Source organism: Strix uralensis, chromosome 4 (assembly GCF_047716275.1).
Source record: "Strix uralensis isolate ZFMK-TIS-50842 chromosome 4, bStrUra1, whole genome shotgun sequence".
NCBI lineage: Eukaryota > Metazoa > Chordata > Aves > Strigiformes > Strigidae > Strix > Strix uralensis.
Genome location: NC_133975.1, coordinates 9796223 through 10038441, shown reverse-complemented (window position 1 = coordinate 10038441; position 242219 = coordinate 9796223). Strand labels below are relative to the sequence as shown.

At 41.5% G+C, this 242219-nt stretch overlaps 2 protein-coding genes across 2 annotated transcripts; one reads left to right on the top strand and one right to left on the bottom strand.

Annotated features, from left to right (window-relative positions):
- The first annotated feature begins 1228 nt into the window (after nucleotides 1-1228).
- On the top strand, nucleotides 1229-107857 carry POLN (DNA polymerase nu). The gene is made up of 24 exons (XM_074865607.1): nucleotides 1229-1361; nucleotides 5921-5982; nucleotides 9209-9697; nucleotides 10191-10381; nucleotides 12187-12299; nucleotides 15339-15496; nucleotides 21256-21324; nucleotides 22788-22848; nucleotides 23058-23122; nucleotides 23943-24026; nucleotides 24444-24533; nucleotides 27661-27717; nucleotides 28483-28536; nucleotides 28758-28823; nucleotides 44637-44694; nucleotides 45878-45955; nucleotides 46383-46497; nucleotides 69571-69653; nucleotides 73799-73930; nucleotides 76800-76910; nucleotides 80953-81031; nucleotides 94765-94832; nucleotides 103689-103750; nucleotides 106652-107857. The coding sequence occupies exons 1-24, from the start codon at nucleotides 1229-1231 to the stop codon at nucleotides 106718-106720; spliced, it is 2547 nt and encodes an 848-aa protein (XP_074721708.1). The 3' UTR covers nucleotides 106721-107857.
- Nucleotides 107858-125943: 18086 nt separating this feature from the next.
- NAT8L (N-acetyltransferase 8 like) lies at nucleotides 125944-162727 on the bottom strand. The gene is made up of 3 exons (XM_074865600.1): nucleotides 162118-162727; nucleotides 160518-160682; nucleotides 125944-134207 (listed from the first exon to the last, which is right to left on the bottom strand). Exons 1-3 carry the CDS (start codon nucleotides 162449-162451, stop codon nucleotides 133840-133842), a joined length of 867 nt encoding a protein of 288 aa, XP_074721701.1. The 5' UTR covers nucleotides 162452-162727; the 3' UTR covers nucleotides 125944-133839.
- Between the last annotated feature and the right edge of the window lie 79492 nt (nucleotides 162728-242219).

The following is a 242219-nucleotide window of genomic DNA, read 5'->3' as shown; positions in this document are numbered from 1 at the left end:
AAAGAATGCCATTCTGCATCTTTCTCCCTTTTGCATTCTTACTGTAAAATTTGAGCTAGGTGGGTATAGCCAATATTAATGCAGCCTGATGGATGTTCCTCTTTGAACCTGGATACAAATGTTTGTACTTGTTGTAAGTATTCAAAGTTGCAATCTGCCTGTGGTCTTGAGCTAAGAAAAATATTTCCATCTAAGTAGAGGAAATATTCTCTACCTGATGGTTAAACTTGACTTGAAAGTCTACTCATGCACTGGATTTAGTGGGAGAAGACCAGAGTAACAGGACTCCGTTTATCTAACTTGTATAGGAATAATTTACATAACAGCAGTTTTTGGTAGAGCAATTGGCTTGTACAGCTTGAATCCTTTAAAGATTTTGAAAATGTTGGATATTCATCTTGTGTTTGTGGTGAGTTTTATGCATTGTTCTGGTCTAACTGTATAAAGGTGACAAAGTAATCAGTATGGACACCGTGGTTTCTGATTCTCCCATATGTATTGTATCTGGGGGCTCTCCCAAGTACTTTGTGTATACAACAGCAATAGCTGCAGTCAAAGCTTGTAGAGACTTCCGATGTTGCTGACCTGTTTCTTAAATTGACAAACTATAGTAACTATTTTATGGTTATTACTATTTCATAATACTTGAGCACATCAGTTTTACAAAGTTTAAGGAATAGAAGAGGTCTTTTATGATAAGTATTTTCTGAAACAACACATCACTAATGTTTGTATATCATGATAGTAATACTTGTTTCTTTCATCTTGTATTAGCTCTATTTGGCAGTTACTTGAAAGATTTTATTCTTGATAAAATCTGAGCACCAAGAACAGTAAATGTATGCACGTACTAGATATAGACTAGTTTAAAGATGTCGAGGAGAGAGGGAGTATTTCAGACATAAATGATAATTCTTTTATTTGTCAGATTTTTTTATTATAAGTTAGCTTTACTTAACACGACTGCTTAAATTTTTATTGGTGTATTAAAACACCAAAGAAGTTTCAAAGAAATTTCACATAGTGGTTTTTATAAATTATTACAATTTGCTAATTTTTATTTACAATACTTAAAAACTGATAGGCATGTCTGGGAGGAAATGTCATTGTCTATTGTGGAGAATGAATGACTGAACATGTTCAACAGAATGTAAGTGCAGATTGTTCTGTGGCCCTGATATAATGCATTAAATTTGTGTATGTTCTGTGTTTAGGTTTAATCTTAAAAATGGAACAGTACACTTCATACATAGGATGTGAGACTTCTAAAGTGCCTTTATCTGATATCGCTCAGAGGATTATGACAGCTTTGCAGTCTATTCCTGTAGGAGAAGTTCAGGCTAGCAGAAAGAATAACCAGAGTGAGTAAATCTTAGCCTATTTAAGTGTTTCTGTTTTCAGTTGAAAACCTGAAACCCAAACAAACAAAACAATATCAAACCTCTAGTCCCTATTTAAAAAGAAAAAAAAAAAAGTGAGATGTTAGTTTTCCAGGTTTAGAAAAGGAATTAAGCTGTAACTCTGACATTTGGTGGGACTTTTCTGATTAAATAACGCTATGTGAGTGCAAGGAACTAGGATATTACCTGTACCCTCAATTTCATTGTTTGTTTTTTTTTTCTTCCTGTTCCTGCTGTGTGGTATAGAAGTAGATGAGAATTTCAAACTGTTAATTAACTAATGCTAAAGGTATATGTTAACTTGACTCTGGGCTAGATTAATTTAAAGATCACTAGAGGCACTGGAAACTTGCCAGAAGGCCTGTGAACTCTCCAGACTGATGTCTGTCCTTGAAACACATGTTCATTAGCAACTCACTCCTTATGAAATTCTAGGGGGAAGAGTGAACAAAAGTCCCAGTGGTAGACCAAATTAGGTAATGTTAGAAGTGCCTCGGCAGATCTTTGACTGTTGAGCAAATCTTACTCAGAATGGTGTGGATACTAGGGAGGTTTTGCAAGATGGGATTTTTGTTCTCAATTCTGTGCATTTCATAGTCTGCCAGTCTTGTAGCTCTGGAGAGAAGTAGATAGCAAGTTAAAGAGTTTTTTGCTCAATTTCAGCTGTCTTTTCTCCTGAGAACTAGATTCTGGAACATTATCTGGTTGGTGGGATTTAAATCTAGCATTTGTTCTTGTGTACATGGTGTTTGTTGTAACCTCAGATTTATGTAAGTAACAGTTCAGGCTCTTTTTTCAGTAGTAAAGTGTTGGATCAGTGAAGCCTCATGGTGTGTAGCAGTGAAAAGGGTGGTAGTTCATTGCTGTGTGAATTGGTGATATGGGTTTGAAGAAATATGGGATAGGTTCATTAATTTAATATGGTACATTTGGACCAAAACCCAGATTATTTTAAAGAAGATTAGATCTCTCTTCTGCCTTAGTTTAATTGCCGTTTACCTCTCTTATTGCCTTGTCATTTTCCCTTCCTCAATTTGTCTTAGACTGGGGAAGTCTCTGTACTCTGTGATATCTATATCATGCTTTGTTGGCCGCTCTTGATCCATTCACTCTCTGTCAAGCTGTAAAATTACAGATACTTTTTTTTTTAAAAACGCCGTGAAAGTGTCTGGTATCTTTCGCCAAATGAACTTGCTGTCTTTGTAGTGCTGCTAAATCCTTACTCACTGGGGAGTGAAAGAACAGTGTAGGCATTTAGTGGTGGCAGGTCACATGACTAGGTTTTCTTGCTGTTCTTCTCCTTGTAGTAATTACAATTGTTTCTAGTGTACAGGCTTAAGAACAAATTTATTTATATTGCTTTTAGGAAATTCCCTGTATATATAGCTTTTTAGCTGATCACTGTGGAGCTGGAGAGAAGAAAGTTTGCCTCCCTTAAAAAACCCAAAACCTGTCATGTTGGTCTGTTTCAAACTGTATTGAATTGTATTTTATTGTTAGAACTTTAAAGATTAAATGCTAGTGACTGGAAAAACTGTTTGTATTTAGAAGGTAAATATTGGGTTCAAATAGGACAAATATCTGCGATGTTGAACTAGTGGGTGAAATTCGGGTTATCTTGGTAGTAGAGCTTGTAATGGTTCCATCACTTAAGGAGTTTGAAGGCAAGGATGGGTTTCTACTGCCATCTGGTGATACTTTTTCATAAACCAGAAATTTGAGGTTGCATAGCTCTTTAGATACCTGTCATACTGAATACTGTGTGCTGAAGGAGAGAAATGTATTCCTTATTGACTTCTCTGGAAGATGAATTTGTCAAGAAAAGGGATCTAGCTGTGGAACAATTAAAAGCACTGAATGTAAACTCAGTTACTATCATTCTTAAATTACAATTTTATTGTTGTAGGAAGTGTTAAGAAAACCAAACCTACAATGTTTGAAGCTACAAATTACAGCTGTAATTCTAACAGCTCAGGTTAGAAGTCAGCTAGAGACAAATAACTGATTATACACGTACACCCACATGAACTTGTGTGTAATACTATAAAGTAATAAGCTTAGTTTCTTCTGGAGACTAAGCTAGTTAGTCTTTGAAAATGCTTTTTCTAGTATTTTAAGTACAGAGTCCTGGTTTGCCTAGAAAAAAAAATTTAAAACAGTTTCTGTAAATAGAAATCACCTTATGTTTTGTTTGACATTGGTCATCAGTACATTTGATTGAGAAAGTGTCTTGCTGCTGGTAATGCAAATTTCATAGCTGAAAACAGTAGTGGAGTGTTGTACTCGGTATGGACCAGGTGTTAGAAGGGGACAAAATATGTATTTTGCCCATGAGGTGTCTTTTGGCTGGGCAGTAAAAGATTCTAGAGATAAAGGAGTCCTAACGAATTGAAAGCTCTGAAGAGAACCACAGTTCAGTGGAGTTCTCTTTCCCCCCCCGCCCCCCCCCCCCCCCCGTTCCTCTTCCTGTACCTACTGAGTTTGTAATTACTGCTAGCCTGTTGCCCTTGTTCTTTTATTCCAGTCTTCACTTGCTTCTCTTCTTGGGGCTACTGCACAGTGTCAAGGGCAGAAAAGAGAAGGCATGTTCTGTTTCATTTAGCACGGTTCAGAGTCGTGATGTTCATTTATAAAGCACGGGGCTCTATCTTAGTCCCACAAGTGGACTTGTGCAAAGCATTTGACGCTTTTGACATTGTCAAATTTGACACTGTCCTGCATGACATTGTTGTCTCTAAATTGGAGAGACATGGGTTTGACATATGGACCGCTTGGTTGATAAGAAATTGTGCTGGATGGTCGCACTCAAAGAGTTGTGGTCAATGGCTCCATGTCCAAGTGGAGAGCAGTGATGAGTGACGTTCCTCAGGGGTCTGTACTGGGACCAGTGCTGTTTACCATCTTTGCTGGTGACATGGACAGTGGGATTGAGTGCACCCTCAGCGAGTTGGCTGACGATGACCAAGCAGTTGACACTGGAGGGGAAGGCATGTGCCATCCAGAGGGACCTTCACAGGCTTGAGAGGTGGGTCTGGGCAAACCTCATGAAGTTCAACAAGGCCAAGTGCAAGGTCCTGCACATGGGTTGGGGCAATCCCAAGCACAAATACAGGCTGGGTGATGAGTGGATTGAGAGCCGGCCTGTGAAGGACCTGGGGATATTAGTGGTTGGAAAACTGACTATGAGCCAGCAATGTGCACTCACAGCCCAGAAAGCCAGCCATGTCCTGGGCTGCATCAAGAGAAGTGTGGCCAGCAGGGCGAGGGAGGGGATTCTCCCCCTCTACTCTGCTCTCCTGAGACCCCACCACCTGCAGTACTGCATTCAGCTCTCAGGCCCCCAACATCAAAAGGACATGGACCTGCTCGAGCAGGGCCAGAGGAGGCCACAAAGATGATCAGGGGGCTGAAGCACCTCCCCTGTGAGGACAGGCTGAGGTAGTTGGGGTTGTTCAGCCTGGAGAAGAGAAGGCTCGAGGGAGACCTTACAGCAGCCTTCCAGTACTTAAAGGGGGTTACAGGAAGAATGGGGAGGGACTCTTGATCAGGGACTGTAGTGATAGGATGAGTGTTGTGTTAATGGTTTCAAACTGAAAGAGGGTAGATTTAGACTAGATATAAGGAAGAAATTCTTCACTGTGAGGGTGGTGAGACACTGGACCAAGTTGCCCAGAGAAGCTGTGGCTGCCCCCTCCCCGGCAGTGTTCAAGGCCAGGTTGGACGGGGCTTTGAGCAACCTGGTCTAGTGGAAGGTGTCCCTGCCTGTGGCAGGGGGGTTGGAACTAGATGATCTTTAAGGTCCCTTCCAACCTAAACCATACTATGATCTTAGACCCAGCACTGATAGCCATCCTGCCTCTTGTGGTGCTAGTCATTACCTTATTTTTCTGACAACTTGATAGATCTGAATTCTCTCTCTCTCTTCATGTCTGGTCTTGCAATACCTGTTCTATTGCAAGGTTGAACAATGAAAAAATTATCCTCTGCAGATGAAACAGTTCTCTGTAGGGCATGATATGTTAAAGATGTATATGCAAATAGTGTCTTACTGAAGAAAATTTTGTGGAATAATACTGCCTAATTCCAAGAAAATGGATAAACTGTGAGATGTCTAGTTTGTCTTTTGGTTTTGTTATTTGTTCTTGCCCATGCCCCCAGCTTTACTTTGACCAGGATGGCATGTGTTTTCTTGAAAGAAGGAAATATGCATATTTATGGTATTATATCAATGCCTCTTCTGAATGCCATGGAAAATGTTTGTCTGCTTTGTAGCAAACTTGAACTAATTTTTTCTTAATGGGGACAGAGCACACTTTTACATATGCATATTTAGGAACCTGCAGGGCCCTTTTGGGCATGAATTATATTAATTTGAAGAAAATTGTTGTCACGGAAAATTTTATTGCAATTATTTTAGGTTTGGTAAAAGTGTCAGTAATGTGACATTGTATGTAACCTAAGTTATATACACCGCTCCCAGATTCACTTGTTGTAAAATGTTTCCCATTCTTTTTTTAAAGGTATAGAGAAGACAAAGGAAAATAAACTAGGTGATAAGGATGCACATCTGAAAAATGAAAAGGCAAGTTTACTTTAAGATTGAAGACCACTGAAAGCAGTCTTTTCATAGCAGGTTTGAAGTTGTTACAGACTGGCTCTTTCATAACAAGCTTTGTCACAATATATTACATACACTCATAGTTCAGATAACTTTCCTCTGTCATATTTTGCACTTGGCATCTATTTACCTATGAGAGTCTTGGCCTCACTTCCATTATCTTTTTTTATAGGAAGTTAGTTGTTTGTGACAGATTGATCAGAAATAAATGAGGTTGCCACATTTAGGGTTACCAGGGTTTAAAAATGTTCTCAAACCTCTGTCACTGAACAATCACTAGCATGTAATCATAAAGTGAGCTGATTCATATGAAAAATTACTTTGTATTAGGAAGCTTAATTTTTGCTTTAATCATCTCTGAATTTGGTTTGATGTGCCTGCCAGTGAGTGCCAGGACAAGAATGGGAATGGATAACTATGGCAGCCCCAACTCGGGCTGTGATTGTAAGATCTATCGAGTTAACCAATGAGTTACAGATACTGGAAGTTTACTCCTGTCCTAGCTGCAAATTTCACAGCCTTCCTTACTCTGACTCTGCATGTTGCACACTTCAGCAAGTCCATTCAGGTTGCTTAAGATGCAGAAAACTGATTTCTTTTGTGGGGTGGGATAGTTCCCTACAAAGTAAATTGGCTCATAGATAGACATGCAGCTGTGGGTGCACATGAATAGTAGTGGAACCCTTTTTTGTGATGATGAAGTGCTAATTTTTACTCGATGCATCTAGTGAAATTTTCCTGCATCTGTATAAGTTATGAAACTACATCCTGGGAGTTGTTTTCTCTACTTCCAGCCATGTCATTATTTCTAGTAAAAGATGAGTTCTTCCTGGAAGCTGCTGCTTCTATCTGGCTAGTTGTAGTTCTAGCTGTATTATTCTGACTTGATAATTAAATTGCTTTGTTCTTACTTTTGAACCTTTAAAAGAGAATTGCTTATTCCTGATTCTATAATTACTTGAGTGTCCTCATTCAGATTCTACTGAGTTAAGCAATAAAACCATTTGCAGTTTGACTCAAGAATACACTTGAGTGAATCGGTTGTCTTTCTACGGCTCTTAAACATTTCGTCCTTCTGTGATATTATTTTTCCACTTCTGGCAAGTTTTTATACTGTCCACTTTTTGATTAGCATTGCCAAAGTCCAAATAATTTGTCTTCATTCAGAACAACCACTGTTCATTTTGGTAGTAGCAAAAGCTTAATTAGCTCCCTTTTTCTATTTACTTAGAAGCTGTTAATTGTACTTTTGCTGTAGAGTTGATCCTGTGAAGTATGATCTCAAGCAGTCTAAGCCTTTTTTTATCTTTTGACTCCGTAGTTCTGAGCTCTGACAATATGAGAACTGGGTTGAGAAGTACTGCAGAAAAAAAAAGTATTTGCTTTGTCATTCTGGCTTGTTCAATCAATACAGATTGAATAGAGATGGATGATATCCTTTGATCAGTTAAAATTGTCGTTTTGGGGAATGGATGGGAGCCCTGCACAGCAGTAACTTGTGGTTCTTTTGAAGTGAGAAGGCCTTAGTTATTGGAATGGTAATGACAGCAGAAGTATTGAAGGAGACTGGCTGTGCTACAAGAGCAGAAAATACAGTAATTATGAGAGGCTTCAGTTACTTTTCAATGGAGTGGGTGAAGATTACACTTATGCGTGATGCTGAGAAGACAACTGCTTTGTGGAACAGTTAGAGAACTCGCAAGAGAAACTGTTTTTTATTTGATTCTGTGTGAGATCAGGTTCAAAATCTTACTGCTGAAAGATGCTCTGACAGAGACTATGATCTTTCCAAGGCATTAAAGCACAGATAAGTCACTACAGGAATGTTTCATTTCAAAACCAGAAATTACATCAAAATGAAGGAGTTTTTAAAACAAAAACATATGGAATTTCCCTTCCAAAACCAAAACATTTGTGGGTAGTATGGGGATTTATTATAAACAGAATATTGGAGTTTTAAAACAAGTACTAAAATCTGTCAGGAAAAAAAAGTATGGCTAAGTGACAGTATGAAGGAGACTACTAATACATATTATCATGCAAAAAGATACTTACCAGAACTTACCAGAATTTGTATTCTTTTATAGTTGCCTCATTTGAGTAAGTTAAATGTAAATATACAATAGTATATTCCAAATAAACTTTGAGAAACAGCTTGCAAATTCATCACTAATAATACATCATTTTTTCAAATGCCTCAGGAGTCAAAAGCTTGCCAACTCCTGTAAGACCTTTTGATGATCAAGGTGTAAAAGGAGTATTGAGGGGAGATATAACTCTTTGTATCTGTAAATAGTTAAACACACAGTTACTCTGGGGAATCTTGGAAAGGTTGCATATTGCCATTCCAGAGTCCTTGTTTATGGAATCAAGACAGAGGATCTATTTCAGCTGAAGAGGTTGTAGAAGAAACTAGCAAAATAAACAGTAAGAAAATACTAGGGCCAGTAGCATACCTATGAAATCAAGGATGAAGGAGTAGAATCATAACATTACCATGCAACTTCTTGCCTAATAGTATTTAGTAGCATGCTGCTGTAAAAAGATCCAGGGACTACCTGAAGTAGGAGAGCTGCTCTGGGCATAGTGGATTAAACAGAATAGAATATAATATTTATACACCTGATAATACTTCTTCAGTGCGACTTTCATATATATTTTTGTTATATCTTACAATCTTGTAAGTGTTCAAAGAAATTGGTGGAGATCCAGTTGACTCAGTGTACTTGAATTTCCAAAGCAGTCATTATGATCCCTTGCCAAAAGTTCTTTAATAAACTAAGCTGTCTTGAAAAAACCACTAAATACTGAAGCTAAAGGTGGAAATGAATGGTCTCTTCTTTCTTCAAAGGTCGCTTATAACCTACTCACTATGGAAGACAGGCTACTGGGCTAGATGTGTCTTACAGTTGTTAATTTGCCATTTTTAGTGTTGGACTAAGATTAAAAAAAGCAGTGGTGGTTTTGGATGTAAGCAATATAAATCAACAAAATAATCTTTATTGTTAAATACTTGAGTTTTGTTTTATGTAATGTGGTTCCCCTAAACTTTTGTTTTGTTAGAATCAACATTTTTTTAATAGAACATCCCTTCCTTCAAAGCTGATTTAAATTAACTCATGTACATTTATTCTTATTTCTCCTAATAAATTGAACAATTGGTTCACTAAAAATTTTCCAATTTTTCCAGGAGATTCATGATTCCACAATTGCTTTATCAAAAACATCAGTCAGCCCTGAAAAAAGTAGCGCTGGTCAGATAGTCAGGACAGTACATATTGATGAAATGCTTTGCTGTCAAGATACCAAAACAGTGAGCTGTTACCAGGATTTAGACTTGACAACATGGGGATACAGAGAAAAAAATCTGTCAGTAGAGGCAAAAAACCTGAAGGATGGTGAAAAGAATAAAGCTACTCCCCTTAAAAGAAAGCAAGATGTGCCTACGTGTTGTTCAGAGAAAACAAGAAGATCACCTGTAAAGACCTACACATCTTCATGTGAAAGAAGGTACAACTGTACTTCTGGAAAAACAGAGTCTCCTGAAAATTGTCCTTATGATATCACGAGTTTGGGATGTGAAGAAAGAAGAGAATTGCTTGCAACTATAGAACAGGCAGTGGCTTTTGTAACTACTATGATATTTCAAGATGGTTCTTCACAGCTCAACTCGGAGCAGGTTAGTGAATGATGTGTTTTGTTTAGAGTCAGTTTTGAAGAACCATTTGAATTGTGCATGTGACTGATAAACACAAAAGCACGTTCATTGGGAGCCTAGAATCTGGACCAGTTTTGTGTATTGTTGCTTACCAAAATATAAATGTAAAATGAGGTAAACCTTTATACTTCTGACTAGATCTTATTTTTAGTTACCAAGTACAACTTAAAAAAAAAAAACAACAACCAAAAAAACCCCTGCTTGGGCTAAACAGGCATTTGTATACTTAAAGTGAGACTGTTTGAATTAAGATGTCATTTCTGCTTTTTACTGTCTGTCATTGGATGTTTGTTTCAAGGCTGAAATGCTTGCATGCTCCTCTACTGTGTCAATGGTGTATACAGTAACTCTAGTGTACATAATAGGTTTCATATTGTAAAATATTTGGGAAATTTTCTTTATAGGATTGCATAAAATCTGTCAGAGGAAACACTGTTGTAATTACACTTAACAGGTCTTAACCTCATCAGTAAAAGGAGTTGTTGTGTTAGTGAAGAATCAGACTGATCATCTTTGCCCTCCCCGCTACTTGCCAACTGACTCTACTTGGAATGCTGCTAATGAAAATGACAAATTAATTTATTTAAAAGCTGAACGGTCATCTCTTTGGGAACAAGAACAGCAGGCTCACAAGAAATTTGCTTGGTGAGAGTACGTAGGAATAAATACTGGTTTGCTTCATATATGCTTTTTAGCAACAGTGATGTTGGTTACATGGCACAGGCTTAAAGCTCATTGAATTTCATATTAGCTGTATTAGTTCCGTGTCAAGCCTGGTATAATATAAACCAAATAAGGATAGACTATTCCTTTGGGCTCAGCATATCACTAACTGCAGCTCTGCAGAAGTAGGTTGGGATTCTGGTAGAATCTGTTTACAGTCACCTAGAAATCCTTTATGAACAGCTTAGAGCTATATGGCACCAAAAAATATGATTCATCCAGGTTTATCTTTCTTGTACCTATCTTCTTTTGCCTGCATTTCTTATCTAGTACATTTTTGAAGGACGTTATTATGGTAAATATCCTTTTTGAAATCTGCTAATATTTTTAAGTTTTCAGGCACAATAGGCTTTTTTAATCACTTTTGAGATCCCAAATGAAGTTTTCCTAATATTCAGTAATAATCGTACATCAAAATTAGAAGATTATTTTTTTAAAGTAAATGCTTTGTGTATCTGTTTAATAGTTGGACTAAATTTTTAGAAAGGTTGGATTATGTTTTAAAATTCCAGATAGTATAGCCAAAATCCATTTTTAATCCTTACTGTTAACTCTGAAATAGTATCCCATAAAGGGAGAAATGAGAACTGAATCTGATTCTTAGATGTAATAGTTGCATGTTAAAACTTCATTAGAATATTTTATGACTTTCAATAATAACTGCTTTATTGTAAACAGCTGAATTTGGGTTATTAAATCACAAATCATTCATTTTCAAGATGTTGGACTTGTTTGCTAGTTGCATCTGTTACTGCTTCACTGTGACTTGAAACAAATCACTTCACTTACCTGTACTTCTCCAGCTGTAATATTGGAATTATATGACTACTAGTTTAATAACTTGTTAGTTTGAATATAGGTTGTTCTGAATTGAGAACAACATATTGATAAGGCATGTACATATGAACAGTAAAAACTGAATAATAAACAAGTTGAATAAGTGTATTAGCATTTAGGTGAAACCTATAGGTAATTATTTGTTGCAAGAATAGTGCTGTTGTTTAGTAATGGATCTAGACTGTATACAATAATACCTTAAGATCTACACAATTTCTAATACATCCAAAAACTTGGTACTGTTGTTTCATACCACCAAAGATAAATAAACTTGAAATCTCTATAAAAAAATATTTTTCTATATTTCCCAAAATAGAGCATAATAAAAAAAAGACACAAATAATTAGTAAAATCTGTATACGAATATATATAATTGGTAAAATCTATTTAAAGTAGCATGGATGTGGGAACTATAGTCATTTTCCAAAGGAATGGAAAAATGTGACAAAGATGAAGCATTCTGGATTTAAATAGCATATTAACACTAGGCAATTATGGCAATTTAGATTGTCTAGTAACTTTTAAATCATGATTTTACAATACTGCATTAACTCAGAAGCCTCTGTGATCTTATTTGGGTATATTAAAGTATTACAGCGATGCCAGTTGCTGTTTTGAATTAAAATTGCATTTAATTTTGAGTGTCAAATAAGGATTTGTTTTCTTTATGAATGCATGATAGGACATATCTGCTAGGATGTTTATTATGGAATGAAGCTTGAGGTATTATTGAATTGAGAATTTAATATTCAAATACTGTATTCTGTTCTTACAGGAATAAAGAAATGTCTTGTGTTAACTGTTTAGTATTAGGTACTAATTAAATCTCTAAATAGATTCACTAAATCTAGTAGCAATATACTGTGTGTTAATGAACTACTTCTGTGCAGGCAAGTGTTGTTTCAAATGCTACATCGCAAAGTTCCGATTGTTTGCTTCAATGCAAAAGATTTCCTGAGGACTCTACTTCAAATTTATGGTAATGAAATTAGCTGGAAACAAGGTAAATAATCTAAACTATGCTCTAATCCTATAATCTCTGTGCTTTTGATGTTTCTGTTAAAATCACTAGATTGGTGGTTAAGTAATATATTGGAAAACCAAGTTTTAGTACCATGGAAAAAAACAACCCTTCTTGGGGGAGATTGTGACCAGAGGCTTGGCATGTCGAGATGATGTATTTCTTCTCAGGGTAGGAGTCAAATCATTGAATAATTTAAGGATAGCTTCCAGTGGAAACAAAAGCTCCCAACACAGTCCTGACTATAGCTGAAAAGGTCAAACTGCTTCTTGTTTCACGTTCCCTGGAAAAACTTTCTTTACTCAAGAGGAGAGACTAAAATAAATTCCAGAGGTGCTCATAGTTGTCAGAATTAGGAATCACTTGAATGGGTCCTTGTTATTTTGATAGGAACAAATAAGACTCTTTTGTATGGATTTAAAAGCAACTACAAACAGAAGATATAAGATGTAAATATAATGGGTTTTTTTCTTGGTTCTATGTATTGGATTTTGCTGAGAAAATTACAAAAATAAGTGTGACCTTTCAGGAAGGACTATGCAGAGTCTTCAGCTTGTGTACAGCATCTGAAACATTTAATCAGTAAATCACAGTAAACTGGTGATGATTTAGATTCTGGTGTGAAGATCTATACAAAAGACAGCCTTGGGAATGGGAAAGGGGGGAAGAAACATCATGATGGTACTGGCACTAGTGACAGTTTTATAACCTGTGCACGCAGGAAATACTAGACCTAGGTTAGATCCTATCTGATGCGTAAGATTTGAATCTGAAGTTTCTCGTATCCAAAAGAATTCCTATCTAGGTTTTTTTAAACTTTGGAAGTTGATGCTTCCTCGCTCATTATTTCTGCTATGGTAAAAAAACCCAAACCAAAACCCCATAAAACCTTTGCCTTTTTTAAGGTTAAAAAAATCCCATCATTGTAAATCAAGCAAGCACTGAAATTTGTCTGTCGTATTGACTGCAATCACTTGAATGATTGCACTCATTCCCAAACTAGTGTACTAACCAGTGGAATACATGCGGATACATTAGTCCCGGCTAGTAAAATATGGCACTTTGCCACTGGGATTCACTAATGTTTTGGAGCAGGAGGAGGACAGGACTTGAGAACCATTTCACAGTCTTGAGGAAAGTATGTTTTTATCAGCACAGACTCTTCATCCCAGTTTGACCCTGGTTTTGCTTCACTCCTTTCAGCTTTGTTCTGTCTCAGTTCCATATGTGCTGCCTTCTCTCCTTGAAGGTGTCATCCTTTTTCAGGACTGAACTGGTGGCTATAACTCATCACTGTTACCCTCAACTTTGGTGAAAATTTTAGTTGAGGAGGGAGGGATGGATGGGTCGATGGGAGATTTGATTCTTTATCCTTTTTCAGCTAGAGACTGTCTCGTGCTCATTGTAAATAGAGATATGAGAAAAGTATCTCTGATGTGTCTCAGAGACTATTTGGTAACAGGATTCTCTTCTTCCACGTATCCTTGGTAAGATGTAGTTGTTATTATTAGAAAAATCAGTGTTTATTTCATGCAGCCTTCACACGAGCTTGTGAATGTCTAGCATCTCACTAGGCAGAGCCTTCCTGCAGCCTCTGGGCATTTTCCAGCAGCCATCAGCTGTCAAGTGTTACTGCCCATCAGTGAGGCCGAGTTGCTTAGTCTGCCTTTTCACAATGCATCATTTGAGTTCATGGCAAATCTGTCTGTTACAGTTGTCAAAGTTTCGTTTAATCCCTGTAGAGATTACTTTCTGCTGAAAGAGCAGTGGAAATTCCATGGACACATCCAAAGTTTGGTTTTGGACTGGATGCAGAGTTTGACATACTTTCTTAAGCTGCACAATTCCAAGGCTAAGAGTGTCCTTCCAATTACAGAAAGACTCTCTTAGTGGTACTTACAGGAGGGTATCCTTGAGGCAATTTCTGAGGCTGTTCCTTAGCATCTGTTAGCTTTTGAGGTGAATAGCTGTTTGCAGTCAGAGAAAAGGATAGTGAGCTACATAAAATCCTGTTGTGAGACCATGCAGATGAAGTATCTTTCAGTTATCTGGCCACTCCAGCAGAGCTCAAGCTGATTCAGGGGCAAGACATTTTCCCTAACATCTGCTGAGCATCCACATAAAGTTCTCTTCAGCAGCAGTTGTTTCTGTGGAGGTAAACAAGCCTGGTTCTCTTTAGAATAGTCCTGCAGCTGTAACTTGCATTATGGACATTTAAGTTTGCTTCCAGGTAACTGGCTCTGTAAAGTTGTGTAGCATGGAGTGCTCTATCAATGTACCTATAGGTTGTCGTTTGAAGTTACTTAGGAGTTACCAGAGAAGATACTTAGATCTATCTTTGAATATATCACAAAGCATTCTAGTTGCTAATTTCTCTCTGCTCTTCTTTGTAGTACTACAGTACATACGTTGAGATTGTAGTTAAAATGCTTGCTCCATCCTATGTATCTACCTGAACATAAAAGTGCAGTGTAAGCACATATGATCCTATAGGACAAAAGGTTCTGATTTTTGGGAACAATGCATTATGCACCCATATGTGAATTCATATATACATTAAGGATCCCAGAAGTTTGATTGCTATGAAGTAAATCTTTTCTCCCCTGACACCCAAGAGCAATTTTGTGGATATCAATCAAGTTAACAGCAACAACAAAACTGTACCAGAGGGGGAGACAAGGAAAACTTCAATTTGAAATTTTTCAGTGATAAGAGAGTCTTTTACAGTGAATCTTGAGAACCAAAGGTTTACTTACATATTAAAACTTGAAAAAAGTAATGAAAACCCAGCAAAACAGCCACAAAACCCTCTTCAAAAATATTCAATATTGAACTTCTATGTACTCATGAAATTGACCATTTATTAGAGCTGAAAATTCAATATTTAACATTTTTGTAGTGTAAATGTTTGTCTATTTATAATGTATCTCTACAGGAAAGATGGGCAAAACTTTAGAGGTATTTCTTGGTATGGGAGGTAATTGAAATATTTTGATTGTCAGAAATAACTTATTTTTATAGTTGCTGATAGTGTCGTGTTAGATCCAAGGATTGCAGCATGGCTGATAAACCCCAGCGACACAGTTCCCTCTTTTGAATGTTTAATACAGAAGTATTTTGAAAAGCCTTTTTCTATGGGAACTGTAAATACAGATACTGGCACTTTGAGAAATGCATCAGTAAGTAGTTTGTTTTAAATTGTTTGTGGTTGGGTTAAAAGGGGAAGGGAATGAAAGAATTGCTTTTGCTTACAAAATATTGCAAAAAAAAATTATAGATAATGCTTTTCTAATGGAAGAAAATTATTTTATTAATACTACTTGTTGGAAATCTAATTTTAAAGGGGAAAATGGAAGGGTTAACAGCATTCTACTGAGATGGGATCATATTCTCCAGGAACAGCTGTAAAAGTCTGCTTCAAAACCATAAAGTTCAGTCACAATATTAATGTATGATCTGATCTTTTTTCTTTCCACCTCCCTGCAAACTGATTTTCAGTTTCCTTTTCAAAATGTCTAATGCCTTGTTCTGTAATTCCGGTGAACTTGTAGCCTATATTTAGTTAGTTGTAATTAACAATTTTGCTGAATTTCACAGCTGGTAGACACCACATCATAGGCTGAGGAACAGTAGGGAGTCAAATGTAAACCTTCAAGCATGTGTATGAAAAATCTGTGAATTTTTATTCTCAGTAAGAGAGAATGCATGATGAACTTTTATTTACAGCACTATAGAAATGTCTTACTGCCCGTTGAAACTTATTTACTGAATGTTACAGAGTTTGGGTATTTGTATTTTCAGCCATGGTGATCTACTCTGCACACATTAGCCTTCAGAGGTAGTTTGAATTATAAAAATAGATGTGCAGCAACCTAAATGCTGGTGGTTTTGAAACCTTTTGCTTTTCAGAGGCCTTGCTTGTTCAGACACAAGTATCGTAACATGATTATAGTCGTTCTAGGATACAAATCCACAGATGTCAAGTAGGCTTAGACCATGGGCAGAGGTCAGTTGTATAAGCACATACCCATCAATATAGACGTTTCTGAGAAAACCAGAGCCAGTTTACTTTAAAACACTAGCTGTAAACTGCAGCTGTTCAGAAGCTACTTCACTAATTAAGCTATTAGAGTAGGGAATGGACAGGCAAACAGGCAGAAGCTATAAACTTGTTGGTTATTTCTATATATGGTGTCCCCTCCTGTGACTCAGCATCCTTAATCTTCTCTGTTTCCTTAGCCTGACTCAGTCTTTTGTTCTTCATATATCACACCTATTCTTGGTTATCATTTCTCAACTTTGTTATCCGGATTCCCAGCTCTGAGTTAAATATTGAAGTCTTACTTCCTTCCTGCCCTACTGCAGGTCTAGTTTGTTTCTTTGCCCCAGTCATGTCCAGTGCCTTTATGCTGACTTGTTCACCCAAGTCCCAGTTAATGCCTCCCTCTAACGTCCTGTGATTATTCCTCCCATTCCTTATGCAATTAATTTGTTCCCTGGACTCTCCCAATTGCTTTTTGGCTCAGTGAGTCCCAGTTCTTCCTGTGAAGCCTAGCTCTTTGCCAGATTTCTCTCTTCATCCTTCTTGCTCTGTCTTTACTGGTAGGTTCCTAACGGTTGTCTGCACTCCCAGAGGGATCCGTGCCAGATGATATTTCATGTCTTGTTCTCCACTACTTCAGTTAAGCTCCCTCTGTATTGTGCTAGTTTTGTCCATCTGGCATAGTGCTTGGAATGACTGCTATTTTACTCTGTAGCCCTCGACTCACCCATACACCTCTCTAGTATAGAATATGTGCTACTTGTTCCTTGTCTGTATATTTGATGCTGTTCCAAAAGGCTCAGTAAAAGGGGTCATAGTCCATATACCTTGAAACTTTTGCTGAAACAGGCGCTAAACATCATACTGCTCTTGTCATTGCTCCATTTGCTGATGAGGAATCTTGGTGTCAATTGAAGCCCGTCACTGGGCGTACTTCCACCTCCAGAATAGGATCAAGTTGTCTGCTGAAAGCGTAATATTTCATAGACAGCTCTTTTGTTCCAGAACCAGTGGGTATGGACTGTCTTCTGGGAGACAGTCTGATGGCTTTTCACTGGAGTATGGGTCTGCTTAAATTAATCTGTCTGGGGTAGAGAGAAGTACTCACTGATAGGACTAGACTGTTATAAAACAAGGATGACCACCAGTGGGTCTAGATATTTCAGCTTTGAAGAGAGCCTTCTGCATACTACCTTCAAGAGCCTACCGTTTCTCAGTCTTGCAGTGCTCAAGTCTGCTGTAGGCTGAGGGGAAGCCTCTACAGTGGGTACCCATATTGTCTACTCACAAATGACCAACACAAACAATGCTGAAGTTGTATAGACTAATATACATCTGCCCTTGAGCAGATAGGGAACCTGCATGTGCTGTCAGTGGAATTCATTACCCCATTTTAACTCTTTCCTGCTTCTGGGGCTTTGCTGGGACAAAATTCCCACTAACAAACATCAGCTTATGCAGAATCTGTTTAATTTTATCTAATGTTATCTTGAGTCATGTGGTCATTTCAAGATAAAAACAACCATGGTCCAGGCTCAAGTGTGTTCTGTATGACTGCAACACTAGTGCCCCTTTCTTTATGGTTTATGGCAGGAAAATGTGTCTACAGCAAAGACTATCCCAGAACTCAGGTAATTCTGTTTTAGCATGAAACATAACTTCTTGTAACTACTAGGTGTCTCCAACGCTTCTGTTATCCTCAGCACTTCTTTATTATATTGGTCCAACTAATTTTTAAAAGTTCCTGTGATGGTTCTTCCCCAGCTGTGTACCAGAATGCAGGCCTCTGTAGCAATAATGTGTTATAATTTGTCCTAATAAACTAATTTTCAGTCAGTTCTGGTTCTATTGTGTTTGTGCAGCAACAAGTAATTTGGATTCCTTCTGCATTCTGTTTGGATCAAATAATGGATGAAGCATTGCTCTTGTCAGTCTGCATCTGCTGTAATGCTTTGGTTCCAGACTTCTGTTTTTCTTCAAATAATGGGACTTGTTTTACAAACAGTAGGCCAAAATTGTGAGTTTTGGGTACAAGGCAGATTTTTATACACTGTTTGGAGGATGGATTATGTTTACCTGTTGATTTACAGCTGACTTTTGTCATGGCTTAACCCCATCTGGCAACTGAGCCCCATGTAGCTGCTCACTCACTCCCCTGAGTGGGATGGGGGAGAGAATCAGAAGGGTAAAAGTGAGAAAACTTGTGGGTTGAGATAAAGCCAGTTTAATAGGTAAAACAAAAGCCATGTGTGCAAGCAAAACAAGGAATTAATTCACTTCTTCCCATTGGCAGGCAGGGGTTCAGCCATCTCCAGGAAAGCTGGGCTCCATCATGTATAATGGTTACTTGGGAAGACAAATGCCATAACTCCAAACGTCCCCCCCTTCCTCCTCCTTTCCCCAAGTTTTTATGCTGAACATGATGTGATATGGTGTGGGATACCCCTTGGGTCAGTTGGGGTCAGCTGTCCCAGCTGTGTCCCCTCCCAGCTCCCTGTGCACCCCCAGCCTACTCGCTGGTGGGGAGGGGTGAGAGGCAGAAAAGGCCTTGACTCTGTGTAAGCACTGCTCAGCAGTAACTAAAACATCCCTATGTTATCAACACTGTTTCCAGCACAAATCCAAACCGTAGCCCCATACTAGCTACTATGAAGAAAACTAACTCTATCCCAACCAAAGCCAACACGTGAGGGCACAGGATCAAGTATTTAGATGTACTGGTGTCTCAGTCTATGCCTACCTTCACTCCCTAGAAACACAACCAGGAGCTTCTGAGAGTCATCCTGAAGACAAGGGGTAGATAGCGGCATCTAACTCAGGGAGCAATTCCTGCAAAAGACCCTGTTCAGATGGAAAAAGGTGTCCGGAGATACCTTCTCACAAACTCAAAGGGTTCTTACCGCCATGAAGAGAGAGTAGGATCCTCCACCATCCATTAATTTTTATATGAATATAATTTTTTTAATTTTAGAAAAATCCTTAATTTGGACATCTGTTCAGATTATATAGACCCTCCTTTAGGAAGGATTTTGAGGATTTCCCAACCACTTTGATTATTTTTACCTGCTTTTGCTTCAAAATAACTACTGTTCTGGCTGGAGAGATTAAAAGCTCTAGAGGACCATAGTATTCTGACATCAGGCCTGTTCTTAAGAAAATATTCTTGGAAACAATTTCAGTGGCAATCTTTCTGGTTTAGTCCATAATTCATAGCTTAATGACATCCAGTTTAGCAGAGTGATATCACATCTAGTTACATTACTCTTCCAGATGATAGAATCTTGGTCTTGTTCTTTACAAAATACTGCGTGTTTCATTCAAATGGAAGCATTGTCTTAATTTTCTGTACTATCTTAGAGGATAGTGTAAATCTGATAACAAGTAGAAATGTCCTTTCTTTCCTTCTCATCACAGAAGGACCAAAGGAAAAGTTCTGAATATATCAAATAAAACCCATGAAACTGTGAAATGGGCAGCAAATTCAGATTTGGTAGCATAATTTCTGAGAACTTACTCTGTTAAGGAAAATGCTTTCTAGCTCAGTTTGAGTGGAGAAAGTAGAACGTGTTTGTTTTGGAGCAGATTTCTTCTCCCAACTGTAGGTATTTCATGAGACCAGTAAGGTGAGAAACCTGTAGAATAGGAGCAGGTCTGTAGAGGAAAGAGAGGCTTCTGCAGATCATAGCATGAGAGCCCCTCTTAGTGATTCTGTTTATAAAAACTGTTATGTTCTCCTCCTTCAACATATTTTTCTAAACTAAATAAACCTCATTAATCTCTTTCTCTGTAGGTCATGTTTTCTAAGATGACTATTATTTTTGGTTCTCTTCTTTAGCCTATCTGATATTTCTTGATGTCTTTCTTAAAGTATTATGGCCAAGTTGCCCCCATACTTCAGCTATATCTTCGGAAGTATGTATTAACATAGAGTAAATGCCTCTTTTTACACAAACAACCCTTAGTTTAGTTTCACTTTTACATAAAAAACCCAAGAACTATCATAACATGTCATACTTAATTCCACGTAATCTATTTTCCTGCTTCCAGCACAGACCAGTATGTGATTCTTGGGGAAGAGTATATGGACAGGCAAGTGCATAACTTTAGTCCTGTGGAATGCTGTCTTAGGTTCTATGATTTGTGGCCAGGAATTTTACAGGGCTGTGCTAGTGTTTTTGCACTTAATAGCTTGGATGTAAATTTATTCCATAATTTTGGTTGTTCAGCTGTCATTGAAGATACAGGCTGCAGGAAAGAAAATCTACACCTGCAGCATTTCTCACATTCCCATCTTTCCTCATGGGAATTTAGTAATGAAAAGCAGCAATTTATTGTTCACATTTTGTGTATTAGCTTGATAAACGTAATAGGTTGATATTAAGTTTATTTTTAGTGGTTGTGTTCTTGGAGCTAACGATCATATTCTCAGTGCCTGTATGCATTTCAAAACGGTCTTCTATAGCCACCTGAATGGGGTGGCATGGCTCTGTGCAGAATATCTCTGGAACAGAAGGGAAGGAACTGAATAGTTCAGGCACAGAAGAGCGACAGTACTGAAAGGAGAAAGAAAATTCAAGGAATTTTTTCTTATTTTACAAGTAGTAATAAAATTCTGACTTCAATGTCAAAGGCAGTGTACTGATACTATTTCTCCATGCTTGGTCTGTGCAAAATGTAAATAAAGGAACAGGTAAAATCTTGAATATTCATGATCTGTACTGCTGTGTTCATGAATTGTGTTTGTCAGAGGTCTAAGAACATTGCTAAAATGTTAAATATAACAGGAGACGTACAGAAAAATATATTTATGTTATTTAATCCCTTTTAAAATAGTATTCCAAATATTTTTAAGATGGCATTAAAACTATTGGTGTTTTTTAAATTTATTTGTATTAGGATCAAAACATAGGTGTCAACTTGGAGAAGCTTTATAATGTAATGATGGACCTTGCTCATGACTTACAGGTAAGATATAAAAAGTAGTTAGATATAACTATCATGAATTGAAGAGAGTTAGTGATGTGTTTCTCATTCAGATCAGAATCTCTGCCGGAGTTAAATAGAAGGCTCCAATCCTTACTGGTGTGTAGTGCTGGTCAACATTTAAAATGAAGTTGCCCATCAAATTTGCCATTTTTTCCAGAAGGTGGAAATGGTTAGTCTCAAGGTTAATCTTCAGAAGAAACTTCTCCTCTGCAACAGTCAACTAAATATTTAAATGAAGATTCTAAGAAGGGGAAATGTTTGGAATATTGTGACCTTTTAGTATTTCTAAGCTATATGAAACAGTCTAAAAAGCATTAACAGTTAAAACAGAGCGTAGCTGGATTTTTTTTGATGTATTCCTTGGGTACAAAAACTCTCAGCATATCTTTTGCTCTAGGTTGTTTTAGCCTAACACTGGTCAAACACTGGGAAAGACTTCCTAGAGAGGTGGTCGATGCCCCAATCCTGTCAAGTGTTTAAGAGTCATTAGGACAATGCTGTAACTTTTGGTCAGCCCTGAAGTGGCTGGGAAGTTGGACTAGATGATTGTTGTACGTCTCTTCCAAGTGAACTATTTTATTCTATTTTAGGCTTTATTGCAGTTCAGAATGCATCTCAGAAAGTCTTTTAATGTTTTTTTTGTGTGTGTTTGCTTTCTCCCTGTAATCATATACCTGGAAAAGTGTCATAATTTAGGGATATGCTCAGGTTCTGGTGGAAGGTACACCATAGAATCCTAGGGGTTTTGAAATTGATGATATCAAGTGTAGGTCTTAAAGCATTAGTTGATGGATCCATATTAATCTGGATATCTAAGCAGCCAGCAGTATGATGAAACAATCTGTGAAGGCAGGCAACAGGGAAACACCGAAGGCACAGAAGTACCAAAGGCACAAAACACTGAGAGCCAGCCTACAGGAAGGGTTTTTAGACTAGTACTGCTGTCTGATTGCTTCAGTGGTTGGAGAAAAAACAGGCCTCCTGTTCTTTGTAACTAAATTGGGTACATAACCCTATCATCTTTTATTTTCTTCCTAATGAAAACAAAGTTATGAATTCTAAATGGTTGCTTAATTGTTCAAGTGAATAAAGAAAAAGGGATAACTGATGTCCTATTACAGTGGAGCTTGCTCTAAAAATAAACCATTTGGAAAAATGGGGTATGTATATTTCTTTATTACTATTCCAGTATAGAATGATTACTATTAAAAAAAGTATTACTGTTCCCCTCAAAATGAAGTGATAATGGGCTACAGTATTTAGATACTATAATTCACACTAAGTAGTATTTCATTCCACAGACAGTGTTGTCATGTAAAAAGGGATTATACGGAAAGTTAAATACTGCTTACTGGAAATTAGATCCACATAATGACAATACTATATGCTTTAAGATTAAAATTGGCTGGTACTGAAGAATTTATTTGCATCTTGCTTTACAGGTTCAAGGTTTGTGGAAATTATTTTGCACATTAGAGCTTCCACTTATCAAAATTCTGGCAGGTATGAAAGTTCAGTTCAAAATATGAATCTTCACTGTTTTTACACAGCTGCTGACTATGCTCAAGTAGAATGTTATACCTCAGAATAGTAAATGTTATCTTAGCCTCATAACAGCTGTGTGAGTTTGAGTTTCCATTTTACAGTCTAAGAAGCATGTAAGATTGAAATTGTCAGTTGTAAGTGTTCTCAGTATATAATTGTATTTACAGTGATGGAAACACACAAAATACATGTGAACAAACAAGAACTGAAAAAAACATCAGAGATTCTGGGGGTAAACTTTGTCTTTATTTTTTCTTTTGGAAATTGTATAGCATCATCTTTTTGCTTTTACTGAGGATAACTGATTAAAAAGAGGAGCAATCTTTTTTCTTTGTTGCGTTTTACATGATAGTTTGGAGTTTCTCTTATGATTATTATAATAAATATAACTAATGATATTTACATTTTAGAATACTTCCATGTTTATTTAGGCAAGCAAAAAGACTTTTGCTTCATTAGCCTTGCCTCAGAACTGAGATTGCTTTGCAAAATTCACAGTCCTTTTAGGTTATGTGTTGTAGAGTAAAAATTGTAATGACTCTTTCTGAAACTACAGTTATCAGTAAGAATATTCCTGAGAAGTGATAGATATTTCTCTCTCTCTTTGTAAACAAAACACTCTACAAATTACATGCTCTGAGAGTTCTAAATTTGCCATTTCCCCATGGATAAAAATAGCTACAAGAGAATACTAGTTTGTAGCATAAAATCTGACTAGATAATCATAATGGTCTGACAGATTATTAATTTACCATAATAATTTGCATATCTGTTTGTCACACATCTCTATTATCTTCAGTAACCTAATTTATTTTCCCACAAATTTTGGTACTTTTTACTACAGTAAATCCCATTCCCAGAGCATGAAGAAATATAGGTTAAAGAGTATATAACCAATCTACTAAACCAGATGTTGATAGCCAGCAACGATTACACATTATCAAGTACCCTATTTTTAACTAGAAGTCCAGTATACCCGTTAACCTAGGAATTAGGAGATACTGAAGAAAATAATAATATAAACAGAATAATTTCAATGTACTAATTTATAGTTGCGACTCAAAGAGCTTGAACAGGAAGCTCATGAGGTTGCTGGAGAACGATTCCTTTTGACCAGCAGCAGTCAACTCAGAGAGGTAATATTTATACTCCTTTTATTATATAAGTTGTAAATTGTTATTGATACAGAAGAATTATAAAACATACAAAATTGTCCTTACAACTTCAGAATTTTTTTCTTCGATATTAATTATCTTATTTTCTTATTTTAACAGGGGATTTATCAGTTTTTCGTAGATCTGGCAATGTTGGATAATCTGTATTGGAACATATTTACATAAATTATGCATTTGATTTTAGTAAACACACTACTTTTTCAATAGCTCAAAAATAAAGATCGGATCTTTTCAATTCTGAGTTAGTTCTCTTTTCTGCAGTATGCTCTGTTTTCCTTGAGATCTGTTTTCTAGACTTAAGGTCAGGTAGCAGATAATTTTCCTTTCTGTTTCAGCACTTGAAACACTGAAACTCTTATGTGTTTTTTCTTACTGTAGGTACTATTTGAAAAGTTAAAACTGCATGCACTGTGTGAGAAAGTTCACAGAACTGAAATACAGCAACTTGTGTCCACCTCAGAAATTGTGGTGAGATGGGGAAGGGTTTTAAAACCATCTGCATGATTTAGGAAAACTTCTAAGTTATATTCCAGTGAAATTGTTATTTGTCTGAAGTTTTCCTAACAATCTTGATTTATTTTTGTATTGTACTAATCACATTTCATTTACTTATGCCAGAAATGAAAGTTGCACTCCATGATGGGGAAAAACAGACTAGCTACTAAAGCTAAACTTTAGCTATAAACCAGGGTTAAAAACTTCAGCACCAACATGCATGTATGACCATGTTCCTCAAAGGAGGGAGACTTTCTTACTGGTCAGATTTTGGTAGCTCAGTATGACTGACTGATTGGGCCACTGGTGAAAGAAAACAACATTAATGTAAAATCTGCTGGTGAAGGAAATAGCAATCCAGACTTTCTCTTTGCCATCAGGAGATTTGCGCTAAAAACATGTTGTCATCTTTTTATGGACCTTTAACTCATTTATTCATGCTAGGTAAAGAGGCCTGTAGGAAATTATTTGATATCTGTGGTTTGAATTGGGAGTTGTCACTTTTTTTGTATAGTCCAGTGTTTTACTTGTGTACCTGAATTTTCCTCAGGCTTTTTTTCCCCCTCTCTGTGGAGATGCTTGTCTTCAGTAAGAGCTGTTGCATTTGAAGTCAGATCTGCAGGATCTTGATAGAATCTTGTTCCTTTAGAGCAATAATGACCAAACAGTTTGGATAATTTGATATACCTATACAAGAGATCAAATCTACCTTCAGATTCAGTGCAATAATATTGCATATATGAAGCTTCTCCAGTTCTTTCTTCTGTTAGTGTTGGAGCAGATAATTTTCAGCAATACAAACGTTCATCTGAGATCCCACACAAGTGCAGAAACCTGCTAAAAACGTTTGTCTCAAATCGATGAAGTCAGGACCAAACTGCAGACTTCTTGGTAACTTGAAGCAAATGTAGATGCCCCTTCCTTTTCACAGACTCAGAATTATTTAAGGTCATTGAGTCCAACCGTTAACCTAACACTGCCATGACCCTAAGTGCCACATCTACACATCTTTTAAATACCTCCAGGGATGGTGACTCAACCACTTCCCTGGGCAGCCTGTTCCAGTGCTTGATAACCCTTTCAGTGAAGAAATTTTTCCTAATATCCAATCTAAACCTCCCCTGGCACAACTTGAGGCTGTTTCCTCTTGCCCTATCACTCATTACTTAGGAGAAGAGACTGACACTCACCTCACTACAACCTCCTTTCAGGTAACTGTAGAGAGCAATAAGGTCTCCCCTCAGCCTCTTTTTCTCCAGACTAAACAACCCCAGTTCCCTCAGCTGCTCCTCACAGGACTTGTGCTCTAGACCCTTCACCAGTTTCATTGCTCTTCTTTGGACACGCTCCAGCACCTCAATGTCTTTCTTGTAGTGAGGGGCCCAAAACTGAACACAGTAATCGAGTGCTGAGTACAGGGGTAAGATCACTTCCCTAGTCCTGCTGGCCACGCTATTTCTCATACAAGCCAGCATGCCATTGGCCTTCTTGGCCACCTGGACACACTGCTGGATCATATTCAGCCAGCTGTTGACCAACACCTCCAGGTCCTTTTCCACCAGCAGCTTTCCAGCCACTCTTCCCCAAGCCTGTAGCGTTGCATGGGGTTGTGACCCAAATGCAGGACCTGGCACTTGGCCTTTTTGAGCCTCATACAATCGGCCTTGGCTCATCGATCCAGCCTGTCCAGGTCCCTCTGTAGACCCTTTCTGCCCTCAAGCAGATCAACACTCCACTCAGTGTCATCCACAAATTTACTGAGGGTGCACTCGATCCCCTCATCCAGATCATTAATACATTATTTTGTTAAGATAATAATAGTAATGGAATTTCTCCTTAGAGAAGAAGCCTCTGTGTAGCTGCACCTGTTTCTGATTTGATGCCACAGTTGTATTGCTCTAGTTTACATGGGACTCAAATTAAAGTACACTATTCATTGCTGAGAATGAACACCTCTGGGTAAGGTAGAAAAGTAGTATTTGTTTCTCATGTGTGAAAGAGGAAATTCAACTTTTGGGCCAAGTGGCTGAACTACCAGATATGATATTTGAGGTAAAGTCAACAGTATAACCATAAAAACTGCACACTACTCAAGGAGAAGGAGGTTTCATAGATCAAATATGTAATCTTGGACAGTGACAGAGAGCCTTGGGAGATGGGAGGTATCAGTGGCATAGAATGCATTTCATCTTTTTGTGGGAGCATAAGATTTGTTGCAGTAATCAAAGCAATGCTTTCATTTAGTCCAGTACTCTCTTTTCAACAATGGCTGAGACTTGGTTATTTAGAGAAAGGTAGGCTGAAACCTTCCAATAGATAAATACTACATAATTAATCTTAATGCGTTGTCTTTCCCTGGTAGCAAGAAAAAACTTATGCTTTAAAATCTCCATTCTTGTACAGTTGCATCTATTTTTTACACTGAACTGTTGTAGTTCCAGATATTTTTGTTGTACTTATAAATATCCAATCTCTATTTTAATAATTTCATTCTTTTTATTTTAATAATTTCATTCTTTTCTTAACAAATTTTTATGGCAATTTACAGTCATAGTAATCTGAAATATGCTTTATTTTATTGCTTTTGGATTTCACAATTTCAGTTTTTCTTGAAGGTCCCCTGTAACTTGTATTAGGGGACAAACAGAAGAAATTCTCCTGTTGGGTTTTGTGTGTGTGTATAAATATGTATGTGTGTATATATGTATTATTTTGTATACTTTTATCATGTTCTCTCTTGCAATGATGCTGTCCAACACAAAAAATAAAGGACCATAAGTAGCTCCCCACCCCATGCCTGAGCATTTTCAAAGTTGTTGTGGAATAGTTTTTATGCCTGCATGTCTTTTTGTCCCTGTCTGGAACAGGAAGGGAAATAAACTGGGAGGGCGTAATCTCCAGCCCTCCTGCTGAAAGCAGGAAAGAAGGAAGGCTTACTTGGGTCTAGGGTGAGATTGCTTGAAGCACACAATTCTTTTAGTATTTTGTCCATTCAGCTTGGTGAGAAAATTTCTTTCTCCAAAACTTACTCTGTTAAGGTTGTTAAATAATGTAACTTAACAATAAAGTTTACCAGTAATTCATATTCTTTATTTTGCAGCTAAATAAGTTGCAAGATCTTCATCCTTTGCCTAAGATAATTTTAGAATACCGTCAGGTGAGCTGATATTTTTCACATAATGTAGTTTCACTGAAGCAAAATTAGCAAGAAAGATAACATATTCACAGCTAAATAAATTAAAAAAAAGTTGGCTCTAATGTAAATTCATTCAAATTCTCATTTAAATTTTGATGTAGGTATTCTTAAGAGTTTTTAAATTTAAAGTTTATACTCCTGTTTTACACTGTGTTAGGTTATAGCTAGCAAAAACAATTGGAAAACTTTGCTGTTAAATATGTCTAGTGCTACAAAGCACACTTGTAGAGCAAAACATTTATTTTTGAGTTCTGAAGAAATACTCTGCAGAAAGTGAAGGACATAACTAGTTAGGGGTTTTTTAGGTGATGAACCTCCTGAAAATCCAAAATGATCTAGTTAGTCTGCTCTCACACTTTAACGTTTGAGTTTTCAGTGGATGAGTTTCCAAGATCTAAAAAAAAAAAAAAAAAAAGTGGGTGGTTTTTTTTTTGTGGGCATGTGGCTTTTTTGTGTCATTTATTGACCTGGGGATATAAAATGTAAAAGAATAAATTCCAATTTGCTAATATCTGCAAAGACTTGGCTTTAGGGTATAACCAAGCACTTACTTAGCTGGTAGATCGAGCTATTAGTGAGTATACATCCATTATTTACTAAGATAAAAGTGTCTTTTAAAAAAAGTCTACAAAACAAGTTAATATGCATTTGGAAATGGAGATCTTTAATTTGAAAAATTTCTTATTTTTATAGATAAGCATTTATCTAAACTTCTATGTAATTTAGGTTCATAAGATGAAGTCAACTTATGTGGATGGACTACGAACGTGCATGAGAAAGGTAGAAATACAAAAAGCCTGTAAAATATGGTATTTAAAATAAATCATAAAAAGATGTGAAATGATTGCAGTGTTTAAGAACTTTATGGAAAATTATAAAGTATTTCTTTTTGATTTTGTAGTCCTGGTTGCAGTGAGTTTTTACTACTGATACTTACATTAAACAAAATTTACATATATGTCTTCATCCTTTTATTTTTGGGGATTTTTACTTGACTACAGGGATTTATTTCCTCTACATGGAATCAGACAGGAACTGTGACTGGCAGACTTTCAGCCAAACATCCAGTAAGTGAGCCTATTAGAAGACTTACATTTTAATTAGAATTTTAAAATAGTATTCTTTATATTCTTTATATGAAATATGTAGTATTTTTAACATTAATGAAATGTTCATTTTCATCTAAGTCTAGGAGTTGCCATATTGTATGTAAATGGTGGACAGAAAAAGCTTATTAAATGGGCGTTTTACTGTAGAACATTTATTCTTATGAATATTTTCTGTTATCTTTGGATCAGAATTTAATATTATTACCTGAAGTTTACCTGAAGCAGAGGGATAGAATTGTGAGCCAGGCATGCACCCTCTAGACTTCCACTGAATGCTTCTTAGTAATGAATTCCTGATGTTCATCAACCACTCCTTGTAAAGGATCGGTGAGCCCTGGAAGGTACCCTGGGAATTATGGAAAAAAAAGCAAGCTCTTTTCTTCTGGAATTTGGCTTCAGGCCTCATAGCAGTGAAGAGCTAAACTGGCTATGCTGTTGCTTTGAAAGTCTTGCCAGAAGCTTACATGGCTGTGACACTTGGGTTCTTTGTGCTTCCTCTCTTGTGTTTGGCTGTAGTGATCTCCATGTACATGCTTGTGGCTGGAATGTGTTTTATTTGACTTTCTGGACTTGGCTGGGGTTTTTATTGTCAAAGTGGTCCTTTTAAGGGCATATTTTAATATATTTTATTATATATTTTATTTGGAGTTTAGGAAGCATACTGGCCTTTGATGGTAGGGACTGGTGAGACCTTTTGCGTTCCACTTCTGTCGCAGCCCGTGGTTGCATGGATGAGTGTGCAGGACCTGCTGTGGGAGGAAACAGGGCTGCAGACTGCTTCAGGGGCTCAAGGCATAGGCGGGAGAATAGCAGTAGAAAAGAGTGACTGCCTACCCGCAGAAGTCTTCTGTTTGGTTTAATCATGGCCTTTCTTAGCAAAGACCTGACCTCTGGCCCTGTGTGAGGGGGGAAATAGATGCAGAAGTGAGACTTGGCTCATGAAGGCTAGAGGGAATCCACAAGGCTGTTGTCTTTTTAACTTGTACCCAAAAGTATTGTCAGTTCTTAACTGTGCAGGTTTTGGTACTGCTTACCCTTAAGCTTCATGGGTGCAAATGGCATTAGAAGCTTTCTGTAGTCTTGGGAGAAAGGCCATGGTCTTCCACAGTTCTAACTAGGAGTAAAGATGTTAGACATAACAGTTATGTTGTGACCACTTCGCAGGGGTGAGCTCAGGTGGCTCTCTGCAAGTCCTGGCTGGTATGGTGACTTTGGGAGTTCTGGCAGAAACCTGTCCTGGGAGGTTCTCATCCTCACAATACTGGTGACTTCCTTAGCTCTTCTTTTACCTATCTTCAGAGTTTATGTTTCATTTATATCTTCCTACCCTCATGGTACTTATTTCCATACAATTTATCATCAAACAATTTATAGGAAGTGCTTGTGATTTGCTGAGTGAAAAACAGTGTCTAGATTCTGAGTTAACAATGGAATGGAGGAGTGTTACTGCTGCTCCCACTTCTCATACACCCAGATGGGGGAAAGTGGTGGGAGAGAATGGGAAAGATGATCATGAAGGTCACAGTTTGCTAAATATTCTGATGTGATGCACAGGCATTTACAAGTCAGAGCTGAACAGACAGCTGTCTTGAACAACCACATACAACACAAGGTGACCTTGCCCCATCATGCTAAAAATGACACAAAATCTACTTTTCTTAAAGGTTGTTTTTCTCAAAAATAATACTGCTAAAGTTAGCATCCAGGGTTGCCTAAGGCTGGCTTTTCCTTATAAGGAAAAATATTGGCATGGCTTTTTTTGTGTGAGATGTTTATGGAACTTATACCATCTGTTTCTGAATCATTTATTGATACAGAAGATATACTGCAGTGCCCAGTCACTTTACTAAGTGTTAAAGGATTAGAAAGATTCATGCCAGAAATCATAAATATTGTAGATATTTTTGCAGTTATTATGATGTTATGTCAAATTTTAGCTGAATATTTGCTGAGGTATTTTATTTTTAACTGTGTTTTAAAATGCTTTAAGGAGTGATTAAAGCAAAATATAAGTGTAAATCAGATAAAGTGAGAATACAAATAGAAAAAGCATCCCATTCGCTGCAGTGATTGTGGGAGATGGGGTTCCAAACAAAGGTTTCTTTCTCTTTCATTTGTTTTGTAAAGGTAATGAATCTATCTGTCCTCTTTCCTTTAAGGCATTAAATGGAGTCCAGGAGGGATTTACTCATAGGTTTAAGGGGAAATGACCAGACATTAGGTACAGAGCAGGACTTATTTTTCAGATAAACTCTTCTGTGATCTTCTTTAAGACAAATCTACATCTGATGTATGGATGACATGTATTTTTAGCTTTATGTGGGTTTCTCTCAATAGATAAGCTTATTCACATGAATTTTTATGACTTCCGTGTTGCAGCAATTTAGAGGGGGTTTCTTGGTATAACTTTACTTCAGTGGCTCTCCGTGTATTTTAGTTTAACTGCACTCCATTTCTTCTCATTTGGTTTATTCTACAATAAGTGTGATGCATAATTAATGCATTTGTCACAAATAATGAAGTCTTATATAATAATATAGTACATCATTAAACAGGGACACATTTGGTATTGTAGTCTCCTGCTATAGCATTGTAACTGTCTATTTGCTACTCCATGAGAATCTGCATAGCTGAAACCTAAACAATGTAAAACCTAAAATTCTCAGTCAAATTATTTTGTAATATATCCATAGGCTAGTTATTTTTTCCACTCTATGATGGATTGCTTATGACTATTAGGGGAAGTTAATCGGGTTTATTATTTGAATATGTTATTTTTAATTATTTTTTGTATAAATATAGTAGTCTTGTCTACATTAGGAAAATCCTTTATTATATTGCTCATAGATAACTTTCCTATTAAATATATTTATTACATTTATAAGGACTTAGTTTATGTTTTCCAAACGTACCTTGAAATACCACTTTCTAGCCTCTCACCTTTTACAGCAAAAATAAGTCATGACAGAGGTGGAAAGACATAAAGCCAATTAAGATTAAACCTCTTTCAGAATGAAGAGAGAGAAATCCAAACTTGAGATGTAAAGATTGCATGTAATTGAATGTTATAATTTGGTTTGAGATGTAAACTTCAGTGCTAGAATCAGATATTCTGTATTACAGTTTCTTTCCTCCAGGCTTCTGCAGCAGAGAGAACTGAAATGCTACTAATGAGTTTACACTTCTATACTTCTGAAGATGTTTGTATCATCAAACTAAAAACCATAAAGTGATGGGCTTCGGGGGGATTTTCCTTCCTTTTAGTAACAAAAAGTTATGCTGAAGATAAATACAATCTTTTTACTTCCCAGACCAAGTGGAAAAAAAAATAAAAGGTTTCCTATTTCTCCCCAGGAAAAATGTTTTTACCAGCTTGTCCAAAAAGGCAAAGAAATAAAATAATTTAACCTGACAATCAAAGAAGCACATTAACCTTTAATGTGGAAGCGGGAATGTAATTTGAAAGAGAAACTAATTAGAGTATGTTGAATGTTAAAGTGGTCAAAGAAGGACCATAAAAAATCTGAAATATTGAATATACCTCAGTCTTTCCAACAGATACAAGTAATATTTTCTGATAGTGAATGCATGATAGAGAATTGCATGATTGTTTATTAGAAAATATGTGTTACTAATAGTGCTTGGAATATGAATAATAAATTACCTATCTGGTTTTCGTTCTAATGGGAGAGACAATCTCTTGAAATAGAGGCCCTTCAGCAATTGCCGTCAAAAATGAGCCAGTTCTGTCAGTTAAGTTAGCAACCAGTTTTTCTGATTATCCACACTGTATCTGTATTACTTGGCTTCTGGGCTCTCTTCTGGAGTGAATGGACTAATTCTCTCTGAGATAAAACTCAAATGTAGTTTTGGAATAGTTTTGGGATTGTTTATGGACAGTGTGGAAGAGATGCTGTCTGTTTGTCTCCCTTTCATAACACTATCCCAATAGGTGTTACATCCTTAGCATGGCCACAAGCACACACCAAGCAAGGCAGACTGTCAGAACCATGCTAGCAAAACTATTGTGACAGCTCTCAAATTTCACGCATTTTGTCCCCAGCCTCATTAAGGCTACAGGCTGCTCTGTGATACTACCAATGCTCTTTCTGAAAGTTTATAGTCTATATTCACAATTGGATTGCAGCACAAACAGGATGTTCTACGAGGTCTTTCAATAGTGGTGAGCTGCTGTACAAATTTGAAGGGTTCTGTTTTTCCCCTGTCCCTTTCCTTCACAGCTTTTAGAAGGCTTTGGCAGATCTGATGCAATGTAAAGAGCCATACACCAGGTCTGGGAGCAGGGATGTGATGACATCTTTTTTTTTTTTTTTTTGGTAGAAATGAACTGGTGCCTTGGCTCCTTTTGAAACTACACTATTAGGAATATAATTTTTGTAAACTTGTTTTCATACACTGTCCTACTGAAATGAATGTTGACTTAAAATGGACAGAGAGTATGGGTCTTACATTTGCATTGATCTTACTTGAGTGTGTTTTCTATTTTGTTTTTAAAGTATGTTTATTGGAAAGCACTAGCAATAGAGACAAGTCAGACATATTACAGGTTCATATAAAACATATTGTCAAAATTCCTTTATAATGTCATCTAGGCTGACAAAATCATTTTTAGGTGAGTATGCTCTGATGTGGGCTTCACTAAAATAATAGGTTGTCTTAACAGAGATGAGAATGTCTGTGTGTTTTCTTGGACCTTTGCATCAAAGCAATTTAGTGTAATATTTTCTAGTCAGTACAAACAACTATCGCTCAGATGAGCTGATATGCTATTAGAGAAAGTCAGAGCATGCATGCCGTTTGTTATGGTTGGTCTGTGTTCCCTGAGTATATCTTGCATTCAGAATGTGTTTTTGTACAACGTTTCTTTTCAGTATATTTATTCCAATACTCTTGAATCATATGTTGATTATGACTACACTAATAGCACTAAAATAATATCTCATTTTATGACTACTTAAGAGTTTTGATGTTTTTACAATCTTTTTTTGTTGCTTTATTTAGAAGTATATTTTAGTGAAGACTTTAACATTTAAAGAAACCGTATTTACAACGTTGGAGATAAAAGTTCTCTATTTCCTCTCTTTCTTCCTCACTCATCACAGTTTTTGCTTCATGATAAGGAAATTTTCCTTAAAAATGAGTGAATAAGCATGTTGACAAGACTTTAGTTAAATTGCATTCATGATAAAAATTTACACTACGTTAACATTACCATAGGATGTTCTTAGTTACTGGTGTGACAACTACAGTATGAAAAGTCACTGTTAGTTGTATCCTAACACTCACGTCTGATGCTTCAGAACATCATGTTGTTTTAATATCCAAATGCAGAAATAAGGTTTCTACATCATAGACCTTTGTTCTCTTAACATCTTGAGTACACATAGTATCCTTTTCTGTGATAGATGCATGTCTTTGGCATTCTCTGTAGTGATGCTCCTGATTTGTATAAATTCATTAATCTCATGGTGAGTGTGGTGTATCCAATACATGGACTACATTTTATAGCATAATGTTTTCCATTTGGCTCAGTAAAGCTTGGAACATCATCTGGGCTGTAATTCTGTAGTAACAAGAGCAGTTCAATCATGTATATGATTGAACATAAGCACAGAAATATATAGAGCAACTAAAATTAACAGCTCAAAACTCAGAATAATATCAGCTAAAGTATTTTTAGCACATTATGAAATACTGACTGTGGAGGCTGAATTCTTCCTTCACTCTCCTTTAGTTTCTGGCAAAAAGCTCCTCAGAGAAGCTTAGACTTCTAGAAATAGGAGAGAAAAAGTTCCTGTAAAATTTTCCTGTGCTAGAGAGAGGATGGCACTGCTTACTTCCATTTGTTTCATTAAAATTCAAAGATGCTATAGTTCAATACACTATGTATAAATTAAATTGTCAGCACTTGAGTGCCTACTGCTGTTGAGTGGGCTTTGTTAAGATAGTTGGTTATATGCTGATTCATTTTATGGTTTGAATGGCCTTTGCCAGCAACATTTTGGGAATGCTGCAGGTAGAAGCCAAAACTATGCACTGATCATGTTTTAGAAATCCATGTTGGAATATAGCTAGTGCTACTGACAGGTTATTTTTCTCTAACATGAATGTGACTGGAGCACATAGCTAACAAGAAACAAAATTAGTGTCATCTTTGATCAAAACAAGTGTTTTTTTAGATATGTAGCTTTCACTACCTTACAAAATAAAAGGTGTTTTAAAGTGAAGTAATTATAGTAATATCTATTACTTAGAGTATTCTGTTACAGAAGTTAATCTATACACTGTGTTGTGTCTTTTGGAATTTTAGGAAGTCTGATTCCATGTAATTTTAGAATAGTTTAAGAGCAATGTTAGCATGGTATGTGGTTACAAGAAACAAATAGAGCTATTCACGTGTAGTCTGTCACAGTCTTCATTCTTCCACTGTTTATCCAAACAAATTTCAACTCCTGGCTGAGCACTTTTCTTATGCTTGAGACTGGCATATGCTCGCATCCCCTGAAGTCTCAATGTGGTCACAGTCATTGTACCTCTGTACTGAGGAGTTTAACAGAGCCCATGTCCTACTGAGTTCCTTTTCACTGTCCTCATCTGTAAGACAGTTGTTCAGATTGAATCTTCATCAATGTGTAGAAATACATGTATGGTCTTTATATTAGTTGAAATATTGGTGTGCCTTTTTGTTATGAAGTTGTCTGTTGGTACCTCTTGTGAGTTGATTAAGATTTTAGAAACTCTGCTTGAAGATTTTTTTTTTATTCTTCATATGAAGTATTCCATTAGTGGGATTTTTAGATATACGCTTTTAAGAAATACTCAAAGCTTGGAAACTTATGCTCTGAGAGGGCAATTTAAAAAGAAAAATTTCAGGCGCACAAATTTTGTCTTGTCTTACAACCTCTCAAAAGTGAGAGGTGTTAGCATATTCCTTAATGGCTGAATTCCTTTTTTCAAGGACAAAATATAGTCTAATTCTGATAGTGTAGGTTTCATTATGTTTTAACATAACAAAAGTATTTAAATAGTTTCTTTTGTTATACAGTATTCTTCTGCTGTACATCGTTCTTTTCCCATTCTGTATCTCTGTCAGCAAAAATTACTTCAAAAAATTTGAGAATTCTGACAAGACAAAAAATGGAGGAGACAGAAATGAAGAATGATAAAAAGAGAATGGATTATAGGGGAGGATCAAAAGTTACGTACAGCAAAAGAGATTTCTTCTCTTGGATGGTCCAGTTTTCAGACATTTTCAAAATATTTCAGTTTCAAAATTTTTGTCGTTGGCATCCCAAAGAATTTCAGGAAAATTATCTCTGTAGCTCTACATCCCTATTACATTGTTTTCTCTGCTGACAGTTCTTTTTTTCTGTCAATGAGTGGAAAATTTGCCAATTCTTTATTCTCTCAGCATCCTTTCATAAAACCTCAGGAAATTTCACCCCGAGTTTTGAAGATGGCTGCACTCTTTCAGGTTCAGAACAACAACAAAAAAATGGTTTGTGTAAGGATCACTGAAGATAGACAGAACAGGACAGAGGTCATCTTCTGACTCCCACGTGGCCTTGTCCCTAGTTCTTCTGTACTAACATGATCCTCTGCTGGCTGTGGCTCAGGAACTTGTAGTTAAGGACCACTTCTATCAAATCAGGAATTGTCATTTCCTCACTGTGAGCAAAGAAAGACACATTGGTTATTTAGGTTTCCTTTAACTCCTTCAATTAGCCTCCTGTTCAGGCTCCTTTTGGAGCCTTTTAAGAGGAATTCCCTGCTAACATATGCTCAGTAAATTCCTCAGTATGTGGAACAATCTTGTTTGAGATACTAAATTTTACCCTTTCATAAAACAACTGTTACATCTTTCTTTAGAAAGTAAATTCCTCCAGTCTGGAAAGCTTGTAATTTTTCATGTGTTTAAAGGTCTAGTATTTGTACCTTTGAGCAATATTCCCTTGACGCTCTTTACTTTAAAGCTATAATATACAGCTAATATACAACTAGTACAATATTTAATAGTTCCAACTGCCACTCAAAGGGTTGTTATCTCTATGCCTTAGCACTGTTTTTTCACCAAAACCAAATTGTATCTTCCTGGATTTCATCCCAGAGCTTAACAGCCTCCCATATTAATGAACATTAGTTTAACAGAGCTTATGTTCTCAGTATAATTTTCTTTCAGAAAAATGAAATAAGTAATAAAATTTAGTCAATTTATATATAGAAACCAAAAGCAGTCTTTGTCTCTTTGAAACATGCATAGAGCTATATATATGCAAATTCCTTTGCTTGCTGTACAAAGGTTAGTAATCTGTCAGTATTAGTAATCTGTCAGCCAAGCATCTGGGCTGACCCCATGATTTGGCAAAATAATTTGTCACAGAACATGTCAAATCAATAAGTTAGTAAAATAAAATATTTTTTGTTATTTTAAAAATCACTCATTGAGTCCTTTCTCATGTGCTGCTACAGCATTATTACCTGAGGTCTAAATTTCAAAAAATACGACAGAAGGAGAATTAGTCTTAGGAAATCAAATACACTATTCTTATGGCCAACTTTCTAAAGTAAGGAGTCAGTATTTTTGGTTGCCCTTTTCCTCTTCCCTTGTATTCACTTTGAAAGCTGCTTAAGCTTGTAGGAAGGTGATGTATTACTTCTAAGTATCCCACCTGACTGACATCTAAAGCCTTGATAATTCTGTGCTGCTAGGTAAGGCAAGAGGGGAGTGCATTACCTTTGAATAACTGTTCATGGCTGAAAAACAGTAACTAGTACCAAAAATGAAGAAATCCTTTACCAGAAGTCTGTATGATTCTGTGTTTTTTGACAAGGAAGGTGGGTTTAATTTTTACTAGCCACTAGGTGGCAATTGCAGACAAGTCAAGATTTGCTTAGGAATGCATGTACACATACATACCAGGCTGGTATTGGTGACCTTGTTAATTTTCATATTTTCTCTATTTAAAATACTGAGCTACATGCTGTATTTTAAAAATTAGATCTTCAGACTGTCTTGAAATTGTGTCTCATATAGAAGTCCCAGAAAATAACTGTTTATTCCTTTGCAATAATAAATAAATGCTGCTGTGGACAATAATTAAATATGACAGTTTTCCAGAAGATAAATCATGAAGATTTTTATTTCTGCTGTGTAATTTTTCATGAGTGAGTTGCCACCAACTTTGGAGGTGCCAGACAAATTGAGTGAATTTGATGTTGTGAGCGCCCTCAGGACTCGAAGTCTTGTTCTGCATTGCAAGAATACTACTTTGGGCAGTGTGCAGTTTTCCTCGCTATTTCTCCAGCAGCTTTGGCCTTTAACAAAGGAGCGAGCAGAGTGTTGACAGTTAAGGAAGTAGCTCACTGAACCTGTGAGTTTCTTCTCAAATTGATTAACTGACCTATGAGAGCACAATTTATCAATAGGTACAGTCCTATGTAAAGCAAGAAAAACAACTGGAAAAAAAAAAGGAAAAGGAGTGAGAAAATTTTTAAGAAGCAAATAAACAGGGGAAAAAAATCCACTACAAGAATAAAAAGAAAAACATAGTTAGAGATATAAAATATAAAGCTCAAAGGAGTTGTCATCTACCTATCTATTATCATTGTAATGAAGTCTCATCTTGCAGACCAAGGTATTACTTCTGCTCCAAAAGTAATACAATGCTAGTCATCAAACAGGTGCCATGAATTTGAAAACTTACTTTGTGTTTTGTTGTGTAGAGCTGAGTTCTTGTTCAAAGAGAGCCGTTATGGCCTAATTATTTTCATAAACTTTCTGGAGAAAAAGATACTAAGAGGAACTCCAGAACCTTTTAGACTTATAATACTTCAGTTTTTGCTGGAGTGCTACATTTCATGAGATAAACTAGAATTTTGCTGCTCTGAACTTTTTTCAAACAGAAGAGAAAATCTGTGTTTTTTCTCAAGTATTAGGAAATAATTGATTTTCTGAAGCAACAGTTATTACAGTAATTAAATCTGACAAGACCACAGTCCCAGTAAATATTCTTGCTTGTAAGAAATACAACTAGTTTTTCCTATTTGCTAGCATTGGTAGCCACAATAAAACAATATTTAATTCCTCTATTGTCTTTATTTTGCTCTAGCATTTGGCACTATGCCTCAGTGTAACAGCAGGTGGTTTAGTCACCACATCAAAGGATGTATACATTATAACTTTACCTGGTCTAACTGCTTCCTTATATCTGTTCAGTCTAACTCCTTGACTGTTTTTGACCTTCCCTCATGACACTTCCATACTGTATACATTTATGAATGGATACTCTTATCTTGGTAGTAAGTTTTGTCTCTGTTCTTATTTTTAAATAAGTTCTTAGATCAGTGCAGGAATTAATCAGAATCAAATGTCCGTAGAATAGCCTGCAGTCACCTCTGTGCATTTCCATTTATTTCAGTAGCTTACTGTTGGTTTTTTTTCTGTTCCCCTCCCTGCAGTTTGTAGGTCTTCAGACATCTTCCCCAGATCTTTAGAAATGCAGATCTGAGCAGTTAGTAGATTGAGCCATTTTTTATTAAAAAATAATATACGTATTGCTATAGATGCCTTTGTATACATTATAGACATCTCTTTCTAGGGAATTGCCAGGGTTGACTGAGGTTATTTGATAAAAAAAAAGCAATTTATGCTACTGAAAATGTATATGAAGACAGACATATGGGTTAGCTGAATCAATATAAATAACCGAAAGGGGATTTAACATAGGAAATATGATCCACAAACCTACTTGACATAGAGTAAGAAATAATTAAAATGCACCACCAGCCGCTGTGATTAGGTGACATCTAGCTATACCAGCTTCAAAGGTAATTTATCCAATATATATCTGTATACTGTAATCCTTTGAAAGAAGCAAAATAACTTACTGGTTTTTAACCTAGGAAAGAATCAAAGATCAATTGCAGATGTAGATGTAGAATTTTGGATTCCAGAAATGGAAAGCTCAACAGAAAGTGTAACTAATTGGGACTAAACTCAACAAACTGGGAACTGTATATAATTTGCTGGATTTTGAGTAGGTTTTGTTTTCATTGATAATTCTACTCTTCTTTGATACAATGACTTTCCTTATGGATAAGAGCATCCTTTTTGCAAGTCTTGAATGCTTTATGAGAAATCTGTGTTTGTGAGACTCTTAACAGACATATCAAGGGTCTATAAATTCTGAGTCTTCTTGCCAGCGTGAAGTCTGTCATTGTTTCTGGATGGCTCTGTATACAGAAGGTAACAGCATAGACAAGAATCTACACTGTCTTCACCTGAAACAACAGACAAAAGTAGAACAACTTTTAATAGATGTATTTTCAAAACCAAGAGAACAGATTTCTAACCTGTGCTAAAACACCAGAGTAAGGAATGCATCAGGATCATCAGTCAGGACGGATTATAGTGGCAGAAAAATCAGATTATGGAGGTAGGAGGAAAGAAATCAGAAGTCTGTTTTTCATCATGTACAGTTTTAATCTAGTGTTTCTAGTGAGGTGTTTTTTTTGTGCCATGCCTGTGCTCCCTGCTTTTCCAACATGATGTTTTCTGAAGAGTTTAACTAAAAAACAGTGATCCAACAACCATCTAGGTGCTGGGAAAATGTGTCAAATAACTGAAATTGTAAAAGAGGTGGTGAATTGTTGGAGTGCTAGGTCCCTGTGTGGCAGGTCCAGTGCCAAAAAAGGTGTCATCTTTGGACACCCAGGAAAAAGACAGCCAGTCTGCGTTTATAATACCCAAAGTGACTTTAGTGCAGATCAGATTCAGTGCTTTTTTCTTTTAAATTTGGTAACTATATTGCTAAATTTAATCTTTAATGATTTAATGCCTTGGGTGGGGGGGAAGGGTTTCACTGACAGCAAAAATGTGAAAAAGAAAATGGTATCATTGTAAGGGTGTGGGTTTTTTCAGCTTTTTACCAGTCATGACCTGAGATTGAGCAAGGGCAAGAGCCAGGTCCTGCATTTGGGTCACAACAACCCCATGCAATGCTACAGACTTTGGGAAGAGTGGCTGGAAAGCTGCCTGACAGAAAAGGAACATGGGGAGTATGATCCAGCAGTGTGTCCAGGTGGCCAAGAAGGCCAGTGGCGTCCTGGCTTGTATGAGAAATAGTGTGGCCAGCAGGACTAGGGAAGTGATCTTACCCCTGTACTTGGCACTGGTGAGGCCGCATCTTGAATACTGTGTTGTTTTGGGCCCCTCACTACAAGAAAGACATTGAGGTGCTGGAGCGTGTCCAAAGAAGAGCAATGAAACTGGTGAAGGGTCTAGAGCACAAGTCCTGTGAGGAGCAGCTGAGGGAACTGGGGTTGTTTAGTCTGGAGAAAAAGAGGCTGAGGGGAGACCTTATTGCTCTCTACAGTTACCTGAAAGGAGGTTGTAGTGAGGTGAGTGTCAGTCTCTTCTCCTAAGTAATGAGTGATAGGGCAAGAGAAAACAGCCTCAAGTTGTGCCAGGGGAGGTTTAGATTGGATATTAGGAAAAATTTCTTCACTGAAAGGGTTATCAAGCACTGGAACAGGCTGCTCAGGGAAGTGGTTGAGTCACCATCCCTGGAGGTATTTAAAAGATGTGTAGATGTGGCACTTAGGGTCATGGCAGTGTTAGGTTAACGGTTGGACTCAAGGGTATTTTCCTTAATGATCCTAAACATCTTTTCCAACCTAAATGATTCTACGATTTTATGAAAACCTTAAAAAATGGAAATTTCCATTTATACAGTTAAGCAGTTCTTACTAATTCTGTTGCAGGTTGGATGTACATTTTTGCATTCATTTTCCATAATCAAAACAATACAATTCTTTTTCTTAGAACTTGCGTTTTAATACATGATGCACCAACTGACTAAAATTTCGGCAAAATATTTGTTTCTGTCTTTAATCTTTAAATCTGAATGTTGTGCTACAAGTGTACTTTATACATAATACATACATATAAAAATATATATATATACTTTTTCTTAAAAAAATGCTTGGGAATGAAACCAGAGTCTTTCTGTGGCTTTCCACTGCCTCATACCATTGAAGGCTTCAATTCTATCTCAATCAGAAATCATATGAAGTAGAGAGAAGGCAATGGATTGGCACTGGGATACATAGAGTAATCAATTACAGTAATGTTATAAAAACAGAGTCATAGAATCACCAGATAGTTGAGTTTGAATGGGGCCACTAGAGATTGTCTAGTCAAACCTTCCCTCCTCAAATCACTAGAGCAGGTTTCTTGGTACCATGTCTGGTTGGAGTTTGAATATATCCAAGGATAGAGGCCTTACAACCTCTCTGTGCAACCTGTTCCAGTGTTTGACCACTGTCACAGTAGAAAAGTTTTTTCTTATTATTAAATGGAGTTTCCTGTAATTGCTTGTGACCACTGCCTCTTGTCCTGTCATAGGGCACCAGTAGGAAGAATCTGGTTCCATATTCTTTACACCTTCCCATCAGGCATTCTGAGCAGAGGGGAAGGATCACCTCTCTTGACCTGCTGGTGATGCCCTTCCTGATGCAGCCCAGGATGCTGTTGGCCTTCCTAGGTTCAAAAGCTCATTGCTGGTTCATGTTCAACTTGTTTTTCACTAACGACTAGCCTAAAGATGTCTAAGTTTAGATGAGAGGAATCTATTAAGCTGTTCCAATAGCTTAAAGATGAGCATTACCACTTCCATGTTTCCTGAGTTACTTCTCTGAAGATTTATTCAAATTATGAGTTAACTAATTTACAAGTGAAAGTACATTTTGCACTTGCAATTAATTACTAGTGTTTTTCAGAATTATTAGTAACACTTCTAAATTTGCATTAAAAGCAGACTTTCTGCATATGCTGTCAAGTGGAAACAAGAAGGCAATATAGTGATTTATTTTTACCATTGTAGATAGATTTTGAAATAAATTTTTATTTATTTAACTTTGTTCAGGATTTTGAAGCTAACGAGTTAAAGAACATTAATTAGTGAGAGTAACTATAAACAACTCTTTAACCTGTGCTGGAGGTTATCTTATTAAGTACATGTCAATACCAGTATAGAGCCCAATGAAAAGTCCATACAATTATCTAAAATGTTGTGATTTTGTTTTTTAAATGTGTAAAATTAGGCTCCCACATTCATGTCCAGGTACTTAATATAAGGACTTCATTTTCAAAACTTCTGAGGATATATTAGCTTCCATGGCTACTTAAACTGCATATTATTCATATGAACAAGCACTGATGCTTTCCAACTGGTTATCAGTAGAAATCAATAGTTACCAATAGAAACATCAGGTTTGTGCACAGATTAAATAACCACTTATTTCAAAATATGGTTAATAGCATTACAATAAGCATTGCCACAACTGTATTTTTAAATGTTTCTAGAAACTGAAGAATAAAATATTAAAGGTGGCAAATGTTTCTTCTGGGTCAAACTTTGTATTGATGGATTGAGACCAGTGTTCCTAGTTTACCCATGTTGTGAAAATATTATGTATATTATATAGTAATTTCTATTTGTGTATGGTGCTGTGGCAGGTGTTCAACTTTAATACATTTAATTGTAGATCTTTAAAGGTGGTACTAAGACTAGAAATGATACTGTTCTGGTTTGGGGTTTTGTTCTTTTACTTCTGCTTTAAATTTCAACAGCTTTTGCAGTCTGATCACATCCCTCAAGTTTAAAATAACAATTTTGATTTCAAAATTACATAGAAAATGATTGTTCTGATTTGGAAATTATATATCACTATTACCATCTTCTGAATTCACAGTATTACATAATATTAGTGTGTTCATCTAATTCCTGAACCGCTTGCAAATTAATTGCGTAGAATTATGAAAATTGAGCTTGATACACATTATCTCTTGTCATGTGTTACCTTTCTAGATGAAGAGGCATAATAACATAAAATCTTTCAAACTTTACTGGAGGTGTATGAACTCAGATCTTTAGAGAAAAATCTGTTATTCCTAGTCCTGCAATTTTGTTGATAGTTCTCACTTTTAACCTTAACTGATGTGCTGTAGTTAATAAAAAGCTCCTTCTTTATTTTATCATGCATTTCAAAGAATGTGGGAATAGATAATAGAATGGTTTGGGTTGGAAGGGACCTTAAAGATCATCTAGTTCCAACCCCCCTGCCATGGGCAGGGACACCTTCCACTAGACCAGGTTGCTCAAAGCCCCGTCCAACCTGGCCTTGAACACTGCCAGGGAGGGGCAGCCACAACCTCTCTGGGCAACCTGGTCCAGTGTCTCACCACCCTCACAGCAAGGAATTTCTTCCTTATATGTAATCTGAATCTACCCTCTTTCAGGTTTAAAGCCGTTACCTGCTTCTAGATATTAGAAGAATTTCTAGAGGTTGAAGAAGAATCTGTTCCCTTAGCTTAAGGCAGTGTTCACATGTATTCTTTTCTTGAAAGTAATGTACAATATCTCAAAAATAAAGGTTAAAATAAGAAGAAAATTATTTTCATTGGGTTGCTAATTATGTTCTATGGTGCATCCAGAAATTAGGATTTGGAAAGGCTTCCAGTGAGAAATTGTTCTTACAAGCTTCCAATTTTCAAGGAAGAGCAAATATTCAAAAGTATCTATCATTACAGAAGTGTGAAGATTCCTTTGAAAGGCAAAGTGGTTAATCCTATTTATTATATGGGAAATACTTGTTAGCATTAGTATCACTAATGTTCTTATGCTGCTTATAAACTGTTCATAAACGTGTTTTCATAAACTTACTAAGGATTTTTATTCTTATTTGTAGAACATTCAAGGTATCTCTAAACATCCAGTTAGAATTACAAAGAAGCAATACATAAAAGGTAAACTATATTTTTATTAACATGAAGAGGCAATTTTATCTAATTATTTTACTGAGTTATATTATATTTTAAAGCAGACCAATTGCTCCAGCATTAAAGGATAGAATAGAATATTGATGCTTAGTTATACACTGTGATTTAAACCAATTACTTTTTGCTGGTTGTTCCTGAAAAAAATTTGCTGTTTCAGCAGTCATCTAAATACTCACAAACTTCTAGATTTTTTTGTTTCCCTTGACTATCTCACTGTTCCTTTTTCCAGATGAAATTATGCATCTTAACTCCATTAATTATTCTAGGGATGATTTTGTGCGCATTCAGCTCATAAGGCTTTTACTGAGGAGATGTTAAAACTGGGTCATTTTTATGAAACTCACAACTAAACACCAATAGTTAGTGAGATGTGTTGTTTTTGATAACAGAAACGGATTTAAGGCAGATGATTCAGAGAGAATCCAAGTAAAGTCTAGAAAAGCATGACCCAAATGATAAAGAGAGAACCCACAATAGTAGATTCAAAAATAAGAGAGAGATTTGCCAACATAAACTCTCCTTGAACGCCTACAGCCATAGCTGGGAAATGCTGCTCATTTGTTGCACTTGGTTCCCAGTTAAGGGCAGGCTTGCCTTTTCACAGCTATTCACTCCATGCATTTGAAATAATACAGATCATAAAACAGGAGTCTGTTGAAGACAATGTAAAACTTTGACAGCAGTTTTATTTTATCTACCTGATTCATTTTTATAAGTACTTTTTAAAAGTTGCTATAAAAAAAAATATGTGAACAGTGGCTGTGTAAACCTGAGCTGCTGTGCATAACTGTGGCACATAGGCCAATCAATTTTGTTAATGATCTTACAATATGTGCTTCAAAAAATGTATTTCTAAGTGATCTGTGAATAATGTTAGTTATTGCAGATATTTGTTAGCTAACGTTTTGGGAAGGGTTTGATTTTGAAAAAGGAGAACTAAGTGGTGCTTCAAGGATGGCAGAGGTAAAGATGTTGTACGTGACTAATAGAGTAAAATAATTGTGATGCTGACAGTGCTCTGGTAGGTTGCTTACATTGCCATTTGTGTGGTTTTAGTTATGTGTTTGGTATGTGTTTACAACCTTTCATTGTTTGCAACACAATATTTTTGAACTGGGGTTTGGGACTTAAATGTCTGTCTCCTCTCTAGGAAAAGAAGAGGAAATAGTGACTATTTCCCCAAGAACATTGTTTGTTTCAAAGAAAGGATACACATTTTTAGCAGCAGGTAAGATAGCATGTATTATTATTCTCATATATATTAATGTTTGCAGTTTTGTCATTTCTTTGTCCCCTCTCCTTTGGATGACATATTTTACAAGGCTGTCAAATCCCTTAGTATCAATTAACACTGTTATATGATGTATACTTCTTAGAGTGCCTTGGAAGTGGATGATATGTAAGCAATGTCAATGGAAACAAAAGGCTAATAAGATTAATTGACACCTGAAGATAATGAAGGAATCAGACACCTTGTGATCTGTAACTGGAATATAACTTATTAAGTATGAGTTTTTTACAGACATCTGGTTTTTTGAGTATGAGGAAATGACTGAACAGTCCAGGCTTGCTTTTTAATTTGTGATAGTTTGGTTAAAATGCAGGTATCCTTTCATTTTAGAGCACTAGATTTATTTTAACACTCTGTTTTTTAGATTTTTCCCATATTGAGTTAAGGATCCTTGCTGACTTGTCATCTGAACCAGAACTTCTGAAACTGTTCCAAGAACCTGAAACCACCGATATCTTTTCCACACTGGCTTCTCAGTGGTAAGAGGAAATGTTGCAATTTTTTTATAGTAATTAGACAAGATAGTAACAATAACTTGAACTATTATATTACTGTGTAGTGATAACAAAAGACAGTTTTTTACTACAGTATCTATTGTTAATACTGTTTTAACACTGAATTATAGTGCCTTTCTGAGCCTTTTCTTCTCCGCTGTGGTAATTACCATATGTCAAAATGCTGCAATCCAACTGACCACTATGAGCCTTGTGACTAAAGCTCATGCAATAATATATTGTGAACAGTGCATGCTGATAGCTTTCTCACTGTATTGTTGTTCATCAATTCTTTTTAAAAATCCAGAGCAACAGTTAAGTAGGTTATCCATCTGAAAAATTGCAGAACGACTTTTCTCAGTAAAAGTACGAGCATTTTTGAAACCTGCTTGGTTATGCAGCAGAAGCATTGACATCAAATTACATATGTACAAGAAATGGAGAGACTAGAACTCCTGAGATTCCTTTGAACTCATAGGGATGATGGATGATGTGATACTTGTAAAAAGTGGTACTTCAGTAATTAAAAAAAAGATTTCTTCATTCCCATATTATTTACTGATGCTCTTCAGCATGCAGATTAAAAGATTAACTGTCAAAAAAGATGGAATATTAGTTACTTAACTGTTTGAAGGTATTTTTTATTACTGTTTGTATCATGGTGCCTAAAAATCTTACTTGAGACTTGGACTTCCCTTGTACTCAAAAGTGCATGAGCATTCAATAAGTGACAGGATAGAGGTCAAGCAGCTTACAGTTTGAACGGATAGGTCAGCAAAAGGTTGAATAAAATGCTGTAACATATAAGCAAATTGAACAGAATGATGTCATGTAAATGTCAGGCAATTTTCATATTTTCTCTTTGTTTCTCTCTTTTAATATTTTATCTCCGTTTTTGTTGGAAGATTGTTAGCTGCAAATGAAAGCAAAAATAGATCTGAATTCATCAATCCTGATCTAGCTCAATTCCTATCCTACAGTTTCTAAATTTTTGCAGGCATAGCCTTCCCAACCACAGTATTTCCTACTCACTGCGATATTTGCTAATATACTCTGAAGTAGTACAAAGAAACAAAATGGAGCTCAAATTATAATTGTCCTGCTACCAACAACTGAATCAGCACTTGAGTCATGTGCATTCTAGGAGAACACAACTCAAGGTCACAAACATCCAATGATTATAGCTGCAGAAAGATCACCTTTCTTTTTAGAGTTGCTTAGAAGCACTGATACTATAATAAATTCTCAGCTCTAACATGATATCACTAGAACCTCGTGATGGAGTTAAATCCTTATTTTAGTTTGGAGGTATATTGCAAATGTATGCATGAAGATGAGTCACATTTTGTCTCAACTCTGGGCAAGGCTCCAGAAATACCATTCTATTCAGCAACCTCACAGCTCTTGGCAGCCATCAACCTCTTACAGTTGCTACACAGTAACTTTAAATTTAATGAAATATTACAGGCAAATATTTTTATCAGACAGAAGTGTCATGGTGTGTCTACAAAATCATTACATAATGATTCTGCTGACTCTTCTTTTAAGCTTCAGGAAAGCTGGTGCTTGGAAGTAACTTTCTGTTGAATCTATTATATGACTCTTATTAATTACAGAAACACAAAGGGTGTGTTTAATCTCATCTAACCTTGGACACCTATTGTATACCTGGAGAGATTCATTTGACCTATTGTTGATGTCCCCTGCGTAATAAGATCAATTGTACATTAAAAGTGTTGACTTCTCACCATTGAGAAAAAAGCAGGTCTGGGGTGGCCAGCTCACATTAGACATCTGTATTTGTTCTGACAAATTCAGTTCCTCCTATTGGATCAGTTCCTAGTGAATTCACGTTGGGTTTTGGAATTTTGTCCTTAATTTATTTAGTGACAAAGAGGAGACATAAAATCACAAGCTTCACAGATACTTTCCCATTTCAGATACTTATTCATCTCTCATAGTCCACTACTGATAACTAAAATCTTTAGGACAAACAATTAGTTCATTGACTTTCACAGAATCACAGAATCATCTAGATTGGAAAAGACCTTGAAGATCATCTAGTCCAACCATTAACCTAATGTAGGTTATTGTAGTTGATTCCATTCCATTGGTATTAAAACAAGTATTGAGAAGGACAATCAACATAAGCAATAAACCTTTTATCTCCTCTTGGTCTCCTGGTTTTCTCTGGGTTTTAATCCTTTAAAATTTATTCAAGTGATTTACCAAGTAGCATACTAAATGTTCTGTTCTGTTCTGTTTGAAGGAATTGTATGTTGTTGCTATTTGTAAATCTTTTCTAACACACTTTGGACAGTTGGAAAACCTTGACAAAATTTTTTTTTTGTTTAAGAAATCTATAAAGAATGAATTAGTTTCTGAAGCTTCCTCTCGGACAAAAAAAATTAAGTCAATGTCAGTGTCTGATAGCGTTCCAGCTTCTGAATGCATGTCACTTGGTATCTTTTAGCAGCTTTTCTGCATCTAAAAATACTTAGACTAATGAATACATTATTGGACAAAAATCTGAGCCACACCCTAGAGTCCAGCCAAGTTTTATACCAACTTATCCCCTTTTTTTAGTCTAAGCTTTATGGCTTCTCCACTGAAATGTACCTCTATTCCTTAGCTGTCCTTCAGGCTAAAGCCTTCTATCTGAAGTCCAACCTTTTGGAAAACCTTTACAGGGTTTTTATAGCATTTGGCAACAAATACACATGGTGGGCAGTTTCTGTAAAAAGATTAGCTGTATGAGTTTCTGATTGAATTAAGATCTCTTATGTATAAAAGCTTTCCTTTGCCTTTGGTTAGGCATACTCTACCGTGACTCAGTACACTCTCTGGGACCTTAGAGATGTGTCTCTCTTGGAAACCTGTTGGATCCATATTTCTATTAAACATCATTCATATGGAATCTTTACACTGGTCAACAGTGCGTTGTAGAAATGCATAAGTATGTGTCAAACCAAACTATGTCATCGAATCATAGAATTATTCAGGTTGGAAAAGACCCTTGGGATCATCGAGTCCAACCATCAGCCCTACTCTACAAAGTTCTCCCCTACACCATATCCCCCAACATCTCATCTAAACGACCCTTAAACACATCCAGGGATGGTCACTCCACCCCCTCCCTGGGCAGCCTATTTCATTGTCTGACCACTCTTTCTGTGAAAAATTTTTTCCTAATGTCCAATGTCTATACATTACAGCAAAAGGCTGAATGGAGATACCAACTTTCATGCTAAGATTCAGTGTCACATGCAACACCATACCCAACCCAGTAAACCTAGCTGAGAGGCAATCCTTTCTGCAAGACTAGGCTGTAATCTTGTGCTCCTCTGGCTAGTTTATGGAGATAGTTCATTTCAGAAGTAACACAGCCTACACCAGTCTGGGCTTCCCTGCACTATGCTCAGCTGTTTGCTATAGATACTGTAGATACTGCTTGCCATAGATAGTTTTTTAAGTATTGTGTGTTCTGTTTGACAGAACTGTCTTGAAATTTCTATTCAGATAAAACTCTCAGAAGCCAGTGTTAACTAGTCACTTAGTGCAAGTTTCTGGTTAACGTCATGCTTGGTCTCATGTTTTTTCTCTTTAAAGTGCTTTTTTCACACGGGAATAAAGTTCATGGATTTTATTTCATGGAATTCATAGAGTAAAATAAAAATAGTGTCTGTTGGCCACTTTGCAATGAATTTGCTTCTGTTGGCTCTTTTTGTCAGTGAAAAGTCCGAGCTCATCTTTGCCTTGTACATCCAATATATTTCCTGGTCATCTTAACATAGTTACCCCAGCTGAAACTAAGATGATATAAATAGATTTTAATGTTCACTTGTATATGCTTGGTACTATTCCTACTCTTATCCTATCCTGCCTGTAATGATGATCATATGCCAATGATGTAAGATAATGACCAACATTATCTGACAGTGAGTACTGTGTTATGGCCTACGAAGAATAAGCCCTAAATGACAGGTCAACACCTGCTGTTACAAGAACACCAAGAGTGCATTACATTAATGACCTGCTTGCTACTGAACACATAGTAAAGTTTCAAGGCTTGCCTAAACTTTTGAAATTCATGATATAACGGATTCCAGCTACCTGCAAGATCACCTTGTGCTATATTGTCTGGATGTCATATGGCAGTTACAGTCCTTTGAAAGCCAAATCGTCATCCCAGTGTTGAAGATGATGAGAGCTGTCTTGGCAGCTGTCTGTCCAACCAAGAGACCTACCTGCCATGAGACATCCAATTGACAACAAATCTCAGAATGAAATTGCTCTTGCTTCTTTTATCTAGCTTTTACACGGTAATTGAAAAATAAGTAATTGTATTTAAAATGCTGTTGATGGGCATATCTTAAAATCACTTTCAAAGATAGAGGCTGAAAAATAAGTTTACAGTCTTTTAGGTAGCCTGCAATTTCTTTCTTAATTAGAGGTGCAGTGACTAGCAATCTCTTTCAAACTGTTTATTTGTCACCCTTCTCAGTAGGTTGTTGTTCCTCTGTCATAGTGTATACACATATTGACCATATTGGGTCAAAACCCAGGAAAAGTGTCTTGATTTAGCCAAGCACTTAAGCATGCCATAAGTATGTGATTTCATCCTACCTGACTGATGCCAACTTTCCTGCCTGAGTGCTTTTTTGAATTGGGATAGTGATGCTTCAGAGTTCCTATGACTCAAGCATTAAGCAAGCTGTACTTAAAATGTTTGGATAAATCCTTTCCCCTGTTTCTTTAGAATCTGCCTTAGACAACTGGAGATCCATAGCAGTGATGAATTCAGCTGCATCCAGCAGAGCATAGTGATACCCTCCATCAAGGATCCTGAGGGCAGCCTAACCATATAAATGCAACTATATTATTTATATCTCTGAAACTAGCTTAGTCATTTTAGTCTTGAAGATATCATCACTGTGTTCCAATGTTTAATACAGACATCCCTGATATCTGCAAATTACATTTACTTCCTATATTTTAGGTTCCTGAACCTGAAATAGAATACAAAATACAACGTTGGGTTGCCAAGCTCCATGTACATTGCCAAAGCATGCATCTCAGAGAGTGAAAAAGGCTATGTGCTGACCACAGAGCCATCTAAGAGAAGTTAATGAGAAATTCTAATCACAGAAGTTTGCATTTGAACTCCTCTTAGAAAGCTGGAACAAAATGACAAGGTGGTTCAAAATCCATATCTGAAGATACCTGCTAGATAGGTAGTGTTCTTTGAAAAAAGATGATCAGGATTCAGTCTTTTCAAGTGGCTGTGGTGCCCAGCTTTTACATAAGACCTAGGAGACCTCAGTTCAACTTTTAAAACATTAGAGTATTCAACTCTACATCTCTCCTCCCAGGAAAATCCAAAGCAAGGATAGACCTTGTATGTTGCAGCTGAGATTCTGTTCAGCAAATATTGTAAAGTTGAAATAATTGGATTTGTTTAGTTGAGAGAAGATATGATTTAGGGAAAACCTGATAAAAGCCGTCAAATATATAAAAGGTTATTGCAGAGAGTTGGGTAGAGAGTGAACGAAGCATAATGAATGGGCTTACGCTGTTGTAAGAGATGTTTCAGTTAAAGAAATCTTTTGAATACTAGAGGTCAATAAATATGGAGGTGGGTTACCTATGAAGGCTGTGGAATTTCCATCACTGGAAGGAATGAGACAATTAGACAAATATTTCCAAGGATAGCTGACGTGGATTCTCCGTCTCTCTCACAACCATATTTTTATGCCACTATGATTTTATTGCAGATTGCTTAGAGCATTCAGTTGGAAAAGAGATTTCTTTATTTCAGTACCATTTGGGGGATTATTTATTTTTTACTTAGTGATTGTTTAATTCTGTTTGCTAGTAGTAGCCACAGGGACAAAAGTCAAATAGTTATGACTCTGACCTGAGTACTCTTAGTAGAATAGTGAGTACTTTCATGTTTGCTTTGCTTCTGATCTCATAATTTTGCTTTTTATTGTTGTTGTTTTGGGATGGCTTGGGCTTTGGGCTTTTCTTTTTCACAATAGTCACATTTCTGTGTGATCTTGGAGGATGCCAAGCCTAGCTTGTGGCCTTGAAATTAGAGCATGCTTTAATTCCGTGTTACTGGGAGGCAGAGTTGCGGATGTGAAGCCCATCATGTGAAGAGACAACTGGGTTGCTGTCGCTCAGTAGCCAGACAGCTGTTCCAGGGTGCTATCTCTTCCACCTTATACTAAGAAAAAGCCAACAAATCCAAACCTGATAGCCAGAAACTGTCAGTGTGAATAATGACACAATCAGATGACATTTCCTAAATTGGATCCTACAGGAATCACAGAGGAGGTCAGGTGGGCTCAGAGTGGATCTATGATGAGCATGTGAACAATGTAGGATTTGGGGGGCCTGTTGAACTGTCAGGAGGGATGAGTTCCCTGAGGTACCCAGAGAATTCAAAGACATCCAGGATTAAGGGGCCATTTAGTGGAATGAAAGGGGTTGGTTTGCAGTTTTGGATATAGTCATCCACATGAATTTCCTGAGTTTTGTCTGGGTGTTAGAGTTCCTTATGGGATTGCCAGTATAGATTTGTGAGAGATGGACTTCCACTGAGACATGTAATAGAGAACTGGCCAAAAACTAAATGTAGGATTATTGCTCTGAGGTAAGAATTATCCCAGTGGACAAGTCACTTAAACTAAGTGGGTAGATTGAGCTTCAGGTATCTGCTTTATGTTTTAGTCTGTAGAAAATTATTACTGGGTTATGCTGTTATCTAGTGAGTGATTCCTAAGGCACACATTGGAAAGCACCAACAAGGTAGTACAGATATGTTTGCAGCCTCTAATCTTAATTTCTATTTAGATGTGTTTATGTCATAAATGTCCTACCAGATTTATGAAAACATTTTGCCCTTTCTAAATTATAACTATGAACTAAGATGTTAAAACATGTAGACTATATATCCTCATAAACCAAGAGGTTCAGAGGAAGAGACCCTGTAAGTAGGTTAGTTACAAATGGATTGAAGTGAAAGTCCAGTACTTCTATATCCAGAAATTTAGGTATGGGAGTACCCAAGTGATTTATAGTCTCTAGGAACAGTATTAGCATATGAAACAAAGAACATTCTCTTGACCACATTATCTCTCTGAGATTAAATAAATGCAAACTTAATCTAGAAACATTATTAAGTGTTGTCTTTTCAAGGTAAATATACCTTTTTGGTAGATTATATTTACTATGTGAGAAGGGGAGGAATTCAGAAGGGTCTTTAGTAAATTGTTTACAGTATATCTAATTGTGAGCATACATCTATTACTACTATAAACTGTGTATTTTCATTTCTGTGAGAGCAGAAAGATAATTGTCCCTGTGCACAAAATTTCCATGCAGTGATAAATTACCTAAGCATTTTCTGTCGTATATTGTGTGTCATAATTTGTCTGTTGAGCCAGTGTAGAACCAGTGTAATGAAATCCATGTTGATCTGTGCCTCAGAAAAATCCCTTTATAAATGAGACTGTTGGACAATTGTGACTTAGTATTTTAGCTTTGGTACTCTGTAACTCTTTTCAGTTTGGAAATCATAGTATATGAATCAGAGAACACACAAAAAGAGAGTATAGAAATTTTAATAATCTTTATTGAAATACTTATGTCATAATATGTAGTGGAGGAATATCTGTAATACTGTTTAATATGCAGCTGTATTGTGTATTAAAAGATAATTACCTGAATAATCTGATATCAACCACCACTGTCATATGAAAACATGCATTCTCTTTAAACTATCAATTTCTACCTCTAAACTATAATTTAACCTGTACACATTAACGGCTGATGGTGAATTGAAGTAACAAGGTAATTAGTGGATACTCTTTAAGGATGATATTTACTCTGATTATACCAATGAAAGGACAATTTGTGACAGTTGTGTACAATGCTTACCCTTAAGGCTATGCTTGAAAGAAGGCTGGAGGATTTGATAGTGGTCTAGTTGCTTCTGTTTCACTTTGAGATCTGAGTTTTGTAAAATCCAAAATACAAAATATTTCTTTCTCTCTCAGCTGTCATCTGCTTCCTCATATTCATGCTATTAGTGCTTTCTTTTGTGTGATGATGAAGAAAAGCATGAATACATGTCCTTCTTCTAGGCATTGAATTTACCTTCTAGTAAGTACTGGACATAATAATTGTTCTTCTGAGTCTGTGTGACTTTCAGGGAGTTAAAAAAAAAACAGCTGCAGTACTTAGGGTTACTTCTAGAATCTTGCCTTTGAAGAGATGACATATCTCATTATTTCTTTGTAGCAATGGCAGTTAATATCTAAAATAAGTGTGTAGCTATCATGGAATTCCAAGGGATTTATAAATTCTTTACCACTAATCATTTTGGAAAACATTCTTTTTTTATCATGTAGTCTTGGTTAGCTGACACTTTAAGACATGGAATAATCTTCAGCGTACACTGTCCTTGCCAGAATCAGAGGAACTTGAACGCTTGATTTCCAATAATCTTTGGAACTGCAGGCTGTTTATAAAATGTACTGAACATAAAAGTTCATCTTTCCTAAGCTGTTATGTATGTGGGATCATGGTACTGTCTTTTGTGAACTGTTTTGGTAAGGGACAGACATGCTAATTTTGGAAATTACATGAGGAAAAGCCTAAAGAGAAACAAAGCAGAGAACTACTTGTGATTACCACATTGGAAGGACAAAGGTCTTTTTTTTTTTTTTTTTTAAAAAAAAAGTTAGGTTCAACCAGATTTGAATAAAAAGACCACAGTGCAGAAAGGTTTGTTTTGTTCTTCACAGACTGTCTTCCTCCAGGAAGTGGGAAAATTTTATTTCTTTACCATCTGCCAAGCAGGGGACTCAAGGAACTGATTATATCTAATAATGACAAGGTGAGCCAGACTGTTGCATACTGGCAGTTGGTCCAGCAGGAACTATGGCAAAATAGGGAGTCTTGTTTTTCCAGCCACTTGGCAATTCAGGATACTTCCTGACAATTGCTCTATCTGTTGATATCCTGCTGAGTTCTGAAGAACACAGGAAATAAGCAGAGGTATTTTGGATATTCCTGAAATAAATCAAAATAAGTCCTCATGGGCTGAATTATACAAAAAGGTAGTGTACTGGGTCTGTTTGAAAACGATAAGGTCAAGTGTGCACAAATGCTTGGTGGTAGGCTGACTAAATATATATACACTTGCCCATAACTGTTTCATACAAACTTCTTTCAAATACATTCTTTGTATTACATAGATTAAAGATTCATCCTCAGCAAAACACAGTCTTTTTTTTTAGGTTACTTCATATAAATGTATGGTATAGCAGACATTGATTCAGTTAAGCTGCCTACTCCCTTAAATAGCAAGAGCAAAGGCCAGGAAATCGGGAATGAGATAAATAGATTTTTTGAGAAGTGAAAACCACATCTGTAGCTAAATGGTTTTTAAACGGATATGAATATTTGTGCTTCTGTATTAATTTCATGAAAATATTATCAACAAGCTCTTGAAAGGGTCATTATTAATCAAGAGATGTCACCTGGATGTTTGTTAAGTGGTTAAGGAATAATGGAATAATCATGCTTATCCAGGTGGACTTCTACCAAGGAGACAGGAAGAGCTTTAGCTCTCCTCCCATCCCTGTTAGCAGACATATGGTTACAAGATGCAGCCACAGGGTTATACAGCTCCCTTTCTCCCAGTTAGAGATCTTTCAGTTTTGTTCATTGTCTAAATTATGAGATATACCAGCTTAGGACTCTTGGAACTCCATCTTTGCCTAAAGATTTTTTAGGTAGTCCAGGCTATTTCATACACTTCTAATCAGATATTAGAACATGTAGTCTTTTGGATTAATTTCTCCACTTTTTGTGAGCTTAATGGCAAGGCTAAAATGAATTTGGGTTAGTTCATTTCACTTCATACATTGCAAATTAATGAAATCTTTGGTTTTAGGAGTTGCAATGAAGAAGAGGCGTTCCATGCCATTGAGCACATACCAGATTGTGAAACTATGTTTTGCAGTATTAAGATAAATTACAAGCATACCTGCTTTTCACCATGGAGTACATAGGGTTACTTCTAGAATCTGCCTTTGAAGAGAGTGGAGAAAAGTTTTCAAGTGTGTTATATGGCAGTCCCCTTAAATAAGTGTAACCGAATATCCCTGCTGGAGTTTCCATTTAGAAATATATGACTGTGTTGTGGTCTTTCAGCTCTGAGGTTTGGCTATCTAACACAGCCAGTATGGGCTTCCTGTAAATCTGGAAGTCCTAAACTCAGTGCTACCTGGTAGGAGTCTCACTAAGGGTTAACATAACATTTCTTTCATTATCATTGAATTACCTGATTTTGTTATTGTTTTTGATTAGTTTCAAAGCTTCTGCTTGTTTTTCTTTTGTGAAAGAGATTCTGAATAAACAATTTTTTCAGTATTTTTAACTGAATAATTATTAGTACTTATCTATTGTCTCATTGTTTATGTATCATTTCTGTTCTGATCAATATCTAAAATACCTCTCTTTTTGTATCTTGTATCTTTTTTTTTTATTCAGAGTAGTACTGATAAAAAGTGAGGAATCAAGAATTTGTTTCATGTATGCAGTTCAGAGAGAGACACAATTTCAGTTTGAATGGGAAGGCATGCTCTTCCAAATCAAGCCACCTTCAGGGGCAGGTATTCTGTGGCAGAAGGTCTAATTGTGGAGATACTGCTCATTATGAATCTGGTGTTTAATAATAACTTATCTGATAAAATAGTTGTGAGTGAGGCTGTACCATTTGCAGCTCCTGCAGCTGTTATCACTGCAGATTTCTTAGGATGGTTCTTGAGAAATTTGTTAAACCTGTGAGGTACTATAGTATAAGCTTGAATTCCTGTGAGAATAGATGTGGTCCGTTATGGTAGGAAAAGATGCTGACAAGGTGTCAGCAGTTATTAAGAAATTGAGAAGCATTCAGAAGAGAAGCTCTATGAAAAAGTAAGGCAGAGTCTCCCACTGCTGGTTAGTAGTTTACACTTGGTAAGAGTATGCCTGGTCTTACACAGGAGAATAAGACTAGAAGGACGTTTTTGGTCATAAAATTGTTGCAGGTGACAATGTCATAAACTCCCTTTCCTAGATTGGTGGGGTCTCAACTTAGAACTAGTTTTAAGCTACATAATGAAGAGCTGTTGAATTCCCCATTTTTCTTCTGTCTAGAAAACTCCTTTTACTTTTTATCTTATATTTATTCCTACAGTTTATATACCCAAATTATTCTTGCCAATGTTGCCCATTAACTTTATTAGCTCTCCTCGCCCCCCAGTGTTTGCTTTGTATAAATACTTCAGGAAGGCAATGTTCTAACCCCTTGTTCTTTAAGGAAACAAGACAAGCTTCCTTAGGGTATTTGTCATCAAAATACCTTAATGAACTAGTATTAGGTGCAGCTAGTTATGACTACATGGAATTCCATGTACCTTAAACTGTATTTCTTCTTGGCAAGGAAAATGAGCTTCTGTGGCACTGACTGACTGTTTCGCTAAACTGCTTTAGTTAAGCTAGCTCTGAAATCTCAGCACCAGAGCACAGGCTCAGGAATACTTGTATCATGGTCCAGAAACAGAACTTAATTTTGGAACATCCATGAAACTGGGCTAGCAGAATGATGAATGAAACAAAGAAATAATGACTTAAGAGGCTACCTTTGTTCTAACAAATTTAGTGTCAGGGATATTCCTGGTTGCTGGCACTCAAAATCTGGGTTGGTGAATTGGTCCCTATCGTGGTAGTGGCTCTGGACCAAACAGTTTCTGGGCACAGTTCCTGAATTATCATGAGCCACAGATTATTTCCACCAGGCTGCTAGATGCAGCACCATGTTTGGATGGTAAGAGAGTTGTAAAGTATGGGTATGTGGTGTTGTTTTCCAGTTAGCTCCATTCCTGTAGAGTATTTATGGGCAGGTTTAATTTCTTAAATATTGACATAGTCAGTGTGTCCTTTCACATGGTTGATTTTTTTTCTCTATTTAGTATTCTAGTAGCCTACCACCACCAAATTCATGTTTCTTGAACATGGTAAGCAAATTATGTTAACTACCCCAGATAAAATCTCATCAGTATATTGTACAGCAGTACTAATATTGTCCTGTCATTGGAAATAGCTCACTTGACACATCCTGAAATTGCATTTGGTTTTCCACAGCCAAACCACACTGTTTCCTAGTTGTTCCATGAGCAATTAGTTCATCCTTTCTCTGTTTCTAATTCCTCATTCCCTACTTTATAAAAAACCTCTATATTTAATAATTCTTATTTGCAAGTAAAATACCTTGCATAAAAGCAATAGTTCTCTATTATTCTTTAGACTCTGTGAAAGGGTTTATTTCTCAGACTGTGCAGAATGTAGGGATAGGTTCACAGTTACTACAGTCTGGAGCAGGGAAATGGTGTCAGGGTGCTATCTAATTTTGCTCCTCTCTGCTGTGTTGTAGAAGAGTTTGTTGTGATACAGCTTGGAAGACAAGCTCTAAGATCTCTGTATATCACATTTCTGTGTCTCTTTTCTGTCCTATTGTTATACTCACTTTGGGATTAGGCAGTCTCTTATATCTGCTTGAAAACATTGTGAAATCAGATGTAATCGTATCCTCAGATTATGTCTCCAGTTTTGGCCTAGGAATATTTAGCCTGGTATATCATTAATGGTAAAGTTCATTGCTTTTACTTGAATTTCTGTAAGGCTAACAGATTAAATCATTGTTCTGAAGAAGCATCATTATTTAAATCACGTTTGTTTGCATTAGGCAAAAAGCACTGATTCTAGATTGAGATATTCATCCCTCTCTCCATATCAATCACTTGAGAAATATGTCTGTTTCTTAATGAATTATTGTAGTAACTGTTACATTTTTGCATAATAAAAGAATTGTACTAAAGGGTACTCCTCTAAAGATTCTGACAGGAAACACTTGAAAATTGTGGCATTTACAAATACATTGTGCATGACAGCTGTAATAATTTCTGTTTTGCCTTTGGAATACCTTTGTTAGGTAGCTCTGCCTCCACAAATGAGGGTTTAAATATGAACTTTTCTGTTGAGATATAGGAGACAGGTCTAGGTTTTGGCTTGTGATGTTTAATTATTGCAGTATGTTTTTCAAAGAGCATTCATACAGTGGTTTAATTAGCTATCGCTTTCTTCACCTACTCCCTTCTACTCCCCTGTCCCATCCCTCCCCCCCCAAAATAGCTACTGTAAATGCTGAAATTTAGTAGAAGGAAGGATGTTCAATTTACCTTCTCAGAATCAGAGTTTTTAAAACATTTTAATCTCCGAGTTCAGCACCTCATGGGTGTTGGTGTGGAATATTTTAACAGTTTTACTTTTGCAGCAGAGCATTTTCTATCTGTTTTGAAATCTCACTTGCAATAGTTGATATTAATGAAATTTAACACTTGCTTTGCACTCAGACAGACTGTCTGTATGGCAGCTTATGGAAATTTCACCTTGTAGTTTACAGTCCCTTGGAGAAGTGCAGCTGTGACATTTGTTTAGACTCACAGATAATAAGGTAGAGGGAATAAAGTCTTCAGGAAGCACAATGACTTTTGTTTTTAGAAGAGCTAAACAATAGCTTTAAATAAACCAGGTTGTTAACTACAAGTTTAACAAGACAGCTTAATTTTATGTCACACTGGAAGTTATTATTATTGCACATTAAATGCTTTCTTAGCATTCTAGAATAAATGAAAATAAAGTTTTAGAATTGTCGCTACCACATCTAACACACAAACCAGTGAAAAAGCAAGCTCTGAGGAGGTTGGACAGTCCTCAGTTGTTTCTTGGTGGCTTTGCTAATTTCACAGAGAGGCTTTCTCTTGTATAAAAGGCGCATGGTCCGGCACATGAGTCGAGACAATCCCAAGCACAAATACAGGTTGGGGGATGAGTGGATTAAGAGCAGCCCTGCAGAGAAGGTCTTGGGGTATTAGTGGGTGTAAAATGGAATATGAGCCAGCAATGTGCACTCGCAGTTCAGAAAGCCAACTGTATCCTGGGCTGCATCAAGAGAAGTGTGGCCAGCAGGGCGAGGGAGGGGATTCTCCCCCTCTACTCCACTCTGGTGAGACCCCACCTGCAGTGCTGTGTCCAGCTCTGGGGGCACCAACATCAGAAGGACATGGAGCTGCTCGAATGGGTCCAGAGGAGGCCACAAAGATGATCAGGGGGCTGGAGCACCTCCCCTGTGAGGACAGGCTGAGAGAGTTGGGGTTGTTCAGCCTGGAGAAGAGAAGGCTCCAGGGAGACCTTATAGCAGCCTTCCAATACTTAAAGGGGGCTACAGGAAGGATGGGGAGGGACTCTTGATCAGGGACTGTAGTGATAGAACAACGGGTGATGGTTTTAAACTGAAAGAGGGTAGATTTAAACTAGATATAAGGAAGAAATTCTTCACTGTGAGGGTGGTGAGACACTGGACCAGGTTCCCCAGAGGTTGTGTCTGCCCCCTCCCTGGCAGTGTTCAAGGCCAGGTTGGACGGGGCTTTGAGCAACCTGGTCTAGTGGAAGGTGTCCCTGCCCATGGCAGGGGGGGTGGAACTAGATGATCTTTAAGGTCCATTCCAACACAAACCATTCTACTATTCTATGAAAAGCTATCTCCAAATAGTCATCTCCTTCTAGAGTGACTTTGATAAAATACTACATTTTATGAGTGCACTCCAGAGCAGCTTAGTAAAATGTTTCCATTTATTTCATTTAATTCAATTAATTTTAACTTTAGTGTCAAGCTAAATCTTGATGAAATCAAGAATGCAAAGGCAATTTATTCTTCACTTTTGCCTTTAATTCACTGTGCTCATAGGCATAATAGAAATTTAAGCTGCAAGAGATGTTTTTTGTGAAGATTGAAAGAGATGGGATATGAAGTATCTCATCCCTCTCTGCAGAACCCATTTGTTGAAGACCCTGATGTATAGCATGACTGATTCCTTCCTCTTTTTGATTGTTCTACCAGGCCTGTTGCTTATTTTTTTCTGAACTATGTAGATGCTGTTTGATGTAGTGTGACATCTCCTCTCTGCTTCTGCTACTTGTTTTTCCTGAGCAAACTGTACATTGTTGTAACAATATTATAGCTCCATGTTTTGTTCCATGTCATATCTGAGATGGCAGTTACATCATCATTTGATTAGATATTATGAACTCTGTTTCCTTCTGTTTCACTTTGCTGGTATTTGTCTAAAGGCTGCTCTGAAGGTCCATCTTTTTCTTTACAAAGTTATGAGACTTCTAACAGGTCCAAGATGGGTAATTATTTGATACTCTGCTACAGCTATCATCTCCCAAAATGGCTTCTGTTCCTTCTTAACTGTTTGAAGCCTCCTACAGAAAAGCTTGAAAAGTAGATGTGATAAGTGAAAAAAGAACTCTAAGAGCATTAATTTGCATTTGATCCCTGACCTTATTGTTTTATACAAATGACCTCTGACAAATTTTATATCATCCCTTAATCTGTTTAGATTTATTTGTTCTTTCAGTGATGGTGCCTATCACTGTTGATGTTCACACTGGCACCTGAAGCTGGGAGTTCGTTACCCTGGCTTCCTTCTATTCTGTGCTCATAGACCCAAAGACCCTAAAATAAGAATGCCCTCTAGTTAATTAATTCCTCCAGCAATCACAACTCAGAAATAAATATTGCTGTTCTGTGTAATTCACTATGTAAGAGAGATTACAGATGTAAGAAGAAAGCCTTTTTTTTTTGGTTCTTGCAGGAGTGAAGGAAAGAAAAGTGAAGCTTACAGGGTACAATGTGCTCTTTCAAGCACCTTCATTGATGTCAAGGACTTTCTGTTCTGACAGATGTCCATAATTGTGCATTTTTAAAGAAAAATCTCGAATTGACCTTTTTTGTCAAGAGCACTGGAAATAAAGTGCTATCTAAATTCTCTTCAATATCCAGTATGTGGGACATCAACATGCAGGTAAATATCTTAATAAAGATAATGGATCACTTTACTCCCAAATGAATCTGTCAGCAGATTGTTACTGATGATAGCTATAATTTATGACATGACCTTGTTGCAGTTTCATTATCTGCTTCTCTACTACTTTAAAATGTAGCAACTTCTGGCCCACAGAGCAACTGCAAAGACATGTCTTTATCTTCTGTAAAACACATGAAAGCTAGATATCATGATCTTTAAAAGGAGGTTGAGGACTAACGAAATAAATCTTTATGCAATGGACTGTAGAGGCTACTCAGACAAAGTAAATTATTTTATGATTAACACTGGAAGGACTTTTAAAATCCTAAAGTGCTTCTGGAGTCTTGCAAAAGAATTTTATAGGGGTTATAAAGCTTTTCCTGGTGCTAAATAGATATAAAACAAATTAAAATGCAGTTCTGAGGGAGGGAAAAGAGACACAATGATGAAAATGTTGCAGAGCTGGCTGTAGTAGAGGAAGGATGACATCAAGCTAACAGTGCTGTAGTCTCATTCAAAGAAGTTGAACACAACTAAAAGCTTTTACAAAAAACCCCCTAAACTAAATAAAACACAAATTTGATCTCCCTGAGTGGGAGGTTGTGACACTCTCCCCCACATATTTAAGTACATGACCCCTGTATTTACATGGGAGACCCATGTGCAGTGCAGTGGTCACTGGAAGACAGCTCTGCCTCTTCTGATGCCAGGATGGGAATAAGTACACATGAAATGGGGACTCTGTGTATTACCCTTTAGATAAGGAGGAGGAGATGTGAGGAATCTTTAGATAAGGAGGAGGAGATGTGAGGAATTAAGAGCAATGAAGCTGGTGAAGGGCCTGGAGCACATGTCATACGAGGAGCGGCTGAGGGAACTGGGGTTGTTTAGTCTGGAGAAGAGGAGGCTGAGGGGAGACCTCATCGCCCTCTACAACTACCTGACAGGAGGCTGCAGAGAGCTGGGGATGAGTCTCTTTAGCCAACTAACAGGCGATAAGACAAGAGGTAATGGCCTCAAATTGCGCCAGGGAAGGTTTAGACTGGATATTAGGAAGTATTTCTTTCCAGAAGGGGTTGTTAGGCGTTGGAATGGGCTGCCCAGGGAGGTGGTGGAGTCCCCATGCCTGGAGGTGTTTAAGAGTAAGGTTGACTTAGCGCTGAGGGATATGGTGTAGTTGGGAACTGTCAGTGTTAGGTCAATGGTTGGACTGGATGACCTTCAAGGTCTTTTCCAACCTAGATGATTCTGTGAAAATTCTGTGAAATTCTGTGAATCTGGTGTACTACTTAAGATATCCCAATGCCCTAGTTTGTTGGTTCATTTATTGGTCCATATCCTGGGGTGAGGAGTTTCTTTGTGTTATTCTATAATCTTATATCTCACTTATGCAAACTGGATTATGAAAAAATGTGAATACAAACATTTGACATAACATCTGAATCAGACATAAGAAGTGTTTAGAAGTGACATAGATAAAGAAATAAAAGAAAAAATAACTTAATATATACTTAGGCTACATCAGAAATGTCTGTCTTTCTGTTAGCCATTTCACCTGCTGTTTCCCTTCTGATAAGATGTCAGTCTCCATTTCAGTCTTTGTAGATGCTTCTTTCATTTTTTTAGAAAAGTGTCTTAACTTTATTTCCACTCTTCTGGGCAATCTAGACAAATTTCATTTTTCATCCTGATGTGTCTATGCTCTTCTTATGAGGAAGACAGTCTAGCTACTTTTTGTTTAGAACATAATTGTGTAAATGCCTCATAGTTATCGAAGGCATATATATGCAGTTATACATGTGTTTTTCATTGGACATTCCATATCAAACCATACATTACAACTGTGTGTAATAAAAATATGTAGATGGACTAATTGCATGTACCTTATGCCTGGCTCTTGAATGACACATGAGGCAAAAGTAATGATCTATTTTGATATGCCAGTGGCTTCAGGGAAACTGTTTCCTGACCTCTTCCCTTTCTGTATTTTGTAACAAGAGATTAGCCAGGCAAAAGTTTTTCCAAGATCGCTTCCACATGTTACCTTAAAAATGTCTGAGACAACTTATGCCTGAGCCTTGTCAGCATTTTCCATTAGTCATGGAATAACAGCTTTCAAAAAACCTGCTTATTCTTGCACATTGCATTAACAGTGAGCAGACTAGTTTATGTGTAGCCAATCTTTTCCATATGTTTAGGATGCTCACATACATTGTGGTATATGTTCTGCTTGCCTTAGGTATAATAAGGCCAATGTAATTGAAAAAAAAATCTCTCAGAATTTACTTTCTACATGATCTATCCAGTGGCAATACCACTGTAAAACCACTTTTCTAAAGCTAGCCGTTGTCACTAATTACATAAATTATCTGTAGCAGTTCCATATGCCAACACAAAGTTCCAGACGCAAACTTACAAAACATACAACTCTCATCTCCTATTAAATAGCAAAAGGTGATTAAAAATGAGAGACTTATATAGTTCACTGATGAAATTTAAAAAAGCTGTAAAAGCAATCAGATGAATGAATGTGTGTTCACTCATTTAATTGTACATTAATAACCATGTATCAAATGAATTTAATGGAACTTCATCTTGTTTTCCACATCAACAACTCACAACTAGGACTTGGATTAATTGGCAGATACAGGAGAGTGGCCAAGAGCTTTGTGGCTTTTATGACTGAGCTTAGCTTGGCTGGAATGTAATGCAGATCAAGGCAATGCATGTCTGCCAGATATTGTGTTGGAGAAGTTTGTTCTGCCTTTTCCTGTACGTAAACAGACGACTTCCGTCACCATACAACATTTCCCAGAAATGCTGAAATGTCTTATCACATTCTTTTAAGACTGATTTCCTTCCATTTCTACCTGTTCTCAAAGTTTTATTTTGGCATTACTCAAGCTTTATGCCCTGTGGGCTGTGTTCATATACTTTATGCCATGTGTGCTCATTTCAGTATACTAAATTTTGTGTTAGTACTTTCTTTTTAACATTCTCTACAGGTTAAAAATAAATCCATTCAGGTCTCTACTCTGTATTAAATGTGTTATTCTAATTTATAGTTAAGCTTTTTTAAATTATGATTGCCATATTTTTCTTGAGTATAAAGAAGCTTGGTATTCATGTGTTTTAAAGATCTAAGAATTAATTCAGCAGAAACTGAGATATCCATTAGACTCCATTAATATATGAAAACATATAGAGAATTTTTGAGAAATAATAGAAAATATTCAAGATATCTCTGAAAAAGTAATAAATTACATATGCCTGTTTTTAAGTTTCATATCTGCACTGTATGTTTTTTACTAATAATTTGATGTTATCTTTCTTCACTGTTTCACTAGAAAATTTTTCTCAGTTTTTCTTCACTCTAAGAATCAAGCATCTATTCCCTTTTGGGCATACAGCCCAGTTCGTAGTAGAACCACCTTTTTAAAGAGTTTGTATATCTCACCTCTGACTATGTTTGTCAAACTTTCTACAATTTTCATCTGTAAGTTGTTTTGCTGTCCTCACAGACCTTTCCAGATTGTTTAGCTCTGCTGACTCCTTCCAAGAAAAATGAGGACGGTTAACCTGAACATGTGTTCCAGCACTGAAGTCCACTCTTTATTCTACGTAATAGATGTCTATCAAGTAAAGTACTATAAAGCAAAGTACTTGTAAAGCAGTCCTAAACAAAGAAAGGTAAAGGACAAACAAATCAGGGATGTGGAAATAGACTAAGACAAATATGCAGGCAAGGACAGGAACGTAGGAGGTGAAATATTGCACATTTGGAGATGACAAATCAGAAGGAATTTGAAGATGATGATAATATTGATTACAAACTTGAACAAATATGTTTGTGAGAGAGAGAGAAGGTTGTCATAAAATGGAAAAATATGTTTCATGCTGGAACTAATAACTGAATATATATTTCCTGAAGGACTTCAGAAATTGTGCTATTTTCACAACAAAACCTGCAGCAAATTCTTTTTTTCTCTTGAGCTTTGTTTTCTGTATCAGTTTCTATTACATTGCATTAACGTTCTTCCTGTTCCTCCAGATGTACATACAATACTGGGTGAGCTGAAGTCTGCCTCAATGTCACTGTCTGGGTCCAGCAGCTAAGGCTTTTTTATGCCTATTCAGCTTCCTTTTTCAGATTCAAGTTTATTCGAAAACAATGCATGTCCACTACAGATCTATTTTACATCATACCACAATTGAGCACTGAGTATTTTCATGCATTAGATAGCTTGCTTAGTGATTGTAGCTTAAAAATTTCTTACACAAGTAAACAGATAACAATGACTCCTTTTCAGTATCATGGTATTCCATGACAAGTTCTCACAGTACCCATTAAAACAAATTAATTATCACAAATATAAATTTGTTTGTAGAGGAAACAGGCTGAAGAAGAAATCCCACTGGGGATTTCTACCATGGCTGCTGTGTTTCTGAGAAATTGCCCCCCCACCCCCCATTTGTTATTTAAAGGAATAAATAGTCTTCACCTCAAACTGCAGGAGTGCCACTCTATATTACAGAAGGAATCAAGCATCCTAGGTAGAAACTAATCATTGTCGGTATAAACAGGAAAAAAAACATTTTCATTATTAGGAAAAAAGGAATAGTTTTGATTAATGACTTCTGTTTGCTCAAGCACTTGTGATTTATATGGCAATTTCATACTTTATTATTCCAGATTCTTGAATGTGGTACATAAATTTACAAATACACAGTGTTAGAGGTAATGCCTCTCTGCCAAGTGCTCACATTTCCCACTCTGACACAGTAGGAGGTGTTGACTGACCATTTTGTTTTTAGCATTATATTAAAATAAATATTTCACATAAAGCTCTGACCTGCTTATTGGATGAGGGAGAGGCTGTAGATGACTTTAGTAAGGCTTTTGACACCGTTTCCCACATCTTGTGTCTTCCTCAGTACCATGGTCTGATAACTATATCTGTTCCTCTACAGATCTCCATGACTTCTTACCCACTGTGTTCTTTCTATTACAGCCCTTCTTCTTCAGAGAAATGAGCAGCTAACATGCTCACCACCTGGTGACCCCTTGGCTCTCGGTTGTCTCTAGCCTCAGACTTAAGTAAATCTTCAAGTAAACTCTGTTACTGTACTCCTATCTCTTGCCTTCTCCAGGCCTCTAGTTTGAATTATGCAGTATTAGGAAAGCAGTATTATATTTTGTATTATTTCCCTAGTTTCAGCATTATTCAGTCTTGGTTCTTTATCTCAGAAATGTCCTCAGGTAAGATCTACTCTCTTAACAGATTCTATTTTCCCTCCTGGTTCTGGATAGATGCTTTCTCAAGTGTATATGTAGCTTTCTGCCAGGTTCTTCAGGAAATTCCTGCAGACTTTCTGCCAGAGGTTGCTTCAGGAAATCCTTAATGATGTCTAGTTTCCTAATTCTGCACTTATTAGCTTCACTTGCCACTTTGTCCTCTTATTCAGGTACATTTGGGGATCTCAACCTACTTTATTCAAAAGAGCCATGAACTTTTGACCTGGCATAACTAAGAAGGCAAGTTATAAGAGTCTCCAACCACAAGAATGATTGATTGAAGTGGGAATAATCTCCATTACAGATGGAAAACACTATGTATTAGATTATTCAGTTCTTCATGTTTCTCAGCCTGAAACAAGCAATGAAAAGCCCACTTTATCTTTGAGCAATTAGTAGGATTCAAAGGAACAACATGAACTTCTACAAAACTGAAGCTTATTTGCCCAATGAAGGTTTCAAATCATATTCAACTTATTTTTCCTTTTCAAAAACTCTGTACTGCCATAAGGGCTTGCTTAAATCTGATTGCAATCGAGGTCTACTGTTTATCATTGAGAGAGTCAGCACTGTGCATAGGCTTGGCTAAAGTCAGTGTATGGGCCAAGCAACCAAAAATTTTTGGCTCTGCTGATTTTCTAGGTCTTTGAATATCATAATAATGGTGAAAGACTCTTCTTGAAGAAAATACACAGAAATATGCCATTATGTCAAAGCTCCTCAGCCAAAACTTTCACAACAAAGCATATTTCATGGAAAAAAGCTTTCATAACAAACCATAGTAAACTTTGTTTTTAAAAATGCAACCTAATCATCATGAACAGACTCATGAGGAGACTTATTCACGAATTGTGCATATGTCATCAAATATGTCTGATAACAATTCATCTCTATGTTCCAAATACAATTTGTGTAGGTATTTCTTTTCAGAGTGTGAGTAGATGATCAAGTTTTCCCCCAGTGCACTTCCATTTAAACCAGATGATCAATATTCTTCAGTATTTTCAATTGTCAATAATGTCAGCATTCTTTCTGAAGCTATGTTTGGATAAGGAAAAGCATAGGTGGCACATGCTTGATGATAGCAGAGTCCTAGATTTTTATTTGCAAATTGCTAAATCTATTAGCCCTTTTGTAGGACTGTTTACATCAGTTGGTGAGTGAATGGGAACCGAGATAATACTTCACTGGGAGTAAACAAGCTACACTCTCTAGTTAAGAAACAGCCAGTTTTATGAAGCATCTCTATTGTGGAGCTCTGTAAGACATATGGAGAGATTCAGTGCGTGCTTCTATCAGTCATTATTCTTGATAAAAGGTTGGATATTCCTATTAGTGAAGCCCTGATATAACCTTTGCTTAAATAAGCTTTAGGTCAGATTTATGCTTCTAGTCTCTATATACATCATGTCTTGAAGAAATGCTGTTGCTGGAAAGATTTCATTTTTCTCATGGGTCAATATTGGATCCTCTTCAACCTAAAGAACTAATAATATAGTAGTAGGACTTTTCCTAACCAAGAATTTGATTAAAATAAAAGGAAAGGAGAAGATGGAGATTAAAATAAAGAGTTTCATTTACTATGGACTATCATCACCAAAATATGTAAAGAATTTGTGCATTCCTGGCCGAAGATGAAAGCCCTTAAGTGCTTCTGTTCACATCTTACAAGTCTGTAGTTATTAAATGTTTATTGACTTTAAATACATTTTCTGTGGGGATAACAAATTGGTTTTAACTGAAAATGATTTATTTGTTTGTTTGTTTGTTTAGGAAGGGGATTCCAAGTGAACAAGTGAAACATGCTGATAGAGAACAAGCAAAGCGTATAGTTTATTCAGTGGTTTATGGAGCAGGTAGGCATTTTTAGAAAAAAAAAAAAACACAGCTATACTAGATTCATACTTTATACATAATTTATATAAGTAGACCAAATTTCTAAAGGCGAATAAAAGTTTGTTGGGGTATAACCTTTTTATTTTTATCAAGGATTATTAAATGATCTACCCAGTATCAAAATTACCAAATTAATACAGCCACATTGACATATACAAAGATTACTCCGGTTCTGTATTCATTTGTTGATGATGTAACTGAAGCATTTGTCTTTATCTAAAATGAGTTTAATTTTGAATGGACTTTGCATTCTGTCAGTGTATAGACAGAGATGAGAATAACTGCACCGTAATTAAAAGAACTCCAATATTGTCTCAAAATACATTTATAGAATCACAGAATGGCTGAGGTTGGAAGGGACCTCTTCTGGAGGTCATCAGATCCAGGTACCCTGCTCAAGCAGGGACATCTAGAGTCCTTTGCCCAGAACTGTGCCCAGATGGCTTTTGACTGTCTCCAAGGATGAAGACTCCACAACCTCCCTGGGCAAAATCTGCCAGTGCTCAGTCACACTCACAGTATAAAAGTGTTTCCTTACTTTAGATCTTAATGTTTGCTGCCGTTTCTTCACAACTGTGGAAAACCTGCAAAAATCCACTCTGTTACCCATTCTGCCTAAGTCCTGCCCAGGTCCTAGATAAATCAAAACATTCTGCATACTTTCCAAAACTGCCTACCATTTCTTAAATGATGTCCAACTCTCCTTGTGCTTCATATGTGCTTAGAATTACCTTTTCTGGGAAGACGGATGCGCATGTGTCATCAGCCAACAAGCTCTTGTGAATTTGTTTTAGTGAACAGCTAACTAAACTTTATGTAAGTCTTCTGGAGAAATCCAAAAGCTCTACAGAAGATGAGTACTTGGAAAACTCATTTAGGAAATGAGAGCCCTAGGTTGCAGGTTTTATTTAACGTGGAAGCACTTAAAACTACATCTTGGGTTCCTGGATGAAAATGCTCTCTAAACCATCTTTCGCAGTGAGTCATCAGTAGTCCTTGAACCAAAGGCAGAGTTGGCCAAGGGCATTCAATTTATTGTTTAGGGCATTCAACTAGGAGGGGAGAAAAACACTTCAATTTCAGCTCTCCAGAATATCTATTTTATGTATAGAGGAGTGCGTAAGATTATATACAAGCATATACAGATAAATACATATATACACACACACGTGCATTTTTACATTAAGCTGTATTGCATTTTAAACATCTGTGTTTAAAATCTGTATTAGGAAAGCCCAGCACTAGCTCCCTGCAGTGCCAGTTCAGACCTTCCCATGCTGAGACTGATATCAAACTCCCATTTCCAGCCTGAATGTTTTCATCACTAGATTATTTTACAAAATACAAGCATTAGCACCCCTGCCCCTTGGTCCATGAAGATGTTACACATTTCCTATCTGTTCCCTTCACTCTGGGTGGAACAGGCAGATACCTGACTTAATCAGACTGAATCATCACTGGTTGAGTGCCCTGTAGTTCTGTCTATAGTCTGGAGAGAAGGAAATGCCTCAGTTAGTAGGGCTAGAGCCTCCCTCAGTAGAGCCTGTGTCTGTCTACTCATGCTATGGAGAACTTAAGTGATTAGATTAAGCAGAGTATTGGCACTCCCTCACTTGCTCCGTACCATGCACTAAACATTTCAGTGCGCAGTGCTTAAGTATCTCTCTTTGCTTGTTTGTGCTTTGTATCTCTCTCAAATGAGGGCAGTTGAAGCACCTGAAAGATAGTAAGATGCTTCAGTTCATTAGCAGCGTGATCAGATCCTAATTATGACATATCATGGAGTGATATTGAACTATTGAGATGGAAACTGGGGTGACAAAAAATAATTGTTAGATACCTGAAATTGATGGACTGAATTCCACCCACAGTTTGTCTCCCTTCAAAAGATGGCTAACTTTTCATTAAGGAGATATTTTGATATAGTTGAAGAGTGTGAATAATATTTATTTCACTTCTTTGGGGACTGAAAAATACAGAAGCATTCCCTGAGGAGTTGCCTGTATTATGCTTACAGGAGTTAATGAAAGTCTTTCATGTAGTAAATAGTAATCTTTTTCTTTTTGTTTTCGTAGCTTTAGGTTACACTTGGTTCACATTTTCAACGTGTTTTCTATAATCCTAGAGGATAGAAAATAGTATAATAAAGGAGAATTTCATTATGTCTAGGAGTTGGTACTTTAATAAATACGCCAAATATATAGAGAGATGACAGTATTACTGTCTTTTGCTTGGTTTGGAGCAATTCAATTTACTTGCTTCTGCCTCAGTCATCTTGTAAAACTAAAGCACAGACAACTTAAACATCTATAAAATAAGGAATTAATTCCATTCAATGGCAGTATGTTCAAGCCCTGAATCGGCACAGAGGGATGTCAAGGTGTTTAAATGAAAAGCAGAGAAACTAATGATATTTTCAGTTTTGAAAGATGATATTACAGAATGGAGAACACTAACACTCATGGGCTGCTGCTAACAATTCCCCTGCCACACATAACTCAAGGAGAGTGCTCAGGGAAGCCTTAGTCCACTCTGGAGTGTTGCTCCGCATAGCCAATGTTCCTGCATTATGGAACATGATCTGACAAAATTAGGTGGCTGTACATTCCTCTCATTTTGCTTCCCAGGAACTGCATTTCCCTGGAACCTTTCAGACTTCCTTACTGATATTGTGGCTTAATTTTCTTACTATTTTATGCAATACTTTGTTCTGTATATCAGTAGTTCTTTAAATGGATAACATGGACAAACTTAGATGTTAGAGTTCTCTAAAGAAGCCACAGCAGTCTCCTACCTGTTAACAATATGTGCTTTAGCAGATAGATTTGTCATTTGCTGACCCAGGAAGAAAACTCAAATTAATTAGATGTCAAATAAAAGTACAGACCTATAATAGCTCAGCAAGAGCCATCCTGGATGTCTTGTGAATTTCTTCTTCCAGCACCTTGTCCAGACCGGTGTTCCTGCAGCTCAGTGCAGATCCTGGCATGACTGAGAACAAATGCTACAGAATTGTTCTGAAATGCACATCAGACTGACAGGGATGGCATTTAGGTGGCTGAAATCTTCTCTCTTTCAAAAATGCTAGATAATTTTTCTTGACAGTACTACCGTGACAATAACTATTCCATGCCTTTGGTGCCTTGAGACATCGCCTCTCAGCGTATGTTATTTGCAGACACAGTGCTGGTTTTGTGTTGCTGTGCAGCTGACATAAATATATCTGTCTTTCAAACCTCATATGACTAATGTTGATGTATGTTTTATTTTTACTGAAACTGTTTGATTTATAAATGTGTTTAAACTGTAGCTCTTAGTTTATATTTTCACACTCTGGAAAACTGTCTTCAGCTTTTTTCCACCTTGTTTTATAACTGCTCTTAGATCCAGCATAATACATACTGTGCACCTATATCCTATCCAAAAGCTATTATTCCTTTCTCTGTTGAAAGACTTTTTCTGTTTTTTCTTTTTCCAACCCTTTTATCTCACAACTTGGACCCAGATTTTTACAGACATTGAGGAACCTAAGACTGTTTGAAATCTCTGAGACTCCTAACGGCCTTTCTAAAATCAGACTACTTGGTCTGATTGCTTCAACAGTTAAGTTTTTCTGGGACTTCTACCCCAAATCTAAAGCTTCTAGCTAAACTCAGCCAGGCACATCTCCATCCTTTTTTAGATCTTCATTCACATTTGTGCTTGTTTAACATTGATTTCAAATTCTTTATCTGCTCCTCAAAGTTTGCACATTTCAACACTAAACTAGTAAAATGATACTTAAAGCAACAAAGTTATTCTGTGAACAAAAGAGATTTCAACCACATTATAGGTATAAGTTATAACTAGGAATTTCTTAATTACATACTTCTTATATACTTCTTATTAAGTATATTCTTAATCCAGTAACTTCAGTAAAACATTCAAGCACAAAGTTAAACATTTGCTTTGTTGAAATATGATTGTAGTATATCAGAACCATCCTCTTTCATAGAGATAAGTAAAGTTAACTAATTCTGCTAACTGTGAATGTAACAGTGCTATTGAATGTAGTGGATTTTTGTTCTGCTTTATTGCATAATAAAGATAATTTCTTTACCACCAGGTAAAGAACGTCTTGCTGACTGCCTGGGAATTACTCCTCTTGAAGCCAGTCAATTTATAGAGAGTTTTATGCAAAAATACAAAAAAGTGCATGAATTTACAAAGAAAACCATTGAACAGTGCCGAAATAAAGGTAATCCAAAATCTGTAAGCATATTTTTGTTTACTGATCAGCACTATGTGACAGTGGTGAAAACAAAGATTCAGCTTGACCCAAATTCAGATAGATATGGGACAAGAAAAAAGATGGAATATCATTTCTTGGTGAACTGGGTTTTCTTCTTTCTTAACACTAAGAGGAACTGGTTAAATCTATCTGCCTTTTCTCAGAAAGATGCTAACAGAATAAGATGTGTGTTCTCAGAGTGAACCCTACTTAATGTCAAGTTACACTGCATCATTTTGACACACAATGTACAATGCAAAAAAGCCTGAGGAATCTTTTACTTAATAAATATGCTACATGGCTGCTGGACCATGGAAGTTCAGCCATTTAGTCAAAGAGCCAATTTAGAGAGTCAATTTTTTTTAAGTATTCTTTGCATCAGTCAGAATTTGTGTTCTTGAAGTTCAGGTGGTATCTGTGATGACAGATGTGTGCAGAGTGCTTCTTGGAGCTAGCAGCTGCAAACTCTTCTTGCATCAAATTTGTTAGTCTACATATTCATTTATATTTAGTGAATCCTAGGAGTGCTGTAATTTGAAGAGAGAAAATATAGCTCTTTGAAATATTGTCTTTTAAAAGCTAATTAGCAGAACTGTCAAAATTTATTTCTTTTGTTTCTTAATGGGGTATACAGTACTAAGACATTTTGTAGAAATAAATAGTAAATTTGCAATATAATATTAACCATCATTGTATGAGTGAATGTCGTGATAGAAACGTATAACTGACTTCCGGTCATGAAAATGGATAGTATTCCTTTTTCTGTACTTTGCAGGGCTTAAAAATCTACTGGATGCGTGAACTGTCATTGTGTCATGCAGTTGCATTCTTTCATTCATTAATACTGCTAAAGAAAAGGGAAGTTACTGAAAATCTGGTTTTAACTGTAACTAAACCCAACATAACTTATCTAGTAAAATATTAAAAAATTATTATATATTTTTCATCTATTTAAAATAACATAGCATTATTTTCTTAAAGGTAAATGAATTTCAATACCCAGACTTCTGTGATAAAGAATCTGGTTTATGAATTTAGTAGACAAGAGTGTCATAACTAATGTCCTTGATTGTTATCGGAACACACTTGTCTAATTAGTAATTACTACTCCTCTCACTCCCATCTATTAACCATTTTTTTAACTGTTAATGGTAGAAGAACAATCTGTTTTGATTGTACAAGCTCAAAAAACCTGCAGCATGTCAACATTATTTAATATTTTTCTCGTCAATCCACCTCAGATTCCAACTTTCCAACAAAAATATTCCAACATAGTGAGCTCAGTATAAGGTAACTTTTCTTTACTTATCTGCAGTTCAAAGGTGAACAGCACCCACTTGAGCAATATAATTTTGGTATTATGAATGTCTGATACTCCACGTAGACATGATAAGCATATATATAATACTAATTTGTGATGAAGATATTTTTGTTAGTTGTATTAGTATATATGTTATTATATTGTTTTTTTTATGAAATTATCAACATATTAAAAAGATGAGTGTAAGACCTCATTCAAATATGTATTTGCAGATTAATCTTTGACCACAGAAGCATGCTCTGCCACTATTATATGGAAGATGGTATTTATTTGGGGATGCTAATCAGCTGAGTATTGCAAGGGTGATTCTGTTGTGGAGACACACCACACAGAGAATCCAATGTTTCAAGAATTCCATCCTTACATGCTGTTCTTCATGAAAAATCTTAGTTAAATTGGGAGAACTGATTTGCCAAAGAATAACCTAACCTCCAGATAATTCAGCTTCTTGTTCCAAAACTGGTACTTTTGGTATCAGTGCTCCTGGAAATATACTAATTCGCAGAAAGCTGTCTTAATTCATCAGAACCATCTTCATCATTTGCACCTAAGTCTGGGTATGTGTTGTCCATACTAAGGTCATAACTTTGTGTTTGAAGAGGTCTCCTTACCACATGTGCTTGCATATCTTGGTTGACAAAGAGGAGATGAAACTCTGTGGCAGTCTCTGTATCTAATGAGAATTCATGGATAGACAAGGTGATCAGAAGTATAATGAAGGATTTTGTAAAGATATATTTTTAACATGGATGATTTTTCATTTTTTTTAAAATAAGAAAAGTTTAGTTTTGAAGGTAAGTTGAGATAAGGTTTTGTGTGTGTTATTTTGACAAGAAGATCCTCACATCTCTTTTGCTCTCTCACTTGCCCTCCAAAATAGTTGTTTTGGCAAAATATGCCATGAGGCCTAACATAAAGCTTTAACTGTGTTCTCATGCATTTCTTTTAAACAAAAAAACCCCACCACACTAGAGTTAAGGAAGTTTGGCTGTGAAAGGGACATGAAAATATCATATAATGAAAATGGAAAAAAAGTTATAAGGTAGGGTTTTTTTCCCCCAAACTATTTGATAATTTTGTGTAATATTCATTATTTAATTACTCTATAAATTGATTTTTCTTTGCTATTCCCAAGTAAACGATTCATTGCATGGAAAGCTAATTATGGCTGCTAATAGATAGCTAATTCTGCTAGTATTTATAGTTTCATCTCCCATAGAGAGAGTTTGCTGGTATATCAGTAGATATTCCTAATAAAACTACAGCTTTAATGAACAGAAGTTTTCCTTGTATAACATGTACCAATTCTCGGAATGAAATAATTCTTAGACCAAAAGTACAATAAGCATTTAAGGTTTAAATAAAAGAAGCTCTGACTATTATATTCAGAGGGCAAAATATTAAATTGACTCAGGCAGCACATAATTACAAAAATCTGTATTATTTTCAAAAATAATTTTTGACATTTAATTTTAATCACTCTAAGAATACTAATTTCTATTTAAATCCTACAAGGTTATGTGGTTTCCATAATGGGACGTAAAAGACCACTGGCTAATATCAATGCACAGGATTACAAACTACGCACTCAAGCGGAGAGGCAGGCTGTCAATTTTGTTGTTCAAGGTAAAAAACTGCCTGCCTACCTTCCTGCTTACCTACCTGTCTCTTTATCTCTGCTTGGCTTCAGTGGACAACAACTCTGATAATCTCAAAAGAATTAATATTCTAGTATTCTACTAGAGTACACTACTGAGGCATGAATTTCACTACAAAAGAGAAGTTTAAATGATGTATTCTTTCTACCTTGGAAATTGCTAGTAAAGAGTATCATAATAGCAACAATAACAGTATCAATGTTCTAATACACTGTAGTGCTCTGTGGTAGTTAAATATAGGTATAGATGCAAACTATATGTAGAGAGAATATCTAGAATTCAGTGCTTCAGATGTATTGTTGTCTTAAAACATTTTCCTTTCTGGTTTTGATAGTCTGTTACTTCAGAAGGGTTTCTGTAATTATGCTGCTTACAGATTCTAGCCTTTATTTTGCCAGATAGCTTAAGTTTAAGAAATATACAACATTGCAAGAACTGTGCATTGTTGTTATTTCATTTGAAACCCAACTCATTCTTTGTAAGGAACATTCAAACTTAAATGTGTGGAGGCCAAGAAAAAAGGTGTTTTTTCACAGAAAAGCTTTGCAGATTTGCCATGTAGGTTGGAAACGTAAAAATCAGCATAAAGTGCTCAAATGTTAGTTAGTCTGATACTTTAACATACTCTTTTTAAATCATTTGGGGCTCAGTCTTGTCAGAATTTAGCTACTTAAACGAAAAAATAAAAATTGAGCTGGCAATCCAAGACTGAGATCCCTCCTACCATGCTACCCCTTGGAAGAATAATTTTTTTAATTGGATGATGCTGACAGGTTTTTTATTAAGTTATATTGGAAGCATACAATTTACAGGCAAGTAAAAAGTGCTTTCTAGACATGGTGATGGCATGCTTTTTATAAAGTGATTTGAATTTTCCTTTTGAAAGAATCATGTGTTTTTTCTTTTTTTTCTCTCTAAATATTATTCATTTTAATGTTTCATTTTAAAAATGACTTAAGTATTTATGTCATGTTTGACACCCCTTATAATTAGTAACTGAATTTAAGTACTGCCTCTGCAAGGCTATGTACAGATCTACAATTCTAAAATATACCCTGTTGCTTCAATAATACTTGTACTCAAGTGATGGTTGCCTTGCTATAGTAGGCGCCCAACTGTAGAATTTTAAAATACTCTTATAAAATCTGCAGCAAAGCTTGCATATTTGTAACACACCGGGCATGCCTGTACAACCTTCTCCAGCCACTTGTGTTCAGTTTACCTGGGTTTCCATCCAGCTGGCCAGCAGCCCTCTCCAGTTGAGGGCACAATGCTTGAGCTAATACAGCGAGTCCTGCTGAGTGTACAGTGTAGCATTAATAAAGCTACACGGCCTTCTGAGCAGCACTTGCTTATGTCCATCTGTCCAGAGAGCTTGGAGCTGAGGCAGAGCCATCACAGAACTGTCTATGAAACACTCACTTACGTGTACCTGCAATAATAAGATTATCATATTTCATTGTCAGTTCAAATAATACTGGAGGACAAATGGAATGAAAAATACTGTTATTAAAAGCATGTAATATTAGAAAGTCTGATGAAGCAAGGATTAAAAACTCTAAAATATTCAGTAATCCCAAATTTTATAAAAAAATTTATTCTCGACAACAATGGTATTTTAATTTCAGGATTTCAGCTATGAGATAATACCTTAAGACTGTAAAAACTTTCTAAATTATGCTAAAACTTTTTATCACAGTATACGAAACTGCATTTAATATATGTGTTTTATAATTATATTTAATAGTCTAATTTAAGCAATTTGCGTTTTGGTTATAGTAGCAGCAACTGATAGCAGATGACTTCTTCTGATGCATGACAATATTGAGAGGAACATAGAGTTCCAACTTTAACTTACAACTGAATTTCTCGCAGTTCTTTCACAGTGTTTTTTCTCTTTTTGAATATTTCCTAGTTCAATAGTCTTTACCAATGTACAAGATAATATTCTTCAGTTATAATTCAGCTCTACCTAACCACATAGAGCAAACCATTTATTTTATATTATTTATTTATAACTGTGGCAAGATCAACCAGAAGGATGTAATTATTTTCTTTTTAAATATTTAACATAGCATATCTCTAAAAACATATCTCAGAAAAAAATATTTTGGGAATTCTTTTGTATTTTATTACTTTACATTGATTTTGAAGAATGCATATAGAACATATGAATTGTGATGGACTCAGTGCTTAATTATATCATCTTATTCTCACAATCACTAAGAAGATAGTTACCTGACCTTTGCTGAAACATCCTTTCTTACTTTTTATATCAATGTGTTCCTTTTTGGTTTGTATTGATTCAGTTTGACACATCATTTGAACAGGAAAACAAGGTAGATATTTGAGGCTAAATTTGCAATTAGACATAGCCATCTATAATCAGCTGTGGATCTGCCCTTGATATAGCTAATGAGTAAAACAGACTCTTCAGTATGGGATTCAGAGGAGGCAGTTTGTCATAGACAACCATGAAGAAGAAGAGGTGTTAAGTCTATCTCCTTGATCTCTTAGATATTCTCTATTGGGTAAAAGGGTCAACCATGTCCTGGGGTGCATCAAGTACAGCATAACTAGCTGGTCCAGCGAGGTGTTTGTCCCTCTCAACACTGCACTGGTGCGGCCCCACCTCGAGTACTATATGCAGTTTTGGGCACCTCAGTATAAGAAGTACATCAAACTATAAGAGTGTGGCCAGAGGAGGGTGACCAAGACATTGAAAGATCTTGAGGGCAAGACTTATGAGGAGCAGCTGAGGACACTTAGTTTGTGCAGCTTGGAGAAGAGAAGGCTGAGGGGTGACCTCATCACAGTCTATAACTTCCTTAAGGCAGGTAGCAGAGGGACAAGTGCTGATCTCCTCTCTCCAGTGGCCAGTGATAGGACATAAGGAAATGGAATGAAGCTGTATCAAGGGAAGTTCAGATTGGATGTTAGGAAGAGGTTCTTTACTGAGAGGGTGGTCGGTCACTGGAACAGGCCCCAGGGAAGTGGTCATGGCACCAAGCCTGTCAGAGTTCAAGGAGCATCTGGGCGATGCTCTTAGTCATAGGGTTTATTTTCAGGTAGTCCTGTGAGGATCTGGCAGTTGAACTTGAGGATCCTTATGGGTCCCCTTCAACTTGAGATATTCTGTGATTCTGTGATTATACAGTTATCTCCCAGCAGAGTATCCTTACCATTTGCCTACCTGGCTGTTCTTTATCCCCACTCTGAAAGGTGAACCATTTGGAACCATTTGGAAGAAAGAATTCAAAATTCATTGAGTTAGGGGGAGTGAATAGGAAGATGTCACCTTCTAGTACATTTAGGATATCTGATGGGACAAGGAGAATTATGGCTTCCAATCCTTACTTAAAGGATTGTTTCTGTATTTTGTCTGATAAATCTTTATGTAAAATGTATTAAACCCCTGTTGTATGATTCAGAACAGAAGCCCTTCACCAAACTGCAGGCCTGGAGAATCATTCTGCCTCTTGATCACCAGAAATGTGTCATCTATTATGTAACATGACCCTGTTTTATGCACCACTGCTCTTAACACTGTAATATAATAAATATACATTACATACACATGGAAATATGAAAAAGCATAAAATTAAGTTTCCAAATGGACATGTAGCACTGCAACAATGTTCTAACCTTTTGTGACATTAAATTTTAATTTATTTATAGGTAGATCTTAATTCCAATTTAAAGTTAGATAATTTCAGACATTTTTTGTAAAAAGCAGCTTTTCAACTAATGGCCATGACTGACAAATTCACCTTTAATTAACACATAATTTTATATTATTCTTTTCTGGTTTTAATTATCATGTAATTATTTAGTTTGTTATTTATTAATCTCATGATCTATTTCACATATTACATGAATTTAATCTGCTAGTCTTGCAAATTCTTATAGTTCAGAATCTTCAGATATCTTTCACTCCTATGCCATAGTTCCAAGAAGAACATTTTCCTTTCACATGCTTTAAATTAAAAGCAGATCACTTTCTTTCATAGGATCTGCAGCTGATCTTTGTAAAATGGCTATGGTGGAGATTTTTACCTCTGTTGTCATTTCTCCGACTTTAACAGCCAGGTTAGTAATGAATGAGTGTAAAACTGTTTGATTTTAAAACAAAATTAGCTGAAATGAATGTGTTTCTGCCATTTTAAGCAGCTGTAGAAATATCATGTATGCCTCTGAATCTTTTAACAAGCAAGGACTTGTGGGATGGTTTTATACATTCAAAGTTTTATCTTTGTGCTTAAATGGTTAGATCTGTAAATCCATCCCAAGGCGATGAAGTGCCCTGGGGCCATTTAAACTCAGTCAGATCTAGTTCAGTGGTAGCTCTGCATCTTTGAAATCATGCCCACTGATCATATCCTTCCTGTATTTTGAGTGTACTGTACAATGGGAATTGAACATTCAATGGGCTGGGAAAAAAACAGGAATCAGGAAACCAGTGCTCAAACAAAATAAATGGACATTTTTTATTCTTGTATAGATGACTTTCCTTTGCTAAGAAAAGCTAGGTCGTCATGATTCTCTTCTGTTGTGACGGCTCATAGTTGGGTAGGAGATCACAGAATGTCCTCAATATTTTTATGCCACTAGCAGAAATAATGAAGTCTACTTTTTCTGTAATAAAGGATGGAGGGGATGGTGCAGAGAGTGAGCATTATTATTCGCTGCAATAGAAAGATACTTTGAAGGCAAACATGCAGAAAAAACCCCAAACAAATAGATCCTTATCTTTTGTAATGCTATAGTAAATAATCCAGTAGAACATGGATTTTTGCAGTAGAAGTTCAGATAAAAGTGGAGCTAGCAGGTAGTGCAGAACATCAGTGTTTCTGTTGTTATCCAGAAGAAGAAATCATAAAAACTTAGCTGTAGCAATCATATATCAAGGACTTCAGTGGGAGTTTAGGTCAGTACAAAGGAACAGTGTTTGGCCTTCCAAACGTACTTTGCAATTATGTGTAATATCTAACCCTATTGATACTCTGTGTGTATCATTTACACACAGCAGTGTTGTCTTATTTGCAGTGTTTCAAGATATAATTTTGAACTACAAATATAAATTGCATTTATATTGAATTCAAAGGTAGAATCACTCCTATACCAAAAATAAAACTCATTCTGAATAACACTCTTAAGTGTTCTTGCAACTTTTTGAGCAAAATACTGTTGAACTGTTACCAAAACAAAAAGAAATAACTGGCCCACCAGAACAAAATGAAATGGGAAATGGTTCTTTGGTGGAGATCCTGCATGCATTCAGACAATGATACATTTATGTATTAAATGTTGGATGATGTACATATTGCATTGTACATTTTGGAGCAGATTCTCTGTGCTGATTATAATTCTTTCTGCTTTCTGAGTTGTACAAAGAGACCAGAATGGCAGCTGTGACCTGGTTGAAAATTTCTGTAGCAGGCGTAACTTTGTGTTAGGTTAGTGATAGAGCAGCTGCCTTCTGGGACAAGCAGCCAACAGTCTTTAATGGAGGAGGCAAGTGGAGGTGGTGAGAGGGCAAAGAACATACTCAATTCTGCAGTTCCTACCTACCACACAGATCTTGAGGTTCAGTAACTAGCTGTTTCTTGTAATTCTGAGAAAGCCAAAGTTTTTTGCAACCAGTGCTGCATCTGGTAAAGCTTGTGAATGTTTTCTTCTCTCAACAGAAAATTTTCCTTGGGTTGTCCTTTCTCAAAACTATTTCTTTTAAAATAGTATCACCAAATGGCTAAGGAGGTAACAGACATGAGGAAGTATTGAAGTATTACATGTTGGATTTCCTTGTGTTGTGAAAGCATAGAGGAATGGCTACACCGGACATCAGAAAAGTATCACTGCCTATCCTTATTCCTATCATAAATGTCACAGCTGGGAAAGACCAAGACTCCAAAGGCATCTAAAGGAGACAGACTGTTTTAAACTGGAATTTTGAACTCCGGCCAGCCATTAACAACTGGATGGCTTTGCTAAAAGAGAGCCTTTTAATAGTCACTAATGGCTTCTTGCTGTAATATTTAGTAGGTACTTAAAAGCCAGGCTTGTCAGAAAAGCACAATCAGTGCCTTTATAAATTCTGTGAACACTCACCTGGTTGGATGGTGGCATTTGAAAGCATCACTGTGGTCTTGCCAAAAGAGTACAGGACTGAAACTTGAAAATTTGTGTTTCCACTTGTCTGCCAGGTGACGTTCAGTTAGTTATTTTTTCAGTGGTCTGTTTCTTGATTTTCTTGTCAGTCAAATCAAGATAACGATCCTAACATCCTTTGTAAAGCACTTTGAAAAATATTGTTAAAAGGAAGTGTATACATAATTGGTGCTGTTGTTGTAACAGCAAGAATGCACGGTAGCTCTTCCAAAATGAGAAATATAATCAATCTCCTATTATCATCATATCAGATCATATTCCTTCCAAAGATATCACACTACTATCTTCTATCCTCACCTCCTTGTAAGTATTTATTTTCCCTATTAGAACTTCTAATTTTGGAAACAAGTTTTTCACTTTGAACAGCATATCAAAGAGAAATATCTTATATATCTGCGTTAGAAGTGATTATGAACCCCACAATTATACTGGGAGACAGTATCCTATTAGGCGTAGCCAAGTAGAGACTAACACTCAACATTTTGTCTTCCTTACCTTGGAAATAAAAAAAAATAAAGTAAATTCTAGATAAGGTCTTACAGTTTTTAGTGTTAGTTTGCAGGTATGTTTGCAGTCTTCTCCACTGACAGCACTGCATTCATTTTTCAAACACTGTAAGCTGTTCAGCTGTGATCAAGCTCTGATCCAACAGTAGGAAGCTTCATTTTTGTAGGACTAGTAGCCAGTAGATTTTCAGTTATTGTTTGCACATATGATACTGCATTTGGAAGCCAGGCAAAAGTAATCAAGTTACATTTTCATGATGCTTCATCAGAGGGGCCTTCTTGACAAAAACAGTATATTGCACTGTGACTGATCAATGGCTGTTCTGTCATCCATCAGTCTCCTTTGTGTCTTTGTGTTTCTTCATTTTTTATTTCAAATGCCAGCCTAGCAACTTACGCTGTTGACAATAAAAAGTCAATCAGTTACTTGGAAATAATTTTACAGAAATGGGGAAAAGTAGCATTAAATGTAATACATATGATAAGGAACTGATACTAGTATGGGTTAGCTACTGGCATCAGTGTTAACATCTCTGCAGTTTGTGTGGCACTGGTGAGTAATCAAAATTATTTCTTCAGACTTCTTCCATATTACCTAGATCTTTGTTAAGATGCTGTTCTGCTGCTGATGGCCAAGTTGCTTACTGAAAATGCGCTGCTGACATAAATTATTCAAGTGCCAGCTTTTACCTGTCTGATACAATTCACAGAACCTCCACAGAATGTTTCCTGCAGGCAGATGATAGCAAAGAAACTTCTGAAGTGAGATCAAGGCAAACAGTAGCAGCTGAAAGAAAGATTGATGGAATTGATGAGAGTGGAAAGGTACTCAGGTGGACAGCTGTAGTTATTTTCAGTGTTTAAAACATCATTGCAGTGACAGACACATGGAAACTTGGTAAGGAAGAATAATGCTGGCAAATTGTGGAAGAACTGCTGCCTATAGCAATTCTTGTAAAAATTATCACTTTGTAAGCTGAAGATGCACTGGCGTTACCCAAAGTCTATCTGCTGCTACATGGACTTCTCAGAAAGTCATTAAAGATTATAATATCCCAACAACATGCAAATTAAATTTAACAAGTCTACAGAACTATTGAGTAATTTGGTGCGAATCCAGCAATTCTGCTTTCTCACCAATTTATTGTTCCTTCAGCACTGGACCTGTGCCACAAACACACAGCTTTACTTCTCAGCATGTCCGGAGTCTAGTTAAAGGGACAGGTTCAGCAAGAGGCCAGATATAAATGAATGATCCAAAAAGGAGGAGCCACCAGCAAATACAAGGAAAAGGCACATCTTATTTTCTTGGTCCCAGCTGCTTTTCAGTAGCAGTGATGTTGGAGGTTTTGTATGTCTTCCTCAAGGAACAAACACTTTAATCAACCTAATGATCTTCTGAGTTGGTGAACTGTAAATGCAGCTTGCTTCTACACAGATAGCTAAATTAGAAACAGCCCTAATCGTCCCAGGAACAAGCATTGTGTTGTGTGACCTAGATTTTTTTCAGATACAAATCATGTGATAAATCACAAATGATTCATTTGTTGGAAGTGGCTTCAAGTTTTAATTAGACACAAGAACCTAGAGGCATTTTTATAAGGTGTGTAGGGATTCAAGCTTTAGTACTTTATTGACTGCTTATTGTTTCTCAGATTCATACAAAAGGACATACTAATAAAACCAACTTCTTGATTACATCATAGCTTAAACCAAATACATTCCATAAACTGCTTAGTGCTGCTGCTATATGTGACAATTTTCTTTAATTCTGGGCATAAATCTTATGTCCCTTTATCTGTTTTTTCAGGATTTAAAGAATTGTTTTGATTCATGTTTCTCCTGTAGCAGTTACCCAGGATTTTCAAGTAAATGGTTATTGGTCTGGTACTTTGCCCACAATTCACAGTATATGGTTGCAGATCTGCTCTGAAGGATTAACTCTAGCAAGATGGCCAGCTTTTATCCTTAGCCTAACACTGGAGAAATAGAATCACAGGGAAAAGATAAAAGCTTTGGATTCTGCTTGAGAGGAGAGTAAGATCTTTGTTTCACAGACATATGCTCTTGTTTCAATAGCAGAAGGAAACATCCTAGATCATATTGCTATGTCAGAAATTACTGTGAGCTTTCCATAACTGCTGTCCCAATCCACTATGTAGTTCTTTGCTTCCCAAAGTGGCCACATAACATTGTATTTCTAGGCGTGGTGTGACTTAACAAAATCATTACTTTCCTCAAGCATTCAAAGCAGTACTTCACACATATCCACAAGATGGTGAACTGTTACCTGAACACTTCATGCATAGTGAGCCAGCGCAAGTCAGAATGATTTATTCTTTATAGAAAGAGCTAAATGTATTTAATATGCCTAAATATCACAGCCAAAAAGGACATTCATGACGTATCAGGTTTTTCAATGTTCCTTTATATGGGTCTTTCAACATAAATAAATACTTTGCATTTATAAAAACCTTTTGTAGGTCACCTTTTAGACTGGTATGTTTTAAAACACTTTTGAGTACATGCAAAAATTCTATTCTCTTTAATTAACCATCTGTTCAGCTTCCTGCTCCTCATGATGTAGATGCTAAAAAAACAAATTTCACAAGTTAGGTGAATTTTTATAGTTAAAATGTCAAAATATCTTAGTCTTTATTATGGAAACACTGAAAGAGGTAGCTTAAAGTTAATGCAGGTAACATCTATGCAGGCATGATATATCTTAAGCTATAGTTTTTATACTATGGCATTAGGAATCCTTCACAAGAAACTTGAAAAATCTACGAAATGTTACAAAATTATCATAACCTTGTTCCTTAGTTACATGACAACTTAATAGGCATTCTTTCCACTGGAATCTGTGTACATTGTGGGGAAACTGACACAATTAATTAACAGGTAGTATCAGAAAAAAATTAATACCATTTCAGTGTAGGGAACATAGAAATTTCTAAGAAGAATCAGATCCAACATCCATCTGGTCCATTATTGCTGAGTGTGGCCAGTAGCAGATGCTTCAGGAGGAAGGTGTAAGATTTGTAGTAGGATAGCCTGTCTGCCTGCAGATTTTCAACTTGCTCTGATTGTGGGGATGAGTCTAAGTTCTGAAACAGAAGATTTAAAAATCTTCCCCCCAAATCATTGTATGTCATAATCTCTAAATGTTCTTGAAATCCATACAAGTGTGTGTTACAGGGGCAACCATTCTGGCTTTTTCTGGCAATGTGTTTCATTACAGTCCTTTTAAACCAATATTTTGTTTTATTAAATATGGATTTATTAAGTATGAATTTCTCAAATTTTCAAGTCATTAAGTTCTTCTTTTTCAGTTACAGAACATAAATCCTCTTTTCATTTGTTATTATTTTTTTCATATTCCCCATTTATCTGATTTCAAAATATCTTATTCTTCTTACTGTTTTTTTCTAACCACTTAACAGCTTTTATGCTCTTTTGGGAATTTTTTTAAACTTACCATTATATACAGAGCTTTTAACCATGTACTCCCCTATCTGCAACTTTGAAGTCTCCCATTATGCATTTAGAGGTTTCAAATGCAAAATGAAAAAATGTAATGTTACTAGTTGAATTATTATTTTATTCATCAAAAAAGGAGATAACATAGGATAACAGACAAGGATATTAATATTTGGGATATAAAATCTGATACTGTTGTATCAGAAAATGGTATTAATTTCAATGATCAGGGAAATAGTGCTTTTTTAAATGAGAAAAAAAACATGTGTGAATAATGTCTGATTTTTAAAAGTATTTCTAAATGTTTGTTGTGCTATCAAGTGATCATTAATACCCTTTTGAAAATAGTATGCTTTTAGTAACTTTTTTAATAAATTTTTTATTGTACCTATATAAAAACTTAACTATTAACATTGTCTTATGTTCTTAAGTAATGCATTATAGGTTTTTAATTTTAACTACAATTTTTACACAAACAAGCTATGATGGATTTCAAATAACTCACCTTTTTTGCTCCTTCTCCAAAGAGAATCCTTTGCCTTTATGAAATCTCATGTTCAGTTATGATTTAATTCTCAGCATGACTTCAAATTAGAAATAAAATGAGTAATTTTGCATGGAAATTTTACATTTGAGTACTCTAGCTCAGAATCAGACAACCGGTTGGTGCCACACCATTTTCTTTCTGAAGATCATAGAATCATAGAATGGTTTGTGTTGGAAGGGACCTTAAAGATCATCTAGTTCCCACTCCCGTGCCATGGGCAGGGACACCTTCCACTAGACCAGGTTGCTCAAAGCCCCGTCCAACCTGGCCTTGAACACTGCCAGGGAGGGGGCAGCCAAAACCTCTCTGGGCAACCTGTTCCAGTACTTCACCACCCTCACAGTAAAGATTTCTTCCTTAGATCGGATCTACATCTACTCTCTTTCAGTTTAAAACCATTACCCCTCATCCTATCACTACCATCCCTGATCAAGAGTCCCTCCCTACCTTTCTTGTAGCCCCTTTAAGTACTGGAAGGCTGCTAGAAGGTATCCCTCGAGCCTTCTCCAGGCTGAACAATCCCAACTCTCTCAGCCTGTCCTCATAGGGAAGGTGGTCCAGCCTCCAGATCACCTTTGTGGCCTCCTCTAGACCTGCTTGAGCAGCTCCATGTCCTTCTGATGTTGGGGGACCCAAAGCTGAACACAGCACTGCAAGTGGGGTCTCATGAGAGTGGAGTAGAGGCCAGGGACCTGCTGGCCACACTTCTCTTGATGCAGCCCAGGATACAGTTGGCTTTCTGGGCTGTGAGTGCACATTGCTGGCTCACATTCAGTTTTCTATGCACTAATACCCCAAGTCCTTCTCCACAGGTCTGCTCTCAATCCACTCATTGCCCAGCCTGTATTTGTGCCTGGGATTGCCCCAACCCATGTGCAGGACCTTGCACTTGGCCTTGTTGAATTTAATGAGATTTTCATGGGCCTCTCCATCCTGTCCCAGTCCCTCTGGATGTCATCCATTCCCTCCAGCATGTCGACTGCACTACACAGCTTGCTGCCATCGGCAGACTTGCTGAGGGTGCACTCAATCCCACTGTCCATGTCACTGACAAAGATGGTAAACAGCACTTGTCCCAATACCAACCCCTGAGGAACACCACTCGTCACTGCTCTCCACTTGGACATCAAGCCGTTGACCAGAACTCTGAGTGCGACCATCGAGCCAATTCCTTATCCACTGAGCGATCCATCCATCAGATCCATGTCTCTCCAATTTAGAGACAAGAGTGTCATGCAGAGCACTGTCAAATGCTTTGCACAAGTCCAGATAGATGATGTCAGTTTGCTCTTCCCTTACCCACCAATAGTGTAACCCCATCATAGAAGGCCACCAAATTTATCAGGCACAGTTTGCCCTTAGTGAAGCCATGTTGACTATCACCAATCACCTCCTTATTTTCCAAGTGCCCCAGCATAGTTTCCAGGAGGATCTGTTCCATGATCTTGCCAGGCACAGAGGTGACACTGACTGGCCTGAAGTTCTCTGGGTCTTCCTTTTTTCTGTTTTTAAAAATGGGGGTTATGTTTCCTCTTTTCCAGTCAGTGGGAACTTCACCAGACTGCCACGACTTCTCAAATATGATGGATAGTGGTTTAGCCACTTCATCTGCTAGTTCCCTCAGGACCCGCAGATGCATCTCATTATGTCTCATGGACTTGTGTATCTTCAGGTTCCTTAGATGATCTCAAACCTGGTTTTCTCTTACAGTGGGCAGTTCTTCATTCTCCCAGTGCCTGCCTTTACTTTGTGTGTCTTGGGTGGTGTGGCTGAAGCACTTCCTGGTGCAGACTGAGGCAAAAAAGTCATTGAGTACCTCAGCCTTCTCCATATGCCAAGTAACCAAGTCTACCATTTCCTTCCAGAGTCTTCCCTAGTCTTTTTCCCTAGTCTTCCTTTTTCCTAGTCTTCCTTTAATCACTGATGTACCTATAGAAGCTTTTCTTGTTGCCCTTGACATCCCTGGCCAGATTTAATCCTATCAGGGCTTTAGCTTTCCTAACCTGATCCCTGGCTGCTCGGACAGTTTCTCGGTATTCCTCCCAAGCTACCTGTCCTTGTTTCCACCCTCTGCAGGCTTCCTTTTCGTGTTTGAGTTTGTCCAGGAGCTTCCTGTTCATCCATGCAGGCTTCGTGGTGTTCTTACCTCACTTACTCTTTGTCGGGATACGTCGCTCCTGAGCTTGGAGGAGGTGATCCTTGAACATTAACCAGCTTCTTTGGATTCCTCTTCCCTCCAGGGTTTTATCCCATGCTACTCTGCCAAGCAGATCCCTGAAGAGGCCAAAGTCTGCTTTCCTGAAGTCCAGGGTAGTGAGCTTGCTTGTGCACCCTCCTCGCTGCCCTAAGGATCTTGAACTCCACCATTTCCTGGTCACTGCAGCCAAGGCTGCCCTTGAGCTTCACACTCCCCTCCAGCCCCTCCTTGTTGGTGAGAACAAGGTCCAGCACAGCACCTCTCTGTGTTGGATCCTCTATCACTTGGAGAAGGAAGTTATCATCAGTTCATTCCAACAGGAAGCATCTTAAACTATTTTAGTCTGGGCTCTCAGTCCGGTTCTTAGTCAGAATAAGGTGCCCTTAATTCCTTATAGAATCATAGAATCAATTAGATTGGAAAAGACCCTTAAGATCATCGAGTGCAACTGTATTATCCTCTTAAAGCTTTCCCAGTTACCTAATTTTAAACCTTATTTTAATTTATTTTCTGTTCATATGCTTAAACCAACCAGTTAGATGTAATATGTGAGCTACTCTCAGATATTTTTTAAGCAATATACTTGGCATCTTACACATATGCCTTAGCCCTGCCTTCGTGCTGTTTGCGCTTAGTTAGACCTCCCATGGGAGGGGCTGTGGTGAGGGATAGAGAGAGCAACTGAGATTGAGGTGAGTCACTGAGATTGAGGTGAGTTTTAAGGGGTCTGAAATGGCATGTGGTGGGTCCAGCTTGCCTGCTACCAAATGATGGAGTAAATTAACCAACAGTTAGTCTGTAGGAATTCATTGATGATTTATATTTTGTATTATCTTCATGCAGACCAGTCTGGAAGACAAGTCCATGTTATGCTTTGGATGTGTTAACAGCAGAAAAATTCCCCCGTTAATACAAAAATGTATCACAAAAATGTACAGAGGACTATTCTCTGTCTAATTTCAGGTATCCAATGTAGGTAGCTGTTTTAGGAGGTGGTACCCCCACAAAGCCGATGCAGAGTTGGAGTTTTCCAGATGTCAGTTCAGAACATCTAAGTCAGAACCTACCTTCATCCTTTGACTATAGGAGCATGAATTTAATTAGTCTGAGCATCTCTTGGCACATTGTAATGGCCTGAAACACAGCACATGGCTGTTAAAAAACAGCTTCTGAGAAAGACTGCTATGACGATCTTGTCTTTTTTTTCCTTGTCCTGCACTGTCCTCTTCTATGGAGTATTCCTACAATAGAGTCTGCAGCATGTCATGCCACAGCGCTCTCATTTGCAGTTTAGACAAATGTTGTTTCCTTTAATGGTAAAGAAATACAATTGCTTGCCAATAAGGTAATAGCTGTTTTGTTGAAGTCCGTTCAATAGTGTACTTATTTCTAGGCAACGCATTTGAAGTAGTGATGGAAAAACTTGCCATTCTGTACTTTAGAACACAGAGGTCCAGATCTGGAATCTATTGCTTTACAGTAACAAACAAAATCCTCGTTTGTTCTTATATTAGACAAACTGGCCTGGTACTAGGAAAAAATATACTATAAGGAGGCAATATGGCCTCATAAATAGAAAACTATGAAAAAAAAATCTTGATAGTTTAATTTGTTTTGGCACATATAAATCAATGATTATGATATAGTAATGATAACTGGCTGGATCCATTGAACACCTGGGAAGTTTAGTCTCTGTATTGTTTCATAGGAAACTGGAAGAATGATGTAGTGTTGAAGAGAATAAAAAAGATTTTCTTTTTAAAATTTTATAGTGTAGCGTAATAGTTTAAGAAGGATATTATGATGTCAAAAAACTGATGTCAAAAGCCACCTTCAGACTGGCAATTACAGAAATACTTCTGCATTTGGAGGTGCAGGTTGTAGCAGTATCTCCATTCCACACCACAGTCATACTCAGACGCAGGTTATGTTTCTCAGTAGAAGAAATCAAGTGTGTATTCGTCAAAAATCATGCCTAATCTGCAGGCAATCAAGAAAATAGCTAATAAAATATTAGCTTTTAAATCAAAGGCATTCTTATCATCTGTATAACAAGAAAAATACTAGTCTCTGCCTTGTTTGCAGTTTCTAATCTAGTTTACCATACCTTTTAGCAAGAGATAATGAGAGGAGCTTGCAATTTCAATATTCCTTCAAAGTGAAGATGATTCAATTAATCTATTAAGCAAAAGTATAGGGGTTTTTTCAAACTTCTTTCACTCAAGGGTGGGTGGGTGCATGCACTGGCATGGTGAAAGCTATGAATTTCGAATGTAAAAATTGCTTTGATTTTTTCTTTCATCTGCATTGGTGTCAAATTGAGTTCTTCCTTCTTTGGAACAGCATATTGCATGCAAGTATTATTACTTTAACAACCCTGAAAAAATACAGGTGACCTTGTACTGTAAACCTGCAAGAGTAGAACCCATTAGGTTGATGTGAGGTGAATAAGAAAAAGAGATAAGAGATCATAAAAAAAAATATAGCTTGTTTGATGAACATTATGGAGGAAATAGAGTATACCAGTCTACTTCTTGGCGTCAAGCTAGGAAGTCATGTTTAGCATTAATTAAAACTTAATATCTTTTATTCGAAAATAGAAGTGCATTAGAAATACTTATTTCTTAGATGTCGCATCTCTGAGTTAAATATTATCCCCATTTTCTAATTGTGCATTGCTTAGAAGGAGAGCAGCAGAGCTAGACAGAGAACCAGCAATGCTAACTTCTAGTTCTCTATTTTAGCAGACAGAATATTCTGAGCTTCAAATTAACCACTAGATGTTTAAGATGGAATAGATGTAATTCTGCAACTCCGTGCTGTTCCTCAGTTAACTGGCAATATAACCGAGCTGATAGGCAGTGCTATTCAGGATGATAAGCAATGAGAAAGAGGATGGAGAACTGAGCTGAAATAGCTGTGCTGCTTTCAGCAGATGAACTGGAGCATGTAGAGTTGTGTCAAGTCTATTGTGCTGTCCAGAGAGAAATTTTGAGTTCAGTTCACATTACTTCCACAGGTTTTCTGACACATAAGGTGGTCTGACACATCTCTGTCTGACACATCTCTGGTCCAACCCTGCTCCTCCTGAACTCAGTTTTACTTTTAGCGTGAAGATGAGGTGATCAGTTGATCCAATGCTGAGTGGTTTTGAAAATCCAATTATTTTTCCTCCATTCCTAAATCCTGATAAATTTATGATAAAATTTTTAATGTATATTGTAAGTTCTTCTAAGGAAGGACTTTTCCTGCTAAATATTCAGAATTTGTTTTAATCCTGACTGAAGTCATGAGACACTACTCTGGTACAAATAATAACCAGTCTGTCACATTTTTATTGCACTGGTTTAATCAATGCGATTATTTTCTCTTACTCCATTGATTCACAGTATATTCATATTTAATGTTCACAGTTCTTTCTGATTTATATCTTTTTACTTGTCATTTCAATGATTGTAAGTAATCTCTTGCTTTAATTAATTTACTTGCATTGGAAATTATAACTTTTCATGTAAGTGTATTCTCTTGCTACAGATGATCCTGGTCTTTTTATCTGTTTCTTTTTGTATCCTGTGTTCCAATTTCCTATTAGAAATATGTTAATCTGTTTCACTCTGCTTCTGACTGTGTTGTAAGTGACTAATAATTTAAGATCTATTATTAGAGCTTACCACACTGTTAGTCAATGTCACATTGTAATTTAAGGCAGTGTGAAACTATCTTAGGATATTTTCCTGAAAGCTGTGAAAAGTTATAAGTAGTAACCATACTGATGTTTCAGTCATTTGTAAAGAATTATTTACTTGAATAACTGCTAGGTATTAAGAAAAGTCTACAGTGGGCATTTAATTTAAACATTATATACAAATTGCAAAACAATTTGGAAACAGGTGGTACAGTTTCGTGACTTAGAATCCCAGCTACAATAATTAAAGAAGTAATAAAATAAACCTAGTAGGAATGCGGTCTAATCAGATATGCAGTATTTTTCCTTCTGAGTGAGAACCACACTCAGGGATTATATGTGGTAGATTATGTCTATTCTGCCATGGACTTGATTCAATCAAACACATTTATCATTTCCATTGTGAAAGTACTTTTGCACCCAAACCAACAATTTAGGCTGCTAGTCCTGTAAGCACTGAACAATTAAGTCACAGTCCATATGCAAGAGACCTATCAATGTAGAAATAATACAGACAAAGAGAAAAACAAAGCAGCAGTATAAATTTGTTACAAAACAGCTCTAACTGAAGAGCTCAGGTACACATAGCTGTATGGCTTTCAAGATGTTACTGCTTTCAGCTGTACACTCTGTCCTTACAAAGGCAGCTGTCCTGATAGCAGAAGCAACAGATCAGATTGTGTGTCTCTGACTACATTTTCATTCTTCAACCGGCTTGTTTGTCAGCATGACATGAGAACACCTACTTTAAAAGATTATTTCCTGGAAAGGACTCAAGCCACTGGCCAACTAGGAGTGAATATTGGTCTACCAGTGAGCCAAGTACTCTTAGTATTGACCTAATTTGCATTAGTAAAACCTCCCATTTGCAACCGCATTTATTCCAGCTCAACTTGAAAAAAAGAAGCTATATTAACAAAACATATCCTGTCTCTATAATTTCTTGCAATTTTCTGCAAATTACATTGGTTTTAAGTAATACCTCGTCACATCATCAAATCCCTGATGACATTTATAAGCTAACAAGCAGTTTGGGTTTATGACCATGGCCTTTATGTTTTCAGAATATGTGGAATGGCAATCCTTTTAACTCCATTAATGATTTTTTTCATTTTCTTAGGTTGTTTATTTTCACTTTAACATATCCATTGTGCATGTGACAATGAGTTGATGATATAAATGGAAAGCACTGTTAGAAATTTCTTGCATATGTTACCTAAAGTCTCTGAAATTTTTCAGGTTAATTGCCCAGATTCATGACGAGTTGTTGTTTGAAGTAGAAGATTCTCAAATCCAGGAATTTTCAGGTAAATATAATCTCTCTTGCTCTATCTCCCCCACTCCCTTTTTTCTCCATATAACCTGTTATTTCTCATAGGATAAAGAATTAATGTAACAAGAAGCAGCACATTGATCCTCATGATTAAGAAAATGTATACTAAGCAGATTTTTCTGAGTGTTTTAAACCACTGGCTCTTATGTAGATAAAATGTGATACACTCCTCATCTGGAGTTCATCAACATGCTTATTTGTGTTTAGTTTTCTCATCAAGATTCCCTCATCCAGTGTGTGAATTCTGTAAAGCTAAATAGTAATACTTTCTCCAAGGTTTCAAAGGGTTTAGAGGGAAATAAACCAGCTTAAAAAGAATGGCTTGGAAAGTAACTTCCTAAATACTTATGGTTGGGGCCTGTTACGTAAAGTATGAAATTCTTTATGTAAGAATATAATGTACTGTAATTTCTAGGTTAGTTTACTGCTTTTTTTATATTAAGAGAACTTTATGATGGAACTTTCAAGGTTAAGGGTTAGTAAAAGTTCCTGCCTACATTTTTATCCTTTTGTCTGGCTTACTTCCAGACATTATTTCCTAAGCCAGAGTTTGTGTCTCAGCATCTGGTACAAATTTAGCTAGCAAACAAGGGCACATAGGAGGCTGTTGGGTCTCTTCTCCAGTAAGTAGTGGATTTATTCCTGTAGGCACCAAACGTTTGTTCACAAACTTTGGTCTAGTTTGAAGTTCAACAATACCTTTGGCTAAAACAATTAGCATAGTGTTGCAAATATTTTAAATGAACCAATACAGGGAATATCTTGCATTATAAGCTAAACATCTAAGAAAAAAATTAATTTCAACTTCCTGCATTGCATTCATTTAAACAGCACAATTTGCTGTATTAGTCTCATTTTGTCACTGATCCCTCTTGTGAGTATTAGTTCATAATGAGAACATTAAACCTCCATCTAATCAAAACAAAGAACCTGGGAAATATTTAAGTTCAGTATATTAGGGGCATTGTAATGAATTAGGTTAATGTATTAACATTTGACTTCTAAATACAGGAGTTCAAATCTGGTTTAAATTAAAAAAACACCATACAATTTACCAAAGATTGCAGTATCTACTCAGAAAAGGCCAATGTCTAAAAGTGCCGTAGTTTCAGAGTCAGAAAGCATAGTATATTGAATGAGATCTGTAAGAGAGCATAGGTTTTTTATTATCTTGTTTTACATCAATTTGCATTAAGTACAGAGCTAATATTATACCCAAAAGATAAAAATGATTCATGGTTGCTTATACATATAGAAAATCACAGAGTCTGCCCTCATTAGGTCAAATTCTGATCTCTGTTACTAGTATGAATTTGTAGTAAATTCAGCAAAATCAGTACTTTTCCAGTATAACAGAAAACACCTCTAGCCATCATACGAATGACAGTAATAAATTATCCTACTATAGAAACATGGTGGCTAGAGGCTTTCTTCTGAAAACAAAGAGTCCAGTTCAAATACTCAAGATGTGTTTGCTCTACACACAACAGTGTTACTAGTTTGCATATCTTCACATCTAGCTGCAGTGTGCAGAACAAACATACCTGTAAATTCCTTGTTCTGCTTCAAAGTTATCACCATGTAATTGAAGTTGCTAAAATGACCCTTAGGAAATGAACCTGAGCAGTCAAGAGGTCTGAGATAACTTGGAAATTGTCATTGCACTTAACATAGGCTGCCAAGCTTGAGTGTTCAAGATGGAAGTTTGTTTCGTTCTCCTGACTGAAGATTGATTTTTAGTTTTGTCTCTACTTTGCCCTAGGAGGCAAAGAAAAAAAGAAAATTCTGCATTACAGTAACTTTCAGATATATTCACCTCAGAATACAAGAGTGATAAAATATCTTTTCCTTAACTCTAAAGACCAACCTAACACATTAATTTCCTTCTTCATTTCTTCATTCATTCATTTCCTTCCCCTTTGTTCATCACTGGTGAGGCCACACGTGGGGTTCTGCATCCAGTTCTGGGCTCGCCAGTACAAGAGAGATATGGACAAACTGGAGAAAGTCCAACTAAGGGCCACAAAGATGATGAAGGGACTGGAGCATTTCTCCTATGAAGAAAGGCTGAGAGAGCTGTTCAGCCTGGAGAAGAGAAGGCTCAGGGGGATCTCATTAATGTATATACATGCCTGAAGGGACGAGGCACAGAGGACGGAGCCAGGATCTTTCCAGTGGTGCCTACTGACAGGACCAGAGGCCATGGGCCCTAACTGAAACACAAGGAGGTGCCCTGTAAACATCAGGAGACACGTTTTTACTGTGAGTGTGACTGAGCACTGGCACAGGTTGCCCAGAGAGGTTGTGGAGTCTCCATCCTTGGAGATACCCAAAAGCCATCTGGACACAGTCCTGGGCAGCTGGTTCTAGATGACCCCGTTGAGCAGCAGGGTTGGACCAGATGACCTCCAGAGGTCCCTTCCAACTTCAGCCATTCTGTGTTTTGCTACTGGTAAAAGAACTAATCCAAGTTGTCTTAAAAGTGACTGAAGCTGGCTCTTCCTTCAGTGTCATTAACGAGGATTTTGCTTGATCTGAGAAGGCAGAGAAAGAGTGCATCTGCACTAGCATGTAACTTCCAGTCAGAAATATGATGATGAAACAGATCTCCCTGTTGTCCCCTGTCCATGGTGTGAACAGTTTTGGTTCATATCACAGAGCAGTCTGAGAGCAGTTGACCTAGATTCCTTTCAGATGAAACTAAATAGGAAGACTCTCTTCTCCTAACCTTTTCCAATTATTTCAGGAGCTGCTAACTGAGGTAACAAATTAGGTATGTGAGTTTTAAACCAAAGGAGCTTCAGTAGGATGTGTGCTCCTAATTCACTTTAGTGATTTGAAACTCCAAATATGGTTTTCATCCCTTTACCCAAACTTCTTTCTCCTGGGTTTTTTTAAACCCTTACACTTTTTACTTTTATTTGCCGATATTCTTTAGTTGTCAGCTTTGTCTTTACATATCTAATGAGCTTTTGTCCGTTCAGAAACTAAATTACAGAATCTGCTGACTTGCAGTTTCCAGCCTGCAGCTTAATGATCCAGAGAGAAATCTCAGTTGTACAGTCACAAAGCTCAGTAAGGGGAGAGAGTGGACTTTGATGGCTTTAATGGACTACAGTTCAGTTCTGTGTTAGTCTCCTGCATTTAGTGTGATCCAAGAAGCACTGGCCTACTATTCAGTGTGTTTGCATTCTGATTCCAGTCATGCTTCTGATCTACTTTTTAAGGAAAGTAACAACAAATATATGTGCGACAGTTTTCTTTTTTGCAAATGGATATGAAATCTTAAAATACTTTTAAGATTTATAAATGAAGAACATAAAGGTAAATAGCATTATTTCAATTAGATCATAGTGCAGAACATAAGCCTTCTCAGCAGCATTTCCCTTATGGAATTGTCTCTTTTGTGTTGTTTTACAACATTAAAATGTCTATTTGCTTGTAAGACTCTCCTGAGTAGAGATTGAGAATTGCCACAAGGCAATCATAATGCTGGTGCTTTCTCTATTCCTGCTTAGAACTTCATAGGCCACAATAAGAATTTTCAGTACTTTTCAGTGTACAGAAATCCAATTTATAGTGCACCTAATAACCTATGCCCAACAGATTTTTTTGAATCTTTTGAATTTGATAAACAAGGGGCAAGCAATAAGGTGTTCTTTTTTTCTAATATCTACTTTTGCACCAAATACTGCGTGTAACTGTAGATGTTATCTGTGAAGAATACCTTCTTCAGAATCCATCACCCATAGGTTTATAGTATGCATACGGTTCACTCTGAATGGACAAGGCAAAACATCATTTATTTACAAAAAGACTTTGAGTGTACAAATTTTGACATACTTTGAAATACAATAAAGCAACTACTTTGAACTGTGTAATTTTCAACAAAGTTATGGCATATTATTTGCCTCAATTCTCTGTTTAGGACAAGAACAAGACAGCAAAAGAGCTTTTTAAAAATCCTCATTTTCTATCAGAGGGTGCCTGGAAAGATCAAATCAAAACATTTGGCAGAAATTGGTTTGGTTTTGGCAGAAGACTGTCGGCTTTACCACCAATAATCTGCCTGGTTTCTAGCCAGTTTGCCTGCCTGGCATCCTCTCATCCTGAGCTCTCTAGCAGCCCAGGAAGCAGAAAAGCAGATGATATTTTGGGAATGCCAAAAACTGGGCTCTTGGATCTGAGAGAGCTCAGCATCTCTGAGTTCTGAAGTCTGTGTAATCAGGTAGACAGACTGTCCCCAAATCAAACTGTGAGTCTGTCTAGGGACTCTGGAAGAGTATTCAGGAATTGCAGAACCCACTTTTTCATTTTGTGCAGACTATTTCTGAGACTACCTCTCCATGCTCTGTTTGAAATGCCTCTTTGCCCTTGGATTATTCTGAATGCATAGCTGCTAAAAGGGGTAATACACTTTGGGATGAAGACTGCATAATATTTTTTTTACAAAAACTACAGGGATACCTGTAGTTACAACTGTAAGGTCTGGCTTCTTATGTGTATTCCATATATACCTGCTGGATTTGAAAGGTGAACTTTGCCAGTGGTGATTACTGTGGATTGTTCCTTGTCACTATACTTGCTTAATTGCATCCATTAGTGAGAAGCATAATTAAATGACAGACACTTGGTACTTGAAATAACACATTTTTGTAGAAATATGTGTATTCCAGTACTTTGTATTCAATATCACAGTGCATTAGGGTAATTTTTAAAGGTGGTTTTTTTTTTAGAAGTCATTTATAATCATACATTATTGATAGAATTAAATAAGTTAATTTCTGCATCCATTCTTATATTTGATACATGTAAAACATACAGTTTAAAACAATTTTTCTGATATTTTACCAGGTATAAAATATTTCAGCTGAAATACTTTAAATGTAAGAAGATCAAAAGGACCAGTCTAGGAAATAAAATCAGAATAAATCAAGCCTATTTATTTTGATATTAAGATCAACTAAGATTATTACTACCTAAACAACATTATCTTAGTTTTTTTTTTTAAATCTGCCAATACAAATTTTTGGCTCATGTACAACTTCCATGAAATTTCATTTTATTCTGCTGCAATTTCCCAATTAATGGGTACTGAGGCAGCTGCATAAAAAAGTGCTTATGTTCAAAAGGGGACTCAAGTAACAGAAGAACAAAAGAATGAACTGGTCATCACAAGTTAGTGACATTTTCTGTCCCTGCCTTTTTCTAACTTGAAAAACACTGGTGCAGAAACTAAAGATGCCTCCAGATAGCTTTCAATTTGCAAAAATCCCTTTTCCATAGATCATATGTCTGGCCAGCTTTGACACGTTTCTGAAGTCATAATTTCATAGGTGAGTGAGCTTGAAAAATGTCTTCAGTTTGATAGGGACAAATAAGCTTTTGTTCCACAGCAGGCATGCATGTCTTTTCTTTGCTCCTATTCCCAACACTTTCAATAACCATATTTATTCTGGCCAGTATCAAGAAAATCTAATATATGTTAAAGCATACGTTAAATTTTCAGTTCCCCTGTGTCCTCTTCACTTTGCTGTCATTTTTTTCATACATAATATTTTAACATGACATGCTTAGCACTTACAAAGCATTCCAGGATGGGTATAATCAACAAATCTCATAATTGCTGACTATGCATTTTGAGAGATAAGTTCCAAAGGTTGGGAGAACAGCATTTAACACGTCATTGCAGTGTATGGCTGGCTGCAAAGGAACATTTTAAAATTAATAATTTATGTGCCCTAGATATACTAGATTCTTGACTGAACAGAAATAATCATTATCCCAAAAGCCTCCAATCTCAATCTTAGAAAAAAAACCCAAAAAAATTAAGAATGGTAGAGACAGATCTATTTAAACACTGTAGTCGCTTTTGTTAGTGACCACACTCTGTAATGCGCATGAGGAAAAGAAGATACAGTTGTTTATGTCTGGATTGTTTATTTTGAGCCTTGAGAAAGAGGAGAGTTTTCAAGGAGATTTGAGAGAGTAGCGGGAGAATCAGATATTATATACATATTACTAAAGAGGACCTCTCCTGCAGTTACATGCCACTATGCCATAAGGTCTCTTTTATAAATGGTCATCTCCATATGAAAAATTACTTCCACTGGAGACTGTTCCAGAATTTAATCTCACCAAAATCTAGAACTTTACATTTCCAGCCTAGTTGTATTCAGCCAGTTTACCTATTTATTTCTATGCAAAGACTGTCATTTAGTTTAAATGCTTCCTTCTTCACTGTTTACTGTCTTAGCAGACTACTGAACAGGAATGGTAACCCAGCTGATTTTTCTTGGTATTTCTGTTTTCATTATATAGTTATTATTTCATTCAAAATCTGTTGTAAAGTACATGTAGGCAAATCTTTCAGATACTTGCAGAGATATGATTTCAAAAGGCTGAAGTGCAGGCAAACCAACTTCAGAGTGCTTGAAATGAATGGTTTTACTATGCCACCCACCAAACTCTGGGAAGAGATGGAGAAGTCAGTGTGACATGAGAAAGAGAACAGGGAGCCAAACTGACACAGAAAAAAACAATGAAGAAAATGGAGCAAACCCATGCAGAGGTTTTTAATGGGTTGTCAGAGCGAATGAGGAACCATTAGGTTTGTTCACTGATGTGGCCACTTTAATCTGTGCTTTTTAAAATTTAGAGCAGTTAAGAATGCAGCAGAATTCTGAATGTGCCAGATGCATTTAAGCGAAAACTGTGTGAACCAACAGAGAAAGATGTTGCAATCATTGCTGCCATCATGAATCTCCTTTTGGGGATAACAGTTACATGGGAGAGAACTAGTCAAATTCAGAGGTCTAGAGAACTAGGGGAAAACTGGTCTAACTCAGTGCATATGCAGACAACACCCTTTATCATACCACTCCTATCTTTCAACCCATGAATCGATGCTGTTGATTTATACTCCATCTTTTTTTGTCCATGGAGCAATTTTTGTCAAAAAGACCTATTCCTCCCATTGCCCTGATGCTCTATTGCTGTTTATTTGTCTAACAGCTCAAAAAATTTTAAGTTGCACAGAGTTGAGTCTGCCCTTCATGAGTGCTTTGGTGGAACATAGAGAGCTGAGTGATTCTGCATGAGACGTGCAGGATCCAGATGTTACTCTCGCTTTGTGCAGTCGTAGCCTGGTAGGGAGCTTACCAATGGAAGAAATGTTTACCCAGGGACTGACTGGCAAACCCCTTAGCCTTCTGAAGGCATGCCACCTGGTTGGAGTGCCCCGACGTCTGCTGCATTGCTGACCTCCTGGGGCTGGCAGCTTGTTGAAATTCAGAGTGGGCTTCTCAAGACAGAGGCAGTCCAGCACTCCTCTGTTAATAGCCATGTTGACTTGGACTGGATTTTAAATGGATAATTATTTAAGCCAGCACTTCCCCTTTCACAATCTGTCATTGTAGTGTTTGTTTCTGCTCTCCAAAAACGATGCTATGTCCTACACTGGACCATAAACTACCTCAAATCTAACATGAAGCAAATACATAGTGTAGCTGTACGTAGATGTGTCCACAAATGTCTCAGTTCCCTCAGCCTTGGCACTTCAGCTGCTGATCTTTTGAGTTACTGCATAATTTGGACTTCATGGAGAATCTTCTGACAGCTCATTAGCACGCAAGTCTGAGTGAGCCAGCACAGTCTGAGCACTCCACTTCTGTTCAGGCAGAAGCTAGTTATCATCATTATTATCAAGTGTCACAGATGTGACACAAAACATTACATACTACTTTTCATTGCTGGCATCATTAGAAAAGGTTTTGGAAGCAGCCAGAGTAACAACCATACTCAGCTTCTTAGAGTTCTTGTCACTCCTTTGCATCTAACCTCAGCTGCAAAAGAACAGTGATGTGCCGCAAGGGGTAACTTCAAAGAAAGCTTCTAAGTAATCATGTGGTTTTCGGTCTAGCAGTTATCACCACATCTTATGTACCCTGATATTTCTCAATTCTGTAAGGCACATGATGACATACATTATTTAGTCAGCCATCCTGTCAGAGCATTGAAGGTTGCTCAATAACTTTTGTACTGGGATTTCACTTTCACTAACCAAAAGTTACTTCTTTTTTAAAAGCCATTTATCCATTGAATCTCTCTTTGAGTTTTATTAGAACAATATGGTGTTGCAGCAGCAATCTTTGTCAAGCAAAACACTAATTGGCATAACCAAGGATGACAAATCTGATCCCAAATGATTGATTTGGAATAATTATAGATGCATTTTCACAGTAATAGTGAACATAGTGTTATGACATGATGAGTTGTTAAGTTACATAAATCATACTGAAGTTTAATTGTTTAGATTCTTCATAGCTCCACTATCCCACAGGGAAGATTTTTTAAAAAATTTGGCTCTGATCTTTTTACTTTGAAGGATAATATATTTTAGACAGTTCAGTATTTTTTTTTCAAGATTTTTTTTCTGCACAAGAAAATTAAATTATATAAAATGTCACCAGCATATAGTTAAGAGTACTTGAAAGCTGAGAAATACAGCACTCAGACATTCTGTACCTCTATATAAAATACATTAGTGCTGTACTTCTGTATTTATGGGATATATAAGTTAAATAATTCTCCAAGTTTCACCCTAAAAGTCAATAATTCAATTTAAAATAAGGAATTGAACCTTCCACAAGAGATAAAATTTAACTTAAAAAGAAAAATCTGAAAACATTGTAAATGGTTAATTTTTTAAAATGTAGAAATACAGGTGTTATATAACAGAATATAAAGCATGTGGGTTTTGTTTTTTTTTTTTTATATAACAATTCTAACATGGAATATAAAGCTGTAAGTTTTCACATTTACCTTACAGTGCTGGTAAAAAGAACAATGGAATCCCTGCAGCAAACCACAGCCTTGGAAGTGCCACTAAAGGTAGGGACAATTCTGAATTTCCATTACTGTCTCAGGCATACTTAGCTTTGTATGTTATCATCATCATATTAAGAATCTAGAGACAACTATTTTGCCTTTCACTTCAATAGTTTCATTTTCATATGTGCAGGTAATTGCTTTTTAAAATTACTATAAAAATTCTAAAGGAAAATAGCTGAAAGAAACTCAACCTCCATTTTGGAAAGTGTGATTGTCGTCTACTCTTTGTCTTAGCAATGCAGTATGATAATTTCAAAATCTATTTTGTTCATTGCCATGAAATTTCTGTTGGGTGTGGTAGAGTGAGAAATATGTGCCTTTAATAGGCTTTCTAAATGTGCCAGGCATTCATTACTGCTGAAAAATTGTTGCAAAAGATCTTTCTTCAGTAATTTTCACTTAGAAAATTGCTCTTCTTAACATTTCTATGTGGATGCCTAATATATAAAGCAGACAAAATCATTGGTCACTGTTTAAAGTACAGGATATAATCTACCTGAACATCATCTGTAAAAACTGAGTAGATAGCTACACAGCTGTTGTACTTATCTATATTGGACCTAATTATAATTATTTTATAAAATAATTATATTTTTCTCTCTACAAGATTGACACCCTTCACTCTAACCTACTGCTCAGCCTTTGTTGCTTAAGAAAGGACCATAGTTCCTGGGAATCCCTAAACTTATTAAGTGAGCAACAGTCCAAGGGTTTTCACTTTCCTGAGGAATGGAGTACTTTGTGTTGCCAGATGACTCATTCAGCAGTATTACTGAACAAGATTGGGGGACAGAAAAAAGGCTATTCTGCTTATTTCAGAAGTGGTTACAACATACAGAGTTGCACTAATGGAAACTGTTGAAAAAGAAAACTACTAGATAAATCCTAGCTTGCATTTCTTTCTCCAGATCTTCTATGTCTATTTCAGCACCTCAGCCACTTTGTGAGGCTTTCTCTGGAGGTCTTGCAGTTACATATTTCTGGGTCCTTGTGGAGCCCATCTTTCTCACAAAAGCTGAAAGAACGTAATGAGGAGTATCTGAGATCTAAATTACTATTTCTCCTTCCCGTGCTGGAATCACCCCCTTGCTGTTCACTTAACCCTTGTAAGAACTTGCACTGCTCTTTACCAGATTTGGTCAAGGGAGACCTTTTGGCCATACTGGGATTATACATTTCTTGCACTGATACTCCCAAGCTTTATAAACTGCATTTCTATAGGTTGCTTACAGTGTACACCTGTGCTTGCCTAGCTCCTTTTGTTAGAAATTCCTTGAAAAAAGAAGCAAGACTGTTTTTCAAGGTATACTACATCTAAATATTTTTAATGACAATATTAGACACCTGGCACTCATGCTGCTGTAAGGTTCATTAAGATAATCAAATATAGTATCATTGATGGTATATAAAGTGAATAACAACACTATGATCCTCCTTGATAGTTTTAGGAGACTCTTTTTGGTGACTTTGTCAGAGACAACATCATTCGTAGTTTGCCTGAGGAAGACATTGCCATGAAATAAAATATGAGCAATTTAATAGGTTTCTAAGAAAGACAAATGTTTACATGGTTAATGAGAGTGTTCATAGTTACATGGGCAGAATATCATTTTAGTGTTATATATTTCAGACTAACCGTTAACTGTCAGAAGGCTTTAATATCCTATGGACAAAATGGGACGCACCCTCTTAGAACACAGTTTCTTTCACCTCTGTCTAAGGTGTCTACTATGACACACTGACAAACTCAATGTGTTAACAAATGGATTCAATATGTTGTTCCTATGAGAACAGTAATTCTTTGTTAAAGAACAACTACATTTTAATAGGTGAAAAAACCCACATTCTTGGATAGTAGGTAGTTCTCTGGGGTTTTCAAAGATTAGGACTTTTTAATAGGCAGTAGAAGTATTTGAAGATACGTGTTTTATTACCCTTGTTTTGGTCTCCTTTTCCTGAGCAAATTGCTGTAGGAGTCATGACAAACTTCTACTCCTACTGCACTGTAGACTAAATGCATACTTCATCTTTCTCTGAAGCATCGCAAATGGATTGGTGGCAGAGGCCAGATAGAAAACATAAAGAACCAACAGCTTGATCTCAGAGAAGAAATTGAGTGATCTTTTAAAAAAATCTGTATTCTTGTTCATGTTGTTTACCCTTCTATACAGTAAGAATATGTCTTTAGGACTAGAGACGTTAAAGATGAAAAGATTTTTGTGAAATGCTCCTGCTGTCCTTCAGCACATTTATTTCAACTAAATATGTATTATGTGCTCTGTTAATATGAATATTACTTTTTAATATGGTGGAAAAATGTCACTAAAGTAGAGCACACATATAGTCTTAATGGGGAAAGATTTATTTTTCTTCTTTAAGGAAAGGATGCTTTATCTTTGAAGTAGCTTCTTTTCCAAAATACAGTCTTTGCTAATGAGGCACCTTTCATGTCAGAAAGTCTACTGTGTAACAGAGCAGCAGTAACTGCAAAACAAACTGAAATAAAACCAAAACAACAACAAAAATGACCCAGAATTGGAAAACTGGATGGTAAAAACCCCTAGTATCTTTATGCATTACTGACAAAGTTGCTGATTATAAACACTCCGATTCTGTATCTCTTTTGAAAAGCATAATAAGATGAATTTTGCTTTAGCATATTCCTAGCAATTCAGTAACATGTATTTGCAATTTCAGAACTGAAAGTTAGTCTTAATTGTTAAGCTATTTTAATCAAAATTGTAGTGATAATTAAGTATTAATAGATATGAAGAACATTTCATATTGGATAGGCATGTAATCTAGAGCAGTATCAACATCCAAAGGGAAAAGCAAAAATAGTAATCTTGCTATATATGATGTGTTTGTTTGTTTAATTTTTTTTTTTTTTTTTTCTGACAGGTTCCCTTAAAAGTGATTCTTACCACCGGGAAATCATGGGGGTGTATGACAGAATTGCAGGAGATGTAAAGCAGTCATCGGGGATGTTATTCAGTACCCGTACACCTCATTGGCCTATGCTGATTCCTCGCTGAATCACTAGGCAACAGCGCTGCTGGATCTTTCATAAGCACCTAATACTCTGCATGTGAATTTTTTTACTTCATTTTGTCTGTAGCCCTAGGCAACAGCAGTGAGATAAAACTGGTTTTTACCAGTTCATTGTGTTTCCTTTAGCCAAGGTAACCAGCAGGGAGCTGCTTTTGTTCTGAACTAAATTACTACATGTAAGAAATGAAGCAAGACAATATTAACCCTTTGGGAACATGACAAATGTATTTGAGTTAGATGGATGTTTAGACTTTAATGTTAAATATATTGTGAAGTGCTTGTGTAAAAATACTTCTAATCTGGCACTATTTGAACTGTATCAGCAAGTGCTTAACTGTTGTGTTCAGCTTATTTTATATTTTGTGAGTAGAAGGCAGCTGCTTGGTTTGTATCACGTATTAAATGTCATGTTACATAGACTTAGAAAAAGAGTTCTTTGGAAATGAAGAGTCTCCACTTTAATTTATCTTTATGATTTTGGAGCAAAACAGGTAAACAAAACTGGATGTCTAAATGCATTAAAAATAACCAGATTGTTGTCAATTAAATTAATTTCAAACTCAGTTTGTACACTGCAACCTTAGCATACTTTAGAGGAAGTATTGTAGTTTTGCCCAATCTATTATTTTTATTACTGATGTAATGCTAAATATTGTTTAGATAAATTTTAGGATTCAGCCTTACACTTTTCAGGATTCAGGCTCCTACTTTAATGTTTGGATGTGTTATTGATATTTTGGTTTTCTGTAGAGTTTATTCTTTAAATGAGTTTGTTTCATAACATTACTGGTTGCCAAATTCTGCCTCCGTGCTTGTGGAATATGAAACTGTCCTCAAAGTCAACTAATTATTTAGATGTCAAGCACAAAACTTTTAAGAGGTGTTCAGTATCTTTCAGCATCAGACCTCAAATGATCAAAGTAATATTAATTTAGATTTTTAAAGTGTATAGTTACAGACATTTTGCAGCAGTTTTAATTTGTATCATTAAACAATTTTGCATTGCGCTTAAAGGCATTAAACTATTAAACATTTAATATATTGCATATTAATCATACATAATCTGTCAGCTGAAGTGAGTCGGTCATTTCTAAAAATTGTTTCTTATAGTTATAAAATTAGCAGTGATCATGTAAGCAAAGTCAGAACCCTCTACATCTTAATTGGGGGTCTGATCTGGTTGGGGGAGAATCCAGCCTGCTTTGCTGTGACACTGCGTCTGGTCATGCGAGCAGAAAGTCTGATTCTGCCTTACCAACAGAGAACAGGTTGCACGAATTTTCTTCTGCTTTTTGCCATTTTCAAACCTTCTGTGTTTGCAATGGCATTGAATAAGTGTGAAATGTTCTACTCTCTCATCTGTTTCACTCCTGTTGAAGACCTACTGTTTTCAGGAGGCCTGTACTAATTAAGTCTTGCTTCTCTAAGGCTACATTGCTAACCTTACAACTATATTAAAGTTGTCAACATTTTTTGTACATTTCCCAGCTGATTTCCACCTTGTGTATGTTTCTTAGGATGCATACTTTTAAACTAGATAGGTAGTGTATTTTTTCAAGTCCTGGACAATACTAGGCATACCCTTCAGCCTAACAAAAAAATCCCCCACACTTAAGAACATAAAGAACCTTGATCCTGTCCTGTGAATTGGCATCTGTTCAAATATGAAGCTACAGAAATGCAGAGGTCACCATACAGAACAAATTTTCAAACACAGCCTTTCACAAAAGACTGTCAGTCACAGTTCCCCAGGCGTGTGCACTTTGTATAGGTTGTCATACAGTGGTCAAAGTTAATAGTTTGTTCTCCTTGTGTCACAGAGAGGGACTGGGAACGCCTGTGGATATCAGGTTTGCCCCTTCTGCTTTTACAACTTTTCTTCTTGGTTTTAAATTTCCAAAGAGTCAGCTAACAAAAGGAAGAGAACCAAGCAATAAGGGCACTGCTTTATCACACATGTCTGAGGGGTCATTCTGCATACACTGGTGTGAGGGCAAAAGGCAAGCTGGCATAATTTTTGAGGATTGTTGATGACCAAGATCTCAGGACTTGGTGCGGTTTGTGTCCCCAGAACTTACGGGATGCATATGATGAACTCAGGATATCTTTCCAGTGCTCCAGATTCTCCAGTAAAGAAACTGTGTTTTCCTCTAATTGCAGCCTGTGAGTGAATTATCATATATAGATTTGTGGCTTAGCTACGCGGAGACCAGAGCTCTTTGATGTACAGCGTCTGCTGTACTGTGAATTACAAATACGGGGTCGTGTTCTCCAATCTTTTGGTTCTCTTCACCTTGGATAGCCAGGTAGTGTCTAGTCTTCACTGTCTGCCCTGTGCTACTGTGTTAGGGTATAGATCTTGTGGATTACTAGATTTCTCAGACCTTGCTGAAGTGCTTTGGCTTCAAAGTTCCTCAGTTTTTAACTCACAAGATCACAGATATTGAGAAGAGTGCTGAATCTTCAGGACAGTTTTTTTTACTTTGCAATCCATTCCCACTGTCTTCCATCCTGTATGGCAATACAGGTTTTAGAAACAGTTGTATTTTTCAAATTATGGAATTGCAGAAGTATATATCTCTTAGCATGGCAGTATTTTCCTTGAACAAGCTGCTTGAGATAGGGTAGTGTTTGCAATTCATTTCCCATCAAGGTCCTCAGGACAAGGTATCAGTTTTACCACACTGTGTGCTGTTTTATGTACAACTATAAAATCAAGGCACTGCAGTTTTTCCAAACCCTAGGCAAGCTACCCTGCAGCATGCTTGAATCTAAAGAGCCATTATAGGGAATCAAGGCCAGTCCTGACCACAAGTTTCCTCCCAAATAAATACAGGTGAAAATATTCTGTATTTGATGACTGCCAGAAATTCCTTTTGGGTGGGACAATAATTTCACACTGGAGAACTCAAGACTCTTATTATGATAAATAACCACCTTTTTGGGTTATTTTGGTTCTCTGTGAAAGGGACTGTAAAACATGGGTAAGTTGGAGTAGGAGCAATCATAAGAGCCCTTTTTAATTCTTAAAAATCTCAACTTGATCTCTAAAATTATTCCCTTTTTCTCACAACCTATGAAGAGATACTGGGAGAGCAAGAGACAAAACTTCTGTTTGAAGTGCAAAACCCTACTAAAGTACTGATCAATGAGTGTGGGAGATCACAGAATAGATGGGGAGACACGAATAGCTGGCTCTGTGTAGTTATCTTTTGTGGACAGAAATCTCATTAATTGATTCTCCGAGCACAGTAATAACCCCTTTTGAACTAATTTGTCTCTTTGGGTTTAATTTCAGTTGTGTCTTTCGTGGCCTGACTCTTCCCTTAGATCATCTGTAAATCTTTTGTTTGACATGTGGAGTAGTGGGGAAGAAACGGTATTTTAAAACACTTTAACTCAGTGTCTGTGAGAAATGGAACAGCACAGCTATTTGCTGGCATTTGCATGGGCATGGCATGACCAATACATATCTGCTCAGGACTTGAATCTTTTAATATCCATGTACCACTGTGGCATGGTGGGACTCTGATCGTGAATGTTGGTCCAACTTGATAATAACCATAGCTCAATCACTGGTCTCAAATTCTATGTGAGCAAGATGTTTTAAACACGAGGGGAAAAAAAAACCTCTCCGTTTTTGAAAACAGAGTAGATTGAGAATGAATCTGCTAGAACATCCAGGACATCATTTGTTCTTGGTAATGGTTAAGAAAAGGCCCTTAAAAGTAAACTCATTTCATTTTTGGAAGTCAACAGAACTTGTTCATCTCATTTTCTTGTTTAATCTGATTTGAAAAGGAGGCCAAAGAATGGGTTGAAGGTTGTATTATGCCTTCCTGATACATTTCCTCAATGGCCTAAAACGTCTCTTCTTGCTTCACCATTAGAAGACCAGACTGAATAAATAAATCCCTGCATAACCTGGTCTTGACCTCATAGCTCACTCACTTTGAGCACGAGGTTGGACTAGAGACCTCCTGAGGTCCCATCCAACCTGAATTTTCTTATGATCCTATGTCATTCTTCAGTTGGACAACAGCAGTCATTTGGTTGAAAGACAAACCAGAAATTCCTGTCAAATATTCTGCTGTACCGCATTAAAGTATACAGTGTCGTACCAGAAGAAGCCCCAGAAATGTTTTGGGATTTCATTCCTCCTTCCCACCTGTGTTGCCTCATTCTGTGCCAGCATTTACTACATTCCTTGGCTCACGGGCTCCCTTTTGGCTGGCGTACTTCCTTTTGGTATTAGCAGGTTGTCAGAAACATTCAGGGAGTGGAAAGGAATCAGTTCTTATTTCTGCTGTTCTGCAATAGTTTTAGTAGGCAGGGTGTCTCTGGGATTTAAAATAAGTTTCAATCGTGTCCTATCTTTGCCTTCCTGGGAAACTTCCCCAGCCTAATCGGTTCATCTCTACTGGAAACAGCAGCCTACAATCAGCTGGTTCTCTTGAGACATCTTTGAAGTGCACTTCTACCACCCATTTTTGTAAGACCCTCTCATGTTATCAAGTGTGTCTTTATTATCCACTGTAAAGCCAGGTAATTTGTTATCCTTTCTGCTTGTGTTTTGAATTCTGGAGGTCCAACTTCCAGCCAACATTTACTTATTTTTGGTCCATGTCACCTTCTCCAAGGCTAATTAGTTGGATAAGTTTTGGATTCTTCCTCAGCTTTTGCTATCTACACTGATAATTTAATCCATTGCCAACCTGTCATAGATACTGTTATTATTGGTAGTAAAACTGTCACTATTAATTGTCCACAAGTTAAGAAAAAAGTTGCTTATTTTTCTGCCTCTAACCTTTGTGCCCTCAGCTTGCTTCCTTCTACCATTTGGCATGGCATTTATGCATTTATGGCATTTTGGAGACTGTTTTCTGGCTAACTATATTTTTACTGTAGTTGTTCATTTTTCTATGGTATCAAAAATTGACTGTAGAAATTCTCTCTTTTTTTTTCCCCCTTCATTTTTTGGCAGATTCATCTGCTGTGCACACTGAATTTCTCACTTCTAATTACTCAAAAGTGTCATGCATCAGATTACAATCCCATTTTCCAATTTGTGTGTTAAGCAGAGAACTATACTTACAGGCTCCTGAGAATCAGCCTCCATCCTCCCCACAAGTGGCTGCTGCCTGTTACACTGCATTTCTGTACAGAATTGGCTGAGGCAAAATTAGATCTCTCCCTGGATTACCTTGGCATCTTTGCACTGATCCGTTAGTCCACATCCAGCTGAGTCCAGAAATTAGTTAATTGCTGATTTATCCTAAATGTCTTGTTGGTATCTGGTTAGGTGAAGAAGACAAGTCTCCTCAGGACTTCTGCCAGAATTTTTTTTCCTTCTCTTTTTAACTCTAAGCTGTGCCCCAAAGCCAGCTCAGACTGATGATTGACTCCAGACTGCATGTGAAGGACACCTATAAGAACTTCATTTCTTCACAATGAATAAATTCTGCAGCAGTTTGAAAGCTGGGCCACCCCACTTGCCTGCCAGCAATCCCCATCTCTGTTTATCTTCCCATCCATTCACTTGAACTGTGATGTTAAATTAAATAAGCTTCCCAGGGAGGTTTTCCTTTAAATATAATGAGCTTTTGTAACACATGAGCTGGGAGAAGTCAACATCTTCCCTTGGGGCCTCTGTGGGTCACAGATGAGGTTAAAAAAGTGTTGCAAATGTTGGGCTTTAGTCAAATTCTCTGACTGTGTTGTGCTGCTTCTGACACTATGGCTTGTGATACATTTGATTTTTCTTTTGGAGCTGAATTTTTTTTAGTCCTTTCACTGCTTGTCATAAGTGAACTAAACTTTAACCTTCTCTTGGCATTCTCCATATCCCTTAACGCCTTCCATTCCCTGGTAATCAGGTTGGTAGTCACCTCTTTTACCCCTCCAGTCTGGGCCATTCATTGCTCAGACATTTATAATTGCACAGTAAAACAAATATTTTTCTGATAATGAGTCATCTCTTTCTTTTCTGGGAAGCTTCTGAGTCTTGTTTATATTGCTTTTGTAAAATTTAAATCTTGCTTTAAATCCTTCTGGCCAACAGGTTTATTATTCAAAAGGATTTTAACACAGTGGAGTAATAGTATAAAATGCATAAAAAGAAGCTATTCAGTGAGGATGAGTGCAAAGCTTCACACATAAGCAAAACCAGTTAGCTACCCAAATGTGGTCAACATATTTCCCAAAATGCAGGGAACGGCTAGTTAGGTGTCAATTTCAGGAAAAGACCTGGGGAGTTGTAGGTGTTTGCATAGCGATCAAGAATGGTATAATCAATCCCTCTACTAACTTTAGCCCCAGCAAGGGCTCAGCTGAATGCTCTGCCCAATTTTCAGAACGGCATTTCAGAAAAGATATGAAGCAACAAGAATCCATAAGAGACCAACAAGAATGATCAGAGCTATAGACAATATCACCTGTGAGGAAAGACTGAAAGAATTTAAGTCATTTAACCTTGAGAAGACTGAGGAGAGATCTTAAAGCAGTCATCCAGTATGAAATGGGCTGTCATAAAGACGGTAATAAACTTCTCTATAGGTCCCAGGGAGATAGAATGAGAAGATACAGGCTTAAATTTCATGAAGGCATAACTAGGGAAGATGTTAAGCAAGCCTTTCTAAAGAATGCTAGTGATAATTAAGCATTTGACTGGACTTGAATAGAGCTTTTGGATCTTTGCTACTATACATTTCTAGAACAGGGTAGACAAATATGTGTCACAATGTCCTTATGCTTAGTTGATCTTCCTTCAGGACAGCAGCTGAGCCTTTCCATTGGGAGCCTTTCCAACTCCAGTTCTGGCTTCTGCAGTTAAGGCCTTGAGAACAGTACACATAGCACCAGAAAAGGTGCCACTAGATCTTCAATGGCACCATAAAACCAGACTCTCAGTTTACATCTCTAATGAAAAAGCGATGGTGCTTCCAATACAATGGATGTTACTAGTTTTGGACAGTCTCTGTAGTAAGTAAAAAGAAATAAAGCTCTCTGCCATACCCATCTTTGAAGTTGGCCTTGCTTTGATCTGGGGATTGGAGTAGATGACCATCAGAGATCCTCACCAACCTCAATTATTCTGTGAGTCTCAGTAGCCACCAGTAGCAGATCTGAAGCACCCTACTTTCCTACTGAGTTAGTCCCAGCTAGAAACCCACCCGGTCCAGCTCTGCAATCTACCTGGATGACAGTGTCAGGTTCTAATTTGCATCAGGGAAAGAGTCCATAATGATATTTTTTAACCACTGGAGTTTTACTGGAATAGAGAAACTGGAGTTCTCTGGTGGAGTCTGTCTCAACTAATGCAGATGGATTTTTCTTCATACTGAAGAAAAATGGTTAAAGGTTTTCTTCTGACCCACCATTGCTTTTTAAAGGATCTTGTTCTTTTGATCAAGCAAAAAATAGTAGTGTTCAAGGTCTCCAGGCCGCTCTTTGTTGTTTCCCTTTCTCCCTGCACATCTCCCTTCTTGCCAGTGAACGTTCATTGCCAATTCCTTATGGATAACGTGTTACAGGAATGACTGCAGCAATGTACTGCTGAGCAAGCTTTATGGGGACCTTGGAAATGGGGCACATCTTGATCAAAAAGCTCTTGGACAGGATGGATGGTCACCATCTGAGGGCTGGTGACGGGAGTCCCTTCCACAAGTCTCAGGGAGGCATCTTGAGCTGGGCCGGGTGAAAGTCCCAGAGACACCTGCACTGGAAACCTTTATCTGTATCTTTGTACGTGACTTGCTGTTCAGCTCGTCAAGTCAGTGTTGCCTTTTATATGTAGCATCATAAACTATTTGATTGTTTAAACACAGCAAAGTACAAATTAGGATCTTCTCCCTAGAAACAAGTTACAAGGTCAGTAAGTCATAAAGACAGAAAACACTATTCCCAGGTTGGCAGACAGTTTCTTAAGACTGGGCAGGGAGTAAAGTTTGTGGTCATCAGTCTTCCATTAGAAATTGCTGGGTTTCTTTCAATGTTGGGCAGCACCTACATTTCTTAAAATATTGTTTCCATGTATCCTAATATGTTTAAGGTATGCAATTATGACTTTGGAGATTATTTTTTTCCCCTGCTTCAATTTTGGGAAAAACGTGCCTCTGCAACCTGCAAGCTCAAATCACAAAATGGGCATAAAGGCTCATAGTACCCAATACCACGCATGGTGCATCTAGTACAACTCGTAACATCACTGGGAAGCATCTGTATGTTGATTTTTTTTTTTCTCTTTTCAGGCAGAAACACTGAACCTTTTCTGTCTGAAGACTATTCAGAACTATTGCTGTCACTTCATTTGGGAGCATGGAAACAGCAAAACTACACAGCATGAGGATGGATGCTTTGAAAGCCAACAGCACCTGACAGGCACAATCTGAAATGTATTAGCTTTTGCTTCCTCTATGTGCAGTATAGCACACCTTGCACTTCTATCTAGCTGGCCATAAACTGCATTTGTGTATCCCACCCCAGACCCAGACGCAACACTCCCATTTCCTGCTCATGCATTCGGTGCGTCCATCCTCGCCATGCAGGGAGCTATTCCGGTTCGTAAATGACTATTGAGCTGGGCAATTTATCTTTGCTTATCTAGAAGTTCAGCTTGGGTCAAATGAGCTACTGACCCTTCTTTTTATCAGCTGTTAATATCAGGATTACTGGGCATTACTCAGCCTGACAGGAGTAGCAGGAGCTGTCAGACTGTTAGCGTCATGTAGCATTTTTAGGATCAGATACACACTTAGCACTCAATAAAATGCCTAAGACCTACCAGCCCTCTGAATACCTAAGTAGCTTGCAAAAAAATAACTGTGCACAGAGAAGTGTGATTGATTCTGCCCCTCTGGGATTTAAGTGCCTTCTTCTGGGATTCGCCTCCTTATGACTGATATTCCTGGCTTTTCATTCTAACACAGAGGAGGCAGTTCCTTCCCTCAAAAGGCAGCCAGAGCAATGGATGTTGCTGCTGCTCCTGTCCTTTTATCTACAAAGTGTAGGAAACCTTAATCCCTGAAAGGTTTTCAACATCCATCATCCACAGGAGTGCATGAACCCCCAGATTACAGGCTGTTCTGCTGAGGAGCTTTCCGTGGTTCCTCTTGGGGCTGGCCACTGCCTATGACCTAATCAGCATTCGCTCTGCCAGAGAGAGAGCTCAAAAAAACCCCCTGTCCATGACTGTCCAGCCTCCAAGTTACTGTATCCCACAGAAGAGTCTAGACCCTCTCTCCAGTCTCCAATCCGGAGAATGCTTCACAGTTTTAAACATGTCACTGTATGTAAATCAGAACAAAGTGGAATTAACTCTCTGTTGTGTAATTGCTCAGAGGTACAACCCAGTGAAATGCATGTCTTTTGCCCTTGAGCTGGAAGGCTTTTTCCTTTCAGCATCACTCCTGCATGTCTTTCTTCTTCATGCTCCACACTAATCGTAGAGACAGGGATGCACTTTCTTGTCTCTGCTTCCCTTTCATCATCTTCTGACTCAAGAATGAGAATTTAAGCTATTTTTGTGTGATCTCTTGGCCTTAAAACTAATTTATAGTTTTGTTATATTTCAGTTCTTTCAGTAAATTATCTTAGCAGTAGGTGTTATTCACTCCCTGTCCCACTCCACCTCCTGCTCTTTTTTGCTCATTGATACTTCTGTATCTAACAGTTGCCAATGACATTTTTTTATTTCTTAGCCTAAGTATATTCTTCCCCCAGCAACAGCAAAGTCTCTTTTTATACTTGTTTTTTTTTCCCAAATCTGCCAGTTTAAAGTATTGTCCTGTTTGTGATGCAGTTAAACACATTAGTAATAGTGAGGAAACTGTGGAATTGAAATCTTTTTACTGCCTACATGAACCTCACATTGTAGACTAAGTCTTTAATCTCCGTATTTGTCCTTTCTCTGCCTTGGAGAAATGGGAAAGCAAACCATCATGTGGCCTGGTTCGTAAAGCTTTTGGACTAAAAGTTAGTTTTGAAAACCCTTTTTGAGATGCAATTGAAAAATGTGAGTTCCCTTCCCCACAGATGAGTGATATGAGAGAATCCAGCTGGTGAAACAGAGGCTAAAGGAAACCTGCATGGAAAAGACTCAACTCAGAAAGCATGAAGATGCTGGAAAGAAGCCTATGTCTTTCTGCTTCTCACAAATAAGCAACAGGAAGATTTTGAACCCTTTGTTACTGATAACTTTGAACTTGAACATCAGTGCAGGGATTCAAAGTCTCAAGCCTACTTTGTAGCTTTAGCATCTGCAAGAGGTTTAGAGAACCACAATGTACAATTGACAGCAGCCCTCCCAGCATCTTGGAGTGCATCACAATTTCTTGCCTGAGGTTTTTTGAAATTTCATCTGAGCCATCAGGTCTGCATACCACTCTTCCAGATACCTTATTGCTTAAAGGCCAAGGCATTCCTCCTCACAGTGTACATTGGGATGGATCTTGATTTTTGCTTACAGAGAAGTGAGGTTTTCACATCAATTCCTTGTGGAAGGATCGAGTGGTCCTCTCGTTCCATCAGGGTATGACACAGGACTGTGAAAGTGCAGCCTCTGGCCACGACGGTGATCAGGAGGCAAGCATGAAGTTATTACCAAGGCAGGCTGTATCAAATAGATTTTACAGGAAATGGTCTTACATTTCTTGTTTTCCTTAGACTCTGACATGCCTTGTCTCTAGAGACTGTTTTGGAGTCACCCGCACTGAATGTGACCTCTGACAGTCCACCCCAAAGGACTCCAGTGCCAAAGCCAAACAGATTCTTCATCTGTTTGTAAAGTAAGTGAGGGCTGGAAATTGAACCAACCCATCTGAAGACCTGGACTTGTAATAATTGGGATGGTTTGTAGTTAGAAGTCATAAAGAGGTTTTGTTAGACTGAGCAGGATAGACAAAATGCTTGGCATTTACAAGTTAAATGTCTAACCCTGGTAGCACTCCCAGAAATAATAATTAAGTAAGAACTAAATGGCTTTCTTTAATTAAAACATTTTTACCAGGAAAATGACGCTGATAGGTATCTCACTTCCAAGAACTTCATGTCCCAGTAAACTAACCAAAAAGTTACTATATTAAATTTCAGCAAGTGTCTCCATGCTCATAACAAAAATTTATTCTTAGTACAGTTTCAGTAGCTCAGTGGTGTTGCAACAGCAGGAAGCACAGCGTGGGCTGCAAAGCTGTTCGCAAAGGTAAGCAAGTACTCCAGTGAAGGTCCTGTAGGAAGCTCTGCACCATGCTACTTTCCTGCTGTAACACCTCCTTTGGATTCATAGACCCAGAGGAATCCATTTAAAGCCTCACTCCATGGGTATTCCTGAGGGAAAGGAGGAAGAGGGGCAAAGATACTCTGGCCCATTAAATTGGGCATTAAAATGTGTTCAGTTGGCAGAGTAAACCTCACCATATGCTGGGGAATGGCACTCTGAAGACTGCATTGCACCTACAGCCACTCTGGTTTAGAACATCTTGTTCAGAGCTAGATGCACTAGAGTGAAAGTGGCTTGAACTTGTCTTCATCAGCTCTACAACATGTAAATCATGCAACTTTTATTAAATTCATTAGTGGTAAAGTTAATTTAAACAGAGGTATGTAACATTCGCTAATTTAGTGGAAGAGGGGCAAAGTTTAGTCTGGAGAAGAGGAGGCTGAGGGGAGACCTCATCGCCCTCTACAGCTACCTGAAAGGAGGCTGCAGAGAGCTGGGGATGAGTCTCTTGAACCAAGTAATAACTGATAGGACAAGAGGGAATGGCCTCAAGTGGTGCCAGGGAAGGTTTAGACTGGATATCAGGAAGTATTTCTTTCCAGAACGGGTTGTTAGGCGTTGGAATGGGCTGCCCAGGGAGGTGGTGGAGTCTCCATCCCTGGAGGTGTTTAAGAGTAGAGTCAACTTAGTGCTGAGGGATATGGTGTAGTTGGGAACTGTCAGTGTGAGGTTAATGGTTGGACTGGATGATCTTCAAGGTCTTTTCCAACCTTGATGATTCTGTGATTCTATGATTCTGTGAATGTTGTTCCTTACCTTGACCTCATTCTTCACCTAACACAGATTTTATACAATAATATATAATAGCAATAGCTCTACAGCCTCTGGCCAGTCACCCGAATGCTTACAGAATGAGCTTTATGGCCTGCAATTAAACATGTAGTTGTTTACATACAAGGAGTATTAAGCTGTTGCACATCAATGAAAAAATATTTATTCAGTTTAATCATACAGCTTTTAAAAATAGTTTTCTAAGAATGAGTTTTTGAGTACAGGAAGGAAAATAAGACAGATATATTATTCTATATTAGCATGCTTGAAGTATGTTAAATTCACAGCTTTTACACATCTGACATGGCCTTTTGTAGGGCCTGAGCTTCCATGCTGTTTTCCCTTAAGATGTCTTTACATATGCAAAAAATGCTGAAAATCTGTGAGGAAGCTCTGGTGACAAATCCTTCGACACTATGACATGACGAAGGAACAAACCATCTCAATGAATAATTTTGCAGTTTATTAGCATATTAAAGTGATTTGATTAATTTCGCTTAAGTGAATGACAAAGGAACTGTTTTATCATCCACCCTGCTCATTTCACTATTATTTGTCATATTGAAATCTATCTTTATTTTTAATTATGCCTAGGCAGGGCATCTATATTTATTTTTAATTATGCACAGGCAAGGCACATTCCTAGGACCAGAGGTGCCATGACACTGATATTAATTAAAAGGCTACTGTAGAAATAGTAAATAATCATGTGATTGAGTTGTGCTTCTCAGATGCTCAGACTCTAGGAAGACAATCCCTTAGCGGAAAAGGATATTTATTTTTTAGACTACATAACTTGCAACTGCTCAAGCTATCTGTGTGACTTGTTCACATTCGCTATGCAAACATAACATATAATAAACTTAAATGACTCAGCATGAGAGTAAGGGAGAAGACAACAATATTGCTTGCCTCTCCAGCTTATTAGCTCTCCTAAAGCAGTGCACAGTCTGCTTGGGCTCACTTCAAGCTGTCTAAACATAGGGTGTCTCAAATGATACTAGATTCTTATGTTTAGCCAGCTGAATCATGTCCTCTGTATTTCTAGAGAGCATTACTATTCATATCAAAATCCATTGTGTCTCTGTTAGAATGAAAGACCAGCATCTGCCTTCACTAAACGCAGTATTTCTGCAAGTCACAGTGAGGGAATCTTGCCAGGATGCCCAAAATCTCAGATACTGGTTTTAAACACTGCATAGACCTGAAGCACAAAGGGGAAGTGCAGTCCTCCTCCCAATGGTCAGACTGAAGGGGTTTGTGTGTGATCTGACATTTAGGAGAGTAATATTGCAATGATAAAAAGTTCATTATCTAGCATCAGTGAAAAACATCTCAGCCTTGTGAAAATTTAATAGCGTATCAAGGACATTTTTGCTGCAGTTTAACGTGCCCAAGTGCCAGCCATGCAGGTTTTTGCTGCCTGGGAACCAAAGTAGCACGACAGCTACTGGAAAGTTTTCACACTATTGCAATTGTAGAAATTAGTTTTCAATATGGGTTTATTTTTCTCCCCCCCCTTTTTTTTTTCCCCCAAGGCTTTTCATTTTTTCATTTGCTCATCCTTTTTTCAGCTCCTCACCCTTCCCAGGACATTGATGTCCCACTTACCATTATCTGAAATGGAACTGATGAACAGAGCTCATTTTTTCTTCTATGTATAACACCTACAAAAGTTAATGGGCACGGAGGTAGTGGCAGGTCAGTATAATTTTCCCTGTCATTTGAACCCCTTTTGCCACACTTCGCAATGCAAAAGGAGTATCTCCAGTTGAGCTCTTTCTTACAGTGGACTCAGTGGGAGAGGTGAATGTATAATATAGGTCTGTACAGTCATAAGAGAAAAAATGGTAGCTTCATTATAGAAATACACATTTTTATGAGCTGTTAGATGAACTGACATACATACAGAGGCTAATAATAACAAAAAGCCTGGTTTAGGCCTCATTCTAGCATTAGAAGATATTTTGCACAGAAAGCTTATCTTTGCAATGTGAAGCCATTGCATAAAATGTAATGTGTTTTTTTTAACCTGTGGTTAACCTCAAAGTTATTTTAGGTGGTGTTTTGCTGGATATACTGCACTAAAATGAAGAACTGCTTCTCCATCATGCATTTGTCTCTGTGTATATTCATGATGGCATTTACCTACAGTGTTAGCTGGAGAACGTTTGCCTTAGGGCATCCACAGTGGCAGACATAACCCTGCTCCCCCAGCATACGCCATGCATGTAGCTTTAAGAGGCTTGGCACAAAGTCTCTCAGTTTTAGCTCCTCTCACCCAGCTTCTGAGCTGGAGCAAAAATTTAGCTATTTGTGCAGTTTTTACATGTAGCATGAGGTAATTTTTCAAGGCAGGGGGCTTTTGTCAGACCAAAGTAGTCCAAACAGGACTAACTACCCTGCAAGTACCTCTTGGATTGTTCAGCCCCTCTATATCCACAAAAAAAAAAAACCAAAACAAAACCCACACCAAAAAATGCAACAACGGAAAGTCCATATCCAAGGAGAATATCCAATGCTAAATTAATTTTCTGGTGTGATCTTCGTGGGTTTGAAGGCTTGTCCTTCCCCTTCTAATGATTGCAGTAGGTCTGAGATTTCCCAGCCTTTTAAGGGTGGGAGAAGCTCATCACTGATGGGACACCAGAACAGAAGTTCTGCACCTTACACGCTAGGCAAAGTCCAAGATCAAGCGTTTGTAACCATTTGCTCACCCCTCCTTCAAACACTCTCTGATGCTGCGAGTGAGAACAGCTTTCCCTGGGACCCACTTGGTGGGTTCTGGTTCAGTGCTGAGCCTTCTTCCTCTTCCCCTTGATGCTCTGCTAAAATGTCTTCCTAGTGCACAATTAATTAAAGGTTTTTTAATGGTCCACTGGCTTCTTGCTTCTTCTTCTCTTCCTTAAAATGTTCCTAAAGAAGTCATAACCTGTAAAACTGAGTATCTAGTTTTTTCTTTGTTTTCTCTACCTTTCCACAAAGAAGAGAGCACAAAAGATTAATCTTGGAAGCCCATTTTGTCATAAAGACCGTTCTCTCCTGTACTTGAGAAACAAGGTCTCTTCAGCTTAGAAGGCTGTAGGAGCTTCTGTTTTGATAAGCCCACCAGCTGTAAAGCAAAGTTGTCCCTAAACAACTTAACTGAAAGAATGATCCTGATTTTTTTAATGTCTATTATTCAGGGTTGCTGCAAGATAAAAGATGAGAACATGTAACACAGAGGAGTCAAAGCTAATCCAGTTTGCTGCAGTCTTCCTGTCTTCCATTCCACCAACCTCTGCAGAGAAACACAAAGCAGCTGTTTATTCTTCTTTTCCTACTCTATCAGTTCTTTCCTGTTTAGGGAAAAAAAAATCTAAGTAATTAGACTGTATATTAGTGGTGAGTAATGGATTTTCACATTTCTCTCTAGTGGATGAAACCACAGTGCAGCTAACCAACGCAGCAGGAGCTGGACCAGACTAATGACCAACTGAGCTTTTGCAAGTAATTTGTCTTTATCATCACACCAAACCGTTGATTCTTTAACAACCAGGAGCATAGTTCACTGTTAAGGCTTTATGGTTTGGTGACTGAATACAATCAGTTACCTTTAAAGCCCAATGAATATTTGTTGAAAAAGAATGATACTGTTTGTCCTTCAGCTTCCCTGAGTTCTCAGGTACAATTAAGCTTTTCTACAGAGACATCATGTTAGGATTTATCTCACCTTAGGTGTTTCTAGGATAGACATCTACTGCTGGGCTGGTCTAGACTCACCTGAGATTGGTCATTAATGGAGAGAAATGAGCACTTCTAGAGCATGATTCATCTGACCCTGCCTGTGACATCCATATGAGAAGATTCATCTCTCTACATTGCTCATTCCTCTTCTGTTATAACTGACCTCAGGTGCTGAATTTATTTTATTCACTTTGCAAATGCAGTCAAGCACAGAACAGAATGAAAACGTGCCTCAAGGAAATTAATAGGCTAATGTCTTGAAAAATTTGACAAATTTTATAAGAAATTGTATTAGCACAAATGACCATAAACATGGTCCATCTTCCTCCCATACTGACAGTTGATATTCCAACATTTTATATGTAATTGCTGTTGACAGAGCTGATTGATAGCTCTACAGATTTCATCTCATAGTAAGATCAACCTGGAGAACTTTGGTGGCAAGAGCTGCCAGGGCCTAAATGCCTCCTGTCAATAACACATAAGTGCTATGCCAAACTCTGGGCTGTGAGGGCTTTAGGGAGCCAAGCGAACATCCTGCGGTGCCTTAGCCTGCTTTCTCTGAGGTCTTTTCTTCCCAGACGAGTGTGGCCATACCTTGAGATGATGTGGCAGTAAAAAGAAGCTGTTTTGATTTGTTTCTTTGACCAGTAGTGTTGTAAATAATTGCAATAAAAAATAGTCCTTGGGATGGGACACCTTCACCTTCACTGGAATACATGAGTTTTTCTTATTTGTTAAAATGAAAGAGCTGGTAATTGTGGTATTTACATTTGTGTAACAGAGGTGGGGGTGTTGTGAACCAGGGTGATGTTTAGGGGAATAGAGACAGAAATGTAGCAGCAAGCTTGGTGAAAGACTCCAAACAGGTGAAGGAAACTTCAGGTTGACTCCTCCATGCTCTCAGAAGCACTCCAAGCAGACTCTGGCTATTGCTAGATTTAGCAGTGGCTCCTTTGCCTGAAGCCAAGCAGACGTGTGAGATTGGCAGGTGGTGGTGGGATGGCTTGTAAAGGGGCGCTGCTGATGGAGTAGAAACGCAGCCTGGAGCAGCAGGGCTGGACCTGACCACGCGTCCCACCAGGGTGAGCACAATCATCACATTTACTGCTACAGGTGCATCGTAGCCCAAAGATACCCTCCTCGATGCACTCAGAATACACCTAAGCCTGTATTAAAAAACCCACAACCATAAGGCACAGGGTCACATCATCTTCCTTGCTGCTGACCAGCCCTTGCTGCTGAGATAAGCGCAAGGAGGTCCAGTTTGTGACTCCCGGCAAAGTCTAGATATGAGATAAATGACCCCAACCCCTGCAGGTGTGGGGACACAGGGAAGACTGGAGGAAAGTCAGAGTCCCCCAGAGCTTGCCACCATTTGCTCAACTTACGTAGTAGACAAAACAGTCAGCACTAAGGAGCTGCCTGGGTGAGCAGTGGGCTTGTGGTGGAGCGTGGTTGGAAACCTATGGGTGGGGCCTTACAGCTCTGTCGCTTGGCAAAAGGTGGGCCAGCATGCATGCATGGATGGATGGATGGATGGATGGACGGAAGGTAGACAGCTGGATCGATAGCTAGATAGATGGAACATTTTGGTGGCTGTTTGGCCAAGTTAAAAGCAGTTTTATGGGCTGGATGTGCTCAGTTGTTAGATCTGGGTGCCTCCCTGCCTGGCTCCAGCCTCAGCCTCCTTCCTTTTCTTGGGAGAGCACCAAGCCGCTGAGGAGAGGCCATGGTTACAGCAGAGGGAACAGCTTGGGGGGGGGGGGGGGGGGGGGGGGGGGGGCGTTGCTGATTTGCTTTGGCTTTTTAGGACGCACTAAGGTATATATAGGTGGTGGGTGTGCTGGGCAGCTTGCAACAGGGGAAGGCATCACGAGGTCCTGTCTCATCTAGAGGCATGTGCCTGGGAACACAGGGTAGGGGGACAAAGTCGTTGTCTTCCTGAATTTTAATTTTTTATCTGAAGCAAGCCACCGTGAAGGGGAAGAACAGAGGACCAGGACAGGGATATGTGGCCTGTTAGTGGAGAATTAGAGCCCAATTAGCAGTTAATTGAGGTGCTTTAAGGCACACAGCACACACACAATACAGCTTCTAAAACTAGCACAGCTTTTGTTACTACTTCCCCCTTCACTGAAGCAGTTTTAAGGTGGGTTTTTTTTGGTAGCTTTGGTATAAAATAAACTTTGTGCACATGCATGAACTTACAGCTGTTTCCCCCCAGAACCCCCCTAAATCCCACAGCACCTCACTATCAGTCCCAGAGGTGTATTTTATACTCCTCCTCTGAGCGAGATAGTGCTATCGGGTGTCTGCACATCTGGATAAAGCAGGCAAGTGATAGGGGCAGGATCCAGACCACAAAGGCATTAACCTTATGCTGCCCGAGTGCTCAGGCAGATAAATAACCCTGCACGTCCCAGAGCCTCAACCCGCACCGCTGGGAAGGCGATAGCACCCAGCGCCCTTGCTGGGGGTGCTGCCTGGGCGATCTCCAGAGCCAGTCTGGTGGGGGGGGGGGGTGTCTTGTCTGGCTGTCCCTGAGCCGCGGGCTGGCAGAGCTCTCCTGACAGCATTTGTAACTGCCACCAAAAACTGCTTCTTGGGGATAAACATCCCCAGAGGCCATTTCAATGGCTATCACTTTATTGCAAGTGTATCCAACTGGGCCGAAGGCTGGAGCCCCATTTCCCCTCCCCAAATCGGAGGTCAGCGCTTCCCTGCCTCAGAGATGCTCAAGAGTTGGTCAGAAACAGCCTCGTGCAGGTCTAAACACACAAACAGTGGGGAACAGCCCATTCGTGCTGGCTTTTACCTAAGGAAATGCACAGGTGTAGGGAAGAGAAAGGGGCTTATGTGGCTTGGGGACCCCCCCAGATGCATCTCCACAAAAGCATCCTCACCAACAATGCCTGATCTATTGCTTCATGTCCTGGGTGGCAGAAAAGACAACGCCGCGTGGTTTTGTTTTCTTCCTCTGCTCCGGTGGGACATTTCTCAGGGCAACCTCCGACCTCAGGTGGGATTTTGGGTGCGAATGCTCAAACCGCAAATGGAGGCATGTGGCCTTAGGCAGATCCTGTGCCTGGTGGCCAGGGCTGGGCAGGGTCCCATCGCAGGGCAGCACCTGCAATGCAATGCCCAGGGGTGGCTCCACATTTGCTATATGCAGCTCCAAGAACAGTTACACTTCTGAACATGTTAGCATTAGTCAGTGAGCTGGAACAGCATGGAAATATAATCCAAGGACATGCATGACTGGACATGCATGACGGGAATGAGTGGTGTTTGGCCATGCTGGAGTGGGAGCTGGAAAAGATGCAGGCACCATCTGCACTGTGGTGTCAGTAACTTGACAGCAATACAGTTTAGGAAAAAACTGACATAAGTTTTAGATTTTATTCATTCGTACATTATTTACAGCAGTTGCTTTCATATTACAATTCTCTTTCATCTTTTCAGTTTTCACTTATAAAAAATTAACCAAATAAACCTTATATAACCAAATTTATCACAGCAGGTCTGGTTAATTTTCACAGTTACAGCGGCCATCAGGAACAGAACTTAAGTACCTACAAGTCATTTGTCCGGAGCACCTCGCCTGACCCTGCCCGAGGACACCCTGCTGTCCCTCGAGAGCTGGCTGGCTCCCGGGGCTCTGCCGACAGAAGATGGAGAGACCACGCCGCAGCGGGATAACGCTTTGTAGGCTGGAGCTCAGATGCCTAAAGCACACCAAGGGCTAATTCGCACACATCTTAACACGTCCTGCCACGCTAGAGGAACTGGTTTGTATCGATACGCCTTAACGCTATGCAAACAGCTTTCCAACAGAGCTGACTCCCACTTCCCTCTGTAAGAAAATTATATTCATTTATTCTATTTTTTGCTATTGTTGAGCCCCAGTAGTGCAGCAGTAGAGTACACTGGGGTACGAGACTACGGCAATGAGCATTTACCTTCCTCTGTGTGACTCCAACAGCTCTTCCTTGTGTCTGTCTCTCCCACCAGGAACGGTATTTGCAATAACTCACCCTTAAAACTATGGTGAAAAACCTGCGCTGTGTAAGGACTTACAGTATGATTCAGGCGGAGGATCCTACGTGGGCAAGTTCTCTGCCAAGGTGAAGTCCAGTCCCAGAGACCGATGGCCTTTCCTAGTACTTAATCCTGCTCCCCAGGTGCAGTAGCAGCACTGACGCCAGTGTGTTCCTAAAGGTATCATCTTCATTAACTATCTCCCTGTGCTCTCCCCCACGTGCTCATTTGCTTTACAGTGGTAATTATTGCTGTTTTAAAATATGTTCGTTTTTCTTTGAGGACTTGTAGCCACTTCCCGTTACAAAGTACAGTACATACTATGCTGAACATAGAAAACACAAGACTAATTTCACATCGGTCTTGTACAACGGTGAAGAGATGCAGAGTAAAGAGGCTGTTTGGGGGAATCCGAGTTTCTATTTAGGCATGAGTTTAGCCTGTAACCCATGAACTAAAAAGCCACTGCCTTAAACATGAGCAGTTCTGGTAAGCAATTTAGCCCCAGTTTTGGTTTGGTTTTTTTTTTTTTCAAATGACATTGGACATTTTCCAAATGCATACCACACATCTGCTTAACACTACCAAAAAAATATTTTTTTTCCCATTACCTTTACCGCATTTGTCTCAAGAAGACTTTTGCTTTAATAAAATAACACAAGCACACAAACTGCTTAAAGCTAACAGCCCAGCACAATCATAAGTACAACTCACAAAGCAACGGATGCTTTGTTAAACCTAATTATATTTTTAAAAAAGCAAATATACATATTACAAGTCAAAAGGACTAAGCTTTGGAGGAAAAGAAATTGAAAACAATGTTAGCTATATGTTCATTACGCTTACATAGCAGTAGCTGCTTCTGCATTCAAACATGTTACTCGTAAATAAATTTACAGTTGCATTATGTATTTGTTATGCTCTTGGTCTCAATAAGTCCATCTTCTACTATTTAGATGTTAAAAGCATATTCTCTCCCACAGCTGACCATCATGTAATACAAAGGCAGCACTGAACAGTGATTTTAAACAGTGATCAAACTCCAAATGCTGACTTAGAGCTTGCTGTTTTAAATGATAGTGTGTTTTAACTAAAGTCTGTTGTTCAAATTACTCTATTATTTTATTTTCAATGAAAGGAACTCCAAGCGACCATTCAGGTAGCAGTTTTCTGGTGGGAGATAAGCATAATCTCTGTGCATAGTCTCTGTTACTGAGGGATGCAAGAGCACACCATTTTTTTTCTCAAGATTCTGTGTGGATCTATTTTGAGGGAGAAAAAAAATAGAGAAAATTATCCTTTTGCATTTTAAAGCTTATTTAAAGTTTGCATCCCTTTGTTTTCTTTATGTGGTACAGTATATTCCACTGCAACACTCCAGTTCACATGGAATTAAAATGCCTTTATTAAGCTTTAAATAGAGTGCAAACCAACAGCATCACACTAGTGCTAATGAAACACAGGCTCCCAGCACAATTGAAAATGAGATTGTTAATTCAGAGGTAACTGGAGCTGGTTCCTGCCTTCGTGTGTTTGGCAATTCGGAAATCCCTGCAGTCAGTCTCTATCCATCTGCACCTCAGCCAGCAAATGTGGCAAATTAAAAGGCAGCAGACCTTCATCACGCATGGGTATGGTTCAGTGAGCCACGGGCAACAGCAAGGAGCATGATGAGGTTTTGTGAAACCACAGTTCCCTCGGGAATTCTGACCACTGGGCTTTCTGTTCTTGCAGTTGGCCACAGCAAGAAAGGGGCCTGATCCCCCCCAGGAACCAAGCACTTTCTGCTCCCGCTGCAGGTGAGCAGCACCAGGACCCCAGGGACATCCGAACCCCAACAGCCACAGGCCAACCCTTAGTCCTGCTTCGCGTACATGGGGACTATTAAATTCAGACATCATGACCTAAAGTATCATCCTCATCTCCCACGGGGACAGGTGCAGGGGGGAAATGACTGTCCGGGTCCGAGCTCTGGGGACAGACGTCCCCAGGTTTGTTTACCCCCTGATTTCGCTAAAGGGTGATGCTGAAATGAGTCAAGATACAGAGCTGGCCCTTGGGATCTTAAGAATTTAGGTGCATCCATCTTGCATGTAGCAGAACAACTCGTGCCCTGCGAGCTGTGACGCTGTCTTTGGGGGTGCAGCTACCTCTGCAGCAACACAAACGCTGGACCTGCTTCTGTGCCCCACGCCACCCTCAGTACACACCGCCAGCCAGCTCAACCCTGCAGTGCTACTGCACCTCAGAGCCGAAGGGCACAGATCATCCTCACAGTCTCCTTATAACACCACCAAACTCATCATGCTTCCAACAAACACCTTTTATAACAAGCCTGCTTCGCCCTGACAGGGGTGACTACACTGCCAGCTATCTCCTTCCATGATGGCCAGCCTGAAAAGCCCTGCAGCCACCATACCCCGTGGCTGTGCGTTTCTCCTCCCCAAGCAGGCAGTGCCCTGCAGCAGCCCCAACCTCCCCTGCTGCTCCCCGAGCTGTGCGTGCTGCAGCGACGGGAGCGGACAGCCCATGCAGGTGAGAGCCCAGCTCCTGACACTCAGTGCTGTGTGCGGGTACAGCCCGCAGCACGCTCGGGGAGAGGTGAAGCCTTGCTCAGAAATACCGTCCCACGTACCGCACGGTAACAGCAAAGTAAGGGAAAGGAACAGCTTTCAGCTGATGGCATTGCCACAAACTTTTCTGCATCTCCCAGCAGAGATGAATTACGGCTGCCATTTCTAAGCAAATGCAGGTGCTGTCTGCTTCACTGAAAGGAAAACATGGCATGAATTTACAACAAACACCAGTTCAAGGGTTTCAAGTAAGATTAGAAATCACTTTTTTGTTGGTTTGATTGCTCAGCATTATTGGCCTGGAGTCGTTCAGGGGCCAAGCTTCCCACAGAGCTTAGTGCCAAATATTACAAGTGCTTGAGATGCCAGTTTGCTCAGGATGTGCAGGGTGTTCCCACTCACTCCGGAGGGAATAGCCCAGGCTGTGCTGGAGGGCTGGGGCAGCCCCAAGGCTGCGGACCTCAGCCACAGCAATGCAGTTTCCTCCTTTTTTTTTCTTTTTTTTTGAATTTTTGGACATCACACCTGGTGCCTTCTCCTATGGAGCAAGGGCTCTGCCCCAGTCCCCTCCGAGCAGAGGACACTCGAGCAGTGCCCATTGCACAGGGATTAGCAGAAAAAGCCACAACGCTAAGGAGAGAGCTGCCAGGTGAGGAAACTGCCTCCTCAGTGCCACCGCACGGTGTGCAGCGCAGGGGCAGCGGCCTGTGACAACTGGCCTGCACAGCGAAGTAAAAGCAGGCACCTGGCACAGCTAGGGGAAGTTCCTTTACATCTCCAACACTTCCTCCACCTAAATCTGAAGTGGTCTTACAAGCCATCATGTTTACGGAGGCTAAAACCCAAAAGTCGTTCCACTCTTCTGCGCACTCCAGCTAGAAGTGTCCTTGGAAGGAGAAACCACCAAAATAAATTAGGAGCATCCCCTCCCATCTCACACCGACATGAGTCTCTGTTGGAATTAAGAATCAACAACTGGCAATAGGATCTCAAGGGGTATCTGGCAGCAGGTCCAAGATCACAAGCTCTTCTGATCAGGACCAAGCCCACAACCGTCTTGTGCTGCTCTGCACCCACCCAGCCACTGAACTGGGGTGGGAAGAGTCAAGCCCGGAGAAAGGGGGGATGGGAGCGGTCCCGATGCAGGGACGTGGCGAGCACAGGTATCTGGTGTAGACACAAGCAGCTCCCCAAAGGGGGTGCCACAAAGCCAGTACTGGGGGGCACAACCGATGAGCTGGGATCTTCTCCATGCAATGTTGTTTAAACCAGCGCACCCTGAAAGAGGCAGAGTGGACGGATGGATCCGCCAAAGGCAGTTCAACCTCAACATGTCACCCTGTGAGCTGCACCACGGTCTACCAGCACGCTGGCCCCGGCAGTGGGGGCAAGGCAGGCTGGACCCTGGGGGGGGCAGTGGGTGAGCCTGCTGTGGTCCAGAGCCCTGTGGCCATGCAGAGTAGCGACCTTCTGGCTCCAGAGCTGAGCCCTGAGCTATCACATTTAGGGAAGCTTCCCATGAATGCAGATGAAACGGCAGTATCACTTGATGCTTTTAAGCCCAATCTTGTCTAATCCTATTCACAGCAGCTCTGGGTGGGAAAGCAAACAACACTGGAGGTCCTGTACCCCCGGTCCCACTGCTGCCAGCAGGGATGCAGCTCTGGCAGCCACGTGGGCTTCCCAATAAAAACCAGGGCTGTGATCAGTGGTGTTTCACCCTCTCCGTCCTCCGAGGAAAGCAAAACCCAGCCTATTTGGCAGCCAGCCCTTTCCTTCAGAAACGAGCTGCCCTGGCTGGAGAGCTGGGAGTAACCAGCTGGATTTCTTCCAAAGAGCCCGGTCACAAAGCAACTGGCAGAAGCATTAAGAGAAGAAATTTGCTTGGCAGCTACTGGCCAAGTGGCAACGACTCAATGCTTATTGATGCATCTCCAGCATCCGGCGTGCCCGGGGAGGAACGTAGACAGCACCCCGAAAGCTGCACCTTTCCAAAGCACCTATTTCCCAGGCAACTGAACAGGTATTATACACTCAGATACTGTAATATCATCAGTTAAGGTTTACATGTTTTAAAGAAAATATGGGTAACCTGATGGTACTTCTGTGTCTGTGAGATCTGGTGGGATTTATTCCAGGTTTGGCTTTTCTGACAGGATGTGGAGTTTTATTACAAAGGCACAGGTATCAAATAAAACCAGCAACATTCTTTTAATTAAATATCCCAATAAAAAAATTAATGCTCAATTTAGGCTTTATGTATTCCTCCCTTATTAAGAGACTAGGTTTTGTTTTTTTTCCCCTCTGGAAAGGTTTTAGTGCAGTGATTATATAGCAACAGAAAAATAAACTAAAAAAGGCACAAACTGTTTTGTGTTTTTTTTTCTTTCAACTTTTGCTAACACTTTATATTTGTCTATTTTACTTCGGTTAATAAATCACTGAATGCAGCAAGAAAATATTCTGCCAATTTCTGTACACTATACAAAAACCCCTACCAACAGTACATTATTTCAGCTTCAGGAGAAATGTACAGCATAGAAAGACTTTTAAAAATATAGTGCCCCATACAGAAATTTTGTTAATTAAGCTCACGGTCTCTTGCTACAGTGCCCTTCACCATCCTCATTTCCCCCCTTATTGCTGGGACACACACTGGGACTCTGCCCCTCCGGCTCCTTACAGGCTGGACCAAGCCTGAGCCCAGCACTGAGCACGCTACTGGGGTTGTGCCAAACGGCTCCTCCATCTCGGCACCCCGACGAGGATGGGGCGAGCCCCCTCCCCGCTGCTCTCATTCAGCATCGCCGGCCATGTCTCAGTGCTGGGAAAGCTTTCGGCTGGAGAGGAAAGGGCACTCCTCTGTGCGGGTGAGATGCAGGCAGCATCCCAGGCATGGGTCCGTGCTGCCCGCCCCTCTGTCCCACCGCTCCTCTCCTCTCCCCACGCCCCACGCCAGCCGCCTCCCTTCTGGGGCTCTCCCGCTGATGCTTCCATTGTGTTTGCAAGTGCAAGCGTGGTTAACACATGCTCTACCCTTTCATCAAGTTCATCATGATAGGTGGTGGGGTTTTCCCCCTCCCGCCACACGTATAATACTTCATAAAATAGTAACTTGTTTTTCCCCAGGAACTAAATTAAAGGAGTTTTCCCTTTAAATGTATTAACAGAGCTGAACCCCTCCACCCACCCCAAATTAAGTGCAGCCAGAAATGGTTTTCTGTATACTTCTGATACCACGTTTTAAAAATTAAAACCTACTGATCTTCTTTTTCCCCAAGACATAATTCATGCAAAGTTGCTATTTGTTTAAATAAGTTATAAAAGTTGATATCTCAGGCTAGAAGAAGCTGTAGTCTTGGTTATTCTTTAGTTGGCAGGCACTGTACATACATACCGGGTACAGACACATGCCGAATCTGCTTTGCATTGCTTTTTGCATTGTACAATTCACAAATCTGACATCATTAAAGCAGTTAATTACCTTTGATGGAAGGCTGCAGTGAGGCCATCTACATTTATCAAACAAGCAGCTGGTTAAGATAAGTACGCTCTTCCCCCCCCCACCCCCCCGCCCCGGCACTCCCCAAAATGCTATTATCTCTCACACGTTGCTTCTCTGAAGTGGTTAGATTTGGTACGCACATTAATGTGCAAATGTGTTGCCATAGGAACTGCAGCCTCCATTACGCCTCAATGACACCATTCAGCAAAAGCCAAAACTAAAAATAATAACAACAACAAAAAACCCCCTTAAAAATAAAATTAAAAAAGCAAACAAACAAAAAACCCCAAAAGGCAGCAAAGAGAAAGTCCAACGCACATGCGGAGTCTGGCCCAGGACTGCAGGTTACGCGTGGCTACAGAACAGCGGAGGAGATATTTAGGTTTGATCTTAACTTCACACTATGGTACAATGGGGCTCAGAGTTCAGCCGGTCCGAGTCTGTGCTGGCTTAGGAAGGAGGGGGGGAATGGAGCGGAGTCGTGGTTATCGGATGCACCCAGGGTCTCTCAGACATTTGGCAGAATGAGGCACATCCAAAAAAAGTGCAACACCAGTGCCGTGGTGGCAGTGCGATGTGTTTGAGTGCGTACACGCGCTTTCCTCTTCATGCATTGTAGCAAGCGGGTTGAGGTGGGAGGGTTTTTGCTCCCCCCACCTTTTCTTTGAAAACTATTAACCAGTAAATAACGGTAAGACGAATGCATATTCTACTTACTGGTGCATGAAATACTGAAAACTGCATTCAAGTAATATTTCTGCACTATTATGAATGCATCACTATGTTATCTTACATTTGGAAAAGGAGAAGACTATGTACACCAGAGCAGTGGTACTATTTTGCAGTTAAGTTTCTGTGCTTTACGGAGGTACCTGGGAAGGAGAGGCCGCCGCTCCGCTCCGCTCTGCCCCGCCGGGTCGCAGGACTCCCAGCACCACCACCTACAGCATGCGAGGAAGGAGCGCTGCTCGGCCGGCCGATCGAGCTGCACGGAGCAAACCAAAAGATGACATGAGGGAACAAAAACTCAACCCAAATTGGCAAATCAACAGTGACGAGAAATAGAAGGGTAATTTATTATTTTTGAAGGGGGAGGAGGAGGAGGAAAAAAAATAATTTTTTTTTGTTTGGTTGGTTGGATTTTTTTTTATTCTTCCCGCAGCTGCAGGCGGTAGCGGTGGTAGCGGACCTGGAAAAACATTCTCTCCAATAAGGAGCGCGTCATTCCCGGCAGGGCATAATGTTCGACGACACCCACGTGCTTGAACCCCAAGGACTCATAGAGCTTGTGGGCTGCCATCTTCACGGCTGTGGTTCCCAGCACGACGGAGGAGTAGTTGTTGAGCACAGCAAACTCCAGCACTTTGCGGCCCAGGGCCTTGGCGATCCCTTTGCCGCGGTAGTTGGAGTCGACAGACATGCGGCGCAGCTCCACCGTGTTGTCCTCCTCGTTGCCCCGCGCTGCCACGATCCCCACTACGTTGCCATCCAGGACAGCGACCCAGAAACAGGAGCCTGTGGGAGATAAAGCAGCACATGTAGCCACCGGCCACCCTGGATGGGCAAGGCAGGCAAAGCACCCGTTGGGCTTGGGGTCAGAAATCACCTCTCTGTCACATGTGGGGACTAACAACCTCCATAAATAAGGACCAACCTTTCTTTTCCCTTGATGCTTTGAAGGGAATGTTGTTTTCCCAAGGAAAATGCACAGGAAAGTCACTACAAACCAAAACAAGATTCGCAGGGACCAAACATTATGAAGTGCGTTGGGCTGCCATCACACACAGGTACTGATCCTCAGCTCGTGGTGGCACTTGATGCGTAACTTCTGACCCGCACGCAATCGCGCTCTCCTGTCCTACCAGTAACTTCACTGCAGTGAGTCCCAGATGCCCCCCAGCACAGCACAACCCATCTTTGGCTGCTTGTTGCATCCCACCCTGAGACCCAGCAGCGGCACAGGCAGCCCCTCGTATGCTTTGCTGCCAAACTCCTCCTTTACTGGGAGTCACACTTTCCAGCGGCTCTCGTCTCCAGGCAAACAGCTCGTCTGCGGTGCGGGCAGCGCATCACCAGGCTCATTCGCTGAGAGCTGCCAATGTGCTCTGGGCAGACCCGTGGTCTCCAAAGCGAGCAGGGGTGGCCACAAGCAGGCAGGGAGCCCACAGGGGAGAAGCACAGGGTGGTGCACAAAGCATCTTCAGCTATTTGAGAGGGCAGGACCCAACTGGGATGACAGTGAAGGAGGGAAAGGCTGAGCCCCTTTTCCCGGTGCTGCGGCAAGAGGCAGAGAGCCAGCTCAGAACAGGGCAGAAGCCCCAGTCCTGGGTCACAGCTGGCAGGGCTGGGACACAGGGAGGTGGTGGAGCCTCCCTAGGTCTGGGAAACCTGTACCTGCTGTGGGCCAGACACCAAGCCATGGTCCCAACCTCTTGCTGGGACACATAAGGATCTTGTTTTCCAGGTGCAATGCAGGAGCAGCCCTGATGGCTCAGGGCTCCCAGTAACTCCTCCTGCCACCCACTTCTCCATCCATGAGGACCTGATATGAAAAGTTATATAAGTGACTCGCTGGTTTGTTTCTGACCTCTCCATATGCACATCTGGATATGTAAGTGCATCCTTCTCTTGGGGACTTCAGGAGCTCAGTGCAGGACGTGCCTAAGACAGCTTCAAATAAAATCTAAACTGGGCAGCAAGATGCTGGTAGTGAGAAACTGGAACGACGAAAGCCAACAGAGCACCAACAGGGAAAAACGCCATATACACCCCCAGAAAGAGCATCTCCTGTGCACAGCCATGATCAGGCTCACTCACCCCTTTTCCCCCACAGGTTGGGATGCTTGTGGCCAGGTCTCCCTTGCTTTGGAGCTGCTGCTCCTCCTCTGCTGGCCTGCGCCAGGCAAGAGCATCTCCTGAGCTGGAAACAGTGCTCCAGCAACTCAGGCCAAAAACATGTAGAGTTTCAGTGAGCAAAACCAGCGCATCCTGAACTGTGCCCCGGTGCCGGTCAGCTGGCACACTGCTCCAGGAACGAGGACGTGGCTTAACGAACAGGCTGCGCTTTGGGGGTGCAGGGGTGTCAGCACTGCCACTCTGCCATGGGGCCGAAGGGTCCATAAGGCCAATGCTACATTCAAGAGGCCAAAGCAAAAACCAATCTAATCAAAGCCCAGCAACCTGAAGGGCACCCAATTCGGCTTGGAGCAAGCACGCTGCGGTCCCAAGCACTCCAACCACAGCCCCAGTTATGAAGCTCAAATAAAACTCAACCTCGCTGGAGAGAAGCAGCAATACCATCCCACCCCACTGCTTGTACTGGCCAATAAACAGTAAAGCTGATGCAATTAGAAACTGCTGTTAACTCTGGAGTGTTACAGCATCCCTTGGCCCCACCAGCAAGGGGACTTGGGGAAAAAAAAAAAACACCCAAACCGCAAATGAAATTCAAGTAACGAATTACTCAGGTCTTAACTAAAGATCTTTACAGAAAATCCTGGTGAAGGAAAAATTTGGAAAAAATCAGGAAAAATTTCCTGTTGAAGGAACTAAGATGACCAGTGTTGTCAGCGCAGGGCAACTGTGACCTTAGCTTGGATATTGCTTAATTAACACCCAAGAAAGCCACTATTCAATTACAGCAGCTAACGAGGGGCACTGACATGTCTCTCACCAAGGAAAGTGCTGACTTTCGGTGTTCAGGAGGAACAGGACCCCATCACAGGAGAAACCTCTGGCACACTGCAACCTGCCACAGGCTAAGCAGAAGAAAACCTGACTTGGGCAGCAGCTCCATCTTTAGTATCAACCCTGCCAACCACCCCAACCCAAGTGCATGGCACGTCTCAGTAAGGACTGGCATTAAACAGTCCGCATGGGTGCTCAGGGGTGCACAGCACTGCTCCCCCTGCAAAATGGGCAGGGCATGAGGAGTGTAACGAATAAGGCAACTCAAGAGTCCTTCGCTACTGTAGGAGAGCAAAGCACAGGGCAGAGGGAGGTCTCCTGGGCTGCTGCCTGCGGGACAAATGCACCTTGCAACTCGGCAAAGCCATCAGGAAGAAACGGCTGAGGTCTTCCGCACTTCCCCGCGGCACAGCCCAGCTGCTGAGGAAAAGCTGGGTACAAACAAGGCACGGGGAACCAGCCCAGGCTCAACCCAGTACACCAGGCTCATCCCCACCTTCAGACTGATCTGCAGCTCCAGCAACACTCACTTTTGTTCCCACTGCAAGCAAGTCATTATGCTGTCGCTATCTAGGTCAACAGCTAATTTTTAAAACACCAGGACCCATCCTGACCCATTTATCATGAGCAGTTAAGATGTCTCTCCTCCGCTGCTGCGTTGACAGTGCGGCTTGTTCCCCTGCATTCACCCGCATCTCAAAACATTAATTTATTCAGACACGACCCCAGATGAAGACCTACAAGTGCTGAAACCCAGCAGCCACCTTCCATCTGAATACAAATCGCAGGGCTGAAAGCTCACCGCTCTCAGCTCCGCAGTGCTGTTTTTAAACTGCTCATCACGCGGCAGCTCCGCCCAACGCACCCCCCAGCCCATCCAACATGCCTCTGGCCGCACAGCAAGCACACCACGAAATTAGGGCCACACTGATCCTCACCCCTACATGCATGGCTACCAATTTCAGCTCCTGCAGTGTAGTCCAAAAAGGGGGTTCATGAGCCCCACCATGTTTGGGGAGCAGAGGTGGGATGCTCCCCTGGGGGCACATGGTGCTGTCCCCAGCACCCACCTGGTCCTGAGGCAGCCCCAAGAAGCACCCACACACCAGCCATCAACTGGTGCCCACCAAGCCACAGCCAGTGGCACAGCCACCGCATCCCTCTCATCCAGCCCTATGCACAGCACCTCCTCCTGGTGCTTCTTCAGCAAGTCTGCCTCATTTTCCTCAAACCAGAGACACCAACCTAGGTTCCTCTCGGCCGGAGGTTATGCGATGACTTCCCTGTTTGCTTCCCGCTTTTATTCATGATTTTCCCTTCTTAGCAAGCACCTCTCCTCTGTGCCCACCAAGCACAAGAGACTGCTAAAGCTCACTCAGCAACACTTCCCACATTTGTAAAACAGCACGTTTCTAGTATTTTTGGGTCTTCTGCCTATTTAAAATCCAAATCTGGCATGCATGCCACATCAGAGCTCACAAGGCCCTTCACACCCCCAGCCTCCTATAACCAGCCTCCAGGATGGAGGCTGTACCCTCACACTCATCCACCCCAGTGGGGACCAGCCCGGTTGCAAGCAGCGTGACAGCACACCCGCACTCCTTGTTAGTTTATACTTACAACTTTAAATCTTAATTATAATGATTTTGAGTTCAACGTGAAAAGAAATAGTATCTGGCACATCTCCCAGTGTGTTGTGCACGCAATGCTTATAATTAGCAGCAGACAGGACACATCTGCTCAAACAATGCGAGTTGTATTCGGCTCTTGTTTACACCAGCGCCATCAATCCCCAAGATGTTTACCCTGCCACCCACCTTGTGTCTGCACCTGCTCTGAGAATCACCAGTGGCCAGATCCTTCAGCCTACTAAAGACACCTCAAGTTTCCAAAGGTGGCTACAAGCCCAGGAGCAGCTTTCACCCAGGGGGTTGTCAAATCCCTCCTCCAGGGAGCTGCATCCCATTCAGATGGGGATTTGCCACTGAAAGCTGTTCTGGGGTCCCATCATTTGCTGCTGACCTTGGGCTGAGACCTTCTCTCCTCTGGGCAAACCCTTCAGATTCAGAGCAGGAACCCTGAAGGTCTACAGTTTGCTTTTTACCCAAACTCAACATGTTTTCAGCAATCCTAGCCAGCTGCAGCTCCTCACCATATCCACTCTTCCAGCAGCACTCACTCTGAAGCAGGGTGGAAGCACCCTGGGAAAACCACCCCACACTGCCACCCCCCAGGGCTGGGGGGTTCTCTTCCAGATCTTTTCTGGACTGAGGGGATTGACTCGGAGCATGTCTTGTTTTTGCACTTTTTCACACCTAGGATGAAATAAAATTAACTTCATCTCACCTATCAGTAATGAGCAACAGCCTTGTTTGCAGTGCTATTAATAGCAGGAGCTGACGTTTTACTCTCTCACACTGCTATCTGAAAATAATCACTGCTGCAAAGATAAACACAAACCTTGACGGCTACGACTCTCCCTGCCCTTCAGATACTCATCCCGTGGCAACGTCTCTGCCTTTGCCTTCATCTGCCTCCATCTCCTGGGGTCCCCCATCAACTCATTGCTACAGTCATCCAAAGCCCTTCCAGCTCACTCCAAGTCTGCTCTTCATGGATGTCTTGCACTTAACTACAGATGCCCCATGAACACCTCTTGGGAGTACTGGAGGTACCTACTGGAGGCATTAGCTGTTTCCAGCCAAACACCAAGCCTCTTTGATTACCAATCTGACCCGGCCCCTTCAGGCTGCCATCAGGTGAAGGTGAGAAGCAGCAGTCATGGAAAGCCCACCACCACCACCTTGCTTAGCTTTCTCCACTCCCCCAGCATGCTGCCTTACCACACAGAGTTTCCACTTTAGGAACTGAGACAAAAGCTGTAATAAAGGAAGAAATTTTTTACAATGACAGGGGTGAGACACTAGAACAGGTTTCCCAGAGAAGCTGTGGGTGCCCCATCTTTGGAAGCGTTCAAGGTCAGGTTGGATGGGGCTTTGAGCAACCTGGTCTATTGAAAGATGTTCCTGCCCATGGCAGAGGGGTTGGACTAGATGATCTTTAAAGGTCCCTTCCAACCCAAACCATTCTATAAAAAAACCCCAAACCTTGGGATGCATGCATCTATGAAAAAGCACAAAATGGCTGTGAGGTGTGTAACAAGGAAGATAATTTTGGGTTGTTCACGCTTCACAGCAAGGTCAGACATGGTTCCTCAGCTGATGGCACTTGGGGCCTGAAAGCACGCACAATTGCTATGTCTTTCTGCTGTAAATTTAAGGATGATTCCCAGCTTTTGAGGGTCAAACAAGAGCATTCTTCTAACTTGCACAGCCCTCTTCTGCAGTACAGGCTGCCCTCAGGCTCCACACACTGCTGTCAGCCCCAAATCCCAAGGCCTTCCGAGAGTGGTGGCACCGTAATGGCCACTTACCCTCCACTCAAAGCACCCACCACTCCTGCCCAAGGAGGACATGCCATGCCATCCCCCAGCTGTGCTCGCAAGCCTCCTCTCCTGCTCTCCTCCACCATCAGGAGCTGCACAGCTCTCCCCCACACAGCCGACAAGGATGGTGGGTGAAAATAAATTCATTTATTTTTGCTGCAAATTCTTCTACACCCTTTGGTGAATAAAAGGCCGGTGGGTGGATGGGTGGAAAGATTGGAGCCAAAAGCAACAGCAGAGAGTACTGCTAGAAGAGAGGGGGAAAATGAGACATCAGCCTTCCCCACCAGCATGAGTCCTACACGATTGACTATAGCAGGTTCCCACAGCTTTCCTAAGTCCCTTAGCGCTCAAGGACCACTACCCCAAAACCCAGAATTTAACAGCAGTGTGTTGCTCTGAAAAAGCAAAGCCCTGTCTGCCAAGTAAAACCCATTGTTTTCTAGTAAATTCTAGTATTTCCATAGGAGAGCTCTGATGTCCCAAGACATCCTGAGCTCACATGGTCCTCCTGGGTGCCAGCACCTGTGCACCAAGGGGTGAGGGGCTGAGCCAGGTAAAACCTACACCTGCTTTCCCCAGGGCTGGAGAGAGGACAGAGCAGCTCCTGCAGCCACCACCAACTGTTGGTGCTAATTCTGCATGGGTGGGGTTGCATCCCCACAGGAAGGAGTTTTCCTTGGAAGCTAAGCACAGGGCAAGTATGGAAGCCTTCCCCAGAGGCAGGCCAGTCTCTTCCCTCTTTCTTCAAGGGTGGCACCGCTACCTCCCGCAGCTGAGCTTTTATGAACTCTTGAGGGTTATTTGTGGAACATAATTTTCAGACAGATATGCAACTTCTCAAAGCAATGTCCGTTCAAGTACGGACTGTGATTTTCAGTTCTGCTTTAGCATGTCACCACAGTGACACAAATGTGAGCAATTCCCTTTTTGGCTCAAAGCTGTCCTGGGTGCCATCCTCAGAGCATTGTCCAGACGAGGGGACCAGCAGAGCCACTCAGCAGCTACCACCACCACTGCTGGGAACCTGCTGTGCCAACACCAGCTCCTCTGCACGCTTACAGCAGAGCCAGGAAAGCATCTGAGCACTGGCCACTGTAAGAAAAGGAAGCTGATAATAAGAGAAACTCTGACCAGGCTCCCCAAAATTAAAAACTAGGAACCTGCATCCCTGGCAGAGATGTGATGTGCGGGTGTGAGCTCTGGGAGGGGAGGGAGGCTGCCCACAGGCTCCGTGACTGTCTTCAGGGCACTGCTAGGAGAAACAGCATCCTGCACAGGGCAAACATAGCGCTTAGGGATATGGTGTAGTTGAGAACAGTCAGTGTTAGGTTAATGGTTGGACTAGATGATCTTCAAGGTCTTTTCCAACCTAGATGATTCTGTGAAACATCCCTCTCTCACCTAGATTTTTTCCCCCCAGGCTGCTACAAAGGGACAAAAGGGGGAAAAAGCCCAAACAAATGTAAAAACCCCAAAATTATCCCTGTGCTTCTCATAGGACAGGACCTGCAATTGCCGGTGTCCCTCGCTCTTGATATACCTACATAAAAGCTTGACAAAAGTGACAGGCTTGCTAACCCCAGAGATCTGAATGCCCCAATCTCCCTGTGACCCAGTGACATACCATGGCACAGCCCAGTGCAATACTAGTGCATGGAAATATCTGGACACAGAAAATACAACACACTGTCACATCATGAAGCTTTAAGTATTTGCACTTGGAATCCCTTGTTCAGCCTCCTATGCCATCTTTTGGGGTGATTTTGGCTGGGGCAGCAGTCATTTCTGCCAAGCAGGGGTGGTCCAAGCAAGGTAGTATAGAGGCAACCAGGGGGTGCCCTGCACATGCTGTGCAATTATTACCTATTTATAGATAACCAGTTAAAGAGCCCCAAAATTCAGTGCCTCACCTCTCCTCATTTTACATACCTCACTTTAAGCAAGGCAGGCTGTACGCAGCAGCAAGCAGTCAGTCCCCAGCCCAACGCTGGCTGTGCCATGCCTGTGTATTGCTGATGCCATTTAAATCCCTGCCCTTTAATCCCATCTGGGTTTTGAAGAGCGACCACAGGAACCCAGCATTTGAAGCACCTCTCCCTCTCCTTCCCCTCCATCCTTGGCAAAACACGGGGCAGACCAGCTGAGTTACATCAACACCAAGGGAAACAGGTGGCTCTTCTGGGGAGAGCACAGCTGCTGTGATGGGAATGCTGCTGGCAGGAGGAGTCTGGGGCACAGACGTGGCACATCAGCTGCTGCCCGGCCACAGACACAGGCAGCTTGGGCACAGGGACTAACCAAGGACAGGTAACAGCTGTACCTGCTACTGACTGCAACCGCTCAAGTAGCCAGGATGGGGAGGGATTTATTTCTCTGTTTATGAGGTACATTATCATCCTATTATCTCTCCTTACCACCATCTTTCCCATGTCTTGAGTTTCTCTCCTCTCCACCTTTCTCATTCCCCTTGGCTTCAAGCAGGGCTGCCTAACAGCTCACACAATTCCTGCTAATAACACTACACTTGACTTCAGTTAAAAGGCATTCCTGGAGGGCTCCCACAAAATAATGGCCTTTCAGAGTAGTTTACGGCCATGGAAGCTGGTTGAGATGTGAGAGACCTTGACTCAAGACACTCCTGACACCCATGAGCATCTCTCAACACCAGACAAGGCCCAGGCATGGGGGAACAAAAAATGTCAGGGACACATAAGAATTATTCATGCATGAAATTAGAAATGCTGTGGGACCCCTTCCTTCCCATAAATAACTCCACATAACCTACCACTGCAGGATTCATTGCCCTGTTATAAATAATTCTCTGCTGGAAGAGCACAGGGCAGCAAATCTATATGCCGAGGGTGGGTGACACCCCTTGATTCATGGGGCATCTGGACAGCAGGCAATGAGATCACCTACACAGCATGAAAAGAAGATGGATGAATTGGTCCTGAGCAACCAGCTCAGCTACTTCTCCAACTACCTTGTTTTCCATGCTTGCTACTTTTTAGCTTTGTTGTTGTTAGCAAGGGCTGTAGCTGCTTAGAACCATTTCTAAGCTCAGGCAAAGCCTCCATAGCTGCAATCAGATCAGTGGGATGACAGTGACATCCAGCATGCGACCTGCAACACAGCCACAGCGCAGTTTCATGCACATTCACTACCAGAAACACTTTGACCACGACCCACAACAGCACTGGGTCTCAAACTGCTCCAGGAGACAGGAATTCAGAGGTGGCCTCTGCAGCTGATAAACCGGAGCATAAAATGAGACACGGTGGGTGATGAGCTTTTGAACCGCAGGCAACAGCTGGCCAAAATGTCTGTGCAAACCCAAAAGTGTATTTGGATTCAGACTGGTATAAGCCATAACGTGCCACCACTGATCAACCTGAAGCAGCAGCACACACTGCACAGGTGATGATCCCACCAGGAGGTTTTGCTGCTGCCCAGCTTTACCTTCACCTGGGTATGGAAATGGTGGTGGGGTTGCAATTTGGAGTAACAGTACAAGAACTGACATCCATCAGTGCCTGCTCCATGCCTCCTGACAGAGCTGGTTCATCCTCAAAAGCACCCAACTACTTTATCACAGGTATTCCATTTTGGAGTGTCAAAGCCCCTGGAAAACCCCTAAGATATTGACAGCTAGCTACAGTTTACTTTCACTCTAATATTTTGATTGGAGAAAAGAAACACATTCTGCAGCAAACAGACTTCAGAAAGTAGTCAGGTTTGGTCCTAAACAGCATCTCCTGCTGTCACTGCTGGGGATGTAACCCAGCAGACATTTCTAATCTTCTTAAAACCTTTGCTTTAAACTTCACCCTGTTTCTCTGAAACAGCTATATGACAGCTCTTACCCATGCACCTTACTTGTCTAAAGCTTCAGGAGGACCCAGCCTGGACATCTGGATCAACGCAAGCTGTTAGTGGCCATACCCCATGTCAGCACTTCACAGGTTGATTTTTCAAACAGGCTTCAGTCCCACGGGGCCCAGAGTGTCACCACATGTGACAGCACCAGGGGAGCTCAGCAAAGCCCTGGGAAGCACTCGGCACATCTCAGGAACAGGCTTTTGATGAGACAGCTAGAAATTCAGGCGATGCCGCAGACAGGGTAGACAGCCCTTCCAGCACATTTCAGAGGGTGCTATATTAAGAAGTGCAACAGCAGGACTTTAAAATCTTGTATCTGGCTCTTTTTGCTGGCTGTGGTGCACCTTGAAAAGCAAAGACTGTAATAACGCCAACGTATAACAACTGTTCAAGAAAAAGCTGCAGAGGCAGTTATGGGGGATTAGAAGTACCGTGGTTATCAGAGGGCATATTTAGCCTGGTCCAGTGCTCTGCTCTCCACTATTGAAAAGAAGGACATACGACAAAGAAGAGACAAAACCACCAGTGTTGCGATTGGGGTCTACCTGCTGGGTCATCAAAAGAAAGCACAGTTTGAGAAACCAGGCATTGTTGGTGGTTTTTGCATGTGAGCAATTGTTATCGATAAGCAAAGAATTAAATAGCTTAAAGGAGCGGATAAAGACTAGAATATGCGATTTTGGCCTGGCATTGTCCTCAGGGCTAACTGGATGATGAATCCCAGCTCAATGGAGCTGGCTCAGCAGAACAGACTGGTCTGCACAAATGGGCAAAACCAGGAAAAAAAAAGTATTTAAAGTACTTGCAGAGTAGATGTTCCCTATGCATCCAAAATCCATGCTAAGCCTATCAACTGCAGAGTCAGATCTTAAGTAAACCAATGCATTAAAATTTAGACTGGTTTTTAGTTAGAAGTTTAAAGGAAAAAAAGAAATCAAGTCCTTCTGTCGGCTTTGCTAGCCTGCGCCCTCCCAGCAACTGCTCCAAAAGACTGATGTGACAATTAACTGCTTGTTAGTTAAATTAGTTTACAAGATCAAATGTATTGCTGGTTGTGTTTTAAACCAGCTCCTTAAAAGGACATTCTTAAGGCTTGGTCTCCATCTTCTACATCAATCTTTCATTATATGGCTTTACTGCTTTCAGAAAGGTACTGAATTTACATTACAGCACTTTCCACTTCCAAATACTGAAAAAACTGGAAAATCTACAATTATTGGATGTTTTAGAATTCATTATTTGCTAACTGACTTTTACTTCATAGGCATTACTGTAAAACAGCACTGAGCAATAATCATCAAATGACTTCCTTTTAGCTTAGCAGTTGCCCTAGCCATAAATCATACAGGGAAAACAGATAAAAATCGATCTTATTTTCGCCATCCATCATTACTCGTCTGGTCTAAATTTAGCAAAGACTCCCTTTAGATCAATAGAAGTGTCTGTATCTACACAGGTATTGCACCAAATGCCTCACAGCAAAGAGAGAAACTAATGTTACATTTACTTAAGGTTAAATAATAAATGCAATTCTGAGCTCTACAAGGACTTCCAAGGAGTTTTATGCTGCTCTAACCAAGGTCAACAACCTCTAAGGCAAGTCACCCTCCAGGAGAGCCCCTCTTCTGCAAATGACCACAGCAAAAGCCTACACAGCTCACTGTAAACAATTACTTTTAGCCAGGAATAAGGTAGGCAAGATGAATGGCACCCAAGATGTTGGTTCAAACTTAAAGTACGGCATAATGATGCATTAGGACAGAATAACCCATCTACGCGTGCAAACTCTTTAAATCAGAGTCAAAGCTGAGAGGTTCCTGCCCTACCTTAGAGCCAGATCACCCACCTATAGTGAAAAGGGAGGGACTAAAAATATTTGCATATTTAAAATGTGATGGACAAAAAAAACCCCAAACCAAAACACACACCAAAACAGGACTACATTGCTTACATCACTTTTAGGGGCATCAAGGACAGCAGAACTGGGAATAGGTCACCCCCGGCACGTAACCAACTGCATTTTACAGCACATAATCCCAATGCATGGGATGGGGCTCCTTAAGTGCTGGTGCAGATGCTGACTGGTTCTGCAAACACACCCAAATCTACATCTGTAAGGCAGAGAAGTGATAGAAACGGGCAACGGCACAATATTCAATTGTAAGTCATGTAAAGGATGCATACATTCAGCCAAAACATGCTGTACAGCATGTTTCAGTGGTTCTGAACATGGGTTTTTTCCCTGCTTAGCACATTCCTGCTGCCCTCAGAAGCCTCTGAATGAGGACTTCACTACCACAGCAGTTGCTGAGCAATAATGACAAGTAGCAGTTAACAATATTTATGGTGCAGAAACCCTGACCAGAAAAAGTCTCAGACCCCAGGGCAGCTCCTCTGCTTTCCTTCCTGGGGCATACCAGGAACTGACAGACAGGGACTACATTTCAGCAAATGCTGCACAGCAAAGAGAAGCTACCATGATACTGTCCTAACACTAACGATAAACACAACTCTGTTGCACTCAAAGCCTTTCTTTCTGCAGATGACTTGAGTTTCACAAGAATCCTACCCTGTTGCTAACACAAAGAATCAAACCTCCCTGACCTCTAACTTTCCATTGTATTAATAATCTACAGGAGTGAAACAGCGGTCACAAGGAATTGTATTTTCTCTCAAACCACAGTGAAGAATTCATTACTCAACATGGAAGATACCAGAAAAAAAGAAAAGGTTCAGGGCACAGATTTGGTACAAACTACCAGCTGAAGTCAGAAGGTACATGGCTTGATCTCCCCGAGTCTATTGCAAGCAATAAATATTTCTTCCTATTTCTAGCACAGCAGCTTGAAACACTGCTGCACACATACCCTTCCCAGAGCTCACGCATCCAACAAGGACACCAGTTAGAATCAGTTGGGACCAACCCACCCCATCATATCACAGCATGCAAACAGTCACCATCTGCCACACCAAGATGAGCCCCCAAAATCCACTGCAATGGACTGGGAAGAGCTCAAGAAGCAAGGAGTGAGGGTGGCACTGAAGCACAGCTCACTACCTCTGCCCTCCCCAGCTGCTCCTTTGGGCACTTCTCACTGGGACCAATCCTGTCTGACGATCCTGTTAGTATAAGCCCCCCAACCAACGGGTCAAACCTATTGCCCTAACCTCTGGGTAAGGAGTAGATGACTAAATAACAGGGGAACTGAAATGATAATAAAGCTGGTAAGGACAATCAGGTTTTGGTCAAACATCCAAACCCACAGTCTCTCTGCCCTGCTGCCATCGAGGCAGCACAGTGTCTCTGCAGACACACACATCCTGGCACAGACGGTGATGGAAAACAAAAGCAATTTCCACCTGCAGCATGCCAAGAAACAAGGCCTGTCCCTTGGAAAGGGGATGTGCCATGCACTTCTGACATCCAAGGCTAGAGGTAGCAACAGGACTAATGCTTCAGTTTGTAGCAAATGCAACTCCTGACCTGTATAAATAAATTAATAAGTAACTAGGAAACCTCTCTGGAAGCAAACTTTCTAAGTATTCCTTAAGTGCTTTTAACACCATCATGGAGGTCTTCCTCCAGCAATGACTCTTACCCTACAATATACCAACCAGCCCATCCTCTTCTGGAAGAGCAGAGAAGGTGCTCACCTCACCACATGGGACCAGACCCATTCTGCTGTGGGGCTGAACCTGGCCCATTGACAGCAGCAGGCACCTCCTGGTGTTTGCACCTTCCCACACCTCCAACCCAACCCTCAACCAGCCGACACAGTGGGTGGTGACTCCAGTGGTCAGGTAGAATCAGCAGACAGGGGTACCGCTGAGTTCCCATCCTGCTGTGCTTGTAAAACCTGGCTGTGGGAGATGCTAAGCCCCTCCTGAGATGGTGGGGGGGTCCTCAGCCCTTCTGAGCAACCAGGCCATTGTGACAGCCAGGACTCCCAGGGACACTACTGCAATGGGTGCACTCTCCTTGAAAATAAACACAGGCTTTTTTCCAGCAGAAGAGGCCTGTGAAGGCAACCTACTGTCCTTCAGGTACCACCTCCCCATGGCCATCATCCCACCACAGGCTCCCACTGTAAATTAGCACCTTTCTTGCCTGCAGGCCTCTTACTTTTCTAGTTTTACTGCTACTATTTAATCCCTGGAAGGCTGTTATATTTATACCTAACTCAGCCAAACTAAGCCCTGGTGTAAGGTTGCTCGGGTGTGTTCCACCTGTGTATGCTAATGTAAAGGGCTCTGCTCACACTCTGTTGAAGCCCTACACAGCAAGGAGAGCATACACTGGGTCAAGACTTCACTTTCTTCTGTCAGGTAAGTAATGAAAGTCCTCTACAAAGCCTCAGTATTGTCTCTTTCCACCCACCACACTGCAGACCCTAGCAAGATTTCTCGAGCAGTGTGAGCCTCCCTCAGCACACATTGCTTCAATTTTTAATTCTCAACAAACCGGTGGCAATGCCATGTGTAAAGCCAGAGCACTGCTACGGTGCAGAAAAACACACAACTGGATGCTCACTGTTGTTAAAACCAATGTGTTTCTACGTCCCTCTTTCAGTACATCAAGGCCAATGCATCTTGGGTGTAATTCTACTGAACTCCACTACTCCAGACTGAAGCTAGCACATTTATTTAATGTGGCAGCATAAGAAAATTCTACATCCATAAATACAGGAACATCTGTCGGGCTGGGCACAGACAATGGACATGTTGTGGATGATGCATTAACAGAAAATGAAAATTACATGTATAAATCTCTACATCTCTAAAATTAAAAAAAAAAACCTTTACCACGTGTTCAGACTACCATGCCAGACCAATCAGACCAAAAAGTCCCTACAAAATCCTAATCTGTTTATTCCCAGATCTCCTGTGATGACCATCTATCACCACTTTACCCCCCACATTCATGTGAGTGGGGTTCCTTTGAGCCCCAGCCTCAATACCAGTCATGAGAGCCAGGGATTTGAAAGATTTGAAAAATAAATCAATGGAGTGAGTAGGTAACGGGCCATGTCTCACTCCATCAGGGAGACACGTGGGAAATGAAGGGCAGTCTGCTCAGGGCTAGTGAAAGCAGATACTTTCATGTCATGTACCATCAACTTGTGGCATGCTCATTCACCAAGTATCTGCGGAAAGGGGATCAACTTACAAGAACAGCACCTACAGCAACCAGAGCCGGGAGAGATGCAAATCCACACAAACCTAGGTAGAAATGCAGTATTTTGAGGATCCACTGGATTTTCCCAACTACAAAGTCAACACTAAATAACACTAAACCACCATACCTGGTGCTAAGACAGGGCAGAATGAGTATAACTAAGAGCACATTCACAGCTGCAACTCCTCCTTCTGAGGCACCAGTTTTCCCTAAAACATCATAAATTCATCTTGCAGGCAGCTGATAGCACACACACAGCAAACTCAAGGTTTATTCCATCACTGCATTTCCCATTTATGTCACAGGTCTCCTGTAAATATCAAAAGAGCACTTGGACCTCTACTGAAGGATGCCCCTCAGCATACACTAAACAAGAGACAAGGGATTTAAGCCTATGACTAAGTTAAAGCAAATGCTCCACTGAATCTTTAAGCCAAACTGTCCCAGAGTTCAGTCTCAGTGACTGTGGGGGTTTTTTGTGGGGTTTTTGGTTTTTTTTTTAAGAATTTCACTGAAATTCTATTTAGCTGTTTGAGTTATCCATGAAAAATGTTCCCACTTCTCAAGAATCCTTGCAGATGCTTTGATGCTTTCCAGACTACTGATGGCTCAAAAAAAAGCCCCGTAAAACCTGATGATGGCTTATTCCCAAATGAAAATCGCTGCCCAAGAGGCACAGCTTGATGTTATCCTCTGGACATTTGCAGGTTCTGAAATCACACCAGATGTTTATTTTCATAGCCATTAAGTGAATCTAATTGACTTTACAGGCAGCAAAATCTTGAAAAGGTGTTTTACAAATATCCCTTTTAAACAGTTTGGATTTTAAAAAAAATCTCTCATTAGCATCCCTCTTGTACAGCAACTCCCCCCACCCTCGCTTTTTCTCTTTTTTAAGAAATCCTACCTCTAACGATGTAATTCCAATAACGAGGACTTTACCAAGACTGTCACTGCTGTTAAGCAGACAGCAGCCGGGTAACCACCAGCTTTTATTGCTCTGTCTCTAAAATTGCTTAGCTCTTACAAATGGCAGGTGCTCCAAACCAGGCTATTTTCAAAAGCTTCTCTTTGCAGTTCGACTATTTAACATTATTTTAAATTGAAAGACTACACATTTAGGTCTTCCCTGGATTCCCACTAGAAGTGTTACACAGTGTTTCTGATGCTGTTATCTAGTTCCAGGGAGGATGAACAGATTTGGCACCTCCAAAAAAAGAACAAAAACCCCTGATCTCAGCAAAGGAAATGTTTGGGGTTTTTTCTGTTCTCTGACTGCAAATAATGATTTTATATATCCTATTAAAATAGGAAGAATGGTGTTTATAGGAAAAATCATAGCAGAAAAGATCAATAGGCCATGCTGAGATACATCTGGGAGTGATGTGGGTCAGATGCTCTCAAGAAGGTGTAAGAAATTCTGTTGTTGGCAGTTCATTTGCCTTTAGGCAAAATGTTCTCTTCCCACCATCACCGACACGTGGGTTTGTGCACTGACGCACTCTGTTTTCAGCTTAGCAGACACAATATCCTCGTGCTGCTGACTTCTATTTATTTTCTTATCTTTGTTATTCTGAGTATTCTACCAAAAAAAATGCGCTCACTATGCAAAATATCTGAACAACAAACTAAGAAGGAGAAGAAAGTACTTTTAGAATGAAATTAAGCAGAGGGACATAAATTCAAAAGTGTAATGGGAAGAAGGGAAAGATCAGAGAGATACAAAGAGGAATATTGTGTGTGGGATCACCACTCTTGGGAAATGCCAGAAAAGATGAATGAAGCAAGAACCAGACCAGACAAACCCACCGGAGAATTCAACACAGGGATGGACAAGAGAGCCAAGCAGAATTCAAAGTATAAAAAAATGCAAATGTTGCAGTTCGACATAAGACTGGAAAAGTGGGATACAGAACTGCTGTGGCAGGGGAAGGAAGAGAGGAAAAAAATGGAAAAAAAAATAATTCAAGGAACCACTATTGGTTCCAAATAGTAGATGTCATTATCTGATAGCTGTTGAAATGGTTGTTGTATGTGGTGCACTGAGGAGCCGTTCACGGCTGGACAGCTGGTCCATCACCCCCCATTTCAATTAGCAGCAGAGACCAAGAGCTGCAACTGTAAAAAGCAAATAAACTTGTATCTCTGATGCTGGTTTCCAAGTCAGGAGTCAAGCACATTGGCAAGAGAGAGTGGGAGCAGCTTGTATAGCAATTACTGGTGATCGAGGATAAATCTAGGCAAGTAGCTTACTTAAAAATGCAGGTTTTGTCAATTCAAAACAATTTACACATCTGTGCTGAATTCACCAAAGATCTTCAGCTGGGAAAGAAAACACAGAGGAAAGCCAGGCTGGCGCTAGTCCTGCACACAGCTCATCCCCCAGCACTGCTGGCTGAGACACCTGTGCACAGCTCAGTCCTCCCCAGGATCACTGCTGATGCCCCAGCTGCTGGAACTTTGGAGATGGTGCTCTTCAACATCACCTCTTCAACTACTACGCTGATATAAAATGCCTAAATATATAATTTAAAAAGGGCCTGGGATCCAGGCAATCCCAGCCCTGGCTCAGTACAGATTTAATAGTGCTATGCAAAGAAGAACAGAGGGACATGCCTGGGAGGTAACAAACATTAACTGTACCATGGCTCTCCCATAATCAATATTTTTAAAATATATACTTGGGTCTGACCTTTGCTTCTTAAGGAAGCCTGTAACAGAACCGACAATTTTGTTTCAAGCTGAAAACAAGTATGACATTCACCACTAAATGCAGATCTTCGCTTCTTCACAGTGAAAAAAACAGAGAGGGAGTAGTAAATCAGCTTAATTTGGATCCCCCCCTTTTATTTTCCAGTTCCTGAACTGAAAAATCATTTTCTCATAAAACCTCTGGTTTTCAATTTTGCCACTTGGATAAATCCTAGAAGCAGCACACGAATTTTAAGTGACAAATATTACTTGCAAGTTACAATTTCAAACAGTACACACCAACATGCGACTAATGCATTGCGTTTTTCTATTAGCGTTTACACTCTTGCAAACCCAGTTTTAAATAGCAACACCTCATGTAGCCACTTAAAAATACACCTGTAATACATATTTCCCATTACCTATTTTGAAAAGTTTCCTTTCACTCACAGAATCCCATTTTAAAGGAGAATCACAGCTTGGCACTAAACTGTGGGAGTCCCAGGTCTAAATTTTAGAGTTATCCTGTAAGAAATAAAATATTCAGTTCTTGAAAGAAATACTCATCAAACAGTTATATAAAATAATAAATGATACTGTATATGCTTTCATAAATATTAATTGATTGCTGGGGTCCAACAGGTCAACAGATGACTTAAAAGAATGGCTCAAAGCCACAGCTTGTACCTGGCTCTAACCAGACCACTATGAACTAATTTTTGAAGCACCCTTAATAAAAGGTGTGAGGCTTCTTGGTGATTCCACTTGGCCCTTAGCAAAAGAACCAAAAAAAAAATCCCAAACCTTATTATTTGGTTACAAGTAATAGATTTGCAAATAGAAACCAGGTAAGACACACTGTTACCTTTGGATTCTCTTTAAGACTGCTTTCATTAGCCACCTGTCAGGAAAAATAAATGATTCCTCAGCTTCCTACAGAGGGGGGAAAAAAACAAAAGAAAAAAAATAATCTAAAAATACACTTTGAAGTTCCCTGTTTCGCTGATGCACAAAGCAACAACAAAGGCCCATACATCCCTCGGCTCCTTACAGAACCAGATACCAGCAAAACACTCTAAGTCTGTCTTTTTGCTTTAGTCTTGAAGGCAGTAGCATCAGACATGCTATTATTTGTAACAGATCCCCAGCACTGCATTGCCAAAATAAAAGTGTGTGCTCTGCAATACACCAGTAAGCAACGCTGCGAGCTCCTGGAGCCCACACGGGGCTCATGGCCATCCCAAGCCCCACCAGCCATTCCCATCCTGGCTAATTAAATATAACCCACCTGAATAAAGATTTAAGCCTACAGAAGGAATTTCAGAAATCCACTCTGAAATTCTGAGAGATTTTGAATGTTCGGTCTTCTTGAAAATCAGGCCATGCATTTAGGCTTTTACATAAAAACTGCATTTTCAATATATTTAGAGTCTTAAGATAGAGAGCAATGCCTAACAATAATTTCTAAAGTATTCAGGCCTGTGGTCATGCACACTGGGAGGAACCTACCTGACCACAGACACTCGGATAATCTTAAGAGGCTAATACTGAATCTAATACTGAGATATGGTGTAGTTGGGAACCGTCAGTGTTAGGTTTATGGTTGGACTAGATGATCTTCAAGGTCTTTTCCAACCTAGACAATTCTGTGATTCTGTGATAATAAGATATAATAATGTGCTTGGGAATAAGATTTTTCAGTTCATGTTCCTACATCCAAAATTCAGTGTCAAGAGGGGTTCAAAGCTACTAGTTAGATACCTGACACAGAGCCTAAATTTAGGCTATTATGAAAATCTTAACTGGAAACAGACTTTTGGGTAATTGTTTTAAATCTTGGCCATGCCTAAGAAAGTAAAAGAAGGAAGAAGAGCCACTGAAAACCCTTTATAAGAGCAACTAATTTGCATTTAAACTTGTGGAGAAAATTCTGTAGTCCTTTTTAGGTTTATTCAAGTCAGTCATGAGAAATTGCACACAACCATGCCAGAAAACATCCAACACTGGAGAAAACATTAAAAGGAATTACTCAAAGACAGAAAAAAAAACAGAAGACCTGGTGTTCCTACCCCCTTCATGTTCATAAGTCCCGGCATGGCTTGTGTTTGCTCGTCTTGAGAAGTTAACTGTGCCTAAAAAACTACTGATGTTCAATTTACACAACATATTCCTTCTTGTATTGAAGGTTAATGAACAGTACTTGCATGTACTAGGGTTTCTAAATACCTGCAGACAGAGCTTATGTTCAGAAGCATCATATCCACCCAGTCATAGCTACAACTCAAATACTGCTGGATTAACTGACGGTCACGTCAATTAGGGACTACCTTTAGAGAGAATTTTTGAACACATGGAGGGAAAAAAAAGGTTATATTGCTCTGCAAAATTTACTATAAAATTTATTTTCATCTAATTTTGACATGGGACCGTGCCAAAGCTCGTGGATCTGAAGGGAGAGCTATTTTTGTCTTACAGATATGAACACTGAGGAATGGGTTTGTGCATATGTTCCTACTCCAGTGATAAATAAATAGGAGGGGGGGTAAGGCTGCAGCAGCTTGCACATGAAGATGCTTATCCCACTTGTGTGGATGACATAGCCCTGAATCCACAGGCTGCTCCATTCATCAGACAACTTCAGTTTTCCCCATGTGCCAGCCCTTGGCTGACAGCACTGCTCTTCTACTCTGTGCTACCTGAACCCCCCAAAAGTGGAAAGAACTCCAAATAATAAAGATTTTACAGGGCAGAAAGACCCTGCAGGCCCTCAAGTGGGTTGAGCAGAGCTGACGAGCTGACCCGCATGGCTCAGCACTGTGAGGGACACCAGCTGTGTCACCTCCAGATCAACCCAGCACTTATCAGGGGTGCAGGGTTGGGCTGGGGCACAGCAGAGCTGCCTCCAGCTTGCCCTTGCTGCTGGGACCAGGGAAAGCCCTCGGTCAGCTCTGGGAATGTGGGGTGGAGGTTAGGAGCTCCAGCACGGGCTAGTGCTGGCCCTGGCAGCGCTGTGCCTTGCTCACTGTGCCCACGCTAAGCACCTGCAGGACAGGGCTGCCTCCAGATGCAAAAGCCCAGGCTCCTCCACAGCAAAACAAAGCAGTCATGCATGATGGAGCGAAAGCCATATCAGAAGTGGATTTTGGGAGAGGTAACCTAACTTTAAAGACATTCTACATGATCCAAATAAAACCAAAATATTTCAGTCCATTACTAATGTTGGACAAAGAACATCCCTAACACTTGAGAACATGAGCTTTTTTTTCTATTGCTTCCCAACAAACTCTGCACTGGAGATGATAAAGGCCAAATCAGATAGTTCCAGTGCTGCTAAATTGTAGAAACCCAAAACCAACAATGGGAATTGCAAAGCAGCAGCATTCCTGACCATCCCTCTTGCAGGAGGACAGCCTCGGAAATACTTTCAGACATAATACTTCCCACTATAAAATATATTCAAGGTCTCTAATCCTAATCTTGTAGGATCTCTCTGATATGGAGATTGCATCCCTTGAAGCACCCTCATTGAATTTCAGAGATGCCAGCACAAGAAATGTTCATGGGACAAATGCTCTACGGCCTGAGGCTGAGACCTGACCTCAGTTCCCAGCAGCAGTGGGGAGCAGAGACGGGAAACACTGAGATGGAGATAAGGACACAGCCTCTCCCCTTGGTTTTCCAGCTCCAAGCCCCACGTCGGACTCCTCAACGCTCTATGCAGTGCGTGAGGAGAGGCACGCATGAAAATCCCAATACACAACAGTTAGCTCAGAGGTTTGGCAGATACGTGAGGTCAGGGCACTGCATAATCCAGCAAGAAATGCTGAAGATAGGGATGCTTCAGATTCCTGCTGCCTCTTGGGCACCGTGAGTGGGGCAGGGCTCTCCAAAAACACATTCCTCCACTGAGAAGCAGCAGCTCTGAGCCCTCTCCTGGCGTCAGGTAACTAAGCCCTTTCTTTGCAAAGCAAAGGCTGCTCTATTCTTTCCAAACAATGTTATCATTTGGCAGCAGTGCTCCTGCTTATCTGGCAGCTTCAGCATTACCCAGAATGTGGAAGAACTGGGCTCCACGCAGCCTCTCTGCCCGGGGGCTCTGTGGTGGGGAGAAACCCCGCCTGGCTTGCAAAGGGTCTGGGCATGGCAGGGAAACCACAGCTCCCAGGCTGAGGATCTCCTCCCACGGTGGCCCCTGTATTTTCCCTGCACCTCAAAACTCACTGCTGTTCACCCTGCAGCCCCTCTGGGGCTCAGCACCAGCTGCGTAGAGTTAAGCAGGAACCACACGATTCACATCCAGCTGCTGACCTTGCAAACACCTAGGTTCAACTCCTCTGGTATCAGCTGTTCCTCCGGCATCAAACCCACTGCGAACAGGCCCGATCCAAGAGCACAGCTGAAATACTTGCTTCTTACCCAGACAAACATCTCACTGAAGGCAAGGAACACCTCAAAAAGGAAAGCACAGCAAACCAGATTTCACCTCCTTACAACTCAGCTGTGATCCCACCTCAACTGGTGTCCTTCTGGCAAAAGGATGTAATCTCAAAACCTCTGCCAAGAAGGGCGGGACATCCCTCCTTTGGCCTCAGCTGAGGAATGTGACACCCAACAGCAGCAGGAATTGAACCCTAATGTGCCATCCCCCCATAGCCCCTCTTCCTTAGGCTCCTGTCCCCCAGGGAGGTTGGGAGGGCAGTGCAGGCTCTTCATCTGCACCCTCACATACCAGGGGACAAAGGGTAGCAGGACCGGGAGGCTCTGTTCTCCCCTGGATGGAGGCAGGAGAGCAGAGGCACACATCCCCTCTCAGCACAATGCAACCAGAGGCACCTGCCTGCCCAAAGAGCAAGAGCTGCAGATGTGCAGCCACTGACGAAAACCACAGCTCTCAGCATGGTGTGGTTAATGTGACCCGACATCTCCTGCAGCAACCACTTCAGCTTCCTCTGCTGCATTACACAAGGCAGATGCCTTCAAGACTCCACCAGGTCCTGCAGTCACAGCTCTCCAGTTTGCCCATTGGTGCTGTCAGTCCTGCCCTGCGGCATTGGGCATTGCAATGCAGCCACCCAGCTCTTCACCGGTGCCCAAAACCACTGTCAAAGGCCAGCTGCCACCACCACCAGGTCTTTGCACCACCACAAGACACATGCACACCCCTCAACAGATCCTGCCAGGACAGCCACCAGCAGGAGGTAACACTTTAAACCACTGCAGAAAGACATGCTAATTCATCAGCCAAAGGCCCGGCTCTGCTCGTTTTGGAGAGTAGCGGTTTTGCATTGAAGGCAAGGAGTCCTGGTTTCCATCAGCTCTCCAGCAGAGACCTCAGCCTCGCAAGAATCTAACACACCAACCACTCCAAAAACTATACAACACAACCAACTGGGACAGAAGCTTGGAGAGACACTGTAAAATTGATTAGTGGTCAGAATCATCAGACCATAAAAGAAACTCCAGCTGCGCTTCTCTTATGCATAGAGAAATGCAAGAGGCAGGGCTCTATTTAAAATTAATCCCTCCCTTTTTTTTGTTTACTAAAGCCTAAGTTACTCTGGTTGACAATTAAGCTCATTATCCAACTCCTTCCTTTTCCATCACCCCAGTGCCTTTTTTCATAGCCTATGAAGAAGAAAAAAGAAAAAAAAAGGAAAATTCCAATAAGTACTATTTTAAAATGAAAAATGAAAGTTTACAAAGAGGTCAGGAAGGTGTTTTAACCACTCAACCTTCTGTTTTAAGACCCCTGCAGAGGACTCAACACAAACAATCCCTTTTAAATCAACAGCAATTTCAAGTCACCCTGCTGCATATGAGCTCGAAGTTAAGTGCTGGCCCAAATGTTCTGCCAGATCCTTGGCGTAAGTGTAGGAGGGCAAGAGAAAACAAAGATTTAAATTTTGGCTATTTAACTTCTGCAAAATCACCATCAGCCCATATTTTTCAGCTCATACAAAACCCAGCAAAGGATATTTAAAACAATAACTAACTTGGAGGTGAGCAATTCAGAAAAACTGCAGAAAAAAAACATAACACGATGTAACTCACGTGACTGTTCAGTGTTAATCATTAAGCTGGGTGCTTACGGTATCCCATTACGAACCGTGTCCTTTTGGTTCAGTTTTAAAACTAACCCGTAGTTTTTGCAGATGCTTTGGCAAAACCAACAAGAATGACCCCTTTTAACAGTTAAAATATTCCCTCACCGTAGATGCCTGCCTTACCAGAGACTATTTGCCTCCCCCCAACCCTGGGTACCACAAAGAGCCCACTTAAAAAGTTTTTTTGCCTGGGTACCATGAATGTCAAGAGCAAAACCTCAAAGTCACAACCAACATCATGATCTGAGACCTTAAGACCACATCCCGAGTTCTACCTTCACATTCGTCACCCTACGAAATAAAAATTCATAAATCCACCACAGAAATGTTCATTTCCTCCATTTTACATGTTGGAAAAAAAAATATATTCAAGCAGGTAAACAAGAATTCTCCATAGAGGGAGCAAGAAGTTGCCTGGTTGTATTCCCAGCCAAAGCCAGGCCAACCTGCAGTTACATCAGGTTGGGTTTTTTTAACTCATCTAGTCAAGTTCTGACCATCTCCCCAGCCTCTCTGGGCCCCTGTTCCTGTGCCCGATTACCCTCGCTGTGACCATTTCTTCTCTAACATCTCACTGAGAAAGCTCTCACTAGTATCTCAGCTGGAGCAATACACAGGAAAACGAGCCCTTCTCATTCCCACTGCAATCATTTCTGCCTGTGTGCTAATTTGTAACCTAGCCAAATAAAAGACAAACTTGGAAGTTGTTTTATTGTCATTTTTCTGTCCTTTGGCAGGATGGGCAGCGCCAACGCGGCACATCGCTGCCTTTCTCCGTACGTCTAGACAGACAATGCAGTTCAGAGAGCCTCCAAAGTGCACAAAACTCCAGGCTTTTTCAGGATGACTGCATTTATATTGCTATCTTACAGGGAAGAAATCCAGCAACTGTATTTTTGGGGGAAACAGAAACAAACCACTGGATTCATGCCTTGTGCACAGCCACACCAAATAGCACCACACGGCTTTATGGCACATGGACAGGCATCACTGATGGTGACAGTCCCGACATGCAGATACCCTTCTCCTCCCCAGTCCCCAAAGCCTCATTGGCCTTTACCTAATTACAACTCCAGCCAACTTGCTTAACACCACTATCATCAAGAACCTTTAACAAGCACCAACGATTCCATAAATCTGCTTTTTATGGCACGGCAGAAGCCTAATTACACATGATTAAATTCTGTCAAAAATTAAAGCCCACACACTTGCTCTAAAATTGAAATCAGCCCTTTTAGGTACCAAATAGAAGCAATGCTAACATTTCAAAGACATGTTGGCAACACAGCTGAACCGGATTACATTACTGACCCTAAGCAAATCAAGGGCATTCCTTACTCTTCGAGTCCCTTTCCTTTATTTTCTGTATATGCTAGTGTTCTAAATACAGTCACTTTGACCCATGCCCTGAACTGTGACCATACAAGTCCCAAGCATTAGTGAGTAATGCAGCTCAAACACCTATTAAGTCCATATTACATGCTGCTCTTCTATTGGGAGTCCCCTGCTACTTTCTTAAGCATAATACATTTTTGAACCTGACTACAGAGGTTCGGAAATGTTTTGCTATGAGCCCTTTTATTTTTGTGACAACACCTTTAATGAAGATTGAGCTTTTTAAATAGAAGTTACACATCACTTAATTTTTACAAAAATGAGCACTGTAAATGAAACACAACCTGTGTGTAAGATGGGACAAGATCTGTACAAGATACATACTATGACGGGAAACGAAATCTAAAGCAAGCACATCTAAGATATTTGGGGATTTTTTTTTTTAGAGAAGGAGCATCATTTTAGCAAAAGGTAAAACTGCATGTTAGAAGTGAAGGAACGTTTGTGGCTATGAGTCCTCTAAAAGCGCCCAGGAAGAGGTTTATCACACCTGGGGAACAGCAATGATACAGCAAAATCATGGTCACACGGAAAACAGAGTAGGTACCCCAAGAAGATGGAACTAAGGTGGAATACTGGCATTGCCTTGCTCTTCCAGCTCACCACTAGTACAATGTGACCACCAAAAGCAAACCTCAAACCCCAAGCGACTGCCCAGACATACCCCTGCTCTGGTCCTCAACATGGATGTACGCCTACAAAAAGGGAAATAGCACCTGGCAAGTTCTAAAGGGACTTTTTAAATAATCACAGAAGAGATCTTCTGCAGCTTAACAAGCAAATATTATCATAGGTACTATATTTTTAATTACATGCATATATGTAACAAATGGATAAACGCATATTATGTCAAACCCAGGCAGCACCCTTTTACATACCTGATCTGTGCCTCTTCCAAAACACTGGCATTAAGGAATGTTCTTCTTGAATAATATGAGAAAATGGCCACAATAATTGAAACGGGTTCCTCTATGCATTTGGGCTAAAAGGCCTTTCATCTCCCCCCTCCTCCCACTCTCAGAGCTAATACAAAGTGCAAGGAGCAAAGAAATACTGAGCTCAAGAAGGCTGGGGTAGACCTAGCCTGCAGTAAGTAACCTGCATCATCCAGCCTCAGTGTCCCCGAGCACACACGCCCTGGGGTCCCTGGACTGGCCGTGGGACCCAGGAGTGCTGTGCTCGGGGGGGGGGGGGGGGGGAGTGGATGGAGGCTGCCTTGGATGACTAGACATCCTGGGTGGGGGAGGGGGGAAACCACCAAAAAACCCCAGACCAAAACAAAACCAGAGATGGCTTTGTGCCTGCTGTGGCTAAAGAGCTGCATTCTGGCAACTTATGAGCTTGCTCAGTGCTGCTGACAGGAGGAAAAAGCGCCAGCAGCAGGGAGCAGCCATGTTCCCCAAGCAGGGCTGGGGGAAGGCTCTCTCCGGGGAATTCATACTCACCTGGCGGTTTCATGTAATATTGCTCAATATCGGACATGTCCGTATGCAGCGCACAATCGAGATAGTGGAGGATAACTTTTCTACTGAAGTAGTACCTCATGCCCATCAGAAAGATAGGCAAACAGCAGGTCAGCAGGAAGGACTTGGTCACAACAAAGCATATTACTATGGAGATAAGGAAGAGAAATAAACGATACCTGTCAGAAAAGAGAATTTAGTGTTGATTTCGGAATACAAACTCATTATAAAAAAAAAACAACAAGCACAGACAAAATATACATTTGCAGTACACACACACAATTCACGTTCTTGAGATTATCGTGTTAAATGATGGTGTATCACGCCGAGATAACCTCGGAGAAGTTTATGGGGTGCCTGGAGAGAGCCGGTGGGGAGGATGCTGCCTTGCCACGGCAAGAGCCACCAAACTCCCCCGCAGAGAGGCTGGTGGGGGACACTGGGGGCCAGGCACACCCCAGGCCCCGCTTTGCTTTCCCAGCGAGGCCGAAACGCGGCCGGGGTGGAAAAGCCCCGCTGCGGGCACGGCGCTCCGCAGCCATGTGTTTGTCACTGCGGCATTACTATTTCCATCACGGGAAGCACCGACTCCCAGGGAAGGCACCCTGCTCGCCTCGATGGCGGGGTGCTGCCGAAGGCCTGGGGGGCTTCTGTGGATGCCCCCAAGATGGCGGCTGCCCCCGGCATCACCCCTGCCTCCCAGAGCCGCCAGCTGAGACCCAACTGCCTGCTGGGGGGGAGGGGGGTTGCCCCTCCAGCAGAGGGCCCCATCCTCCCCCCTTGCTGGGGCATGGGGCTGCAACCTGTCTGCAACCACCAAGGGCATGAGAAATCTGCCCAAAGCTTGCGGGGGGAGGAGGGGGGGGGGGAGCGGGCCACACATTATTATTGCACAGGGGGCACAATATTTGCACGGAGAGGGGGGCACCTTGCAGGCGCTATTTTGGGCATGTAACTCCGAGAAGTGACCCCCCCCTCCCCGACTCGGCCCTGTTGCAGGGGGGGGTGCTAAGAGGAGGGGTAAGGGGGGCGATGCTCCGCTGGCGGGCCCGGCCGTCTCCAGGCAACGCCGGCACGCGGCGGCCCCCCCCCCCGCGCCGGGCTGCGCGGGGGCGGTGCAGCGCGCGGTGCAAGGCGCGCACCGCTCCCCTTCACCGCACCCCCCCACGCATCCCCCCCCCCTTCCCCGGCCTAGAATAACTAGAAGGACGACTCTACCCTCACCCCAGCGCAACCTACGCGGCGACTCCCCCGCTTAAAACCGCACTGCTCCCCACCCTTAAACCCGCGCAGGGTCGCGCATCCCCCAGCGGCGCAAGGCTCCCCCCGCCGCACACCCCGCTTTCCCCACGGGCTCTCCCCCCTCCCCAGCCCCCCCCCCCTTCCGCAGCGCTGCGGCTCCGCGGCCGCTCCGCACCGCCCGATGCTGCGGCGCTCCCCCGGCCGCACCGCCGCAGCGCGCCCGCGGGTCCCCGGCTCCTCCCGCCTCTCCGACCATTTTGTGAAGACCCGGGGAAGGGGGGGGGGGGGGAACCAAACAAAAACCTGCGACCCTCTCCCCCAAAAGGGAGAGGATACTCACCCGCCAGCAGCCCGTAGAGCAGCTGAGTGAGGGGCTGCTGCTTCAGCCCCCTGAACGCCGTGTTGGGGATCCGCTCCATGATACCCTCGTAAAATATGCGGCGCACCACCTCCTGCTCGGAGGGGTGGAATTCGCGGATATAGACATTATCGCGCCTGGGGTCCTCTTTTGGGGAGCTGAGGGCAGGCGGGGGGGAGGAAGGGGAGCCCGCCAAAGAGGGCCACATTTGGGAGGAAGAAACAATGATCGTGTCTTTTTTGGATCCCGGGATTGATTCATGATCTTCCGCCACAATCTTGGTCTCACAAACCATCTTGGGAGACAGACAATGCATGCAAACCGGCCGCGGGGAGGGGGCGGAGGAGAAAAACGGGGAGGGGGGGATGTAAAAAAAATTTTAAAAATTAAAATTAAAAAAAAAAAAAAAAAAAAAGGAAAAGGGGAGGGGGAAGGAGCGGGGCGCGGAGCAGGGACGGAGACCCGCCAGGCAGCGGCGGCGGCTGCGCGGGGCGCGGAGCGACGCGGCCGGGCGGGACGGGAGAAAGGACCTCCGCTGCATTTTGGAGAGGCATTTATAGGGCGGGGGGGGCCGCGGGTCCCCGGGGTCCTAGAGCCCCCCGCATTGGCTGCGCGGGGTCGCCATGTGATCGGGGGGGCGGGACGCCCCCCCCCCTACCCCATCCCTGCACCGCCCCTTGCAAATTACTACGGCGCGTCCCTACGCGGGGGGCGGTGGCATCCCGGCTTCCTCCCGGGGGCTCGCACATCTCTACCCGCATACACCGCGGCATGGCGGGGTGTGGGGGGTGTTATTCATTCATTTACAGCGAAGGCGCCATCCGCCCGGCAGCTTTCTGGAACAGTCGCTGCGGGTGCGCGGCGCTGCGCGGAGCGCCGCGGGAGCCTGCGGGGCGCGGAGCCGCGGTTTGGGGAGGAGGGGGGGGGGGCCAGCGTCGCTCGCACCGCACCGCGTCCCGGCGGGCTGCGGCGTGGGCTGCTCCGTGGTGAGTCATTCACCGCGGCGGCGCGTCCCTGCGCAGCCCCAGAGCGGCGCTCCGCGGGGCGCGGACGGGCTTCCCCCGCCCCAGCTACCCTGAGCGGGAACGCTCGGGGCGGGGAGTGCGGCCGCGCTGCCCCCAGCGCCTCTGGAGTCCAAATAAATCCCCTTCCCCATATATGGCCCCCACACACCCCCCCCCGGTAACTTTTTTCCCGCGCCCACGCCGTTGCACGGTGCGGGGAGGGCGGCCGGCCCCGCCGCCTCCGCGCCCCTCCGCGGGGCGGAGAGGAAAGGCGGGGCGGGGGGTGTGTGTGCGCAGGGAGGAGGAGGACGGGCTCCTCCTCTTCGCAGGACCCGAAAAGCTTCGGCCTCTCCCGGTTGGAACCAGCCGGCATCTGCCCGAGGCATGCGCCGTGCACGGCCGGTGCAGGGACGGGGCGGAGGCAGGGGGATGCTGGGCAGGGAGCTGGGGTGCCCCGGACCCCCATGCTCCTTCCCGCCGCTGGCCCGGGGCTGCAGAGCTGCGCCAGGCCCCGCCTCTGCGAGGTGCAACCCCCGACAGCCTCATCTGTCCCTTCCCAAGCTTCACCTGTGCATCCCCCGGGAGGTGCACACACCCCTCCCCCCCCCCCCCCCCCGCAAGCTTCAGCTGTGCCTCCGCCTGCAAGGTGCACCCTGAAAGTTTCATCTGTGTCTCTTCCCCCTGCTAGGTCCACCCGCGAATCCCCCTGCCAGGAGGCACCCTTGCACCCACCCCGCTTGGAGTTACACCCTTGCATCCCCCTGCGAGGTGCACCCATGCACCCCCCCTACAAGCTTCATCCCTGCATCCCCCCGGGAGGTGCCCCCGGCCGCCAGCGAGTGCAGCTGTGTCGCTGGCACCCCGCAGGATTTGCTGCCCCGGGAAATCATGGGGAACGTTTTGGTCTTCAGGAAGATGCACAGTGACTGGATCTTTGCTTCAAGCTAAAGCTTGATCTCACTGTGATGACTTCATTGTGGTTTCATTGCTTCACTTTTCTATTAAAAATTGTTCAGGAGTAAGAGAGATGAGAGAGGGAGGAGGATTAGGTAAGGGCTTGGAAGCCTTCCCACGCAGGGGAGTGGTGCCAGCACCCCACAGGCTCGTGGTGCATCGGGTGTCCCTGGTGAGAAGCTCCTCGGGCGGCTGTGGGACCTAGACGTGGTAGGACACTGCAGTGCTGCCAGCCTGCTCGGAGGGACAGGCACTGCACGGCCTTGGTAGCAGCAGGCTCAAGCGCCTGCAGAGTTCCCATTTCTAACGAGCATCTTCTGCAACCGCAGCCAGAGCAACCCCCAGCTCCCAAAGCCTGTGACTGTCTGAACCGGAGATCAAAATGTATGATTATAAAAGATGGCCCAGTGCAGGTACAACAGCAGCCTTGCTGCTTGGTGGATGGGTTAGCCAAAAGAGCAACATCTCCTGCTCGAGAGTGGAGCCTCCCACGGGAAGGAGATCCTCCCCGGGGGAGAGGCGAGACATACGGCATCCCCACATCCCCCCGTCATGTCTCACCTCAGCAAGGATCAGTTGGACTCCTGTACTCGGGAGATACCTGGCAGCCCCAAATTCATCAATGCAAAGGCAGAGTCTGTGGATGGGAAAAAAAAAAAAAAAAAAAATCAGAGCAGTGTTTGCCTTTGAATTCTGAAAGCTTCGGGCCCAAGATAGGAGGTTGCTGTTTCAAAAATATAATTAAAATAACGCTTAGTTTCCATATGCCTGGGTTAAGTAGGCATTTATTTTTGTTTGATCCTTTCTAGTCAGATGCATTGCTTATTTATGAAATAACTACAGTAATAAAAACAACCCATTTCTTAAAAAAAACCCACCATTGCAGTTATACAACAGGCAGGGGAGCTCCCAATTCCAGTCCCAGTCTGTGGACCTGAGTGTTTGCAGATGAGTTATCTTTAGAAAGGCACTAAATACTTGCTTACTATTTATGCTGCCACATTTGAGCATCTTTTGAACAGTAATTAATACCCTCTGTTCCCCTGAGGTGAGGGGGTACCGTCATCCTCAGCCGCAGCGAGGGAACTGAGGCACAGAGGGAGGCAGTGATTTATGCACCATCATGCAGTAACTCGAAGAAGACTCAGGCACCGGACCAGATTTCCCGAGTCCTTCCCCGCTGTCTGAATGCCAAACTTTGCCTTTCTTATTGCAAAGCCAGGATTTCGGCTTTCTCTGTAACCGGGGGTGAAGGGGAGGCTCTAGGGGTGCTGCTGCACAGTGGGGAGGAGGGATGGGGAAGGAGCAGACAGCCATGACTGACCGAAACAAATGTCAGTGAAAATCAGGAGCCTCACTGAAATCCATTGCAAAAGCCAGTCAGGTTCGCAGACGGCACGTTTGGGCCCCTGGAATAAAAAGGATATTGTTAACAGCAGCTTGCTGGCAAGGCAACTGCTCTGCCAGGAGCTTTCAGTCTTTAAGAACGCAGTTGTCATCCCAAGTCACTGAGGATTTTGCTCTTGGGTTTACTCCCGCTCCTCCAGGACCTGAGGGTAAATCTCCCACATGCCATGACCGACTGCTGAACCTCATGGATAGAACTAATTTAATTAAGATGGACAGTTTAGAGTCTGAATGTCGTGCCAGGGCTCTCAGCAGCTCTCACTGCTCAGTGTAAAGAAGGAGCTTGTGGAGATGTTTGATCCATTGGTATGGCCAGAAAAAAAACCTGGGATAACGAGGGCAGATTGCGCGGCTCTCGGGGCTGAGGATGTCTGAGTATTTCAGTAAGAAACATGCTTTGCCTTCAGCAGGTCTGCTTTAGACTGATTTTGCTTTGGATAAGCACATCAAACCAGTAAGCCTTGGAAATGTCATTATTCATCCTTCCCAAAACTGCAGCTCTCATATTGGGTCAGGGGGAGTCACTCCCCTTTACGGGTGGTAGGAAGCACCCAGCAGCTGTACAACAGAATTACCACTTCCCCTACTGGGAAGCTCACATCCTGCTTTTGGTCTGAAATTTTAGGGTTTCTATCCAACCCTGGGCTTTGAATGACTTGAAATGTCTTCTTCCAACTAGATTTTACAGTAACTCTTGAAGTAATGAGATCTATGTGACCACAAACGAAGCAAACAATTTGGGACGAGCAGTCACTCTTGCAGAGCATCTATACTTAAAGAGAGAGGAACACCAAGGCAGGTCCCCTGCAAACCTTCTTGTCCCACTGCTCAGTATCTGCTGGACAAGGAGAGGTGCCACTGGCTCTATCTTTCTTTTGCAAAAGCTACAAGCAGCCACAATCCTTTGCTCATCAGAGGCTGTATCAATCAACCTCAGCAATTAACTAGTTGACAGCAAAAACTGCCCCAGGTTATATTAATGCAGTGATTCCGGAATGGCTCATCCCAGCAGGATGAGGCTGTCTGACAGGGCAGCCTCCCACCCTGTCCTTTGCAATGTCTCCATCAGCGACTGAGGAAGGAAGGTATTCAGGTTAAAAGCTCTTCTTAACTACCTCCAGGTTCTCCTCCAACCTGGACCTTGGTCATTTCAACTGGCTTTTCCACACTTGACCTGAGATGCCCAGAGCGGGCTGAGCCCCCCCAGCACCACCGGCTGTTTGGCCACAGCAGCCTCTCACCCTCCCGCTTTACTGGGCTGGAAAAAAAGTAAAAGCTTCTCTGTTGACTGCAGATGTGCATATGAATGTGAGGCATTTGCCTAATAAATTTCTTCCTAAAGGGGGATTAATTAGCATCCCAAGATTTGCTCTCACTTAGCTCCCTCTGACTGCAGCAGCTCTGTGGCAGCTTCTCTTAGGGGCATTTATTTCCCACTGAGAGCATATTGCTAGCCCCTGTCCCAACGCACAGACCCCCGAGGCTGAGGATTCACAAATCTTTTGCTCAGGAGCTGTCACCGACAGTGGCACCCATGCCGTGGGAGTGGTTGACAGTAACCATGCACACATCCCCGTTTCCCCAGTCCTGCCATATGCCGTGACCCATTGCAGCTCCCTCCTTCCGCAGCTGTCTGGGTGCCACGAATAATAAGTCACTATAAAACCTGATGTGCCAAATTATTTCCAACTTGTAAAACTGTGAATCGGTAACAAGGGGCCAGAGATGGGATCCGCTGACAGATGTAGACCTCTGCCAGGTGGACCTTGGTTTTGGAGATGACTGACCTCTGCCCCAGGCACAGTGAAGGGGGAAAACCAGCCTCTTTGGAGGCACAGAGCCTCCCAACCCAACGAGGACCTCTAAAATAGATTGGATCAATCATGTGCTAAAAATGGTTGAGTTTGTCTATAAAGGGAGTGCAGGGTGACTAGCTCAACCGTGGAAGTCTCCCCAGGGGATATCTGAAGATGAATCTCTTCCTACAACTTTTTTGGGTTGAAAGAATTTTGTGGGTTGTGAATAAAATACAAATGTTTCCCAAACAGCGTGCATACTCACAGCTGGCTTTATCCTCTTCTGAATGGGGGTTTTGGAACTTGCATATACATTTAATGTACAGTAACATCTACGGCAAAGAAACTCCACTCTAGATCACAGCAACATTCAAATCTGAGCTATGCAGCAATTATTTGGAGATTTATCTAGAGCATATTGGTGCAACTGTGAGGAATACTTTCAAACAAGGAGAGGTTCTGTAGAGATTTAAAGCATCTTCAGTTAAGGAGTAGTATTTCCTGACACTGAGTGTGATGGCTTGGGGAGACAACACATCTTTCCTCCTGATAATATTATTGCTGCAAGCTTAGATTTAAAAAAATTGATTTTTTTTTTTCCCAGATTTTACCAGAGACTTTCACTTCAATTAGCTGTAGGAGACAGAGCTGTGCATGCAGAGCAAGGCTCTGCGACGCATGGGAGAGGTTGCATGGGGGTTGTGTTGGGAGCACTGTGCCATGAAGGAGGGACCAGGACTACGTGTGGCCTGAGGAAAGCTGACACCACGAGAGCTTTTCTGCATGTGGGAATAACACAGGTGGTGTGAGCCAGAAAATGCTCATTTCTTGGGGTTTTCATTGCAGGACTTTGCCCTTCTTTGTAAATTAGCAACACTGCTTTGGAAAATTACCTGCCTCCACAGTTAGTTCCTTCTCTTGCTGTAAATAACCTCCAGCCACCCGAATTTTGTCTACCTGCTTGGGTCAGCAGGGTAACGCTACTACAAAATTTGCTGTATCATGAACAGCTCTGTCAATGTATATCCATCTCTGCTGAGGAGGAAGAGAAGAACATAAGGTTAATGACTGTACTTTCAACCAACAGCTATTTTGCTGGCATTTTTAATGGCAACTGTGTTAACTAACGATTGCCAAAGTATGGCTGTAGCCTTATGATCTTCTAAGGAGGCTGATGGGACTTGAATGAGCAGCATCTTATTTACCCCTCTACATGGCAGGCGCTGCAGCCTGACAGCAGGCAGGGGGAAAGGAGTTTGAAAATGACCCAGGGGAGGTAAAATGAGGAAAACAGGCAGAAAATTGCAGCAAAGAAGAGATGAGGATATTTTGTAGCAAGGAGAGGGACATCAGTACAACAACAGGTGGAAAAACCTCAAAGTATGACTAACCAATGCCCGACCAAAAAGAGCTCTGCAATGATAAGGCAGGAAAAGATGTGAGAAGGTTATTTGGGGTTTTCTTGGCTACATTTGGGAGTCGGTTCTACTGCTGACCAAAGGAAAGTCACATTTTCAGCTTGGCCTGCAAGGCTGTGCTGTAACTGCTTGCAAGGGCCAGCAAGTGCCCCCAGCTCCTCCACCAGCAATGTGCATGTTGCCTCAGGGAAGGCAATATATATCATCCCCTATACAGGTTGGCCTCATGTCAGAGCTGATTTTACACTGGTTTTTCCAGCACTTGGTCCAGGCTGGGATTTTCCTTTCCTTGCATAATGCATTTTATCAAGGAGCTGAGGCAAATTTTCAGGTATTTCCAGTTTTCCTGCTCAGTGATGCCTCCAGGCTCTGATGCTGCAGGGCGCGGACCCCAAGTCCCCTTCCCTCTGCACATGGGGTGGGGGGGGACGCTCGCTCCAGGCACTGCAGAGACCTGGGCTCCTCCTGGAGAAGTAAAATCCATGGCAGGGAGAGACATCTGGCTGATCCCCCCTTAGCTGTCTGGGGGGCCTCAAGCTCTTAAAATCACACTTCCTGCAGCTGCCTGTACTTGCTCCTCTTCTCCGCAGAGATCCAGGCACCATTGAGCCCAGCATCTTCCTTGGGACCAGCGTCGGCATGTGGAGATATGTTGGGCATCACCAACTAGGGTCTGCAAAGGGGTTTTTGGAAAGCTGGGGGCAGGCTCCAAGCTGGTTGCAGGCAGTAGCACTCAGATATGCTCCCTGCAAAGGGCACACTGGACATCATCTGGTCTTCACCCCTGAAGGTCACAAGTGGGGCAGGAGGACAGCCCTGCCAGGGCAGGACATGGTCACACATGATTGGTTTTCTGCGTCAGATGAAGACCTGCCTTGAGAACAAGGAGTCCCCGTTTTCTGAGGGTAGCCTGAGTGTGCTGTGAAGCTCATTTTGGTTTTCTCTGTGTATGCTGCTCTGATTTTGCTGGAAATATGGCAAGCGCAGTATATTTCTTCTTCATAAGCCAAGAACGGTGGGGTTCACATTTTCAGGAAAGCCATCTGCATTTTCTATCACGGCCACTTGCAAAAGCCCACCATTTAATATCTCATTGCTCTCCCGAGCTCGTGAAAACAGCAATGCTCCTCCTCTCCTGGGCCTGGCCATCCTTTTCCCTACGCCATTCTTGTGCCTCCTTCCTCTCCAGCCCAACCCTGCATCCTCATGCACCAAGAAAACATCCTGTACCTCTGGCCCCTCTCAGCTCCTGTGGTGCCTTTGCTGCTGCCTTTCCCTCCCTCCAGAGCATGTGGCCCACCACAGCCTGGCTGAATTTTGGTTATCTTTTGCCCAGCCTGAACTGAAAGCTATTTGAGGGATGTTTTGTGGATATGGAACATGGCAGTAAGTTTCCAAAGCTCAGTTAATAAAAAGCTGTACTAAGGTTTTGCTTGACTCCTTGCAAAGCAGACAGCAAGGCTCCGATGACTATTGCTCACTTTAGCTCTGCTTGCAGCTCTCCCTTCATGGTGAGTTCCACCACCGTTACCTGGAACTCCCAGCCAGAGCAGGGCGGTGTGTATGATGCGGTTATAGGTAAGGAAAGTCACAGGGGTATGTCCCAAGTGAGACCTTCAGCCCTAAAACATCTGAGTGGAGAAGTCTGAGATCTGAGTGTGGGTCAGACATGAAAGGGTGGTGGCAGTGCCCAGAAGCAACATCCCTGGCAGCTGCCAAGCCCCTAAGGTAGCTGTGTCAGAATGGCCAGCCTCTGAAAAATGCAAGAACGATGGTCCTTTTGGTTTCCTTCTGTTCTGAAACTGAAAGGAAAGGTTTGACTTTCCCCTCTGACCAGGGCCACCACAAGTTAGTGGGGGATGCTATGATCCTGGGATGCCATATTTCTTTTAAAATTGAAGTCCTGACAACTTGTGAAGTTTAAAAGATCCAGTGGCATCTTCATTTCCATGATGGTGAAGTTGCCATATTCGTTGCACTGGGCAAATTCACAAAACGCATAGTTATATCCCATGGCATTGCAACCCAGAGCAATGAGCACAGCCTGGTACCCTACAGAGGTCAGGGCAGGGAAGAAGCCATCCTGCAGTCCAGGCTGGATAAAATTGGGCTGAAACACAGCCAGTGCGAGCCACTCGTGAGCCACCGCTGTGATCCTGCATCCTCGGTGCTGACACTGAACTGCCACCTCCATGTCAGACAGCTGCTGTGTTGTGTCCATCTGTTTGTCAAGCTGGGAAAGTGGTTGAGCCCCTCTCCAGAATGAAAACTGCTGTGCAAAGACACACTCACGCCACTATCCTGTGGCTCACAACCATGTCTGAACTTGTTTAAAAGCAAAGTCAGCGCAACCAATGTGGCAGGCAGGGGCCAGAGAAGCAGTGATTGGGATACAGGCAAGAGGTGCAGGACTGGAGCTGCAGGAGCTGGATGACAGCAGGTGTCTTCAGAAAGCAGGAACCTGCAACCCTGGAAAAAATGAACGTTATTGTAAGAACCCCTGTGTCACCCTGTCCATGATCCCAGCCAGCCAGGGAAAGGAAGGAGGTTTGCACAGCCTGAAGGTAAAGAGCTTCCTGCTGGTCTGGACTGAGGATGAATTCACTCCAAACCTGGGAGAGCCCCAAGCAGCTCCTTGGGAAAGAGAGAGCGGGGATCTCCTGCCGGTGCGGTTACAGCTGCAGGAGGTGCGTTCTGGCTGGAGAGGAGCCAGACGAGCTAACCTCCCGATATTTGCATTTTGCCGTTGGATTTTCTCCCCGCCACCCAGCCAACGGTGGGTCAATCCCGAGGCTGCCCTGGGATGCTCGGAGGGGAGCGGAGCCGCCCCATGGGGTCTGGGGCTGACCCGGGGAGGTGGGTGCGCTGTCCTGCCACAGGCTAGGGGAGGGCGAGTGCGGTTTATCCCGCACTGTGCAGCGCTGTACAGCGAACAGGAGAAAGCAAATGCACACAGACCTCCAGTGGCCCTCCCGAGTACTACACCGCATTGTCACTGCCACCCCAGGGACGGGGACCTCGCCCGGGGTTCCTCTTCTCTCCCGCCACTGCAAGTGGGTGAACAAGAACTCACGTACAAAGTGAGGGGCCCTGTAGAAAAGCAAAGAGATACGGAAGAGATCCTCTTCTCCTCCCTGCTTCAGCGGCCAGTGCCTCAAGCGTAAGGTTGGCTGAGGCTGCAGGCTCTGCTGTCCTGCAGCAGTGCTGAGCTGCCTTTCCTGGACTCAGTCTGACTTTTGGGGCCCAGAGTCCGCAGCTTGTGTAGGAGGATGCTCGTAGCACAGGTCCTTGGAAATTGGCCTTAGAAGAAGGCTAAGGGGAGACCTCATTACGTTCTACACCTACCTGAAAAGACACTGTAGAGAGGTTGGTGCCGGTCTCTTCTCACAGGTGATTAGTGACAGAACGGGAATGGCTTTAAACTGCAACAGGGGAGGTTCAGACTGGACATTAGGAAAAATTTTTCACAGAAAAAGTGGTCAGACAGTGGAATAGGCTGCCCAGGGAGGGGGTGGAGTGACCATCCCTGGATGTGTTTAAGGGTTGTTTGGGTGTGGTGTTGGGGGCTATGGTGTAGGGGAGAACTTTGTAGAGTAGGGCTGATGGTTGGACTCAATGATCCCAAGGGTCTTTTCCAACCTGAATGAAAAAAAAAAAAAAAAAAAAAAAGAAATACAGATAAACCTGCACAGTCCTAATGTGGGTCTGTGTGGTGGTTTAGCCCCTGCTGGGGTCTGAGACCACGCGGCCGCTGCCCCTCCCCCACAAAGGGAGTGAAATGCAAAGCCCTGGGGCTGAGATAAGGAGAGGTTTAATACAACAGTACAACAGCAACACAACAAACAACAACAATAACAATAAGGATAACAGTAATAACAATGAACAGAGCAAAATATCTACCAATACAGCAGTGAGAAGCGCGATGACATAACACATGTGGCGCCAGCATGTGACGTCAGCCTGGTATCTGAATAACCCGGCTAGAGCTCCCCCCCTACTGCTGGGGAAACTTAACCCTATCCTGGCTAAACCAGGACAGTCTGGGACCTGGTATGGGCTCAGCTCGTCTGCTTACAGCCCCCACTGGGCATTGCAGCATGGAGCTCGAGTGCAGGAGAGACACTCAGGGACTTCATTTCCCAAACCTGACCATACGCTTTCTTACAACGAGAGACCAACATTCAGGAATGCTTGGTGGAAAACATACTGACAGGCCAAAAAAAGTCTGGCTTAAGGATTATTACAGTGCATTTCTGGGACAAGAACCATGCATAACCTCCTGCCTGCAGGAAATGGTGTAGTATGGAAACTGCACCCTCTCCTTCCCTCCCTCCCTCTTTGAGACACAAAGGGGCTTTCCTACACCATCCTCCCTCCTGGTGTTCTCATCCAGACAGGCACAAGGCTTGAACTCACCAGCTTCATGTGATCTCACCAAAACCCTTCTAACAACCAGCTCTTCACACGCCTTGTGGAGGTATTTACAATTTACAATACCTCCACAAGAAATGGTTACTCATTTACAAGGTAGCACTCTATGTGACAGTCTGCTGCTCCTGGAGGGAAAAAGCCCACAACCCAAAATAAGCAAAATTGAAAAAAAAAAGCAAAAGAAACCCCCGGGTTTTGGTGATGATTTCCCAGGTTTAACAATGACCAGGGAATTAGGTTTGATTTTTGTTCTTTTGTGACCCCTTTTTACCACATGGGAAAACTGTTTTTCCTTAGCATAGTTTCTTAGACCCGGTCTCCTGCATTGCATGGCTTCTTCTGACTGCCCCAGTGTCCATCACCTTCCCATCATGCCCTGTGAAAGAGGCAGAGTCATCTCAAAACTCAGAACAAATTTTTTTAGAGCCCAAGTCCCAAGGAGGTATCTTGTGTGGCTTCGACAAACAGGTTTCATAAGGGAAAAACCAAGAGAAGTGCTGAATGCAAAAGGGAAGATCAGAGGATTTGAGTTCAAGGCTTAGCGTCTAATTTCAGCACGTCTGAGTGAGGATTGAAGCCTGGCACGAAAAACCTCCTTCCTGCTGTCCCCCATCCACCTGCCGGTGCTCCCCGAGGAATTGCTGCCGACTGCTTCAAAATTCAATTTCTGCACTAGCAGCAGCATGTTGGGCCTGGCAGTAATTGCTTTGCCAGATGACCAGCTGCTTGTCACTGCCAGAGCACTGAGGGGTTGGAGTGTCTCGGTCATGGTGCCAGGCCAGTGCCATAAGTCGTGGGGCTGCAAGAAGCCCCATGCTTTTGGGCCAGCACCCCCCTGCACTCAGCTGTGCCTCCATGAGTGGCGCACCAAGGCTCGGGGCTCAGTGCCTTGCCCAGAAACAGGGTGGTTTTGCTGAGAGGTGGAGCGGGGAGCCTTGAATCAGCAGCACTGGGCCCACCACCTTTCCCATCCCATCCCCTCCCATCCCCTCCCACGTCTGCCTGGTTCCCACTGTATCCCCACAGCGTATGCTGTGGTGCCCAACCTAGTAGGAAAGGTTTTTGGAGACCACAGGCTCCCTTGCTGATGCTCACCCGCTGCTGCTCCCTGACTACCCCGTGCTATTTCCAGCCCATCTCCAGAAAATAGCTCACTCCCCGCAACATGACTGGCTCTCCACAGCAGGGAGCGAACTCAGCAATTTACCAGAGGGATTCTGATTCTTATTTTAGACTCCTATTTTAGCCTTCTTTTTCTTTTTAAATTTGTTAAGTTAATCCCTTTTACAGCTCTGGGAGTGAGGCGCTGCCAGTGCAGCTCCGCAGCGCTCGCAGGAAGACTTCCTGGCATCACAGCCTCACTCCCTGCAAGCTGCTTTCCTCACCTTGCCCACACGTGCCTCGTTTAATTCGAACAATAAAAGATGCTCTGAGCTAAGCAGCCATATTTTTGGTGTTTTGTTTTGGTTTTGTTTTTTTTTTTTCACCTGCAAACATCTCTTCAACAACAGCACAGAAGGTGAAATGGCAAATCTGGGTTGTTGGCAGGCCTTGTTCAGTGTGGCACCAGTGATGTTGCAGGGCCTGGGGCTAAAGACTGCAGAGTCCTAACACAAATCAAAACTGTGGGTTATATCCATTACCTTGCAATCTGCACCATCGCCACATCCCTCACTGCAAATGGCCCTTCCCAAGATCATGTTTTGCTGTGAGATCTGCCTTGTATCTGCCATGTGCGGAAACCTGGTCACCAGAAAATCTGTGTATAACATCTGCGGGTCATCTCAGTTTCAGTGGACAGAAAGAGGGTGATATGCTGTGGTCATGTGAGTCACTTTTCAGTTGCTTCAGTACATCAACACGCTGGTACAACCAAGCCGGGCGACATCTGTTATTCCTGCAATGCCAACTATGTATCATCTTGACTTCTTTTCTATTAGATCCAGCTGTTCCGGCTGATATGCTATTGACCTTTTCAGCTGGTTCAGCACTTGGCTGCCAGGAGGTCATTGGATGTGTCTTTGACACAGGCTCAACGCTTACATCTATTCTGCTGGGGTGAAGAGGGTTTTCATCCACCTGTTTTGAGCAGGAGCACCTTGGAAGATCAGCTGGCCCTTGCTCACCAACATGAGGTCACCACTATATCTGCAGGCTTCAGGAAGCATCAATAAATCTGTCCTGGCCCTGAAGTTTCAGTAAATTGTGTAACCTGGAAAGCGCAGCTCAGTAGCTCACACACCAGCTCTTGAGAACCACAGGTTCACGTCACAGCAGGACCAGGTCCTGACTTCAGCTTTGTTAGGTGAGAGGAGATAGTGATGCACATGCTAAAGATACCTATTAAACATCATGTAGCAGCCCTGTTCCTAGGGAAAAGCATGGCCAGGGCTTGGGAAAGGGGGGAGGACAGAAAGGCAGGATGAGGGACTGAACAATACAAGTACCTGTAATAGAGGAGATGGGAAGCAAGCAGAGCATAAAATGTTGGGATGCCATATTTTGTAGAGTGCCTTGTTCTTATAGGCAATGATTTCTCAAAGTAGCTTTATCTTTTAGTTTTGCCCATCTGTTTGCCCTGTTCAGCCCCTAAAACAGAATCTCTGGTTGAGAATGTGGCCAGAAGTTATCCATATTTCCTTCACCAAGCAAAGAACAAGTATTCCCAAACTATTCCCAAAGCTAGTCTCATCTATCATTAAAAACCTTTGGAGATGGGGAGTCTGCAGCTTTCTTCAGTAACTTAATCTCCAATTTTATTGCCTGGTGTTTAAATCTCCTTTTAGTTACTCCTCATGTCTAACCTGAGTCACTTTTGCTGGATATTATTCCAATTGCCTCTTGTCCTCCTGCCAGAAGCTGAGCGACAACAACTGACCACCTCTTCATTTACAGCAACGTGTTGGAAGATTATTATCTTATGGCATTTTAACCTCCTTTTGTAGACTAAATAAGGCTAATTCCTTCAACTTTAGCCACAAACCTTCTTTTTCAGCCATTTGGACTTAATTTAGAGCATAAGGCTTGGCTGGTGTGCCTAGGTTAAGACTGTGAGCAAATCGTCCCTCTTCTCATTGCTGCAGTCATGCCAGCAAAATCATCAAAGCAGATGCAGCTACATACAATATGTGGCCTTTTGTTGGTGCTGCTTGTGGTCACAGCACCACGGGGAAGCTGAGTCACTACAGCCCTTCTGCAGGAGTTTTATAGCCAAGACTCAGCTGAAACTCAGAGGTTTGTCTCTTTGTGGTAACCATGGTGGTTTGCAGTGCATTTCTGCCTCGGTTCCCAGTGGCACTGGCACTGCCTGACTTCTCCAGGAGGCTTCCCAGGAGAGGACACAACCTGTGCCTTTGGCTCTGAGCTTCCTTGTGCTTTTGGATGCTTCTGGTGCTGTGGACAGGGTAGGATGTGGAGCTGAATCTATCCTGCAAGGCTCCTGCTTTGTCATTGCTTGGTGCAAAAGCCCATGCAATGCTCCTGGAGCAAGGCAGCCTGGACTGGTAGTCCGTCTTGCTGAGGGGGACACCCAGCCCGTGCTTTGTGCACCTTCACCTGGACCCCTCTGTGCTACAAGAGGTCTCTGAGAGATGCCATGGGCCTTTGCAGTCCTGCCTGGATACTGTCCTCCTGCATGAAAAAAGTTAGGTATGTGTAGGTAGAAATGGACATACGGTCTCCTTGGGTTTTCCCCACACGTTTCCTTTCCTCTCTGTAGGTGGGAGTTTATGTGACCTGTGCCATCACAGAAGACCATCTGGGCCAGATGTCCTGCACCTTCTGGGAAAGGGAGGACCAGAGAAGGAGGAAAGGCAAGACAGCACCCAGAGAGCACATCCATACCACGGTGAGGTTTGGTTTCCTTATGACTGGATCTGCACTGAAGCCTCCTTGGGTCCCCGGTGCTGAGGACAAGTTTTTTAAAACTTTCTTCTGCTTTTGAAAATGCCCTGCTCGACTCAGAGGCCCCAAAGGGGGATCCGCACCCTGCAGAGCAGCTTCCCTCAGTGACTTGTGGAAAGTGTAAGGTTGTTTGTAGGCTGGAGGGACACACTGGGAACAGCATGTTTAGCTGGTTTTGCTATCTCAGTGGGACTGATTGCAGGGAACAGCTGGTCCAGCCAGGACAGAGTGTGATAGCGAGATGCCAGATGAGTAAGACTAAACACAGCAGTCCCGACTTGCCTCTTCCTTCCAGCAGATCAAACCAAAAATGACCCCAAGCAAGTCACCCAGGTGAGAGGCAAAAGACAGCCAGTACTTTAATTTTAAAAAGGCACCTGACCCAACAGGAAAGGACCTGTTCAAAGGACCCAGCGCCCTGGCTTTTTTGTTCCCAGTCCTGATGCTCAGCAGCTCCCAGGGTTTTTGACTGTATTGCTAATAATGTTCATTTTTTCTAGCAGAGGCAGTCCTTGTTGTAAATCCTGGTTGTAAATCCTTGTAAAAATCCTGCTGGGTACAGGTCCTACAGCTTCCTGCGGGGACTTTCACCTCCTCACCCCATGGGGTAGGGGGCTGTTGCAGGGGATGCTCCAGGGCTGCTGATGCATCTCACACCAAGGCACTTTACAAACCTCTGCCTCTCCTCATGAGCCAGCCTTGGCTCATGGCATGGGGGAGAGCAAGCCGTCAGTCACTGAAACCTCCTGCCAGAGCTTTGGGTCTGAGGTGATAAGTGCTGGGGCCCTGCAAGAACTTTGGTCTTACATTAACTATCTGGTTTAATCGTGGTGCTTAAGGTCAGGAGAATGATGAGATCCACCCACCAGACTCAACTGCCTTGGCAGTGGAGAGAAGCTCCTCCAGGAAGGGATTTGAACATAGTCATAATCTCACTCCCCCAGTAATATTCAGGTAGAGAAGAGTCTTCTCTTTAATCAGATGAGGACGGTGTAGTGTTGTTGCCTAAGAAGAGGTGGGTTATGCCATTTCACAGCCTACTTGGTGTTCAGCTGCTCTGTACAGGCAGGAATCTGCCCCAGGTCCCCTGTCACAGCCACCAGTCCTGTACAGATGGTCCAGTGCTCACAGAAGAGCCCAAATGGTGCTACATGCTTCTGCACAGGCAGCTGAACAGGGCCCATGCTGGCTCTGCTTTTCAAAACCAGAAGCAGAGCCAGACCCTCGTGCAGGTAGGCAATGTCCAGGGGACGCTTGCATCCTGACTGCAAGATGTCATTGCTGGGGACTCAGCAACTACAGTTGCTTTGACTTGTTGACTGTTAATACCACTGTTTGTGTTAAACAGCCAGCTGCACAAATGGGCTTGGGGTAGCCCTTGTTTTAAATGTACACACTACAGTCTTCCCTGCAAAACAATGTCTGGCCCCAAAGTGCACGCAGTCAGAGCTGGGCAGAGCATGGTTTTATTTCCCTGTGAAATTTTTTAGGGTATCAAAGAAAAGAACAATAAATCTGTCATGAGTTGCAATGAAAAACCACAATCACAGAAGCAGTTTTCAAGCTGTAAACCTGAAAGAAAGATTCCAGTGAGCACAACTGAAATGTTTCACTTCCATTTCAAGCACGCAGTGATTGCCTGTCACCCTGCTCCAGCTGCAAAACAATACGTGTTCAGCGATGTCAAGCATGGTTCAAAAAAGTACTTTTCCAAGTTTCAAAATTACTTGAAGCCAACTTTTTCCAGCAGAACACATTGTTTTTAGCTCATCTGATCAATTTTTAATTTTCCCATGAATCTTGTTAGCCCAGCAGCAATCCAATAAACTCCAGGCTGTAGCTGGGCTCTGCCATTTCTATGAGCACTGGAAGAATAAACGTGGCATGTGGAGTGATTTATGCAAGTTGACTTGTGTTTCCCAGTTGTGGTTGCAGTTCCCCTGCTGCTCCAATGCTCTCCAGGAATCTCCTTGCTTCTCGCCCTACTGCTGCGCTCCCGAACGGGGTGTCTGGGTGTCCCGTCTGTGCTTCTGTCTCCCAGCCCACCCACACCGTATCAACCTGTCACTGTGATGAGCGTGGAAAATGGAAAGCCAGAAGTGGAGCTAAGAAGTCTGTATGTCAGCCCACCTGCCCGCCTGGCAGCATCAGGCCAACACCTCCACCAGCCTGCTCTGACTATGGCAGAGAAAGAAGGAGAAATCAGAGGAGGACAGCAAGACTGGGAGAAGCACTGGCACAGAGGAGTGTGGAGCTAGTGGCACTTGCAAGTTTGTTGTATAAAGACATATTTCGAAGGGAGGATTTCACCTCTGTGCATGAGGAAATATCTGATCAGGGAATGAGATGGAGGCACTAATTTTGTTATTAGGCATCCAAAAGGATCATGGGTCTCTGATGAGCTCTGAGACATGCAGAGATGTGAAGTCAAGCATGAGATGAAATCAGTTCCTGGGGTGAGATAATATTTAGCATTATCAAACAGGGAATGGGCAGAGAAGGCAGGGAGGGAGGCTGCACATCGCAGTCAGGTTTTGCATCCTATACCCCAGAGTCACGGAGAGAGCCTCAGATGAGGACTCCCTCAGGGCGGACAGGCATGACGAACAAGCCAAGGAAGCTGGAGAGCAGCGATCCCAACCAGATCCCTGCAAGGGGAGAAAAAAAAATGTATTCTAGCTGCTCCTTCAATCTCTAGTTGCCATTGAGAGCATATTCAATGACTCAAGTTATGCTGCTTGTGGGGAGTCATTGCCCTTAAACAGAAAGCCAAGTGAAGCTGAGATCACAGCAGTACTTTTAAGTTCCTCCTGAATGCTAAACTCTTTGGGGATGACAAATTCCCTGGACTATTTGCATGCGCTGTATCTGTAAAGCACATAACACACCAGAGGCCCACTTCTCCTCTGGGGTTTCTCCAACCACAGCATGAACATGTAGCTCTTGTGTGGCCTTGTGGGACCTGGCATTTCTGTGGGCTCCTCTCCAACATATCAGTAGCTGTCAGCAGTTCCATACGGCCTTCAGCCTGTGCACATTTCTCCCTAAGTCTCCGTGGGCAGGGGCAGCTTTGACTGAGGATGTCTGCAAAGCTCCCCATCATTTTCTCTGTTGGCCGCGGGATTCGGTGATGGCCTCAAGGGTTAACAGCCACTGCCAGCTGTGGCTCCCAAGCAGGGACGAGAGGGCCTGGGCACCCCGCCAGGAGGTAATGCTGTTTGAGCACTGCTGGCAAAGACTTCAAACCCCTTGGCTAATTTCGGATGTTCTGCTTGTGACGAGGAGAGCTGCATTCCTGTGTAGGAGAGAGCTCTTCCCTGGGACTAGGAAGGGAAGGGACTGTTTACTAATATAACACCATCAAGAGTGGCCTTTAACTTCAGCACATCTAGCTTTCTGAAAGCCCCAGCTGAGGTGATTTCCCTCATATGACACTTTTCCTCTAAGGAGCCCCAAGGGTGCTGCAGAAGAGACCATCACAAAACCCTGGGGACACAATGCAGATGACTGGTCCCTTTCCAGGAGTTTGAGAGAATAAAAAATACAAAATAATAAAATCAGAGAGAAATTTTTGGGCAAAGTCATGTTTACTTTCCATGCTCTGAGCAGGACAAAAGATTTCTCCATATTGGCAAAGTTCCATATAACTTTTTATCTACAATAAAAATGGCTATATCTGTATCTATAATAGATATAACCTTCTTTGAGCTAGTTAATAGAGCATTTTAGTTGGGTCGGACTTTGGACCTGACGTGTCAGGAGCAGAGTATCCTGCCAGGCTGCAAGGTCCAGGTAAAGAAACATGAGCATGCTTGTCTCCAACCAGAGACACCATATGTTTCAGTACTCCCTGATTTAGGAGTTCTGGGGAGCTTCTCATGAGGAGAGTCACCCATGCCCACTTCACACCATCTCTTCTACTGCTGTTAAAGACCAAACATGGAAACCAATCTAGCTGGGGAGGCTGGATTTCCCCATGTTGGACCAGGGCAGCGAGAGCAGCACTGTCTCCCTGATGGGAGTGGAGACCTTTTATCAGTGAGGGGTTTCCCTGAAGGATGGTGCTGACAGATGCCAGCAATGAGATCATGGAAGACGGAGTAGCATCAGATGACTGGATTACAGTCTCTCTCTGTCCTGGACGTGTGTCTAACCCAGAGCCTGTACCTTGTAATGCACCTGTTGACAACATGAGATACATGGGGCCTGGTGACAACACTTGGCAAGGCTGAAACAGTGCCCTCTAGCCCTTGCCATGGTCTATCACCCCCCTTCTCCAGTGACAGTCATTGCAATGATCAAGGCTGCAGGTTGCTATTTAGGAAGTTTGGGGTGGCGATTGCTCCCTCTCCGTTGTCCGCTCTACAGTGAAGTGTTATTCCTGGCTGCCTGGTTCTCCAGGGAAAGTGATATCTGGTGGTGAGAATATCATCATCAATGCCATGCCTCTTCTGGGCAAGCTACAGGGAGATGCCTTCATTCCCCTGCTTTTGCTTTCCCTATTAGGTAAATGTGTCACCATGCTTTAGGTAAATGTGTCACAGACTGGCCCTGCCTTTGATCCTGTAAATGTGGTGTCAGCATTGGCTCTGAGATTTTTATACCCTAATCCCTCAATGTCTGAAAACACCATGTTTCCTCACAAAACTTAGAACAGCCTGCAGGAGGAGGGTGAGGACTCCTTGCTGACTAAAGCCTCTCCAGATCTAGCCCTGTTGGCTTTAGAGATGGAGAGTGCTTTACGCAGGAACTGAGACGGCAGTGAGGATCCTGCCATACAAAGGCTGCCACTGCTGGGACACTGGTGAAAGAAGAATGAGTGCCACCAGCTCTGACAGCAACCCTGAGGGTTTGGCATCATGTCCTCCTTGTTCCAGTGTCACCTACATGGGACTTTGTAAAACTTGGGCTTAGGGCATGTCTCTTCCTGCACAGTGGTTAAAAAGGTCTCAGATCTATATGAATAAACCTGCTTACTTTCAGTCCAGAAAAAGTGAGGAATGACACATACTTCCTTACTGTGCTGCAGGTTTCCCTCATTGGGCTTAAGGGACCCCAAGAAATTCTCAGCATCACTGCTGATGCTCTGAGTGGAAAAGCAGAAAGGGAACCAGGCACTAAAAATGCAGTGACATCCACAGCGACATAGCAAGCCTCTGGCACAGATAAAAATCTCCTCAGTCCCCTATTTTGCCATGACACTGTCTGCTCGTTATGGCTGCACAATCCTGCAGGAGCTCAGGGATGTGCCCTCCAGACCCTCTGTGCTGGGTCACGCAGAAGCTGATGTTACTGCCACAACCAAGGATCCCCTGTGGCTTCCCGGGAGCCTTCATTCGACTGTTCCAATGCTACAGGACAGATGTTCCTGTGCGCAGAGGATGTGTCAGGATTTCTGGACATCTGCTCACTCGGTAAGAGCGGCTGCCCCAGTCGGGTTGCCTGACATCTGTAAATTATGGACAAATGTGCTACAATCTACAAATACCACCATGGCGGAGACAGAGAGCACGTCCCCAGAAACCCAGAGAGCTGGCTGCCCTTCCCTTGTTGATGACATTTTGGAAACATGTAGCAAGTGCTTTCTGTCATTGGCTCTAATATACCTCCCTTACAAATCCACCTCAGCTTAACAGATCCACTGCAGAAAGTGGGAGTTTTTCCTTTAGTTTATAAATGCAGTTGGGATGTGAGCTGCATGGGTTCACAGGTTTGGCTCAAACATTAGCATCAAGAGTTATGCACAGCTGTGAAGGGCAGGAAGCAGAGAGGATGGGGAAAGAAACCAAGAATGGGGAAAAATAGATGTTTGTTTTTAAAAGATGAGTAGAAAGCCAGAAAAGGAAAATTAAGAAATGAGGAAAAATTAATGAGGGAAGAGGAAAGTGCAGGGAATGAAAGAGGGAGATTAAGAAAAGCAGGGGATGCATTTATTGTGCAGCAGGTGCTTGCCCACACCAGTCTAACATTCAACTGGTTCCCTTAGTCCTCACAGACAGAGAGCCGACATCCCCCTAACTACAAACCATGTGTGTGGAAATAAAACTCACATCAAACTGAATCACCCTGAGAAGAAACACAGGAGATCAAATTACACACTAATTGGGTTGAGATGCTTTCAGAGGAATGAAAGTTTCAGCAGGAGGCAATTTCTCCAGAGATGATGGCCCTATCAAACCTCCCCCCTTCCCCTTCATGATCCAACCTCATCCCACCTTTGCTGAAAAGGCTGTGCTCTTTATTTCAGCCAGTTGGTGGTTTCTATCACTGAGCAGGTTTCCAAAGGACTGTGGGACCTACTTCTGACCATGCATTAAAAATGGCATTTGCCTTCTTCATTCAGTATGGGAACATCATGCCCGGGGTTCTTGGGATCCCCAGCTTCATAGTATATTTCTACTAATATGGTCAGGGACCTCCTGCACTTCTAGAAAGGGAGGCTGAGATAGCTCATTTAGTCTGGCAAAAGGGAGTTAAAGGAGAAATCAAGCAGTTGCCTACAACTCCTTGATGGACAATGATAAACATGATGGAGCCAAACTCTTTTCAGGAGCGCAGGGCAGTATAAGAGAGGGCAATGGCCAGTCTGCAACTTGGGAAGGACAGCAGACATAATTTAATGAGGAACGTAGTGCAGCGCTAGAACAGGTTGTACAGAGGTTGCTCAGCCTTTGTCTTTGGAGGTTTTCAAAATTTGTCTAGCAAAGCCACATCTGACCTAGTCTAGAATTGGCAGTAGTCTGGCTTTGAGCAGGATGCTGGACAAGAGGACTCCAGAAGTCCCTTCCAACCACCAATTCTGGGGCTGTTTCCACTCGGTTTCAGCATTTATGCTTGAAAGTTTGTTTGATTCAGTCTTGCTGTGCAAAGTACCCAAAATGATGCTGCTTGCTCTTAGAAAACTGCAGCATTTTATCATTTCAGCTTCCAAAACTCTCTTGCTATGATTATTTTCCTCTCAGAAAGACATCCTTAGATTGTATCAGGTGGGACTTCTGGCAGGTTATTGAATCTGATCCACCTTTAGCATGTTACTAGAAAACATTTTTAAATGTCAAAACTATCCAATCTGTGTATTCTGGAGACAGCTAAGAGCACAAATTGGATCCAAGGTTGAGCATGATGCAGTTGGGCTATTGGGTGGAGTATTTTATTTTAATTTAAGGGTTGTTTTCCCTTTGTTAATAAAATATTCAGCCTTTAATACCACATAGTCAAACAACAGTTGGAGAGCCAAATGACTGGTGGTTCCAATTCTGCAAGAGCATTAGGAAACCCGTAACATTTATCAGGTGCTGAAAGCTAACACATGATGTGTTAAATCTGTGATTTAAAATGAGCCTGATATATAATCCCTGAGACATCAGAGCATCAAGGTTGGATAAAGTTTTGCTGTAATGCACTTAAGAAAGCTAAATTAAAACAGTTAAGGTGAGTGAGTTTAATAAAAATTATTTCTTACTAAAGCAATTTACTTCTGACTCATAACAATCTTCCTCTTTTGTTAGTCCAAAAATTAAATAGAGGAAAAGCTATGTTTTTACAGAACAGAAGAGCAGCTTGTTTTTTCTTTGGGTGCTCTCAAATTTAGCTGAGCATAATCTGATTTACTCAGATTTAAGTCTAAGTCATATGCTTCCTGCAGGAATCCCACAGCAGTATTCTATTTTTTCAGGTGCAGAAAAGATTTTTTTAAATTTTATTTTATATGATTATTCACTCTGGTGACATTTAAGGAAATGATGTTCAGTTTCCCTATTGTGTATACCTTTCCCTTTCCAGCACGTTACCTACTTTTTTCCTAATCCTCAACTGGCCAGGGTACTACTGTGTTACACCAGGTTTCATACCTTGTTGGTCAATACTTCTTGGCTGCAAATAGGTGGGGTATGTAATTGAATTTCAAATCTTTCAAATTTTCTCCTTCAGATTAACATTTTTGATCCTGTTAGAAAAGTTCAAACAGAGCATAAGAAGAACAACTTGTTTTTACGACCATCAGAAAACCTTCTGGAAAAAGTCCTACCAAAAATACAGGTATTTTGCGAAATCAGTAAACTGATGTATCCTCTCATCAGCAGCGGTATTTCAGAAAGGCAAGGCAACTGGAACATTAATATAACTAAATGCCAGAATTTAATGAAATCTGTCAAACCTCAGCAAAAGGTGAAGAAATGAGGAGGTCACATTGTAGAGGGCACTTTCCTGTGCTCTGGCAGTGACAGATTTGCACTTCTTCAGGATCTCTACCTGGCTTGAATAGTGACATCATTGATTTGAACATCTCTCCTCTTTTTCAAACAGTATTATTATATTATCCATTGTTGTCAGGTTTTTTGTTTTGGCAACTTTTAATGGTATTTACACAACATCACTGTTGCTTTGACTCCTGAACAAGAGCTTTGGGAGAAAACCATGTCCTCAGTAAGCCCTTGGCTCTCACCCAGGAAATACATTTACGGTGTCTGCTTCCTAAGGATGCAAAATGGTTAAACAAGACATTTCCAAGAACTGGCTGGTTTTCTGATCACTGTCTGAAGGGTTAAAGCTTTCTTAATGTGGCTGCCTCAGGAGAGGTAGATGTATATTTGTACAACTGTCATATACCCTGGTTGAAGGTGTTTCTTTGTAAACTGTTAACCACTTGTTTATAGCTGAGAATTGGTTTCTTGGCCACGGTATTTCTTCAGACTCCTCACTATATATAGCAGATCCTTCCAGAGTATTTTGATGTCCCTAAGGATTACAGGTAGTGACTGAAATATGCTATTATCTTTCTCTGTATGTTTTTTACTACTTCTGGGAATTCTGGGATTCCTTGTGAGGGTCAGAGATTTCAGTCAATGCTCTGCAACTCCTACTCTATTCATTGTATGGTGACTGTGCTACATAAAACAGAGCTGTATATTTATTTATGCCCAAAGTACTTTGTAGATAATTATATAGGTATACATTTCAGCTAGGGGTAGACAAATAAAAAAATAAACAAATAAATAAGGCAATGGTGAAATTCCCATTGCCTGCCCCAAGGACCCAGAGAACTGCTGTCCAGATGCACTTAAAATTGCTGTATTTTGTTTACATAATAAATACTGATGGAGCATGTACGGCCGAGCCCCCAGGAGCATGGATGCAGGATGCAAGTGCAACAGAGAGTCAGGGTTGTGGAGGAAAAGAAAATGGTCATGGTTGTCACAAGCAAAGGGAGACATACCAGGATTCATTTACTGCCTGTACTCTCCTCTCTCTGCAGGTTTTATGGTGATAACAAAACCAAGTGAAAACAGAAGTCCAGTCATAATGATGTTAATACAGGTGAAATGGCAGGTAAAAAGGAGAGCAAAATCCAGAGACACCAATCAGGTATGACCTGAGAGATACTGAATTCATCCAGCTTACTTTGAAGTGAAGGCATTGTAGATTTGAGAGTTTTCGGTACTCTTTTAAAGAGACATCTTTCAAGGTGAATATTCAAAAGGCCTGACAGTCAGCAGGACAAACACACAGGAAGGGAAGTCCATTTGGGGCTTGCTGAGGACAGGGCAGTGACATGATCAGGTTTAGCTCATGCAGGGTTTGGGACCTTTCACCAGGGACCTGCTTCTGTGGAAGCAAATAAATGACAACAATAAATGGGACATTATCAGTGGGGAATTGACATGGTGACAATAAAGGAGACATGCTAAAGTGGTGGAATAGAGCTCAGGAGGGGGCTTAGTATGATTACGCAAAATTGCAAAGGCTAGGCACTGCAAACAGAAGTTTCTGAGCAGAGTGAAGGGCCTGGTTTTTGCCAGCCCTGCTCAGTCCCCCACTGAGGCTGCACAATAATTGGCCTGCAGTGCCCGGGAGCTTGCTGCCCTAAGTCTTTGCAGTGGCATTTGGAGGGAAGGCACAATGCCAGTAAGTGCCAAGTTTGCTAAAACTGTATCAAAGCATATGCAAGGAAACCAGAGTTGGAAGGGACTTCTAGAGGCCTCTTGCCCAACTTCATGCTGCAAGCTGTCTACTGCCAACTCCAGATGTTGGAGACAGCCCACGTGCCCACCTCCAGCTGTGGCCCAGATCTCCCATAGTGCCCATGTGGTACCTACCTACATAGCCATACCATAATGCACATAAACACATACTCGTGGCCATCTTAAATGGCAGCGGACCCACATTCAAGCAACTGAATTGTGCCTGTCAGGTGGGATGTGTAATCAGCATGGTGGAATACGTGCAAGTCTGTCTCCAAGGTTGGGGGTCTGGAGAAGTCACTTCAGAGTTTGACATAAAGACCTAGAGACTGAAATAAGCCTGTGCCTTAAAATACAGACCTGAGTGGCCTTCCCCTGCTCCTTCCCAAAATTCAGTGAAGCGATAAACAGCCAGACCACCCCCAAGAAAAGCAGGTTAATATAAACCACACATCAGTCCTGCAACTAGAAGCCATTTGGCCAAGAAAACACAAAAATTATGACAGATGTGCCAACCAGCAAACTTCCCATGAGAGGCAATCTTCCTCCTTCTCTCAGGCTCTTGCTTTCCAGCTTGAATCCCTTGAAAGGGTTAATGAAACCGCGAACCAGGGAGACCTCAACCGGCTTTCAAAAGGCTTTTGATAAAGTCCTGCACAAGAGGCTATTGAGAAACTTGGCAATCCAGGGGTGAAAGGTAAAGTCCTGTCATGGATTAAAAACTGGAGAAGAGATAAGGAGCAAAGAGTAGGAACAAATGGCCAATTCTTAGCATGGAAAGAGATTAATCGTGGGTAGCTGCAAAGACAGAATTGCAGACTGGTGCTGTGTTTACTTACTGCTGGTCAGCCAGGAGGTAAAATGCACTGTTGGCTCAAAATGTTCAGGATAGCCAAGACTAGGGAGATTTAATACAAACCCAAGGAAAATCTAACTTAAGAGTCCAGTTCTGCCAGGGATTAGTATCACTCAGCATGTCTTAAGAGGCATGAAGAGAGTAAAAAGGCAAACTGGAGTGAGAGGCAAAGACTTGACAGAGACAGGCAAATACAGGCTAATGTTGAGAAGACAGAACAAACACTTATTAGCCCATTGTCATGAGCAGTATAATTAATGCACCAGAATGAAAAAGCTAAAAAAGTGAAAATGGGAAAAAGAAAGTCCTGAGGGCACCACATGGCACTGCACTTTGATTAACTACACCACCACCCATGTAACCTGATGCACACCAATGGATAAGAGTGAGGCAAGACTGAGACCTTTAAGTGAATACGAACAGCCTACGCAGCTGTACATAAATTTCAAGAGCTCTCCATCCTCCTGCTCTCTGCTACAAGAATAATCACTGTCTGGACTCAGAAGAGGTACTAATGCCGTTATGGTTTTCTTCTGGAAATGTCTCTCATTGGAGAAAAGTTTTGTAGAGATTGTTGCTTTTTCTGATATTGATAAAAATGACAAATTAAATTTTATTTCCTGCAGAGAGATTTAAGAACACCTGACATATATTAGCAGTTAAAATTGCATGGCTGCTCTCATATCATACCTAATAAAGCTTATTGTCTCCATTCAACATGGAGCATCACTGCAGTATAGAGACATTACTACAGTCAGCATTGACCTTGGAGGTGAGTTACTTTATTTACTTAAACATACTTATTTGGTGTCGAATGACACATCCACAAGTGGCTCTCTTTTCTCTCTCTCAGCAGAGGAGGTCTTGGTGAATACTTGAGTCTAACTTTATCTTTTAAAAGGTCAGAGCCTTTTTGTTGAGTCTTTCCTCTAGTGATTAGTGCCAGAGACAGAAATAGTCCCCCAAACTCCCGACTCTCACTGTTATATTCAAGTACAAGAGTCCATAAGCATCCTTGAAGATGCCAAGTGGACCTTGTTCTTTGGGCAAATTCTTGAAATGTCTTGTCCAGGTAAGAAAACATAATCTCAAGTACAGAACCATCCTTGGCAGGATGGAAAAAGGCTGTGCCCTGGTTTAATCCATCAGATGCAAAGGGAGACTAAATAGTCAGGAGTTGCTTTCGGCAATGAAAGGTGAAGGGAATTTCAACCTACATTTCATCTACATATGATCTCTTAGGATTCAGTGTTATACAATGCAGTCTCAGGAGTACATGGTATTTCTTCTGCCTTTCCTTCAATTTTGTTTCTCCTCACTTGCAATTCTTTTGAAAGGGTATACAGAAAGGCAATACAGCAAAATGGACATAGCAATCAAAAAACAGATTGTGTCTTTCCTACAGAGGGCTCATCTCCAGCTGCCACAAAATTGTTTGGAAAGATCATGGATTCCCTTGATGACAGCATTGCAAGTTAATTAGGTGCACAAAGTCAGGTAATTAGGTAAAGGCAAAGAGGCAAAAATTGAAAGCTTCCCTGTTGGAAGAACTCTGTTGTAAGAACTCTGACAAATTAGTTGCCTATTGGATCAGATGGATTTCCTTGTGTATTAAAGTCTTCGAGCAGTTTGTATTATGCAAGCTGCAGAAATTTGATAAATAGCAATGATACTTATTCATGTAGAATCAATACGGTGTTCTGAAGATTAATCAGGTATTGTCAGAGGAGCTGGGCTTGCTTTCTGACACATACATCAAAAACCTTCCTGTATCACAAGGGAATGGTGAAAATGTCCTCTGCAAATGGCTGAGACTTGCCCTGAAATGGAGAGATGAATTACTTAGGTTGGTACAACTAACCACCAGAGGTTTCAGTTTATTGTCAACTTGAGCAAGAGGAGTTTTTCTTAATCATGGTGTCTCTCTGCTCTCTCTGAGATCAATTGGAAAACTATTGAATTAAAGGAGAAGGAAGTTAAACCAGAACAAAAGTCTGCTGATCATGTCTTCTTCCTCCCCCACCTTCACCCACTCTCCAACACATTCATATAATAGAGCTGAATAATTACAGCCTGGGGTCCATGTGGGCATCCTGATGAGCAGGATCAGCATGCATAAAACAGCCTGGTGAACTGGATCACCCAAAGGTGTAGCTGGAAAGGTTTAAACCTGAGCTGAATATGAATGGGCACCAGCAGACACCAGCTGTCTCATTCCTATCAGAAATAATTCAAGTGGCAGATTTAGTAACTCGCTAACTAATGAGCTCAGGATGAGCAGCTAAAGCCTGAGCTCATCCCATCTAATTTCAGGCACTGAACTGTCATTCCAAGTTAGGAGTCTCACTCCTTGGCTCCCTTCATAGTCAAAGGAGAGGTAGGCACTGCCTCGTGTTAACTGGAGAATCAAAAGTAAACATGCCAGAAGGGTTCATCCCCTTGCCCAAAGCCAGGATGAAAACCACCTAATGCATCCCTGACAACCACCTGTCAGACCTGCTCCTCAAACCCTCCAGTGATGGAGATTTCATCCTCAGGTGGTCTGTTCCCATTTTTAGAAAAATGGTGTTCTCAAACATCCAGTCTAAATCCGCCCAAGTCCAACCTAAGATTTCCTGCCCAACAGTTAGGTGACAGATTCTCCAAGCCAGGACCTGAAGCAGCATCTGTGATATCACCACCCACCCTGTGCTATCACCGTGCATCCGGGCTTTCAGAGCCATGGTAGATAAGCATCTGGTTGGAGCACTTGCTCTCTCCCCCCTGCATCTCCCCAACAGAAGCACTCTAGGTCTGTGGAGGGTGTGTGCCTCCACAACTGCAGCGCCTGGGCTGGCATGATATACCTGACCTTCCTTGTAGCTGGGGACAGGGCACCCTGCTCTGGATGGTGCTTGGGTCAGGGCAGGCACCTGCTGAAGACAACACCTTTGGCCATTCCAAGGATTCCCCGCACTCACTTGCTGTGGGCTGTGTGGGTACTCTGGGAGGTCTCTGTGTGGCATGGAATCAGCCAGATTTGGATGCCAGTGGTGATGGTGGGGTCTGGCCAGTGCGGCCGCTGAAGTGGCACAGTATGAACATCCCTGGAAATGCTGCCAAACACATGGTTCTTCTACTTCAACCTGTGGCAGGGCCACCTGTGTGAGCTCTGTCCAAGCTTGTCATGTCATTTGCTCAGCATGGGACCAATCAGGTTGGGTTCACTAGATGTAAATAGGTGATTTTTTTAAAAAATATGGTGTTTGCACATAAAAATAAAACTTTGCCATTTCAGATCCTTTTAGTGAGCAGCAAGAGAAGGGCTGTCACATGAGGGGCAGAGAGCAGCCACAACCCAGGCAGGGACATCACTCACCAGGACAACGTTGGCAAAAGAGAAAGGTGTATTGACAGCCCAGTGACCATTGGACATGGCAAGGTAATGAGCTAGGTCTGAGGTCCTCCCAGCAATAATTATTGTTATAGTTATTACATTTCATTGAAGTAGGAAAAAAAAATGCTTAGGAAAAACACTTACTTATTTACACTCCTAAAAGTCACATTTTGATTCCAAACAACACTCATAATAGTTTCTAAAATGTCAGTTTTTTCTTTTGCATGTTTCTGTATTTGGCAAATAGTTTCAGATTTCTTGAAAATGCCTCTTTTGCTCAGTGTTTGCACCTCAGTCTAGTATGAGTCTCTGGCAGAGAGCGCCTTATTATTCTTTAGCCAACAAAACAATTACTAGTAACATGCAAAACAGTGGCAGAAATACTGAATATCTGAATATCTTCCTCAGGCATTGCATTTACTTGTTCTCCTTATGCTCTGCATACATTTCAAAACCAGCTTTCAGCTAAAAAACTACATCCATGTTTTTTGCCATGAATATGTGAAAGATGAGAGGCAGAAGGTACAAGTTGAAAGTAAGAGACATTCAGACCAGACAAAAAGGGAAAAATCTTTCATCATGAGGACAGCATAGGAACAGGCTGACCACAAAGCTGTCCTTGCTCTGAGCAGGAGGTTGGACTAGAGACCTCCTGAGGTCCCTTTCAGCCTGAACTATCCTCAATCCTGAGTGCATTCAACTCATCTGACAGAAACAATCCCTCCTCCACCAGCTCTGTGTGGTGGGCTCATCTTGTGGAGAGCAGTAGGGCTTTGGTCTTCTCCAAACTCTCCAGAAGCTCCTCAGCAAATGATAGCCAGAAGACCCTGGCCCCAGCACCAAAAAGTCTCCCCAGCACGTTGCTGGAAATCTGCAGCTCCGATCCACCTTGGTACATCCACAGGAGAGCACTCTCAGAGCTACTGATCTTCATGACACTCCTGCTCTAAAAAGATATGTGTGTCTAATATATATGGACTAGATTATGTTCTGGAGGTGCCTAATTTCCTATTGAATAAATATAAAAAGGGAAAAGATTATTTCAGGGAGAACTGGCCTCCCCTCATAGGACTTCTGAAGTGTCAAACTCAACTGATTGCAATGGGAAATTCAGTATTAGGTGGATTGGATTTGCCCTCCCAGGCCAAATGTCTAAAACCTCATTGAGGCAGTGCCTACCTTAGGCAGTGATCAATTATTGGCATTCTAGGGGAGAGGATAATGTGAGAGAGAGTGAAGTACACAAATAGAGAGTTGATGATCCTAGCAGTATGCTGTACATATTCACTTTGGTTCGTGAAACATCCAGAGAAATAGTTCCAGAAAGAATAATGCAAAAAACATTCTGAATCTCTCTACCAACACCACAAATAGTGTTTACAGAAATCTGTCGCTGCAGAAATGGGGACAAAATGAGCCTCCTATTCTTTCTCCATCAACACAATAAAGTTAGATCTCAGTAGGGGCATTTTGCATAGTGAACCAATTAATCAGCCCAGGCACCAGATCAAATGATTTTGCTCCTGTAAGGAGCTGTCAACACACCACAATGATGAAACCAGCTAAGTATGTATGGAACTAACTGGGAAAGAAAGTGGTACCTGACCAGAATATATTTTCTGCTCAATAATGCCTGCCTGAATTTAGTCTCTCCAGTCATGCCAGACCTCAAGAAGCCTGGAAAATACATTAGGATGAAGAATAAGTCTGTCTGGTGCAAATTGAAATAGTCAACACTCCTTTGTGAGTGGCACCGAAACACATTGTAGCTTACCCAGTCATTGCTCATGCCACCAGTCCCTCAGACTTCAGATATTATTTCTGAAAACCTCTCCAATTATTGTACCATCTCAATTTCTCATTCTTGGGCAGAATAGCAGAGAATGATACAGTCACCAGACTTGCGACACAAAACATCAGCCAACACTGGTGCAATTCTCAATAAAGGTGTAGACCGTGGCATGGCAGAAAGACTCCTATGCTTGTACTGAAGGACAGCCTCAGTATGAATGTATGGATGATGATTATCCATGATTTAATCACCCAAAAGTCTTGGAAAGTCTCTGGCTTTATGTAGCTAGTCACTTGAACCCACTCTTTCTAAGGGGGAATTGCTCATCTAGAATATTTTTAGAGAAAGACATCTCAAGGTACTCATTTAACATCTCTAAAGCTTGTCCCAACTGACATTTGAACAATTTATAGGGATGAAAACACCCATAATTGTCATTTTACAAGATGAAGTTGTTTCTTTGATTTCCTAACACCATACAGTTCTTTTTCACAGGCCCTATAGTATGACCCTGTCATTACATTTTTGTTCTTTGATTTACTGATTCCAATTCTTAGGAGCTTATCAGAAGTTTCATTGAAATTGGTGATTATCTTAAGGATCTTGCTCTCAGGGCAACTGATTACATAAGAATGTCACATTTTATTTAAAAGAATAAGTTTCTAGTCCTCCGGGTTACAAAGCAAATTTAAAACACAGATCTGAAATATCCTAGTGGCTTGCAAACCAGAAGATAAATTGAAAGAGTGCTTCTTTCTGTATCTCATTATTTTCAAGTCAGTCTTAAAACGGTAGATCCTTGTAAATCTTGTAAAATGGCAATTATGGGTGATTTCCTCCATAGAAATTGTTCAGTGTCACACTGAGACAAGCTTTAGAGGACCCTGATTCATGATTTTGGAATATTTGAAACTGGCACTGCTGTATCTTGAAATCTGTAACTGTGAACGTTTCAGTGCTTGAGTGTCTCTATTCAGATATTGTACATTTTATGTGACAGTATGAAATCTTTAGTCTTCATTTATATTTATGCTCCTCCCAGCCAGCTTCCTAAATAATACACACAGATATTGCATAGACAATGTAATTCCATGAGATTTAAAAAACCCCATCATATTGATTCTCTCTTTCACTCAAAGGCATTACTGGACATCCTGATTTGCCCTGGGTGTTCTGTGCTTTTTCACAGGCGTTTCTAGTATTATATGTTTTCTAGCTTTGTTGCTTTTCTTTCTGTGGAGTCCAAAATCTATTATCATATCTGTATCCATAATGACTATTCTGTAAATTTGTGGTTGAAGGTATCACATCATATTTACAGTGTAATATATTTTTATCCAACAACCACAGAACATATATTAATAGAAGACAGAGATAACTTCTGTGAAGTGCATGAACCATAAGACCTCAGTTCCTGTTTTCCTTTGCAGACCAAAACCACAGTCTCTCCAAAGGCATTTGTCTAAATGCACTCTTTGTTGCCTGGGTGGAGTTAAGCTGCAAGTCCCAAAGCTTTCCCAGGGAAGTGCCACTGCTGGAAAATGCAGGGCTCTGGCAGAATAAAGCCATTTTTCAGGTCTGCACTGGTGTTGATTCATACAGCAGCTCTCAGGGTGTGCCCAGGGCCAGATGAAGCTCCAATACAAGGGAGAGAGAGCTAGACTGGGGGCTGCATTTCAGCTGGCCTTAATGCCTCACAGGATGGGAACAGAGACCAGCAGCAGCTCAGCAGCAAGGGAGGTGAAAGACAGGAGAGGAATGGCTGGGTTAGACAAGATGTGTACCCGTAAAATGGGAATACAAAAATATGAGAGTTGCACCCTCAGCATCTTCATAGGGTGGTGTTCAGTCCTCCTATACAGAGCGCAAAAGTGAGGGGCTGTTGGGCAAATGGTACTGCCCTGCCAAGGTGCGTCGGGTCGCTCCATTGAATGGCACAGGGCTGGTTATTCACCTCCTCAGGAAGAAGAGCAATGATGGTGGAGACTGACAGTTAATTCCACCTAAGGTGTCCCCTGAATATGATCCCAAAAACTAAACTTAGCTATAGAAGGTGCAAAAAATGCCTAGTCCTATGTTGGGTGTCTCTGACCCTAACAGAGACCTTGGGCTGCTCCTGGAATAATGGACCAGACAAGAAAGCAGAATTTCTAGCATATGGGAAATATCCTCCCTGTTCTTGTTTGAAATTTGATTGTGGTTTTAAGTGTACTGAATCCATAACTGTCTGAAGCTTCTCACAAACTGAAAATTCGAAGAAAATGGCACTTCAGAAACAATGTGATGTGATGCTTGAAAATAAAATGTACTACATGGACCCTGAGGCTGCCTAGCAGATCTGACAGGCTTACGTTTCCAAATGCTGATGAAGATTAATTTTTAACATGGACATCAGGTCCTTTTTCAGCGATACCTGAAATCACAATTCCCTTTTTTGTAAAGATCATACAGAGTAGATGCAATAGAGAGCACAATATTTTCAATGTATATACTAGTCAAAATTGAGACTTAAATAATGCTATGACAAACACCATAGAGTGAAAAAGTGATAATCATTTTAAAATGAAAGTTCCAATTCATCAGGAACACTCATCAGTGGGATTATTTCCATGCGTGAAGTTTGGCATTCATTTAAGTACCTTTTTGGACCTGGGCCAGGGAAGAATATTGATTCTGATGAGTTTTCCATTAATCACACTGAAAGATTAAACACTTGGTTTTGGGGGGAATCACATAAGTAAACAAATTATTTTGATTTTCTATAAAATATTGCATTTATCCCAAAGGCCAGCTGGTTCCGATTTACTCTTGGAGTAAATGCTTAGTTGCCATTAGATGTCTGTGAGACAGGAGGTGGCATTCTATAAATACTACATGACCATGACCACAGCAGGGTGATGCTCATTCCTAAATTGGATCAAGTGAATGCTGATATGTGAAGTATGCTCTCTGCTCTCCTTGCCTGCCCCTTCTCCCACTACCCCTGCTATGCTCCCCCTGATTGCATCTTACCATGCCTTATACCCATTAATGCCTGCATAATTTTAGAACCATCATCATGCTGAAGGCATGGTGATAATCATACATGTATAGACAAAATATGTGAAACCATGTAGGTTGATAGTATGCCATCTTCTATGGACATTTATAACCTGCTTGGAAAGTCTCAGTAAGGAAGTGACATATGTTACTAATTAGTCTTGTTGCTAACAATAGTAATCTTCTGGTTTATAGTGGGTTTTTTTAATCTGGAGCAGGTGAGAACCACACAGGGTCCATGACCTGTGTGGGGTTCGTGAAGCAGTTTGAAGTGTGTACTGAAAAACATAAGTTGAAATATGAGTCACCTAAACATCCAGGCGAATGTACACTTTGTATATGGGTTACTTTTCTATGGGAGCAGTATGCAGGCATTCAGTCATTTCTGCACCTTACTCTGAAGCTTGGGAGTCGTGTATACTTGGGAAGAGTTGGGGACCATTACCTGGAAAGCTTTCAACACACTTTATGTATTACTCATGGGAATTATTTACCATGACACTGCAGTAATTTGGGTTGAAAAACACCAACTGTCTAACAACTGAAACAATGTAGGACAAGAGGGAAAAAATAGTTATCCAGACAAAATTAGAGGTAATATTTTAAAGTATAATATTCCTTGAGTATGACACCATTGATGTGAGCAGTTACCTTATAATTGGGATCCTAAGTGTTGTTTTCCATGGGGTAACCTAGACCTTCTTTGATATAATCTTGCTAATGCACATGAACACACAAAATACCCTGGACATGGGGTATCAGCTGCCAGTATCCCAAGCTATGATTTTGAGTCTACCACTAAATTCTTGGATTTCCTCCTAAAGCCTCTTTGACTGTTCTATTTAAAAAAAAAAAAAATTAAAAATTCCTTTTGGTGCTTTTTCTATCAGTTTCTCTGTCTTATACCTCTAGTTCTCTTTCTTATTCACTCACATACCAAAAAAATGCCAAACTCTTTGCATTTACTTTCAGTCTGGAGTTAAAGTCCTGTAACCATATAATACAACATAATTCAAAGACAGATTACTTTAGTTGTAAGGGGTGACTGCCTAAAGGCTGTATTGCTTTGCTTATTACAAAAAGAGCTTAACCACTTCTTCCACCTGGCTTGAACAAATATTATATCCCTCACCTACAATAATGCTTCACTGAACTATCACCAAAATAATAGGTTATTGTAGCCTTAACCAGCCAAGCCATCTCACCTTGTTAATTGTAAGGTTCTTCTACTAGTTTCTATATTAAGTATGAAGAAGAAGGAAAAATAGGACATATAATTTTCTAATGAGTTAGAGAAAAACCAGAAAGTCCTTGGGAGCAACTGCTCTATGTTATATCCCTATGAAATAACAGGAAGACTGAATAAGGAAAGGTGAGTTCATGATAGTTATTAAGGTAGGACATAGCAGCAGACAAGTCTTAGATGGGTCAAGTAAGCATGGACCATGGCTGTGTAGAAGCAGGCTGGGAAATTCAGAGAAATAAGAATTGTATCTTCAGGGCTACACCTGGTTTGGCTACTTTAGTGAAGGCATTTGAACTCATTCATTTGATGTCTGTAAATCATGGGAAATCTGCCTCATGGGACTTTTCTATAGAAGTAAAACTGTAATTTAAGCTCTATGAATGAGAAGACTAAAGAGCCAAAGAACAAAGTCCTTGGTGGTTTGGTTCTCAGCTAATACCAACAGACGTGCATGCTGCAGAGGAAATGTCCATGGATGTCAAGTGAGGGCACTCCTGATGACAGAAAAATGTAGAACTGAACTTTGTTTCTCTATTCTGTGGTTATAGGGACAGGCCTCTAATCTTGTGGTAGATCATTCATTTCCCACCTGTGTTTTGGACTCCCTCCATGAAGATCTGGGGCACTGGATGATGAGCCTGGGGGAACCCAGCATGATGGTTTTAACATTGCCACCCTCTGTAGATCCCCAGCTCTTCACTGCACCAGAAAGATAAACTGGTGGATGTTCAATAAGATGGAAATTAGGATAACAACTACTGCCTAGCTACGGTTGCCACTAGCTTGTATTTTAAAACCTTAATTTCACATTGTCTGTAGGTTTGGGCTCTTAGGACAATGGAGGCTATTTATGGACAGTTTGAAGGAAACAGATTTAGCTACCTTTTCATTTACATGGTGAGCAAACAGAACCAGTATTCATGGAGTTTTAGGAACTGGTTGGAGAATTGTAAGTACATGGTTTGTAAGTATAACTTTGGTCTGAGCACTACAAACGACAAGTATTGTGACCTGCAAGGAACAAGCTGTGGTTTCTGCTCTGATGGACTCCAAGGAAAGGACTCAAGTACTTACAATGTGCACAAAAGAAACAGCTCTGGGGCAGGAAGGACAAGGTTGGGAACATCACAGATTGGAGTTCCTGGATAACCATGTATGAGAAACATCACTGTCTCAGACTCCACAAATGGATTGAGCAACACAGGGATCAGAGCAAAAGGCAGTGTGGCAATTTCCAGTAAGCTTAAGCAAAAGGATCAGATGTTATGCTACACAACGGAAGCCAGACAGCAGCCTGCAGAAAGGTGTCAGCAGTGGGATCTGAAAACTCCCCCAAATTCCCAGGTCCTCAAAATGGAATATGGAGAAAATTTTCCAGAGATTTTAGGGAACTTGAAAGGGTTATAACAGAGAGGAACACCAGAAGGTCTCATAAAACATCTCTCTCCTAAAAACAATACAAGATGGAAAAGAATTGGCAGAGTCAGTGTCCAGGTCAATGGTAGAAAGCCAAGGGCCATGGCTGTAGAAGTGAGTTCCTCGTATAAGGAGCAGACTGTGCCCCACAGGAGGAGGAAGATGAGCTGTTTTCCAAGAACTAATCAGACCACACTAACTGTTAAACTCAAATCCAAAACCAGAGGGGGAAGTGAGAAAAGAGTCAGCAGTCATTTAGTACAAAATCAAAATATGGAGAATGAAATTAATCAAATTATCAAAGATACAAAGGGAAGAATTATGCTGAAAAATGATCAAGTGTCCAAAAGGAGGAGAGGCAATCACATTATCAGAACTGCTAGGACCTGTTTGACAGCTCAGAAACAAGTCCTCTGACAGTCAGTGATTATTGTCCTAACCAGTAAAGCAGATACCAGTTGATATCTTCCACACACTGCCCACTCACAAAACAGTTATTTGTTTGTAGATACACAGAATTCACAAGAAAAAAATGTAAATGGATGGAAGGGAGAGGGTATCCTCATTCTAATATATGCCAGAGGTGTTAAGCTGACAAAACTGAACAGCCCTAGAATTTCTAAAAATTATAGATGTTAATTTTCTTATTCAAAAATGTTCCATCTAATTCAGGAAATTTAGTATTAAACCTCATCTTGAAAGTCAAAGAAGAATTGACCACAGAATTAATTTTAGTGATGACTTTGAAACAAATGGTCTTACTTAATTTGATTTCTTGTGTACAGGCAAAATGAAGTCCAGATGATTATTATAATGAACTGATAGATATACACAACCTCTTAGGTGTTGTACAAACGGAAGCAACTATGATGCAAATAACTTGGAAAGAAGCGTGTGAAAATATGATTGTTAGCTCAGATTTTTTAAAAATTTGTCTTAAATCCATAATCCTGCAATCAAAGAAGAGTCAAAACTTCTGAAAACCATGCTTAGAAGCAAAATCAAATAATCCATTCATGTTCAAATATACACACAGTTTCTATTGACAATAGAAATGAAAGATCACTCTAAAAGTTTTGAGCATAGGATAAAAAAATCAACTCAGTATACACTAATAGGGAGGAACACAGGCTAAAGTAGCCATTCTCAGAATTACAAGAATCATAATTAACGAAGTAAACTTCTACCAAGGCTGCACAGGCATTGTCCCCATGCTATTATGCATTTCTATTATGCACTGGGTGGTGAGGCACTGGAACAGGTTGCCCAGAGAGGTTGTGGCTGCCCCCTCCCCGGCAGTGTTCAAGGACAGGTTGGACGGAGCTTTGAGCAACCTGGTCTAGTGGAAGGTGTCCCTGCCCATGGCAGGGGGGTTGGAACTAGATGATCTTTAAAGGTCCCTTCCAACACAAACCATTCTGTGACTCTATGATTCTGTCAATGGTAAAAACCAACCCAAGTCCTCATAAAGTTGTGTGATACAAGGACTGAAGGGCAGGTTAACAGAAGGAAGGCAGACCACTAATATTGAGGAAACATGATCATATTGTTAAATGAATCCGGATGGACAAGATGTCTTTTATCATGACTGAATACAAATACCATATTTAGAGTCCAAGATTGTAAGATGGTCTCACAGGCCAGGGCACAGTTCTCTGGAAAAATGCCTTGGAAAAGCACTAGCAAGCAGTAGTGGATATTTAGCTGGCCATGGCCTACCATGATGATGCAGTGGTCAGAAATGCTAAATGGGACTGAATGTCCATGTTGGATGTCAATTACCTTGGGGTCTTTCTGTTTGGGGTCCAGAATTCAAGAAATTATGGCACAAATAGTTGACGCTAGGACATGCCTGAAGGATTGGTAAAGATGCCTCAGTAAAACAGCCACAAGAAAAAGCATCTATGTGGCATATTTTAAAAGTGGAAGGTGACAGAGTTGTTTGACCACTCTCTAACAGAAGTCTGACGCTGAAAGAGCTCAGTGTGGTGGACAAAGGTACAAGAGTCCAACGACAGGGAGATGATATCAGACAACTTCGGACTAGGAGCTGGGTGTGAACTTTCTACCAGTGATGGAAATTGGCAACTGGGACAGTTTACCAAAGATGACCTTAGATTTTTCTTTGCATCTTGTCTTTAAAGTCTTTAAATCAAGACTAAAGTTTTTTTCAAGAAGACAGTCTTGTTGGAACAGGACTCTGGGAAGGCTCACATCCCACCGTTGGGAAGGTGTTGTACTAGAAGACTTGGATCATAAAGTTCTGGCCGTATCAGCCACAAATTTGGAGTCTGGATTATAATCTAACACATCTTTGTATGCCTCTGTCTTGGAAATACCTTGTTATTATTCTCTCAAATGTTCTATGTAAAGAAATGTCTAAGAAAGAAAATTAATTGCAAGTAAGCAGATATTAATTATTTTTGTTGTCATTAATCTGAATCCCAGTTCCATTCTCACTGACTTCCCTGGAGTTTGAGACACGGCAAGTGACCTTGCTCCATTGAGTCAGTTGCTCAGATTTAAACCAGGAGTGCAAAGTTAGTGATCAGCCTGCACTGTGCTGAGAGTGTCTGGTTGCAGTTTGTGCCATATGTGCATTCCATTTCAAGGGGGCCTGCGAGAACAATTTTGAGGACATCTGTTAGCAGCGCAGTCCCACAGGAATGCTCACAAGTCGCTTGTGAAACGGCCCGTTTTAATTTTGAAAATCCTTTGCTTTGTCTACAAGATAGGGGATTTTCTTTACAATTTGTCAGGGTTGACTGCTGAATCCAACTGCACCAGCTTTGGCACTCCATCCATAACCCAGTCTTTAGAAGGAAATAGTCCATCTTTACTAGTCAAGATGTCCAATTTGCATTTCATTCATTCATTTTCATTTGTGTTGCCAGGTGTTGTAAGGCCTGGTGATACCTATAGTCTCCCACACAGAATATTTTTTAAAAACAGTAAGCATTTGAAATTCATCATTAAAAGGGCTTGTCCATCTCCCACAAACCCTTTCTCAGCTTTACAAACCAAACATTTTACAGGCCTGGTTTTTAGAAGAGGGTCTTGAAAGGCTCATGGAAAATTTCAGCTTTCTCATAGTTTGAAGATATTTTGAAATCAGACTATCTCAGATCTCAGTCAAAATATTTAGTGATCTAAAAAAAGATAATTATCTCTCCCCACAAACCTTGCCTCAAAATAACTTTGCCATTGACAGCTCTTTAGTGCCCCCTCATGATGATTTGTGTTTGACAGCATAAGCAAGAACATGAGCTTTTGGTTAACTCAGGGAGTGATGTTTGATGTGCAAACTTTTGCACTTCTGCACTGTAGGTGACCCTTTGTAATCAGATAAACACATTTTAAAATTATAGTCTTACCATTCACCTCCACCCCTCTGTTACAGGAACAGAGCGCAATGCTCTTGTACAGTACTGCTATTGCAAAGGAGGAGTAAAAATCAAACTGTGTAGGGTTCTGTCATGTTATATTTTGTAAAATCCAGATTAAAGGAGACGTTGTCTTCTAATTCTCTGTACTTGGTATTATTTCCATTGCCCCAAACTGTCTAGCTTTCTGCAGGAGGCTTAGAAAAATAGGAGTGACATTCTAAACCTATGGATGCCGATAACAATACTTCTCTTGACTTCAGTAAGTTTAGGATTTTGCCAATGACTCAGCCATAAAAGAGAAGAAGAAAGGTACCTTGTAAATTGTAGACAAAGTCTACATTTAGGAAATGAATGGGGAAGGACTACAACAGGAATTGACCTGGCTTTACTCAGTTTAAACATGTATATGTCTAAGACTTGTAGATATGCTAGTGTGTGTGTTTGCACATTAGGCAAAATAAAACCAAATCTCTTCTTGAACCTACTTAATTTATACACTTGTGAGAAGTCAGCTGGTGAGTGGTGGTTAGCAGAGCTCACTGAAGATTTTCAGGGAAAATAAAAGTGTCTTACAAATATTAAGACCTTTTACTGGCAGGTCTCAGTGCTGGTGCTGATGAGGTGCTGAGAATGCTCCTCATAGGTCCATTTAAAAATACTTATCAGAAGCATTTTATAACGAATAATCCCCTCTTTGCCTCATCTTCATTCCTCCATTCTTCTGATATTGTATCAACCTATTGCGCTAATATGGGGTTCCCAGCACAAGGCCACCTGTTGACGAAAATCTGTTCAAACATTTCAAGTGCTGTCACTACTCTACAAAGAATTTAGTAATTCTAGAAATCACTGCTACATCTTTACGAAAGGTTACTTTAGTTCTAGTGCTGATATTACAGCCAACTAATCAAGCAAGCAGCACCTCTGTGAATATACAGTTCATCAGTAAAGTTGTATTTTAGACATGAAACTGGTTTATTGGCCTAAAGATCTTGGGTGGTTCCAGCATTATTTTTTTTTTTTTGCAGTGAGAATACAGACCGACCTGTCAAAGCTCACAAATAAAGGACTTCTTGGAAACTGGCTACTTTTTCACAAAGACACAATCTTCTCTTATGGTTGCTTAATGGACCAGGAAGCTGAGATTGCCTTCTCAAGAAAAGTTTCCAGAGCAGTTTAGCTGCTAAAATAATGCATCTGTAACAATGGTAAAAGTAGTCATCTATTTCACTACTGGCACTTCTCTGTCATTTCTGAATTTGGCAACGTCTCTGAATGAGGGAGCAGATAACACAGAGGGAATACTAAAGTATGTCTGAATAATAAGAGACTGGGAATACTAAAGTATGTCTGAATAATAAGAGACTGTAAGTACTGACAAATTTAGCTGATAAGAGAAGCAGTACCTGAAAACCATTTACTGTAGCTGTTTCTGTACTACAAGCAAGATATTTCCTGAAAAAAGGCCTTTAAAATTCTTTAAATGCAGTGTAGAAGAAAGTCTCCGGAAACAGAAAATAAGAATTCTGCAAAATCTGTATAAAAAAATTGAACCTGATACACAACTCGAGATAACTTGATGGGAAAATAAGAAATCTTTAATAAGATTTGGAAGTTTTCCAGTCCTTTTAACTTGTGAATCATCTGAGGGACTCCTTTTCCTAAACAACAGCTCCATTTATACTTGGTTCTCAAGATCTTTCAGATGGAAGAAATATAAAAACCTTTATATGAAGGACCACTGTGCTGAGCTGCTGATGGGGAATCATGCAATGTTTAGCAGGATACAGTGAGCTTGAGAAAATGTAATGCTAGCTATGCTGCATAGTAGTTCAGAAGAGGTAAGAACTGAATCACAGCTTGATCCTGCCATCCCTCTGGGCTGCAATCCTTTATGGAGTAATTGCACATATGTCAATGAGATTGCAAGAAAGGTGAATTTGGTGTGGAGATTTTAACAGAGCAGTGGTTCTGAGAAAGGGCTACAAGATGTATTTATTCCTGGAAAAGTGACAAAACTAATTTAAAGCAGCTTTGGTTACAAAGCAAGTAAAAATGAGGATTCAAAAACTGCTGTGCTGGCATCTTGTCTGCAACGTATGGGTCACGTAAACCTGCAAGTAACTGCTTAGCAGCACTATTCTATGTGGAGCATTTCAAAACCCTACTAAGCAGGAGACAGAGCACACCCCAGCTGTCAGAGCTTCCTCACAGCCTTCAGCACTTCCAACATATCTCACGGTTCTGTCAATTCTTTAATTCCTATTAAAAATATAAAGCATCAGTCCTGGTAAGAAAATTTTATTCTGCAGGATATGGTAGGGGAAGGTTCATGTTCATTCTTTGCCTTGTTGCAACTGATCCTTTATTTTGTTTTCTCTTAGCCAATTTCTAGTCCGTGACAATATTTGGTCTCATATTTTAGAGTATTTGTTTCCCAGATTGCCTCCTGTGAAGAACTTTGTCCTATGCCTCTTGAAAGTCCAAGAAAATCACATCCACTCTTCTGGCAATGTATTAAAAAAAATCTAGTAGATTAGAGAGACAATTTCCCTTCAGTGAATCCAGACCAAGTCGTCCCCATTCTGTCATGTGCATCCAACTAAACTTCTGGTTTTGATTAGTTTCAACCAATACAGCTGGCACTGGAGAAGGACTTGCTCGTCCCCTATCCCAGAATCAGCTCTTTCTAAAATACAGATATGATATAATGAGAGGCAGTGTATTTTTTTTAGCAACTCAGCTCCTTTTTTCTTAAATTCCTCCAGTTCTCTTGGGGTATATACCTTTCATTCCTAGCAGTTTGTGGCTCTTTAGCTTGTTCAACACCTCATGTTTTAACATCTCACTGTCTATGATTTGAGCCTGAAAAAATACATCTGGGGCCAATACTTCCCAGCATTCTCTGTGGTGCAGACTGATATTAATAAATCCTTTAGCTCTGCTGTAAAGGTCTTTATGCTCCTAAATACCCCGTTGTCACCTTGGCGCACTAGGGAGTTTCTCAGTTTCTTGGAGGCTTCCTATTTCTGGTGCGGTGAAGCTCAACATCATTGGTTATCTGATCCTCCAAAAGCACCGTTCCACATTGCACAGGCCTTTGTCTGTGTGACTCTATCAGACTGCATTTCCATTTTCTGACCTTTGGCATTGAGGCACACTGCTCTCCCAGTTCACAGCGTCTGGCTGAAATGGATACTCCTAAAATGCACAGTGCACATGCAAAACTGGGACTCCTTAAAAGCCTGGAAATGGCGAGGTTCTGCTCTAAAATGAATAAAGAAATCATTCAGATCCCCAGTCATGGCTTCTTTTGAGTGTTTAGTTACCACAGAATGAAACATCAGTCTCTCAGTGGTCACTTGCCAAGATGCCCAGTGTGAGGAAGTACGTTCTCTGGAGAAGATACTTCCTTCGAGCCGATAACACTGAGCCAACAATTGCTTTCAGAACTGATCTCGAAATAAATGGCATATTCTTCTACAGGCTTGTATCAGTTACAGCTGACACTGAAACACACCCAAAGAAAACAGGGCACCACTGGACTGAGCAAGCCTGATGGTACGGCTAAGTCCTGAAGGAGAGCTGGAGCCCCTACGACCCGTTATTTCTCCAGAATGAGAAGGGGTATTTTCCCACCAAGAGCTCAAGATATTTACTTTGCTAAAGGGAATTGGATGCAAACCCTCCTTGCCAGCTTGCAAATAGTCTCTGTTCTAGTTCCCTTCTTTATGGGTGCACATTTCCCTGCCTGAACCAGTGAACACTGTTTTCAGCAGATGTTATGCAAAACAGAGAGGATGTAAAGTGTGAGTGTTTGTTCAGAAGAGTCAGTTTTTATACCCCTAGGATGCTGAAGGTTTTATGCAGAGCAGCTGGCCTGGCATCCCTCAGTTGGTGAGACAATAGGTGTCTTATGCTCCTTGGTCTGTCTCTCAGATAGGAATTTATCTGCCCTATGAATGTCTTCAGAGCAGCTTTCCATGACGTGGCTCTCCCTGAGCTATCACAATTTCAGAAGAAGCTCAGACCCATGAACCATGCACTCAGGAAAGATTAGATAACATTTAATGACACTATTTACAAGGCCAAAATTGCACAGAGTTGGAAACAGAAAACCATAAAAGATGTGGAGAAAATGCCTTTGGGTGCAGTCTGGGCCAAAGGTATTGTTCTCACCCAGCTTTCCTTTTCTAATTATTAAAATTATGTGTGTTTGTATTGTTGGACCAATATGTCATTAAGCTTAACCCTTCCTCCACGGTGTTGTTAACCACTGGGCAGGAATTGCTAATGAAGAGCCACATCCTTGCTCAGATGGGGCAGGAACCTATCTTGGGGGACAGTAATTGTCAGGCTGATGTCAGAAGTTGTTTATGTTCATACACTGTCTGTGCTGGGCTGATGAGCACTGGCTTAGTGTTGGCTCAGGCATTCAGCTGCCTCAATAACAAGGCAGGGGTTGCCAAATCCTTACTTCAAAAACCCTCCTCATGGGGGTAAATTGGCAGATCGTGGCCTTTTCTGACCAAGGCTTTTCCCACAGTCTAGTCATCCACAGGATTGAGATCCCACAGCCTGGCCCTTAGCACCCAGGGCCGTGTACTTCTCCATAATCTCTGGATTTTTCTCAGGAAAAAAACTGCTCTTGGCTTACTCTTTTTAGTCATTTTCTGCCCCCATCCAATCTCCAGGAGGCAGGGGATGTGAGATGGCTGCAATTGCCATGCTGGTCACGAAGAGGACAGACCTACTGGGTCAGGCCTGTGTCAGCCTTATATTGCTCCACTTCATTTTCTGTGTCTTCAAATCCTTCATCTTCACACTTCTCACTTGAGATAGCATGTAGGAACATGCACAAATATTTTTATAAGCAAACACAGATCAGATATTGAAATGTAATTGTTCAACCACTATGACTTGCCTCTCTATTTTTCAATGCCTGTAGTTAGATATGATTTGTGACACTTGGTTTAGATACAATCTTTTACATTGATTTAGCATGTCAGCCTCGTATTGATCCCACACTTAGATCTTGTCATTTGTAGACGGTGCAGACTGTAAGATTCTCTGCCTATTTGAAGGTTGACATCCAAATCCTTAGTACACACCATCATCCTTCCTTGGTTGCGCTCCTGTAATTGTTTTCCTGGCTTACATCCTGACCCAAGATCTGATTGACTGAAAACGGGTTTCAGTTGATTTTGTGTTTCCAGGTTTCCTCTTCATGTGTCTTAAATGCATTTACTGATCTTATCCCTCCAGCTTGTATTGGCATGTGAGAAAACCTGGAAGATCAGAAAATTGGCTGAACCACATCTTCAGTCAATCTCACTGGGCTCATTCAGGCAATACTGCACTATGGCAAAATTATTCTTTTTGTTTTGGTATCTTGTTTCAGATGATGACAAAAGTTATGATTAGTAGGTAAGGTTTGTTGTCACCTTGAACCATACAGCATCCTTGGAAATAATCTGGGCACACCAGCACTCCTCAGTCACAGTGCAGACAGGTTTTGAGCCCATTATATCAGAATGGAGCACTGTAGATAGATTCTGTGAAGAGGGCACCTTCCTGTATATTAATCATGGCATCATAATGAAATTAAATGAAACAGCATGTTGCTAATGCCATTTGGCATTATACTGGATTTGAATAATCATTCTGGGAAAGAGAACACATTTTTTACTTTATTTTAAGTGAACCAAGAAAGCTAACTAATTCTTTACATTTTGAGGCACCTTTCTGATTCACTGTTCTATTCAAATTGAGCTTTAATATCTCATTATTTCTCTAGCTGCTCTGCCTATTAAACTTTTCCTTTGTCTCTCATACTTTTGTGCAGCACAGTGGAGCTTACAAAACCTGATTTAATTACATTTTGGAAGACGACCCAGATTGCAACCACAGAGCTGCCACCCTCATATAACCCCCAGTCAACTCCCAGGCTGGGAATATCACCTTTTACATCTGCAATGTAGCTCCATGTAGGAAAAAATGAAGCTGAGGCCCCTCTCTGCTGAATGTAACAGTGTACAGTCCCCTCAGTTGCTGCAATAATGATAAAGTTGTATTTTGATGTAATTAGCAGCTTGATCATCAGAACTGACCTTCAAAGGTATACAAGGTTCAAGCTCCATTGCCCAGATAATGAGTTGAAGAATAGTAACACAAAACAAACATTTACAAATCATTTCTCTCTTTACTCACAAAACTGCCTGACCTGATGCTAATCTGTGGGGTGAGAGGACACAACGATGTCTTCCACTTGACAAACGCAAGTAGCTTTACAGCAGGGATAGCGAATTGACTATAACAGAGTCTCCAGCAGAGATAAGCTGAGATATGATCACTACCAGACCCTTGTTTCTAATGTAATTTGACAGTGTCAACACTTAAAAATGCTGTGGCTGAGCTCTCCAGACTCTTGGGAAGAAGGCCACCCTGAAAACATAATTTAGCATTTAGTGGCAAGTGATATCCCAGAGAGAGGTCTTCTTCTGGGAAGAGGAGGAGGGAGGTGACGTTACTAAAGAGAGACCTTAGGGCAGCTGGGGACAAAGCTAAGCCAACAGCAACCTTTATGGGTAATACATCCCTTGTCCCATCCTCCAGTGCCAGCTGGCTGCCAAGGACTCCTTTGCTGCTAGTTCCTGAGGACCACGGCCCAGTGAGATGGGGGCAATTATTCCAGTGTCCCTTTGCCTCTCCTACGCAGGTGGCAGAAATGCGATGGCACTGCAGGATTCTGACTGGATCTGCGGTATCAGCCTTGTAATTTTAACAGAGGTGTCTTCCTTATCTTGCTGAGTATACCTTTTGCTAACGAAAGAACTATTGATGCATGTGGAAAATGGAGAGCTGGGTCCTGGCACAGGACCTTACATGCTCTTTTTATCATCCTTGGATCTAGCTCAGTTTCAGTCCACTCCAGCGCTTATGAACAAAAGTACTTACAAACATGACTCTGATTCAGATATGAGGCATTTAACTGCGTTTTCTAGGTCCTTTGCTCCTGTAACAGGAAGCTCACATCCTTTCCAAAAGAAACAGTCTCCTGTTCTCCTTCCAGTGTCTGCTGTTGAGTGCTTTGCTATTCAGCACATAACAGTATTTATTCATCTGTCCCCTCCACATCCTCTCCTTGGACTGACACCTGCCCAGCAGTTTTTTGCAGCTTCCAGCCTCAGCCTCTCACAGTCCTGTCCAGGTGGAATGGGCCAGCATTCAGGGAATTTCATTATTTTTCTTGGGGAAAGAAAAGATTTGTAACACAAATGAAATGTTACTGAATTTTTTTTTTATCTGCAGAAAAATATGTTTATGAAGACAAAAATTTTTCTATTGACACATTAAGCGTCTAGTAAATCAGACTTTACAGTAATTTTTTGGATAAAAATATCCACAGAAATAGTTCAAGGCTGTTGCAAAGCTTGGTATGCTTCATATCTTCCCAAGAGGAAGACAAATATGAAATTTCAGTCTCGTCTCTGACATATTAATTTTTCCAGCAGGTCTGCCCTGCTGACAGCACGTCTCCTGTGTTCCTGTTCAGTCCTGCTTTCTCTGTGGCTAATGCAAAGATCTTCCCTCCCTCTCCTTTTGAGAGGGATCACAGTTGACTTGTGTTTAATCCAACAAGTAATTACTTCAAAAATGAGGCTGTACAAACACAGTCAATGGCAGCATAAAGCATTTAGGTGTCTAAGTAATGAGCTAAACAGCAAAGCCCACACCCTTTCCACTCCTCATCATCTCCTTAGCAGGGATTGTATCAAGAGCCTGCAGACATTATATGTCAAGACATTCACAATATGCCAGGATTTTACCCCTCAGTTCATTTCCTAGTAACTTCAGCTTATTCTAAAGATTTGCATCTTGTCTGAAAGTCTAACCAAGCTCTCACAGCCAGGATATGACTGACCTTCACCCCCTGTCTTTCCTGATCTCCTGGGTGCACAAACCCCCTTCATCTGTGTGCCACCGGCACTACAGCCCTAGTTTCGCATGGCTGTAGTTTCACATGATGTTCTGGAAGAATAATAAGACTGGCAAGACCTTGGTTGTTCCTGTGCCTGCTCTGCCCAGCCTCCTTGCCTGCCTGCCTTATTTACAGTCAATGGTAGGATTGCGATACCTCTGCCAGTCCCAGTGCACTGTCGGTGGCAGCATGAGCAGACGCTGCAGAGCCCTTCCCAATTCCATCAGCCTTGGGTCAAACTCAGATCTGGCTGCTACAGGCAGCTTCAGTCTGTTTGCAGAAGCAGTGTCCTCTTCATACCCATTTTGCTTTGTAGAGGGCCTCCAGCTTTAAAAATGCTCTCTCTGCCCACAGGTGCATTTTAAAAATACAAGGTGCAGCGGTTTCAGCGGTTGTCTCCTGTGGTTATGCAGGCAAGCAAGGGCTGGATCAGGTGCTGTGTGTCAGGGAGTGACAAAGCAAACCCTCACCTCCAGCCTGGGCAGGCTCCACGCCTGTATGGAACATGCTGGAGCTCAGCAGCACACAAGGGACAGGCAGTAAAACTTTGCCCAACCTCCCAGGCTGTCTGAAGCAGAAAGACCCTTTGGTGCTTGTGGATGGACAAACAAAGTGCTGGGGAGTCTCTCCCAGAGCAAAACAAGGCCAGCTCTGAACAAGGCTCCCCTTGTTCTTATGCTTGACCTTCAGTGCTGTTGACTGCAGAATCATTTAGGGTTTTCTTATGTGTAACCTGCAGATATATTTAGAGCTTTTGCAGGCCCCTGGGTTGTCCTGGATGAGGAGGGTGGGGGTAGCACTGCGTGCCCAGGTGCAAGGTTGAGGGAGAAGCTCCACAGAGTCCCAATAAAGCTTCCTTACTCCAGCTACACGTTTCTGCCTTGGGCTAATTGCCTTGCCCACAGACCATATTACAGCCTTTGAACGCTGAGAAACTCTGCCCCTGAGGGTACAGGAGGTTTGAAAAACAGTGCTTGTGAAATGGGGGAGCAGGCAACCTCTGCTTATGCAGAACCAGCACAGAGCCCAAAGGGCATCATTTTTCTTGCTGCCAGGAGCTGCAGCATCTTGTGAACACGCTCACCTGGGGGTTGCTGCCATGTGCTGAACGGCTCCCTGGGGCTGAAATTAGTAAATCTACATTTTGCCCACAGTCATGACCCTTCTTATATAGTTTCAAGCTAAGAAGTGTTTGTGCAAGAGTGCAGACCTGAACCTTAGCATAAACATATCCTTAGACGTGAAACCGTGGGACTTGAGTTACAGGTAGGTCCGACCACAATTAAGAGGGGAACAGCAAGGTGCTGCTGACATTCAGGGATGGATTTATGTTCTGGTTTTTTGTGTACATGTCACACTACAAATGCTTAGGCACTGAGTGACAGTCTTTCTGCTTAATAGGGGGAACAGAGGACAATCTCACTTAATAAATGACACACATATGCATGCACACAAGTATGGTGATTCAGAAGGGCTAATTCCTCCAGATTAAGAAAATGATGAGCAAATTATAAGCAAACAGGAGGAAAGGCAAAGACAGGAGGAAAGGCAAAGACAGAAGTCTAATGGAAATCAATGATTTTTCAAGCCAAAATAATCACAGTCCCACAATCAATAAAGAAGATAACATTGGCTAAAATCCCTTCCAGACACTGTGGCAAAGTGAAGGCTCCAATTAGAAATAAAAAAGTGCCATATGACAGAGAGAGAGGGATAGCAGATCAGAGCTGATAAAAAATGCAGAGTTCTGAAGTCTAGAAAATTGGTAACATATGATAAAAATATCAGGGAAAACAAGGACTTTTAAAAAATATGCCAAGAACAAAGACCTTCTTGTACTGGAACAGAGGATAGAGATCCCACGATGCAGAAGTAGACAACAGCAGGAAGGCAATTCCTCCAGTCCCTCTTCCCCCAGTCTCCAGGGGAGCTGGAAGGGAAGATATGCTAGGCTACCTCCACTCCTGTCATGCTGCAACCCTGCTTATGAGATTTTCCATCCACTGGCCCTGCTGCACACATGAACATTGGTGGCTTCCTTTGCTTTGGTTCCTGCTGAACTCTTCCTGCTGTTTTTCACCTGAGCCAGCAGAGAACAACAAATTTTCCCACAGAGGCGCACGCTTGGCCCCCCTGAGGGATGGGAGCTTGCCATTTACATCCTCTACAAGAGGCCTGTTCTCCTTTGAACACAGGCAAGCTGAGGTCTTGATTCACTGTGTTTTTACAGCATGGCATTTTATGTGCTAGTCTGCCAAGCCCTTTGTCTACCAACCACATTAATACAGGCAGGAGACAATAGCTGTAAGACACAAGCAGCATCGAGACATTCATCTGCATGGCTGCCTTTACACTGTATATCCCACTCAACCTCTCATGAAATGCTTTTGAGCACTGTCAGAGTCTAAGCCTGCCAAAACATGGATGGCTATTCAAGTTATTTATTTGAAATATGGCTTTTGCTTCCCTTTTGCTCCCCATGTCATAGCACTGCACAGAACGTGACTAAAACAGCTTCTCTTCTCCATTATATGCTTTTAGTTTGACAGTGGGGCAAAGGGCTCTGTCGTTCTCCCTGCATTAGCTCCATATCAACTGCGTGTGTGCAGAAACAAGGCACCGCAGAGCTATGGGCAATTATGCATTTAATAATCAAACACCCAGGCAGGTGTTTTCAAAACCTTCAGCTCCTGCAGGACGCACTGCCCACTAACAAGCTCTCAGCAGCTCTTCCCCAAGATTTTGCAGACAGTGACACATATCCAGAGGCAGAGATATGTATACCTTTGCTATACATGTGCATAACGACACCCTCTGGGGTTATTTGTAGGAGATACTTCAGCAAAGCCAGGTCCAAAGAGTCTGCCCCTAGCCAAGCTAATGAGGACTTTGTACTGCTCCCTACAGTGTTTGAGCAGACTGGCAAAAAATTGTTGCAAATTCTGAGCCCAGAGGCTCTCTTCTCCACCTCTCTCTCTGAGTTTGAAAAGTCAGTATTTCCTGCTAATTAATAGTATCTGCATAAATGGGTGAAGGCAGCATGGTAAGTGAAGTATTTTGAGAAGGAGAGAAGAATGAGTCAACAGCAAAGAAGTGATTTAATATAATCCTCTTTCATTTACAGATCCTACATCCATCCTACAGAGATAAGCTTGAACACCGTGGATTCTAACATTGAAACCTGCACCACAACTGCTCACCGCTGACTGCTTGCAAAATTCACTGTGGCATTTCCCTAGAAAGGAGAGATGCCTGACCCCACTACCAAGTCTCCCTTTGAGCCATGCCTAGGTCAGAAGAAACACCAAAACTGAAAACAGATCTTAGTTTTGCCCTTTGTGTAGCTTAGGTCAGGGCTTGGTGTTTTTTGCTGGTTCTGTAGACATTTGTAAGAACAGCCCAGTGCATGTTTTACGCTAGGATTGAGTAACGAATAAGTTAGGGTAGCTGTGGTTAAAAGTCTTGCTTACTGCTCTGATTCTCAGCTTAAAAGCTTAAAAGAAACACAGGAAAACAAAACCAAATGTTTCCAGGAGCTGAACTGTACCTGGTGGAAGAGCCATCCATTTCACAGCCTTTGCTGGGATTGCTGTGTAAATCAGTAGGAGGCACAGTGCCTTTCCCTGGGTTGCAAAGGGTCAATTAGAGACAAGAGGGCTTCTAACTTGTTAATCACCATCCACTCAACTACCCTGCTGCAGGAGGAGGTCTGTACTAACTCTCCTTCACATCCCAGTGTGAGGCTCACAGCAGCAGCCCCTGCCCCTGTGTGATTAATTGCCGTTTGCCAAGCCAAAAGCAGCTCCTGGAGCTAGACACCATCCAGCTTTTCATCTGTTGGTCCCTGACCAGTTCACTAGAGTGGTCAGTACCTTTGCACAGGAGGGCAGGGGAGACCCACAGGCTAGTAAGTGACTTGTAACTGAGGTGTAAATGAAACTCAGGTATTCAAGCCCTATCCACTGCTCTCCACATCATTCAGCCCCACTCACACTGGTGCAAACCAACAGACCTTGCAGGGCACAAGCAATGCAGCTGGCATCACAGCATCTTTTTTTAACCAAAAACATTGGAAACAAGATTTACTGTAGCTTTATTCCTTTGTCCTATCATAGATTTAAAAATAACAAATTTTATTTGCCACAAAAGGAGGGTAGAGGACAAAGATTTTTCATTTACATGAATATTTGGAGAGCTTTCAGAGCAAACACAAAATCCAATTTCCTTCCAGTTTTTCAGCTACAAAAACCAAAACCAACAAAAAACCCAAAACGAGAGATACCAAGGGCTGACAACCAATGGAAGGAGTTACAGCAGTCCATGGTGTAAGCAGAACAAGAGGCACTGCCCACCTTGCTGATACAGAAATGACAGACCAGGCCCAGGCTTGTACCCAAACTTGCACCATAGCCGCGCTGTAGGGACAAGGGCTTGTGCTCTGCCGTATTTTAGGTGTTAGAGAGGCTCCTGAGTATCCCACACCAGTGTGGACAGTGACTGCTGCAGAATCCCATCCCCCCAGTAGGTAACTTGCATGCACCTGTGTTCAGTTTTGGGCCCCTCCCTACAAAAAGGACATTGAATTACTCAAGTATGTGCAAAGAAGGGCAAAGAAGCTGGTGCAGGGTCTGGAGCACATGTCCTATGAGGAGTGGCTGAGGGAACTGGGGTTGTTTAGTCTGGAGGAGGCTGAGGGGAGACCTCATTGCCCTCTACAGCTACCTGAAAGGAGGTTGCAGAGAGCTGGGGATGAGCCTCTTTAACCAAGTAACAAGCGATAGGACAAGAGGGAATGGCCTCAAATTGCGCCAGGGCAGGGTTAGGCTGGATATTAGGAAGCATTTCTTTCCAGAACGGGTTGTTGGGCGTTGGAAAGGGCTGCCCAGGGAGGTGGTGGAGTCCCCATCCCCGGAGAGGTTTAAGAGTTGCGTTGACATAGCGCTGAGGGATATGGTGTAGTTGAGAATGGTCAGTGTTAGGTTAATGGTTGGACTGGATATTCTTCAAGGTCTTTTCCAACCTTGATGATTCTGTGATTCTGTGAAAAGCATTTTCAGAGTGATTTGGCCCCATCAGTTTTCCTATCTGGTTCCATTTCTGATGATTTTCTCTACACCTTTCTCTATTCCTTTTTTGGTACATATGCTTATTTTTTAAAACAATCTGTTGTCTGGTGCATTATTCTGAACCATAACCTTCTAGATGTCTCATTTCCTTTTTCTAAACCTCCTGATGTTGCTTACTGCTCCTGTCTATGCCTAATGCTGTCAGCTGCACAGTAATTACATCAGAAATGTGCTGGTTCCTTGAACACGTGTGGAAATCATGTCCTTCTGTGTGTGCTGCTCACATAGTAATTAAAATTTTGCAGTTTTCCTCCAACCAGATGATGGTACTAATTTCTTGCTTGGACAAAACACCTTTTTGCTGCTGTTTTTATAAGTGCCCCTTGCATATTAGGATAATTTTTGAATAACTGGACGAGAAGATAAAATTGCCAAGCACCACAAAGATCGGAAAAGGCAGACAGAAAACTTACAGAGATTAGTAGAGCTCTGGAAAGTTTCCAGAGCAAAGCTGGAAGTTTAATCACTCACAGAAGAGGTGACAAAGGTGAGCGGTAGAGAGGAAGGCTGTTTTGCCCTTAGGGCTGCCTTCCTGTGTTGACTTTCACATGCACACATAGGATGACTAGCTGCTTACTGTGCCTCTCTGAAACACGGTACTGTGCCAGCACATTGCCCGCCTGCTCTGCCTGACTGCCGCGGGGCAGACCCTGGGGCTGCCACTCTGGTTCTGTGTGTGGTGGAGAGCTCTACACGTGGCCATAGTGAGAGTTAAGGCACCTCAGAGCCATGGGTGGTAGGAGGTGACAGCCTTATACTGTTGCATTGTAGATATCCATAGCACTGCAAAGTGGCCTGGCCTCCCTAAGCAGTCGCTAATGGGGTGACTTGGAGTGGGAGTGCCTGGGGGACCCCGCTGCAGGTAGTGGAAAGCTTCTCAGCTTGCAAACAATTCATCCACCCTCCACAGGGTATAAACCATTATGTTAAAATACTGCCCAGCACAAGCATTTTACAGTAACAGAGGGAAACTACAAAGCACCTTCAGAAAGAAACAATCTGGCTAGATGGTGACCATGGATACGCCCTGTATCAAAAAATAAGTCAGCGTGATCCTGACTTTCCTTCTTGATTCAAATTGTCTCTATTACACCGTTTACAGAGTAATGATGAAAGAATCATTTAAGAGGCATCAGTTGACTGATGGTTGTTGGTTACCCTGCAGTATCCCAAGGACCAGACTCACAATGGCTGGGGGCCAGTGCCTGGGAGTCCAGCAGCCAAGAGATGCACTGGAAGACACAAGGGTTGGCACCATCTCCTAGTGCATGCCAGACAGTGCAAATGCCAGAAACCTAGCATAACTCCTGAGAGAGAAATAATCACCACTCTCCCTGGGTGAAGGGAGAAGCAGCAACTGTAAGTCATGTAGAGAAAATTCACCTTATCATCAGTTGTCATGGGAGAGTCCCCAGGCACTGTTCAAGAAAATGTAGCTGAGAGAGGCAGCTTGTGTCAAAAAGCCCAGCAAGAGCAAAAAAATGAGCTGAGAAAGGCATGTGTGTGATGTGGTGGGCAGAAGATTGAAGGCTTTGCTTATTTGAGGTGACTAGCTCGTCTGGTAGCTCTGCAGGCCGAGTGGAAGTGCACTACAAAAGGTACCGCCATGTCTAACTGGGATGAGTGTTTGACAAGGTTGTAACACAAGGACACTGGTAACAAGCTAGCTGCTAATTTAATTTGTTCACTGGTGATGGGTACATGGGTTTCCTGTGTATTTACTTGCATTTCCATGCAGTCATAAGGAGATGTACAAGCTGTGAACATCTGCAGTTTTGAATTACTTTTACAGCTACAGGAGGCTTTTCAGATTAGTGTTACCTGCAATTTGGAAGATTAAGGATTTTCTGCTCAGAAACCTTCCTGGGTATTAAGAAGAGAGGTGCACAGCAGGGTGAAAGAAGTGCTCCTTTCCTGGACTCTCCTCCTCATTCCCACACATACAGCTCTCCATCTTGAGCAATCCCGCCAACTTTGGTGGACCTTTAATGTCACCTCTGAAGCTGAGGGATCTCCAAAGCTCACCAAAGCCCAGATTTCTCCAAAGACTTTGTACTTTATGCTCTCTTAGTGATCTGAGACCCATCTCAAACTAAGTCCACCCACCTGCCCATGAAGTGGGTGATGTTGATTTTCTCCAGCTGGTATAACCACAAGAGTGGATAGCATCCACAGGGAAATATCCACAGGCCTACTGTGGATGGGGAGATGGTGGCTGAATTTGCCTTAGCACAAAGTGGTAAATTTGGCCCACTTCTGGGTATCTCCTCAGGAGTGGAGAGGCATCCCCTGAGGCTGCTTTTTTCTTTTTGTAATGGCTTTTGGGTTATCACTGAGAGTTAGCACTGAGTTAGCACTGAGACATTATGCTGGGAAAATTGATAACAATATCCTCTCCTCTTCTGAGCTGCTGCTGGAGTTGTTCAGTGGTTGAAATAAGTCCTTTGATTATTGTTTTCTATTGTTTGACAGCACTGGTTTGATAAGATACATTGAAGCCAGTGAAGTAAACCAATTCATACCAACTAATGATGAGGCCTGCTATTGTTCTGGGATGATTTGCACCGCGATAATTTCTAAGGCATTTGGATGCAATGTTTAATTAATTCTGGTGAGTGATTTAAACTCCAGTCAATTGCTGCTAACCTGAGATAGGGCTATTTGTATTATTTCGGTTTAATCGTCTTCTCCCCTGAATTAATTAACACATGACAGCATTACACTGACAGCTTCTTAACACTTTTCTGACATTTCTTCCAAATCTCTTTCTCCCTCTTTCCTCTGGACAATATGTCAAAAAAAAAAAGTACCCTTTTTGAAAGCCCTTCAATTTTATGATTGCATTTTGCTCTGTATGCAATGATACAGGCTCATACCAAGGCCTGTTGGTCCCTGCCTTGCTGAAAGATTGATGGAGAATCAGTGGGGCCTCACCAGCCTACAAATTCATTATGAGATCCAGAAGCCACAAATACTGCTAATAATGACAGGACTTTGGAGATGTGAAGAACCTAGGGCAAGGCACCTATTTGGATGAGAAGTAACTGCATAGGACAATTAGGCAATTTACTTTTTTGGGTAGTAATGAAGTGGTCCATGCTCTGCTGCTATAAAGACACCATGTCTTTCATAGTCTGTCGAGTTAATATAGCTACAATTTCTGGAAAACATCTTTCAGTCTGTGGGTTTGTTTCTCTTCATCTTTGTCTCTGCCCTCTATAGCTCTGCACTTCCCAAATATCTCTGCAGCGGTTCATCTGAATTCCTATAGATATTTTCTCAACCATATTTAGCAAAGGCTTCTGTCTTCTGTATGATGCAGAGACCCACCTTCACCTCAGCAGGGAATGACAGTGAGTCCCCTTCACCTCACGTTCTTCATCTCATGGCATCAGTCAGATAGAATCCCCCAAACCTTAGATGTCCAAGTTAGATACTTACCCTGTCTAAGTTCCCTCTATAGTCATTGGAGCCTCCACATGCATAGTTACTTCACCTGATTTGTCTCCCACTAGTTTAGATGCTTGTTACCAAAAGTTAATCTAGGAAGAATCTGGTCCAAAATATATCTACAGGTTTTACTACTTGGTCTTCTAGTTTACTCTTCCCCATCTAATTATTCAAACACTGCTGCAGCTTATAGAAACAGCTCTCCAGAGATCACCTGCTTCATTCCCTGACACAAAACCAGAACCTGTCCTTAAATCATAACTCTGCCACCACAAAAATCTCTGCAATGTGCTTTCAAAGAGGTAGATGCGGGCTTCAGAAGAGGTTGTTCACAATTCACTGCTCAGAAATATCTCACAAATGGCTGATGTGGCTTTGAAAGTCAGCCACAACTGCATGCTAGCATCTGAAATGAACAGCAGCCTCCCAAGCCTGGGTTGTGCAGTGGTTGTTGCTCCAACACCCCTTCACCTCGCAGTCCTTTGGCTGGCATGCAATTTCCTGAGTCACTGGCATTTGTGCTTCTTGCCCTTGCACAGTGATTATCATTTCTCAAATCATCAGTAGTCCTTCCTCTCCTGCTGCCTCTATGTCTTAAAATAGCCATTAGAGCTCTGCACCCTGCAGAGAGGATGACTTTGCTCTTAAACTATCTCCATGGCATGCAGGTAAAGAAATGCAGTAACGAGTGTCTAAATAGTTCTCACAATAACCTTTTCAGATTACTTTATTTCTTTTTGGGTTATTGTGGTCTGGAGGTAAGCATGCTCCTCTTTGATATAGATCAAGATTTGGCTAACTTAACTCAGTTAAGAACAACCATGATGCTTGGGCCTTACCATCTCCTGGCCAATGGCTTGGACTGATGCCTTCATTGAGCTCAGCTCCTGAGTTACCAGGTATTCAGAGTTTCTGTAAAAGTTAAGTACCAGTTGAAATTAGCTGTTTGGTCATGCTTAAACTTGCACAGAAGAACACTAACAAGGAAAGTTAAAAGATTTTATTCATTAGACAATTTTAAAGAGACCCATATTGTGCCTGAAAGTATTGAGTACAAATTGCACAAAGCAAAAAGGTTTGACTAGCTATTCCCCAAGTGTTACTTCATAGAACAGCATTTCTGTTTACCCTAACTCACCAGTATTTTTGAATGCAACACACTGTAGCATTTTGCCCCTTCTGTTGTGATTCCTAAAATGCCTTTTAGACAAGCTGCAGGTCACTTTTCATTGCATCTCACTGGTGAATTAAATTTTCACCACATTATGCTCTTGTAGGCCAGCAAATGTATTTGGAGTGCTGGAAAGTTAATCGTCAAAAATATTTTCACAGGGCTCTACAAACAATATTCATTAAAATACCCTCAGTATTCTGCGTAAAGTAATGGCCTGTAACAGAGATCCACCCTTGTAAAGCTGTTGCAGAAAAAAAAAAACAGACATACATAAAGAATATTTCTGATAGAGGAAAAAATAACTAAGTAGATGAGTATCTGGGAAGTACAGACTTGTTATTAAAACACAGGGCTGCGAGATGGATGTCTGCATTGTATTTCCAGCCTGCCACAGATTTCCCATATGACTGTAGACAAATTGCTTGCGGTGTATTTTTAAAACTGGCCTGCAATTTTTGGGTGATACTTTCTGCAGACTGACGCTTCCTCTTGGCTCCAGATGCACCAATGCTGCCTTTAATCTTGAAAACCTGAAGCCAAGGCTATATTAGCTTTGCCTGTACTTCTCTGAAAGATCAGTCTCCAGAGTGGGCTTCGGCACAGCGTGCCCAGCCTCCTGCCCACCACAATTCATGTGGCCAAGTCCAGGCTGTCCGCTGACAGCCTGCCTGGGCAGCTCTGCCAGGAGGGCTTAGACATACTCCTGCTCTGTCTGGCTGGACCTGTCAAAACAGATCTGTTGGTTCTACTCCATGTTTAACTAGCCTGATCCACCTGACATTGCTGAGTGCCAAGGCTCAGAGCTCCAGCACAGTATCTCCCCAGCTCATACACATGCAATAGCAAGGGGTCCAACATGGTTAGTTTGTAGAGAAAGACCTGAACAGTAGTAATCCTAAACTGAGGTCATTCTGCTGTAGGCTTTGATAATATCAAGTGGTTAAAAATGAAATAACCAGTCATTGGTATCATAAACTGGACATTGAAATTTAAAGTTTCCAATCTCGATCTGTGTCTCAGTTCCCTCACTGGTACAAGGGACTTGGTCTCACTAACAAACTCACAGGCTGCAACAAAACACAGTAATATTTGGGAAGTACCTAAATACCAAAGAGTTCCAGAGACATGCCCAGGAGAAAGCGAGTAATTCTGTATTCAGAGCAGGGTTTAACGATGGCATTAAATAAGACACAGGACCCTTCCACTGAACAATAAGGATAGAAGAGATTATTGACTAGCTGATAACTAATTGAGCATTGTCCTTTCTGGGTACTAAATGAGGCATGGGACTAGAGGAAACAAAGTGTGCAATTATAGTCTGTCTTCAAATGCATATGCATGGAAGGGCCTGAATTAACGTTGCACAAACAATATTAGTGCTGACATTTCCTGGATGTTGAATGCTAAGTTTCCACTACTTTTTTAACATACTTTGTTAGACAGCAGTTTCTCTCTTCTAGTCTTGTACTCCACAGCGTTATTTGAACCAAAGGAAATGGAAACAGAATGGAGATAGCAAATCCGTCCTTCTATTCTCAAACAGCAATTCTCCTCCACTTTACACTGGTGGGAAATACAGTATTAAACACATGAGAATGGGGCTCTTGGCATCAACACTGGGAAGCCAAAAAGGGGGATGTCCCAGAATCACAGTTCATAATTTGGGGTTGGGACTTGACTGTGCCTTTGTTTTCCTCGTTACACAATAACAATGCAGAATCAATTTTCTCAAGGGATTCTCAAGGCCTCACTAATGTTTGGTGACACCATTCATTAAGAACCTGGGAAGAGCAGCTTTACAGTTTGCAGCCAAACACCTGATTTCTTAGTCCTCACTCAGTCATAATTACCGTTGATTGACTGGTCATACCCCCAGTGCATGCAGCCCTGCACATCCATGCCAGAATATGAAAAGGCAGAACAAGTCATAGCAAGAGGATCTGGTTTTGCTACAAGTAGGAAAATCCCCCTTAGACAACACTCTTACATGCTGCCATTGGCCACAGTCAAGGAAAAAATTAATGGTGTCAGGGATTTATACGTTTCAGCTCAAAAATACCCTACAGGAAGAGCAGGAGAGAAAATAAGTGAGAAGGCAACAGCTTAAGAAAGGAAGAGATCATTTATAAGAGATGGGCAGTTCATATATCTGTAAGAATGAACAGACTCAGTCAAATGGTCCCTGTGATACATCACAATAGTCTATTGTCTTGGTGCCTATAAATCAGCCCCTCGCAGCCTGTGCTTTGAGAGCCAGATGTTCATTATTAAACACTGTCCTGTGCTCCCTCTTGCGTTTCCTCGCCAGTCCTGTTCTGTGCCATGCACAGGAGACTGCTGTCCCTCCTACCTGAAAGCTGTGGTGGTGACTGATCCTGGAAGGGCACTTTAGGAACCACCTGCCCAACAGCAGTTATTTCAGCATTACATTGCACTGCATTAAATTCTGATTCCCACTAATGCCCGTCACAGTGCACCAAGCCTAAGCAGTGCTCACATGTGGTGCCAGGACAGAGCTCTCCTTCCCACATTTGCCTTGTGTATTGGGTTTGCGTGGTAAGGTTTTCATAGTGGGGGAACTCCAGGGGTGGCTTCTGTGAGGGACCCGCCAAGGCCGAGTCCATCAGCGACGGTGGTAGCGCCTCTGTGATAATGTGTTTAAGAAGGGGAAAAAAACCTGTGCAACACCAACAGCAGATGCAGCCAAGCAGAGGGGTGAGAACATGTGAGAGAAGTAACTCTGCAGACACCCAGGTCAGTGAAGAAGGAGGGGGAGAAGGTGCTCCAAGTGCCAGAGCAGAGATTCCCCTGCAGCCCATGGTGCAGCCCATGGTGAGGCAGTTGTGCCCTGCACCCATGGAGGTTAATGGTGAAGCAGATCTCCACCTGCAGCCTGGGGAGGACACCACACCAGAGCAGGGAGATGCCCAAAGGAGTCTGTGACCCCATGGGAAATGTGTGCTGGAGCAGGCTCCTGGCAGGGCCTCTGGGCCCCTGGAGAGAGAGGAGCCCACGCTGTAGCAGGTTTGCTGGACGGACTTGTGACCCCATGGGGGACCCACGCTGGAGCAGTCTGTTCCTGAAGGACTTCACTCCATGGGAGGGACCCACGCTGGAGCAGTTCATGAAGAACAGTAGCACATGGGAAGGACTCATATTGGAGAAGTTCATGGAGGACTGTCTCCCGTGGGAGAGACCCCATGCTGGAGCAGGGGAAGAGTGTGAGGAGTCCTCTCCCTGAGGAGGAAGGAGTGGCAGGAACAACGTGTGATGAACTGACCACAACCCCCATTCCACGTCCCCCTGCGCTGCTGGGGCGAAGGAGGTAGAGAAATCAGGAGCGAAGTTGAGCCCAGAAGGAAGGGAGGGGTGGGGGGAAGCTGTTTTAAGATTTCTCATTATCCTACTCTGATTTGATTGGTAATAGATTAAATTAATTTTCCCCAAGTCAAGTCTGTTTTGCCTGTGACGATAGTTGCTGAGTGATCTCTCCCTGTCCTTATCTCAAGCCATGAGTCTTTTGTTATATTTTCTCTCCCCTGCCCAGTTGAGGATGGGGAATGATAGAGTAGCTTTGGCAGGTGCCTGGCATCCAGCAACAGTCAACCCACCACACCTTGACAGACAAGTCTGCACACTGAGGAGATCTAGGTTCTTGCCCCAATTAATAGAATCACTTCCTCCTAGATTGCAGCAAGATCATCTTGGCTTGCAGATTTCTCTTTAATATGTTGGGAACTTAAGAAACCTGATAGGGGAACCTCCAGCTGTGAGCACCATGCTCTGATGAGTACAGGAAGGTTATGATTTTCTTTACAAGGGTTATGATTTTAAAGCACTTTCCTGTGGGTGGTGTGTAGCATTGTAAAGACAAAAATGGTTTGACATGCTACCAAATGTACAAAATGATTTAAAGCCATCAGGAACTTTTCCCCAAGTATAGACTGTGCTCCCCACTACCCTGCAATACAGCTGCAGCATATAAGGTGGGTAAAGGCAGTTTTATCTACACCTGGGCCCAGCAGGCAGAGTTTGGGTCTGACCTTCCAAAAGGCCACAGTCTGCTGAAGAAGACATAATGCTGTTTGTGAAGCTGGGCTGTTGATCATAGACAGCTTTTAAGATTTCTCTTCCCCTGAAGGATGGTAGGTACCATGATCCTTCTCCTTTCAGGGTGCCAAGGTTAAAAATGCCTCTAGGAATCCTTCACTGAATCAGAGTAACCTGGGATGTAAAAATGGTAAATCCAAGCAGTTTTAGGCACATATGCTATCCGTTTACCTTCAGTGTTTTACTCAGCTTGGGCAATGAGCAGAGAACAATTCATTTCTCTTGGCTCCAAGTCAGCTTCTTCCTCTGCTGGCAGAGGGAGGTGGTGTTTGCATTACAAGACACAACGTGTGTCTATCTGTCAATGTGGCTAGAAGACCCAGGGCTGGTAACCTAGAGAAGGGTAATAACTTTTTGAATAAGTATACTGGCTACCTGCCCTTAGATAGAGTGAATATTTTGCCAGTGCCCTCTGTGGGAGAGATCTGGAGGATGACAGGATATTACAAGGAAGTCCTCAAAAGGTCCTGCAGACATACAGGCAGTACACTCAACTGTTCCTAATAGATGGGTTTTGCTCAAAAATTCCAGTGCTGGGGAGGTGACGAGCAACCTGCTGCAGTGTTCCTCTAGCCTTCTGTTGGAAAGCCAGGTTAGGATGTCAGACTTGCACTATCCTGTCCCCAGAGACTGGCTTTTCCTCCCTTTTGTAGCTTGCTCTCTGACATAGTTCATGTTTGTTGCTGGACTTAAAAGTTTCTTGTTCAGTGATCTCTTGCACAGAAATAAATTACTCTTTTCCTCTGACCCCTTGCTGTTTCCTTCCCTCTATCATGGGGCAGCAGGGCTGGATTCTGGTGGGATCACTTGTGCAGGAGAAACTGCGTCTGTGCTCCCAGATACCCTCCAGCACATTGCAGTCCTGCCAGGCTCTCACTCAATGGTGCTTTACAAAAAGGTGCACAGAGGAAAAATTAAAGCCCCAAAAGAGGTGGCATGAGCTGGTGGCAGGCATATGTCTCTCCTTGCTAAGTCCCAATAAAAAATAAAAGCCAAAATTCTCATGCAGGCAGTGCTTGGCTGAAGGTGAACATTAATAGAATGAAGTCTGGCCACGCAGAGCATCTGTGGCAGCATGTGAAAAACTGTGATTTACCAAACAAGAGAAATAGAAAACAAATTTCATGCTGGGGATGAGGACAGACTGAAACTTGGTGCAGAGATCAGAAGCTCTGAAGATCTGATATTATTAAAGGAAGATGGTGCATTTGGGAGTAACTGTCTCATTTAAGAGATTAATAATGAAGAAAGCATTGGTTATAATATATGTGAGGGAATACATCCATCTTCTTAATGATAATAAGACAGATGATTTTCCCAAAATTCATGCCACTTTTGGCTGTAACTGAGGAGGAACTGGGGATTGCTCCAGAGCATATGGACCAAGTGTGCGCTCCAACACGCATCCTCTTGTGAACATGCCACAGGCTATGATTAAGTGTCTAAAAGCATTTGCGAACAGAAAAATGATATGTGTCTGTTGTGGCTGTGTCCTACTGCTTCTGCTTTGAAAAAGGATTTGCAAAGTAATACCAGTGCTGTGCAGCTTACCCTCATGGTTTCTAATGCTTCCCGCTGCCTGTGTACAACACATCACTTACATTTCCATCTTTTTGGAGTCCTCATTTATTCACAGAATCACAGAATCATCTAGGTTGGAAGGGACCTTGAAATTCATCTAGTCCAACCGTTAACCTAGCACTGACAGTTCCCAACTACACCATATCCCTCAGTGCTATGTCAACCCGCCTATTGAACACCTCCAGGGATGGGGACTCCACCACCTCCCTGGGCAGCCCATTCCAACGCCTAACAACCCGTTCTGGAAAGAAATGCTTCCTAATATCCAGTCTAAACCTTCCCTGGCACAACTTGAGGCCATTACCTCTTGTCCTATCACTTATTACATGGATAAAGAGGCTCATCCCCAGCTCTCTGCAACCTCCTTTCAGGTAGTTGTAGAGGGCAAACATGGCAAACATGGGTCTGTGGGGGTTTCCTTCCTTGTGTTCAATGGCATTTTCCATGGTACAGCGTAACACCTGGATACATTTGAAAGCACTCACAGAGAAACATTCCAGGGATCCCACACAGAAAGGCCTCTAAACCTAGAACAAACTGGAAAGCGGCTTTCCCAAATCTGGGCCATGTTCTGGGCTCATGTTCCACCTGTATGTACCTGACAGCTCTCCTGCCTAGCATACAGTCCTGGAAGGGAGAAGAGAGCAGAGCCACCACTGCAGGGCTGAGAAAGAAAACAGAGGGGAAACAACAAATCAGCCAAATGAAAAAGGAAAGGAAAAAAGTGTTTTTCAGGGTAGCATCCCAGAGCAAATACCAGCTCTGAACTAAACCACTCACTCTTCCTGGAGCTCAAAGCAGAGCAGTGCGGCTGGCAAGGGCCCTGCCAGACTGGCTTTGGACACCTCAAGCCCTCTCAGCCCCTCCATTTTCACTGGAGAGCCTGATCCTCTGACTGCCCTAGTGCTGTGCTCAGAGTTCGCCTACATATTGTATAGCCTATGCCTACTTCTAATTCTTCTTCTGATACTGCTCTGCATATTTCCACAGTTCGCTCTGGCTGCCAAACCTCTTCAATTCCTATGCCTGGCAGTGTATTGCTACCCCTACCCACCAAAGTTCATGAACTATGCTACATACATTTTGGTCTTTTGGCATTTCCTATAGAAATTGGTTCCTTCATGCCTGTTTTTGTTGGCACTTGCCTCTGTGCTTCTCATCTGCTGCTGAGTGGACACACATGCTGCGGGTCTAAGAGCAGCAAAGCCCTGAAAAAGAAAGGACTGTCCGTGTCCCCAGTTGTGCTGCCAAACGCCGGCTCGAGGTGCTAATACTAGAAGGAAGTGGGAAGATGGCTGCTCAGCCTGCTGAGGTTTGCCACGGCAAGAGGACTCCCTTGCTGCTGGCATACCCAGCCCCATGCTCTTTCTTAGGGTTTGCCATAGTCACAGGGCTGGGACTGCTGATGAGTTTCAGCCCTGGTTGTGTGAGGTTTTGCAGGAGGTGGAGGGACTGGAGGAGGAGAGGCCAGTCCTGGCTGGCCCAGGATGGGGTGAGTAATTGGGAAAGGCACATATGCCCTAACACTGTGAAGTGTGGCATGTGGAAAATGTGCCTGAGTAACTTGGTATTAACTGGGGAGATGGATCTCCTGAGCAATGTGCCAACAATGTGCCTCACGGCAAAGTCTGCAGACTCTCCTTGACAGTATAGCAGGGAAAAAAGCAGAAGCTAATGGTGAATCTGTCAGGAGCAGGGAAACACCGGCATGTTTACATTCAGGTAGCAAACAGTCAAAAACAAATCTCTGAGGAAAGCATTTGTTCCCTTGTCTTTCTTGTCTTTCACTCCACCACCAACTGCCTCTGCCTGCTTCCTGGGGGCTGAGAAGTCCATTGGGTGCTGTTCAGGGGTATAAATGCCTCCTCTGCTCCAAAAGTGACTTTTCACTGCTATATTCAGACCTGTTCTTATCAGAGACAAAGCCAGAGTCATCTCCCAGCACTGGGAAAACAAGTCCCCTCCACTTCTTGAAGGCCGCATGGCAGCAGGTCTCAACAGTGTTTTTCCAGAGCTGACACCCTGGGATTCAATGAGTGGCTGCATGAAGTCTCTAGGACACATTGAGGGAGAAACGGAACCAAGATTTGGGTGATGTGATGGGTGATGTGAGTTCCCTCCTGGCTCTGTCACTGACCCAGTCTATGATCTTGCTCGTATTAGTTTGTCATTCCAGCTTTTCCAGCTGCCTTTTTCACTAAATTTGGTGGGTTGAGGATTGTCTCTGGCTGCATCTGTACAACCAGTAGCACACTAGAACCTTGTTAGAGAGTCAGGACTCTTGCTGCATGTTTACCCCTACAATAGTGTAGAAAAATTGGATCTCCAAAGATTGGCACATGCAAACATGAGCTATATATATGCAAATAAACACACACAACGCCCACGGGAATGAAGACGGAACAGAAACACCGCTAAGTAGCTGAGCACAGGTTTTTGGAATCTCCCTCTTAGTCAACGAAAAGCTGTTGGGAGTTCCTCACAGGGCAGCCTAGGGGTTTTCTCTTTTTGAAATTCCTTTCAGTGTGCTACAAGAGGAGCCACTTTGCTAGAATGAGGCATGCCAGAGCTGTTTCACTTGAAAAGGCCCATTGTAAAATGAACATCCCCATTTTGGAAAGTTATTCACAAGCAAGTGATAAGGAACTTTTTTGAGTGTCCTTGTGAATGTACTTCTGCCTTCCAGCTCTCTTAATAATCTTGGAGTCGCACTGGTGGCAGACGAAAGGCAAATGTAGAACCTCAAAGCACAGGCAAGAAATGTGGAAGCAAACGTGGGTGTTTTATAATGATACCTCTTTGCTGAATTAAATATAGAAACAGTGTACACAATCTATACCATAACCCATGTGCACCAGCTGGCTGTTAGAGCACTAACACAAGCTATCTGTGCTTGCAGCTTGAGACCATCGGAGAAGGTGAGTATGCAAAGGAAGCACAGGTCCAAGGACAGAGTCCTGGGGGCCCAGGGCCTCCGGGCAGAGCTCCAGGTGCTGGCACAGAGCGGTTACCTGGGACAAATCAGGCTCTGCCATCTGCCACAGAAAGCTGGAGGACAAGGGAGGAAGAGACCAGAAGGACTTCCTTCTGCAGGCTCCGGAGAGCTCATGTAAGCTGCAGAAACTCTTTAAAGCTCCTTTTTTTTTTTCTTGGGATGCCTGAAAAGGAGACACTCTGAGGGTCTGAGGGTCACAGTAGGAACAGGAGAAAGCATTGGAACAAGCCCATTGGAGTTACACTCCTGAGAAACAGCTCATCAAGGGAATGATACCTTCACTGGGGTCGGTGCCCCCTAGAAAAAGGACCACAGCACCCACTTGTCTCAGAACAAACATTTCAGTGCAGCTGCAGATTCAGACTTGGGCTCTCTTGCAAAAATGTACTTTGCTGATCTACCAACCATGGATGGTTGGTAGAGCAGCAGTTTCTACAGACTCAGTTTCTGCAGATATAATGATCCATTTTTTGCTCAAAGGTTAGCACAGTAAGCTTTGCCAGCAAGCTGACTGTCTGCCACCCTAGGTATGTTTGCATGAAGACTTGTTATTAAAAAGGAAAAGCAAAGCCCTACCAATGCTGTGATATGGCCAGGCATATATGGAGTTGATCTGTTCTGACATGGGCACAGCAGCCTTGCTCAGAGCAAGGTTACAGCCGGGTTTTGGGTTGGTGCAATTGCTGTGCAAGAGGATCCAAGGGGTGAGTGGCTGCAACATCCATGCATCAGGTGCAGGAACTGCATCACTTGTGCTAAACTAGGTTGTCCCTGATTGTCAACCTGGGCCCAAGTGCCTCCCCTTGTGTGCTTAGTCTTCTATTAGGATAAAAGTGTCTGAGAGCTGTGCCCATATGTTTCACTGCCATATGGGATTAGATACACTGGTATAAAACAGCTTTATACCAGGCTAATTTCCTCCATTCTGCCTTTTAATGTACTTAAAGCAGTAGACTTCTGTGCACAGGCAAGACTTGACATTCTTTTCATGCTTGGAAGGTTTTATTCACAGTTATAAAGGCCAGACATTTTATCTTTTTTTTCCTTTGTTTAATGAAAGTCTGAGTCCCAGAGAAGAATTTCAGCAGCTTCAGAACTGTGCTGTGCATGGGGACTTGAGAAACAGAAGCATTTCATGTTATGGATCAGCTAGGAATTATATGAGAGGAATATTTTTTTCATTAAAATTGGTTTTTCTTGTCCCCACAGCTCCCAGTGGCTGGCAGTTGACTGTGCATGGCATTTATTTAATTCATGAGCTAATACCAGAAACTGCCTCTGAGCAAAATCGAACATTGGGCACTGCCTGAAGGCGCATCACAGCGTTCTTCCACCCACTCCAGTTTTCCCAGCATGGCCATCACTCCTGCACCCAGATTTGGATCCAGCACTACGACAGACACAAATGCGATTGGAGTAAACCTAGCTGAGGACTAGACCCTCGGTGGCTGGGAGTGAAGCTGGCCAACTGCAGTTGGTGGAGTTGTGGTATTTTTTGCCACTGTCAGTTGTTACGCCCATCAGTCTGGATCAGTTCCATTCCCTTTTGCTTTTTGAGACTCTGCAGTGTCCACATTGGCTGCCACTGTTTTGCTCTGAAACCTCGTCAGTCTGAAGGAATGAGGCAAGAAACGGTCTTTTTGATTAACTGGACTTCAACTATATTTCTGATTTTTTTCTGGTTTGTGATGAGAAAAATTAGTTTTTCTCTGGTGACCTTTCAGAGAGCTGGGCTGCATGAAACCAGAGCAGACCAGAAGAGCAGGTCTGAATATGCTTGGAATAAATGGCCGAGACCATGACGGAGATCTTGAATGGGGAGGACTGGAAGGACCACTGCTGGAGCTGCCAGTGTAGGCGAGGATGGCAGAGATGTGGGCCCTCTGTGGTGGAGGGTGGTGTTGAAATCGCTAAATGATGTCAAGTAGGACCAATAAGCAGTGGAAAGGAAAAGCCAGAGGCAGCAGCAGGAAAACATCCAGTAGACTTGTCTAGGGCAGGAGAGGCCCTTGAGTGAGCAGCTCTGGGAAAGGCCAATGGGATGGGTGGGGCATCTCTGTCCCACAGCCTACCTTGGGATGGGTGGTAAAGCCTGGAAAGTCTCAGTCCTCTTGAGTCAACAAAGTCAATTCACTGCTCGTTCTCCTCAGCGAGGGGCTGCTGTGTTGGAGCTGTTCACAAAGAGGAGCTAGCTGTAGTAGTTACTTCTCCTCTCTCTCCTACCCTCCGTTTGTCACCCCCACTCCAACAAAACAGTGTTTTGGCAGGCCCATTTGTTCAGTTGTGAGGAGGGAAGATGAGCTGGTTCATTCCATGTCCCACTCACTTTCCTAGCAGGGATGTAGCCAAGTCTATGTGGGGTTGAGTGTGGAGGTCTACAGGAGTGGGCCAGCCCAGCTGCGACCCAGGGGAAGGTCACACTTCCACTGAGGACATCTCTGAAGCCACAACACCTATTTCCAAATCTTTGTCTATGTGAAGGCAGCCTGGGAGCTGGAGTGGGGAATGTGCGGGCTGAAGGCAACCCCAGGTATTTTGGATCTGTTTTGTGATTTTAAGAGGGACCTCCCCTCTTGATTATCTCCTAATTTGGTGAGAGATTACTCAGTGGACCCAGGATTCTATGACCCATTTAATGTATTTACAAGCTTGTGCCCTTTGAATGATGATATTTGTTTCCCAAAACAAAGTAGCATTTAGTGACAAACACAGAAGATCAGCTATTTCAGAAACTGTTAAAACTTGCTCTGTGTTTATGTGTGAAGTCAATGGAGTTGTTTATACTCAGGCCAGATTTGAATTGACCTACCAAGTCTAAATTGGCCAGTATAACTAGAAATCTTGACAGCTCCTTAAGGAAATTTAACCACACAATGGTACTAGGAAATCATAGAAGTCCATTCAAAAGGGACAACCACAGAAGAGAAGCAACTGGAACAATACAGCACTAACTAAGAAAATGTGCTGTCACAGTCTCCCATGGAGCTAGCTAGAAAAACCTTACAAAAGCTTGCTAACATATTGGATGAAAGGAGACACAGAAGAAAGTTCAGACTACAGTGGACAGGTTAAATATAGAGGGAAGAAAAGATGAGATGTTCCTAGACCAAGCTAGGTAGCTAAGCAACTAACCTACAAAGTGCCAAGCACAATTGCCCCCAAATTCCTCCAAGAACCAAAATGAACTGTTATAGCTGATATAAATCCTGAGTCACCGAGCAAAATCTCTGATAAAAAGAAGAGGTGGAAAGAGAAAATAGCCACTAGCAAATCTTTTGTATAAGTACATCAAAATCATACTGTATAATGAATCAGAGAGGGTGAAAAATCCATGACACGTGCAAGGAAAGAAATAATAGAGATGAACTCTAAAATGACTTGTGTAGAAGCCCAGGTAAATAAAGTTTCAAGTCATATAACCATGCTCCAGAAAAGACAGGGAAAGGACTGCAAAAGCCCTTTTAGAAAACCAGATCAATCCATTACCTCAGGAGATTACTTAAAACAGTCTGTTTGTTTTGTTGTGGAAAGAGAGAAAAAGTTATGAGAGGTAATTGAAAGTTTTCTTTATTTCTTCAGACTCTGAGGTATCTTCTTCAAAAGGTAGGTTTTCACACATTTTTTAGCATGCTTCCTCTCCAGAGCTCCTCTTGCTCAAGTTCACTGTTTCTCAGTGTGCCACAGCACACGTAGGTTGTGTGTGAATCCACAGCCTGCTTGTTTGCCCCAAGAAGTGGGAAAAACAGGACACAAGAGGAAGGCTGACTTACCATCTTTCAAGGCTAAAATTTGGCAGTCTCAGCTAGGACACTGACAGCATCTCCCATGCTGACTAATTGTGACACTGGCTGGAAATTTTTTTTTAAAAGATGCTACTATAAGCAGGTTTAAACTATTACTTGCCACGCTATTGCACAGCCCTGCAGGAAGTCTTTGCAGGCAAACCAAGCACATTTAAAGTAGTGTGTGTGTGTGTGTGTGTGTGTGTGTGTGCATTGCACTACAGAGCAAGAGGAAAATCTTTGCCCCAACTTGCAGCAAGTAAAGCATTACATTCCTTGAAACCAGCAAAAGTTCTATTACTTCCAAACAGATATTTAAAATGTGGCATTTGACTCAAAAGAACAGACCCAGTGAAGGTGAATTTTCAAAGGCAACATACAAAGCTTTGTATTTTCTCATACATGTGATGACAGCTTTGCCTTTATTTAACATTTTATGAAAAAGCCAAATTCCAGATGTACGAATGCTTTGGCCAAACCACAAAAGCACAAAGGAGGTCAAAGATGCATCGTTAACTACAGCAAATATTCCAGGCATAAGCATCCGAATTTAATATTTCACAAATAGTTAGAAATCTATTTTACAAAGATCCATAAAACACCTTCACTTCTGTCCTGCTGCCAGTAGTGAATTTGTTAGCAAATTATGTCCATTAAGTCTGGTTAATGTAAATAAGGACATATATATGCCTGAAGCCAGGAAAATAATAGGATCAGAGTTATAGCTACTGCCAACTGGTGTAGCTCTGATAGCTTTGCTTCAGCTGTTGACATTCAGCTTATAGAATGAGACACCCACATTTAGACATCTACAGGTGTGCACTGAAGTTTCCATTTCAGTGCGTGGATGTAATCAATGCTGATGGATAGCTGAATGGTGCTTTGAGCTCCACCCACCACAGGGAATAGCGCTCCACTAATGTACCCCTGGATGCCTAATTCAAGTTATCTAACTTCACAGACAAATCTCCCCCCAGCTGAGGGTCTGATCTGTAGTGTGAGAAATATAAAAACAATCCTGCTGGGACAGATCTGTGCCCACTGCCCTCTCATTGGCATGGCCAGGGCCTCACTTTCAAAAGAAATGGGTGTAACTCCTACACGTGCAGGAAGGTATTGTCCCTCTCTCTGGACCATGAGATCCTATCTCCCACCCTGTTCTCTTTTTTCAGGTATTCATATAATTTACTTAAACAGCCTCTCCTGCCAAGTGTCACAATCTCCTAGCTTTGAAATAACTTTTTCCTCTTCTTTGAAGAGTTAACTGAATGCTGAGTGCCTGAGAAGATGCTTTTTCTAACAACCACTCCGTGAGCAAGGTAAATCAGACCTTCAGTTGGAGCCAGTAAAGTATTAAATAAAAACTCCCAGTTGATTTGCCCTGTTACTTAAAACATGTTCAGTCATCACAATCATCTGCTGGGCTTATCAGTACCAAAGTGCAGGCAGAGTGACCTTCTGCCTCTTTGTTGTAAGCAGAAGAGAGATCTTTTCTGCTTCCAAGGAGTTGCAGCCCTTGCTAAAGGCTCTGAGTTTCACTTTTCTCACTTTGCTTATTTATCTTCTTGCCCTCAACTGGTCTGACACTCACTGAAGATACCTGTTAGATTAATCCCTTTCTCTTATAGGTTATTCCACCTGTATAAGATATTTGAAGATGGGCCTTTTTCTCTAAATGAGTGGGTTTTTGTGTCACTGCTTTTTTTTTTCTTTGATGGCACAATGACAGCTTTGCTCCTAGGTGCCTGGTCTGTTCAGACTCCCTGCATGAGCAGTGGCAGTAGTGAGCAGGATTACTGCTACTTCTTATCACCATCAAAGCTGCTTTTCTAACTGTGATGAGCCTGAACTTGAGTAAGCAATGGAGGGGACAGGCAAACAAAGATAGTTACTGGTGGGATACCTGCTCTTTCAATTAAGGTCACCGTTTCTTCAAACTTCTGGCTCAGCAAGAGCAAAAGGGAAGAACCTGTGTAAAGCAGCTCTTACTATTTTTAATCTCAGAGCACAGAGTAGTTCTGCTGTGAAATATATAGGGACAGATTTTGCAGAAAAAAAGGACAAAATGTCCACATGCATTTCCATTTCTACCCTTATGAGAGAAATATAGTTATCCAAATACCTACTGTATCCTCAGCTATAGCTGTTGCACAAACCCATGTCATCTGAGGAAGTGCCCAGATACTTGTTCAGACTGTACAGTTGCTGGAGAAAAATATCTTTCAAAGGTCCTCATGTGAAATATCTATCCCACTGGTGGCATTATTAAGACAACATGTTTTGCATTTTAACTAAGATTTGTGAAAATGCACAAGCTGGGTCTGAGACCAAAATATTTTCATTCAAGCAGAAAACAATCCCAATATTAGGTTGCAGAGGTTGGTTTTGGAATACATTTAATTGAAGGGGGAAAAAATGGGAGGAACTAGTAAACTAGTAGTACTACTAAACAAGGAAGTCCCTGAATAAATCTTTTGAGGCATGGGGCTTTAGGCTCACAAAAGTTCAAGTGAAAACATAATAACTCATTTCCACTAAAGTATTCTGCTTTTAAGACTTTTGGCTCATTCAAGGTCCACTGAAGCCAGCAAAAACACTTCCATCTTTTTCCATGTGTTTTAGGTCAGGAACTTTCTGAGGAAGATGTGTAACAAATCTAGCACATCGAAAGCGACAGACACATTTCTGGCTTTGCAGAAAAATTTAGCTAGGAAGGGAAAACAGGCAGGAGAGTCAACAATTTCTGTGATTTTTTAGCAACAACAGCTGACTGTGTATTCATTCTTTTTCATACTTAATAATATTGGCCCCTTGTTGCCTTCCTGTACCACTGTTTGTAGTGCTCATTTGTTGTCACTTGTCTCACTTTCTGACTATGAGCTCCTTTGGAGCAAGGACTGCCTTTCTGTTCTGTTTTTGTACAGCCCCTGATGCATGTGGCCTAAACGTTCCCGTCCAAAATGCTACTGCAACATAAATAACTGATCAATAAATAATGACAATATCTCTTGTAAACACAGTAAGCAAAAGTGCCAGACTTTGCACAGATTTTGGCTGGGTTGAACAGTCCCTGTAGTCCTCTTCTGTGCCCTTCTGGGCTGCACAGTGCCAAAGGACTCCACGACTTTGTCCCAGCCCTTGCTAAAATGCTGGCGGGAAGTGCTGAGCCTGCCTGTCTCCTCTTAATGACAAGGGTATAGCCAAAGGCACTCAGCAGGTTTCAAAAGATACTCAGTCCCTTGCAGGATTTGGCCCTGATGCATTGCAACTGTGTCATGATTAAGAAGGATAAATCTGTTACTAAGTCATGGATACTAAATTGTCCCTCTAGTAAGATGAAAGAAATTATACATACCATGCCATGAAGCAGTTCATTTTGAGAGGGCTTATTCTGATAACTTGCAGTTCTCCTGGCTGCTTTGCACAGATTTTGTGGACAGTGAAAACAGCTGTCCTTCTGGCATGATCTGGAGCTAATTCATCAAAAAGTAGCAAGCTTTCCATCACTGGCTCCCTGTCCTCTTTCTGTAGGCATTCTGCCATTCTAGTTAGGTATCCTGGCATCTTGTCCTGGAGCATCCAGCAAATGTCTTCTCAAGAACTGCCCGTATGCTCCTGTTCCTTGCTCTCAAGAATACTGTTGCCTGGACAACATGTTACAGCTTCTGCACAGGCATCAACACCCATACATATAGACAAACAAGACTGTGCCACAGAGATCACCTTCCATGGCTGTAAAAGCACATGCCACAAACTCCTAATTAAAGATAGATCAGAACAGAGAGGAGCCAGCAGGCTTCAAGCCTCATCAGAAATGTGTGGAGCAAAGACTTGGGATGACATCAGGAAGCAGTAAGTGATCCAGTCCTGAGGACTCTCACTATTATGACAACCACAGTCTAGAGACGAGACTGACTGTTAGGACTAATTAAACTGACTCGCTGTAAAATGGCCATGAGATTAAAAATTCACTGTGTGGTTGATAACTGAAGCCCAGCAGGTCTTTGGGCTTGCAAAGGGATGAAACTGTGGGCCGAGTTGAAGGCAAAATCCCACCTAAGAGCGACAGAACCCGCCCTTAGAAACAGTGAATGGCGGGTGAATAAATCCCCCCTGAGGTCGGCGGGCGACGCTCGGTCCCCACGGCAGCGCGGAGGCGCAGCCTTGCCCAGCCCCACGGTGGCACCGGCCCGCCCCGCGCGGGCGGGGGCCGGGACAGCGCGGCGCAGTGCCACCAGGTGGCAGTGCTTCAAAGCAGGACTCGGGGCGCAGCGGTTGTTTGTTGTTATTTAACTATCCTCAGCTGTAATTTATGAGAGTGTATTACGAGAGGTAGAGAGCCACCCAGCCGTTGAGAGGATCCTGGCAGAAACGTGCTTATCCCTAAACCCCAGACTTAGGGCCACTGTGCACCACGGGAAGCACTTCCCAGCCCAGATTTTCTACAGTCCCATTTAAATTTCCAAATACAGTAGTGACAGCAAATGTTTACATCCTAGACTGGGGTTTGATTTTCTCTTTATTTAGAGAATAAAAATCAATGAGTCAGGTTCATTTTTGATTCTAGCTCATCTCACTTTCAGATCCTCAACACAGTACAGCAGCAGGGCATTTCTCTGAAAGCAGGTATTTCCCTTTTCATTGTTAACTGTGGAAATAATTTGTGGTTATGCAATCCCTTTAAATCTAAGGTGACACTGTCCTTTTAGAGGTAAGCAGCAGTGCTGAAACACTGAAAATGGTTTCCCTTATCAAAGGTGGCAACGAGGAGAAGGAAGTGATCACAGGCTGGCAGCGTTAAGTGGGTAAAGTGCAAAGTGTGTCAAAAGAGTAGATAGTTTAAAATGGATATTGATGCATAAACTACAAGGTGTCCTTGAACTTCAGAGCTATAGGAGGGAGTGGAAAGAGCAAAACCCTGCTCAGAAAATGCTTGAATTTAATTTTGTTTGTATTGGTATTGTACTTGCTCTGGGAGCTGCAGAGACTCTCTGGGGTGGGCAGGGAATGGGAAGCTTCACGGCTAGGGAAGAGGGATGCTCACGGGAGAAAGTGTTGCACTTGCTGTTGCTCCATGTACAGCATATTTCTTTCATAACTACAGGTAAGGCACTCAGAGCTCCAGCCACACACAAAAAAATGATCAGACATCTCAGTGACTTTGTGGATTTAGACTCTGAGGTCTTTGTACTTTATTTTTCTAACTGCAAAAAACCAACACACCTAGGCTGCTAGAAGCAGGAAAATGTTGACGGATAACACAGGAACAGGGACCATACAGATACCTGCAAAGGACAGTCCACAAAGTTTATCACCAGGGGGTTGATTTGTCTGTCACCAGTCAGATAAGTTAAAGTGTTCTCACTCTGACAAAATTCACCTTGTGCAGAGGGTGAGTGCTAACAGACAGGCAGCTCTTCAGTTTTCTTGGATGGCATCAAAATCTCATTTTTTCCTTACAGAAAGGACCAAATTTCATTCTCTAAAACCTGCTGGTCACCTACTACTAGGCTTGTCCGCCACAGCACTCTCGGCAATGAAAATGACAAATACCCTGACACAAAGATTGAAACGCAACCAAACCCATGTATCTCTTTGTTCCTGTAATCAGAGCAGCTCTTTGTCTCAGGACAGTGGCAGTTGGACCATATATCACCACCAACTCTCTATCGCTTCTGCAAAACAACCAGAGAATATTTTGGACAGAACTGTCGGGCATAACCATGGAAACAATCTCACATATTTGCAAGTCAGGAACAAACTTCCTATGTAAAAGCCATGCAGGGTCAAAGGGTACCAACCTCTACCATACGATGGGGACAGCAAGTCTTATCAAGTATGAAACACTGGAAATAAATTTTTCTGCCACACCAGGGCGTCACACCCTTGCTGAAGCTCACTCCTTCCTATGTCTTAGCAAACTGCAAAGTAAAAATCAAACCAACCCTGCTTAAATTTTGCACTGAAAAGCAAGAGTAGCTTTGTGAAGGGAAAGACCCTCAGCATCAGCTGAGAAGATTCAACATCACTAACTATCTCAGTTTACCCACATATGCAGCAGAGCAAGAGACACAGGAAAACCACCTGGGCTACATCACACCCATGGGAATGGAAAGTGTCAATGAATGCATGGATATAAACCAGGAGCTGAATACAAGCAACTGGCAGCACACCGCAGGGTTACACAAGTCGAGTTGTTTAAGGAAATAAAAAAGCGGGATGTGCTAAAAGCCAGCCATTGTCTCCTCCTGGAGAGTCGCCCACTCTGCAGGCACTTACTGCTTGTTTCAGCTTTTAGGCTGAATTTAATATTTACACAGTCCTGGAGATGGCCACATCCAGATTTGTGTGACACACAGTATAAATATAAAACCCTTCTTCTCTAGAGGCACCTGGTTGGATTTCTATTTTTCTTGCCAAAACATCATCTTCTGCCTGATCTAAAGGAACTTGGCCCATCAATGCAGCCCGACATCCTTTGGAGCATCATCAGAGATTTCGAGACCTACATTAGCTGAGCAGCTGGCAAGCTTCCAGTCCCCCTAAATATTTTCTAAGCACTCGGGTCCCTGAGGGAAGAGATTTAAGAAGAAATTGGCATGCAGTAAAACTACTCGTATTTGTGCTGCCACTGTCAGAGAAATGGCTGTGGGCTTTTTTTTGGAAAGCTGCAGGTCTCCACTAGCATTTTGGCATTTGTGCCTTTTTGTTTGTAGCTGACAGTGCCCAAAATTATGAAAAATCAATTCACCTGGTCCCCAACTGGGTGCTGAAGAGAGTTAGCATCTCTGTACATTGCTATTTTACCCTTGCCTTGTGGCAATCTATGCCCTTGGGAATTGAAATCCCTGCCCAGTCCCTCCCTCCTTTTCCGCAGTGTATGGTAGTGCAATGCTCATCCCCACTGCAATGAAGATGACATCTTCTGGCATCCTCCCTTCTGGTATAACAGACTGGGAACTTGCAGAAGATTCCTACATTGAACATACGGCACCAGTAAAACTGCCTGGCTTTGCAGCAGACATTCAGGTGGGGTCCCAGAGAGACTGTGGTGAAGATTCCATGAGGGCCAAGATGGCCAGAAGGGCAAGTGCATCCAGGGTAAGTAGATCCCAGATCTGGGAGGGGGAAGATGTTGGTTGGTTCACTCCTTTTTTCTGCCTTTTCTTATGATTTGTGCCCACCACAACCTCTGCCAGGGAAGCTGAAGTGATGTTGGAGGTGCTAGAAACAGAGGTACTTTTATGTTGGATCTGCAGTTGTGCAATTTTCTTACATTTATTGGAGTAGTTGAAGCTAACTAACACCACTGTGCAAACCCAGTCCAAATGGTCCAAACCATGCCCATCACTGTAACAGATGCCCTTCATGTTGGGCATTTGTGCCCTCACTTCCCTTGACCAGTGTGTTGTACCACTAGCTCCCTCCATCCTCCCAGCCCTGACTGAAAGGCAATAGGATGCCAACTCCCCTCCCAGGGGTGCTCCTCCCAGCTTCGGCAGTGCCATTGTAGGACATAAAGCCACAGGGACTCATCTCATCCCCAAGTGCTCCAGTCTCTCTTTGGGGAAGGAAGAAAGGGTTTTAGTGTTTATGAGCTGAAAGCCCAGAAGTACAGGTGCTCTTTAGACAAATCACCAGTGTGGAGCAAAAATGGGGATTTGGATGCTGGTATCAGTAGGAATTCTTGACACAGATATTTGAGCAGGCAGACAGAAGTAAAACACATACAGATTGAATACTTGTGAGGCTGTCTTGAAAAAGACTCCTTTGACTCAACATGACATCCTATCAGGCCATGTTTGCTCTGAGGTTAGTAGCACAAAGACATTATCCAAGTAGTATCATTTTAGTCTAGGAATGCCTATGAAAAGTATTTATAATTGGAAAAGAAAATCACAGAGGAAAAAACTGAGGCATGTTATTATGGCAGGACAATGAAACACAGAATACCTAAAAGAATAGGATTTTAAACATCCTTGACATTTCCAGCCAAGCTTTTTAATGTCTGTACTGGTATAAAGCAGTGATTCCTGCTGAGGCAGATGCAAGTATCTCCTGCTGTACAGGTTTAACACAGAGAAGGCATAGATTTTTCCCAGGCTGTGTAAAAGTGCTGCCCAAGCGCTGTGGTTAACAATCATTACAGACTTGTATCCCACCAGAAAATGTGGGACCCTCATGAAGTGCCTTGTCTTAGCATAGGGTTTTCCCAGGGGAATTTTGCTCTGAACACTTGGGATTGATTCTCTAATGCCCAGAGGAACAAATGCTGACCCTCCTCCTATGGGATGCAAAAATTGTTCTGAGAACTGGGCTGTTAAATGATAAGTGCTGGGGCTTGGCTCTAGGAAGACAAACAGGGAAAGCAGCTTCCTACAGATATTCAACTATTTCCTCCCTGTACAGGGCATGACTGGAGAAAGCACGGCTAGTCAGCTGTCTGACCGCTCTATGAGGCTCTGAATTATTAAACTCTATTTTGTTTTAATTTCTTCATCCTGAATCCATATTTATAAACACTCTTATAGATGCACTCTGTCTCTAACCTCATACTGAGGCATAATTGCTGCTAGATCATGAGGCCACAGCGTCCTTCCAAGCCCCAGGTCAGCTGTAGCAAGAGATTATGGTATAGGCAGTCTTCTGGGGTTTGGCCAGCCCTGAGGATGGTGCTGGATCCATGCATGCAAGGGAGAAACCATCAAGGGCAGCAGTGTGGGCACAAGGATCATGGGCCCCAGGGAACTCCACCCATGAGCCCATCCATGGACCTCTCTCCACCAGAGTATGGCTATATTCCTTTCATGAGACAATGGCACCCAGGAATCCTCAATCTGTTATGACAAAACATGAAAACCCCAAGCATCTCCATCACTTCTGAAAGAGAACAAAGTTAAGTGAATTACCAAGGTCATCTGGGAGCCTGGGCAGTAACACAAGTTCCAGACCCTTAATCTCCTGCAGAATTACTGAATCTTGTCTCTCAACATAAGTTTTAGGTTTAACACTCATTACAAGAAGGTAGAACTGCAAACAGCCCTAGATTTTGAGCACTGACTGATAAAACCAAACAAAAAAGAAATATTATGAGCAAACCTTTTTCATAAAGTGCTTGTGTAACTTGTTTTGCAAAATTGTTTTCTATGTTTCCATGCATGTTCAAGATTTGCACTGCCACGATTTGGCTGTGTTAATCTTTAACTAGCCTACACAGCACATGGGCTGATCAGACAGGCAGCTCTGGGAGGGAAGAGGACAGAAAATACAGCCATAAGGGAGGAAAAACGTGTAGGAGTTCAGTTTACAAACCAGTGAAACCAACCCATGGGCTATAAATCAAGATGAAGTTAATGTGTCTAACATCAAGAAGGCCTCAAGCATTGAAAAAATGAAGTCTGACTGAACTAATGAGACTGATTTGAACATAATGAAAGAGAAATTTGGTGTTGGTGTGACAGCAGAGCATCGCCAGGAGCGATCTTTGTTAGATCTGTTTTATTGCAGACGTGCTGGTTTGATTCTTGGCATCACTGAATGAGGGATGTTCTCACTAGGAAGCTGATCCCAAATCATCTTACATTTCTGGAGCTGTCTGAAGCTGGGTATTTGGAGCCATCTGAAGCAAAGCAGCTGCTTTTTGTTGTTGCTTTGGATTATAGGAAGAAGAGAGAGGCTCCATCCTGCACTGAGCCCTGTGATAACTTGGCATTCATGGCAATTTTCAGCCATCAGCAGAAAGTGCTACCTAATATTGCATGGGCATGACAGCTCAGAGAGGTCCTGGTGACCCTGCCTTGAGCAGTCTGTTCTTCCAGCTACACAACAGCCTGCTGCTGTTAGCTGAAACAAAAGCACAAAGCTGAGATGTCTCAGTGCGTGGGCCAGCTGCATCTGGACTG

What these genes read in the sequence shown, in the direction of transcription:
- POLN (XM_074865607.1), top strand. Translation starts at nt 1,229, where the DNA reads ATGGAACAGTACACTTCATACATAGGATGTGAGACTTCTAAAGTGCCT. An exon ending in TGAAATTAGCTGGAAACAAG is followed by an intron (nt 12,300 to 15,338) that starts GTAAATAATCTA and finishes TTATTTTTATAG; the next exon opens with TTGCTGATAGTGTCGTGTTA. An exon ending in ATACACATTTTTAGCAGCAG is followed by an intron (nt 45,956 to 46,382) that starts GTAAGATAGCAT and finishes TCTGTTTTTTAG; the next exon opens with ATTTTTCCCATATTGAGTTA.
- NAT8L (XM_074865600.1), bottom strand. Translation starts at nt 162,451, where the DNA reads ATGCATTGTCTGTCTCCCAAGATGGTTTGTGAGACCAAGATTGTGGCG. An exon ending in GCTCTACGGGCTGCTGGCGG is followed by an intron (nt 160,683 to 162,117) that starts GTGAGTATCCTC and finishes TTATCTCCATAG; the next exon opens with TAATATGCTTTGTTGTGACC. An exon ending in ATATTACATGAAACCGCCAG is followed by an intron (nt 134,208 to 160,517) that starts GTGAGTATGAAT and finishes TATCTCCCACAG; the next exon opens with GCTCCTGTTTCTGGGTCGCT.